General features: G+C 40.9%; 1 protein-coding gene across 6 annotated transcripts; it reads left to right on the top strand.

Moving 5' to 3' along the window:
* Window positions 1-102,105: 102,105 nt before the first annotated feature.
* Window positions 102,106-254,056, top strand: USP6NL (USP6 N-terminal like). Of its 6 annotated transcripts, XM_063610072.1 has the most exons (16): window positions 111,729-111,835; window positions 112,261-112,383; window positions 116,026-116,112; window positions 186,567-186,634; window positions 188,671-188,753; window positions 195,572-195,611; window positions 204,459-204,539; window positions 212,949-213,056; window positions 219,851-219,960; window positions 222,211-222,259; window positions 223,877-223,997; window positions 227,207-227,301; window positions 227,891-227,956; window positions 228,055-228,154; window positions 231,151-231,303; window positions 250,741-254,056. In XM_063610072.1, exons 3-16 carry the CDS (start codon window positions 116,109-116,111, stop codon window positions 252,144-252,146), a joined length of 2,484 nt encoding a protein of 827 aa, XP_063466142.1. In that variant the 5' UTR covers window positions 111,729-111,835; window positions 112,261-112,383; window positions 116,026-116,108; the 3' UTR covers window positions 252,147-254,056. The 6 variants fall into 6 exon arrangements, with proteins under 6 accessions (XP_055152487.1, XP_055152491.1, XP_063466143.1 ...); XM_055296512.2 differs by lacking the exons at window positions 111,729-111,835; window positions 112,261-112,383 and adding an exon at window positions 102,106-102,325; XM_055296516.2 differs by lacking the exons at window positions 111,729-111,835; window positions 112,261-112,383; window positions 231,151-231,303 and adding an exon at window positions 102,128-102,325.
* Window positions 254,057-254,410: the final 354 nt, after the last annotated feature.

Genomic DNA, 254,410 nt, shown 5'->3' with positions numbered 1-254,410 from the left:
CCCCATTCTTGTGGTTACCCTAGCCCCTGGTAACCACCATTCTCCTTTCTGTTCCTATGAATTTGACTACTCTGGGAACCTTAGATAAGGGAAATTGTATAGTTCTTGTTTTTTTGTGACTAGCTTCTTTCACAGCATGATGTCTGAGGTTCATCCCCATGGTACCATGTGATCCTAATGTTTCTAAACCTCCACAGCAACCCTTTCAAGTTAGATTTCGCATTTTACAGGTGAGAAAATTGAGACTCAAAAGGAATAAGCAATTGTCCGTAGCTAGTGTCATGGATTAATCCATGACACTAGCTTTGAAGGTTGGTCCCCACCTCCAAAGACATGCCTAAGTCCCAAGTCTTATGTGGCCTTATGTGGAAATAGGTCTTTGCAGATGTAATTAAGTTATGGATCTCGAGATGAGATCTTCCTGAATTTGGGGTGAACTCTAAATTGTATGACTGATGTCCTCATAAGAGAAGGGAAGGGGAGGCCAGGCACGGTGGCTCATACCTGTAATCCCAGCACTTTGGGAGGCCGAGGCGGGCAGATCACCTGAGGTCAGGAGTTCGAGACCAGCCTGACCAACATGGAGAAACCCTGTCTCTACTAAAAGTTCAGAATTAGCCGGGCATGGTGGTGCATGCCTGTAATCCCAGCTACTTGGGAGGCTGAGGTGGGAGAATCGCTTGAACCCTGGAGGCTGAGGTTTCAGTGAGCTGAGATCGTGCCATTGCACTCCAGCCTGGGCAACAAAAGCGAAACTCCATCTCAAAACAAAAACAAACAAACAAAAAAAAACAGAAGGGAGGGGAAGATTTGAGATACATTGACAAAGTTTCAGGGAAGGAGAACATGTAGTTATAGAGGTAAGTTATGCTACCATAAGCCAAGGACTAGCACGGTCCAGCTGAAGCTGGAAGCGCCAGGAAACATTCTCCCCTGGAGCCCTGGGAGAGAGCGTGGCCCTGCCGATGCCTTGATTTCAGACTTCTGCCCTCTAGAAACGTGAGACCATACATTTCGGTTGTTTTAAGCCTCCCAGTGTGTGAGAATTTGCGATGGCAGCCCAAGCAAAGAATACAGCTAGCAGGTCAGGCACGGAGGCTCGCACCTGTAATCTCAGCACTCTGGGAGGCCAAGGTGGGAGTATCGCTTGAGCCCAGGAGTTTGAGACCAGCCTCGTCAATATAGCAAGACCCTGATTCAATCAATCAATAAAAGTAAAGAGCACAGCTAGTGAGCTGAAAAAAAATGACTAAAATCCAGATGCTGTGACTTCTAGTCTAGAGTTCTTTTCTACGAACATGGGTCAGGAGAGAACTGTGGCTGGGGTATGAGGGTTTCTGCAAGATCAAGTTTGTAGGAGAGAAAAGAGCTAGTCTGTGAGACTGTTCCCCCCAGCTCCCATCTCTCCCTTCCGTACCCAGCCATCCTCCTCTCTCTTCCCCACGCTTCCTAAACTTGCAGGGGCCCCAGAATTTTTTTTTTTTTTTGAGACGGAGTCTAGCTCTGTCACCCAGGCTGGAGTGCAGTGGCGCAATCTCGGCTCACTGCAAGCTCCGCCTCCCGAGTTCACGCCATTCTCCTGTCTCAGCCTCTCCGAGTAGCTGGGACTACAGGCGCCCGCCACCACGCCCGGCTAATTTTTTGTATTTTTAGTAGAGACGGGGTTTCATCGTGGTCTTGATCTCCTGACCTCGTGATCCGCCCGCCTCGGCGTCCCAAAGTGCTGGGATTACAAGCCTGAGCCACCGCGCCCGGCCTGGGGCCCCAGAATTTAAGCTGTATGGAGGATGGATTGAAAGTACCGTGTGCCACACAGCATCTGTCTGCCCCTGCAGACCCCTCTCTCTCTTCTCCACCAGGATCTCTGAAATGAGCAACAGGCTCTCTGGCCTCCTGGCTTCCGGGTGAGGCCAAGGAGTGTGAGGTCAGGGGGCTTATTCCTCCAGCTGGCTCCCCTCCTAGCAGGGGATCTCCTTGGGTGAGCTGGGTCCCTTAGCTGGAGGCCACCGCTCCTCTGAGCCTCTTCCCGGGGTCCCTAAGCAGTCCCTGCCTTCTCCCTTGTGGCTCAGGCAGTGGTTACCACTGTACCCCTTCTCTAGGTCCCCCTCACTCACACCTTGGCAGATAATCCTTTCATCATACCTGCTGGGCACGTACAGCTGTTTCCTGCTGGAATCCACTGGAATGTAAACTCCATGGGGGCAGCGGTGTTGGTCTATTTTTGTTTACTGCTGTATCCCTGGTGCTTAGAATAGTTCCTAGAAAATATTTCAACAGGAAATATTTGTTGAGTGAATGGGGCTGGGCGCAGTGGCTCACACCTGTAATCCCAGCACTTTGGGAGGCTGAGGTGGGTGGATCACTTGAGGTCAGGAGTTCGAGACCAGCCTGGCCAACATGGTGAAACCCCATCTCTACTAAAAAATAAAATAAAATAAAATACAAAAATTAGCCAGGCATGGTGGCAGGTGCCTGTAGTCCCAGCTACTTGGGAGGCTGAAGCACGAGAATTACTTGAACCTGGGAGGCAGAGGTTGCAGTGAGCCGAGATTGCGCCACTGCACTCCAACCTGGGTGACAGAGCGAGACTCTGTCTAAAAAAAAAAAAGAAAAAAAGAAATATTTGTTGAATGAGTGGAATGAAATACCCAGGTAGGCCCCTAGGTCTGTCTGTGTTATCAATTCCTAACATTAATTTTTCTCTTCACCGTGAGAACACTTTTAGGCAACTACCAATTTAAAATATTACTGAAGCATTGTTTTGCTATTATTATGAATGATTACTCATCAACTGTAAGGTCATTGTGTGAAACTCCTCCACCCCACCCCACATTTGGGTCATACAGCAGGACCTGCAAGAAACCTGGTGGGTCCATATCATTTGTTTGGAGAACCTTGAGCATCTCCCTAATATGAAAACAATCTGAACTTGAACCCGCTGTCCCTCTGCCTTCTGCCCTTTTCTCTTCTTCCTTTGCAGCCGGAGCGGATGGCATCGGCCCTGCTTGTCACCTCTCTGCCCTTTCCTCAATGTCCTTCCTGTTTCCACGCTCAGCAGCAGCAAGTCTTCTGCTTCCAAAGGTCACAGATGGCTCCTTTATTTACAGAGCCAGCCAGCCGTCTTCCTCCGCCCCCTCCCCCTGAGCAGGGTGTTCACCCTTGATCCACTTTCCACTTCTTGGACGGCTCTTTTCAATGAGCTTCCTTTAGGCTCTGCCCCTGGTCCAGGTGCTGCAGCTGCAGCCAGCAGAGATATCGGACAGATGTAAACCGCCTGCCGGCCAAGAAGAAGCTGGTGCTTCCCGGGCACCCCCAGCCCTCCAGCAGGTTCTGATTTCCTAGGTGACGCCAGAGATGGGTATTCCTTCTGGCTCTCCTCCCTGCTCTGCCTTGTTCCTCCCGGTTTCACGTTGCTGCAGGCTGGTCCCACCCTGAGCCCTACTCCTTTGCTTTGTTTCATCTCCCACGCATAAGTGAATCGTCCAGGCACTGTCTGGCGCCCGATACTGTCTCTTTGTGGGCCCTTGGTTTCCTCAAACTCTCATGATCACTTCAAATATCTGCCTTCCTCCTCCATGCTGATTGAGAGCCTGACCCTGTCCTGGCCTTAAGGAATTCATGATCAATGCTAATTTCACTGTCTGCCCTCTTTGGAAGAGCTGCAGGAACCCAGGGAGGCTGAGGCAGGAGAACTGCTTGAGCCCAGGAATTTGAGGCTGCAGTGAGCTATGATCACACCACTGAACTTCAGCCTGGGTGACAGAGTGAGGCTAGACCCGGTCTGTAAAAAAATAAAAAATAAAAATAAATGAATAAATAAAATGAGATGTGACCATATGCACACGTCAGGAGGAGCACCTCCTACTGGCCGCACAGGGCCAGACCTGCGCGGGTATGTCTGTGTGTGTCTCTGAAAGTGGAGATTCTGCACATCTCTGTTTCTGTGACCACCTGATTGTTGAGTCCTAAAATTCTGCAGATCTATGTGATCTGAGAGTCCAGATCAGGGAAGGAAGGCCCTGCACTTTCTTTTCTCGGGTGGCCGTGGGAACTGTGGTTCGAATTTGTTTCCATCTCTGATGCAGAAGCCACGTGCAGTGCTCTCTGGGATGAGGGACAGGGAGCGCCAGCAGTGTGTTATGTTTTGCTTTTATTTTTTGGCAGTCTGCAACTAGTCCAGCACAGTATTTTCCAAAGTGTGTCCTTGTTATGTGAATAGATCTAGCTCCTCAGACTGTCATTGTTTCTCAGGAAAAGTGATATGATTTGGCTGTGTCCCCACCCAAATCTCAAATCATAGCTCTCATAATTCCTATGTGTTGTGGGAGGGACCTGGTGGGAGGTAATTGAATCATGGAGGTGGGTTTTTCCTGTGCTGTTCTCATGATAGTAAGTCTCATGAGATCTGATGGTTTTTTCTTTTCTTTTTTTTTTTTTTTTGAGAGGGAGTCTTGCTCTGTTGCCAGGCTGGGGTGCAGTGGCACAATCTCGGCTCACTGCAACCTCCACCTCCCGGGTTCAAATGATTCTCCTGCCTCAGCCTCCCAAGTAGCTGGGACTACAGGCACGTGTCACCACACCCAGCTGATTTTTGTATTTTTAGTAAAGGTGGGGTTTCACCATGTTGGCCAGGGTGGTCTCGATCTCTCGACCTCATGATCTGCCCTCCTTGGCCTCCCAAAGTGCTGGGATTACAGGCGTGACCCACCGCGCCCAGCACCCAGTTTTATAAAGGGGAGTTCCCCTGCACACCCTCTCTTGCCTGCCACCATGTAAGATGTGCCTTTGCTTCTTTGCCTGCCACCATGTAAGATGTGCCTTTGCTTCTTTGCCTTCCACCATGATTGTGAGGCCTCCCCAGTCACATGGAACTGTGAGTCCATTAAACCTCTTTCCTTTATGAATTACCCAGTCTCAGGTATGTCTTTATTAGTAGCACGAGAACAGACTAATACAAAAAAGTGTATTAGTTAGTCTGGGAAGTGTAAGTATGGGAAATGTGAAATTAAAGCAAAGTTACATAGGTTTTTTATTGCATTTTTTTTTTTTTTTTGAGACAAGGTCTTGCAGTGGTGCAATCATAGCTTACTGCAGTGTTGAACTCCTGGCCTCAAGCCATCCTCCTGTCTCAGCTTCCCAAAGCACCAGGATCACAGGCATAAGCCACCAGCACGGCCCTCTTGCAGAACTTCTTTCAGTCCTTAATATGCAAGTTCAGCCATCAAATCAGCATGCATTGATGAACTGCCGGCTGTATGCATTGTACTCTTGGGGTACTGGGAACAGAGGCATGGGAAAGACGTGGCTCCTGCCTGGAGTTTATAAGTTAGCAGCAGATGGACATTAAACGACTAAGTACCCACTAATGATGCAATTACATGTGCTCCAAAAGAGAAAGCAGGTGTTGAGGGAACATTCATCATTAGGTCCTGCTCAAGTCTGGGGAATCAGAAATGGTTTTTCTGGGGAAATGATGTTCAAGTTCAGATCTGAAGAAGAGAACGATGTTTCCTAGTGAAAGAGGCATGGGTTTGGAGGATTTCAGGCAGGGGCACAGTGCATGCAAAGGCCCAGAAAAGGAAAGTGCTTGGAGTCTCTGCTCTGTTTTGAAAATTAACCTAATCAGGAAACCCTTTCCTCATACCCCTTCTAAGTCTCCAGCCTGTTGGGGGCCTAGAATTTGGCTTTGGTATCATAGAAAAATTTCCACAGGGACTTGAGAGTGTCACTGATTGTCTGGGTGACAATGGAGCTGCATTTTTTGAGCCTTGTTTTCCTCATCAATAAAATTAGGGGTAGACAACAGTAAGATGGCTAAGACTCCCTCCAGCTGCAGCAGGCTAGGATTGCATGCGAATCCTCTTCCATTTCTTAGGGTAGGGAGAGAGGGAAGTAGATCTAATTGTAAATAGGGGAATTTTTAGTCTGGAAGGGAAATAATTCAGCTCGCGGAGGGTGGGGTAGAAAAATGCAGTGTGGCTGCCATCCTAAAGCCTTAGGTGACCCAGTTAGAAGCTGTGTATTCATGAGGTCCGCCCATCAATACACAGTTACTCACCAGCTGCTATTGACTAAGGGCTATGTGCTAAGGACAGGGGACTCGGGGTTCCTGCCCTGAGCCCAGCGGGAAACCTGGAGACAGCACCCCACACTGCAGTTGCTCTCTCCTTTCAAAGGCAGGACTTCCAGGGCCTGGAGCCTCAAGGCCTCTGTGGAGGGAACAAAGGGCTCTTGACGTCACTGGAGAGGCCAGAAGACGGCTCATTAAGTGGCTGGCATCACTTCCTGCAACCCCTGCCCCGTTCTAGGGGCACAGAGCGGGGACAGCAGCCTGGAATCTTGGAGAACCAAGAGGACACATGCTGGAATACAGGAACCCTTCAGAGGTGCATTGATTTTATAAAGTAACACGCTCGCTCAGAATACCAACAAAGGGTCTTATTTTTGAAACTCCTGCAAGTAGAGAAAAGAAGACCCCCTAGAGGCAGCCAGTAAGTTATGAACAAATGATGAATGAAAACTATCATCTCCCGGGATCCCAGGTTCTCCCCCGGCTTTTTTTTTTTTTTTTTTTTTTTGCCTTTTAATCTTTTCTCCTTTTTTTCCTGACTTAATCTTTCTCTCTCTTTCCCACTTTTTTTTCAGCTCCTCAGGCCAGACCTTTTTGTCCCATTTGTTCCTCTCTGTCCCAGAAAACAGACACTGTGTCACCCCAGCTGGTTTTTCTGCTGTTCTCAGATTACTTCACTGGAAGAACTTTGTGTGAGCTACTTCCTCCCGTGTTTGCTGGAAAGTGGATCCTAATTCCTATCTGGGCTTTGCAGCTCAGAAGATTCTGGGCGCCCTGGTCCTGCAGCCCCTTGGTAGTGAGACAGACAGACCACCGAGATCCTTCTCTCTGCAGAGCCAGTATCTTAGCTCAGGCTGCTGTAAAGCAAAATACCACAAGCTGAGGGGCTTCAACAATGGAAATTTATTGTCTCTCAGTTCTGGAGACCAGAAGTCTGAGGTCGAGGGGTCAGCAGTGTGGGGAGGAGAAGACCCGTTCTAGGCCTCTCTCCTTGGCTTGTAAATGGCCATCTTCTCCCTTTGTCTCTTCTCATGGTCTTCCTTCTGTGCATGTCTTTGTGTCCAAATGTTCCCTTTTTATAAGGACACCAGTCATGTTGGATCCAGGCCACTCTAATGACCTCATTTTAACTTGATTATCTCTTTACAGACCCTATCCCCAAATAACCGCAGGTTCTGAGGGACTGGAGGTTAGCACTTCATCATATGGATTTAGGGGGAGGAGAAGACACAATTCAATCCATAACAGCCAGTAAGACTTACAACTTTGGCCGTGTGTGGTGGCTCACGCCTGTAATCCCAGCACTTTGGGAGGCTGAGGCAGGTGGATGATGAGGTCAGGAGTTCAAGACCGCTTGGCCAAGATGGTGAAACTCCGTCTCTACTAAAAAAAAAAAATTAGCCGGGTGTGGTGGCGTGTGCATGTAATCCCAGCTACTCAGGAGGATGAGGCAGAGAACTGCTTGAACCCAGGAAGTGGAGGTTGCAGTGAGCCGAGATCGTACCACTGCACTCCAGGCTGGGCGGCAGGGTGAGACTACGTCTTAAAAAGAAAAAAAGAAAAAAAACCTTAAAACTTCAGTGTCCCAATGGCTTACATGGGGGCTTGTCAAAAACAGAGATACAAGGCTGGCTGCAGTGGCTTATGCCTCTAATCCCAGCACTTTGGAGACCAAGGTGGGGAAATCACTTGAGCCCAAGAGTTTGAGTTCAGCCTGGGCAACATAGCGAGACCCCATCTCTACAAAAAATACAAAAATCAGCCAGGTGTTGTGGTGCACAGCCATGGTCCCAGCCACTTGAGAGGCTGAGGGATGGGAGGATCGCTTGAGCCCAGGAGGTTGAGGCTGCAGTGAGCCGAGATGGCACCACTGAACTCCAGCCTGGGCAACAGAGAGAGACCATGTCTCAAAAACCAAACAAGGCCCGGTGCAGTGGCTCACGCCTGTAATCCCAACACTTTGGGAGGCTGAAGCGGGCAGATCACTTGAGGCCAGGAGTTCGAGACCAGCCTGGGCAACATGGTGAAACCCTGTCTCTACCGAAAGTACAAAAATTAGCCGGGTGTGGTGGCACGCGCCTGTAGTCCCAGCTACTTGGGAGACTGAGGCAAGAGAATCGCTTGAAGCCGGGAGGTGGAGGCTGAGGCTGCAGTGAGCCAAGATGATGCCACTACACTCCAGCCTGGGCAACAGCAGAACCCCGTCTCAGAAAAACAAAACAAAACAAAAACTAGAGGTACCAGTGGCCCTCCCACAGATTCTGATTTAATAGGTCTGGGGTGGAGGCCAGGACTCTGATTTTTAAAAGCACCCTGGGATAAGTGTGATGGAACAGCCCGTCCTAACTGCTCTAAGGCAGTTCTCCCCAAACCCCCCATTTGATGCTGCGAATCAACGCATGGCCTGTGGAAGGGCCTATAACATGAATGTTGTGCTTACACTCTCGTGCTGCAAAGAAAAGACGTCCTCTTGTGCCTAGCTTTTCCTTAGTCCCTGCGCAGATTTCCCTGCAGGGATCCTGGTGGCATCTGCAGGCCTCCAGGGGACCTTCCTGGCCAGCCTGCTTGTCGGTCACTGGCTCGGTGGGTGGCAGGCAGGCAGCGGGACAGGACAGGTTTTGGAGTCTGAGGCCTGGCTCTGCCATTTCATGGCTGATTAACTTTGGATGGATCGCTTGGCCTCTGCAGGGCTGAGCATTTTTGCCTTTGCAATAGGGGACTTCCGTGTCTGCCTCAGAGGGCTGCCATAAGGACTGAATGAAATCACGTTTGTCAAAGGTGTGTGACATAGTGCCAGGTACTAAGAGGGAATAGGGTAAGCAGTGGCTCAAGCCTATAATCCCAGCACTTTGGGAGGCCAAGGCGGGCAAATCACTTGAGGTCAGGAGTTGGAGACTAGCCTGGCCAACATGGTGAAAATACAATCTCTACTAAAAATACAAAAATTAGCCAGGCGTGGTGGCGTGCCCTTGTAATCCCAGCTACTCGGGAGGCTGAGGCAGGAGAATCGCTTGAACCCAGGAGGTGGAGGTTGCAGTGAGCCAAGATCGCGCCACTGCACTCCAGCCTGAGTGACAGAGCGGGCCTCTATCTTAAAAACAAGGAAAGGGTGGGGGATAGACATTACTATTATTATCCTCCACTTCCATCAGATGGCAAACTCAGGTTTAATGCACTTCTGCAACCTAAACGCGCCAAGGAGAAACAAGGAGAGACTCGATCCTAAAGGGATCGGAGGCTGTCTGACTGTTCTGAGGATGAAGAGACAGACTTGCCTTTGAATTCCGCAGTCACCGTGTGGGCAAGTGAGATCTGTCAGGCATGCTGTGGAAACCTAGATTCGAGTTGCATTACCCTGATGTCTACCTTCTTGCTTTAAAGAAATCTGCCCACTCCGTCTCCAGATGTAGAAAATGGGTATGTTGCTGAATCAATGTTTTGTTTTTTTTTTTCTCCCCAGGATGGTGTAATGCTTCCCAGGGCAGGCAGGGTCTGGAACCAGACTGCCTGGCTCTGAGAGTTCAGCACCCTCAACTCCTAGCTGTGCTGCCTTTTGTAAGTCACTCAACTTCTCTATGCCTTAGTTCTCTTCTTTGTAAAACAGGGAAATAATACTACCTACCTCACAGTGAAAATCACATGACTTTTTGATGAACGCAACCCAGAGAAGTGCCCAGCACAGAGTTAACTGTCTGTGTTAGCCTTTATCATTAGCTATAGTTTTATTATGTTTCATTTCCCCCTTATGCCTCATCCCCAATTCCATTCCTTTTCTTCTCAAAATCACCCATTGTGCTTTGAATCCATGTCCATACTTGTCCTCTGACGTATGTAAATATTTAGTGTTTGTTGTTCTGTGAATGCTTTCAAAAGATTTTTTAGAAGATATTGTGCTAGCTGGACGTGATAGCATGCGCCTGTGGTCCCAGCTACTTGAGAGGCTGAGGTGGGAGGATCACTTGCGCCCAGGAGGTTGAGACTGCAGTGAGCCGTGATTGTGCCACTGTACTCTGGCTTGGGCAAGAGAGCAAGACCTTGTCTCAAAAAAAAAAAAAAAAAAAAGCATTATGCTATAACAAATTTTATTTTAGTTTTATATTCATTGCTACTAGGTGTTTGTTTGAGACGGAGTCTCGCTTTGTCACCCAGGCTGGAGTGCAGTGGCACTATCTCAGTTCAGTGCAACCTCCGCCTCCCGGGTTAAAGTGATTCTGCTGCCTCAGCCTCCCGAGTAGCTGGGATTACAGGCACGTGCCACCACGCCCGGCTAATTTTTGTGTTTTTAGTAGAGACGGAGTTTCACCATACTGGCCAGGCTGGTCCTGAACTCCTGACCTCATGTCATCCACCCACATTCCCTACCAAAGGGCTGGGATTATAGGCATAAGCTGCCTGGCTGCTGTTAGGTTTTTGCCTTCAAACATGTTGCTATAGATCATTCTAGTTCATTCCTTTTGTCACCTACATAGTATTCCATTGCGTGCCCATACTATATTTTACTTACCCATTCCCCTACTGACGGACACATAAGTTACTCCAAACTCTGCTACCATGAATGGCACTGCACAAGGATCATCCTTAGGCCACCTGTGCCTGTGTGCAAAGCTCCTCTGGGGACAGATAACCTTTGCACCATCCTCACATTCGGTCATCAGCCATTGCCTCTCCCTATATCTCTTCCAAAATATTTAGTGACCCAGTCGGTGTTGTCCCAGAAAATACATGCGGAGATAAGATCTGATGCCAACACTCCCTGTTTTCTTCATAACATGTTATTTCATCTTGTGGCCTGTGAGTTTAATAAATGGAAGAAGATAGTCACCTTCTCCCTGCGTCCTCACGTGCTCTTTCCTCTGTGTGTGCCCCTGGTGTCTCTGTGTGTCCAAATCTTCTCTTCTTACAAGGACACCAGTCAGACTGGATTAGGGCCCACCCTAACTGCCCCATTTTAACTTTCTCCCCTCTGTAAAGGCCCTGGCTTCAAATACAGCCACATTCTGATGTACTGGGGTTTAGGACTCTAACGTATGAATTTTGGGGAGACATAGTTCAATCCATAACAGCCTTTTGCTTTTTTTTATTTTTTATTTTTTGAGACAGAGTCTCACTCTGTCACCCAGGCTGGAGTTCAGTGGCACAATCTTGGCTCACTGCAGCCTCCACCTCCTGGGTTCAAGTGAATCTCCTGCCTCAGCCTCCCGAGTAGCTGGGGTTACAGGCACCACCATCAGGCCCGGCTAATATTTGTATTGTTAGTAGACGCAGGGGCTCGCCATGTTGCCCAGGCTGGTCTTGAACTCCTGACTTCAGGTGATCTGTCCACCTCAGCCTCCCAAAGGGCTGCGATTACAGGTGTGAGCCACCGCGCCCAGGCACGCCTCTTGCTTTTGATCCTCTTCCTGTCTGATCTCTCTGGGTTAGAGCTCGAACTTGTCTGCAAACAAAAGACTTCTAGAAGGTGAGTGATTAGCCCGTGTGGTCCCTCCAGTTTCAGCGTGGGCTCCCGGGAACCCAACCCCATATCATCTGCTGCCCCGTGCCCCAGAGGCCCAGGGCATGGTGGTTAAAATATAACGAGCTCTGGAGTCCAACAGTCTGAGTTAGCGTCTCCGATCCTGACATTTATTCGCGTATGACCCTGGTGAGTTTATCTTGCTGAGCCTTTTTTTCCCATCAGCAAATTGAGATGATTGGCTACCTTGTACAGTTGTTTTAAAAATTAAATTAAGGAACTAGAAGAACAAGACTACTTCCCTGCTCAATGCCACTTCTGGACAGAGGCCTGGAGAGAAGACCACTGACTCTCAAGTTACTCTGACCCTTACAAAGAAGTACTTCTACATTTTAGCAGAATATCCTAGTCTGGCTGCATCTAATCCAGTAGTCACTAGGCTGTTCTTGATTTGTAGCAGGTACAGGAGCTTGATTGACATGGAGTGGGGAGGAAATAGAATGTGTGGCCTGCTCCACTGTGAAAGGCAATACTGCAAATTATGGGGGCCGTTAGGAGAATGTCACTTCCTCATTGTGGGTTTACATGTATTACTTCTGAGAATTAATATTTGTCATTAGGGATGTGTTTGGGTAAAACCCTGATTTTCAATGCAAGCTGCACATTAAAATAACCTAGGAAATGTAAAGAAAAAGATACTGATGTTCAGACCTCACCACTAGATATTCTATTTTGTTGTCCTAAAGGTCAAGGTTTTGTTTTGTTTTGTTTCGAGACAGGGTCACACTCTGTCACAGGCTGCAGTGCAGTGGTATGATCACAGCTCACTGAAGCCTTGACCTCCCTGGCTCAAGCAATCTTCCTGCCTTGGCATTCCAAAATGTTGAGATTACAGGCATGAGCCACCATGCCTGGCCTGAAGTCAGTTAAAAAAAAATTCCCTTGACTGGGCATGAAGGCTCATGCCTATAATCCCAGCATTTTGGGAGGCTGAGATGGGGGGATCAATTGAGTCCAGGAGTTGAAGACCAACCTGGGTAACATATCCAGACTCCATCTCTACATAACAATTTTCTAGGTGATGGCACTGTGTAGCTAGGGCTAGAGAACCGTTCATCCTAGGTTCATACCAACAGCTTCCCATACATTCAGTAACTCAGCTACCAAATACTTATTGTGTGCCTACTGTGTGCCAGGCACAGTTCTGGGCTCTGGGATACAGCAGTGAGTATGTCAGGCAAAATCCCTGTCTTTATGGAGGACTTACTAGAATTTAAGAGGAGATCCTCAATAAACAAAACAAGTACATGACGTAGCATGTTATATATTTTCCAAATGATGAGTGCTTAGAAAAAAATTAAGTGGGAAAAGGAGATAAGGAGTGGGGTGGGGGCAGGTGTCACCCAGGTGCCAACTGAGCAGAGGCTAGCAGGTGAGATTAAGTCATGTCGCCATCTAGAGGAAGACAGGGAGTCTCAGGCAGAGGGCGCTGCCCGTGCAAAGGCCCTGAGGTGAGCATGCATCCTGTGTGTTTGAGTGACGCAAGGAGGCCACTGCGGATAAAAGGAGGGAGCAGGGGCAGCAGAGCAGAAGATGAGTTTGTGATACTGTAGACTGCATTTTACTCTAAGGGAGCTGAGAAGCCACTGGCAGATGTGGGCAGAGCAGTGAGAAGTTCTGACCTGCATTTTCAAAGGATCGCTCTGGCAGTTTTGTTGAAAATGAACTTAAGAGGGAAAAGGTGGAAGGAAGCAGGGAGACCAGTCAAGAGGCTGTTGTACATTTCGCTAAGGGAAATTGGCCAGACGCAAAAGGGCAACTATTGCACGATTCCATTTACATGAGATATGTACCCAGAACAGGCCAATCCATGGAGACAGAAAGCAGAAGCGTTGTTACCAGGGCATGGGGAGGGGAGAATGGGAGGTTAATGTTTAATGGGTACAGAGTTTCTGTTTGAAAAGATAAGAAAGTTCTGGAAATAGGAGTGATGTTTGCCCAACATTGTGAATGCACTTAATGCCACTGAACTGTATATTTCAAAAGGGCTAAAATTGTAAATTTTATGTTATTTATTTTACTGCAATAAAAAATTAAATTAAAAAAAGAGGACTGGGTACAGTGACTCACACCTGTAATCATAACACTTTGGGAGGCCAAGGTGAGTGGATCACTTGAGGTCAGGAGTTTGAGACCGGCTTGCCAACATGGCAAAACCCTGACTCTACTAAAAATACAAAAAAAAATGAGCCGGGCGTGGTGACAGGTGCCTGTAATCCCAGCTACTCAAGAGGCTGAGGCAGGAGAATTGCTTGAACCCAGGAGGCAGAGGTTGCAGATGGAGCCACTGCACTCCAGCCTAGGAGACAGAGTGAGACTCAAAAAAAAAAGAGGCTATTGTAACTATCCAAGTGAGAGATTATGGAGGCTTGGAACAGGATGTTGGCAAGAAGCTGGAGGTGATGGAGGTGGTGGGCGTGGTAAGGGTGCAGCTGTGTTTTGTAGGCAGCACACACAGAATTTGCTGATGCATTAGAGGCAGGGTGTGGGGGAGAGGAGTCAAGTTCAAGGCCGAGGTTTTGGACCTGAACAACCAGAAGGATGAAGGGTACATTCACTGAGAAAAGTAAGGCTGGGAGTACAGCAGGTGTCATTGGTGGGAGGATGAGGAGTCTGGTCTTGGCCGTGGTCACCTTGTGATGTCAAGTTGACCATCCACATGGACAGGCTGGAGTGGTAACTGAGCCCTGGGTAGAGGCTGCCTGGCTGGAGATGTTCTTTGGGGAGTGACCTGTGTGTGGATGGTGTTCTAGGCATAAAAGGACTCTCAAGCATTAGGCTCTGGGGACAGTCCTAAGATACAGGGAGGAGAGAAATTAGCAAGGACAGAAGGATGGGGTAGAGAGAGAAAGGTGAAGGCAGAGAGCGTAGTGGCCTGGGAGTCAATGGTAGAAAGTGTTTCAGGCCAGGTGCGGTGGCTCATACCTGTAATCCCAGCACTTTGGGAGGCCGAGGCGGGCAGATCACTTGAGGTCAGGAGTTGGAGACCACCCTGGCCAATATGGTGAAACCCTGTCTCTACTAAAAATACAAAAATTACCTAGGCATGGTGGCATGCCCCTGTAGTCCCAGCTACTCGGTAGGCTGAGGCAGGAGAATCGCTTGAACCCGGGAGGCGGAGGTTGCAGTGAGCTGAGATCGTGCCACTGCACTCCAGCCTGGGCAACAGAGTGAGACTCTGTCTCAAAAAAAAAAAAAAAAAAAAGAAAAAGAAAGAAGGAAAGTGTTTCAAAGATCTATTGGGTGAAACGCTGCGGATAGGCCAAGTAAGATGAAGACTGAGAGTTGACCATTGGTTCTGCAACCAAGAGGTTGCAGTTTAAATGACGTGCAGAGCAGGTGAGGGCAGAGCCTGGCTGGAGTGAGTGTAGGAGACAATTGTAAGAATAATGAAGTGTGTTGGGGCCGATACTCATGGAAAGATCCGAAAGGGGACAGGACCAAGTGTGCCTATGGCCACTCTGGACTGTTCTGGATTGGAATGTCTTGCTGGAGCCTGGGGTATTATTAAAAATGGAGTAACTCCTATTTGAGGAAAGTATACTAGATTGGGGGATGCTGAGCCCAGGAGAAGACCATCGTGCATTGGTGGAGTAGGGAGGATTTTACCAAGAGGGGCGGAAAGGTCATACGCTGGAATCTATGAGAAGTGGGTCCTCTTGTAGAAAGGGCCCCTGCCAGTAGGCAACAAGCCAGAACTGCAGCCCAGGGGGACATGCTCATTTCCTCCTGCTCTGTAACAAATTACCACAAGTTTAGTGGCTTCAAACAACACTCATTTATAATTCTGTAGGTCAGAAGTCCACACAGCTGGGTTGGATAGGTGACTGAGGGTCTCCCAGGCCGAAATCAAAGTGTTGACTGTGCTGGGCTTTAATCTGAAGGCTCTGGGGAGAAGCTACTTCTAGGCTCATTGCAATTCTTGGCAGAATTCAATTCTGAGCAACTGTGTCCCTTCTCGTGTGGACTCTTCCATTCTCAAGCTAGCAGTGGCACATCCAAGCCTTCTTGTACTTTGAATTTCTCTGATTTCCTCTTCTGCCTCTGCTTTATCTGGGTGGGCCAGTATAATACAACAACATAACATATTGGGCCCACCCAGATAATCCAGGATAATCTCCCTATTTGAAGTTCAACTGATTACATCTGCAAACATTTTGCCCCATTAAAGTAACATGTTCAGGGGCACTATAACGTATTGACAGTCCCAGAAATTAGGGCGTGGAATTTCCTTGGTGGGGACCATACTTCTGGCTACAACAAGGGTATTCCTTAAAGACCCTCCCCCTGGATCACTGGACAAGGCATATTTTACATACATACAATTTTCCTTTCATGCTGTCATTAGGCTTTGTTTGCTCCAGCCCCCAGCAAAATCTAGTAACTCGTGTTGTGGATGACAAAGCTGAGCCCCCCGACGTCTGTGTCAAGCTGCCTTTTTGCAGCCCAAGTCTTGCAGCAACCACGTGGTTCTGGGTGGGGCTGAGATTCTACCACCACCCTCCAGCCCCAGAAAGGGGTCCTTGTTTTTCTGAGCCAATCAGGGTGGTCCCACCCTATCCACAGCCACACTGATTGGTTCAGAGATGAACATGTGACCAAAAATGTCCAATCAGAGGCATGCTGAGGACTTCTGACCCAGATGGGAGAAGGCTATTCTTCCAGCTAAATCTACAGGACGCTAGTGGCCATCTTGTAACCAAAGAGGGGAGAGGGCCTTTGAAGGAAACCAATACCAGGAAAACAGGGACAAGAGATGGAAAGAAAGGTGAGTTCCTATCCCACTGTCCATGATGTGATTATTACACATTGCATCCTTGTATCAAAAGCACCTCATGTTGGCCTGGTGCAGTGGCTCACCCCTGTAATCTCAGCACTTTGGGAGGCCGACCCAGGCGGATCACCTGAGGTCAGGAGTTCAAGACCAGCCTGGCCAACATGGCAAAACCCCGTCTCTACAAAAATACAAAAATTAGCCGGGGATGATGGCAGGTGCCTGTAATCCCAGCTACTCGGGAGGCTGAGGTGGGAGAATGGCTTCAACCCGGGAGGTGGAGGTTGCAGTGAGCAGAGATCTGCCTCTACACTCTAGCCTGGGCAACAGTGCGAGACTCTGTCTCAAACAAAAAAAGAAACAAACAAACAAAACACCTCATTTACCCCAGAAATATATATACCTGCAATGTACTCACAAAATTTAAAAATTTTTTAAAAGGCAAAGGGAGCAAAGACTTAGTTGATGAAAAAAATAGTTTTTCATCAATAAATAATACTTTTTTGAGTGTGAAGATTAAAGACATTTTCACGTTAGGAAAAAAAAAAGATGGTCGAGCTCCATGGCTCACGCCTGTAATCCCAGCACTTTGGGAGGCCAAGGCAGGCGGATCATGAGGTCAGGAGATCGAGACCATCCTGGCTAACACGGTGAAATCCCGTCTCTACTGAAAACACAAAAAATTAGCTGGGCGTAGTGGTGGGTGCCTGTAGTCCCAGCTACTTGGGAGGCTGAAGCAGGAGAATGGCATGAACCTGGGAGGCAGAGCTTGCAGTGAACCGAGATCACACCACTGTACTCCAGCCTGGGTGACAGAGCAAGACTCCGTCTCAAAAAAAAAAAAAAAAAAAAAAAAAAAAAAAAAAAAATGAGTTCCTAGTGGCATTGCTGAATGGCTGGATCAACCCTTGCCTAAAGCCCACTCCATCTGCAGGCTTTTCATTTATGTCAGCCAATACATTCCCCTTATTATTGAAGCCACTTTGAGTTCGATTTGCTCTTACTTGCCATCAAAATTACCCTAACAGACAGAACTTGTTTAACAAGGTGATGATTTTACAGAGCGGAGTCATGCATGGGGCCACAAAGACAGGTGTGGTCTGCCCTATTTCCACCTCCCCCTCTGCAAAGCCTTCTAAAAAAGCAGGCATATGGTACTAAGGGGACTTCAGCCCAGGGTTTCTCTGGATCATGGTCAACAGCAAAGCGAAGAGTGGCCCTGGCAGAGCAGGAGGAACAGCTGGTGTGAGGAGGAGTGGTAAGATAGGGACCTTGGGAACGGTTGTGGGATAACCTATCGCCCTTTCTCAAACACGCTGAAGAGAGGTGACATGTAAGGGAGGAGGAAAGACTGATGTCAGTGAATATATGCGAAGTGCTGAACGGTGGCCGGCGCATGGTAGCCCTCGGTACAGAGTACCACTTTGCGCCCAGGCCCTTCGAGGTGAGAATGAACCCCAGAGTGGGAGATGAATCACTAGAGGATAAATGTGTGTTTCTTCTCTTCTTTAGCAAAGGCTGCGCTTGAAAATAACCTTCACTCATTGTTATGGCCTGAATTGGGTCCCACCTAAAGTCATAGATTGAGGTCCTAACCCCCCAGCACCTCAGAATGTGACTTTATTTGGAGGCAGGGTCTTTACAGAGGTAATCAAGTTATACTGAGGTCATTAGGCTGGACCCTTGTTCAATATGACTGGTGTCCTTGTAAGAAGAGGAAGTGTTTGCTGGGTACGGTGGCTCACACCTGTAGTCCCAGCACTTTGGGAGGCTGAGGCAGGAGGATCACTTAAGCTCAGAAGTTCAAGACCAGCCTGGGCAACATGGCAAGACTCCATCTCTACAGATAATAAACAAATTAGCAGGGGCATGGTGGCGTGCGCCTATAGTTCCAGCTATTCGGGAGGCTGAGGTGGGAGGATCACTTGTGCCCAGGAGAGATTGAATCTGCAATGAGCCATGATCGTGCCACTGTGCTTCAGTCCGGGTGACAGAACAAGACCCTGTCTCTTAAAAAGAGAGAGAGAAAAAAAATATTGGGGCAGACAGAGAGACAGCAGGGCTACACATCCACAGAGCCCACAGAGGAAAGACCACGTGAGGACACAGGGAGAAGGTGACGACCTGCAAGACAAAGAAGAAGCCAAATCTGCCAACACCTTGATCATGGACTTTTAGCTTCCAAAACTGTGAAAAGATAAATGTCTGTTATTTAAGCCCCCTACTCTGTGGCATTTTGTCACATCAGCCAGAGCAGACTGGGACACCTGGGTTGAATGGTGCCCCCTCCTAACAGATCTGTCCACCAGCACCTGTGAATGGTCCCTGATTTGGAACAAGTGTCTTTGCAGATGTAATTACATTTAGGATCTCGAGATGAGAACATTCTGGGTGAACTGAGTGGGCCCTAAACTCAATGAAAACTGTCCATATAAGACACAGAAGACAAGAGGAGAAACAGAGAAGGCCAGGTGAAGAGGGAGGATGAAACTGGAATGAGGAAGATCGCCAGTGGCCACCGGAAGCCAGGATAGAGGCAAGGGATGGAGCCTCCTCAGAGACCCCAGAAGGGGCCAGCCCTGCCCACATCTTGATTCCACACCCCTGGCCTTGAGAACTGCAAGAAAATTAATTTCTGTCGTTTTGGCCGGGTACAGTGGCTCACGCCTGTAATCCCAGCACTTTGCGAGGCCGAGGCGAGTGGATCACCTGAGGTCAGGAGCTCAAGACCAGCCTGGCCAACATGGTGAAACCCCTTCTCTACTGAAAATACAAAAATTAGCCAGGCATGGTGGCAGGTGCCTGTAATCCCAGCTACTTGGGAGGCTGAGGCAGGAGAATCACTTGAGCCAGGGAGGGAGAAGTTGCAGTGAGCCGAGATCACGCTACTGCACTCCAGCCTGGGTGACAGAGCGAGACCCTGTCTCTAAAAAAATTCAAAATAAAGTGAGATGTGACCATATGCGCACGCCGGAAGGAGCATCTCCTACTGGTTGCACAGGGCCGGACCTGCCCGGTGTGTCTGTGTCTGTGTCTGTCTGTGTCTGGCAGCCGCCTCTGAAAGTGGAGATTCTGTACATCTGTTTCTGTGACCACCTCTCAGACAAAGCCTTATTCCAACGCAGGAATTCTGCTGCTTAAAATAAAACAGTTATAATTTAAGCCAGAGATGGAGAGGTGGAATACAGTGGTGTCCCCTCCTGCAGCCCCCACTGCACGCGCCCTCCCTGACAGCCCTGAGCCCCAAGCCCCACACATACCACATGTGCAGAGCCAGGTGGCTCCCAGGGCAGCAGGTGGAGGAGCCACGGCTTGTTACAGGAGCACCTGCGGCGGCGAGTCAGATGAGGAATTCCTTCCATCTCTGGCAGATGGGAGTGGGGTTGCCAAATAGCGGCTCTCTTTCTCAGCCTTCCCTCCGGCTCCCAGAGTGTGACAGCCCCAGGTCTGTTCAGCAAATTCTTCCTTGGCTGTCTCTGCTCCCATTCCCAATTTGGGAATCCGCGATAAGCCTCTAGAAGCGGAGGCTCGGTGCCCAGAAAGGCTGGCGCCGACCCAGCCACACACAGGAGGAGGCTGAGAGCCTTCCTTGGAAAGTGGAAAGTCCAAATCAGGACAGGGAGGCTGTGTTTCGCCGCAGTAACGCCACACTGTAGAGGGGGCTGAGTTTTGAAATAACGATTTTCGAAGATTGTGCATAGTTGTCAGTTGACTCCCAAAGAAATACCCTACCATGCTGCTCCCCATCCTGTGCCCATCCTGAGGGGAGCTCTCTGGTTGGGGTGGCAAGGGAACCCCTGTCCCCGAGTCAGCCACTTTGGGTGTCAGGGTGCTTGAAAAGCACTTTGCCCATGCAGGGGCCACTCACACCTCACCATGCTCTTCCACAGACTCGAGGGCACTCTCTCACTCTTTGTTTTTGTTTTTGTTTTTGATTTTTGAGATGGAGTCTTGCTCTGTCGCCCAGGCTGGAGTGCAGTGGCACAATCTCAGTTCACTGCAACGTACGCCTCCTGGGTTCAAATGATTCTTCTGCCTCAGCCTCCCGAGTAGCTTGGATTACAGGCACCCACCACCCTGCCTGGCTAATTTTTGCATTTTTAGTAGAGATAGGGTTTCACCATGTTGGCCAGGTTGGTCTCGAAGTCCTGACCTCAAGTGATCTGCCCACCTCGGCCTCCCAAAGTGCTGGGATTACAGGCATGAGCCACTGTGCCCAGCCACTCTTTGTTTATTTATATTCAGACACAGGGTCTTGCTCTGTCGCCCAGGCTGGAGTGCAGTGGTGCAGTCATGACTCACGGCAGCCACAAACTCTCAGATTACCTTCCCACCTCAGCCTTCTGAGTACCTGGGACTACAGGTGTGCACCGCCACACCCAGCTAACTTTCTAAATTTTTTGTAGAGATAAGGGTCTTGCTATGTTGCCCAGGCTGGTTTTGAATTCCTGACCCCAAGCAATCATCCCACCTTGGCGTCCCAAAGCACTAAGATTACAGGTGTGAGCCACTGCACCAGGCCCCCAAAGGTACTCTTCATATCCCTACCCCTAGACGCCAAAGTCAGGAGTTACTGTCTTGGGAAACGATTCTATCTGAGAGGAGATAGACTCCTGAGTGCCTGGAGAAGGGAATGGCAGAGAAATCAGGGAATGTGGGTTCCTTACAAGGTCACACGGAGGGGACGGCCAGTGAAGTCATTCCTGTGGGTTGAGTGTGCAGAGAGAGATTAGCGGTCAGGGCGGAGGCTTCTAAAAGAAATGGAGGGAGTTCTTACTCTCCAGTGTAACTTCCATTGAAAGCTGGGCCCGTATCTTCTGGCTCCAGCTGAGGGCGAAGTCCAAGGCTATCTCCAGGCGGGTGAGGAAAGGCTGGTGAAGGAGTTGTGTGGATAGCTGAGCTGCTCGCTCCTCCAGAACCACGAGGCAACCCCACAGCCTGCTGCTGCCCACACCCTACCGGGGAACGCTGGCTGCTGTATCCATGCGCCTGTATTTTCTCAAGAGTAAATAACGCCAGAGCACAGCTCTCTGTCTCCCTAAAGCCTAAATCATTCAGCAAAACATGGTCATGTCCAGCAAAGAAAATCACTGTCAGCGGCCAAACATGGAAACAAGTACAAGCCCACATTAAAAATGTTGAAAATCGGTCGGGCGCGGTGGCTCACGCCTGTAATCCCAGAACTTTGGGAAGCCAAGGTGGGAGGATCCCGTGAGCCCAGGAGTTTGAGACCAGCGTGGGCAACATGACGAAACCCCATCTACAAAAGTTACAGAACATTAGCTAGGCGTGGTGGCACACACCTGTAGTTCCAGCTACTCGTGGGCTTGAGTCCAGGAGGTCGAGGCTGCAGTGAGCTGTTTGTGCTACTGCACTCCAGCCTGGGTGACAAAACGAGATCCTGTCTAAAAAAAAAAAAAAATTGAAAAGTGTTGTCGAAGAAAGAAACACGACTCTGGCATAACCCAAAGCAGCTCCGGACTCCACTTTCATCACCCGCCTCCGATAAAGCAGGACTGTATATAGGAAGGTTAAACCCCCACTCCAATAAAGGAAGGTTAATCCAGACAATCCCGACATTTCTCACGAACTCTCTGGAACAAATGAAGCAGCCTCAGGAGATAGGAAATATCATAGGATAAAAGCTCCGACATACCCCCAGGCTCTCAGGATCCTGGCCCCTTTCCAGAGTTCCACAAAATGTAAAGCAGTGACTGCAAGACTTGAGGCCTCCATATGGCAGGAAGAATGCCCTAATTAAGTAGAGTGAAATCTGGAACAAGACGTTTCACAAAGTCTCAGCCGAGAAGACAGGACGCAGCTTCTCCAGCAAAGGCAATGCCAGCCTCCAGCTGAATCTCTCTCTGAGATTTCTTCCTGCCAAGTTACTAGGTACAGGAAAGTGGCTCTAACTTCAAAATCCCTGTCCCCAAACTGTCGTTCAGAAGGGTAGGCACAAAAGCAACAAGATAAGGAGTGAAGTATGTCAAGGAGAATCCAATCTCCCTCTAAGACAGAAACAGAAGGTTGGGGCCCCAGTGCAGACCTGCAGGCATAATAATGAGAAAAATGGCCGGTGCCATGGCTCATGCCTGTAATCCCAGCACTTTGAGTGGCCAAGGCCGGTGGATCACTTGAGCCCAGGGGTTTGAGACCAGCCTGGCCAACATGGCAAAACTGTCTCTACTAAAAATACAAAAATTAGCCACATGTGGTGGCAGGCACCTGTAATCCCAGCTACTCAGAAGGCTGAGGCAGGAGAATCTCTTGAGCCCAGGAGGCAGAGGGTGCAGTAAGCCGAGACTGTGCCACTGCACTTCAGCCTGGGCAACAGAGTGAGACTCTGTTGAAAGGAAGGAAGGAAGGGAGGGAGGGAGGAAGGAAAGGAGGAAGGGAGGGAAGGAAAAAGGAAGGAAGGAAGAAAGAAACACCTGTGCCAGTGACAGATACAGAAACCTGCCTGGAGGAAAACCTGACCCTGAAGTCACTTGCAGTGCCCTATGATGTGTCACGCTGCAACAGATACTGCTGACCCCCAAATCTCCTTGGACAGGCAGCATTGCTGCTGACAACTCAGCTGCCCACCTGCCTGGGAGGCTGGGAGGCGTCCCTGCCACAGGGGCATTCTGCAGCCAAGGATGGCTGAGGGCAGACGGCTGGCCCCTGGCCCTAAGGTGAGACCGACGCTATAACATGGCCCAGGCCCTAAGTGCTAACTTGTGGGGTCTGCAACTTGGGGAACCACTTTGTGAGCAAGCTAGAGGAGGAAATAGAAAAGATTGTTCCTACAGCTCATCTACTTCTCATTCTTTCCCCACCAAAGATAAAATATTTCAGAGGCCTTGGTGTGGCTGTCCAGGGAGGCATTTCTGCCCAGGACTAGGGTCTCACTGAGGCTTTTCCTGGGCCTGCCCTCCAAGCAGCTGCAGGCAGTGGGCAGGTGGAACTGGTTCTCCAGGCAAGGCTGGTGATGAGACATCTTCCTGTGTGTTTACATGGCACAAGCCCAGAACACCTGCAGACGGGGCCAGGTCGGATGACTTCTGATGCCATTTTCTATCCCCAAATATTCCCCTTGACCCTATGTCTGGATTGTTTTTGGAGGGGAGACTTCTCTTCTGTGAGTCAGAGCCCTCCCCCTTCCAACCTAGAGCACTACTGAGGCCACATCGGAAGAGCTGGCAGCGGTCGGGGTCACTCTTGTCCACTAGATAAGTAGTCGATCAAAGGGGTTTAAGAAGATGGATCCATGGCCTTGAACAGCGGTTTCTCCTGAGCAACTGGTCTACCCGCTGCACTGGGCCTGGTCTCACACGTGGCTCACATTGGGCCTCATTGTGATTTCATTCTGTATCTTTCTTCCCCATCAAAAAGTGAGGTTTTGCCCAGTGCCTCCCTTCCTTCTGACATCTGAAATTCCAGTTAGAGCGCATTCCACGTCCTGAAGGCTTTGTCAACCTGCCAGACGCAGCTGCTACTCAGAGAGGCGTGGCCACATTCCTCCTCAGGGTCTGGTTTCTAGGAGGACACAGGATTGGGAGGACTGGGAGGACCTGTGGGAAGAAGGAAAGAGTGAGACAGTGACCAGGGAGGGAGGGCTGAGGAAGCTAAGGGTCGCTTCATCTGCTTTACAGTTTGGCCCTGGGCTTTCATCCTGCTTTGGGCCAGATGTGGGAAAGAGGGTGACTAGAAACGGGTCCACAAGGACCCTGTGCTCCTCTTCTCCTGCCTATGCCAAGTCTAAACCTCACTTTAAATATTAGATCAAAATAAGACGTCATTTCTCTGTGGAGTCTAAAATACTGAAACGCATAGAAGCAGGGCGTCAAATGGTGGTCACCAGGGGGTGGGGCAATGGTTAAATGATACAAAGCTTCAGTTATGCAACATCAACAAGTTCTAGGGATTTATTATACAGTATAGTTTCTAGAGCTAACCCTCCTGTATTGCATATGTAAATGTGCAGAGGGTAGATCTTATGTTGCGTTCTTTTTTTTTTTGTGGTTTGTTTTTTTTTTTTTTTTTTTTTTTGAGATGGAGTCTTGCTCTGTGGCCAGGCTGGAGTGCAGTGGGGCAATCTCGGCTCACTGCAACCTCTGCCTCCTGGGTTTAAGCGATTCTCCTGCCTCAGCCTCCTGAGTAGCTAGGACTGCAGGCACCCACCACCAAGTCCAGCTAATTTTTGTATTTTTAGTAGAGACGGGTTTCACCATGTTGGCCAGGGTGGTCTTGATCTCTTGACCTTGTGATCTATCTGCCTCGGGCTTCCAAAGTGCTGGGATTACAGGCCTGAGCCACCGCACCTGGCCCTGTGTTCTTTATTTTTTGGAGACAGGATCTTGCTTGGTTGCCCAGGCTGGAGTACAGTGGTACAATCATAGCTCACTGCAGTCTCAAACTCTTGGGCTGAAGCGATCCTCCCATCTCAGCCTCCCGAGTAGCGGGGACTACATGTGTGCACCACCACACCCGGCTAATTTTTGTATATTTTTTTGTAGCGATAGGATGTTGTCCAGGCAGGTCTCGAACTCCTGAGCTCAAGTGATCCTCCCACCTCGGTCTCCCAAAGTGCTGAGATTACAGGCATGACCCACTGTGCCCAGCCTTGTGCTGTGTTTTTAACACAAACAGAGATGTGTGCACACACAAATAATAATAAACAGGGCAGGAGGAATCTTTGGGAGGTGATGGATGTGTTTTTAGATTTGAGGTGGTAATGGTTTCACCGTTGTGTACTTTATCCCCAAACTCGTTGAAATGTAGACATTAAATATATACAGCTTTTTTTTTTTTTTTTTTTAACATGCCAACCATACTTCAATAAAGTGGTTTTAAAAAAATAAGATCAACCCAATGGTAAACGTGGTGAACCCAACCCCCGCCTCTCTAACTTGTTAAGCTACAAAAGAGGAAGAAGCCAGGAGCGCAGCCGCTGTTGGCTCGGTGCCTGATGACTGAAGCCTTCTATGAGTTGGGTTTGTTATCATGTTTGGCTCCTGGACTGGATTGTTTTCTTTCCTTGTTAAGACGTTTGAAGTCCTTTGATGAGCTGGTGTTTATAGTTCATGTTCTTTCATGCCAAACGAACACTTCTTATTATCTAGAATTACAAAAGCATTTGGTGTTTCCCAAGCTTAGGTGGCCAGCTTCAGAATCCAAGAAGGGATTACTTTATACAATACAGGGGGGTTGGAAAAAGTCAGATGTAAATTAGATTTCTGACAATTTAGTAATATTTAAAATTTATTAGAGAAGAGACTAAAAGGAAACTTCTGATGAATTTTCTTTCTTTGTTTTCTTGGTAAAATGAAATCATTCACATTCTGCCATGAGTATAATTGCCTCTATTCTAGGCAATTTCTGTATTGTAAATTGGGATTTTGTGTTGGTGATTTTAGAGTAAGGCATGCCTGTTACATAAATGCGTTCTTGCTTTGGAACCTCTGCACAGTTTTCCTGTCTTTTCCTTTGATTCTTTTTCCTTGGCCACTTTTATTTTAATTGAACGGTGACTCATAAAGCAAGTGCATTCGAAGCTAGACCAAGATATTCAGGGACTGTCCCAAGAAACCCGGGCTGGCAGCCTCCCCAGTTGTAGGGGAAGCCATCGGTTTCCATAACCAGTCCAACTGGCAAAAGGTATTCATAGTCTGCAGTGCTTTTTAACACACTGGCGCGGTGAGAACGGGTTGTACATCCGTTTGTTGCCAGCCCCGAGCAAATGAAACAATCTCTGTTCACAGCCTCATCCTACAGAGCATTCAGAAACCACTTCCCCTAGAGATCTTTAAAAATAGACCTGAAAACAGGCCTCTGCCGCCTTAAGGGCTTTGGGGTGGGTCCTGCCTGGAAGCCAAGGAGGCCCTGACGGAGCCGGGGGCTTCTGTATCCTGGACTGCAGTCTCAGAACGCTGCCTTCAGGATTCCATCAGATCCTGAGGGCAGCTGGAGTCACTGAATCCTGAATGACTTGGCAGGGAAGAAGCGATGACTCATGACTCGTAAGATTAGGCAGGACTTAAAGAGGTGAGGCTGTTGGCTCATTGAGATGAAAGGTGGCCTTCTTCTCTCTCCTCTGAGAGGTTTCACGTGGGCCTCTGGTGCCCGGAAGAACAAGGTGCACCGGCTGTAGATCCGGCTTGCATACTGCTTGAGCAAATGGCCAGGCAGGGCCACTCCCGGGTCTCAGGGCCCAGCCCTCCCCACGGCCTTGCTCCGATGGTCACTAAGGATGTGCATCTCCAGCAATCAGGCAGGCCTGGAATATCAAAGGCAGATTCTTTTTTTTGGGGGGGGCGGTTTCTTTAAAGTAATATGTGCAGGATATGCAGGTTTGTTACATAGGTAAACGTGTGTCGTGGTGGTTTGCTGCACCTGTCAACCGATCACCTAGGTATGAAGCCCGGCATGCATTAGCTCTGTTCCCTAATGCTCTCCCCGTCCTTGCCCTCCCCCAACAGGCCCCAGTGTGGGATGTTCCCCTCCCTGTGTCCATGTGTTCTCATTGTTCAGCTCCCACTTATAAGAGAACATGCAGTGTTTGGCTTCCTGTTCCTGAGTTGGTTTGCTGAGAATGATGGCTTCTAGCTTCATCCATGTCCCTGCAAAGGACGTGATCTCGTTCCTTTTTATGGCTGGATAGTATTCCGTGGTGTATATGTACTATATTTTCTTTATCTAGTCTATCGTTGATGGGCATTTGGTTGATTCCATGTCTTTGCTATCGTGAATAGTGCTGCGGTGAACCTATGTGTGCATGTCTCTGTGGCGATTCCTCAAAGACTGAGAACCGGAAATACCATTTGACCCAGCAATCCCATTGCTGGGTATATACCCCAAGGCAGATTCTTTTCCTTGTGTGATTCTGGGAGGCGCCAAGCAGAAGGGCTCTGGTCAGAGGGTTCTAGAAGTGAGGCAGCTTCTGGATTTCCACCCAGGAGATGAACATGAAGGAAGGCTTACCAGGGACCCCATTCTGGAGCCAGGGGACATTTGGGGCCCTGGGATCCAACCTTCCCTACCTTCCTAGCCCACCATGCCTCAGTGTTTATCTTCTACCATTCAGATTCTTGTCTCCACGTTTCCAGGGCCCCACTGAGAAAGGCAGGGGCCACTCCCACAGCAAATTCACCATTAAAGGGGAACCGAAGCTCACATTCCTGTTCGGAGGTGGATGTCATTTCTGCTTCTCTGTGCATTGTCATCCATGAATGCATTTACGCAGCAAACACCTATTAAACAACTACTGTGTGTACAGCCCAGACTGCCTGGGCGGGCGGCTGGGAGTCCACACCCCTGCCACTGGATGTGTGCATGTGTGTGTGTGTGTGTGTGTGTGTGTGTCTGTCTGTCTGAGAGCGAGAGAGGAGAGAGGAGGGGTGTGCAATAAATGCACCATTTTTAATCTGGTTTTAGAGGCAGTGAGTGCCTAGAAGTAGTGTGGGTTCAAGTAAGTTCCCCTGGGCACATCCCTTCCTTGGCTGACAGTTGAAGTTGAAGGTCGCCATAGACACCGCTGCCTTTGGAAAGAAAGAAGCCCCTGAAGGACGCAGCATATTTAGAAGTCGCATGTGGAACACAGCGGGGCAGTGGGGATTCTTTAAGGATTTATTGTACAAATTTACCTACCTGGGTCCGTGGACATGTTTCTCTATGTACACCGAGCTCTAAAGGAGTCTTTCTCAGTAGCAATAAATAGCAACACCTCTCTGTTTAGTCCCAGGGCCTCCAGGATCCCCTGGAAGCAGGGCTGGAGCGGGGGCTAAGGGAACAGAGCTCTGTCCTGGGAACAGAGCTTGTTCCATCTGGCTGTGACGTACGTTTTAATAACTCTGTTTCCTGCTGTCCTCAATCCGGTAGGTTAGGCTTCCCCCATGGGCTGCCTGTCCTACATGGAAGCGCCTTCTATCTCGTTCTAGGCAGTATTTCAGGCTTAAATATCACCCTTAGCAAAGAATGTAAATGCTAGCATGAGAGGGCGCAGAGTTAGACAGATTGTGGATTTAAGTAGTGATTATACCACTTCTCAGAAATGCCTGCACAATGATTAGTACCACATATATATTGTATGGGGGTGGCTTAAATCTCTTTGGAAGAGAGAGACTTCAAATGCAGCAGCACTGGTTTTAAAACAAGATTCATTTAATGTCTGAGGGCCCATTCTATCACCAGGATGTCAACGCTATTGTGACATGGATTGAACCATTTAACCCTAAAGTCATGGGCAGACACTTTTTCTGTTTCTAGAATGATTGAAAAGGAGAAGGAAGAGAAGGAGGAGGAGGGAGAGGAGGAGAAGGAGGAGGGAGAGGAGGAGAAGAGGAGGGGGAGGTGGAGGGGGAGGGGGAGGGGGAGGGAGAGGAGGAAGAACAGGAAAGAAAGAAGAAGAAAAATCACACAAGGCCCTGTGACTGTTTTGTGAGGAGGAAAGAACTCCCCTTGGCCTCTTTATACCCTCTAGCTGAGCCCAGAAGAGACAGAGCTCTCCGGAACTGGGGTTTTCATGGCTGGGCCAGCCCTGCTAGGGTCCTCCGTGCTGGCTCACATTTTGTTTAAAGTCCCACCCTAGCTGGGATTTCATTTGCAATGTATGTCGCCCCTAATGTGTTAATAAATGCCTCAAAGTCATAACAACTGTTCCCACGATATTTGTTCCCCTCCGTTCTTTTTTTTTTTTTTTTTTTGAGACAGAGTCTTGCTCTGTTGCCCAGGCTGGAGTGCAGTGATGTGGTCACAGCTCACTGCAACCTCTCCATGCTAGGCTCAAGCCACCCTCCCACCCCGGGCCTCGCGAGTAGCTGGGACCACAGGCCCACATCACCACATCTGGCTATTTTTTTTTTTGTATTTTTGCTAGAGACAGGGTCTTGCTATATTGCCCAGGCTGGTCTCGAACTCCTGAGCTCAAACAATCCATCCGCCTTGGCCTCCCAAAGTGCTGGGATTACTAGGCGTGAGCCACCATGCCCGGCCTTTCCCTGTATTCTTTATTCTGCCTGGTGTCTGCTTTAGAAAGTTCACGAACTGATGGGACAAACATGCACAATCGTACAAGGAAGCTGGGGGTGCCAGGAGGGCTGCACTAAGGCCCTGAGACCCCCCACATCGGGGGTCTGTCCAGACCCTGCATGGCCTCTGACTGGGTGGGTAAATCCAATCTGGGATTGGTATTAGGAAACCACTTGTTTGCAGGTATCATATGCCACATTCTCCAATATCAGTTTTGTAAGAAATATAGCTGATGCATTTGGTCTCCATCTGCCTAGATTCTTTGTCTCATTTCTCAATGGGCTCAGAACTTGCAGTGGCAGGGTGCTCTTTTGGGGGCCATATTGAACTCCAGTAGTGACAGTTAGGTCAGCCCTGATGTCTGACAGTTAAAAGAAAGAGAATGTCAGGCCAATGCTATGTATCCAAAATGGTGGTCTCTGAAGTTGGGGAGCAGTGGGTGAACTTTCCTGGCACAGGGAACCGAAAACACAGAGGCTTAGAAGTGGGAAGGCACAAGAGTGTCTGAAGACTGTGAAATCCTGAAGCTGCTGGAATACCAGGTGAGGAAAGTGGGGTTGAGAAGAAGCTAGAGAAATAGCCAGACCAATTCAAGCAGGGGTTGCAAGGCTGCAGAAAAGTTTGCATTGTATTCTAAATGCTATGGGAAGTCGCTGAAGGATCTTAAGCAGGGCAATGATGTGGGTTTATTCACTCCTTCAGAAGTCATTCTTTTTAACTCTTAGAGAATGGTCTGGCTGTGGGCCCTGAGAACAGACGAAGAGAGAAGACTCAGGAGACTTTTGCACTAGTCCAGGGCAAGTCTAGATGATGCTCACCTAGACCACGATAGCAACAATAAACCACTGGAGGGAAAGCCTCAGACGGGAGAGATCCCTGGGAGAGCGAAGCCCCAGAATCTGCTGATGAATCAGATGTCGGGGGAGAGGGAAGAATTGGGGATGAATCCTAAGTTCTGGCTTGATGAGTGGATGGGTGTTGATGCCATTTATAGGGATGTGAAGACTGGGAGGAGCCTGGGGAAGACCTTTACATTTCAGGCGTTCTAAGACTTCTTGGAGGCAATGTCAGGTAAGCGGTTGGATACAGGAGCTGACTCTCAGAGGGTCTTGAGGAACCCTGGCATAGAGAGGCATGTGTGGGAGGACACCCACGCAGAGGGGACAAGCGACCACATCATGTCATCCTGCCTGGACAGTCATTTGGCTAGAGGACACTAATGACACAGCTATCGTGTATTATTCAGCAGGGCTTGGGGCTGGATGATATAGACAGCTTCCTTTGGAAAATTCTGTCTAGCAAGCCTAGCATTATAAAGGATTATTGCATGATTTCACTTTGGGGAAATTTTCATAACTTCTAGGATATTTTTTCTTCTCTATACGATAAGTAGTTGTCAGTCATTTTCTCATTGAGGGCAAAAGTCGCAGAAGGCTTTTTATTCATTATGATTAATGCCCTTTGAAAAAAGACCCTTTAATTAATGTTCCTATTGGGCACAGAGCTTTTTAAAGACACCATTCCCTCCCTAACACACACAGCTGTGTTTTATAGACTGTCACCTAGCCAAGGGACCCCACAGGGATCTGCAATTTGTCCCACCTCTGCCCTGCCCCACTTCCCTGCAACACTCCTAACCGCTGAATCCCATTCAGCCCCATGAAAGTGGTGGCTGATATTTAAAGTTCATTTCAGGAAGGTTTCATAATAACTGGGGAAAATAACATAATCTCGTTTTAAAACATTTCCTTCCTCTGTTCTGCTGATAGAATCAAACAATCCAGAGTTCCATCTGTCCTGTCACAGGTCCAGATTTTAGGATGTGGTTTTGAAGTTATTTGTTTTCTTTGTTTCAGGGCACCTCTGGTGGGATTCCCTCCCCTTCTGGATAGGTGCAGGCTGTACCACTTGACCCTTGGATTTGCAATTCCAGGAGGAAAATAATGAGCCAGCATTGTCGGAAAATGTCACTCTGCCCCAGTGGTCAGTCCCTAAGACTGGGGAGGGAAGTCAAGCTTGAAATGGCAGAGTGGATTTTCTCTTCAAGGAGCACTTTTAAAGGTAATAGAGGCCGGGCGCAGTGGTTCATGGCTGTAATTCCAGCACTTTGGGAGGCCGAGGCAGGTGAATCGCTTGAGGTCAGGAGTTCGAGACCAGCCTGACCAACATGGCAAAACCCTATCTCTACTAAAAATACAAAAATTAGCCAGGCATGGTGGCGTGCGTCTGTGATCCCGGCTACTCAGGAGGCTGAGGCAGGAGAATCGCTTGAACCTGGGAGGCAGAGGTTGCAGTAAGCGGAGATCACACCATTTCACTCCACTACAGCCTGGGTGACAGAGCAAGACTCCATCTCAAAATAAATAAATAAATAGATAAATAAATAAATAAATGTAATAAGGAAACACACAAACATACAATAGAGCAACAACCATAATAAAAATCCAAATGCGCATCTGTGAGTAACGTGCCAACATGCACTGCAGTTTGTCGGTCTCACTTCTCTGGTCCTCTGAACAACACAGGGCTTTTGTATGACATGACCTCAGTCCTGGGTGAAGATGGAAAGGGATTGCCCCCTGCAGCTCTGTCAATTTCTCCTTTCCTGGTTTCCAACAAGCCCATCTCTTTCCCTCCTGCTTCCAGTGCAAGGGTAGGCAAACTTTTTCTGAAAGGAGCCAGATAGAAAATATTTTATTTTATTTTGAGACAGAGTCTCACTCTGTCACCCAGGCTGGAGTGCAGTGGCACAATCGTAGCTCACTGCAGCCTCGACCTCTGGGCATGAGCCATCCTGTTACCTCAGTCCTCTGTGTAGCCGGGATTACAGGAATGCACCACCCTGCCCAGCTAATTAAAAAAATTTTTTTTTGTCCAGCCTGGCCAACATGGCAAAACCTCTTCTCTACTAAAAATACAGGAATTAGCTGGGCATGGTGGCATGCACCTGTAGTCCCTGCTACTTGGGAGGCTGAGACAGGAGAATTGCTTGAACCCAGGAGGCGGAGGCTGCAGTGAGCTGAGATCGCACCACTGCACTCCAGCCTGGGTGACAGAGCAAGACTCTGTCTTAAAAAAAAAAAAAAAAAAAAAAAAAATGGCCGGGCACATTACAGGTTCATGCCTGTGATTCCAGCACTTTGGGAGGCTGAGGCAGGTGGATTGCTTGAGGTCAAGAGTTCGAGACCATCCTGGCCAACATGGCAAAACCCCGCCTCCACTAAAAGTACAAAAATTAGCTGGGTGTGGTGGCACACGCCTGTCGTCCCAGCTACTCAAGAGGCTGAGGCAGGAGAATCGCTTGAACCTGGAAGGCAGAGGTTGCAGTGAGCTGAGATAGCACCATTGCACTCCGGCCTGGCGACAGAGCAAGACTTCGTCTCAAAAAAAAAAAAAAAACCATTTTTTTTGTAGAGATGAAGTCTTGCTGTGTCGCCCAGGCTGGTCTCGAACTCCTGGGCTCAAACGATCCTCCCTCCTCAGTATCCCAAAGTGCTTAGATTACAGGTGTGAGCCATGGCGCCTGGCCAGGAAATATTTTAGACTCTGTGGACCACACAGTCTCCTTCACGCTGACTCAACTCCGTCCTGCAGCCTGAAGCAGCCACAGACAATATGTGAACAGCTGAGGGTGACTGCGCTCCAGTGAAACTATTTCTGGGTGTTGAAATTTGAATTTCAAATAATTTTCACATGTCATGAAGTAGTGTTCTTCTTCTGGTTTTTTTTTTAACCATTTCAAAATGTAAAAACATTCTTAGCCCATGTGTTGCACAAAACCGGGCAGCAGGCAGGATGGATCTGGCTCATGGGCTGTGGTTTCCCGACTCTTCCTTTTTTTTTTTTTTTTTTTTTGAGACAGAGTCTCGCACTGTCACCCAGGCTGGAGTGCAGTGGCACAATCTCAGCTCCCTGCAATCCCGCCTCCTGGGTTCAAGCAATTCTCCTGTCTCAGCCTCTTAAGTAGCTGGATTATAGGTGCGCACCACCACACCTGGTTAATTTTTGTATTTTTAGTAGAAACAGAGTTTCACCATGTTGGCCAGGCTGGTGTCAAACTCCTGGCCTCAAGTGATCCTCCTGTCTCAACCTCCGAAACTGTTGGGATTACAGGCGTGAGCCACCGCGCCTGGCCCTGACTCTTCTTAGTTTGTGGCTTTCGTGCGAATTTCCCCCTGGCAACTGGGGTCTTGTGGCTTCATCTTTGCCACCCTGATTGAAATCCCTTCTCTACCAGAGTCTTGCTCTGTTACCCAGGCTGGAGTGGGGTGGTGCGATCTCTGCTCACTGCAGCCTCCGCTTCCCGGGTTCACGCAGGGATGTGAGTGCTAGTTTCTATCTGAGTGTGCTGGAAAAGGGGGAAAGACCCTTCTCATTCCTATTTTTTTATTCTTCATTGATTTCTCCCCACTGCTTCTGCCTCTGCACTCATCTCCTCTGCCAGATGTTGACTTCCTAATGTTCCATTTTCTTTTATGTTCCCTGTCTCCCCTGTGGGCTCTAAATGCCCTTACAAGGTGTCTCATCAGACCTCATGGTTGGCCAGGCTTTGTGGCTCAGGCCTGTAATACCAGCACTTTGGGAGGCCAAGGCAGGAGGACTAGAACCGTGGAGTTTTATTTCACTCTTTCTGCTTTCTCTCCATGTCTGATCCGTTGCTGGGTTCTGTTGATTTGACCTCAGATAAGTCTATTGTATTTGTTCTCTCCACTGTATCTCCACCACCTCTTCCTCTTTCAGTGTTTAATGGTTTCTCCCCAAGTGCTCTCTGCTCTATCAGCATTCTCTCCAGTGGCCAATCCACTATCATCAGTAGTCATTGTATTAGTCTGTTCTCACACTGCTATAAAGAAGTACCTGAGACTGGGTAATTTATAAGGAGAGATTTAATTGGCTCACGGTTCTGCAGGCTATACAGGAAGCATGGCAGCATCTGCTTCTGGTGAGGCCTCAGGAAGCTTCCAGTCATGGTAGAAGGAAAATGAGGAGCCAGCACTTCACATGGCCGGAACAGGAGGAAGAGAGTGAGGCAGGAGGTGCCACACACTTTTAAACAACCAGATCTCATGAAAACTCATTCGCTATCACCAAGACAGTCCCCAAGAGGGTGGCACTAGGACATTCATGAGAAATCTGCCCTCACGATCCAATTACCTCCCACCAGGCCCCACCTCCAGCATTCGGGATTACATTTCAACATGAGATTTGGGGGACACAGATCCAAACCGTATCGGTCATCTTCCTAAAAGAGACTTGATATGTCAATCACTTGCTCAATGAAACCATCAAATTCGATAGAATGGAGCTATGGTTTCCTTATCTTAGTACTCAAGGCCCTCTGTGATTCTCCCCCAGCCACCTTGCTATGCTCATTTTAGATTCCTTCTCCCCTGACGTTCCCTATTCCTATCATTCAAGATACTTTCATTGTTGAATATCCTTGGCTGCCATCTTTCTTCCTTAGCTAATGCATTTCTCTTATTTAGAATTTGCTTACTCTCTCCAAGTAACTGAATCCTTCTCCATCTTCAAGACCTAACCTAAATGTCACTTCTATGCAGTGTTCCTTGAATTTATCCAGACCTGTCTCTTCCCTGAACAACAATCAAAGCAATCTTTTCCCAATACTAAGTGGAGTATTTCTTGCCTTGTCTTGAAGCCCTGTACTGGCTACGCAATGCTCTTATAATAAAGATAAACACTCTTAGCATTGCCTGCAAGGCCCTGGTACATCTGCCCACATTGCACTTTCCAACTTCATTCCTCACCACCCCTGTGATGGTTAATTTTTTGTGTCAACTTGACTGGGCCTGGATATTTGATCAAACATGATTTCTGGTGTGTCTGCAAGGGTGTTTTTGCATGAGATTAATTTTTTTTTTGAGATGGAATCTTGCTCTGTTGCCTAGGCTGGAGTGCAGTGGTGGGATCTTGGCTCATTGCAACCTCCGCCTCCTGGGTTCAAGTGATTCTCCTGCCTCAGCCTCCCAAGTAGCTGACGTTACAGGCACCTGCCACCATGCCTGGTTAATTTTTGTATTTTTAGTAGAGACAGGGTTTCACCATGTTAGCCAGACTGGTCTTTAACTCTTGGCCTCGGGTGATCCACCCACCTCGGCCTCCCAAGTGCTGGGATTACAGATGTGAGCTACTGTGCCTGGCCTGAAATTACTTTTTTAATGCCTGTGTCCCTTTCCAGACTCTAAACTTCTTGAGGGCAGGGTCCTTGACTGTCGTTTTCCTCCTTGTAGCCTCAGCACACAGCACAGGGCCATGAATGTGATTCAAGGATTTTTGCTCCTTAGTTCAGCTTAATCCAGGTTCTTGTCTCACAGCCAGGAAAAAATAGGCACGCGGACACATTGAAGGGTGAGGAGGGCGGAACTGATTAAGCAAAAGGAAAGCTCTCAGTTAAAGAAGGGTCCTGCCTTCAGGCTTCCACCTCACAAATTGAATACCAGGCTGCCACCCATGAGTCCAAAAGTCCAGACTCCTCCCCTGCTTAAGGGGAATTCCTCGTGGGTCCACCCCATTCTTCCAGTGGGCAGGTGGGCCCTTAGTCTGAGTCACTCCACAGTGGTTTATTTTCCTTACTGCGCAGGTGCGAAGGGATGGGATTTTTGACCGTGGGCATGTTTAGATAAGCCCCCTGTGCACAACGACCTGGGCAGGTCGGGCGTTCTCTGGGGACCCTTCCCTACTGGCCTGATCATTTGGCTGTCTCCCGCCTCTATCAAATGGGGGAATGAATGAGTGACTAGATCCCTGTGCTTGTGGCTGGAATGACACTGAAGTGATTATGTTCTGCAGAAGATAACAACATCGTCAGGGTAAGAAAAGAAGTCAACTGCCTGCCTGCCGTAACCTGTGTTAAGAAATGTCAATCCTGAAGAAAAAGATGTTTTTCATCTTTTCCTTCCAGTTAAAAAAAAAAAAATCACTGTTGCTCTATATCACAGCTAAGATAAAATTCAATCTAATTGAGGCGACAAGGTGTTTCCAGTTGGGTAATCTTGCTTGTCGTGGTTCCTAAAGTGTGTGCCCAGCTGGATGGTAATAAATGACTAAGAATCAGGGCAGATGAAATCCTAATTTTTGTTTCTTCATGTCTATTTGTCTCCCACTTTCCATAATGACTTCCATATGGTGATAAACATGATTTATAGCTGTGTTTTTAGTTAAAATGTGCGAATCGTGGCTCTCTGACACGCCTCCTTGGTTTTACTTTGCAATCTTTCATAGGCAGCAGGTGGTTCTCCGGCACTGAGCAGCCCCTGAACGCTGGGCAAAATGAAGCTGAATTCACAGCCGCTGAGTTTCCCACAGGCCAACCACACCATTGCGCCGAAAGACCTTGAAGTTCCCTCCTTCCACCTCCTCCACCTCTTACCTTCCTTCTTCCTCTCACACACTGACTTGGCCAGTTTCCATCAGAGGTTTGGAATGGGATATTTCTGTCATTCAGCTACAGCGTAAGAAGTTCTGTTTGCAGTATTACAAAGGACACCAGATGAACTTAACTGCAGAAGTGGGCCCCCAAATAGGAGGCTTTGTTCCTCCCTGTAGCCTCAGCACACAGCACAGGGCCCCATAAGAGGCCATTGACTAGTTGACAAATGTGTCTTGTGGGTCTTCTTGAGATCTGTGCTATGGTAGATGCTAGAGAGCTACAGAGGCACAGCATCGTCTGTCTGTTTCTAATGAATGAATATTTAGTGGATACTTGTCATGTGCAATGCAGAAGACAGCCGAGGGAGCTGGAAAACTCATCCATTGAAGTGGGGCATATTGGGAAGAAAGGGAGGACGGAAGGAAGAAAGTTAGAAAGGAAGAAAGGAAGGAAGGAGGGAGGGAGGGAGGGAGAGAAGGAGGGAGGCAGAGAAGCCAGGTAGGAAACTTGCTGTTCTCTGGTGTGAGTATGGTGTCCACATTGACAAATTGTAAAGAAAACACGAAACCCTCACAGGACTCTTTTCTGCTTGGGGTCCCTGTGCCTGGCTGCCCAGATGTCTGGGGGAGCACTGTTCCCCCAATATCTTCAGTGCCTACTCCCTTACCTTCTTCAAGTCTTTCCTCAAATATTACCTCCTCTATGAAGCCTCTCTGATTGTGCTATTTAAAATTGCAATCCAGCTGGGCACGGCAGCTCACGCCTATGATCCCAACACTTTGGGAGGCCAAGGCAGGCAGATTGCTTGAGGCCAGGAGTTCAAGACCAGTCCAACCAACATGGTGAAATATTGTCCCTACTAAAAATGCGAAAATCAGCCAGGTATGGTGGTGTGCACCTGCAGTCCCAGCTACTCGGGAGACTGAGGCAGGAGAATCGCTGGAACCTGGGAGGTGGAGGCTGCAGTGAGCTGAGATTGTGCCACTGCACTTCACCCTGGGAGACAGAGCGACACTCCATCTAAAAAAAAAAAAAAGTGCAATCCCCACCCCGAAACATTTCCTGCATTGCATTTGCAAATCCTCTTTGACCTTCCCAACTATTTGTTCTTTTATAGACTTACCATCTTCCCACATACCCACAGGCACACCTAGTTGTTGTTGTTTTTTTTGTTTCGATTTTTTTTTTTTTTGAGAGAGAGTCTCGCTCTGTCACCCAGGCTGGAGTGCAGTGGCGCGATCTTGACTCACTGCAACCTCTGCCTCCTGGGTTCAAGCAATTCTCCTGCCTCAGCCTCCCTAGTACTTGGGACTACAGGCGCACACCACCACGCCTGGCTAATTTTTTGTATTTTAGTAGAGATGGGGTTTCACCGTGTTGCCCAGGCCGGTCGCAAACTCCTGAGCTTAGGTGATCCGCCCACCTCAGCCTCCCAAAGTGCTGGGATTACAGGTGTGAGCCACCGCGCCTGGCCAGGTCCACCTCGTTTTATTGTGCATCCCTTTATTGTGCTTTGCAGATATTGTACTTTTTACAAAATGGAAGGTTTGTGGCAATCCTGCATGGAGCAAGCCTCTTGGTGCTGTTTTTCCAAGACCCATGTGCTCACTTTGTGTCCCTGTGTCCCATTTTGGTAATTGTCACAGTATTTTAAGCTTTTTCATTATTGTTATATCTGTGATGGTGCTCTGTGATCTTTGCTGTTACTATCGTAATTGTTTCGGGGCACCAAGAATTGTGCTCATAAAATGGGCAACTTAATCGATATATGTTGTGTGTGTTCTGACTGTTCCGACAGCCGCTCCCTGTCTCTCTCCCTCTCTTTACACCTGCCTATTCCTGAGATACAGAAATATTGAATCAGGCCAATTAGCACCCTACGATGCCTCTAAATGTTCAAGTGAAAGGAAGAGTGTTGTACATCCCTCACTTTAAATCGCAAGCTGGACATGATGAAGCGTAGTAACGAAGGCATGTCCAAAGCCAAGACAGGCTGAAAGCTAGGCCTGTTGAACCAGTTAGCTGAGTTATGAATGAAAAAAAGTTCTTGGGGCTGGGTGTGATGGCTCAGGCCTGTAACCCCAGCACTTTGGGAGTCCGAGGTGGCCTTCAGGCCAGGAGTTTGAGACCAGCCTGGCCAACATAGTGAAACCCTCAATTCTACTAAAAATACAAAAATTAGCTGGGTATGGTGGCACGTGCCTATAGTCCCAGCTACTCAGGATGCTGAGGCAGGAAAATCGCTTGAATCTGGGAGGCAGCAGTGAACGGAGACTGCGCCACTGCACTCCAGTCTGGGCGACAGAGTAAGACTCCATCTCAAAAAAAAAAAAAAAATTCTTGAAGGAAATTAAAAGTGCTACTCCAGTGAGCCTATGAATGATCAGAAAGCAAAACAACCTTATTGCCGATTATAGAGAAATCAATAATCAGTCGGTAGCTGTCAACATCGAGCCACAGCCCTCTACCAGCTGAAAGAGTTGCTGAAGGCTTAGATGAGGGTTAGCGTGGTTTTTTTTTTTTAGCAATAAAGTATTTTAAAAATTAAGTTAGTACGTACATTGTTTTTTAGACATAATACTATTGCACACTGAATAGACTCTAGTAAAACATCAACATAATTCTTATATGCACTGGGAAACCAAAAAAATTGAGTGGCTTGCTTTATCGTGATAATTCACTTTATTGCAGTGGCCTAGAACTGCAATATCTCCAGGGTCTGCTTGTATATAATACACTTATCTATTGTGGATATGAGTTAGGTTTGCTCCCATCCCCACTAGAGTGTAAGCTCTGCAAAGTTTTTCTGTCTTATTCGCTGATATATCTTAAGTGCCTAGAACAGTGCCTGGCATGTGATAGATGCCATTTGCATTCAAGTGGCAGGAGTTTGGATGATTGCAGTCTGGACTTCTGATGCCGAAATCAGGGAATGAATGGAGGAAGTGAGACTCTGGATGAAACAGGAGCAGGTCAAATTTAGACAACGGAAGGCCATTGGGATCCATACCCCCGGTGGGGTGCCCCATAGGCAGAGGCGCAAATAAAACGTTGGTGAGAAGCCCAGCCCATGGGTCCTGGAGAACTAGGATGAAGTGGGAGGGAGGGGCGGGAGGCTGAGAACCGGGAAAGCTGGGCAGAGGAGTGTGGACTCTTTGTGGTGAGCTGCAAAGAGACTTGGGAGTGGCAAGATAAAAGCTTTGTTTTAGAAGAGTTGCCGGGCGCGGTGGCTCACGCTTGTAATTCCAGCACTTTGGGAGGCCGAGGCGGGCGGATCACGAGGTCAGGAGATCGAGACCACGGTGAAACCCCGTCTCTACTAAAAATACAAAAAATTAGCCGGGCGTGGTGGCGGGCGCCTGTAGTCCCAGCTACTCGGAGAGGCTGAGGCAAGAGAATGGCGTGAACCCGGGAGGCAGAGCTTGCAGTGAGCCGAGATCGCGCCACTGCACTCTCCAGCCTGGGTGAAAAAGCGAGACTCCGTCTCAAAAAAAAAAAAAAAAAAAAAAAAGAAGAGCTACGCGGCTGCTAAATATAGGCTGGACTGCAAAAGTGGAGGCAGAGAAAGTCAGAGACATCTGCTGGGAAGTTGTTAGCCAGTGGCCAGGGAAGGTCTGAACAAGTTGATCATAAAAGATCATCTGAAACAGATTTTGGAAGAAGCAACAGATTTTTTTCTAATTTTCTATTATGAAAAGTTTCAAGTATACAAAAATATACAATAGTTATCACCATACGTATACATATGTTTACATATGTGTGATTCAACAGCTCCAACAACTGAATTTTAATTGGATTTTATTTCATTTACCAAGAACCTACAAATGGTGGGTCACAGTAGGTACATTCTATATACAGAAAACATTTTTCCAATTGCTACAAGACCTAGGATTCGACATCGCATCATATGTTCTTATTATAATTTCAATAGAGTGAAGACTATAATAGCATTTTAAGCATTCTAGTTCCTTGAATACGAACCTCTGTGCAAAGTCACCATTCATTAAATTACTGATGAAGGGAATGGGATGCTGTTTTGCTTAGTGTGCCTGTGATTGTAATTTTTGTCAGCAAAATAGGTTTTGTTGGTCGCTGTTTTTTGAGATAGGGTCTCTGCTTGTCACCCAAGCTGGTGTGCAATGGCACAATCTCAACTCACTGTATCCTCGACCTCCCGGGCTCAAGGGATCCTCCTACCACAGCCTCCTGAATAGCTGGGAACACAGGCATGCACCGCCATGCCAGCTGATTTTGTTTATTTTTTGCAGAGATGAGGTCTCACTATATTGCCTAGGCTGTTCAGTGCCTGAGCTCAAGCGGTCCTCCCGCCTCAGCCTCCCAAAGTGCTGGGATTACAGGCAGGAGCTGCTGAACCTGGCCGGAGCCACTGCGCTCGGCCAAGCAAAATAGTTTTTAAACATTCGTGTTCGCTGGAGAGAGATGAAAAAATATCGTTTTGTTCCCCTCTACAGAAAACAAAGGCTTCTGTGATCAATATTTTATGTCAAACATCCTGTGAGGATGAAGGGCCTTTCTATGCTTCGCCATTTTAACCTCTCGTTTGGAAAAGCAAAAAGGTGAAATAGTGAAATGTGAAGGCGAAACTGCTGAGGAAAATGATACTCAGCCTGACATATTGTTACTTCTTATTTCCAGCTTTCTTCCTTTCCCTAGTCTTCTGGTTTATTTGTTTGTTTGTTTTCTCAGCCTGACCCAGTGTTACTTTCTATGTCAATTCTAGGCCCAGGAGAAGCTGCGTTCACAAAATCTCTCCTGGATGACTTGTTCAGAAGCCAATTCAGTAAATTCAAACTGTTTCAGAGTCCCTGTTTGAAAACCACATGTGCTGCGGACCCACTAAGGTTGAGCTGTGCTGCAGTAAAGTGTTTTGTGTTCTTTGCATAATGAAATTCCCCAGATACAGGACTTGGCACTGAGCTTTTGAACTATAGATGGTCGTGTTCCAGTGAGGATCCTGGCCACTTAGTTCCCAGAATCCTTGACCCTAGGCTTGTGAATTCCTCATTCTGAGAGGGTCTGGATGATGTTAGTGGATACTATGTTGTTCCCAAGTAGATGGCTGGAGCCACCAGCTGATAGACCCAAGGGTCAGACGGTCTGGAAGTGGAGTGCGTGAGGGAGAGAACTGGCCCATTCTTTGGGAAGAAGTTCCATCCTTCCCCACTTACAACCCTTCAGTCATTCTATCTATTTATTTTTCTGGCTCATGAGAGGACAGATGTTCTTGTTCCTTTTTCCCATTCTTTTAAAATTCATTTTTAATTGAATGTTTAACACATGAATACACTCTTGTAAACAAAAAAACTCAATGCAGATAAAGACAAAAATCTCTCTTGATTCTTGCTGTGGTCTGAAACTGTCCCCCAAGATTCTTATGTAGAAACTTTTTTTTTTTTTTTTTTTTTTGAGACAAGGTCTCACTCTGTTGTCCAGGCTGGAATGCAGTGACTATTGCAATCATGGCTTACTACAGCCTTGAACTCCTGGGCTCAAGCGATCCTCCCACCTTAGCCTGCCAAGTGGCTGGGACCACGGGCATGCACCACATGGTGCCTGGGTAATTTTTAAAATGTTCTGTAGAGACAGGGTCTCCCTATGTTGCCCAGGCTGGTCTCAGCAGTCCTCCTGCCTCAGCCTCCGAAAGTGCTGGGATTACAGGTGTGAGCCACTGTGCTCATGTCTTACGCAGAAACTTACTAGCCAATGTGATAGTTTAAAAGTTGGGGCCTTTAGGAGGTGTTTCGATCATTTAGGGCCCTTGTAAAAGGGTGTGAAGGAGTGGATTCATTCCTTTTTCCAGCCCTTCTTCCAGGTGAGGACGCAGTGTTTGTCCCCTCCAGGAGACACAGTGTTCAAGGCACCATCTTGGAAGCAGAGACCAAGCCCTCGCCATACTAAACTGGCTAGCGCTGCGATCTCGGACTTCTCAGCCTCCACAATGGTGAAAAATAAATTTCTATTGTTTATAATTTACCCATTCTGGGGTATTTTGCTGTAGCAGCTCAAATGGACTTAGACATTTCCCCAGCCACCAGCCCACTTCCTCCTAATTCTATTTTCAGTTTGGTTTAATCTGTCCAGATTTTCTTGTCTGCATTTACATGACCATATTTATATATAGATGTATATAGTTTTCTGCAGACATTTACATAAATAATGTCATGCTTTCTGTGGTGTTCTACAACGTACAGCTCTCAGTTATTTATGTGGTCTTTTCCATATAAATCTTCATTTTTTTTTTTTTTTTGACATAGAGTCTCCCTCTGTCACCAGGCTAGAGTACAGTGGCATGATCTTGGCTCCCTGCAACCTCTGCCTCCCAAGTTCAAGCAATTCTCCTGCCTCAGCCTCCCAAGTAGTTGGGACTACAGGCATGTGCCACCACAGCCGGCTAATTTTTCTATTTTTAGTAGAGACAGGGTTTCACCATGTTGGCCAGGATGGTCTCGATCTCTTGACCTCATGATCTGCCTGCCTCAGCCTCCCAAAGTGCTGGGATTACAGGCGTAAGCCACCGTGCCTGGCCTAAATTTTCATTCTTTATTTTACTGCTGTAATTTAACCAGTCTCCCTAATGATGGCTACGTAAATTGTTTCTATTTTTGTTTGTATTTTAAACATTGTTGTAATAAACATTTTTTGTTGGTTTGTGCACACACCTGAGTAGCTCTCTAGGACAGATGGAAACCAGGACAGATACCTGGCAGTGAATTGCTAGTTAAAGGCAGGGACTTTTAATAAAGATGGATAGTGCCCAGTTGCCATCCAAAACAAGGGGTATAAGTATAGATCAACAGTGCACAGGACAGAACATATTTCTCTACCTTGGATATGGACAATCTTGAAATCTTTACCACTCTGCTTTGCACAAACATCATATCCCATTATTTACTATAATTGGCATTTCCATGGGAATTAGTGGGATTGAACAACTGCAGTCACCATTAGTATTTTCTCATGTGAATTGCCATGATATTCTTAAATCTGTGTTGTCTTTCAAACATACATCCCCTCTATCTTTTATTTCTCACTAAGATTGTCTGTTTTTTATTTCAGCAAATATGTGCACGCATAATTATAGAAATATGTGTGTTGTTTGAGGGGGTTGAAATGGAAATGCTTCTAGGACTAGCCCCCTCCTAAAAGGTGCTTTTTCCCTGGGTGTCTCACCGAGGGCAAATTCTGATGGGGCCAGGAGACACAAAACCAGTGTCCTGCCCTGCAGGCTGAGGGCATGTTTCATTTAGACCTGATGCCTCTTCTTTGGGGTCTAGACTACAGTGGAACTGGGGGTCCTGTCCCTGATCTAAAATGGTTTGGAAAGCTTGTAGTTATTAACCACGAAATAGGATGACTTTTGCTATCCTTTTTCTCTTTGTTTTTCAGTTTGGGAGGTTTCTATCACCATATCCTCAAGTTCAGAGGTTCTTCCCTTGGCCGTGTCTGTTCTACTCATGAGCCCATCCAAGGCAGTCTTCATGTCTGTTTTGGTGTCTTTGATCTCTAGCATTTCCTTTTGGTGGTTTTCCAGATTTTTCCATCACTCTGCTTACATTACCATCTGTTCTTCCATGTTGTCTACTTTTTTCCATTAGAGCCCTTTGCATATTAATCCTAGTGGTTTTAAATCCCTGGTCTGATCATTCTAACATTACTGCCATATCTGACTCTGGTTCTGTTGCTTGTTCTGTCTCTTCAGGCTGTGTTTGTTAGTTTGATCTTTTGGGATGCCTCATAATTTTTGGTTGAGAGGTGGACATGATGTAAATGAACTCGGATAAATGGCATCTAGTAATGCAATGGTAAGGTGTTAAAGAGGGGAAGTGGTCTGTATAGTCCTATGTTGGGTCTTGGTCTTTTGGTGAGCCTGTGTCCCTGGACTTTACAAGTGTTTTTCAGTTTGGATTGTCCCCCCAGCCTTAGAGGGGACAGGTTGCTAGAAGGGGCTGGAGTTGGGTATTTCCCTTCCTCTAGGTAGGTTAGGCTCTGATATCTAGTTTCTCCTAAGGGCAGATGTTGTTAAGAACAGAATGCAGCTGGGTATGGTGGCTCATACCTATAATCCTTGCATTTTGGGTGGCCCAGGCAGGAGGGTCGCTTGAGGCCTGGAGTTTGAGACCAGCTGGGGCAACATAATCAGACCCCATTTCTTTAAAAAAGTTAAAAAATTAGCTAGGCTTGGAGATGCATGCCTGTGGTCCGAGCTACCTGGGAGGCTAAGGTGGGAGGATTCCTTGGGCCCAGGATGTTGAGGCTGCAGTGAGCTATGAAGAAGAGCAAGACCTTGTCTAAAGGAAGAAGAAGAAGAAGGAGAAGGAGAGGAAGAAAGAAGAAAGAAGGAAGAAGAAGAAGAGGGAGAAGAAGGAGAAAGAAGAAGGAAGAAGGAAGGAGAAGAAAGAAGAAGCAGAAGGAGAAGAAGAAGGAGGAGGAGAAGGAGGAGGAAGAGGAGTAGGAGGAGGAGGAGGAGGCCGGGCATGGTGTCTCACACCCATAATCCCAGCACTTTGGGAGGCTGAGGCGGGCGGATCACGAGGTCAGGAGTTGGAGACCAGCCTGGCCAACATGGTGAAACCCTGTCTTTACTAAAAATACAAAAATTAGCCAGGCATGGTGGTACGTGCCTGTAATCCCAGCTACTCAGGAGACTGAAGCAGGAGAGTTGCTTGAACCCGGGAGGCGGAGATTGCAGTGAGCCAAGATCGTGCCATTGCACTCAAGCCTGGGCAACAGAGCGAGACCCCGTCTCAAAAAAAAAAAAAAAAAAAGAAGAAGACGAAGAAGAAGAAGTAGCAGTTCTGGTGTGTTTCAGAATGAGTCCTTTTTCCCTCTGCCTGCTGGAAGCATGAGGAAATTTTCTCTAATATTCACTGTGACAACCTGGCCATGCTCCAGGAAGTAAACTCACAAAAGTGTGGGGTTTCCCTGGGACCAGGTCCCCAGAGCTTGAACCCTTAGGCTTGTCCATGCCCGGCTTCCAGCAATTCATCAGTCACAATTTCGGTTTTCCTCCTGCTCCTGGGCTTCTGCAATGGTTAATTGCAATTCTCTGTATTCTCCTGTCTCTCCAATTTTGGGGCAGTGGTTTGCCCTGCAACCTTACTTTTCTTACAGATCTAAGAAGAGCTGCTGCTTTTTTGATGGCTTTTTAATGACAGAATTCCCTTTTGCTTTTGAGGCGGGATGATGGTAATTCAGGTTTCGCCACTCGCCCCAATCCCTTTTACAAGGCCTGATTCTAAAGGAAAGTCAGCGCACTGCTCAGCAGCAATCTAGAGCACTCAGGTCCCCTTCTGTGTGGTTTTCATTCATCTGCAGAAATGCCAAGGGCTTCCCTGAGGCCTTCTCCTCCTCCAGAGCAGATCTAAGGATGTGTTCTCCCCTGTGTTTTTGATGCTGTCATTTGCCAGCCCTCCCTCTGAGCAGGACAGGCCATCATGCCCTGCCCTCTTGCCTTCCAGCTGGAAGATTTTCGCCCTTACCTAGACCCTGTGCCCGCCCACTCACACCCACCACACGTCTTCTAGAACCCACTTACGTCTCTGAGCACAGTGGGATGGCTTGAGAAAGCCCTTGGGTTGGAGGCGTGGGTGGGGCCGCCCACAACAGCTGCTCTCTGCGCTGTCCCCTTTCTGTCTCCTGGGCAAGGGCCATCTCTGCTTGCTGTTCTCTCCTGGCCACACCCTTGCCACCTGCCCTCTGCCTCTTCCCACTCCAGTCCAGCGGTTTACCCATAAACCTCCTCCCTCCTTTCTGCAACCGCACCCCCCACCGCAGCCTTCTCTGCCTGGGGGTCTTCTCAGAGGTGTGGGGAGTATCGTGCTTGAGCCCGAGTGGCCCTAGGAAACCCAACAGCTACCCCTGCCTGGTGTGTTCTTCCCTGGCTCCCCACCCCTAAAATGCTCTGACATTGATCAGGTAAACGCTTCAGTGTCTAGTCACTGGGATGCTTTAAGTTCTCATATGTTCTTGTTATGTCCTGAACCTGTTTGTCCAGGTGACTGTTGTTGTCTGCCTTACAAGGGAGGGTCTTGAAAGCCAGAGAGAGAGAGAGACTGAGACCAGTTCTATTTATACAGTGATTAGCACAGAATCATGAGCAATTAGGTACCTAATAAATGCTTCCTGGTGGTGTAATCCTACAGGAAATCATTCCTTCATGTGTTTCTTGTACTTACCCCTTGAACTTGGTGAAAGATGGTTGGACTGGGGGTGAGATTAAATTGAAAGTATTTTTTAAAACCTTTTCAGAAGTTGAATGTTTAATTTTTCATGGGCATGATTCCTTAGTGGATCTAAGTTGATGGATAGTGCTGGAAATGCAGATCCTATTTACAAAGCCAGGTAGGTCACTGTGAGTCCTTAATGAGTTGCCATTGCACATACCTGAATGAATAGGAGTGAAGTCACCCCTTTAGTGGTGTGGAGGAGTCATCGCAGTTCTGTTTGGGAGACTTGTCATTCAAAACCAAATAAAACGTTAAGAATGAAGAGTCTTTTCTCATCCCTGGGCCCTCCTGGACTCTCAGAAGTCTTTATATGGCCAGTGCACCTTGCGTCATGTCAGAGTTTTCTTTTAAAAGAGTGAATTTACACCATTTAGAGTTCCTTTGTAAGAAAAAAGTCTGGGCCAGGCACAGTGGCTCATGCCTATAATACCAGCACTTTGGGAGGCCGAGGCAGGAGGATCACTTGAGGTCAGGAGTGTGAGACCAGCCTGGCCAACATGAGGAAACCCCCATCTTTACTAAAAATTCCAAAAAAAAAATTAGCCAGGCATGGCGGCACTGGCGTGCACCTGTGATCCCAGCTACTAGGGAGGCTGAGGCAGGAGAATCACTTGAATCCAAGAGGTGGAGGTTGCAGTGAGCCAAGATCACGCCACGGCACTCCAGCCTGGGCAACAGAGCCAGACTCCATCTCAAAACGAACAAACAAAAAAAAAAGAGAAAAGTCTGAGTAGATGATTATGTTACCTTTTGTAGCCTGATGTTCTTCCTCCAAGCCCTTCACAAGGCACTATCAAAGCGTCACCCTGACAATTCCCCTGTGTCTATTTGTTAAGGCCTGGGTCAGGGGACTGGCTGAGACATAGGCACTCCACTCGGCCTGACCCAGGGACTCACTTTGTGACTGGGAGATTCTGGAGACAAGGACACGTGGGTTTCCCCATTCAAGTTTCAGCGTCATAAGATGGGAATCCGCACCAGTGAGCATGAGGTCTGCCGGACTGAGCAACCCGGAAGAAAAAGTTGCTGCATGAATACAGGTGGGAAGTGGGCCCTGGGTTTAGAGGATGTGCCCCAGACCACATGTCAGAGCTGAAAAATAGAGCTCAGACTTCCTGCCTCAGGGTCTCGGGCCCCGGCCAGCTGTGTGTTGGGGGCAGGAGGGAGGAAGTGGAAGGAGCCGGCTTCAAGACACTATTTGTCCTTGCAAGTCACCAAGTGGCCTGTGCCAAGGAGCTTTTCCCAGTAGCACTGTGAAGGTTTTCTCTTTCTTTCTTTCTTTCCTTCTTTCTTTCCTTCTTTTTCTTTCTTTCTTTCTTTCTTTCTTTCTTTCTTTCTTTCTTTCTTTCTTTCTTTCTTTCTTTCCTTCCTTTCTTCTTCTTCTTCTTCTTCTTCTTCTTCTTCTTCTTCTTCTTCTTCTTCTTCTTCTTCTTCTTCTTCTTCTTCTTCCTTTCTTTCTTTCCTTCCTTTTCTCTCTCTCTCTCTCTCTCTTTCAGAATCTCTCTCTGTCACCCAGGCTGGAATGCAGCATGCAATCTCTTTTTTTTTTTTTTTAGTAGAAATGGGGTTTCACTATGTTGCCCAGGCTGCTCTCGAACTCCTGATCTCAGATGATCCACCGGCCTCGGCCTCCCAAAGTGCTGGGATTACAGGCATGAGCCACTGCACCCAGCAATTTTTTTTTTTGATACCTAGTCTTGCTCTGTTGCCCAGAGTGCAGGGGGTCAATCTCAGCTCACTGCAGTCTCTGCCTCCCAGGTTCAAGCGATTCTCCTGCCTCAGCCTCTCGAGTAGCTGGGACCACAGGTGCTCATCACCATACCTGGCTAATTTTTTTTTTAATGTTTAGTAGAGATGGGGTTTCGCCGTGGAAGGTGCTTTCTTGATGACTGCATCCATGAGTCACCCCGTCTTTGGGCTGCCGGCCCTTCTGTCAGGGTGCTTGGACAGGTGCTGGGTGTTGGTGGTGGTGGAAGCTTGTGCCAGTCCCCAGGGCCACTGCTGACCTGCTGTGTGGGTTTTCGAGGCTGTGATGTCCTGAGCTTGTCAATCAGAACGAGGGAGGTGGGCTCTCTGGGAAGATCGCTTGGGTGGTCCCTGGTTGACAGGAAGGGTCAGGGCCAGAATAGGGGTAACGAGTGGGGAGTGAGGGGCAGAGAGAGAATGGAGGAGAGGGGAGGGGTGAAGAAGCTTGTGTGTATTGGGAAGGAAAAAAAGAGAAGAGGGCAGGAGAAGGAGAGTGGGCTCCCTCATCCTGTTTCATTTTTATTTCAAAATGATTTTTCCTGCCACTCTGTCCCGGGCTGCTGCTTCTGCTCTGCTTCCTGGTGTCTGACGGCTCACGCTGGTGTGTTTGATTTCATTGTTGGCTCTGCCCTTTGTCCATTTTCTACTTTTGCAGCATTGAGCATTGAGCTAGGCTTTCCTTTTCCCCCCACTGCTCCTGCCGGTGCCTGCAATTTCCAGAACATACTTTAGACGCAGCTCTCTTCTTAGGAATTGGGTGAGAAGCCTTATTTTCACAAGAACATTTTTTCCCTTTCTCTGCTTTCTCTGTCTCACAGTTCATTTTCTCTTCCCACCAACTTCTTCTTTTCCCTCTTTCCCCTCAGCCAGAGGTATTTTTGTGTGTAACAGCTTTTTTGAGATAAAAGTCACATACCTTATATTCACCCACTTAAAGTGCACAATTTGACTGGTGCAGTGGCTCACACCTGTGATCCCAGCACTTTGGGAGGCCGAGGCGGGCAGATCACCCGAGGTCAGGAATTTGAGACCAGCCTGACCAACATGGCGAAACCCCATCTCTACTAAAAATACAAAAAAATTAGCTGGGCATGGTGGTGGGCACCTGTAATCCCAGCTACTCGGGAGGCTGAGACAGAAGAATCACTTGAACTTGGGAGGCAGAGGTTGCAGTGAGCCGAAATCACGCCACTGCACTCCAGCCCGGGCGTCAGAGTGAGACTCCATCTCAAAAAAAAAAAAAGATAAAGTCCACAATTAAGTGGTTTTTACTGTATTCACAAGACTGTGCAACCATCATCACAATCAATTTTAGAACATTTTTATCACCCCAAAAAGGCATCCTGTCCCCATTAGCAGTCACCTTCCCATTCCTCCCCTCCCCCAGCCCCTGGCAACTACCCATCTGTTTTCTGTCTCTATGGATTTGCCCATTCTGGACATTTCATATCAGTGTAATCATATAATCTTCAGTCTTTTGTGTCTGCCTTCTTTCACATAGCCTAATGTTTGCAAGAGTCACCGTGTTGCAGCGTATGCCAGTATGCCAGTCCTTTTCATTAACAAAACCTGGAGATTTTGTGTGTTCAGAAGCACAGATCTGGGTTGGGGCAAGAGTCCGATGTGATGAACAGGAACATGTGGCACATAGAGAAGGATGCAAAGTGATATGTTATTGAAATGCAATGTGGTGTTTTTGCCACAATAGCACTGCAGTTATATTGAAGAGCACAGCTACACCTTGGAGGAGACATGGCAAATCCAGAATGCAGGAGGATCCCCGTCCAGAAAGTTCCTTCCATGCAAATCTCAATGACCCCAAACACCATCCGCTTGTCCCAGTCTCCTTCCATCCCTCTAGTCTCCCTGTGGAAGGAGCAGCTCCATCCTGTGTGAAATGATGTGCTTGGGTACCATGCCCATTAGGTTGAGCCCAGGCATGAGTATTTCAGTGTGAGTCTTGGTCAACAAGGAGGGAAATAATTTCATTACTGGAAATTTAAAACAGCCCAAGTGAGAAAGTAAGAGGCCAGAGATAGATGGAGTTGGCTTTTTAAAATTTAAAAAAAAAAAAAGATATTATCAAGTCAGCAGGAGATGAAAAGGAGTTCAAGTCATTGATAAGAGAGAGCTATGAGACTAATTGATGTTGAAGCCTGGTGCTGTAATGAAATCAAAGAACCAGCAGGCACAGACATCAGGAGTGCATTTGGGTATGGTGTGTGTGGTGAGGGATCATAATCAGGGTCTCTAAGTTTGCCTTCATTACCCCGACAGAGGTCAGAAACCTTCCAGAGTGCCTACTGGATATCACTCATTTTGCAAACCAGGTAATGATATTACACCAGAAACAGCTGACCATGTTTGAAGTCAAGAATTATAAACCACTGGCATCAATATGAACCATGAGCTAAGAAAGGAATACATAAGTGCAATGCGAAGTTCTCCTCTTGCAAAGATATCTCGACAATTAGATTAATAGTTACAAAATCCATTAAAGTTGAATATGGTGAATTTGATGAATGCAGCTCCAAAATATGAATATAGGAAAATGGAGAAAAGCCGTTGCAAAGCTTCAAAATGGCTGACATTAGGATAGGCTGAGGTGGTTGGAAGGACAAGAAAAACCAGGGAATGCTTTGCCATGACCCACAACCAAGGAGATTTGCTGCTGTGAATTCTGAAGTTCTGAGACTCAAAAGCGAAAACTGAATAGCTGTCATCTCCCTGGTATGTTCTCTAAAGGCTGTAAAGTGGTGTTGCCTACGCCCTAGAGTTTTACAGAATTCACAGCGCAGTTATTTTATTTATAATCTTCTATAACGCTAAGATCCAGACGCGCTTCCACGGGGCTGGAGAGAAACATACCACGCTGAACTCCATTCATTCAAATACTGGACGAGCAGGTGTGACTGCCCGGGCGATGAAGCCAGGTACTGGCAACAAAGCCATGCATCCAATAGTCACGATCCTGCTCATGGAGTTTTCAGTCTATGGGTGAACAGGTATCACATGTATTTATTTGTGATTGCAGAAGTGCTGTGAAGATTTTTAAAGGTGTTTGAGGGTGTATCACAGGAGACCCTATGTGAACTGGAAAATTGCTCTCATCCTCTGAGCAAGACTTTGTTCCTTGATCAGGCTCATGGCACCCGCATCTTTCTTCCTTTAAAATGAGTTCTCAGCCCTTTTGCAAGTAAACCTCTTTCGGGCCAACACACCATTTTTCCAGACCTGCCCAAATATGCCCTGTCACAGGACATGGTCATAGTCTGAACTCAAGCTGAGATCCTTTCATTGTGTGACAGGAATTTCAAAACCTTTTTCTTTTTCTTTTCTCTTTATCTTGAGATAGGGTCCTGCTCTGTCACCCAGGCTGGAGTGCAGTGGCAGGATATCAGCTCACCTCAGCCTCCACCTCTCAGGCTCAAATGATCCCCCACCCCAGCCTCCCGAGTAGCTGGGCCCCCAAGCATGCACCAGCACACCCAGCTAAATTTCGTATTTTTTGTAGAGATGGGGTTTCGCCATATTGCCCGGGCTGGTCTTGAACTCTGGGCTCAATCTACTTTCCATAGCTCCCCAAAGTGCTGGGATTACAGATGTGAGGCACCAAGCCTGGCCTTTTTTCTTTTTTATTGTGGTAAATATATTACGTAAAATGTAAATATACTAAAATTCACCATCTTAGTCTTTTTTTTTTTTTTTTTTTTTTGAGACAGGGTCTTGCTCTGTCACCCAGGCTGGAGTGCAGAGGCATGATCTCAGCTCACTGCAACTTCCACCTCCTGGGTTCAAGCGATTCTCCTGCCTCAGCCTCCCAAGTAGCTGGGACTATAGGCACGCACCACTATGCCTGGCTAATTTTTGTATTTTTAGTAGAGATGGGGCTTTGCCATTTTGGCCAGGCTGGTCTCGAACTCCTGACCTCAGGTGATCCACCCGCCTAGGCCTCCCAATGTGTTGGGATTACAGGTGTAAGCCACCATGCCCAGCCTCCACCAGACAAAGGTTCTGGTGTTCTTTGTGGCTGGCCTCTTTTTTGATGGCATGGATTCTCATTGAGTCTTATTGGACATACATACACAGCAAACTCATGGTGGGAAGGGTTAAAAGACCAGCCTTCTGGCAATAGACAATACCCACAGACACAGACCCTCCAGTCTCGGGCACTTGTAACAGGTGTTTCTCTGTGTGAATGTTTTCACAGCTGAAAGAACACTGTCAGGCATTTCTGACAAGAGTGCAAAATGATACAGCTTCTATGGAGGAGACTTTGGCAATATTTAACAAAACAAATGCAAATGAGTCTCACTGGACTAAAATCAAGGTGTCAGTAGGGTTGTATTCCTTTTGATTCTGCAATCCAGTTTCAATTATTATCATTTATTTTTGAGATGGAGTTTTGTTCTTGTCACCCAGGCTAGAGTGCAGTGGCACCATCTTGACTCACTGCAACCTCTGCTTTCTGGATTCAAGTGATTCTCCTGCCTCAGCTTCCCAAGTAGCTGAGATTACAGGTGCCTGCCACTATGCCCAGCTAATTTTTGTATTTTTAGTAGAGATGGGATTTCAGCATGTTGGCCAGGCTGGTCTTGAACTCCTGACCTCAGGTGATCCACCTGCCTTGGCCCCCAAAGTGCTGGGATTACAGGCGTGAGCCACTGTGCCTGGCCTCAGTGAATTTATTATAAAGAAATGCCCTCTAAAATGCAAAACAACATCTCAAAAAGGTGATTGATAGGCGTTTTTTTCTTTTTTTTTTTTTTCGAGACAGGAGAGCATGAAGCCAAGCAGAAAGTTTTCCTAAGTGCAGGATGTTGTGCCTTTGCACGGGGTCACAAGCCCGTGAAGCTAGGCCTGATGATAGGAGATGTGTTAAAAGTTCAGAGGAGCCAGGCTGGGTGCAGTGGCTCACGCCTGCAAACCCAGCACTTTGGGAGGCCGAGGCAGGCAGATCACTTGAGGCCATGAGTTCAAGACCAACCTGGCCAACACAGAGAAACCCTGTCTCTACTAAAAATATAAAAAATTTTCTGGGTGTGGTGGTGCACACCTATAATCCCAGCTACTCCGGAGTCTGAGGCACGAGAATCACTTGAATCCAAGAGGCAGAGGTTGCAGTGTGCCGAGATCACGCCACTGCACTCCAGCCTGGGCGACAGAGCGAGACTTTGTCTCAACGACAACGATGACAACAAAGGTTCAGAGGAGTCTGCTTGTGGGGACTCTGCTGGCTAATTTTGGGACAATTTGATCACCAAAAAAGAATAAGTGACAGTGGTTTATAACACACTGAATAAAACAGGAATCCATGAGTTTCTAGGGATACTTTATATAGTGATACTACACCACCATAGATACTATGTAGTAATACTTAAAAAAAAAAAAGTTAATAAAAAAAAACTTTTTTTTTTTTTTTGAGACAGTCTCGCTCTGTCACCTAGGCTGGAGTACAAGTGGCATGATCTCAGCTCACTGCAACCTCTGCTGCCCAGGTTCAAGCGATTCTCCTGCCTCAGCCTCCTGTTTATATGTATATATTTTTAAATTACTTTTTCCCCCTTTTCCCACAGAAAGAACTTAATAGTAATACTTTATAAAGGTAGATATGCAGGGGAGGGAAAACTTCTTTATGAAGAGTGCTAGCTAATGAATGTAGACAGAATGGTAGAATTAGAAAAATTACATTTTGCAGCCATTTAGTAATAATGATAAAACCACTGGCAATATTTAACAAAACAAGTGCAAATGAGTCTCACTGGACTAAAATCAAGGTGTCAGTAGGGAAGATTGCTGAGAAATAGGACAGTCACATGATTTATAAAGTCTCACTTTATCACTCAAGTGATCTTGGCATGACCAAGAGTGAGACAGTCTGTTATTCTTTGCTCCCTGCTGTGGTGGAGTGGGAAGTACACTGTGTCATATTTTGCCAAAAATGTTTAACTCAAATCTAGACATGAGGCAACAATCAAACAAATATGGATTCTGGGGACATTCTACAAGGCAGCTGGCCTAAACTCTTCAAAAATGTCATTTAAAAAACGAAAACGGAAAGGGGAGAATGTTCTAGATAAAAGAAAGCTAAAGAAACATGAGAACCAAGTGAGTTGTAAGACCCTTGATGACCAATCTAAGACCTTAGATTGAAAAAGACCATGAGAAGCATTTAGCGGACGACGAAGGAAGCTGGAATGTGGACTGCATGTTGGGGAGTGTTACTGTACCATGTTCTGTGTCTCGGATGTGATGGTGCTGGTGATGGTTTTGGCCAGGGTTTTGTAGCCGAACGTCTTTGTTGTCAGAAGATACAGGCAGAAGGTTACAGGGTGAAATACTCTGGTGTCTTGCAACTTAGTTTTAAATGTGGGGGTGGAGAGAGAGCCGGGGGAAAGGGAGGGAACAAATGATACACAATGGTAACAATTATTTGAACCTGGATGAGGGGTATAAAGCTATCCTTGTAACTTTTTTTTTTTTTGAGACGGAGTTTCCCTATCCCAGGCTGCAGTGCAATGGCGCGATCTCCCCGGCTCACTGCAAACTCTGCCCCCCGGGTTTAAGCGGTTCTCATTTCTCAGCCTCCCAAGTTCAAGATTCTCCTGCCTCAGCCTCTCAAATAGCTAGGATTACAGGCACACGCCACCACGCCCGGCTAATTTCTGTATTTTAGTAGAGATGGGGTTTCACCATGTTGATCAGGCTGGTCTCCAACTCCTGTCCTCAGCTGATCTGCCCACTTCAGCCTCCTAAAGTCCTGGGATTACAAGCATGAGCCACCACGCCTGGCCCCTTGTACTATTCTTTAGCTTCTCTCTAGGAAAGCCATTGTTCAAAAATAAAAAGTTAGAGGGGGAAAAAAGTTTTCCTAGCTAAAGTCACATGTCAAGGAGGCATGCAGTGGCACATGAAAGCAGACAAGCTTCTCGGGCTGATTGGCAGTCCCCCAGAGCAGCAGAGATGCCACCTGGTACTTCAACATCGTTAGCTCCATGTCCCTGTCTGTGTGTACCGCACAAGCCATCATGGTGAGCACAGCAGCCAGCAGGCACCGCAGTGTGAGATTGGCGCCTGTCCTGGTGTGGCATAATGAGAAGAGCTGAGACTGGCATTCATGGACCAGCTAGCCAGGCGCTGAGGTTTCCTCTGTGCTGAGAGAAGGCAGGGAGTTTGGTGTCAGTTCAGGCTTGGACAACTTCTGTGGGTCGTATTTGAAAATGGGGGGACGTATACCTAGCTTTATTTATGCAATATAGGTCAAATATTATGTGAGATAATATCTTTATTTTGTAGATATGTCTCATTTTGTAGATGATCTCATTATATTTTATCGAGTAATATTCTGAAAATACAGATAGGTTTTTTCACTTATGAGCTGTTACAGATGTACTTGCTGTTGTTAGTTCTACTAGTTTGTGTCCTAGAAACCCAGAATTTAGAATGATTCTGTTTCTTATTATTTCTGTCAAAAGAGAGAGAAAAAAGCAGTGCATCTGAAATGGTCTCTGCTGTGTTACTGAATACTCCTGACACGAGAGGACTTCTTTCTTATTGGGCTTCAGTGAAAACAGATTGCACATCTCCCTTCCTTCTTGCCTCCCTCCCTCCCTCCTTCCCACACTTCCCTCCTTCCCTCCTTCCCTCTCTTTCCTCCTTCCCTCCTTCCCTCCCTTCCCTCCTTCCCTCCATTCCCTCCTTCCCTCCTTCCCTCCTTCCCTCTCTTCCCTCCTTCCCTCCTTCCCTCCTTCCCTCTCTTCCCTCCTTCCCTCCTTCCCTCCCTTCCCTCCTTCCCTCCCTTCCCTCCCTTCCCTCCCTTCCCTCCTTCCCTCTCTTCCCTCCCTTCCCTCCTTCCCTGTCTTCCTTCCTTCCCTCCTTTCCCTCCTTCCCTCCCTTCCCTCCCTTCCCTCCCTTCCCTCCTTCCCTCCCTTCCCTCCCTTCCCTCCCTTCCCTCCTTCCCTCTCTTCCCTCCTTTCCCTCCTTCCCTCCCTTCCCTCCTTCCCTCCTTCCCGCTCTTCCCTCCTTACCTCCCTTCCCTCCTTACCTCCCTTCCTTCCTTCCCTCCCTTCCCTCCTTCCCTCCCTTCCCTCCTTCCCTCCCTTCCCTCCTTCCCTCCCTTCCCTCCTTCCCTCCCTTCCCTCCTTCCCTCCTTCCCTCCCTTCCCTCCTTCCCTCCTTCCCTCCTTCCCTCCCTTCCCTCCTTCCCTCCTTCCCTCCCTTCCCTCCTTCCCTCCCTTCCCTCCTTCCCTCTCTTCCCTCCTTCCCTCCCTTCCCTCCTTCCCTCCCTTCCCTCCTTCCCTCCTTCCCTCCCTTCCCTCCTTCCCTCCTTCCCTCCTTCCCTCGCTTCCCTCTCTTCCTTCCCTCCCTTCCCTCCTTCCCTCCTTCCCTCCCTCCCTTCCCTCCTTCCTTCCTTCCCTCCCTTCCCTCCTTCCCTCCCTCCCTCCCTCCCTCCTTCCTTCCTTCCTCTCCTTCTCCTCCTTTTTCTCCTTCTTCTGTTAGAGATGGGATCTTACTGTGTTACCCACTGTGTTAGCCAGGCTGGTCTCCAACTCCTGGCTTCGAGCAATCCTCCCCAACCAGCCTCCCAAAGTGCTGGGATTACCACCACTTTGGGAGCCACTGCACCTTTCCTCATTGCAGATTTCAAACTTGCTTTTCTTCCACTCCCTGAATCTCTTTGGTCCTGGGTGCAATAGGTCACGTCATGGCATGGCATGCCTTCTGGTCCCACACCCTTGTGTCACAAAGCAGGGCGCATCACCCTCATGCACAGTAGGGACATTTCTGGGAGACATTCTTAAACCAGGATGGCTGGTAATAACCATAGACAGAGGGATTGTGAACCACGTGGATGCATGTGGCCAAACACAGTAAGATGCATCCCTAACTTAACTTCCCTTTAGCTGGAATCCAAAATGACACAGCCATTCCAATGGTACCTGTTCCAGGGGAAGTATGATGGAGAGAAAATCCGAGAGGAAAGAGACAGAAGTCTGTAATTAAAATATCTACTTTTGCAAAACAAGAGGGGAAAAAAAGAAGGAAGGCGGGAGGGAAAGAGGGAAGGGATTCTAGGGCTTTCTAGGAGCAAGTTCAAGGGTAGAGGGCTGGGGGCTGAAGCTTAGGTTCCGTTAGCATCATGAGAAATCTGCTTCTGGATATGTCATACAGGAGGTAGAGATGACCGGGCAATCAGAAGTGTGGGTTTGAAGAAACGGTGGGTGCTGGTGTAGAGTTTAGGGAGTCATTCCACAATAAGTACAGCTGTGTGGGCAGATGAGTTCCCCCAAAGAAAAGTGCAAAAGGAAGAAGAAAAGAGGGCAGGGCACGGCGACTCCCTCCTGCAATTTCGGCACTTGGGGAGGATGAGGTGGGCGGATCACTTGAGCCCAGGAGTTTGAGACCAGCCTGGGCAACATGGCGGAACCCCATCTCTACAAACAATTTATTTATTATTATTATTTTTTTATTATACTTTAGGTTTTAGGGTACATGTGCACAATGTGCAGGTTTGTTACATATGTATCCATGTGCCATGTTGATTTCCTGCACCCATTAACTCGTCATTTAGCATTAGGTATATCTCCTAATGCTGTCCCTCCCCCCTCCCCCAACCCCACAACAGTCCCCAGAGTGTGATGTTCCCCTTCCTGTGTCCATGAGTTCTCATTGTTCAATTCCCACCTATGTGTGAGAACATGCGGTGTTTGGTTTTTTGTCCTTGTGATAGTTTACTGAGAATGATGTTTTCCAGTTTCATCCACGTCCCTACAAAGGACATGAACTCATCATTTTTTATGGCTGCATAGTATTCCATGGTGTATATGTGCCACATTTTCTTAATCCAGTCTATCATTGTTGGACATTTGGGTTGGTTCCAACTCTTTGCTATTCTGAATAGTGCCGCAATAAACATACGTGTGCATGTGTCTTTATAGCAGCATGGTTTATAGTCCTTTGGGTATATACCCAGTAATGGGATGGCTGGGTCAAATGGTATTTCTAGTTCTAGATCCCTGAGGAATCGCCACACTGACTTCCACAATGGTTGAACTAGTTTACAGTCCCACCAACAGTGTAAAAGTGTTCCTATTTCTCCACATCCTCTCCAGCACCTGTTGTTTCCTGCTTTTTTAATGATAGCCATTCTAACTGGTGTGAGATGGTGTCTCACTGTGGTTTTGATTTGCATTTCTCTGATGGCCGGTGATGATGAGCATTTCTTCATGTGTTTTTTGGCTGCATAAATGTCTTCTTTTGAGAAGTGTCTGTTCATGTCCTTTGCCCACTTTTTGATGGGGTTGTTTGTTTTTTTCTTGTAAATTTGTTTGAGTTCATTGTAGATTCTGGATATTAGCCCTTCGTCAGATAAGTAGGTTGTGAAAATTTTCTCCCATTCTGTAGGTTGCCTGTTCACTCTGATGGTAGTTTCTTTTGCTGTGCAGAAGCTCTTTAGTTTAATTAGATCCCATTTGTCAATTTTGGCTTTTGTTGCCATTGCTTTTGGTGTTTTAGACATGAAGTCCTTGCCCACGCCTATGTCCTGAATGGTATTGCCTAGGTTTTCTTGTAGGATTTTAATGGTTTTAGGTCTAACATGTAAGTCTTTAATCCATCTTGAATTAATTTTTGTATAAGATGTAAGGAAGGGATCCAGTTGCAGCTTTCTACATATGGCTAGCCAGTTTTCCCAGCACCATTTATTAAATAGGGAATCCTTTCCCCATTTCTTGTTTTTGTCAGGTTTGTCAAAGATCAGATAGTTGTAGATATGCAGCATCATTTCTGAGGGCTCTGTTCTGTTCCATTGATCTATGTCTCTGTTGTGGTACCAGTACCATGCTGTTTTGGTTACTGTAGCCTTGTAGTATAGTTTGAAGTCAGGTAGCGTGATGCCTCCAGCTTTGTTCTTTTGGCTTAGGATTGACTTGGCAATGCGGGCTCTTTTTTGGTTCCATATGAACTTTAAAGTAGTTTGTTCCAATTCTGTGAAGAAAGTCATTGGTAGCTTGATGGGGATGGCATTGAATCTATAAATTACCTTGGGCAGTATGGCCATTTTCACGATATTGATTCTTCCTACCCATGAGCATGGAATGTTCTTCCATTTGTTTGTATCCTCTTTTATTTCATTGAGCAGTGGTCTACAAACAATTTAGCTAGGCGTGGTGGTGTGACCTACAGTCCTAGCTACTTGGGAGGCTTGGGAGGCTTAGGTGGGAGGATCGCCTGAGCCTAAGCAGGTCGAGGCTTCAGTGAGCCATGATTGCACCACTGCACTCCAGCTTGAGTCTCAAAAAAAAAAAAAAAGAAAAGAAAAGAAAAACAAAGAAAAAGAAAAAGAAAAGAGGACTGAGAACAGAATCTTGGGTAATATTTAGCTATGGGGTGTAGGTAAGGAGATGGCTACAAAGTTTTGGGTCAAGAAACTGATTAGAGCCGGGATATAAAGGTGGGGTGTGAGGAATGACCACAACCAGGTTGGTTTGAGACTTTTGTCACTTAAAACTGAAGGAATTCCAATAATACCTGTATTTAAATATTTAAAACCAAATATAAGCTTAGGCTTGTAGCTCTTGTACAACTGTAAACTCAAAACATATTAAGTACCAGCAAAATTGCAAAACTCATAAAACAGAAATTAGCATTTAGTATGACAGATGGTATTGTTTTGCTGGAATAAAATCACTTCTATTGGCATTTATAGTAGAAAAAATTATTTCTATGGTTGAGACTTCACTTGTTGGTTTGGTGATTTTGATTTTCAGTATCATGTCCATCATAATGTTTGTTATTATCTCTGTTGATAATTTTCCTTTTTAGCAATGATTTTATATCATGTATTTATTATTTAGAAGAGACCGTCTAATAGTACATTCCAAATATGATGGGGCCGGGCACGATGGCTCACGCCTGTAATCCCAGCACTTTGGGAGGCCGAGGCGGGCGGATCACGAGGTCAGGAGATCGAGACCATCCTGGCTAACACGGTGAAACACTATCTCTACTAAAAATACAAAAAAAAAAAAAAAAAAATTAGCCGGGCATGGTGGCGGGTGCCTGTAGTCCCAGCTACTCGGAAGGCTGAGGCAGGAGAATGGCGTGAACGCAGGAGGTGGAGCTTGCAGTGAGCCGAGATTGCGCCACTGCACTCCAGCCTGGGCGACAGAGCAAGATTCCATCTCAAAAAAAAAAAAAAAAAAAAAAAAAGAGTCCATTCCAAATATGATGGCAAAAAACTTTTAAAATATCATTTGATGGGGTACAGTGGCTCATGCCTGTAATCCCAGCACTTTGGGATGCCGAGGTGGGTGGTTCACTTGAGGTCGGGAGTTTGAGACCATCCTGGCCAACATGGTGAAACTCTGTCTCTACTAAAAATACAAAAATTAGCCGGGCGTGGTGGTGCATGCCTGTAGTCCCAGCTACTCGGGAGGCTGAGGCAGGAGAATCACTTGAACCTGGGAGGCAGAGGTTGCAGTGAGCTGAGATCATGTCACCGCGCTCTGGCCTGGGTGACAGAGTGAGACTCTGTCTCCAAAAAAAAAAAATAATAATTTAACAGAGTTTATTAATTGAATTGATTGTTGGTTGTGTCCATTCATGATCTGTTGTTAAGCTGTTAAGCTGCTGCGTGTTCCCACCCTGGGATTCTTACACTACACTCACTCACCGTGTGAGTATGGATTTGAAGGGTGGAACACAGTCTTTTGAGTTTTGTATGCTTACACCACCCTGTGTATTTTTTTTTTTTTTTTTTTTTTTTTTTTGAGACGGAGGCCTTCTCTGTCGCCCAGGCTGGAGTGCAGTGGCGCGATCTCCACACACTGCAAGCTCTGCCTCCCGGGTTCAGGCCATTCTCCTGCCTCAGCCTACCGAGTAGCTGGGATCACAGGCGCCTGCAACCACGCCCAGTAATTTTTTGTATTTTTAGTAGAGACGGGGTTTCACTGTGTTAGCTAGGACGATCTCGATCTCCTGACCTCTTGATCCTCCCGCCTCAGCCTCCCAAAGTGCTGGGATTACAGGGGTGATCCACGGTGCCCGGCCCACCCTGTGTATTTTGATAACTCAGTTTCCCACCTTTTTTCTCCAATCAGAGTCCTGCAAGAGCTTTATTTCTATGCTGCAATTTCAAATGACCTACAAATTCTTAGAAGTGTAAAGAACTAAAAATATGTAACCAACTAAAATTGGGTTGTGGGAGGCTGGAGAAAGGAGAGAGAGACTAATTCACCATTGCTCAAAATAAAGCATCAATACTGTCTGAAGAACGTACTCTTCAAACTTTTCACATCAAACTTTTTTGGGATGCAGTGCGATGTGGTACAGAGAGTAACGGGTGTTGGAGTCGGATGACTTTGGTTGCTTGACACTCTTACTAACTTGGACATTGGAAAGTTACGTAATCACTTGTTTTCCTCATCTGTAGAGAAAGGCTACGGTGGTGAAATGAGATCATGAAGCTAAAATGCCCAAAGGTAGGCCTGGGGCAGAGTTGGTTATCATTAATAATAGTTATTATCAGTTGTAGAAACTTAGGAGGACTAGAATAAATATGGAACTCAATATCCTAGTAGATGAGTAAGAGAGGGTTCGCAGACCTCGTGGGTGTGAACGTAGGGAGCATTATGTGGAGTCAGACCAACCAAACAAAGGGAGTTGGCATGTGGGGTCACTCAGATTTTATGCAGCCAGGTTACTGCTGGCTCTGGATGGTTGACACACAGTGTGATGTTTCACTGCATTTGTGTCAAGATAATGCCCCAACTGTCCCCCCAAAATCCAGCATTATTCATAATCGCATCTTTCATTATCAATTTGGGGAAAGTCTTTGGTACACAGTCAATTCATGGGGATGCAAATGATGATTTCTTCTTTTTTTTTTTTTCTGAGATGGAGTTTTGCTCTTGTTGCCCAGGCTGGAGTGCAGTGGCGTGATATTGGCTCCCCACAACCTCCGCCTCCGGGGTTCAACCGATTCTCCTGCCTCAGTCTCTCGAGTAGCTGGGATTACAGGCATGCGCCACCATGCCCGGCTAATTTTGTATTTTTTTAGTAGAGATGAGGTTTCTCCATGTTGGTCAGAATGGTCTCAAACTCTCGACCTCAGGTGATCTGCCCACCTAAGCCTCCCAAAGTGCTGGGATTACAGGTGTGAGCCACTGAGCCTGGCCTATTTCTTCCATTTTTAAGTATTCACATCTTTTTTTTTTTTTTTTTTTTTGTGATGGCATCTCGCTCTATCACCCAAGCTGGAGTGTGGTGGTGAGATATTGGCTCACTGCAACCTCTGCCTCCCAGTTCACGCTGTTCGCCTGCCTCAGCCTCCTGAGTAGCTGGAATTACAGGCACGAGCCACCACACTTCCCACTTTTCTGTTTGAAATTTTCAAGCCGAGCATAGTGGCTCACGCCTGTAATCCCAACACTTTGGGAGGCCAAGGCAGCTGGATCACCCTGAGGTCAGATGTTCAAGACCAGCCTGGCCGACATGGTGAAACCCTGTCTCTACTAAAAATACAAAAAAATTAGCCAGGCGTGGGGGCGGGCACCTGTAATCCCAGCTACTTGGGAGGCTGAGGCAGGAGAATCACTTGAACCTGAGAGGTGGAGGTTGTAGTAAGCCAAGATTGCACCACTGCACTCCAGTCTGAGCGACACGGCGAGACTGAGTCTCAAAAAAAAAAAGGAAATAACAGTGGAATGATTCACCTCAAATCTTTACAGTGAATTCCTGTGGGCGAAGGGAGCTGTGCTCTTTCAGCTTGGAACTAAAGTGGGGCCCTAACATTTCATTCTCCATACCACTGTATTGTTTGGCAATAAGCATATTCTACATTATTACATCTGGGGATGTTGGTAACATCCTGTGTCCTTTTGGTGCCACTGTTGCTGTGTCTTATTTAACACTCAAGGTGGGGATAAATAACCCACGGCTTATGTCTCTGGTTTGATAAGATGGAGTTAGGACATGAAACCAGGGCATGGTGGTGGCAGAGGACAGTGGGCAGAAGTGAGGAAATGAGGGAGAAACGTGTTTCTCATCTGGGCCCCAGGCCCAACAGTCCTGTGAGCTCACACTTCAAAAACGGGCCCACCACCCGCTGACCTGAGAACTAGAGAAGTAACTCTCAGTCCAGAGATGGAGTTGGGGACACTTGGACCTAGGAGGTCCTGGAGACCCTCAGCTTCCTCTTTCCTTTAAGAGGGAAGATAGAAGAGAAGCTGTTCTTAAGATAGAAGCTGTTCTTCTGCACCCCACCCTGCCATCATTTCCAAATGAAAGTGGAGTCAAAGCCTTCAAGTATGAAATACAACTTTTTTTTTTTTTTGAGACGGAGTTTCACTCTTGTTGCCCAGGCTGGAGTGCAATGGCGTGATCTTGGTTCACTGCAACCTCCGCCTCCTGGATTCAAGGGATCTTCCTGCCTCAGCCTCCCAAGTAACGGGGATTACAGGCATGCGCCACCATGCCTGGTTTTAGTATTTTTGGTTGAGACGGGGTTTCACCGTGTTAGCCAGTCTGTTCTCGAACTTCTGACCTCAAGTGATCCACCCGCCTCAGCGTCCCAAAGTGCTGGGATTAGAGGCATGAACCATTGTGCCCGGACAGAAATACAACTTTAAATTGGTTCAACTGGAATGTGTCCATTCCCTTATTCAAAGCCCACCTCCCCTCATTCATTGACTGGCTGCACTTTTACCTCTGTAGGCCTTTGTCAGATAAAACATGTAACAGAGTAGGCTTCATTCACCATCAACCAGCAAAGGCTTAGAGTTCTGCATCCACATCTCAAAAATGTACAAACAATGGAGATGAAAATGAGAGTAACACATATAATGAAGGAAATGGAAAGTTTGATGTGTGTATAAAACAATAAACTGTACAGATACATAATAAACTGTACAGAAATAATAAACAAGATCCAAAAACTAGAAACAGAAAAACAAGCCAGGTGTGGTGGCTCACGCCTGTCATCCTAGCACTTTGGGAGGCCGAGGCGGGCAGATCACGAGTCAAGAAATCGAGATCATCCTGGCCAACAAAATCTCTACTAAAAATAAATTAAAAAATTAGCTGGGCATGGTGGCATGCGCCTGTAGTCCCAGCTACTCAGGAGGCTGAGGCAGGAGAATCACTTGAACCCACCAGGCGGAGGTTGCAGTGAGCTGAGATCGTGCCACTGCACTCCAGCCTGGAGACAGAGAGAGACTATTTAAAAAAAAAAAAAAAGGAACTGAAGCAAAAAGAGAGAAAGAGAGGGAAAGAAGCAGATTTTTAAAGACTTGGTTGATAACAGCTGGGTGCGGTGGCTCATGCCTGTAATCTCAGCACTTTGGGAGGCCGAGGCAGGTAGAGCACGAGGTCAGGAGTTCAAGACCAACCTGGCTAAGATGGTGAAACTCCGTCTCTACTAAAAATACAAAAAAATTAGCTGGGCGTGGTGGCAGGCACCTGTAATCCCAGCTACTTGGGAGGCTGAGGCAGAAGAATTGCTTGAACCCAGGCGGCAGAGGTTGCAGTGAGCCAAGATCGTGCCACTGCACTCCGGCCTGGACGACAGACTGAGACTCTGTCTCAAAAAAAAAAAAAAAAGAAAAAGACTTCGTTGATCACTTGCCTGTCATATTTGTAAAATATCACATTTTATATTTGTGTTGTATGGAAACTCAAACTACTACCAAGATGCCCTTCTGTTTTGGGGTTTGTTACAAACAACATTTGTTCAAGATTTAGCCTAAGAGATTGCTTTTTCCTCTCAATCCACAAACATGTTGCTTAGGGCAGGAAATGTACATTCAATGAATGATATGTTGAAAATACAATGCATAAAAGAATAGGCACACTTTACTTTTTTTTCCTTTTGTGTAGAATTAAATCGCTGGAAGGAAGCCAAGGAAGTTACACATCAAACCTTCTGTTTCTGGCAGAACAGTACTTAATTTGTTGGTATTTGGTAATCAAGTTGTTTTGGACCTTAGATGTTATGGATTGATTTCTTTATTTTCCAGCCAACCAATTTTAATTTTTTCATATTTCCATAAGGAAATGAGATAAAGTGCTTTTATATAGATTATAAATGTATTCTACTTTTTATTAAAAATTGTGAATAAATATTCTTTTTTATTATCTACCTGAACATCAGTGTACCTCCTGCTATACATAGGCATATGTTGACTTTTATTTAAGACATTTCTGTCCAACCAAGTCACAGCACAGAATGAATCTTTTGTTTCCTTCGTGTTTTTTGGAGTGTTGTGGAATTTTCATTTTACTGAGTCTTAGTTTCTGCATCTGTAAGATACAAGCATTTGCTGTAAGAGTCACATGTATACATTATATACATTACCCTATAAACACACCCATAGAGAGATGAAAACACTTTGTCTATCAAGTGCCAGAAAAATGTTAGCTACTTTGTTCCCAATTCAATATAAGGGGTTGAATTTTTTTTTCAAAATATAAGTTAGGATAAGTGTGTACATATAAGAAAGCATATGCAGCCAGGCACGGTGGCTCACGCCTGTAATCCCAGCACTTTGGGAGGCCAAGGGGGGTGGATCACCTGAAGTCAGGAGCTTGAGAACAGCCTGGCCAACATGGTGAAACCCAATCTCTACTAAAAATACAAAAGTTAGCCGGGCATGGTGGCACACACCTGTAATCCCAGTTACTCGGGAGGCCGAGGCAGCCAAATTGCTTGAACCCAGGAGGCGGATGTTGCAGTGAGCTGAGATCGCGCCACTGCACTGTAGCCTGGGAGACAGAGCAAGACTCTCTGTCTCAAAAAAAAAAAAAAAAAAAAAGGAAAGAAAGAAAGCATATCCATTCTAACTCAGAAAAGTGGAAAGTGAAGATGTTGAATGGCCAGTTGGATGTGTGGTTGTTAGACTCAGGATAGAGGTCTGAGCTGGAGAAAAGTGATTTGGGAGTTATCAGCCTATCTATGGAGTTGAAGCCAAAGGTGTGGATCAGGTCACATAAGGACAGTGTGGAGAAGTAGAAGCGATGAAGATGACCTGGAGCTGAATCGAAACACATACTACCTGTTTAAGGCAGAGGCCTTGAAACTGGGGTCAAGCACTTTTAGGCACGTCCGAAGACTGCAAGGCACATGCGAGTATGCAGGTTTTAAGAATTCATTTTGAGATTCTCACTTCCGTTTGTAACTTCCCTCCACTTGCTCTGCCTGAGAGCACGCCTGTGCTGGGGAGGTGGGGAATGGGGTGGTATCTCTGTTCTTATCCATTCACTATTGCCTTTCTTCCACTTTCCAAGAGAAAGGCAATACTCTTTGTAGCACCATATTGCATTATGCTGGACTGTGGAAAACCTCTGGGGCCCCAAACAAAGCGGCAATTAGGAACATTGATATTGGTTCTGAGACAGCAAATGACTCCAGTGCCAGGTGACAGACCCTCTGTCAGCCAAGTGGCCTCCAGCTCTGCATTCAACAAAGCTGAAGTTGGACCTTATTGAATTGTCAGCTGTTAAATCCCTATAGATTGCTTGTGCTTATAGATCACTCTGATTTTTGGCTTAAACTCAAAAGGAATTCAAAGAATCGAAAGAAATTGCTACAAAAAAAAAATCTTCCTTTCCCTTCCACTGTTTATGTGAAAAAGTATCTCAGAGCTTACATCTATAAAAATGAAAAATAGGCATAAAATTGATGCTGAATCCTGCTTAACTTTAGCAAAAGGTCATATTTACCAACAGATAACTAAACTATAAGGGAAAAGACATACGTATTTCCAGCCTCATCTATTAAATGATACATTTCCAATAAAAATTTTTTATGGCAAAACTATAGTGACAGAAACCAGATCAGTGATTGCTTGGAACTAGATATTAGGGGATTGCTTGCAAAGAGGCAAGAGGAAAATTTGGGGTTGAGGAAATGTTTTATATCTTGTTTTTTTTTTTTTCTTTGAGACAGAGTCTCACTCTGTAGCCCAGGCTGGAGTGCAGTGGCGTGATCTCAGCCCACTGCAAACCCCGTCTCCCAGGTTCGAGCGATTCTCCTGCCTCAGCCTCCCAAGTGGTGGGGATTACAATCGCGTGCCAACATGCCTGGCTCATTTTTGTACTTTTTGTAGAAACAGGGTTTCGCCATGTTGGCCAGGCTGGTCTCAAACTCCGGGCCTCAAGTGATCTGCCTGCCTTGGCTTCTCAAAGGGCTGGGATTACAGGCGTGAGCCACTGCGCCCGGCAAATATCATGATCTTGATTTTGGTTTTGGTTACATAACTGAACACGGTTGCCCAAACTCATCAAAACGTACACTTAAAATGGGTGAATTTGGGGGAGATGAAAATTACACCTCAATAAAGCTGAGGAGAAGCCTTGTTTAATAATTAAGTATCAAATTTATATTTAATCAATTGTGTACCAATAATCATTGTAATAACAACACAATCCTGTGGAAATCTTTAATACTTAGAGGCCTGTAGCTATGGGAAGCGTGGACAATTTTAATTTATACCTATTTTCAGAGAAGTAAAGGTAGTGATTAATAAAAGACTATAAAGCGTAAAACATATTACATAAGGGTTTAATTCTGTGGGAAAATAAATAGGATATCAAAGAAAAATAAACTATATATTAATAAAATGGCAACTATTAAAAACATTTTTAAAATATGCAGTAGGCTATAACTAACAAACCACCGTGTATTTTAGATTTCATTACATCTATTTTGAAGAATGATATGATAGTTTTTTGTTTTTTTTTTGAGACAGAGTCTTGCTCTGTCACCCAGGCTGGGGTGCAGTGGTGCAATCTCAGCTCACTGCAACCTCCACCTCCTGGGTTCAAGCGATTCTTTTGCCTCAGCCTTCCGAGTAGCTGGGATTACAGGCACGTGCCACCACACCCAGCTAATTTTTTGTATTTTTAGTAGAGACGGGGTTTCACTGTGTTAGTCAGGATGGTCTCAATCTCCTGACCTCGTGATCCTCCCGCCTCGGCCTCCCAAAGTGCTGGGATTACAGGTGTGAGCCACCGCACCCAGCCGATAGTTTTATTTTAAATATTGGTACTGGCCAGGAGCCGTGGCTGATGCTTGTCATTCCAACTCTTGGGGAGGCTGAGGCAGGAGGATCGCTTGAGCCCAGGAGTTTGAGACCAGCCTAGGCAACATACTCAACAACAAAAAGCTGGGCATGGTGCTGCATGTCTGTGGTCCCATCTATTTGGGAGGCTGAGGAGCTCTTGAGCTCAAGAGTTCCAGGCTGTAGTAAGCTATGATCACACCACTGCACACCAGCCTGGGCAGCACAGCAAGACCCTGTCTCTAAAATGAAAATAAAATAGAATGTTGATACTTATAATGTACTATAAAATTTATTCTTTTCAGCTATTTAGACATAGGTTACTTTTTTATGTCAACTTAAAAAATGTACAAGGAGAATACATATTTGTTCAAAGTAATTTTCGGAATAAAAAAAAAAAAGAGGTCTAAGAAAGAATAACCAGAAAGAGGCTGGGCACAGTGGCTCACACTTGTAATCCCAGCACTTTGGGAGGCCGAGGCTGGCGGGTCACAAGGTCAGGAGTTCGACACCATCCTGGCCAACATGGTGAAACCCCCTGTCTGTAATAAAAATACAAAAATTAGCTGGGTGTGGTGGCGGGCACCTGTAATCCCAGCTGCTCGGGAGGCCGAGGCAGGAGAATCACTTGAACCCGGGAGGCGGAGGTTTCAGTGAGCCGAGATGGCGCCATTGTACTCCAGCCTGGACGACAGAGTGAGAGTCTGTCTCAAATAAATAAATTAATTAATTAAATTAAATAAATTAAAATAACCAGAAAGAAAGAAAGAAAATGAACTCAGAGAGAATGTTCATATAATTCTAAGAAGAGGTGCCGTGCAATGAAGGTACATTGTTTCAAGCCTCAGAGAGATCAAGGTAAGAGCCCCAAGATAACCCATTTAGGCTTTAATTTATGAGTGAATGTGTTGGGAGAGAGATTCTCACCTTTCCCCAGACCAAGAAGAGATTTTGAGTTTGGAGAAGAAAGATTTCCTTGGCCTCCAGGACCTCAAAAAAAAAAAAAAATGCTGAATTGCTCGAAGGCAAAAAAGATATCCAAGGAGATTGCAAAATTGGGAGTGAGATAGTGAGAGAAGAGTGTTTTAAAGAATGGGGAAATGGCTGGGTGCGGTAGCTCGCACCTGTAATCCCAGCACTTTGGGAGGCCGAGGGGGGCAGATCACTTGAGGTCAGGAGTTGAAGAACAGCCTGGTCAACATGGTGAAACCCTGTCTCTACCAAAAGTACAAAAATTACCTGGGCATGGTGGTGGGTGCCTGTAATCCCAGCTACTGGGGAGGTTGAGGCAGGAGAATTGCTTGAACCTGGGAGGCAGAGGTTGCAGTAAGCCCAGATCACACCACTGCACTCCAGCCTGGGTGATCGAGCATGACTCCGTCTCAAAAAAAAGAAAAAGAACGTGGAAATGAATGGAGGCCTGTGGAATCTCCTGATAACCCCGTGGGTAGGTGGCAGTGCTGTGTTTATCCAGGGAGGCACCAGGCTTTCCAGCCTACGTAGTGCCTGGCTTAGAATAGATGAAGGAGAGCCACTCACTTCCAAGGGAAGCAAATGGCTGGACAAGAAGCATATCACTCCAGCCTTTCATGCACAAAAGACCCAGCGGCCTCCGATGTTCCATGCCATCTAAAGCCTTCCTGAACCTTGCATGGCCCTGGGCCTGGGACGGAAGCCCCTGTAATGGCTGAGATGGGATTTCCTCCTTACCCAGGGGGACAGGAAGCTCGGAAGCAGATGAATGTTTTAGGAAACATAGAAAAGTAATATTTTCTGAAGTCTATTGTTTTATATTAAAAGCCACGGCCGTAAGGACTGAAAAGTGTTAGGTTGGATTTGATAGCCGGGAGGTCATAGGCGCAGTTTTGGTAGGGTGTGGGGTATGATCCAGATTCTGTGAAGCAAGGAATGAGTGGGAGAAGAGGAAGTGGAGAAATACACGCAGACTGCTATTTCAAGAAGCTTGGCTATGAATAGAAGGTGAGGTGAAGGGCAGATACGGAGTGGAAGATTCAGCCGGGGCTGCTGACAGCAATCTTGTGATGTGCAAGGCTGGACCAGAGACCAACCTGTCTGGGCATCTTTTGGTTGTTTTCTTGGTATTTATAAAGGTAATTGTAAAGTAAGGCAAGCCGTTGCAATAGCTGAACCCCCAAATCTCAGCGGCTGCATGCCACACGAGAGAGTTTTATTTCTCATGAAGAGAAAGTCCAAGTGGCCGATCCTACTCAGTGATCACGTTCAGCAGCAGAGATACAGAGACCCAAGCTCATCCCATCCATGCCATCTTCTACACGTGGCTCCCAAAGTTGCTCTGGAAGGGGGAAAGAGCATAGAGGATGGCCTTTGGGAGGTTTACCTGGGTGTGGACTGGAAGTGGTGCACATCACTTCTGCCCACTTTGAGCAGAACTCAGTCCCATGACCACACCTGCCGCAAAGGATCTGGAAATACAACGTAGCTGTGTGCCCGGTCAGGACAGGAGGTGGATCTGATGGATGCATAGCCAGTCTCTGCCACATCATTCTACCCACTCGTTACTGTGACCCAATTAGCTTGTATCTTAGCCTCGAGATCCTACCCTCAGTTTAGATGGTATCTTGACGATATTACTGCTCAGATACCTGTTCTAAGCTGTTTCCTGCCTGATATATTCAAGTCTGGACTTCTCATAGAGATTGTAAAGGAACCACTCCTGTTTGTGACACAAGTCACAAAACCCCTAAATTCTTGGCTTGGGAAGGATCAGAGGGGAGAGTTTAGGGGGCTGGGGGTATGGCAGGCAATAGAACCATCCCTGTTTATGACATAAGTCACAAAACCCCTAAATTCTTAGCTTGGAAAGGATCAGAGGGGAGGGTTTAGGGGGCTGGGGCTATGGCAGGCAGTAGAACCATCCCTGTTTATGACACAAGTCACAAAACCCCTAAATTCTTAGCTTGGGAAGGATCAGAGGGGAGGGTTTAGGGGGTTGGGGGTATGGCAGGCAATAGGACCAGTCTCCCCGAAACACTTCTTTTTTTGGGTTTTCCTTTGGGGTTCTCCACTGTGATGATCACTGGCCCCAGGGACTTTCTCTAGTAACAATCTACCCCCAGTGGAAACAAAATGTCCCTCCCACATCTGTGTAGGATGGCGTTTTCAAAAAGACTTACTAAGTTCTAAGGGAGGACAAATGAAAAATTAAGAGGTATTATATGTAAGCCAGAGGACTCTAGTCACACATAGCCATAGAATTGCTCACTGTTGGCCAGGTGTGGTGGCTCACACCTGTAATCCCAGCACTTTGGGAGGTCAAGGCAGGCGGATCACCTGAGGTCAGGAGTTCCAGACCAGCTTGGTCAACGTGGTGAAACCCCATTTCTACTAAAAATACAAAAACACTGGCAGGGCGCGATGGCTCACGCCTGTAATCCTAGTACTTTGGGAGGCCAAGGCGGGCAGATGACCAGATCAAGAGATTGAGACTATCCTGGCCAAGCCAACATGGTGAAACCTCGTCTCTACTAAAAATACAAAAATTAGCTGGGCGTGGTGTTGCGCGCCTATAGTCCCAGCCACTTGGGAGGCTGAGGCAGAAAAATCACTTGAACCCAGGAGGCAGAGGTTGCAGTGAGCCGAGATCACGCCACTGCACTGCAGCCTGGGCAACAGAGCAAGACTCTGTCTCATAAAAAAAAAAAAATTACTCTCTGTCTGTCTACTGTCTCTCTCTTTTTTTTTTTGAGATGGAGTCTCAGTCTGTCACCCAGGCTGGAGTGCAGTGACATGATCTCGGCTCACTGCAGCCTTCGCCTGCTGGGTTCAAGTGATTCTCCTGCCTCAGCCTCCTGAGCAGGTGGGATTACAGGCACACACCACCACACCCAGCTATGTTTTTTTTTGTGTTTTTAGTACAGACAGGTTTCACCATGTTGGCCAGGCTGCTCTTGAACTCCTGACCTCAGGTGATCTACCCGCCTTGGCCTCCTAAAGTGCTGGGATTACAGGCATGAGCCACTGCGCCCAGCTTGTCTCCTTTTTAAGTGCTGTCCCTAGTGACTTGCAGGACTTCCTAATGTGGACAGTTGGATTTGTCCCTGGCTTGAAGCACTCTTCTAGACTTGGATATCTGACTCTTCATCTCAATGTGGTATCAGCTTGGCTTACTGATGTGCCATCTTGCTTAGTCAGTTTGGACTGCCTCTGATGCCCTGGGTTTTGGAATGTGTCTCTTGGCCCTGGGCCTTGGTGTGTGTTTGTATGTGGATGTGTATTTGTGATAGTTCCAATCTGGACTGTGTTTTTTGCTCTGGCCACTGGGCCTGTCCCATGGCTAGACTTACCCAGTGCCTCAAGCCTCCTTGTGTTCCTCCGGGTTACTCTTTTGACAGCCTGTCTACAAACACCACAGTAGGACCCAACCCCCAGTTCCCTCTCCTGTACTTTTAGTTCCTGAGTGACCCAGTTCTATCTTGGGTAATTAGCAGACCAGGGACTGACCTCAACCTTCAAATGAGCTAAATCTCTCTATAACGAGGGTGTGGAATTATGCAACATTTGAACAACACACACAAATTGTGTTTACCCTGGTATTTAGCAAGCCCACGAGAGAGCCGGAAATCCACAAGGAAAGTTATCTTAATGGAAGGGAGAGTCAAAGGGCACATGGTGGTCAAAGACAATGGGCGCTAGGAATTGAATGTTTGTGTCCCTCGCAAATTCATATGTTGAAATCCTTACCCCTAATTGTTGGTCTTAGGAGATGGGGCCTTTGGGAGACAATTAGGTCATGAAGACGGAGCTCTCATGAATAGGAGTGCCCTTATAAAAGGGACCCCAGAGAGCTCTCTCTGTACTTTTTGCCACGTGAGGACAGAGCAAGAAGGCGGCCATGCGCAACCCGGAAGAGAGCCCTCACTAGAACCCAATGATGCTGCTGCCCTGATCTGGGATTTCCAGACTCCAGAACTGTGAGGAAGAGGTTTCTGCTGTTTATAAGCCACCCAGTCTATGATACTCTGTTAGAGCCACCCACACTGACTAACACCATGGGCAAGTGGGGGTGACTCCAGTGCTTAGTCCATCACCTTGCCTCTGGCTTGGCTCTCAGATTCTTGCTTGGGCCCTAAGGAGAAGGGACTCTAATAAAAAAGCAACAATAAAAGGAGTGTTTTACAAAATTTCCTTGGCTCATTAGGGGGCCCAGGTGACATTTCAGGGGAGGGATATTCCAGGGGAGCTGGACCCTGGGAGGAATATGGTGGGTACCAGGCTGTAGATGAAAGAGGATAAGACATGGGGGACTGGTGCCATTTGGGGAGGGCTGGAGTTTCTGTAATTCCAAGTGACGTGGCTTATGGAGATATGGGTTGCACATATCCTAGTATGCACATCTGCACACACACGTTTATACATACAGGACTTTAAAAGGTGAGGCAGCAGAATGCTATTCTGGAAGCTTTTTTTCCTCTGTATTACCCAAGCCGGAACAGAATTCTGGAATGTCATCAAGATTTCATCTCAGATTAAGCAAGATAACAATATTTAGAGTAAACAGATAAACAGAAACTTGAATTAGAATATGATCAAGGTGTGAGGTTTTCTTGCAGGAAATACTTTTCTATTTATGAAAAATATTAATAAGTGATCTAAATCTATAAGGTTTTAACCTATGAATATGAGAGGGAGAGACAGAATCTTTCCATTGAAGAATCTCCCAGGCTACATGAAAAAAATCAAGATAATGCCTGTATGAGCTTTAAAAAAAAATCAACTTATACATAAGAACTTGAAATGAAAAGCAAGTTCTGGAATCCATTTCTCCACACCTGACCGCCCCCCATTTTCTACTATTTCTGGTATTTTTTCCCATAGCTCTAAATAATATGCATGTACAGTGATTTCTTGATTTATAAATGTTAGGCACTGTATTTTGACTTCCTTATATCATAGTGAAATATGTAACTTAAGATTAGCATCCTCTCCCATTTTCTTTCCAGAACAGTTAGAAAAAAATCTTCCATTTCTCTCTCTTAATTTCTATTTCCAAGCTAAAAAATGATACCCAACCCTCTATTTTTTATTTTATAGATGGTATCTTTCAGTTCCTCACTTAAGTAGATGAAAATCTTGCCTCTTGTTCTCTTTTCTTTACTCCTCCTCATCATCATCCTTTTCTTCTTCCCATCTCTATCAGCTGAATCTTTGTTTTTTTATTGTGAATGCTAATATTTAAAGTCTGATCAAGTTAACTGTAGTTAACTTTCCTTTAATTTGTCGACAGATTGATTATAAAAGTTGATAATCAATGTGCAATCAATATTTCTTTTTTGCTATCTAGAATTTGAAATTTTTCATATATTTTGAGGCATTTTCCACCTAATCAGTCCTGGGGGAGGCAGAGCTCTTCTACTATTACAGAAAATAGAAAATGCAAATACTTTAGCCTCCCAGTTTCCCTTGCTGGTATTGGGTAGGCATTTAACCTAGGCAGAGCCAATCTTATGCATCAGTATGTTTTAAATTGGGAACAGCTCATGAAGAGTCATGGATGCTGAGAATTTCTGGGGCAGTGGTGGTGGTGGCAATGACATCCAGGTTCAGGGATGGGAGAAAGGTGAGGAAGGGACTCAGTGGTGCAGTACGACACTCACTGTCCAATGTGATTGGTTGGACAGCATCAACTATGTCATCTGTTGCTTAGCAATGGTGGCAATAGTGGGGTTCTCCCTGGACAGCCTCACTGTGGCTGTGGGCCCCACTGGATAACTTCTGAGCCTCCAGTAGTTCCCAGAGTCACTGATATCTTTCAAGAGATTCTTTTTCTGTTCAGATCAGTTAGGGTTGATTTTCATAGTTTCTGATTATGAGTCTTGATTAATGAACAATTGAAGAACTGTCTTCTTATGGTTGTGAAAGTGTAGGCCGGGTGCAGTGGCTCATGCCTGTAATCCCAGCACTTTGGGAGGCCGAGGTGGGTGGATCACAAGGTCAGGAGATTGAGACTATCCTGGCTAACATGGTGAAACCCCGTCTCTACTAAAAATACAAAAAAATTAGCCAGGCATGGTGGCGGACACCTGTAGTCCCAGCTACTCGGGAGGCTGAAGCAGGAGAATGGTGTGAATCTGGGAGGTGGAGCTTCCAGTGAGCCGAGATCACACCACTGCACTCCAGCCTGGGCGACAGAGTGAGACTCTGTCTCAAAAAAAAAAAAAAAAAAAAAAATAGAAAGTGTTATTCACTGTTAATTTATATTCATTTCTTGGTCTATGGATTTAATATTACATATCTATGTCATTCTTTAGAGAAAGTTCCAGTCATGAAGTTCAAATGCATTTTCTGGCTGGGCACAGTGGCTCACACCTATAGTCCCAGCACTTTGGGAGGCTGAGGCGGGACAATCACTTGAGCCCAAGAATTCGAGACCAGGCTGGGCAACAAAGTGAGATCGCATCTTTACTAAAAATAAAAAATTAGGTATGGTGGCATGCACCTGTGATGCTAGCTATTTGGGAAGCTGAGGTGGGAAGATCACTTGAGCCTGGGAGGTCAAGGCTGCAGTGAGCTGTGATCATGCCACTGCACTCCAGCCTGAGTGACAGAGCGTTACCCTGTCTCAAGCAACAACAACAACACAAATGCATACCCTCAAGTATATCCAAACTTGAAGTCTCCCATCTGTTCCATCCTCTCCCTTCTATCGTCAAGGACTTGCCCTGTGGGAACTTGGCTTGTTCCTGCCCCACAGGCTGCTTGCTCCCCAGGTCTGCGGAACAGCTCTAAGCCTGCACCTCCCATTCACTGTGCCCTGATTTGGATTCACCATTTCTAGATCCTGTATTTCTCTCTTTCTTGGTTTCCTTCTTCAGTTGATTGAATTTCATCTTTAATTAGCTTCCTAAGAGAGACTACATGGAAATAAAAAGTCTTTCTTCTAAATGTCCATTTGATTGACAGTTTGACTGTAAATAGAATTCTAGAATGTGGCAGCTATTCATGAAACCCATTTTCTTCTCTTCCTAGGCTCACAGTTAGACTACATTCCTAGCCTTCTGAAGAGTTAGGTATAGCTGTGTGACTGAATTCCTGCCAATGAAATGTGGTGAGAACCACTTCCAGGCCTGGCCCACAAAAACGTCCCATAGACAATTCTTCATCCTCTTTCCTTTTGCATCAGGCCTGATACAGAAGAGCATGACAACTTTGGAATCCCTGCGTAGAAAGTGGAGAAGCCACAAGCTGAGGAGCCTCTGGATTCTTCCAGCAGTCCTTCCAATTTTAGCTCTGGATTTTCTTCAAATGAGAAACAAATTCCAACATTTCCAAAGCAAGTAATATTGTACAATCATAGGTCATTTCAAAATCACAGAGAAAAGTAGCAATCTTCCCAAAGAATTAAGGAAGTCTGCTAGGCCACGAAACAAGTGTTAATACATTTGAAAAGACTGAAATTATACATCATATCTTTTCTAATCACAGTGAACTGGAACTAGAAATTAATAACAGAAGGAAAGCTGGAAAATCCACAAGTATGTGGAAATTAAACAATACACTCTCAAACAACCAATAGGTTAAAGAAGAAATCATAAAAGAAATTAGAAAATATCTTGAGATAAATGAAAAAGAGAACATAACATAACAAAACTTATGGGATGCAGTAAAGGCAGTGCTAAGAGGGCAATTTAGAGCTGTAAATGTTTACACCAGAAAGGGAGAAAGACCTCAGATCAACAAGTTCCCTTTACACCTTATGGATCTAGAAAAAGAAGAACAAACTAACCTCAAAGCTAGCAGAAGGAAGGAAATAATGAGAATAGGACAGAGATAAACAAAGTAGAGGCTAGAAAAACAATAGAGAAAACGAATGAAACCAAGAGTCGTTTCTCTGAAAAAATCAACAAAATTGACCAACCTTTATCTACATTACTTAGGGAAAAAAAGAAAAAAAGAAAGATAAGACTCAAATAAATCAGAAATGAAAGAGGGACATTACAACCAATTTCACAGAAATAGACAGTCTTTTAAGAGAATACTATGATCAGCTGTGTGCCAAAAATTTGAATAACCTGAATGAAATGGATAAATTCTAGAAACACACAACCTATCAAGACTGAATAATGAACATATAGAAAATCTGAACAGACCTTAACAAAGAGATTGAATCAGTATCAAGAAAGCTTCCAAAAAAGAAAATCCCAGGACCAAATGCCTTCCCTGGTGAATTCAACCGAACAGTTAAAGAAGAATTAACACCAATTCTCCTCAAACTCTGCAAAAAAAAAAATTGAACAGGAAGGAGACCTTCCACACTTACTCCACAAGGGCCTCAATGCCCTGATACCAAGGGCAAACAAAGACACTACAAGAAAAGAAAGCTATCAGCCAAGATCATGGCTAAACATTGATGCAAACATCCTAAACAAAATACTAGCAAACAGAACTTAACAACATATTAAAAGAATTATACCCCATGACCAAGCAAAGTTTATTCCTGGAATGCAAGGAGGTTTCAACATATGAAAATCCATCAATGTAATAAACCACATTAACAGATTAAAAGAAAAAACACATAATCATCTCAATTGATGCAGAAAAAGTATTAATATTTGGAAAAATTAACACTCATGATGAAAACACTCAACAAACTAGGGACAGAAGAAAATGTCCTCAACATGATAAAGGCCATAGCTGAAAAGCCCACAGCCAACATAATACTCAGTGGTGAAAGACGGAAATCTTTTCTGCTAAAATCAGGAACAAGAATAGGATGACCACTGTTATGAACTAAATTGTGTCCTCTTAAATTCATATGTTGAAGCTCTAGCCCTCATTATGACTGTTTTTGGAGATAGGACCTTTAAGGAGGTAAGTGAGGTTAAATGAGATCAGAAGAGTGAGGTCCTAATCTGATAAGACTGTTGTCCCCCTTTTTGTTTTTTTGTGACAGGGCCTTGCTCTCTTGCCCAGGCTAGAGTGCAGTGGCATGGTCTCGGCTCACTGTAACCTCCATCTCCTGGGTTCAAGTGATCCTTCCACCTCAGCTTCCCAAGTAACTGGGACTACAGGTATGCACCACCACACCCAGCAAATTTTTGTATCTTTAGTAGTGGTGGGGTTTCACCATGTTGCTGAGGCTGGTCTCAAACTCTTGGGCTCAAGCAATTCATCCACCTTGGCCTCCCAAAGTGCTGGGATTATAGGCACGAGCCACTGTGCCTGGCTTAGGACTGATGTCTTTATAAGAAGAGGAAGATGCCAGGTGTGGTAGCTCATGCCTGTAATCCCAGCACTTTGGGAGGCTGAGGCAGGTGGAACATTTGAAGTCAGGAGTTCCAGACCAGCCTGGCCAACATGGTGAAACCCGGTCTCTACTAAAAATACAAAGATTAGCTGGGCATGGTGGCGCATACCTATAGTCCCAGCTGCTCAGGGGTCTGAGGCAGGAGAATCGCTTGAAGCCGGATGGCAGAGTTTGCAGTGAGAGTGAGCCAAGATTGCGCCACTGCACTCCAGCCTGGCAACAGAGCGAGACTCCATTAAAAAAAAAACAAAAACAAAACAACAACAAGAACAAAACCCAAACTTCTAGAACTAATAAACAAATTTTAAAAAGTAGCAAGATACAAAATCAACACGTATAATTCCATTGTATTTCTATGCAGAAACAATGAACAATCTGAAAAGAAAATTAAGAAAATGGTTCTAGAAAGAGTCATATCAAAAATAATAAAATATGCAGGAATAAACTTCTCCAAAGAGGCAAATGAATGACTTGCACACTGAAGGCTACAAAATGTTGCTGAAAGAAATTTAAAAAAAAAACACAAAAGGAAAGATGTCTCATGTTCTGGACTAGAAGACTTAATAGCATTTAGATGTCAATACTACTCAAAAAGATCCACAGATTTAATGTAATCCCTATCAAAATCCCAAATATATTTTTTTCAGAAATAGATAAGTCCATTGTACAATTAATATGGAATGTCAAGGGACCCCAAATAGCCAAAACAATCTTGAAAAAAGAATAGTTGTCGGCCTCACAATTCCTGAGTTCAAATTTTATTACAAAACAACAGTAATTAAAACAATGTGATACTGGCATAAAGACAGACACATAGACCAATAGAATAGAGAGACCAGAAATAAATCCTTGCGTATATAGCCAAATGACTTTTGAGAAGAGTGCAAAGATCATTTAACAGGGAAAGGACAACTTTTTCAACAAATAGTGCATGGAAACTGAGTATCTGTATGCAAAATAATGAAGTTGGACCCTTACCATACACCACACACAAAAATTAACTCAAAATGGATCAAAGACCTTACTATAAGAGCTAAAATCATAAAACTCTCTGGAGAAAGCATAGGAAAAAACATCCACGACATCAGATTTGACAATGACTTCTTGGCTGTGACATCAACATCACAGGCAACAAAAGAAAAAATAGATGAATTAGATCCGTCAAAATAAAAAAAAACTATGTATCAAAGGACACAATCAACAGATTGAAAAGTCAACCTACAGAATGAGAGAAAATACTTGCAAATTATCTATCTGAGAAGGGTTTAATATCTAGAATATGTAAAGAATTCCTACAATTCAACAATGAAAAACCCAGTAACACGATTAAAAACTTGGTAAAGTATTTGAATAGATATTTCTCCAAAGAAGATATACAAGTGGTCACCAAGTAAATGAAAAGATACTCAACACCACTAATAATTACGGAGATACAAATGAACACCACAGTGAGATACCACCTCATACCCATGAGGAAGGACAGTACCAAAAGAACAGAAAGTAAGCGTTGGCAAGGATGTGGAGAAACTGGAATACTGTCATTGTTGGTGGAAATATAAAATGGTGCAGCTACTATGGAACACTATGGTGGGTCCTCACAAAGTTAAAAATACAATTCCCATAAGATCCAGCAATATCGCATCTCCATATATATTCAAAAGAATTGAAAGTAGGGTGTCGAACAGATATTTGTACAGCCAACTTCATAGCATTTTTGAGATGGAGTCTCACTCTGTCACCGAGGCTGGAGTGCAGTGGCGTGATCTGGGCTCACTGCAACCTCTACCTCAGGGTTCAAGTGATCCCCCTGCCTCAGCCTCCCAAGTAGCTGGGACTACAGGCATGCACAATCACACCTGGCTAATTTTTATATTTTTAGTAGAGACAGGGTTTCGCCATGTTGGCCAGTCTGGCCTCGAACTCCTGACTTCAAGTGATCTGCCTGCCTCAGCCTCCCAAAGTGTTGGGACTACAGGCGTGAGCCACTGCGCCCAGCCCATAGCAACATTATTCACAATAGCCAAAAGGTGGATAAAACCCAAATGGCCATTGACAGATGAACAGATAAAACAAAATGTGGTCTATCCATACAATGAAATATTATTCAGCTTCAAAAAGGAAGAAAATTCAGATACATACTACAACATGGGTGAACTTTGAGAACATTAAGTAAGGTGTCAGCCACAAATCGCATACTGTGATTTTACTTACATGAGGCTGTTAAGAGTAGTCAAACTCATAGAAACAGAAAGTAGAATGGTGGTTGCCAGGAGCTGGATGAGAGGAAACGGGAGTTGCTGTTTAATGGGTACAAAGTTTCATTTTTACTTTATGAAAAAGCCAGGGCAATTGGTGGTGCAATGACTTAACACCATTGAATTGTACACTTAAAAATAGTTATGATGGTAAATTTCATGTTATGTATCTTTTTATCAGAATTAGGAATTTTATTTATTATTATTTTTAATTTTTAATTTTTTAGAGACCGGGTCTTGCTCTGTGTCCCAGGCTGCAGTGCGGTGGTGCAGTCAGAGCTCACTGCAGCCTCAAATTCCTGGACTCAATTGATCCTCCTGCCTGTCTTCCGAGGACCTGGGACTACAGGTGCGCCACCACACCCAGATAATTTTTAGAAGAATTTTTTGTAGTGATGGGGTGCCACTTCATTGCCCAGGCTGGTAGGAATTTTAAAAAAGAAAACAGACACATGATTCTGTTAAAATAAATGGTTAATCTACTTTACTATCTAAATTCAAGCCTCCATCACTTAAAAAGCAGAAATCTTACAGCTTTAAAATGGTTGTTTTCCAGTTTTGAAAAGTTAAAGGGCCCATCCTCAGCTAACATATGCTACCATAAAGGCATTTTACAAAGTTACTAAATAATTTATATATATTGAACCTTTACTAATAGATCTTAAATGTTACTAAAATGCTAATAAATATATTACAGTTTAAAAATATATGTCAAAACACTAAACTCAAGTTTAAATAATTATATCTGAACGGAGGAAATGAGCTCTGGAAATATTTTTTAAGCAAAAAGGCGGCATAGACCTAGTAATGGAATTGTAAGCAACTTAATCACGAGCAGCAACCATCTACCCTGGAGGCTGAGGCAGGGGGATCACTTGAACCCAGTAGGCAGAGGTTGCAGTGAGCCCAGATTGCACCACTGCACTCCAGCCTCGGTGATAGAGTGAGACTCCATCTCAATAATAATAATAATAATAATGCTGTGAAGCTGGCTGTACAGATATCTGTTCGACACCCTACTTTCAATTCTTTTGAATATATATATGGAGATGCGATATTGCTGGATCTTATGGTTATTTTTTAAATAAAAAGCTACTCTTTTTATTTGTCACTGTTAATGGGAGAGTCAAAAGCTTTCGTAACTGATACAGAGCTGCCTCACCTAGTCAAATTCCCTTTGGGTATTGGGATTTGCCCTCATATACTCAATTTTTTCAGTTCATCCAGGAGTGACTGAGGGCTTATGAGTAGAAAAATGATGAATAACCGACACCTTTGTATCCATGAACATGTATTTTTATTAGCTTAAAATGCAAATAGAAAGTCTTTAATGATTTAAAATGTTTTGCCTTCCATTCAAAGTACTTCTTTTGGTGAGAATTTCCCTCAGAAGCCTAATTAATAGCAACCAGGAAATTGGAGAATGTGGAGTCAGAGTAAAGGGAGTTTAAGAATTTCTTTTCTTTTTTTTTTCTTTTCTTTTTTTGAGCCTGTTGCCCAGGCTGGAGTGCAGTGGCGCAATCTCGGCTCACTGCAACCTCTGCCTCCTGGGTTCAAGTGATTCTCCTGCCTCAGCCTCCCGAGTACCTGGGATTACAGGTGTCCTCCGCTATGCCCAGCTAATTTTTTGTATTTTTAGTAGATAACGGGGTTTCACCATATTGGCCAGGCTGGTCTCGAATTCCTGACCTCATGATTCACCGGCCTTGGCCTCCCAAAGTGCTGGGATTACATGCATGAGCCACCCTGCTTGGCCGAGTTTAAGAATTTCTAGTGGTGGTTCATCCAGGCCATGATAGAATTTGGAGAATCATCTCTGTAGACAATGAAGCATAACTTTTGCTTGTAGAAATACTCATGTCTGCTAGATGCAGCGTTTCCTTTTGATGAAAAGGGTTGGATAATGACAAATTCCTGTCATTTGACTCTTCTTCAAGACTTGATGGAGACCACTTCCGGTATATTTTGAGGACTCTGTCTATTAAATGGTAACTTCGTTTGGATTGGTTACATTTAGTCAACTTGAGATTTAGCATGTACTCTAACTAACTTCCACAGTATTGCTTTGGGTAAGTTTATATTTCTGGGAAGCTGTTTCCTTTTATATTTTTCCTTTTAATGTTTTTGAGAGATGAATCACAAAATATAAAATCCACTTTTTGGAAGTGGTTTATAGTATATTCACAAGTTGGTGCGACCATCATCACTGTGTCATTCTAGAACACGTTCATCATTTTTAAAGGAAACCCCATACAATTAGCAGTCACTTTCCATCCCTCCCCCGCCAGGCCCTGGAATCACTCACTTTCTGTCTCTATAGATTTGCCAGTTCTGGATATATCACATAAATGGGACCACACAATACGTGCTCTTTAGCATTTGATGTTTTTCAGTTAGCATCATGTTCAGTCCTCTTTATGGCCGAATAATATGCCATTGTATGAATAGATCACATTTTGTTTATTGATTCATCAGCTGATGGACATTTGAGTCGTTTCCACCATCTGGCTATTATGAACAATGCTGCTATGAACATTCACATACAAGTTGTCGTGTGGACATTTGCTTTTATTTCTTTTGGGCATATACCTAAGGGGTGAAATTGCTGGGTCACATGGTAACTCTATGCTTGACTTTTTTAGAAACCACCAGGCTGTTTTCCAAAGTGGCTGCACCGTTTTATGTTTCTACCAGCAATGCACAAAGATTCCAGTTTTTCCATGTCCTGGCTAACACTTACTATTTTCTGTTTTTTTTTTTTAATTTTGTTTTGGTTGTGGCTTTTATTTGCATTTTCATTCTAAATCTTGTGGCTCTAGGGAAGCTTCAAATCACAGAACCCAAATTCTGACCACTGATGTGAGAATGCTAACTAAGTAGAGCCTATCAAAGTCTTTTCTGAAGTTTTTTTTTTTTTTTTCAAAATTGGAACTATATAGAGAAAGGAGGTTTTCTTCTTAGGTTGTGAATCTGGAAAGAGAAGAGTCTGGACTTAAGGGTATAGTTTACTGGAGAAAGCCGGCATAAAAAAGTGAAGTCAACATATCAGGAAAAGCAAAGAGAAGAAGAAAAAGGAGAAAGAGATGGAGGAAGAGGAAGGGAAGAAAAATGAGGAGAAGGAGGAAAAGAAGAAGAATGAGGCCAGGAGCTATGGCTCACACCTGTAATCCCAGCACTTTAGAGGCTGAGGCAGGCAGATCACCTGAGGTCAGGAGTTCGACACCAGCCTGGCCAACATGGTGAAACCCCGTCTCTACTGAAAATACAACAACAAATGGCCGGGTGTGATGATGCATGCCTGTAGTCCCAGCTACTCAGGAGGCTGGGGTGGGAGGGTCACTTGAACCCGGGAGGCAGAGGCTTCAGTGAGCTGAGATCGCTCTACTGCACTCCAGCCTGGGCGACAGAGAGGGACTCTGTCTCAAAAAAAGAAAAAGAAAAAAGCCAGGCACAGTGGCTTAGGCCTGTAATCCTAGCACTTTGGGAGGCTGAGGTGGGCAGATCACCTGAGGTCAGGAGTTCGAGACCAGACTGACCAACGTGGAGAAACCCCATCTCTACTAAAAATACAAAAATTAGCTGGGCGTGGTGGCACATGCCTGTAATCCCAGCTACTCAGGAGGCTGAGGCAGGAGAATGGCTTGAACCCGGGAGGCAGAGGTTGCAGTGAGCCGAGATCGCACCATTGCACTCCAGCCTGGGCAACAAGAGTGAAACTCCATCTCAAAAATAATAATACTAATAATAATGAGATAAGTGGAGGGGGCAGGGGAGAGGAGTTGGAAGACAAGGGGGGAATTGCTTTCTTTCCATAGTGTGAAGCTGGATGAGCAGGAGTTCCTGGGGGGTGGGAAGTGGTAAATGTGGTCCTTCATTGGAGCTACATCAGGAGTTGGGAAGGAAAGACCCTGGTTGCTGCCACACGTCAATCCCTTGGGGTTAGAGTTTAGGTGTGGTGAGAGAAGGGGGGGACTAGGGTCCTGAGAGTAGCTACTTACGACAAGGGTCCGAGCTCTGTACTTAGATAACGACCATGTTTGATAATTAACAATCTGTTCATATATTCTTTACCAGCTGAATCTAACCGTGACAGAACCTCAAATGAATCTAAATTAAGGGAACTTTCTACAAAATAACAAGCCTGTACTCTTCAAAAATGTCAATGTCATAAAAGATAAAGAAAGGCTCAGTAACGATTCCAGATGAAAAAGACCAAAGAGACAGAACCACTAAATGCATTGTGTGATTACAGATGGAGTCACAAGTTAGGGAAAAGTTTGCCATAAAAGGCAGTATTGGGACAATTGACAAAATTTGAATTTGTTTCTTGATTTTTGTAATCATCTCATGGTTATGTTCAAGCATGTGCTTACGTTCATGTATTTGAGAGAAAAGGAAAGTGATATTTACAGATTACTGTCAACTGGGTCAGAGAGAGAGAGAGGGAGACTGATAAAGGTAACATGCTAAAACATTAACGATGGTGAATCTGGGTAAAATGTATGTAGGAGTTCTTTGTACTTTTTTCTGCAGATTTTCTGTAAGTTTGAAATTATATCAAAATAAAAGGTTAAAAAAACAATATTGGCAGGGCATGGTAGCTCGTCCCTGTTATCCCAGCACTTTGGGAGACCGAGGCAGGTGGATCGCTTGAGGCCAGGAGTTCGAGAACAGTCTGGTCAACATGGCGAAACCCCGTCTCTATTAAAAATACAAAAATTAGCCGGGCGTGGTGGAACATGCTTGTAAACCCAGCTGCTTGGGAAGGCGAGCCAGAAGAATCACTTGAACCTGGGAGGTGGAGGTTGCAGTGAGCCATGATTACACCACTGCACTCCATCCTGGGCGACATAGCAAGACACTCTCTCAAATATAAAAATGATAATAATAATATTTATGGAGGACCTACTATGTGCCAGACATTGCTATAAGCACTTGAGCACTGAATATCTGCTTATTTTAAAAATTGTAGTCCAAGTGTTTTGCTTAAAATGCCTTTTCAGACTTTTAATTTTTTTTTTTTTTGAGACAGGGTCTCACTCCATTACTCTGTGTAACAAACACACTTTGGTGTTACAATTTTTTGCCTTCAAGGGGTTTACATTCTAGTAGGGGAAGACAGAATACATGAAATAAGGAAAATATATTGTAGATTGGATGGTGAGGCAGGAAATGCAGGAAAATAAGCAGGGTAGGAGGATGAGAAATTTCAGAGTGAGGTGTTTGCAATTTTTCTTTTTCTTTCTTTCTTTCTTCTTTTTTTTGACACAGTCTCGTTCTCTCGCCCAGGCTGGAGTGCAATGGCGTGATCTCAGCTCCCTGCAACCTCTGCCTCCCAGGTTCAAGCAATTCTCCTCCCTCAGCCTCTCAAGTAGCCGGGATTACAGATGCCCGCCACAATTTTTAGTAGAGATGGGGTTTTGCCACATTGGCCAGGCTGGTCTCGAACTCCTGACCTCAGGTGATCCACCCGCCTCGGCCTCCCAAAATGCTGGGATTACAGGTGTGAGCCACTGTGCCCAGCCAATGTTTGCAATTTTAAACAGGTGGTGGGCTGGATGCCTCTTTTGTATGCTTCAGTCCTCAGCCTCACCTGTCACTTATTGCAGACATAAATAAGGCAAACAGTTGACTCTGACCAGCTTGACGTAGGTGCAACCTGCAAGCACCCCATGCCTTTCGGCTCCCATCTCAGGGCTCTTCTGGAGATGACAAGGTGTGGGCCACACCTCTCAGTGCTGTTGCCTGTGCAACCCAGAAGTGCAGGTCACCTAACACCTCCCTGAGGCTAACCTGTGGCCAGTGTGGGACAGGAGCTGACATGTCTCCTCCTTCCTCCTCCCATCTCCCTATACATGGAGGGTATTTTGAAAGGTTTCTCCATGGGTCCTGTGGGACCAGTCGCTCCCTTCCTAATGCCACCTCACATCCTTGGTAGGCTCTCCCAACTCCCCTGCACTGCTCTCCTTCTCCCTCCCTTCTGGTCCCTCTCATGAACTCAGGCATAAGCATTTGACTCAGATTCTGTTTTCTGGGGAACCTAAGCTAAGACAGTCGGCAGTTAAGAGCTCATCAAGAAGAATACCTTTGAAATGGAGATTTATTGAGCATTTAAAACAATCCAGTGGGATGGGTTCCATTATTATCATCTCTTTTCATTGTTAAGGAACTGAGTTTTGAGGAGATGATGTAACTTGCCCAAGATCAGGCAGTGTAGAAGGGGCAGAACCAAGTTAGTCTGATTCCTGCTTATTCTCCAAGCCTGTGCTCTCTCAGCCTCCTGTCTCTCCTCGTATTTATTAACGCCATTTTGAAAGTTCCAGTGTCTATCAGCCAGGGCAACGGAAACTTAAGAAAGGGTTTTTATTGTCAACGTTGGAGTCTTGGTGTTAAGAGATTAATAACTAGGGTCATGGGGCTGGTGATACTATTCTTACTCTATCAGTCAGAACAGGCTAGGTTTTGCTGCTCTAACAGACAGCCACAATGTTTCAGTAGCAAAAAATAAGACTTAGTTCTTGCCATTGCTACATTTCCACTGCCAGACAATGGGGGGTTTCTGCTTCACACTGTTTCGTAATCCAGGCTGATGGAGCAGCCACCGCCAGGAGCATGGCTGGTTGTCCTGGCAGAGGAATGAAAGGGTGCTGTACACGGTCTCACACCAGCAACTTAGTGCTCTGCTCTGCACAGAAGTTACAAATGCCACATTCTGTCATGACTTGTTAGCCTGGATTACCCCACCCAACCCAAGGGGGCAAGGAAGCAATCCCATCGTATGTCTGGAAGGCAGAAAGCCAGAAATAATCTGTTGAGCAGCACAGATGACGTCACACCCCCTGGGAATACCCCAAGGGGAAATGAAACTCAGGTGACAGACGCAAATTTTCCATGGTCAACATCTCGTCCTTATACAGAAAATCTCTTAGATTTGAGGGAGACAGAGTATCTCTTAGATTAGTGTGTGTGTGTATATATATGTCATTTTTTTTTTGAGACAGGGTCTCAGTCTGTCGCCCAGACTGGAGTGCAGTGGCACCATCTCAGCTCACCACAACCTCCACCTCCCAGGCTCAAGCTGTTTTCCTGCCTCAGCCTTTCAAGTAGCTGGGATTATAGGCACCTGCCACCACACCTGGCTAATCTTTATATTTTTAGTAGAGATAGAGTTTCACCATGTTGGCCAGGCTGGTCTTGAGCTCCTGACCTCAAATGATCCATTTGTGTTGGCCTTCCAAAGTGCTGGGATTACAGGTGTGAGCCACCATGTCCAGCCATAAATGTACTTTTTAACTGAATATTTGTTTATTTTAAAAATTGTCGTCCAAGTATTTTGCTTAAAATGCCTTTTCAGACTTTTATTTTATTTTTTGAGGCAGGGTCTTACTCTGTCGCCCAGGCTGGAGTGCAGTGGTGCAATCTTGGTTTGCCACAACCTCCACCTCCTGAGTTCAAGGGATTCTCGTGTCTCAGCTTCTCGAGTAGCTGGGACTACAGGCTTGCACCACCACACCTGGCTAATATTTGTATTTTTGGTAGTGACTGGATTTCACCATGTTGGCGAGGCTGGTCTCAAACTCCTGGCCCCAAGTAATCCGCCAGCCTCGGCCTTCCAAAGTGTTGGGATTACAGGTGTGGCCCTCCATGCCCAGCCTAGACTTTTAATTATTTTTTTAGTAAGGGTGGCAATAACTCCAAGATTGAAAACACAGGCTTGAACACTGCCTGAATAAATGTTGACATTCTTTTTAACCTCAACATAGTTATGTCTTAATAATAGTTTTTTTCATGTATCCCCTGTTTACTGTAAGACACAGTTTACACATTACCTGAATAAGAACACAATGTAAAAGGGTCACCACTAGCCATTATCTGTACTATCAAATGCTGACTTTAGTCTGTCCACCAGTGCAAATTTTGTTATACTTTAGTCCACTGATATCATGAAAATGAAAAGAGGATTCTTGTATTGACTTGTTTCTTTGCTCTAGATTTTGCAACTTCAGAAAAGGCGAACCCTAAAATTTTATTTGTCAAAAAAAGTATATTTGCTATTCTCTGAGAAATGCCTTGATAGTGGTATGACACGTATGTCTGAAATTGGCCATTCTTCAACTGGACTGCAGCCTCCCAGGTTATTGATGATAATGTCATATTGGGACCTTTATTGAAGAGAATAGAGTATAGCTTTTGCCTTCTTCCTGTCAGCATTTTGCCTGATATTTTGTTATAGAAGGAAATTCACTTGCTCCTGCAGAGTTTGCTCCTCTCACAGCTCTGCTAGTCGCCCTTCAGTACTTTAAATTTTGTTCCTCTGGTTACTTGGAAGGGAATTATTTCATAGTTTATCTTAGTATCTCCCAGATAGCAAAGTTAAATGGATGATGTGTAATCACCACAGCTGTCTTTTATTTTTCCACTTTAAAAGTGCCCCCTTCCCAGTCTTAGGGACTATGGGTCCTCCAGAGATGCCACAAAATTCCACAGTGACCTTATAATATATACCAGTCCTCCCCTTAAGCCGCTTGTTGCCAGATAGTGAAAATATGAACAAAGTCATATGTAACAAAACCTAAGAAAAGGACTAACGGCCAAGAGACACATGCATTGAGTCTTTGCCTAAAGACCAACAGGGGTTAGGGGATTATAAAAAATGATGATTAACCCACAGTTACTCTGGATTGGGAAGGGACCAGCAATCTCACTCTAAATTCAATCATTCATTGTTGTCTGTCAATCATTTGTTGAGCACTTACCATGGACTGTATTTTGAAGTTATGAATGGGCAGGTAAATGACACAGTCAGATTTAAATTTTAGGAAAATCATGCTGTTAATAGTGGGAGCACAGCTCTGTATGACCCAGAGGAGCAGATTGGAGATACGAAAAAATCTGTAGCAATCCAAACATGAAGCGATAAGAGATTAAATTAAAACAGCGGTAGTGGGGCTGATGGGGAGGAAACACATTCAAGAGCTATCTTGGGAGAGAATTTACACATGCTGACTTGTTGGATGTGGGCAGAGATGAGAAGGAGGCACTAGAGGGTGTCCAGGTAGTTACGCATCAGTGTCTTTCATTGAGAGAGTGAATACCTTCCTTGAGGAAGGGTGGTGTGTGTGGTGTTAAGTTAGCAGTGAAGGTATTGCTGAGAGGGATATGATGAATTAATTATGTGGGCCTGGAGGTCAAAGAAAATTTTATTTATTTATTCATTTTTGAGACAGAGTCTCGCTCTGTCACCCAGGCTGGAGTGTAGTGGCACAATCTCGGCTCACTGCAACCTTCACCTCCTGCCAGGTTCAAGTGATTCTCCTGCCTCAGCCTCCCGAGTAGCTGGGACTTCAGGCATGCATCACATGCCTGGCTAATTTTTATGTTTTTAGTAGAGACAGGGTTTCACCATGTTGGCCAGGCTGGTCTTCAACTCATGACCTTGAATGACCTGCCCGCCTCAGCCTCCCAAAGTGCTGGGAATACAGGCGTGAGCCATTATGCCTGGCCAAACATAATTTTTAATGGCCTATTTTTTTTTTTTGAGACAGGGTCTTGCTCTGTTGCCCAGGCTGTAGTGTGGTGGTGTCTGTGGTTTACTACAGCCTCCACCTCCTGGGTTCAAGTGATCCTCTCACCTCAGCCTCCTGAGTAGCTGGGACTATGGGTATGTGCCACCATGCCTGGCTAATTTTTTATTTTTATTTTTGCAGAGACCAGGTTTCACCATGTTGCCCAGGCTGGTCTCGAATTCCTGGACTCAAGTGATCCTCCAGCCTTGGCCTCCCAAAGTGCTGGGATTACAGGCATGAGCCACTGCACCTGGCCTTTAATTCCATTAAATGGGCTACTTTAATTTAACGAACACTTTATTGACAGGTAGGTTGCTTCCAATTTTTTATATTGTAAACAAGGATGTGGCAAACAGAATTATCAGAGATCTTTCAGCTTTTTGGTATTATTTGCTTAGAAAATACTCCTAGAAATTAAATTACCAAATCGAAGTACTTACAATTATAAAGTCTAGTTCATATTACCAAAATGCTCTTTAGTTAAATTCTACCAATTTACTAGTTAGTAATGTATGGCAGTGCCTATTTCACCACATTCTGGGTGTTAATTGATCTTTCAAAAAATAATTAATGCACTTTATTAACTTTCTTTTTAAAATGTTACTGTGGTAAGAACTCTTAACATGCTACCTACCCTTTTGGCAGATTTTCATATGCATGATACAGGCACATGGCTAACCAATTTTTTAAATCTTTGACAATATGACAGGTGAATAATTATATTCCACTGGCCTCCACTGAGATTCTTTTGATTATTTATGAAGCTGAACAGATGTTTATCACTTGTATTTCTATTTTTCGTGAACTTCCTTGTCATGGACTTTGGTGGCTGTCTGGTTTTCTTTTGGGGTTTTTAAAGCAAAACAATATATAAAGACGGGACAACAACAATTATTACTGTTATTATTATTATTATTTTGAGACAGAGTCTCCCTCCATTTGCCCAGGCTGGAGTGCAGGGGCGCGATCCTGGCTCACTGCAAACTCTGCCTCCCGGGTTCAAGCAATTCTCCTGCATCAGCCTCCTGAGTAGCGGGGATTACAGGTGCCCACCACCACACCTGGGTAATTCTTGTATTTTTAGTAGAGACAGGGTTTCACTATATTGGCCAGGCTGGTCTTGAACTCCTGACCTCGTGATCCGCCCACCTTGGTCTCCCAAAGTGATGGGATTACAGGTGTGAGCCACCGCACCCGGCCAACATTTTTTCATAGAACATACTATAGACTTCCCATTGGTATATAGGAATAATATACTAATAAACATACAAATGTATTTATATGTTGCTGCAGAATCTAGTACAGTGATCTTTTCCACAGTCTGGCTAAACAAGCTCATTTATTAAAGGAAATGAGTCTTTCAAGGGTAGGTCAATTTCAGTGATTATAGAGTTAACCTGGGTCAATAAATCTAGCTTATTTCTATGGAAATTTTATAGTATGCTTTAAGAATTTTATATACATATGAGAGCTAAAATCATAAAACTCTTAGAAGAAAACATAGGGGTAAATATTAATGACCTTGGAGTTTACAATAGATCTTTTTTTGTTTTGTTTTGTTTTTTTGTTTTTGAGACGGAGTCTCGCTGTCGCCCAGGCTGGAGTGCAGTGGCACGATCTCGGCTCACTTCAGGCTCCGCCCCCTGGGGTTCACTCCATTCTCCTGCCTCAGCCTCCTGAGTAGCTGGGAATACAGGCGCCCGCCACCATGCCCAGCTAATTTTTTTGTATTTTTAGTAGAGGCGGCGTTTCACTGTGTTAGCCAGGATGGTCTCGATCTCCTGACCTCATGATCCACCTGCCTTGGCCTCCCAAAGTGCTGGAATTACAGGCGTGAGCCGCTGTGCCTGGCCTACAATAGATCTTTAGATACAATGCTAAAAGCACACGAGAGAAAAAAATAGATAAATTGGACTTCATCAAAATGGAAACTTTTGTACACCAAAGGACATGATCAATAAAGTGAAAAGACAACCTAGAGAATGGGAGAAAATATTTGCAGATCATATATCTGATAAGGGTCAGAATATGTAAAGAACTTTTACGACTCAACAAAGAAGACAAACAACCCACTTAAAAAATGGGCGAAGGACTTGAATAGACATTTCTCCAAAGAAGGTATTCAAATGGCCAATAAGCATATGAAAAGATGCCCAACATTACTAGTCATTAGGGAGATGCAAATCAAAACCACAAGGTACCACCTCACACTCACAAGGATGGTTATAATCACAAAAACAGAAAATAACAAGTGGTGGCAGGGAGTTGGAGAAATTAGGAGGCTTGTGCACTGTTGGTGGGAATGTAAAATGGCACAGCACTGTGGAAACAGCTTGGCGCTTCCTCAACATGTTATATATAGAATTACCATATGATCCTGCAATTCCACTCTTCAACATATACCCAAAATGACTGGAAAACAGGTCCTCAAAAAAAAAAATACATGTACACTTACGTTCATAGCAGCACTATTCACAGTAACCAAAGGGTGGACCCTCAACTGCCCATCAACAGAAAAATAAACAATTGTGTTGTATACAAACAATGGAATATGATTCAGCCATGAAAAGAAATGAAGTATGTATATAAGTTGTCATATGTGTGAGCCTCGGAAATGTTATGCTCAGTGAAAGAAGACTGACACAAAAGGTGACATATTGTATGATTCCATTTATATGAAATATTCAGGGTAAATCCAAAGAGACAGAAAACAGTGAGGGTTGCCAGGAACTGGAAGATAGAAAATGGAGAATAAATGCCTAATGGCTATGTGGTTTCCTTTTGGGGTGACAAAAATAGTTTGGAACTAGATAGAGGTGGTGGTTGTACAACATTATGAATGTACTAAATGCTACCGTATGGTTCACTTGAAAAACGGTTGATTTTATTTTATGTGAATTTCACCTTAATAACAGCAACAAAATCTTATGTGAATGAGTCATCAGGGGCAAGACATACTGACATACTTTTAATGCTCAGCTATCAGATAATTTCAACAACAAAATGAATAAATACTGATTCTCAGCTAAACTGCCAAAATTAAGACGGCAGAAAGCAGTGTTATCCAAAGCGTAAGATGTGTTCTACTGACGGTAGATAAGATGGCAAAGGCTTTAAATAACCTTGCCTCACATAGTGAGAAATTTAATTTTTCAGAGATTTTATTCACCCTTTAGTTCTTGTGAATATATCAAAGAGTCTCAATTTGCAGTTAGGGTGTTCGCTGTTAGTATAAGTAACATCTCTAACACATGCTAATCGCATCTTTGAAGAAAGAGGAGCAGGCTTTAGGCTCAGAGCCCTTTACTAACTGGTTTTAATATCACTGTTTGGATTTCAGTGTGTTCATTTTTACTTTTATCTTCCATTTATGTAGCAAAACAGTTTTGTGATTTGCATTATACTTTATGATGCAAAATTTCCTCTTTATATTTATTTACATAGAAATGTGAGTCAACTTAGAAAGAAAGAAAAACAATAAACAATAATATAAATGGTTATGAAGATTTGAGGGGGAAAGTGGAACCTGGATGATTAAATAGGACACACTGACATAAAAAAAAAAGTACACCCTAGATTTGAGATATGAGGTTCTAAGTCTCTTGCCAGCCTTGCAACTTTGAGCTACAGTTTCTGCCTACTTACAGAGCTTTTACTGAAAGTGCTATACAAGTGTAAATTACTATTATTATGAAATGACTGTTTGTTTAGTGTGTTATGTGTATCACAGAGGCTGGGAGGCCTGGAGCTGCATTTCCCAGAGTCTCCTGCCAGCACGGTTCTGATAAGGTCTAGGTTGTGCCAATGAGGTGCACTCAAGGATTTGGAAGACTCAAGGATTTGGAAGGATTTGCAAGGCGCATGTCATTCTTTCTGTGACAGTGGCAGCTGACACAAGGGGTTTGACAAATATAAACTTTATTTATTTTTTTTTTTGAGACAGAGTCTTGCTTTGTTGCACAGGCTGGAGTGCAGTGGCGCAATCTTGGCTCACTGCAACCTCTCCCTCCCGCGTTCAAGCAATTCTCCTGCCTCGGCCTCCCGAGTAGCTAGGACTATAGGCACATGCTGCCACGTCTGGCTAATTTTTTGTATTTTAGTAGAGACAGGGTTTCATCATGTTGCCCAGGCTGGTCGTGAACTTCTGAGCTCAGGCAATCCACCCACCTTGGCCTTCCAAAGTGTTGGGATTACAGGCATGAACCACCAAGCCCGGCCAACACATATAAACTTTGGCAGTGAAGCTAGACCCCAAAGACCATCCCTGGCTATCTCCAGCTTCTGAGCTGCAAGGAGAGCAGCTGTGACATGGACAGTGATTGATTATCTGTCATTTATTGCAATTTCTGATCTCTGAGTACAGCAGCTTCCTGACATTGGGTCCACAGCTGATATGGAATAACCTGAAATTAGTAGTGCTACCTTCTTAACTTTTGCCCATTCACTCCTTCCAAAGACTTTGTATGCATCTGATTCCCTATATTGAATATCTTCCTGTTGGTGATACCTTGAGTAGTTCCTTTTTTCCTGGCTGAACTCTCATTTAAATATTATTTGTTTCCTTGAATTTATAAAATACTGACATTTTTTCTGGGTCCAGTGGCTCATTCTTGTAATCCTAGTACTTTGGGAGGCCAAAGTGGGAGGATCACTTGAGGCCAGGAGTTTGAGACTAGCCTGAGCAATAAAGCAAGACCCAATTTCTAAAAAATAAATAAATAAATAAATAAAAATAAAATAAAATAAAATAAAAATAAAAAAATACCCAGGCATGGTGGCACCCACCTCTACTCCCAGCTACTTGAGAGGCTGAGGCGGGAGGATTGTTTGAGCCCAGGAGTTTGAGGTGACAGTGAGCTTCAGTGTACTCCAGTTGGGACAACAGAGTGAGACCATGTCTCTAAAAGCAAAAACAAAAACCAAAACAAACAACTGACATTTTAATAATAATACAATAGTAGTTAATGTTTGTTGAGTGTTTACCAACTACTAGTTATTGGGCTAAGCATTTTACATGCATAATCTCATTTGGTTCTCATAAGAACCCTATGAGGTCATTTCTTTTACTCTCTGTATTTTGCAGAAGAATAAACTGAGGCAGAGGGTTTTTGCAAGCAATCCAAGTGTCAGAGCTGGCAAGCAGGAGATCCAGGATTTGAACTCAGGTGGTCTAACTTCAGAGACTGCTCGATTACTCTACACTCTACTGTCCTCCCTGTACAATAAAGTTCACTTCAGGTCTATGATAGAGTCTTCTTTAGGTCTGAAACCAGAAGTGTCTCAGATATCAGAAGTTTTGATTTTTAGAAGGGTGACACAGCACATGTACTGTGTACTGTTTATAGGTGTCATAAGTGGGATCTGTGCCAGCACCTTGTCATGAAACAAAGACTTCTGCAACAAAATGAGTGTTAATATTAAATAAGATAAAGACCCTAAGTAGCCAAAGGAAAGTTCTATTGCTACCAAAAGAATTTAGGTGCCCAACTTATGAAAAACACTTTTGGTTTTCAGAGTTTTGTGGATGAGGAATTGTGGACCTGTAATTTTCATGAAGTATAAACAAACAGAAAAGAGAAGCTGAGCATATACATATGTATATATATATATATTTTCTCATCTATTGTCTCATTTTCATTGATTCTTTAGCCTGGCTACTTGTGACCACCACTTCTTTCCCTTTTTTAGCCAAAGTATGTGGGCAAGGACTTATTTCATATCGAAGTCAAGTGCAATTGCAAGTATATTTACTTTACAGACTCCAAGAGATGGAAGTCATTATGTTGTTTCACAAAGTATCGACCCTACCTCAAAGAAAAGACTTAGACAAAAGTAGCAATTTAGTGCAAAAAAAAAAAATGCCCTTGAATACTCTAGGATCTGCTACAGTTCACTCCATTCTTCTATAACTTGACATTTTTATACACCACTTCTGTTAATTTTGATGAAACTATTTATTAAAGTTTTAGCTAAACCATGCTAAAGGCCTTAGCACTGTATTTTTAATCAATGCATTCCAGTTGTCTGCAGGTGTGTAACAAGCCACCCTAAGCTCAAAAGCCTAACACACAATTTATTATGACATTCATCGTTCTGCGGGGTTGACTGGGCTCACCTGAGACATCCTCACTTGGGATTTTTCATGGGGTCACACAGCTGGGGCTTGAGGCATCTGAAGACTTAACTGTGCTGGACATTCAGGATGCCCAACAGCAGTGAATGCTGGCTGATGTCTGAGGACTCAGCTGAGGTTGTCATCCAGACCAGCTACATGTGGCCTCTCCATGTGACTTGGGTTTCTATCAGTATGGCACCTGAGTGACCGGAAGGAGTGTGCTAAGTATTTCAGAGGCCCAGGTGGAAGCTGCAAAACTTAGGATCTAGCCTTAGAAATCACTCAGCATCGCTTCCCCCACAATCTTGTGAAAAGTGAGTCACAGAGCCGGCCCAGACTCAAGAGGAGGGTGATGTAAAAGGGGGTGAATATTGGAAGGCACAGTTCACTGGGAGGCCATCTGTGAAAACTGTTGCCACACAATTTATAAAGACTTATGAGAACAAGGGTTTAAAGGTTAATTCAAAGGTCATATATACAGAGGCAAGAGTTTTATCCCTCTAAAACAGAGACAAAAATGCCATGAAATTCTACTTCATTTTTTTAGTATCTTATAATATTTTTTATTACAACTCTGCTTGACGAGACTTAACAAAACGTAAGTAAATGGCATGGCATCTAAGATATGGCCAAATGGATGGTTGTAGAACGGCAACTGTAAGTTGAGCAGGCAGGAGAAATTCTCTAAAGCTGTAAAAACATATTGAGACACTTTTCAAATGATACGACATCATTATAGATTTCTGGCAAACCATGATGACTATTTTGGTATGTAATCAGGAACAGGGTGTCTTGTGAGCAAAAGAGCAGAGATCATGAGAGGCAGCTTTTGTAGTTGAAAAGCAGTCATTCCTACTGTTTTTTTTTTGTTTTTTTTTTTTTTTTTGAGTCACAGACCCCTTTGAGCATAGTTAGGAACTTTCTGCCTAGAAAACAAACATGTTTGCATATTTTTGTTCTTTCCTTCTTTCAGTCATTCTTTCCTCCCTCCTTCCTTCCTTCTCTCCCTCCCTTTCACCTTCCTTCCTTTCATTCTTTCTACAAATATTTGCAGGGAGCTAATTCTGTATTAGATACTGATCTGAACCAAGGAACAGAGAAGGGCAGAAGACAGGTAAGTTTCCCAGTCTCATGGAATGTACATTCTAAAGATAGGGAGTCAGAAAGAAACTCAGCACACCAATAAATAATACAACCTCAGAGTTATAGGTAACAAACTGTTTTACTTACCATGTTGGGTTCACAGTTCTTCATGGGGTCCTCTTTCTCACACTGCGATCAATAACTTCTCTTTTAAAGTAAAGGCTTTGGGCCAAGAATGGTGGTTCACGCCTATAATCGCAGCACTTTGGGAGGCCAAGGTGGATGAATCACCTGAGGTCAGGAGTTCAAGACCAGCGTGGCCAACATGGTAAAACCCTGTCTCTAATAAAAATACAAAAAATTAGCCAGGCATGATGGCACACGCCTGTAGTCTCAGCTACTTGAGAGGCTGAAGCAGGAGAATCGCTTGAACCCAGGAGGTGGAAGTTGCAATGAGCCCAGATTGTGCCACTGCACTCCAGCCTGGGTGACAGAGCAAGACTCTATCTAAAAAAAACAAAACAAAACAAAACAAAACCAAAAGGCTTTGTGTATGAGCAGTGTGGATGTGGCTATTGGTTACCCATTGTTTTTTCACTTACACACAGATGTTGACTGATCTTTTTTTTCATCCATAAAGAATAGTTATATGCAGTGTCATTGGAGCTGACTTTTCTAGTCAATAGAAAAGCATTGGCTTCTCATGAGATTTCAGAAATTACCATGGCTGGTGAGCATGAATATGAGCATTGCAATGCTTTCCATAGCCTTATTTAAAAAAAAAAAAAAAAAATCCCTCCCTTAGGGAACTACGTCTCTTAAAAAAATTAAATGAATCAAATGGCCATGCATTCACATTTCAAAGTCTCACTTTACAGGAGACTCGAAGATCTGACCCTTTCATCCATCTTTTGAAGATGACAGTGAAGGGTAGATACTTTGCTTTGGAGAATTTTTTCCTCCATGTTCTACGTTCTTATGTCCTCACCACAAATTGTACTTCTGGCCTTAGTTATTATGGGATCCTGTGGGGGATTTAAACCTGTACTTTTACCGTTGGCAACATTTTAAATATTGTCATTAGCATAATACATAACTTTTGCAAAAATGAAATGCAAATATCCATCTCTCTTATTCCATGATGATGGATGAGAGGTGGTCCTAACCTTTGGTATCGTGGAATATTTTAAATGGTAACACAAATCGTTAGACCATACTTCTTTTTACTTTTTGTTAACGTTCCTGCTATACAGCTTTCACCCTCCCTTCAGTTGAAGGGTATTTTTATGTTTGGCATGTCATGTTAGAGTGAATATAATCATGGAGTGAATATAACCTAGCTATAATTGTTTACAGCAGGGATTGACAAAGTACAGGTGAGGTGACACTGCTGACACTTTGACTTGGGGAAAAAATTTGGGGGATTTCTGAACTGTAATAATACCACAGAGTCAGAGTGCTATAATGAAAGTATAAAATTGAGACAGGGGTGCTCATAATCAGTCCAAAACAGTGTTTTCAAAATTAGCCATATAATTTATGGAAAAAAACGTATCTGAAATTTCCAGTTTATTTTGCCAAGTAAGCCTGGGGCCAGTGTTGTCCATCCAAAATCCCATTAACTCATTAACTAGTGACTTCGGGTTCTCATCCATGATGTTTGCAATCATGTCCCTTGACTTTTTTTTTTTTTGAGACAGAGTCTCTGTCTGTCACCCAGGGTGGAGTCCAGGGGTGTGATCTCAGCTCACTGCAGCCTCGGCCTCCTGGGTTCAAGTGATTCTCCCATCTCAGCCTCCTGAGTAGCTGGGACTACAGGGACACATCACCACGCCCAGCTAATTTTTGTATTTCTTGGTAGAGACGGGGTTTCGCCATGTTGGCCAGGCTGGTCTTGAACTCCTGACCTCAAGTGATCTGCCCACCTTGGTCTCCCAAGACTGATGTCTCTTGAGCATCTCTGTGGTTCCAAGGTCTCCTTTAGTGATGGGAGACCACAATTATAGCAATTTAATTCAGTAAGTATTTACTGAGGACTTTTTTTTTTTTTTTTTTTTTTTTTTTTTGAGACGGAGTCTCGCTCTGTCGCCCAGGCTGGATGCAGTGGCATGATCTCGGCTCACTGCAAGCCCCGCCTCCCGGGTTCACGCCATTCTCCTGTACTGAGGACTTTTTATGTGCAAAGCAATCTGCTGGGGCCAGCAGGGACTACAAAGAGATACGAGTGAGGGCTCTTTCCTGTCAGGAATTGAGAATAGCCCAGTCTGGGTGATTGCTAACCTGGGAATCCTATAACTTTCGGAGAAGTATTCGGTTGTTGAAAATAACTCTGGTCTGCTTTTAGCCCCTCCATTCATGTATTAAATGAGTTATGCCATTTTTGTATCAGGATCCTAAAAATAAAAACTAGTCTTTACAAACCCGGTTTAAATGAATGAAAGAAGCCCCAAAAGGAAGTATAAATTTGTATTTTCTTAAACAGCATATACACAGTCATGTGCCACATGACATCGTTTTGGTCAACGATGGACTGCGCATACGATGGTGGTCCCATAAGGTTGTAATGGAGCTGAAAAATTCCTATGGACTAGCGATGTCATAGCCATGGTAACATTATAGCCCAATATCTATGGTGAAATACACAAATTCTTCCCATTGTATTGCACTTGCCTACAGTATTCAGTATAGTCACATGCAGAACAGGTTTGTAGCCTAGGAGCAATAAGTCACACCTTATAGCCTAGGTGTGTAGGAGGCTCTACTATCTAGGTTTGTGTAAATATACTCTGATGTTCGCACAATGACGAAATTGCCTAAGGATGAATTTCTCAGACTGTATTGCTGGGTATCCCTGTCGTTAGGATTACCACACTTGAGAGCTAGAAGGAGCCTTAGAGACCAAACCTAATCTGAGTCACAGTTCTTAAAGTTTGGGTGCTAGCAAAGAGCCTGTGACCCTGCCTTCTCCTTCCACCCCTTCTGTGAGATATTGGGCACAGCATTCGGTTTCTTCGTGTCAGTTTTCACCAGCTAGAAAAGAGAGATAAAAGGCACAGTGCAGGGTTGCCAGGTTCAGTAATTCTAGTTCCTGGAATCAAGGACAGGAAGCCTTTTAGTTACTTCCACACCCTAACTTTTCTAGCTTCGATTGAATCAATCATTTAACTGTCAGCTAATTACGGCTTTGGAAAGTTTACATCATTCATCTTTTTATGGCACCCCTTAATGGGAGGCTTTGGAGATTAAAACTCTTGACAATTTCCACGATGTAAAAAAGGAAAGTTGACCTACAGAAAGATGGGACAGTGATGAACATTTGAGAAGCTTGAAGCAGCAACGGGATCTACACAGTAGCCTACTTAAAAGTAGTGCTGATGTGAACGCTTAGCCTAAGTTCCTGAAAAATGACAGCAGTGTCACCTGTGTCAGTAGCAATGGCATTTTATTGAGCAGGTGACTGCTTTACACTTACTACCAAGCACTCGCTTGTTCCAGGACAGCCCCATGAGGCAGGTCCTACTATCATTCCACTTTACAGATGAAGAAACTGAGGCACAGAGAAAAGTGTCCAAGGGCTGACACCTGGTAAGTAGTGAGGCAGAAATGAAAAAAAAAAAAAGCCAGGCTGGCTCCGGAGACCATCCTCTCGCCCCCTACTCAGCTGACCTCCCTACGTCTCTGCTATCCTCTGACCTGCCGGCTGGACACGCCAATGTCGCTCGTTTGCGTGCCCCGAAGCCCAGCTTTGGGTCCTGTGCTTCCAGCGCCCGCTTCCCGCCGAGTGGCTCCGGGCACCTGCAGCCCTGGGCGCGCGTTCCCGAGGCGGGCGGGAGCGCGCACGGCGGGAGTGCGGGAGCAGCGCGCACGTGCCGCCGGAAAGGGGCCGCCCGGGGCCGCGCCAAGATGGCGGCGGCCGCGGCCGCTGCGGTGACGGTTGGCGGCGGACGGTGAGGCGGGCGGGGCCGGAGGCGCGGAGGCGGGGTCCCGGGCGAGCCGCCCTGGGAGGCGGGGGCCGTTTCCATAGCGGCGGCAGGAGGTGTCGCGCCGGGGAACTTCCTGGTTCCCGGGCTCGGCTTCGCCGGGATCCTCTTGGAAGGGAAACAATGGGGCGGAGGGCACTGCGGTAGCCGCCGCCGCCGCCGCGCCGGACCTGCTCGGCCGCCCGGGACCTCCCGCTCTGCCAGCTGCCCACAGCCTCGCAGTCGGGACCGTAGTGAGGTAACTTCCATTCCTCAGCTCCCGCTGCGAGGGGCCGGCGGCGGCGGGCTCCGCGGGCATCCTCCCCGGGCCGGGACTCGGAGTTGGCCCCGGGGAGCCGGACGCCGCCATTCCCGGCCCCGGGAGGAGGGGACGCGGCTGCGGTTCGCGGCTCGGCCCTGGGGGGCGGCTCGGGCACAGTGCGGGGGCTGCCCCTGTGTCCCCGCGCCCGGAGCAGGGGGTCCGCGGGGCGATGGGCGGGCTGGGGGCGCCGCGTGGGGTGCGGGGAGGCCCGGGGGTGGAACCCGGCGACGGCCTCCCCGAGTGAGCCGTGGTACCGGCCAGGCGCGTCGCCCTCGCAAGTTTCGGTCGCGTCTCCCGAGCCCCAGTGGGCAGGACCCGGGCAAACTTCGTGCCTTTAAATGATTGCCTTGATGCTGCGGAACTTTGTTTGGACCAGGCGAGGGGAGGATGGGGCGAATGAGAGATTTGCAAGTCTTGGAAATCCGTGCGCCTTTGCAAAGTTTGCAAAATAGTTTGGCGCTCACAACCCTAGGCTGGTGCGGCATTTGTAATGCGTGAGAACGGTTCCTCGCAGGTGTTTTACTGCTAGAAAATGCGGGACGCGTATGAATCCATGAGTGCAACGTTTCTGTAATTTGAAAATGTTGTCTCTCCCCACCCCCCACCCTTATCCCTTTCTTTCTCAACATTTAATCCGCAGATAGATGCTTTTTAGACCGTAGACTTCAGCATGCTTCCTTTGGACTGGGAAGGCTTGTTGAATTGGGGCCGTACCCAGTCATTGGAAATAATGCGAGACGAATGGAAAAAAAAAAAAGTGAGGACGCCGTCTTAAGTATGTTGCTTGTTGGAAGAAAATGGTTTCAATCCTATATTAATCCTTTTATAAAAATAATTACGTCTTTGGGATAGATATTTAATATTTCATAGCTTAGAAAAGTTACACAAAACTTTAGAGATCACCCTGGCCAACTCCCTCCTATATTGAGTCTCTGGGAAGTTCCTTCAGGGGGAAGTCAGTGTTCTTTTTTCTTTCCTGAAGTCATCTTAATAAGAATAAGTTAGCCAGCAGCAAGTGAACAGTGGTTTATTTGCTTTTATTTCTGGTTCAGTCAGACCCTAAAATTAACAAAAATATTTCCTGGTTTGCCATTCTTTTATAACAACATTTGTAAACATAGTGTAGTTCATTACTTAAAATGGATGTTAATGCCATGTTGTATTCTACATAGGCAATTAAAATATGTCCAAATAGAAAAAAAAATTATACTAATAAAAGTATAAGTTAACTTTTAAAGGAAGAAATCCTAATTGCAAGTACAGATATCCTTAGTTAACAGAAATTCCTTTGCTGATTATATATATATAAAGAATTAATGAGTTGTTACAAAGGCACTCAAAGAAACATCGTTTGCCAAATATTAAGAATTTGGGGCCTGAGCCTCAGTTTTGGTGTCTACTTAGTTTTTAGCTATGCAGCCAGACTCTCTGTTGTACTTGTTTCTGGTAAGACTAGTCCATTACCAGTTTTAATAATGTTTTGACATGCAAATGGCTCCTATTGGGGACTGACTGACTTTGGTTAAACAAGCTAGTAAGTAGAAGTGTCAGATTTGGCACTGTCTGTTAGTTGATTGATCATCCTCTGGCATTATAGGGAACCAAGAGAACTACCCACCCCAGCAGATCCAACCTGAGTCTCCAATGCCAAGCAAGGGTTGCCTTGGTCCATCTTTGCCACCATGTGCACATGTGTGTCAAGTCCTTGTTACATTTTGTAGCCAGCTAAGATGGGTGAAAAAGAGGCCAATGAGTTCAAGCTAGTAGCAAATTGAAAACAAACAAAATCACTCTGATTAGAAAGTGTGAGGAATGTTAATATAGTAGAATAGGATAGCTTTGGGAATTGCCACTTCAGGTAGAGAGAACGAGACAAGTGATTACAATTCTGGTTTATGCCCACAATTTCACTGTAACGATTTTTTTTTTAACCATTCTTTGTAACTAGTGCAAGGCAGACCTCTAATTACCAGAAAGTTATAGTTTGTTCCTTCAATGTGATTTTTGAAAAGCATAGACTGGCGGGTTGCAGTGGCTCATGCCTGTAATCTCAGCACTTTGGGAGGCCGAAGCAGATGGATCATTTGAGGTCAGCAGTTCAAGACCAGCCTGGCTAACATGCTGAAACCCCCGTTTCTACTAAAAATACAAAAATTAGCTGGGTGGTAGTGGTGCACTGCTGTAATCCCAGCTACCCGGGAGGCTGAGACAGGAGAATCCTTTGAGTCTGGGAGGTAGATGTTGCAGTGAGCGGAGGTCGCTCCACTGCACTCCAACCTGGGCCACAGAGTGAGACTGTCTCAAAAAAAAGAAAAAAAAAAAAAAGGAAAGAAAAGCATAGTCCATTGTCAGATATGATTTCATTATATTGAGAGACTCATTTTTCCCTTGAACAGATGACTCCTGTATTTACAGTGGAAGTCATTATAAGAGTAATAATTGAAAAGAAATCCAACTTGTAGCACACGTCCATGTAGTACATGAGATTTAAGCATGGGAATTGGAGCGACAGAGACTTGGATTCTCAACTGGTCTATGCCAGTTTCAGGTTGTATCACCTCATGCAAATGACTCAATTTTTAAAAGCTCATTTCTTTGTAAAATTGGAGAGGATCGTAAATTCAAACGTGTTTATTCAACCATTATTTTTTGAGTGCCTTCTGTGTACCCCAGGACTTTGTGTTAGGTACTTCGTTTTCAACACATGGGATGAGTCCTTTGATGTGAAGTACAGGGAGCTGTAAAACCCATACCTAGGGAACCTGACTTGGTTTTGAGGGAGTCCGGGCAAGTTCCCTGAGGAAGCGACTTGTAAGACCTGAAGATGAGGTGGAGATAGCTGGCTGAAAAAAAGAGGCAGGTGTGTGGGAAACTTTGAGGGTGAGAGAAGAGCTTGTTCGCAGTCGCTGAAGAGATTGGGAAGGTTAAATAAGCTGCTTCTGTATGAGTTCCCTCCATAGCCCATGAGCAGTCACTGTTGGTTATGTAGAGAAGGCCCTTGGCACTGTTCTTGGATCATCTGAATGAAGCAGCTCAGCTTTGTTCCATAGCCATTAGAGAAGGGAAGTCATTCTACTCGTCTGTATCCATACCAGACTCTTGACATACTTTGATGTCCACTGTTACAACTCTGCATTGGATTACTTGTTAGTTTTGATAGCTGTAAGACTGGGATTAAATGTTAAATGAAATATTCTTTGATTTACTTACGGAGATGCTTTGTAATATCAGGATGGTCTTGGTTTCATTTTGATTCCATTTTCTCTTTGAAGAGCTTGGACCGCCTCTCACAAAACTGTAGTAGCAAATCCACCCTAAAATACAAATCTTCAGTAAGTGGCAGGTAGTTTTCATTTGCCTACAGAAAGATCAAGAGTTACTCTGGAGTTTCATATCTTGTTTTTAAGTGTTCTTAGCTCTAAAGAGATTATTTAGTTACTCTGTGATAGAGGTACACATTGCGCCTGTGTCTTGCTGACATTGATATGACTGTAGAAAAACTTAAAATTTTATCCTGGAACTTTCCTTTCATCGAGTCAGCCAGTGAATTAAAAATTTAACATTTTAAATGAACTAAATGAAAGAATATTATTTTTAATCTTCTTAATGTATTCGTTTTGCTGTTAGTAATGTTATATAGATCAGTGATGCAAATTATTATTATTATTATTTTTTCCTTTTCCTGTAACAGGGTCTCGCCCTGTCACCCAGGTTGGACTGCAGCAGAGCAGTCTCAGCTTACTGCAGCCTTTGCCTTCCAGGCTCAAGCGATTCTCCCACCTCACCCTCCCAGGTAACTGGGACTGCAGGCATGTGCCACCATGCCCAGCTAATTTCTGTATTTTTTTGGTAGAGATGAGGTTTCTCCATGTTGCCCAGGCTGGTCTTGAATTCCTAGGCTCAAGCGATCCTCCTGTCTCAGCCTCCCAAAGTTCTGGGATTGCAGTTGTGAGCCACTTTGCCTGGTTAATATTTTATTATAGAATTAATGCAGTATTTATAAGTCAGTTGGCTCTAGGTTTTTTGTTCTTGTTTCTTTTTGTTTGGTTTTTGGACATTTAATGTCCATTGGCATATCTGTGGTAAGATAAGGTGAAATAAGATTTTGAAGTCAGTCACAATGGAAAAAAATTGAATAGATATACAGGCTAAAATTTATAAAAGTTAGGTATATATGTATGAGCTAGGTGTTGTGTATTTCCCTGTTGTGCATATTAAAAAATAATGAATTGGCCTATAATAACTCTTTATTGACAATAGTTTTTAAAAATTAATTTTGGCCAGGTGTGATAGCTCACTCCTATAATCCCAGCACTTTGGAGGCCCAGGTGGGTGGATCACATGGGGCCAGGAGTTTGAGGCCAGCCTGGCCAACATGGTGAAATCCCATCTCTACCAAAAATACAAAAATTAGCAGGGCATGGTGGTATACGCCTGTGGTCCCAGTTACTCGGGAGGCTGAGGCACAAGAATCACTTGAACCCGGGAGATGGAGGTTGCAGTGAGCCGAGATCATGCCACTGCACTCCAGCCTGGTTACAGAGTAAAACTCTGTGTCAAAAAAAAAAAAAAAAATAATTTCAAAATCTATTTGTCTTCACCTCTTCTATGTTCATTTTTAATTTTTTAGCTTTATTTTGATTTCTTAAAAATAATTTTTCTGTTTTTTCATTTTTTAGCTTGGGATTACATATTCTTGTACTATTCCTTTAGTGTTCACTTAAATTTTAATATATATTCTTGATTTATCAAAGTGTAATATTGAGACTTTCACCCTTTTTCTAGATAATGCAGTAAATAATGCAAGACCTTTAAAAACATTTACATTCAATTTCCTTTCTTATTTCATTATTGCTTTAAGATGCATGCATATTTTAAACCCCACAGATGTATTTCTGTTGTTTTATGCTGTTTTTATTTAATTAGACTTACTGCATTTCATTTTCCTCATTCTTTCTTACATTACCTGACTTTCCATCTGGAATAATTATCTTTCTGCCTAAAGATACCATTTAGTATTTCTTCAGAGTGGGTCTAATACTGACAGGTTTTCTAACTTGTTTAAGAGTATCTTTATTTCACCTACATTATTGAAAGATATATTTTGCTGGATGTAGAATTCTAGGTAAGTCTTCTGGAGAGATTCTTTAATATTTTGGATTGTTTCTATTCAGACGTTAGCTGCAGTTTATTCCTTCTTTGTTGCTAATTTGTTTCTTAGGCTATTTTTATGGTTTTCATTTTGTCTTTGGCTTTTAGATGATTTTCTGTCTCTTTCTGTTTCTGTTTTCCTCCTCCTCTCCCTCTTGCTCCATTTCTTGTTTGAGGTATATGGGGCATTTTGATACTGTGACTTGATGTCTTTCGTCAGTTTTGGCAAGTTCTCAGCCACTCTCTCTTCAGATACTGCTTTTCCCTATTCTCTTGCTTAATCTTTCTGGGAGCTCAGTTATACAACGTTAGATTTTCTCCCTGAATCCTCTGTGTATTTTGCCTCTCTGGTGGTTTTTTCATCTTTTTGTATCTTTTTTGTTCTGAATATTTTCTTCAGGCTACCTTCCCGGACTAAGTTAGTCTTCATTTCTAATCTGCTCTTCCCTGAGTTTTAATCTGTATTCCCTGGGTTTTAAATTTTGGTTATTAGATTTTTCATTTTTATTTAGACTTTCAATTTAGTTATTTTTCAGATATGCTTTGCCACTTGTCTAGTTTCTAGTTCCCTATCAAATGTTTTAGATTTTGCATATATTTCTTTGGATGCAGTAAGCACAGTAACTATACCCCAGAGTGTTATAACATTTTTGTGGTCTCTTTTATTTCTCAAGGAGTTTCATCTCCTTGTATGCCTGCTTATCTTTGATTGTGTGCTGGTCATTGTGTTTGAAAAAGTGTTTCTAGCAGTCATTATAGGTTAGGTAAGGATTTTTTTCAGTGCTTTTGCCAGACACTTGGGATCACTTTTATTCAAATAAAAAGTTGAGAGTCTATGCAATAATTGGTTTAGTTTACTTCTAAGTTTTTCTTTCTCATGGGATTCAGTTTTTTGCTTATTCTGAAGCAGAGATGGCTCCCTTGGTGGATCTTGTACTCTGACATTTTGTCCTCTTAGCCTTGAAGGCTGCCAAAGTGTGGTTTAGACTCTAGGCACCTCTTTGATTAGGCAAACGTTTACCTAAAGAAGCCCCAAGGTGCATTGCTTTCTATTTCAGATTTCTGTCTTCTCTTTGGATGGTGGCTGGTAATTTCTCACTGTCTTGTTAGCTGTTTGATATCCTCCCTCCTTTTATATGTGTATAAGGAATACACATATAATGTACACTAATCTTAAATGTATACTCTGAAGAATTTTTATAAATGTAATTGACTGTGTAATCACTCACATAACATACAGTAGTCCTCCTTATCTGCAGTTTCACTTTCCTTGGTTTCAGTTCCTGCAATATAGTATGAGAAGATATTTTGAGAGACAGAGAGACTACCTTTTATTACAGCATATTATTATAATTGTTTTCTTTTATTAGTTATTATTTATCTCTTAGGTAGAAGGGTCTGATTGTGAAGCAGTACACTAATTTTTAAAGCAGAATTTTAGAATACATTTTCAAAGTAGTGCTAAGATTCTGTTGCTGTAATTGCTGAAGATAAATTTCTGGAATTTTTTTAGAAATTGTTTTTTGGAGATACTGAGTTGTATCCCTTATCAGTTTATATCACATTTTGATCCAGTGTTTTATTATCAGTTTGAATTCTGAGCTCGTTCACCAGACTTGCTTGGGAAACATTTTTTCTATTACAAAAAATTTTTTTCCTCAATGATTTGCCCTCATTGAGGCTTGCCGAAAGAATGCCATCCAGATTCTCCCCTGAAACTGAGGGTTACCTCTGACTACTTCACTGTCAGTAGTCACTTTGACTTTCTTTTAAGTGATAGTTGGATCTGCCCCATTAAAAAATACATGGAACCAACGTTTTAGACCAGCTTGTTTTAGATGGTTTACTGTAATGATTTAGGTTGATCTTTCTTACACGGCTAAGGAAATTAGAACCTGAGTTACCCATTGAATTAAAATCAGTTTTAAGATAATAAATCATACAGTGCTAGAAAGAGAACTTAAAAATTGTGTTTCAGTTTTCTTATTTTATGAGACCAAAAATGGATCAGTAGTAACATGTGTGAACCAAATAAGATATTTAGTTTACCAGCACACTCTTTTATGCATAATTCCACAGCAACTCTGAGTGGTAGGTAGGCTGAAAATTTTAACTCTCATTTTACACACAAAGAAACTGAGGGTCAGGGAAGTGAAGTGACTTGGTCTGTATTCCTAGAGCTCGTTACTGGCAGAGTTGTAACACATTTGCATTGAGGACTTCCTATATGTTGAGTGATTTCCCTGCAAGCTTATAGTCCACCATTGTACTACTGAATTCCAGTTTTATTCACATCCTACAGGAATTTTCCTCTCTTCACCTGTGTGTATTTACACCTCTTGGTCCATAAGTTTTCCAATTTTCACTCAGCACAGGGCCTTTGAATGAGCTATAGCCTTGACTGTCACTCTGGTTGCCCTTAGCACTTTTATTCTGAATATGTTCTGTTAGCTGGAGATGGCTGGAACCAAGCTTGTCTTGATTGTTCCCAAGGCCTTTGAGCAGTTTTTGCTTGTTGTGGAGCTGAATTAATATCTATTAAATGAATAGATGAATACATTCTTGTATTTAGAATCCAATTAGATATAGATTTTCCAAGATAGGGCCTGGAATTATTTACTCTTTTCTTTATATTTTTCATGGTGTCTGCTGTAGTGCTTATTGTTAAAGTTGGCAGTCTGGAATTTTTAACTGACTTTTAAAATGATGTCGGACTCCTGAAAACCAGATATATGGTATCCTTCATTTTAACTTTTATCTGTAGAGCACAGGCATTATGTCAGTTCTGATATGATGTATCAAGTAGATTAGGCACATCTACCATGTAAACAAATTATAGGTCATTTTTGAGAGGCCCTGACTCTATAACTAATAGAAGTAGGGAAGACTTGGAATGGACATTTGTTTTCCTAAATACCTGGAAGTTGTCATGTTGACCGGTATAAACCTACTAGGATTTGATAAGTCTGTCTGGAAACCTACCTGTGGAAGGGGAAATTTGACCTCATTCCTATCTCATGCCTCATTAACATACAAGTGTAAAGAAACCGATGAAACCAAATGATTACTCATTTTGCTCTCAGGCCCATCTCATTCTTTGATCTTATTAGCAGGAAGTACTTTGTTGATTTAGTGAATAGCATAAACAAACCCCCTTTCTCTCTAGCAATGACAGAAGATTTGCTTTACTTTTGTGCTGAGAAAATACTTAAAGCTGTAGAAATATGACGTGTTTCACGGGGTTGCAGCAAGAGCATTCTTTAGGGAAAGCGTAAGAACTGTGAAAGTACAGTGTTGAGACTTTCTCTGTTAGTGAATAATGACTTTAATATTAACTGAAGTAATTTCTGATGAGAAGATATGACAGGTTGAGTGTCTCTTACCTGAAATGCTTGGGACCAGAAGTGTTTCAGATTTTAGACTTTTTCAGATTTTGGAATATTTGCATTATACCAGTTGAGCATCCCAAAAATGAAATCCGAAGTGCCCTAATGAGCATTTCCTTTGAGTGTCACGTCAGTGCTCAAAACGTTTCTGATTTCAGAAAGTTTAGATTTGGGATACTCAACCAGCACCTGGGAATCTGCCCTGACATATATTTGAACTAATGAACCATGAATCTGAATGAAGGAAGGAGGGTACTGGAATTACTGTGCTGTACGTTCCATGATGCGAGAGACTTGGCTTTGTTCTTGGCAGTGTCTGCGGTGCCTAGTACACTGCCTGGCTCATAATAGCTACTCAGTAAATACTTATTAGTAAGGTTTATTATGCATTATACATTATATATTTATTGTAATATATATTATATATTATACATAGTAAATCCTTCCTATTATCTATGTTATTATCTGCCTGTTTTAAATTTAAAAACAGAACATTAATCATTTAAGTATTGAGTTATAGCCTTTGAGGAAACAAATGTAGCTTGGTTGAGGCATCGTTTCTGATGCTTTTTTTCTTTCTGACTTGATGAGAAAGTTGTGTTAAATACACTGCTGGTTGTTCATTCATTCATTGTCATTGAATTTCTTTGAGACATTTTAAATGAGTACATGAGAGTCTATTAAATGTGAATTAATAATTTAGTCAATCCCTTGTTATTTGGACACGTGTGTGTGTATATATATGTATATGTATATATATTGCTATTACAAATAATACATCAATGAAGGACATTTTCTTTTTTTTTTCTTTCTTTTTTAGGGGGTAGGACAGTTCACTAAATAGCAACTTAGAAAAACAGGATCTAGGAATTTCTGTGAAAAAATCAGCTGGGATTATACAGCTGTGAAGGTGAGATCAGAAGCTTCAGTGGTCAGACAGCTGAGATAAGACAGCACAAATGATACAACTCTTGGTTAGCCAGCTCCTTCTCCACATAGATAATGTATAATCGTCAGTCTTCACATAAAAGCTATCTTGCAATTTGTGTTGGAACAGCTATCACTTGTATTTGTCTTTTACTTTTAAGGAACAAATGAACCACTAGAGCTGTTTCAGCCTCTTAAGCGTGGCTTAAAGATTGTAAATGCATTTAACTCCTTTATACATGTGGTTACTTATATTAATGTTACTTTTATAATTTCTTTCTGAATTTCATTGGAAAAGTTTTGGTTTTTCATATTAAAATACTGTAAAATATTATATTCATACAAAGACTATGTGTAATACGTTACATAAAGACTGACATAATGATGTCCATCCCATCCTCTCCTCAGTTTAAGTGACAGAACATTCCCAGTACCCTCCTGGATCACCTCTCTCTACCCCCATCCTACCACTGGCTCGAGGAAACCATCGGCATCACTGTGGGCTCTGGCATTCCTTTGCTTTTCTTTATAGTATGTTACATATGTGTATATCTCTTAACAACATATTGTTAATTATACATATTTTGGACTGTTATATAAGTGGTATCTTTACGTGTGTGTGTATATATGTGTTCAGTATATATAATAAGTATATATCAATAATACTTGTGATATTTGTTGATGTGCATACCCATAGTTCATTCATTTCACTGCTTCATAATACTTGATTGCATAAACATGATATCATTACTTACCCTTTTGTTGATGGAAATTTCAGTTTTTTTGCTATTATGAATAGCATTGCTGTGAACATTTTTCAGTATATATCTTAGCACACATGAAAGACTTTCTATAGCCACATATCTCTCCTTTGGTTGGTGTTTGCCTGATAAGCTTTTTTTTTTCTTTGAGGTGGAGTCTTGCTCTGTTGCCCAGGCTGGAGTGCAGTGGCACGATCTTGGCTTACTGCAGCCTCCACCTCCCAGGCTCAAGCAATTCTCTTGCCTCAGCCTCTCCAGTAGCTGGCATTACAGGCGGCCACCACCATGCCCAGCTAATTTTTATATTTTTAGTAGAGACAGGGTTTCACCATGTTGGTCAGGCTGGTCTCGAACTCCTGACCTCGTGATCCACCCGCCTTGGCTTCCCAAAGTGCTGGGATTACAGGTGTGAGTCACCGTGCCCAGCCTGATAAACATTTTTAATACTTATTTCCCGCCTTTATATGTTTTGCTGATTTAGGTGTATTTCTTATGAAATATGGCTAGACTTTTAAAGTAGTCTTTTTAACTAGAAAATTTTTAAATTTGGATTTAAAATTACATCTTTACTGTCTGTTTTAGTCATCTTTGGCTGTAATAATGCTGTGTAACGACTTCAAACTTTCAGTGCATAACACCAGATGTTTCTTTCTAGCTCACGGGTCTACGCTCTCTGTTGAGTTTGGCTGGGTTTGGCTGTAAGCTGCGGGTTAGCTTCGGTTACATGTCAGGTATTTATTCATCGTGGGCCATTGCTACCTGGGGCATACATTTCTTGTGCTGCATGTAGGAGCACAAGGGAAGGCAGGCTGCCTCAGTGCTCCTCAAGCCTCCAGTTAGGACCATTCCAGCAAGTCATATGGCCACGCCCTTAGACTTAAGAGTACCTGGAAAATGAGATGAAAGGCCAATTTTTGCAGAAATATCCCAATATAATTTGATGTGAAATTATGGGTTTAAGACATTACTTTTTCCCTGTTGCGTGGTGTGAAAAACAGAAAGCAAGGTTTTTCTTCTTTCACCTCTGTATGTTTAGTGCAAAGGTATCATTTAGGGGAAGAGAAAGGGAGTCTGAACATTTTATCCTGTGTGCTGCTCAACTACCTTGTTCCATATAACAATTGGTAGACTCCTTACTTTGAAAGTAGGTCGGAGGGGCCGGGTGCCGTGTCTCACGCCTGTAATCCTAGCATTTTGGTAGGCCGAGGTGGGTTGATCACGAGGTCAGGAGATCGAGACCATCCTGGCTAACACCATGAAATGCTGTCTCTACGAAAAATACAAAAAATTAGCCGGGCGTGGTGGCAGGTCCCTGTAGTCCCAGCTACTGCACTCCAACCTGGGCAACAGAGTGAGACTACGTCTCAAAAAAATAAAATAAAATAAAATAAAAAGGTAGATTGGAGGATCTACATTTTAAAGCTGTGATTAGTGTAAATAAAGAATCCTGAACGTGTGACTTCAGTTATGTCATTTATAAATGTTTCTAAGAACTACTCCATGACATTCCAAAACATGCATTATATAGTTTTGTAAACTATAAAATTTGTGTACATTTATTACCTCAGATGGTAAGATTATAAGTCTAGTGTTTATAAGTTTTATTATACCGGTGTTTTTGAGGTTACTATTTTTGGTGCTGAGAAAACTCTTGATGTCTTAAGAACTGAAATCCTTGAATAAGTATTTCTTTGGCTCGTTTTGGTTATGGGCAGGAAGCAGGGTGCTACATAGCACAAGGTGCTTTAATGTTACTATTTAGGAATTTTAAATTTAAGATTAAAAAATTTTGTATAAACATAAGGAGAAAAGTCCCTGGTCAAAGAGACTAGACTCTACAAGTATAAATTTAAGTGGACTCTTGGGTCCTCTGTCAACGTTTAATCCTGCTTTATTTGTAACACGGGACTGTCTTTCCTTGTCAGCAGTCAGCATGCTCCAGGTCCACATGTCCTACCTCAGAGTTTCCTAGGCAGGAAAACAAATCTAAATAGAGTCAGTTAAGCACCTTCAAGAGAGTATATTTCTTGTGAGAAACTTCCATCATGTATTCTAAAACTAACATGTGGGTTATATGTTTCAGATTTTCCATACAACTTCTCATTTCCTTTGGGATAATTGCGTTATCTGGAAATGGAAATCATTTAAGTGGACAGATAAAGAGGAAAGCATGTGGGTTGGGGGTCAGGGTGTTACGTGGCAGCACTGTGATTCTATGCCATGCTAATTACAGTGTGCGGGCCATGCTGCGCACATAAGTGCTGATACAATCTGTTTTCATTCTGCAAATGAAATACTTCTCATGTATATTACATGATGCAAGTACAGTATATAGATGTGGTAAGCAGTATTTCTTCATAAAGTATTTCCCTAACTTTGATTCTAAAGCAGAGGTCTCTCGTAGTAGTATACTGTTTTCTTAATTGATTTAGAAAATAACCATCACCTACTGTGATTGGAAGAAGTAGCTTATTTGTTTATGAAGGAAACTACATATGAGGTAGCACAGGTGTACATTTTGTGTTGAGTCTGATCTTATCTGTGGAATTTTATATGTTAGATTTAGGTAGGCATTTGTGCATCCATGGTTATGTTTAAATATAGCATTAATATTTATACCTATATTAATATTTTAGAAATACAGTAATTAAGAGAGGAAGATTTATAAAGTAAATGTTAGCAAAGGGTTAAGTTTGTATTAATACTAACACAAGTTGATGTTTTATGTTATACTCTTAAGTGGAAAGGAACAAGTACAAAATTTTATATGTAGTATCAAGTATATTTTTAAAATACTTAGAAAAAAATGACTTGAAAGGAAATATGTCCCAAATGATTGGGTAGATGTAGGGGTAAGGGTAATGTGTTAGGAGAGAAGTTTACCTTATTGTTATTCTTTTTTTTTTTTTAACAATGAACCCATATTACTTTTATAATGAAGAAAATATTCATTACTAGAGAAAGTCTACAGCAATAACTTTGCTGATCCTTATTTGATGTCTTACATTAATCATTTATGTGCAGTCAAAATATACTCAGCAGGTATGATGTAGGCTGTATTTACCCTAGATGGAGTGCTTTCTACCTGTGATTTACTTAGTTGAGAATGGGGAAGAAATGTTTTTAGTGTTGAAGACAAAGGACACCTGTTAATACGTTTCTATGTGGTGATTACTTACTACACATCATTTACATTTGAAGTAACTTATTTCAAAAAAGGAAAACATGAATTCAACAAGATATTCTAAAAGTTGATTAATAATCTTTTATATTTAATAGGTGATCACAAGAGTTCTTTTGGAAATAGAACATTTTTGAAACAAAATGATTTTCTTTATTTTCTTTAAGAAAACTTTATTTTAAATATTGACCTATAGAAAATACTATTTATTTCTCTTTTTTTCCTGACTAGGACATGTATTCCTCTGAGAAACCTTGGACAGGAGATTTTGGTTTAATATCTGATTGGGACAACATTCAGAGCCATTTCCAGTCATGAGTAAGTGCGCTGCTACCTTTCCTTCCAGCCATCTCAGGAGCGTTTGCAGTATTGTGCGTAGCAGAAGAAAAACATGTTACTGAATAAATTGGAATTATGTCACTTATTCAGAGATTTTAGAATCTGGTTCCACCCAGCACTCTGCGCTTGTCTGTATTAAGACAAGGAGATACTTTCTGATGTTTGATTTATTCTAACAAGTTTCATGTGATGAGGAAATCTGGTCATTAGCTCTTTGGCTGATTTAGTTCTGTTATCTAAAATTTTTATTGACTTGCCATTGGAAAATGGTTCTTCAGAAATATGAATAGGGAACGTTGCAGTTGACCATAATTAGTAGAGGTTTTATTGTGTGAAATTTAATCATTGAGTAACATGGGTTATATTGTATTTAAGGGAAAAAAACCCCCTAACAATCTATCAATGTCTCTGACAGAACAAAGAACCAAGGCTATCCTGGGCTTAACCACATTTGATAATTTTATCTTCTTAGTTTAAGGGGATAGTATATGTAATATTTTTTCTTTATTCCTATATACTTCTGCTTGTGAACAAGAGAACTGGATTTTACTTTTTTGTGTTAACTGTTTCCTTTTAGAGGGTGGGAAAAGAATTGAGATTTTACCATAACTGGGATTATATGGAGATTTGAAGTACACATTTCCTGGTTATGGAATTTTTGGGATGGAATGAGCATTTTCTTATTGGAAGATAATATTAGAGTTTAAGTGTTTTCACATATTATTTATATTGATTATATTTACCTTAATATGAAATAGGGCAGCTTTTCTCATCATCAGTTCAAATAATTAGGCAGTTGATAAGTGAAAATGAGGCTGCTGTTGTAAAATCTTGGAGTGCTTTCTACTAAGAATAATATTGTAAGGAATGGTCTTTGATTTTTGACTTTTCAGTGGTATACTTTTTCGGTAGTGTACTTTGAAGAAACAAGAATAGTGGCTAGATGAGTTCAATACAGATTAAGAAAGAGTTTTTTTTTTTTTTGAGACGGAGTCTCGCTGTGTCCCCCAGGCTGCAGTGCAGTGGCACCATCTCTGCTCACTGCAAGCTCCGCCTCCCGGGTTCATGCCATTCTCCTGCCTCAGCCTCCCGAGTAGCTGGGACTACAGGCGCCCACCACCAGGCCCGGCTAATTTTTTTTTGTATTTTTAGTAGAGACGGGGTTTCACCGTGTTAGTCAGGATGATCTCGATCTCCTGACCTTGTGGTCCGCCCGCCTCGGCCTCCCAAAGTGCTGGGATTACAGGCGTGAGCCACCGCGCCCGGCCAAGAAAGAGCTTTTGTTATTTCAGCTCCAATCATGACATTTTGTGAGAATGTTTATCTAATGTAAAGTGCTAACTCCAGTGAAGATGGTAATTAGTTCACAAAAATTAAAATAAATGGCAAGCATTTTAACTTAAAAACGCTTACATTTTGGAAAGTAAAATGAATTTTCTTCTACTTTGCAATTTTTGGGTTCTGTTAGGATCAGTGTTGCAGATGTAAGTTTTTTTGACGACAGGTAGCCTGCGCCTTTCATGGTTGAATCTCAGTGTTTGATGGTGTCTTGTATACTGCTTACCCTAGAAAACAAAGATCACAGTCCTGCGAGGATGAAGGCAGAGGGGAGGAATGGCTTGTCAAGCAACTAATATTGTTTGAACCACATAACATTTCTCACCTTTAAATTACAATGTTTATATTTCATTTGCAAGATTTTTAACTGGTTCTTCTTTATATCCACTAACTCTTTCATTTCCACTTAAAACAATTGGTTTGTTCTGTTATTCTTTTATCTCTTTGTGGATCTTTTACATGCTTATTTTAAAGTCTTTTTCGCATCATTTGATAATTTTAAAATTTTGTCTTCAGTGAATTTATGTTGTGATTGTTGATGTTTTCATCATGTTCTGTAATTTGCAGGTACATTCTGATGGAAGTTTTTTTGCTCTTATGTCTCTCTCTTTGTGATTTTTGGTTTTTTCATGCTGGTCTAGCAGATTCACAGTTGTCTCTGCCTGGCTTTGGAGTTCCCAGATCAGAATCAGGTCTGTGTTAGTGGGTCAGAGCCCTGGCCCCATGGTGACGTTGGGGACATCACAGATTCAGTCACTGAGTCAGCTGGCATTAGGTCAGCAACCTCTTATAAGCTGTAGCCTCAGCACAGTTAGCAGAAGTGTTTTCAATCTGTTTCATAATTAAGGAAAAGTACCACCCCAGTCTCTGGCTTTAGGCACAGAGCCTGGCTCTTGACCCTGATTCCTAGGGAAAACTTTTCTTTACAGTTACCCCACAGGACAAAACTTCCTGCTGCTTTGTCCTGCCCTGGGCCCAGAGTCCAGCTGACCTTGTGCCTTCAGTGTGCCTCACCCTTTATGTTCCTGTTAGATTTCTGATCTACAGAGATGTTTGGGGCATAGCTATGCCATTTTAGTGACTTGTGTTTCTGTTTCCTCTGTTATTTCTGTGTGTTTGTGTGAAGAAGGGGAAGCTACTGAGAAAGAATAATGCCATTGCGGACTTAACGCCTTACTTCACACTTCAGATTCTTTTAAAAAAATCAGCTTCTGAGTAGTCTGCTAGTTCCTAGAGCCACTGCCTGTCACCCACACAGCACTCCAGTTGGGAGGTGTGCCCTGTGTGCTGCTTCTCCATAGCACTCTGCCTGCCTCATTCTGGGACCCAGCAAGCTGTATTCAAATCATCTGCTTATTTGCTTGTATGTTTCTCTAATCTGTGTGCTCCTTGAGGAGCAAAGATGATTTCATTCCTGGAGCCAAACACAGTTCCTGGCACTAAATAGGTGTTAAATAAATATAGCACTACCTTGGGTGTTTGTAAGTAATGTCTTAGTATGCAGGAGCTATTCTGTGTTTTATTATTAGTATTTTTATGTAAAATTGGAGCTGTTGCCATGAGAAGAGTGTATGTGTAGAGTGTGGCCCGAGACAAAGCATTCCACGCTGGCGGAGCAATGTGAGAAAGGTGTGATGTTCTGACTCCACATAGGTGTTACTAGTGAATTGAACATTCTGGAGTCTAGAGATAGGAAGGGGGATTGTAAAGGTGGAGGAGACGAAATTGGGGTCCAGGTCATTTACATTCTAGGAAGTTTGGACTTGCTCCTATAGGGCTTAAGGAGCTATTAAAGGATTTCAGTTAGAGGAGCAACTTAATGAGATTTCATTGTGGAAAAAATTACCCTGACAAACAGATATTTTGTTAGGTATCAGTTAAAAAGATTGGTTACACAGGCAGTATTCACCCTTTCTTGCCTTGTTTTCAGTTTTCAGTTCTTTCCAAGCTCCCTTTGAATCAAGACTGTTACATTTCTTTTTCTTGTCCATTTGATGATTTTCTCTAGCGAAAGAAATTGTTCTTGAGTAGACCACTGTACCAAAGGTTAGGGAGTATTAGAGCAATCTATCTTGTGCTGCAGTTTCTAGGGGGTTGTCAGTCTTCCAAATGGTCGTGATCAAGTGTGTCAGAGTTCTTGTTTTTGAGAAAAAAAAATTACGGATGTGTGGTACAGGCTAAAAAATAGCAATATATGTCACTGAAGTTTGGATAGAATTTCCAAACTTAGATTTGGGCGGGAACGATGGCTTAGCTTTTTTTCCCCCTAATATTTTTCTGGAGATTAAAAGAAAGATTGGATATTTGTATGTCTGGGTAGATTTATCTATGCAGTATTTCCCAGCCCTTTCCATGTTATCAAGCGCTAGAATATGGTCATAGCTGTACATCACATGGGATAAACTGAAGAAGCTGTTTAGGGCTTAGAGGCACCTGGCTCTAACGTCTCAGCCCAGGCAGCCAGGTGTGGCTCATTGCCATGGCACCCTCTTGGCACAGTAGTTGGAATGCCCCATCTAGAAGCTTTATAATGTTTTTCCGCTTTTATTCTGGTGGATATATAGGCTATCACCTTCTGAGGCTGAGCATCTATTTTGTGGAAAATGTACTATATGATGCTATTATTATGATGTGCATTTCATTGTGGATTGTACTTTATTACAATCCACAAGAAGTCTTTTGATTTTTAGTACATAAATTGTTGTTTTTCTGTATTTGCATATTTAACATTTAACACACTTGCCCATTTTGTTTTGTCTCAGGTGGTACCAAAGATTAAATTAAGTTGTTATACTCAAACTGTGACTATGATTTGAAAAGGAGCTCTCAGTTCCATAATGTAAATGGTCACAAGAGAAGTTTGTACATAAGGCACAAAATAGTGATTATTGTGGTAGAATATATTAAAAAAAAAAACTAAGTGAAAACACCAAAACACAAAAGTAATTAGAGTATTACTTAATTTCCTTTTCCAAAGCTTTAAGTAAAAACAAAAACCAAAAACCAAAACAAAAAAACACTTACTAGCTTATTTGTTCTGTTTTACAATTTTAGTGTTCTGTATTTTATTTTAGTTTCTTCAGGAAAGTTTTGCTCTGCAACTAATTACGTGATAGATTTCCTAAGAGTTTTTCTCTTCTGGCTGGGTAATCCAGGAGTGAATCTATGACATTGGAGTGTTTGATTCTGCCCTTTGTTCTAAATAATGAAATGAGTTTTTTGAGGTCATTTTTCGATATGAAATGTTCCTCATTCACCTGAGGAAGAATAATGGCATTGAGTAATTTGGGGTGTAGTGTATTTGTGGTTTTCTAATAATATAAAGGTAAAGGTCTTCATTCACTGGAGCAGGGGACTAAGTGTTCATGCTGAAGTGAAGAACAATGTGTTTTAATATTTGTTAGAGCAGATAATGTTATAAATAATTGATAAGATTACTAAATCTCTCAGTGGTAGTAGAAGGATTCTTCGGAGTCTTACTAAGTAAAAAAACAGAAGACTTCCCATAAGTACTGGCTAAAACTCTTTAGGACAGTAGCATATCTAGATAGATAAACTGTTTTGTGGAATAGCTGCGTGCTTCAGAAGTTGGGTAGAAGTTAAAAGAAAATTTAAGTTGAATTGTATTTGAAATGCCAGCATGTCTGTTATTTAATGGAATCTTAAATCCCCTTACAAAGTATAACAGGTATCCTTTTGTTATATTAAGACTTATTTATGTTTGATGAATTTAGATTTGGGAATATAAAGTTCTAAATGTTAGTTATTCTTAAAATGAATATATAATCAGTGATTCTTAATGGAGGAGAGGACTTTGGAAATGTATGGAGACTTTGTGGCTGACAGTTGCTGGGGGACCTGATGGCATTTAGTGGGCAGGGGCCACCGTCAGACCTGTGGCAGCCTTCAGCTGTAGTCAGGTGGTGAAGAATGCCAGCAGAAATTGCTTCTCAGAAAATATATGTGATCAATTTCTTAGTTTAGTGTACTTCATTGTTATTAATACTATTTAAAGTGGAATATACTGTGCTTTTAGCTAATTTATCTTCTTTTGACCACTTGCTGTAGAAAAGTGAGTAATTCTGAGGCCGAGTGTGGTGGCTCATGGCTGTAATCCCAGTACTTTGGGAGGCCGAGGTGGCCGGATCACCTGAGGTCAGGAGTTCCAAGACCGGCCAGGCCAACATGGTGAAACCCCGTCTCTACTAAAAATACTAAAAAATTAGCTGGGCATGGTGGCGGGTGCCTGTAATTTCAGCCACTCAGGAGGCTGAGGCAGGAGAATTGCTTGAACCTGGGAGGTAGAGGTTGCAGTGAGCTGAGATCGCGCCACTGCACTCCAGCCCAGGCGACAGAGTGAGACTGTCTCAAAAATATAAAGAGTAATTCTTGGTTTGATAATATGGGAAATTAAATATGAATTTAATATAGTCTTTTCCTATAGAGTATATTTAATATTTTAAGTTAAAAATTTTTGGGGAGGTGGTTTACATTCTTTTCTTATATATTTTCTTTTGATATTTTTCAAACTTACAACAAGAAAAGTTGTAAAAATAGTACCCCAAATTTCCATATACCTTTTGGTCAGATTTATCAAATATTTACATTTTGTCCATTTGATTCTCCCTCTCCCTTTCCCTCTCTCACACACATCTCTAGAAAAGAAGTTAAAATGTTTAAACAAAACATTTTCTGTGAAAGTCTGTTTTCCTTTTATTTAGTGATGTAATTTTTTGCATAAATGTAAATTACTATAGTAGTATAAGCTTAGTAAAGCTTCTAAATTATTTTTACTAGTTAAATCTTAAAATTTCAAATTATATACCTACTATTATATTTTTATTCTTCAAAAGCTATATTTATCTAGTTTTTATAGACCTGTTATTAAACGTTTTCTTTTAGATCTACAACGTATTGCATAATATAGATAACTTTTATATGTAAATCAACTTTAATGAATTTTTTTAGTACAACACAAACCAGTGTGCTCCAAATGACTTCCTTATAATAGTTTCAAGATACTCTACTCTTAAGAGAACTACTTAGAATTCCATTCTGAAAGCAGTAAGTTTTCCAATGGCCGGCCTCTTTATGTTCCCAGAGTCCCAGAGACTTGAGCTGGAACCCTGGCTTTGCTGCTGGTAGCCATATTATGTATGGCAAGTGGCTTGACTTCTTTGACCCCCTCCCCACACATCCTTTACTCATTCATAAGTGTAGATACTAGTTAGATCATCTGGAAGCCTTCTTCTGACTCTTAAAATTTACTGTTAAGTCAGTGAGAAAATTTTCATTTCTAATTTTGCCTTATAGGAGTACATCTGTTGGGTAAAACAAGGAATTCCTGTATTAGTTACAAAATATGCTAAATTACAAGAAACACAGTTTTCAGGGTTTGGGGGCCTACTGTGTTGCTCAGAGTCGGATTTTCCAAAGTACCATCATCCCAAATGCAGGCGCGTGTTCTCCGCTTCCTTCTGCTTGTTCTCCTGGCAGCCAGAGTTCAGAGGGGAATTATGTTTCAAATTAATGCTCTTAAATATTTGTCTTGTTATCTCTTTCATTAATTTTAGAAAATAGAGTTTGATTTTTACAGTTTTCTTCTTGAATCTGTGTTATTAGAATTGATGTACTGGTTGGAAAAAAAAATCTATATCTCTTTTATATTAACTTCTCCAAAACTGGATTTCTATATGAAAATATTATTTGTATGATTTTTAATATTTTTATTTGTGAAAAGACATAGTGGAAAGCACAGCTTAGTAAGTGAGATTTGTTACATGGTCTGAATAAAATTCCACATAATTAACATCCAGTTTTTACAATAGCATCTGGACAGCTATATATTTTCATATTTTTGCATTAAACACAAATAGATGTCTTCTACTAAGGGAATTTGTGGCTATCAGTGTATGTGATGGGTGCCATTGTACAGAAATCTCATTTCCTGGAGTGTGAAATTGATATTAGAAATTTTCAAGCCTCTGTCTTTCTTCCTCAGAATTGATCTAAAATAGTATTTTGGTGTGACTTTTTTTTGGAGATAGGCAAGGTGACTGTGAAAGTAATTCTTTTCAGCTTCTCTTTAAAGCTATGGGTTAGAAAGGTCAGACATAGAGTGAAAATGTCTTCCCTTATCCCAGTCTCCCACTCCTACTTTTAAGCACTGAGCCATAAATTAATTCTTTTTTAAAACTGAAATGCAGTGTGTGTTTGTATCATGAATGTGGCCCAGAAGTTAGGAGGTCAGGTGAAAATGAAAACTTCTCCTATGGGTTATTCTTATTCATGTTCAGAGATAATGGCCATTGTGCAGGCAGTTGGTGGTAGAGTGCTGTCTTTTCCCTCTGAATTTAGAAACTGACTTCCCCTGGCATTGCCTTGGTACCCTGGAGCGGCACCGGTTAGATTTTGTTCTCACACATTGGTAGCATTCAGGTGTTAAGCTTTAAACAATAAAATATAAAAAGATTATAGTCAGACACTAATAGATACTCATTAACATTTATATTGTGGGGCATTTGGCGTCACAATGTCTTTTTAAAAATACGTTGCCTGTATTAGATGTTAGAAGAGTGGAATAGAAATGGAATTTATAGGATGCATTAGTAAAGGTTTGGACACTACAGTAAAGCACTGTGTTTGATCTCTTCACTGGTGAACCTTATTTTTTTTTTTTTTTTTTTTCTTTTTTTCTTTTTTTTTTATTATACTTTAGGGTTTTAGGGTACATGTGCACAATGTGCAGTTTTGTTACATATGTATCCATGTGCCATGTTGATTTCCTGCACCCATTAACTCGTCATTTAGCATTAGGTGTATCTCCTAATGCTGTCCCTCCCCCCTCCCCCCACCCCACAACAGTCCCCGGAGTGTGATGTTCCCCTTCCTGTGTCCATGAGTTCTCATTGTTCAATTCCCACCTATGAGTGAGAACATGCGGTGTTTGATTTTTTGTCCTTGCGATAGTTTACTGAGAATGATGTTTTCCAGTTTCATCCATGTCCCTACAAAGGACACGAACTCAAGAAGACATTTATGCAGCCAAAAAACACATGAAGAAATGCTCCTCATCACTGGCCATCAGAGAAATGCAAATCAAAACCACAGTGAGATACCATCTCACACCAGTTAGAATGGCCATCATTGAAAAATCAGGAAACAACAGGTGCTGGAGAGGATGTGGAGAAATAGGAACACTTTTACACTGTTGGTGGGACTGTAAACTAGTTCAACCATTGTGGAAGTCAGTGTGGCGATTCCTCAGGGATCTCGAACTAGAAATACCATTTGACCCAGCCATCCCATTACTGGGTATATACCCAAAGGACTATAAATCATGCTGCTATAAAGACACATGCACACGTATGTTTATTGCGGCACTATTCACAATAGCAAAGAGTTGGTGAACCTTATTTTGTTCTAGTACTTGCAAGGTAAGGGAGAATATATTTGCTTGATTATAACTTGAGAGAAATTTGTAAAAGCTAACATGTATATGTATTAAGTTTTTATGTAAATTATAATAGTTGGTCTTGTGTGTTTTCCTTTGGTAACAATTTTATATTACTGTCTTTCTATGATATGTAGATGTAGGTCATATGTGAAGTGTTCTGGATTAGGAGAGGAGGAACCAGCTATTACCAGTGTTGGAAGAGCATTGCAAACTGTTTACTTTTGACGATTATGGTACAGCAGAGATTGAATTTAATTTTCAAGCCTGCTTAAATTTGTTGTTTTAACTAATATAACAGAAATTTACATGCTAAGTGGTTAATTCAGGCCACTATAACATGACTACTAGAATGTATTTTGTTGGCATGCTTTATTATAAAAAATTTTTCTGCTGACAGATGTGACCTAGAAGCTATATAAAGCAGGTTGCCATACTGCTAAGGGGAAACCTTTACTGCTGTTAGAGTCTCTCTTCTGGATAAGGAAAGGCGCATCTCCATTGACATTATCTTATCCGGGTTTCCATACATGGGGGCAATAGGGCCATCGTGGTTTTTAAAATAATCAGTCTTAGTGAGATTTTGTATGGAAACTTTGTACCTATAGGTATATTATATACATCTATATATGGGGGACTTTGCACAAAACAGGAGAAAAACTCTACTTCTACTATCTGGGTATCCAAACTGACTGTTAAAAGGAATTTGGTTCTCACATTCCGTAGCAGTGTCTCTGTGCTTAAAAACAAAAACTACTTAAAAATGTTTGATTTGTATTATAAAAATGGAGTTATTATTATTTTCCCCGACAATGTGATGTAAAAATTGTTAGACACTAGAAGTTTTATTCTAACTGAAAAGATACGCTTTTCTAGCTCAGTGCTGGCTGCATTCTGATGGAATATAACAATGTCTAGATCTACAAAGTTTTCCTTGTTTATTTTTTTCTTTCATTAGTGTGTATCTCTTCTCAGCAGATGAAATTCTTACATCTACTCCTTGCCAACCAGTCCAACTTTATTTTTTCAGTGGGATCAATTATTTATTTTAAAATATTATTTCTGAAAATGTGTTTTTAAAATATCACTGACTTATTTTTGAACAATTTGAGAGTAGGTTGCATGTATCATGCTCTTTTTCCCGTATGTACTTCAGTGTATGGTTCTGAAAAACCACACCATTCTCTTGCATCACCACGGTAAAATAATCACATAGATAAATTAGACTTATCTAATATATGATCCTTATTCCAGTGTTGATAGTTTGCCCAATGATGTGCTTTACAGCATTTTGCTCCTCCAATACAGGATTCAGCTGAGTGTTATTCACACATTGCCTTTTGTCATCCAGTCTCTTTAATCTCCTCCAATCTGGAATAGTTCCTCAGATTTTCTTTACCTTTTGTGATACTGATGTTTTTGAAGACAACAGACCAGCTGTTTTATAGACTATTCCTCAGATGATGGATGATGGAGGGTTCCCGTAATGGGATCTGACCTAACAGGTGTGACTGGTTAGGGGACATTCTGTCAGGAAGCCTGCCTTGAAGAGAAGGGAAGACTGCTTGGTGATCTCTAGATTTCCTTCACATTTAGCTGTTTAGTAGAAAATTCCGCATTTCTACTTGAATTGAAATAGGATTCAAATCTCTTGCATAAGTACAGGATTTATTGTTCTGCTTTACTAGTTTCTATTTTACTTTTATTACAAAGTCTTGAGAAAAAAAGACAATGAAATATTTTCTAGAATATGAGATGGCCTTGAAATGAGACGGCCTTTGGCTTTTATCGAGAGATCGCTTTTAGTAGAATTCCTGTTCTGAATTATCTTGATAAAAATCTCAAGATGCTACTGAACAAATGCTATGAAGGTATAAAGTATAGCAGTATTGAATCGAATTATTTTACAATAATAAAACAGCTATAGCTATTCGTATATAAATTGAGATTGCTTCACTAAAGATTAGCTGTTCTCATAACCTGGTGCCTCTTTGTCCTGATACATTTTCTTTAGCCAAAAATAGAATAAATGAACATTTTAAGACTCTGATTCTCATTAGGCTGTAGAGATTTATGGGTCATATTAGATTTTAATATGAAATGTCAGGATACTTATCATCTTATAGTTATGACTGTTAAAAGTTTAATAATTGCAAGGTATAGTGAAAGCTAGAAGATTAACTTAGAATATTGCAAAGGATAGGAAATTCAAATTCAAAGTTAGACAGCTTTGAGACACATGATACTGTAAATTAATTTCTTAAAATATTTTAGGGGTCATGGTGTTTGAATCTTTGATTTTAAAACAAGTTTTAAGGAAGAGAATTGTAATTTTGAATAAATAATTGTTTTAATTTTAGTATAAACAGATACTTAATGAGCCCCTACATATGTACTGTTTCTGTGATGGTCTTTGATGATACAGCCAAGAACAAGACAGACATGGCCCTTGGCCTTGTAGAGCATGGAACTGGTGGGAAAGCCAGACATTGAGCAAGTAGTACGGACTTAGTACCAAAAGGGACATCCAGGGAGTCCTTGCTCCTGCAGGAGCAAGGGAATCTGTCCTCACAGGGAGGTTGGGACGACCACTTTTAAGGAAATCTTCCAGCTGAGACCTAGTGAAGAGGAAGAGGAGAGTGTTCTAAACAGAAAGAACAACGTATGTGAAGACCCAGCATTGAGAGATCGAGACTGACATTAAGAAATTAGGGAAAGCTTGGTATTGGGAGAATAGGTGGGTTAGAGAAGATTTTAAGTTTAGTTTAGGCAAGTACTCCCCCCTTGCCTCTATTTATACTTTTATCTAATTTCATTTAAACTAATCTATTTTCTTCATTTTCCACAACCGCCTTTTCTTGTTGTTAAACACAACATTAAAATAAATATATTTTGAAAATGGGGGAAAAATATTACTGGTAACCTTGCTATGTTAAAGAAGCCATTTACATTTCTGCCTATGATCTTCTAGAATTGTTTAGAAACTATATATTTTTATATAATCACATTAATAGTGTATATGCAATTTTATGTTTGGATTTCTAACATTACTTGTATTTAAAACAGATTTCAGTAATTGTTTTCATGGTTAGAATTCACAATTATATTCCTTAAAGGTAATGACTCATCATAACTTATTTAACCATTTCCTTTTATTTTTTTTTTTGGTCATTTAAGATGGCTCAGTTTTTAAAAAAATGTTTATAGAATGAGTATCACTGATGAATTTGCCCTTTTTTCATTAAACTGGAATTCCATAGACTAGATTTATAATGTTGAGCTTTTTATGCCCAATTTTTTTGCCTTTCTGGAAAAGATTGCACCCATTTACAATTGCTCTGGTAATTGTATACAAGGATATCAGTATCACCATCACTAGCCTAGTAGGCTCAAAATGACATCACATAGTTGCTATCTGTTGTATTATTTGATTTCTAGACAGGATAACTTAACAAATTATGGTAAAATACACATACCATTTACCATCTTAGCCATTTTTTAAGTGTGTAGTTCAGTAGTGTTAAGTACATTAATATTGTTGTGCAACCTTAATCTCTTCACCTCTTTTCATTTTGAAAAACTGGAGGCTCTGTACCCGTTAAACACCAATGCTCTATTTCTTCCTCTTCCCGGCCTCTGACCTCTAGGTACCTCATGTAAGTGGAATCATTTGGTATTTGTATTTTTGTAGCTGGTTTATTTAACTCAGCACAATGTCTTTAAGGTCCATCCATATTGTAGCATGGGTCAGAATCACCTTCATTTTTAAGGCTGAATAATATTCCCTTGTATATATAGACCACATTTTGTTTTTCCATTCTTCTGTCAGTGGACACTTGAGTTGCTTCCACCTTTTTAAATTAAATTAAATTAAATTAAATTAATTTATTTTTTTTTGAGATGGAGTCCCGCTCTGTTTCCCAGGCTGGAGTGCAGTGTCCTTGATCTCGGCTCACTGAAAGCTCCGCATCCCAGGTTCGCGCCATTCTCCTGCCTCAGCCTCCCGAGTAGCTCGGAGTACAGGCGCCCGTCACCATGCCCGGCTAATTTTTTGTATTTTTAGTAGAGACGGGGTTTCACTGTGTTAGCCAGGATGGTCTCGATCTCCTGACCTCGTGCTTCCACCTTTTGGCTGTTGTGAATTATGCTGCTGTAAACATGGGTGTACACATACATCTTTGGAACCCTGCTTTCAATTCTTCTGGGTCTGTACCAAGAAGTGGAATTGCTGGATCATATTGTAATTCTTTTTTTAATTTTGCAAGGAACTGCCGTACTGTTTTCCATAGTGGTTGCACCGGCTTACATTGCTGAAGGATTCCATTTTCTCCACATCCTCCTAGCCCTTATTATTTTCTGTTTCGTTGGTAGTAGCCATCCTAGTGAGGTGCTGTTTCCTCGTTAGACAAGATAACTTTTTCATGGACTCACTGTTTACATTTTCTCTTTCATCATATCATTCTAAAACAGTCTTTTCTTCCAAAATGGTTATGGAAAAAATCACAGATTTTAACTTTGAATGCTCCTTTTGCACCTTCCAAAAATTTATTATGAAGCAGTGTAGCTTTTATGTATTTATTGGGGTTTCATATGGTTTTTTGTTTGTTTCTTTGTTTTTTTGAGACAGGAGTCTTGCTCTGTCAACTAGGCTGGAGTGCAGTGGCACGATCTCGGCTCACTACAGTCTCTGCCTCCCTGGCTCAAGCGATTCTCCCACCTCAGCCTCTCGTGTAGCTGGGGCTACAGCTGTGCTCCACCATGCCTGGCCAATTTTTGTATTTTTTTGTAGAGATGGGGTTTTGCCATGTTGACCAGGCTGGTTTCGAACTCCTGGGCTCAAGTGATCTGCCTGCCTCGGCCTCCCAGAGTGCTGGGATTACAGTTTGTGAGCTACTGTGCCCGGCCTCATATGGTTTTATTTTGAGACATGGACCATTTTGTGATGGTCAGAGGAGAGATAATGCATAGCATACCGAAAAGGCAGAAGTAGTAAAAGGTTTCAGAAAGGGAGGAAGAGTGGAGAATAATAAGTACCAAAGATGAGTTTTGCCTGAGGTACTATTCTGTCAAGGACACTGTTGGCAGTCTTCCATCACTCTTATAATTAATGTGTTATGGTGATTACAGATTTCATATTGGGGGAATCTCTACAAAAATCTCCTTGAATGTTAGAGGGACGTCTGTGTTTCTATACTCAAGTGCTTTTGTGAATTATTTGGCAATATGTTTGTCTTTATGTGTTTTGTGTGTATGTGCACTTATGAACCTTTTATCTTAAATGTGATGTTACGTTGAATTAACATTTATTCCAAGGCTATACACATAGAGCTAAATGCTTTGGTTTGGGAACAGGGTCTTGCTCTGTCACCCAGGCTGGAGTGCAGTAGCGTGGTCTTGGCTCACTGAAATTCTTCCTGGGCTCAGGTGGTGATCCTCCCACCTCAGCCTCCTGAATAGCTGGGACTACAGGCACACGCCACCACACCTGACTAATGTTTGTGTTAAATGCCTTTTTTTCTTTTTCTTTTTTTGAGACAGAGTCTCGCTGTGTCGCCCAGGCTGGAGTGCAGTGACGTGATCTCAGCTCACTGCAACCTCTGACTCCTGGGTTCAAGCGATTCTCCTGCCTCAGCCTCTGAAGTAGCTGGGAGCACAGGCACCCACCACCACACTTGGCTGATTTTTGTATTTTTAGTAGTTTTCAGGGTTTTGCCATGTTGGCCAGGCTGGTCTCGGAACTCCTGACCTCAGGTAATCTGCCCGCCTCAGCCTCCTGGAGTACTGGGATTACAGGCGTGAGTCACCGTGCCCGGCCAATAATGAATTTTTTAAAACTAATAATGTTATTTGATAGCTTTGTTGGAATCTAGAGTAGTTCCAGATTGGTTGAATGCTCTGTTTTCTTAAATTTTTGATTTTGAAAATGAAGTCATATTTAAATTTCCTTATTATGACTAAATCTCTTTTCTTCCATATTTGTGTGTCCATTTGCATGTGGCTTTGCAAAGTTAAAAGAGAAGTCAGTTCTACACAATGGGAGACTTCCTTAAAAAGTTGAAAATGTAGCCAGGTGCGGTGGCTCATGCCTGTAATCCCAGCACTTTGGGAGGCTGAGGTGGGTGGATCCCGAGGTCAGGAGATTGCGGTGAAACCCCGTCCCTACTAAAAATACAAAAAAATTAGCTGGGCACGGTGGCGGGTGCTTGTAGTCCCAGCTACTCGGGAGGCTGAGGCAGGAGAATGGCATGAACCTGGGAGGTGGAGCTTGCAGTGAGCGGAGATTGTGCCACTGCACTCCAGCCTGGGCGACAGAGTGAGACTCTGTCTCAGGGGAAAAAAAAAAAATTGAAAACGTAATAATATGTAAATTAGAGTATGTTCAGTTATAGTATATTATGTATGGCTTTTAATTCACACTCTTTTTCCATGTAAGGGCACAACTCTCCTGTCATCCTTTACTTGCAAGAGTCATCTCAATTGTAATTTAATCATTAATTTTGTAATTATTTATTTAATGCTGGTTTATCTTTGTAGAACGGAAGGAGGTTGATTAGCCCTGTAAAACAGCAATTGGCATGGTACCTCTTACATACTAGATACATAAGAAATCTTGTATGAATGAACAGGATTTTCTTGCCTTTAGAATACACTCTGTACAGTCAGTAGGTTAAGAATTTCTCAATGTTGTGAAGATAAATTGGAATAATATATTTTTATTTCCCATGTTTGTGAAGCTTTGTGCATGTTTATGATAGTGTCCACTGAGCTGCAGAGTTGAAAAGTTTCTTGCCTGCTCTTTATAAGCAAAATGAATTATCATTTGATAAAATATTTTCAGACTGATTTTCAAAGAATTGCTAACTTAATTCTATTAATACAAATACTTCTGTTCATAAACAATTACTATCATATAATCTGCTTTGAAATTATATGAGAGAAGGGTAATGTTGTCATCCATAAACACATATTCTGTGGCTCTTTCCACATCTGACAATTTCAAGTTGTCAGTGAATTTTTATTTTTTATAATAATGTGCTGTAATTTATATTGTAGACGTTTGTAGAGGTTGATTTTCTACATTCTAGAATGAAGTGACTATATTTTTCCTCCTTTAAAACTTAAGTAGAGGCTGAGCGCAGTGGCTCACACCTGTAATTCCAGCAATTTGGAAGGCTGAGGTGGGCGGATCACCTGAGGTCCAGAGTTCGAGACTAACCTGGCCAACATGGCAAAACCCTGTCTCTACTAAAAATACAAAAATTGGCTGGGCGCGGTGGCTTACTCCTATAATCCCAGCACTTTGGGAGGCCCAGTTGGGCGGATCACGTGAGGTCAGGAGTTTGAGACCAGCCTGCCCAACATGGCGAAACCCCGTCTCTACTAAAGATACAAAAAGTTAGCCAGGTGTGGTGGCAGGCACCTGTAATTCCAGCTACTCGGGAGGCTGTGGCAGGAGAATCGCTTGAACCCGGGAGGTGGAGGTTGCAGTGAGCCAAGATCACGCCACAGCACTCCAGCCTGGGAGACAAGAGCGAAACTCCGTCTCAAAAACAACCACCACCACCACCACCAAAAGTTAGCTGGGCGTGGTGGCAGGCAGCTGTAATTCCAGCTACTGGGGAGGCTGAGGCAGGGAGAATCGCGTGAACCTGGGAAGCGAAGGTTGCATGAGCTGAGATCGAGCCACCACACTCCAGCCTGGGCGACAGAGTGGGACTCTGTCTCAAAGACAAAAAAGCAAACAAACAAAAAAAAACCAAACTTAAGTAGAATGACAAAGAAATGAAGGAAATGAAGTCTATTAACTGATTTCTTAACCCAAAAAAGAGAGAAGAGTTAGAAATGGTTTATAGTTTAATATCCTACAGTCTCTTTATATTTTCAGGCCAGTGGACATCTTGAATATTTACAGATTATGTTTGTCACAATAAAATCTCTGACATTTTTTTCATCTCATTTATCTACATGTTCTGAAAAGGATGACAGTAGTTCAATTCTGAAATGTATTTCCAGGAAAGCCAAAAAAGTTTTCTGAAAAGTGGGTTAAAAAAAGTCTGAATCATTGCCAAGAATGAAAAGATGCTGGATTGTTATTTGTATGATCAAAAGAATTTGTAGGCTTAGAGCAGAGTCCAAATATTCTTGTCTGTGTTTTTTGCATAAAAATGATATTGATGACACATATGAAAGTGTGAAAACACGTTAGTTCCAAAAGAATATGCATAATAGTACCTCATTTTTGTAAAATCAGTAACAAAAAAGTACAAAGTCTAAAAGATTGTCGGTAGTGCTTATCTCTGTATGTGGGACCTAAGACAGATTTTTATTTTCTTTTGGCTTAATGTTAGATTCTTATTTTTCTATAGTGAACGTGCATTATTATTATAATAATAATAAAAACTATTAGAGATGTGTATTGACAAAAAGAAGAAAATAGGGACCATTCGTTTGTAATTCTTTAAGAGTCTAGGGTGTTGGTTTGAATTACTTATAACATTATTTGCTCTGAATAGTAGTATAATTTTGCTTTAGAATTATACCAATTCTCTTGTACTTTTTATATTTAGGGCCAAACAAGATTTTGATATTTTTCCTTTGTGTGCCTCCCCCATCCATCCATCCATCCATCCACCCATCCATCCACCCATCATCTATCCATTCGTCATTCATCCATTCATCCCTCCATCGATCCATCCATCCGACGAGTGAAATCATGATATTTTATACCTTTCATGTTTACATAGTCATTTATAGTTAGCTTTTCCTATGTCATTCTTCTAGGATGGTGGTTCTGAACCATGGCTGAAGGTTAGGATCATTTAGGGGAGCTTTTAAACTTTGTGGTGCCCAGGCTACACTCCAGGACAATGAAGTCACAGTCCCTGTGGATGGGTTCAGGCATCAGTCCTTTGAAACTCCCCAGGTGATTTCACTGCAGATTGACAATCACTTGTCTAGAATGCAATTTTTTTAATGCCATCTAGTATTCCATGGTGTACACTCACTGAAACTTTATTGAGTTCTTGTTGTCGGACATTTTGATTATTTCCCCTTTTTTTTGCAATTATAAATAATACACATTGCAAACATCCTTGTAACTAAATTTGTGTGCATGACTATATTTGTTAATATAAAATTACTGTCATAATATTACTGTTCAGATAGTATGCAAAAGGTTAAGGCTTTTGATTCTTTCTCCCAAAATGGAGATCATGATTTTGATTTGTCTAATTAGGAAATTTTTAGAAATTCTATTAACTATTGATATACCCAAGTCTTTATTAAATAACAACTAATGAGTCTAAAGCTATAATAGGAAAGCTTCAGATGTTACTCAGGACAAGGTCACTATCCATGAGGGACATGGTCTGGGGCAGGGTTTGTCAACTCATCACTATTGACTTTTGGGGCTAGATAATTCTTGTGGAGGCTGTTCTGTAAATTGTAGGATGTTAACCAGCATCTTTGGCTTCTATGCACTAGATGCCATAGTACGCCACCTCCTGTTGTGAGAATCAAAAATGTCTTTAGACATTGCTGCCCCCCCACTCCCCACTGGTGGTTTGTAGTCTGCAAACTACAGCCTATGGGTCATATTTGGACACACATTCATATGTGTATTGTCTATGTGTATTGTACAATAGCAGAGTTGAGTAGTTACAACAGTGACCACATGGCTCACAAAATAGAAAACATTTACTATCTAGCTTTTATAGAAAATGTTTGCAGACCGTAGATCTAGTCTATCTCCCCCATGAGGGACATGGTCTGGGGTAGGAAAGTAACTTGTAAATAGCTAAAATTCACTGGGATAAGTTTCTGATAGATGTAGGTATGTATAGGGTGTTGTAGGTATGGGGAGAGAGGGAACAGCTAATTAATGCCCTGAGAAGATTGGGAAGACCTCTTTAAGGAGATAAAAATTAGGTCTTGAAAATCTGAGTAGAGAAAATGGGGAAGTTCCTGTAGGCAGGGGTCATGGAATATACAAAGGCAGTGGTGTTGTATTCAGGGAATGGAGGAAAGTGTCATGCGCCCACTGCGTGTAATTGAAGTAGTACTGGCAAGAAGCTTCGGGAATCGTGTCTGCAGTGATAGATGGGGACTATATTATAAATGAGGCCACACTCTATGCTAAGGAATTTAAACTTATCTATGTGCAAATGGAAAGCCATTAATGTTTTTAGACAGGGGAGTGATTATCAATTTGTGGTTTGAAAGATTTTTCCATATGGTATTCTGATGTTACATTGCCTGGTTCCTGATTCTGTATTGCATCCTGCCCTGTCAACTCAAAATTGGTTTTAGCGCTACTTTGCCACTTAGCACATTCTTCTTGGTTATGAGCGTCTTAAGTCTCTAATTCCCAGTGCCTACCTAGCACATAGTAAATGCTCAATGAATGCTTGTTGAATCAATGTAAATATTACTTACAGAATCTTCAAACTTTTTTTCCCCCTGCCTCCAGTGTTGTGCTGGTAAATGTTTAACAACCAGCTACTGGGGAGTGTGGGAGGGAGAAAACCCTGATTGTAGTGTTTGCTAATTTCTGTGGTATAAAAACACCCACCACAGCCAGTTTTAAAACTTCAAGCTACCAGCAAGCTGGTATAAATGAGATGTGGCACATCACTGCATGTACCTAGCAAGTACCTAGTAAAATGAGATAAACTGATCCCTCAGGTTTTTAAGTTGAAATAGAAAGGTTTTTATTGTAGCTGTAGTTACAAAGGATGATATTTTCATATATTGTATTATAAGTATTGACATTTAAAAATAACATTCTCAAATCACTCTTCTAAATCAGGAATGGAAGGGGATTTCCCTAACCTGATGAAGGGTGTCTATATCTGAATTCTTTAAAAATTTTAAAAAATAATTTTGATTTTTTTTTTAGAGATGGAGTCTCACTCTGTTGCCCAGGCTAGAGCTGGAGTGCAGTGGTGTAATCATATCTCATTGCAGCCTCACACTCCTGGGCTCAAGGGATCCTTCTGCCTTTGCCTCTTGAGTAGCCTGATGGAGTATCTATAAAAGGCTTAAAGCAAGCATCATCTTAAATTGGAAAATGTTGAAAGCATCCCTTTAAAATTAAAAAAGTAGAAAAGTGTGCTGGTTAGAACCACTTCTATTAAAGATTGTATTGATGGTCTTAGCCAGTGCAGCAAAACAAGAAAAATGGATTAGAAGTATAAGGATTGGAAGGAGGAAATGAATTGTTCATAAATTACAGATGAGGTTGGGTGTGGTGGCTCATGCTTATAATCCCAGCAGTTTGGGAGGCTGAGGCGGGCGGATTGCTTGAGCTCAGGAGTTCCAGACCAGCCTCGGCAACATAGTGAAACCCTGTCTCTATAAAGAATATAAAAAATTAGCTGTGCGTGGTGGCACACCCTGAGTAGCTGGTGGTGCCAGCTACTTGAGAGGCTGAGGTGGGAGGATCACTTGAGCCTGGGAGGCAGAGGTTGCAGTGAGGATTGTGCCACGGCACTCCAGCCTGGATGACAGAGTGAGTCTCTCTGTCTCAGAAAAAGGAAAAAAAAATACAGGTGATATTGTTATTAGGTAGAGAAAATCAGAAGAATTTACAGATAAATTGTTAGAAATAAGGAAGATGTTAACAATGTAGCTGTAGGTACTAAGGTACAAGGCCAGGCACGGTGGCTCACGCCTGTAATCTCAGCACTTTGGCCTGGTGGCTCACACCTGTAATCCCAGTATTTTGGGGGGCCGAGGCGGGTGGATCACCTGAGGTCAGGAGTTCGAGACCAGCCTGGCCAACCAACATGGTGAAACCCTGTCTTTACCAAAAAGACGAAGATTAGGTGTGGTGGCAAGGCACCTATTGTAATCCCAGCTACTTGGGAGGCTGAGGCAGGAGAATTGCTTGAACCCGGGAGGCGGAGGTTGCAGTGAGCTGAGATCATGCCATTGCACTCCAGCTTGGCTGACAGAGCGAGACTCTGTCCCCCCCCAAACAAACAAACAAACAAACAAACAAAAAACAACTAATGTACAGAAGTTAGTTGCATGCTTATGTATCAGCAGTGAAAAAGTAATTAAGAGACTCTGTTTTCAATCGTATCAGAAAAAATAGAAATAAATCTAATGAAAGATATGTAAGAATTCTAGGCAGGGCGTGGTGGCTCACACCTGTAATCCCAGCACTTTGGGAGGCCAAGGCGGGTGGATCACGAGGTCAGGAGATCGAGACCATTCTGGCTAACATGGTGAAAACCCGGTTCTATTAAAAATACAAAGAAATTAGCCTGGCATCTGGCATGGTGGCAGGCGCCTGTAGTCCCAGCTACTGGGGAGGCTGAGGCAGGAGAATGGCATGAACCCGGGAGGCGGAGCTTGCAGTGAGCCGAGATCACGCCACTGTACTCCAGCCTGGGCGACAGAGCGAGACTCCATCAAAAAAAAAAAAAAAAAAAAAGAATTCTAAAGGAAAATTACATATTTTTAAAAAAAGGATTTTAGGAGGACCTAGAAATAGAGAAATATACCATGATTTTTGTACAGGAAAACTTTGTGTCCGAAAAATATCATTTCTACCTAGTTGACATATAGACCAATGAAATTCAAATCAAATTGCAATCAGGCTTACCAGGGAACTTATTAGGTGCTTTTATATTTTATATGGAAAGGGTGGAAAGGTAAAGAGCCAAAAGTAGCTAGGACATTTCTAAATAATATCAGAGAGGGAGGATATTTTTCTATTAGGTATCAGGACTTACTATGAAGTTAGAGTCAAATTAACCAATGGGATGTAGCACTTGTGTTATTCTGTTTGGGCTGTTCTAACAAAATATCATAAGCTGGATAGCTTACAAACCATAGAAATTTATTTCTTAGAGTTCTGGAGGCTGCAAAGTCCAAGATCAAGGCACTGGCAGATTTAATGTCTGTTGGGGGCCTGCTTTCTAGTTCATAGGTGGCGCCTTCTAGCTTCTCCTCACATGGTGGAAAGGCAGGGCAGCTTTCTGGGATTACCTCTTGTAAGGGCACTAAGCCCGTTAATGAAAGCTGTGCTCCCGTGATTTAATCAACTCTCAAAGGTCCTGCTTCATGAGACCATCACCTTGGGGGTTAGGTTTAACACAGGAATTTTGGGGGAACTTAGACATTCAGATCATGGCATGGAGGGAATTGACCAGTGGGATAAAATACTGAAGTGAGAGGATCCACCTATGTTGTCCCACTGCTCCACCATGCCTCTTCTGGGTACACTCCAGAGAGAGTGAGTCAGGATCTAATTTTTTATTTTGAAATAATTTCTGACTTAGGAAAATGTTGCAAGAATAGCATAGACAATTCTCATATTCTTTTACCTGGATTTCCCCAGTGTTAACATTTTATGACACTTGTTTTCTCATCCTGTGTTAATATTACTGCTTTTTTTTTTTTTTTCCTGAAGTGTTAGAGAGTGAGTTGAAGGATTTACCCTTAACTATTTTGGAGTATATATCCTGAAATCCAAGATGTTCTGTTACATAACTACAGTGCAGTGGTCATAGTTAGGAAATTAACTATAAACCTATGGACTATATTCAAATTTCACCTCTTCTCCCAAAATGTCCCATATTTCCCCTCTCCCTTTGTGGCCTGCTATCTAATCTGGGATCCTGTTTTGCATTTTGTTATCCTTACTCAATTAATCTGTAACACTTCCTCAGTCTGTCTTTGTCTTCTATGACTTTGGCATTTTAAAGAGTTCAGCTCAGTTACATACATCAGAGTATGTGATCAAATATTCTTACTGATGCAATGTGTGATGAAAAATGAGAGAAACAAGAAAAAGCTATTGATTGCTAGCAGAAGCTAAGCATTGACAGTAGTGAACCAGTGTGTTCAAAGTGATTGCTATGTGATTTTCATTTTCAAAACCAGTGATAATACCAGTGAGATAAGGAAGATGATGATTGAAATTTATGAGACATGAATTTAGATACTCCTCTCTTCCCTGGCCAGGTATGGAGGAAACAGTTGACAGAGAGGTTAATGTCCTGCATATCTCCTTCCTTGCAGAAAGAGAAAGACTGGGAGAGAGGAAAGCTAATGGAAAGTTACCTGTCAAAACAGGACCTTCCAAAGATCTTCTCCAGAAGAGAGGAAGTAATTTCTCAGGAGCTGGAAACATGATTGGAAAACAAAGGCAGTAGATACTTAACACTTATTACGTGTCCCAAACTGCCCTAGGAAGTGGGATGAGGCATAGAAAGAACTGAGGAAACTTGAATTGAGGAGTTAGATTTCTACTTTTATTTGTTTCAGTTTACATCTTCAGAAGGATTCAAGATCACAGTTTTGACTTGAGTTTTAAAACTTAGTCTTTGACCCATCTGAACTCTTAACTTCGATTTAGTTTGTTGAGTATGAACATGTTCTTTAAAGATAATAGGGAATTAGAGTGGTCCTGTTTTGTCCTCCCTTTCCAAGTACGTTCTCACTGTCATGGCTTGGAGCACTGATTTCTGAACCTAACACCCATGTGGAGCATACATTATGGGTGATATATATGTACATGTTGCAGCACGTCATGTCTGAAAAGCTGAACACTTCACCTTGAATTTTAAAACTAGACATTTTTACAGACGGCGCTTGCTGGAGAGAAAGCAGAAGGCTGATTTTTGGATCGGTTTACTTGTAACCTTGGTTGATTGACTGCGCTCAGTTGTCCAGCTGAAAAATGGGAAAATAACAAGCCTTTAACTGTCTGAAGGCAAAGGAACTGCCTCTGATTTGCTCTGGGATCTAATATTTTATGATACGTTAAAAATGTCAGTTCATGGGAAGGAAAGAAAAATAGGAGAGGAAAATTGGCAGTACAGTAAGAGGAACAAATTACTGGTGGAGAATCAGTTTAATAAACAAAGCATTCAGCCATGTTCACCTGAATGTCATTTTTCTCTTTTAGTTAACTCTGTAGTTTTACTTTGAGAAGGGCTGCTATGGGATAAATAGAACATATAACAAAGATATTAAATATTAATTCAGCATTTGTTACAACTTGGCTGTTAAATGTCATATGGAGCAGTGGTTATACTTGTTTTGAAATTATCTGGTCCATGCCACTGGATGTTGAGACCATTGAATTTACAGACTCCTATGGGAATTTCTAGTGTGCATGTGAATTTAGACTTCTATTCATGGACTGGGATGTCAGAGGTGTATATGTGAGGAGGAGGACAAGGAATTTATAGGATATTTTTGAGGCACCATATCTTTTATGCAAATCTGGGAGCTTAGAGTTAGCAAGATAGATTTTATTTTTATCCACATTTTATTTTCCGTTTCAAATATAAGGTTTTTGAGAAATTGGAAAAAAGTATTAAGGCTTTCGACAGTGCAGGGTATTTTGGTTGACTACTTAAAAACTTGCACATAGCATCTGTGATGCACTGTGTGAGAATTTATAGCAGAGCACTTTATTTTTTCTGTCATGGCTTTTGTGAGAAAATGTTTTCACTTTGCTTAGTGATTTACAGAAGATTACCCACATTTTGTTTTGTTTTGTTTATAACTAGTTAAGGCTGTGCATAGTAATACGTTTTGGACTTTGAGGATGGGGCTTTCACATGTGCTGAAATCACTTTGAATCCATCATTTCAAGAAGATACAGCCTATCCTTTCGTTGTTTCTTATTAACTGCTTCAGAGCCTTCATGGATAGCTAGGCAAAGCATTCATTTCTCTGAAGTTGAACTGTGTTCGTGCTTGAGCTTTCTGAAAGCAGAAATGAGCTTCTGGTGATGAAACCTGTTGGATTTCTAGAGGAAGCAGCTGGAGTCTTTGGCTTGTTAACTAGCAATGATTCAAGTCTTGCAGATTGTAAAGGAGCTGGTGACACCATCAAGGCAAAAAGCAGCCACAGTGAAGGAAGGTAGGATTAGCAGAATGAACAATCAAGCACTTTCAAGGCACTCAGATTTTGCTAAGTATCGACCTAAGCATGTGCTATAAAAAGGGGTTTTGAGTTTCCCTGTATGCTTTTGCATTTCTGATCTATTATGGTATCTGAAAAGGATCAGGTAATGGCATAATTGTTAACATGCCTCATTATTACTGTTTTTGAACAAAAATTAGGGGGATATTCTTAAGAGGTACAGAGTAAGGGGAGGTTATTGCATTGCTGCTGTAATAGTACTTTTCATGTTTTCAAGATCCTCTTGCATTATGTATTTTGGAGGTAGAAGAATAATTTTTGTAATCCTCATTTGTTTTAATTTTAAAATATAAATATTCATAGCAGACATCAGAAGAGAACAAGCTAGGATTCTGCCTATGGTAGAACATAAGAACTGGATGATTTTTATTTGTGTGAATAGCTGATAAAATAATAGTTATAAATATGAATTTAGCCAATGAATAGTAGATTTTATTGCCTTTTTTAGTGAATAATTCTGTTTATGATTATATGTTTAATCAATGTTATTTATATTAAAAACAGTCTTATATTCATAGCCTGTGTCTAGAATATGCTGAAATACATTTTTGAAAACATTTTAAAATTGCATGTCTAACTTCTAGATCTTAAATGAGCTAATGTTGATACATCTTTAAAGATATACTTGTATATTTTACTTTTTAAGCATTTAAAATAGTACATTTCTAAAGTGATAATTAGGAATTGATTTTCAAAAATCACAGGCCATCAACTCAGTTGATTATATTGGCAATTTCACGAAATTATGGTTTAAAATCAGTTGGTAAATTGATGTATCAGCCTTTCCACATGTAAGCATTCACATGTATTAAGCATTCTATCTTTATATGATTTGATGAGTGTACATATAATTCAGATGATGTAAAATGTAGATTATATTTTTTCTTTAATGTGATATAATCTGTGTTTTAAAGTAAGGCTATGAGATTCCATAAGTCTTATGTAAAATGATTTAGCAGGATAGTATGAATTGTGATACATAAAATAGTCAACCATATAAAGAATATTAGAGCTGAAAGAAATCTTAGACATCTTGTCTTTTTTTTTTTTTTCATTTTGTGGAAGAATGTGGTATTTAAGTGATTGAACAGATATGCATCTCAAAAAGCAGAGAGACTGTTGTCATTTACCTTTGAAAATGCGGCAGTATTATTTAGGATACTTTACAGTTATTTATCTCCTGCTTTCTACTGTATTTCTGCTCCCCTTCTGAAATAGAAAACTACATTCCCATCTCTAAATAGCAGGATTCTAACAATTAGATATTTAAAGAAAATAGTTTTTACTATTTCCAGAGAATATAAATTAGTTAATTTAATCCCATCTGTTTGAAAATGTCAGATTTATGTAGTTTGACCTTTACAGTCAGAATTTTTTGTTGGAATTTTTTTTAGTTTTTGTTTTCACTCACAATCATAGTTACTTGGAATATACCCAGGGAAAAGAATAATAATTTTCGTGCCTTTTAAAATGCACATATATAGATATATCTCATATATTACAGGAAACATGTGGATATATAAAAAATATTACCAAAAGATACTTTTATATTAAATAAGATACTTATATCTTATTATATTAAAGTAGTAGTAGTAGTATATTAAAGTAGTAGAATGGCTTTTGTTCTCAGACTTTTGTTTAAAATTTTTCAGACAGTTTTTTTTGGTGAAAAACAGGAAGTATATACATAGATTTTTTTCTTAGAAGCTTGCTTTTTCAAACCTCTTCTAATAGTGTTCTTAATCATTAACCAATTTGCTATTTTATCCTTTTGCAGAATATGGTTACATTTTACCTATTTTTCATATTGACAGACTCTTTGAAAAAAAAAAAGTCATAGGGACAAATATAAAACACTGACCCCTAAGAAGAGAGTTTAAAAAAAAAAATTCAATTCTTTAAAATATGATATGAATTTGGATGGATGTAGGGAGAATGTAGCATTTCTAAGTATTGTATTCATATTAATATTATAAATAGTATGAAAAATTGATTTGTGAAGAGAAAATTATCCTAGAAGTATCAAAGTTGGTGATAAAATTATGATAAATGGTTTGAGAGAAGTTTTTATCAAATAGTTTTCTTTGATGTGAGATAGAAACAAACTTATGCTAAGTAAGAGTCAAGGATATGGTTAAAAATTATTTTGGGGGGCCGGGTGCGGTGGCTCATGTCTGTAATCCCAGCACTTTGGGAGGCCAAGGTGGGCAGATCACCTGAGGTCGGGATTTCGAGACCAGCCTGATGAACATGGAGAAACCATGTCTTTACTAAAAAAAACACAAAATTAGCCGGGCTGGTGGTGCATGCCTGTAATCCCAGCTGCTCGGGAGGCTGAGGCAGGAGAATCGCCTGAACCCGGAAGGCAGAGGTTGTGGTGAGCTGAGATTGCGCCATTGCACTCCAGCTTGGGCAACAAGAGTGAAACTTTGTCTCAAAAAAAAAAAAAAAAAAAAAAAAAAAAAAAAAAAAATTATTTTGGGGAGGGAGGGAAATTATAAAATGAATGAAAGAATAGATGAATGCTGTAACATGCATTTGTTAAGACAGTCTTGTCTAATAAGTGTTTGTGTAGTTATGCAACATAGTCTAGTGGGTTAGTGTGTTTTGACACGAGGCTGTCATAGGCAGAGTTAAGACAATGTAACCTGGTGGACCAGGGAAAAGGATGGGACGAGTGATAACTATGCAAATTGGAAGAACAAACTTTCACAGTTTTCCCTTCAAATGTCCTCATTAGCCTGCATCTCTAGGGCCAAGCTCCACTAGATTGGCAAGGTGAGACACCATCAAGCCGACTGAAAAGTAAAGCCACACCATCTCTTCAGATGTGTGTAAGGCGTAAATGTAATCGTAAGAGCTGTGTGTTACTGAAGATCCTGCTTTTCTCCTTTAAAAGCCTCATGTTTATTTGAATTAAAACTTTTGAAAAACAGTGCATGTTTCTCTATCTTGTTAAACAGAAGTATGCTAAATATGATTGAATTTTTCTTAATTCAGATTCTTCATTTTGCATTTTTTGTAGGTTAGAGAACCGAATGAACAAGGCTTTATTAAAATTAATACTGAAGTAAGAGTAGATTTTGAATAAGGGCCTTGAAGGTCTCTCTTGTTTTTAAGACATAGGAGCTTTGGTATCTGTCCTGACCTTTTCATTTCCACGTTCATTCCTTCATACTTTTCCTCTAGATTATGACAGTAGCCTCCTCATTCATTTTATTCAATAAACATATATTGAATACTTGCTGCATCTTAGATGCAAGGGCATAGAGATGTATCCTCAAGGAGCTCAGATGCAAGTGGTCAGAGACAAAAGTCATTGATTACAGTGGTATGACAGGCATTATAATAGACAAGGTCATGGAACCTCAAGCGGGGAGGTACTTAACGGACCCTCTTAACTTTCCCTCATTTGGTGATGAGAGGACTGAAGGAATTAAATTGTTTGATGAGGTGACTGATGGTCTCAGTTGAGCCAAGTCTGAAAGCATGCATAAAGGCTAGCTAGCTTAGGGAAAAAGAGAGTTTGTGTGAGCATCCCAAAGGAAGAGTCATGAAGATAAGAGAGGGCACAATGTGTTGGGAAAACTGCAAATTGTTAAGTATGGCAAGAAAATAGGTGAAGCAGGTGCCCAAACGTGAAGAATATGTGTAAAGACGTTTGGAAATTCTCTTAGGGTGATAGGGGGAGGAGGCAAGAAGAAGCATGATCATTTAACTCTGTGTGCCACCCTTCCATTGCTGTCTGAAATAGCTTTCTGAAACAATTTGCCATAAAACCTAGAATTCGGGCTTAACCTATGCAGTATTTCTGGCTGTATCACTGAATCTCTCCACGCACCCTCTGTGCCAGCTACATCAGAATACTTGCTGCTTCCCAAATGTGCTGCTCCATCTGGATGGCGAGTTTTTCCCTCCTTCTCCAGCAGTCACATTCCTTATCGATCAGCCTTCAGGTTCCAGTGCCACTCCTGCCAAAAAGCTTGTTCCCTGACTCGTTCTCCCCTCACCTCTCTAGGTTAGATTGAATCATTTCTTTCTTTATATTCTCTTAGCATTTTGCTTTTGCTTCTATTACTACACTTAAAAAATTCTACACATGAAAGTTATATTTATTAAATTGACCAATAAATGTTAATTGGAATACATTTGTTGATTTGACTTACTGAACATTTCTACTTCCGTTCTGTTTTTTTTTAGATGGTTAAGATTGTCATAATATGGTCCTAGATAAGCGAAATATTATAGCTAATAACTTAAGCAATAGACAGAGAAATACAAAAATGAACCCTTTCAGAGATTTTGTAGATATTTCAGATGTCGCAGATATTTTGTAGATGGATAATTGTTTTCAGCTTATATTTAAAATGTACTCATTTTGCTATATATGTTGACAATTTAAGCTTACAAAACTAAAGTTATAGCATCTAATTTACTTTATTTAGTTGTAGGTTTGTAGTTCTTTATTATTTACAAAGGATTCATGCCCTTGACCAAAAAGGAAAATACTATGACAAGAATTATTTAATGAGAACTTGAGAAATGGCTGCTTGTGACAGTGTTCATTGTCCACCCAATCTCCATTCTCTCTTGTGTGTAGAGTGTTAGTGCCCTCGGTTAAAAAACAAACCAGCAAATGAACTCTCTTTCTTAAGATGTAAGCAAAAGCCTCCTGAGGATTTCTGGAAAGGTTTTACCTTCTGAGACAGTTGTCACCTCTGCTTTTCTGTTACATCCTTCTTTCTACCTGGAATGTGAGTGCAATTCATGGAGTTATAGCAGCCATGATGTGACCGTAAGGACAAAAGCAATATGGGGGAGAAGAAATATAGAAGGCTAGTCTTTTGTGACACCAGTGACACTAAGGAACATTTGTACCGACCCCTAGTTACCTCTAGAATTTTTGGCCTATTACTTGTAGTCAAAGTGGTCCTCACTAGTATGGTATCTAATGTGATAAAGAATAAGACTAGAAGTAAAAGCATGTCATTTATATATAACTTAAACACTGTTACAAAGTACTTTGTTCCATGCTGGGATTTGGCAGTCTTATTTAGAAGTAGCATATATCCTAAGGTGAAACACGGATATGGCCATTAGAATGTGGTGAGAGGGACATTGATTTGTGAGTTGGAAGACCTGTGATCTAGTTTTACTATCATATGACTTAAGGTAAGTCAGTGAATGTCTTTGTGTCGTGGTGTTTACTGTCTGTAATGTGATTAGATGTTCTCTAAGATCTTACAGAGCATTGACATTCATATTCTAATTAGTTTCTTGAAGCCATTTTTTTTTTATAGTAACCTCTTGAATTACAATGTCAATTCATAATGCCTACCTGTGTTTACTCTTTGCATACAAGCGCACGCACACACACACACACACACACAGCTACCCCCCAACACACATTGATACATCAGGTAACAGTAGTCTTAGAAAGTTGTGCATTTGGCTTAGTTGTGACTAGCTTTTAGAGATTTTCACACGTGACCGCTAAGCTGATCCACAGTTACGTGAATGGTTTAATGGAAAGGAAAGGCAGCGCAGAGGTGGTTAGCTAAGAGGATGGGCGTTAATCAGACAGACAGAGGTCTCGATCCTGGATTTGCTCACTCATTTGCTGTTTAGCCTTGAGCAAGTTATGGAACTTCCCTGTGCACTAGATTCTTTATCTGAAAAGTAGAGATAGTAATAGTGTATATTTTCCCAGGTGTTATAAGGGCTGTGTGAGATCATGTGTATAAGGGACTCACACAATGCGTGCCACACTGTAAGGAATAAAGGTAAGCTGCTGTTGGTATTTTTGTTATTTTTATTATTGTTGTTATTCTGTTGCTGATATTGCTCTTCTGATCTCTTAGATGGCTAATAATATGTAGGTGTTTATGTCTGGAACAGAATACAGGGCTCTGTGGATAGCCGTCTGCTTCAATATAGTGATGTTTGTTAATTTTTGTAACAATGTCAGCTCATTTGTACTTGGAAAACTATAAGCAGTATATTTATTCCTTAAATTTAGCTATGTCGTATTTGAAGTCAAAATTGTGTATGTGTGGGTAGAGTTAGTTAATAAAAGTTTCGTCAAGACTTTGTTTTAGGGAGATATATTTAGTACAGGTTGTAATTAATTTAATAATGTTTGAAAGAAAAATGAGTCCATTTTATTTAGCTAGTTGGCCCAGTGTACCATTGTCTTAACTATGGAAAGGAGTTTTTGAAGTAAGTTGGTAAATTTTGCAGTCAGTTGTTGCTTGAAAGTTGAAATGACCTTGAAAGGTTTTCTTTGAATTCTTTAAACCATTAAATTTGTAAACATATACAATTATTTGTCAATTAAAATAAAATGAAATTTAAAGAATGAAATTGACTGCAATGGACTATTTAAGCACCATTCCTTCCCCTCCCCCATTTTTAAATTTTCGAGACAAGGTCAGGCTCTGTCAGCCAGGCTGGAGTACAGTGGTGAGATCATAGCTCACTGCAGTCTTGAACTCCTGGGCTCAAGTGATTTTCCTGCCTCAGCCTCCCAAGTAGCTGGGACTACAGGCATGCGCCACCGTGCCTGGCTAATTTTGTTTTATATTTGGTAGAGATGAAGTCTCACTGTGTTGCCCAGGCTGGTCTCAAATGCCTGAGCTCAAGCAGTCCTCCTGCCTTGGCCTCCCAAAGTTTTGGGATTACAGGCGTGAGCCACTGTGCCCCGCACCATTCCTTTCTTGCTTGTCACTGAGGTTCTTAGTAAAGCAGGACTGTATATTAAGTAAGAATGTGGTCTGAACTCTCCAGCATGGTAGCCAGTAGCCACATGTGGTTGAATAATTAAAATTAAGTAAAATAGAAAATTTGGTTCCTTATTCTAGCCACATATTAAGTGCTCAATAGCCACATTGCAGCAAGCTCTATTAGACAGTATTGGGTAGATTGTATAGCCAGATTGCCCGAGTTCAGGTCTCGAATCCACTACTTACTAGTCTTGTGACCTTGAGCAACTTAGTTTCTCTGTGCTTCAGGTTCCTCGTATGTAAAATTGGATTAATAACCTCAGACAAAAGTTCTCATAAGTTAGTGAATATGGATTAAAGGAGGCAACATTTGTAAAGTGCTTAGAATGGCCCCCATTTAAGCACACAGTAAATATATGGTGTTTGGTAAATAAACCAATGTGCGTGGTGTTCAGATTTATTATGCTTTGTATGTGTACCGATTTTTTTGTCCTTGCGGTATCTTTTATTGCCCTTTGAGAAACTGTTTATATATGCCAACCTGCTGAATGCATTTTTCATGTTTCTCTTTTACCACAGTTTAGGCTCATGTTTCTGCCACACACTCTAGCTTAAAAATTTATTATGAGTGCTCACTGCTTTCAGGGTGAAGTACAACCTCCTTCATCAGGCATCTCAGAGAGTCCAGCCTGCCCTTCCCAGCTCATTTTCACAGCCATCCAGCTCTAGCCCTGTGTTTTGTTCCATTAATCACTGCCTTTGTTGTTAAAAATATTTAGTGGTGATGGCCATCTCTTCCAATGGCATATAAACTCTCCTGGCATGTGGAGCGCTATTATCTGTGCATATGATAAATGCTCGACATATGCTGGTTGAAGAAAAGAATCTTCAATATTTGAATTGCAATCAGTATTGCTATTAATATCAAAACTACATTTGTTCAAGTAATCTCTGAAGTAAAGGGAATCCAAAACCCATTCTGCCATCTGTGATGTCAGCGTTAGAAATGTGCTCCTCCTTAACCAGCCTCTCCACTCCTGTCCATATTGGCTTCAATGGTGAGGGGCTAGATAGTAGCTGTGATCACTGCAATTTGCTTACCCTACACTGTGGTGACATGCAAATCACCATTGCAGATGCTTTCTGGATGATATATTCTTTTTTTTTTTTTTTTTGTGACGGAGCCTTGCTCTGTCCCCCAGGCTGGAGTGCAGTGGCGCAATCTCGGCTCACTGCAAGCTCTGCCTCCTGGGTTGACACCATTCTCCTGCCTCAGCCTCCCAAGTAGCTGGGACTACAGGAGCCTGCCTCCACACCCAGCTAATCTTTTTGTATTTTTAGTAGAGATGGGGTGTCACCGTGTTAGCCAGTGAGAAAAAAACTGTAGAAACATTAACTCCAGTAGAATGATGTCTATCTATGGTGTAGTAAGATCATACAACTTCTCTACTTGTTACTGTGAGTTGCTTAATAAATGGCAGTACAAGTGTCAAATCCATAATTAGTCAATATCAAGAGCTGCATTTTGGATTGTATGTACTGTCCCAAATGCAAGTTACCTTGTATCATGTTAATGGAGAAAAGAGTGGATATTATGAAATCAGCAATATGAACCAAATTTATATGTGGTCCTGCAATGTAATTGAAGGTACTCAGTCTTCTCAGAACTGATGCAATATCTTGTGTTGCTTTCTCAGATTTTTTAGATGTATCATAGGGGATAGCTGGGAACTGGTAGAGCAGACGTACTAAGTCCCACCTGGAAATGATTTAGAGTAGCTCTTTGAATATGTCTTTACTTATTATCTTACAGCTATGTGTATATGATTATTTTGTAGAGGGTCGTACCCTTTATTAAGCTGCGAGCTTCTTGAGGGCAAGGACTGCAATTCGTTCATCATTTTGGAGAAAAGTGAATAATTCTGAAGAATTTGGTGGTTCATGAGCTTGCCTGGTATTTGTTTCTCTGTGGCTTATCATCTAAGTGAGATAACAGATAGTAGATAATTGATAAATTTAATCAGTTACCTAATTACTGAGAGGATTCAATTCTTGCTTTATGTTATTACTGAAACAGACTGCCCAGTAAACATTATGAATGTTCTCTAGAGAGCAGTTAGGTTTGCAATGAGTTATTTTATTGAGAATGCTACTTGGAATTAAATGTTTATACCACTATCTTTATATAATTTGAATATAATTTAAATGTGCTGAAGTATCTTCATTCAGATAATTTGTTAGCCCTTAACAAAAGGCTGCTTGAGTATTGTTTCTTTCCCGTTTGGCAAACACCAGATGCAGTGATTAATAAAGGTCATTATGCTACTTAGTCATGGAGAGCTTTTAATGACTGTTACCTGAACATCTGCTAGATTCATGATGGCAGTTACCAGAAACATCTAACAAAATATACATGCTGTGCTTTGAAAATCTGGCTTGGACTAATCTAAATGACTGCCTAAGAACATTTGAATATTCCCTTAAGTTTTATTAATTGTGAGAAAGCCCTTATCTTTCTGTAATGTGAACAATCCAAAATGTCAACAAAATGCTATTCTGGAATGGCTATCCTTGACAATCCCAGCTTCCTGAGGGCTGCATGCTCAGGGGCTGGGAGTTGTCTGTGTAGAATCGATGGAGACAGTGGCTCTCTTGCACTTCTGATTATCATGGAATCCTCGACTTGGAAATGTGGGACTGGAGTTGAGCTGAAAAGAAGGAAAACTTTACTTAGACTCTGCAGGGAGCAAGTTGAAAAGCAGAGAATGGGTATATTAATTATGGGGTTTTTGAAAACAGCACTAAGTACTTTGCAGAAAAACTTATTTTGAAATAATTATGGATTCATAGGAAGTTGCAAAACAGTAGAGAGATCCCATGTACTTTTTACTCAGTTTCCTCCATTTTTACATAACTTTAGTTAAATATCAAACCAGGATATTGATATTGGTACAATCCACAGACTTTATTCAGATTTCATTAGTTTTACTTGCATGTGTGTGGTGTATGTGTGACGTGTGTGTATGTGTGTGTGTGTGATGGGTCCTCGGCAATTTTATCATGTGTAGATTTGTGTAACCGTCATCAGAGCCAAGGTTACAGAAGAGTTTCATCACCACAGGTTTCCTTAACGCTATGCCCTTTCTATCATACCCTTCCCACACCTCCCTGCGCTTCCCTAACCTCTTGCAATCTATTTGTTCTCCATCTCTATAATTTTATCATCTTGAGAATGCTATATAAATGGAATCATAGATTATATTATCTTTGGGGATTTTTAAAAACTTAGTATCCATGAAATTGTTTCATATATCAATGGTTTGTCTGTTTTTTATTGATGAGTAGTATTCCATGTATGGATGTACCAGAGTTGGTTTAACTATTTATGCACTGAAGGATATTTGGATTGTTTCAAGTTTTTTATTTATTTTATTTTATTTTATTTTATTTTACTATTACAAATAAAGCTACTATGAACATTCAGATTTTTGTGTAGACATAAATAGAAATTTTTATTTCTGTGGGATAGATACCCAGGAGTGTGATTCATAGATTGCATGGTAAGTGGATGTCTACTTTTTCAAGAAACTACCAGAAGACCCTTACTATTATTCTTTCAAAACTTATTTACTAATGCCTAATAAAACTAGAATACTGAGAAATTAGGCAATTCACATATGATTGTACTATGTGGAATTCCATGTTTTTAGATCAAGAAACAGGTGAAAATTTGGCAGATAAAATAGACAAGTTACAGAAATAGAAATGGCTAATAACATATGAATGTTGAGTGTCACAAATAATCAGAGGACTGTTCAGTGTTAGAATTACATTTAGTTACAAGTAATTTAAAACCTGGCTGAGTGGCTGAAACAGTCCAGGCTAGCTAGACTCAGAGTAGTCACAGTGGCCAAGCAATGTCTTGAGTGACCCGGCTCTTTTCACATTTCTCCTCAGCCACACTTAATCCTTGTCCTCAGAGATACGTGATGACTGCTGCATCTTCATCCTTAGGTCCAAGAGCCAAGCCAGAAGAAAAAGGAAAAGGGGAAATCTGAAGTTGGCGTCACCTGTGTAAGGAATGCAAAAGCTTTTCCTTAAGCCATCAGTCTGCCGGGCTGGAGTGCAGTGGCGCGATCTCGGCTCACTGCAACCTCTGCCTTCCGGCTTCAAGCGATTCTTCTGCCTCAGCCTCCCAAGTAGCTGGGATTACAGGCGCCAGCCACCACACCCAGCTAATTTTTTGTATTTTTAGTAGAGATGAGTTTCTACTATGTTGGCCAGGCTGGTGTCAAACTCCTGACCTCGCGATCTGCCTGCCTTGGCCTCCCAAAGTGCTGGGATTACAGGCATGAGCAAATTTTTTTTTTTTTTACTCAGAACATTCTTGCTTAAAAAGATCTGGCATTCTTTTAGGAAGATGAGAGAATACTGGATAGGAAATTGCATTGTTTGAGAATGCATATATAAACAATAATGAAATATTGTTTCAAGACTGGCTAAAATTAATAAATGGGACCAGTGTTCAATGTGATGAAAAAGGTGCTCACACATTGTTGGTAAGAGAACAAATTGGTATTCTTTATCAAAATTAAAAGTTGTGTTTCATCTGGCCTACTAATTCTAGTCTGCAAGTCAGTAATTCTATAGAAATACCATTTCTGCATCTGCACAAAAGATAACATGCACAAAGATCCTCACTGTAACATTGTTTACAATACCCAAACCAGTAGAACTTATCTGTCAGTAGAAGAAAGGTTAGTACATTATGGCAAATCCATGTAGTGAAGTACAATAGTATTAAAAAGAGTAAGCTTGATTTATCTGAACGGACCTGGAAAAATGTCTATGAAATCTATTTGAGTAGAAAGATAATTGCAAAGCCATGTGCTTAGTATGGTTCTGTTGTGTGCCTTATACATATGCGTGTGCTCGTATATGTTCTTGTGCATGTATGCACATGTGTATGTGTATGGTATGATTAAATCTGTTTTAGAATGTGCAAAGGAGAAAGACTTTATGGAAACCCACCAAAAAAGTTAACATTAGAGAGTTCATTTGGGAAGGAGTGTAGAGGAAGAGAGTTCACTTTTCTTATTGCATTTCTGTATTGTTTGAATATTTTATAAGCATGTATTAAGTGTTCAATTAGGAAATGAGGTATTCTACAGTGTGAATTTTTTTTGGATGTATAAAACACAAGCATTTTAGCTATTCTGGGTGAAACTACTTAAAATGTAATTTTACCGTCTTACGACATAGAGTTGCAAAGTTTTCTTTGCAACTCAGGGCCTAATGAGATATTCAGGGCTGCTTGAGTATGCTCGAAATAGATGTAGATTAACTGCTTGTTAATTCTTCCCGTATACATTTTTTTAAACTTTCTTACTCCTTTAGGTTGGCAGTTACTTCTTGTACATTATTAGTGTATCTGCTTTTAATAGCTCTTTTCCTAATTTTCTGCTTCTAGTCTTCTTTGACTTGGGAATGAAGCAACCATCAACCTGGTTTTAATTGTACCTAAAAATTGTTCTTAATAAAAACAGGATAAATTAGTTCTGAGTAAAGATTTTGAGAGACTTGATTATGGATAAAATAATAAACTTTATTGTTGTTTGAATATGTATATATATTTTATACATATATTTTTTTACTGTTTGGAGGCCTTTTTTTCTTCTTTGTTTACCTTTGAGTCTCAGCTGTGTTTTAGTTAGTTGAGTCAGTGAAGTATTGCCAAACCTAGGAGTCTTTTAAAAACAGATAACCCAAAAGTGTTGCTTCCTCTTTTAGAGAAAGTTATTATGGTACTAAGGATAGGAGGGGTAGCATGCTTTAGGGCAGAGTTATATAAGAAAAAATCCTGAGCCTTAAAGTATTCTGCTCCTTACTAGTAAGATGATTCTTGACTTTGCTGACAAGTTGATCATTCACCCTGAGTAATGTGGTATCTAAAGCATACGAGTTAGACTGGGGTTTGAATCTTGGTGCCGTCCTGTACCTGCTGAGTGGTGTTTCTGATCCTTGATTTTCTTATGTTTAAAAGCTGATTTTGCTTAATATTAGTACGTGTTTTATAATTGCCTAGGTGGCACTTTCAGAAGTTGCTATGAACATTAAGTGGAGATAGTTTATGTAATATATCCGGCATAGAGCAAGTACTCAGTGACTATTATTATAAAAGGCAATGGGAAATTAGGGATTTGCAATGTATTGTGCTTCTTTGAACGAAATGAGACTTTATTATTTTATTTTTATGGAATTATTATTCTCAGTGTAGAAAACTTGGACAACATAGAGCAAGTAAGGGGAAAATTTTTTTTAAAAATCTTTTATAATCTCCTTACTCAGAGAAGACCTCTGTTAATATTTTATTGTCTTATCAGTTAATATTTTATTGTCTTATCAGTCTTTTTTTCATGCACAAATACTACTTGCTGTATAGACTCAAACCTGACTCCTTAAAACAGACTGACATGGAGTGGTGGCATCCCAGTTTTGCAAATAGGGAAAATGAAGCTTAGAGAAGTTAAGGTCAAAGAGCTTACAGGTTGTAGGGCTAGTAGTCATCATTAGGACTGGTGCACTATTGGAACCAAATGGGACTCTCCTTCCCCAGGGAGTTGAAAGCAGCCATCTATCTCCATGATCAGTTCACAACAATTTATAAGATGTTAGATCCAGGCTTAGGTTGTACTTTGTGATGGTTTAAGAAAGTAAAGTAGGTTTGGGCTTAGTGCATTGTTTCTCCATTTATTACTGTAGTATAATGTTACTTAGATGATATATATGTGTATGTTTAGAGCTCCATGAATGTTAAATTTCAATAATAAAGGTCAAAATCAGACTGTATACGATCCTAAAGTGATTATTACTCTCCATGCTGTACTGTTTTACTAGTGTGCTTGGATGCCCGATGTGTAAATTTTGGGTGTTGAATCACTGAATGGTTTGGAAAGTGTCCTTAAAGTTGCTGTTTTGTTTGTACTAAAAAATGACAAAGTAGGTTATATCCTTATTTTTATGATATTTTTGAAATTCTGATTTTTCTGTTCATATGACTTCAAGGTGAGAAGTAGAAATTGTTATTTGGGTCAATAAATATTTCCTTTAATTTAAACATCCTAAAGCATTTACACATTTATTTATAATCTTCAGAACCTCCCCAAGAAACTAGTTTGTATATCATATATACTATACATGTAGTACCTGGGTACACACACACCCCTACCTGGTTTTAGAAAAGACTTACCTTTGTTGCCCTATTACACTTGGACCTGTAGCTTAGAGAATTTTGCAGGGTCTTATTTCTGATATTTTGAAAATTGTACTGTCATGACTATAGAAGTCTGTAACCAAACTCGACTTAGTGGCTTATATTGCTTTTCAATGTTTTGTTTTTCAAAAGTAGGTTAAAAATTGTTAGTAGTTGATCTAAATATATGATCTAGGCAATTACCAAATACGTACTAATATTAAGCAAAGTAAACTATGGTTAGTTGTAGTTATTATACTTCCATTTGGGCATTGTCAAAAACTCCAGGAAAAAAAAGTCCCATATTTGCTCTTTGTAGCAAATGAGGGATGGATCTGTTTGAGTTCTTTAGATATTTATATGTAATTTCAGTATGAGTTTACTTTAAATTTGATTAGGATTAAATGGATATAGTTTATATTGAGGTAAATAGATATGATAATCTTTAGAGGCATGGAGGTTTTAAGGAGCCAAGTGTGTTTCAGGAAAAAGTACAGTGTGGTTTGATTATGGGTTCCATGGATGGGGAATGGTAGGAGGTATGTTTGGAATTCTGCAGCCACAAATGAGGACCAGACCATCAAGAGTTGTTTTGACACATTGGGATTTATCCTGTAGGTATCAGGTGTAGACATCCAGATTAGCATTCAGCGAATATAAGGGTAGAGGGACATATTAAATAGATGAAGGATTAACCATTTTGGGAATGGATGTAATCACTCATGGGATAACTTGTTGAGGACGAGGAGAAAAACTGGAGGAACCCTTTATAGTAAGGGCCAGAACTTGGGAATATTACTGTGGAATGATGATCCTGAGATGATGGTGTCATGGGCGTTTTGGAGATCAGTGTGTATACTTGTTGTACATACTTATAGGAGTGGCATTTAGTTGGGGGACAAAGGAGCAGGGAAGAAGAGGCCAGGGCTCCAAAGTTGTTTTGGAGCCACCTGTCACTATTTTGGTACCACCTGTCACTTCTCAAATAGGGTCTTGTCAACTTTACAGCTACTTTGTACCTGTGCATCTGAATGTGACTGGAGAATTCTCCACAACCTTCCTTTAAATTCAAGATTGTGAACCTCACGTAGGCTTTCGATGCTGCCTGACAGTCATACTGTATACTTCATTCACTTAGATGACTATTTCAGTTTTCCCTTTTTCCTCGTACCTTCCGCGTTTCTTCTCCATACCCATTTTCAGCTGGTTATCTTGCTTCTTTATGGAGAAACTTGAAGCCAATGGCTTCATGGACCAGCAGACCAATACTGTTGGAGCTCCCTGCATCTCATTAACTGAACCCATGTATTCTACCTGTTCCAGCTACAGATGAGCCCGCCCGTGTAGTATGCCATGTGTGCACTGCCCTGTGTGGCACCAGCCTCTTTCCTCATGCACTAGAGTCTCTCTGCTCTCATGCACTCCTAAACATTGCTTACTCAGCTCTCTTGTTCTTTCTTTTGTGTCATCAGTGTTCTCCCCAATGAGTCTACACTCACTAACTCCAATTCCTTCTCTTCCATTTTCCTTTAAATCCACTCTAGTCAGGTTTCAGCCCCGTGACTGATTTAACGTTGGAGATAATCCAATTTAAAATTTGCATTTAAAATCATGTCGTCTTTGAGCTAGAATATGTTATTCACACTGCTTTCTGTGGTAAGTATATTTGGAAAAATACATAGATCCTACCATCCATTTATAGTTGTGGTTTTATCATAAAAGGCACTAAAAATGGTAACAAATTTTAATTGCTATTAAGTGTTGGGTATTGTACTTGCCTCCTTTGCTGTATTGGGCTCTATCTGTCTGTTTTTATGACCGTCCCTTAATCCTATTACTAAGAAGTTGTCTAGTTTTAATTAAGCAGACAGTTTCAAGTTCGCTCTCTAATATGTTGAATAAAATGGTGATTGAATGAGCTGATTGAGCATGAAAACAGCATGCAGAAATTTAGAAGTTTAGAAAACAGAATATCCAGCAAAGTTAATCTGATGTATAATTAATGACATTTGTAATTAATAATAAATTGTATGCTTTAGCTTTTAGTAATCTATTAAAAATGCTTTTGAGGATATGGAGTTGTTCTAGACTTCTTCTGAAATTCTCTATGATCCAAAGCGAAGTGGTCAGTGGGCTTTTCGTCTGTGCGTGCAAGGAATGTAAAAAAACCAGGTCCTCAGTTGGCTGGTATCCTTGAAATTGAGAGCCAGATTGATAGACTCAAAAGACTGGATGTGATTGATTTGTCGTTAGATTTCTAAGTGTCTCTCTGACCTCTCTATATTACAATCTTCCATTATGGTGTAAACTTGTCTACTTTTTCTTTGAATTTTGCCAATTTTTGCTTTATGTGTTTTGAAACTGTGTTACTAGGTCCATAGTTAGGTCTTCCTCATGGGTTGATTGTTTTGTTGCAATAAAGTATTACTTTGTATCTCCTGTAATGATTCTTGCCTAACTCGGCTTTGTCAGAGATAAGTACAGTGTTATCAGATTTCTTTAGTTTCATGCTTACATGGTATATATAACTTTCCCATTCTTTTACTTTCAGATTTGCTGAGTGCTTGTTTATTTATGATCTCTCTTTTCTAAATAGCATATGTCTGTTTTTTTACATTTAATCTGATTGTCTTTTACTTGGTGTGTTTAGTCTGTTTACATATGTTATTGTCGTGTTTGGGTCTAAATCTGACTTTCTGTTTCTATCTTTCTACATGTTTTAAATTCTTTTTCTCCTGTACTTTCTTGTCATCTTTTGGATTATTAAAATAGTTTTTATTATGTATTCTCATACCTGTTATAAATCATTTTGTTATTCTTTAGTGTTACCCTAGATTACATTATTAATCCCTGACTTATTCGAGTTTATAACAAATTAGTACTAATGTCTGTTTTCCAGAAAAATATAAGAACCTCAAGGTAGTTAACTCCATTTATGCCCTGTCTGCCTTTAGGGTTATTGTTGCTTTATGTTTTAATTGTATATAGATAGTAAACCCCATGTATCCATGTATTTATCCATGTATCCATGTATTTAGTATCCGTGTATGTATGCTTTCCATGTCTCTGTATTTCTTCATGACTGTCCATCAGGGCTCATGTTTTTCTGCTCATAGAACCCCTTTTATTATTTTATTGTATGTGTGCTCACGATTAAATATCTCAGGCATTATCTGGAAATGTCTTTATTTTTGCCTTCAGTTTTGAAGGAAACTTTCAGAACGTCTTGAAATCGTAAGTTGCTGGTTATTTTAGCATTTTAAGAGTATAATTTCATTATCTTCTGACTTTCATAGTTTCTGTTTAGAAATTTGCAGTTGATCTTAGTGCTGCCCATTTGAAGATTGTCTTTTTCTTGGACTGCTATTTTAAGATTTCTTCTTTGTTTTTAATTTTTGGAAGTTTTACTCTGGTGTGTCGAGGTATGTTTTTCTTAATATTCTGCTTGGGGTTTGTTGTGCCTCTTGAACTGGTGAGTTCCCCTTTGTGCTTATTAGCTATTCAGAAACTGCTTCTGTACCATTCTATCTGTCCCCTCTAGGACTCTAACTGCATGTACATTAGACCATTTCCTTGTGTCTCATATGTCTCCTATGATCTTTCATGTATTTTCTATCTTTTATTCCTCTTCTCTCTCTCTCTCTCTCTCTCTCTCTCTATATATATATATATATATATATTTTTTTTTTTTAAGACCAAGTTTCGCTCTTGTTGCCCAGGCTGGAGTGCAATGGCGGGATCTTGGCTCACTGCAACCTCCGCTTCCCGTGTTCAATCTATTCTTCTGCCTCAGCCTCCTGAGTAGCTGGGATTACAGGTGCCCGCCACCACACCTGGCTAATTTTTGTACTTTAGTAGAGACGTGGTTTCGCCATGTTGGCCAGGCCGGTCTCAAACTCCTGACCTCAGGTGATCCACCCGCCTCGGCCTCCCAAAGTGCTGGGATTACAGCCGTGAGCCACCGCACCCGGCCTCATAGGATTCTTAAAAAAAAAAAACAACAAAAAAAAACAGGCCAGGCGCAGTGGCTCATGCCTGTAATCCCAGCACTTTGGGCAGATCATGAGGTCAGGAGATTGAGACCATCCTGGCTAACACGGTGAAACCCCGTCTCTACTAAAAATACAAAAAAAAAAAAAAAAAAAATTAGCCAGGCATGGTGGCAGGCACCTGTAGTCCCAGCTACTTGGGAGGCTGAGGCAGAAGAATAGTGTGAACCCAGGAGGCGGAGCTTGCAGTGAGTGGAGATCGTGCCACTGCAAACCAACCTGGGTGACAGAGCGAGACTCTGCCTCAAAAAAAAAAAAAAAAGCTGTCTTACTTTGTGGGTCTATCTCTGTTTCCTTTTTTCTTTTTTTTTTTCTTGGTACTATGTCTTCATATGCCTAATTTTTTACTGGATATCAGATAGTACATATGAAAAACTTGTAGAGGTTTTGGATAAGCTGTTAACTTCTTGCAGGCAGCAAAATAAAAGGCAAAACAACTTAGTCCAATCATGTTTAAGCTGTCTGAATTTCAGTATTTATAAGGCTTCACTTATTTCTGGTTCTCCATTGATCCTAGGGCATAGTCATTCAGGGGCCTGAGCTGGAGTCTGGGTGCTTACCAGGTTCCTGCCCCTTTAGTGGCTCCTGAACTCCAATTTTTATTTTCTCAGGAATGCCACAAGTTCTGTTTAGCTTTTACATTTTTTATTGCTACTTCCTGCCTGGTTTCTCTCAGTCTGTGGTGCTTGTGAATGGGCAGATGCTTTGAGGAGTTAAAGGGCTCAGATTTTGGGTTGATTTCTCACTGCTTTCTTTTTCTGTAGGATCTTGGCCCCTCATGCTTTGTGCCCTGAGCTCTAGTTTTGTCTCCCAGCCATGTGAAACTGTAAACTCTTGAATTTGCTTCCTCTGAGCAGTTTCTATTTGGGGCAGCATCGTTGCTCTTTCTTCTGTGTGTACTCTGCTCTCTTGCACCCACCTTCCTTCACTCCTTCTGTCTGCAGTACAAATGTGATGGCTGGAGATCCAGCAACCGTCTTTACCTAATGAGGTGGCTTTAAGAATGGAGGCCTTACAGAGGATAGAGGAGAAGAAAAATGGAAGGAGCCTGGATCTTTGTAGACTCTAGAGTCCCTATATCAGACCTGGATGACTTATATCTAGATTTCTTAGACATCAGGAGAGACATAAACATCTTGTCTTGTTTTAATCTTGCTGTTTTTTTTGAGACCGAGTCTCACTCTGTCCCCCAGGTTGGAGTGCAGTGGCACGATCTCAGCTCACTGCAACCTCTGCCTCCCGGGTTCAAGCAGTTCTCTCGCCTCAGCCTCCCGAGTAGTTGGGATTACAGGCGCCCACCACCATGCCTTGCTAATTTTTGTATTTTTAGTAGAGACGGGGTTTCATCATGTTGGTCAGGCTGGTCTCGAACTCCTGACCTCAGATAATCCACCCACCTCAGCCTCCCAACGTACCGGGATTACAGGCATGAGCCACCACGCCCAGCCTAATCTTGCTATTTTTTGTTATACTGAGACAAATCTAATACTGATGAATGGAGTGAGGGTTCAGTGAATGGATGTAAGTATATATTCCCATAATGTATTAAGGAACATTGATTTTCAGCCTTTTTTTTTAGTTTTGGCATACATAACAGGTCACCTGAGTGAATAGTCTCATGAATGAGTTATATATTATTTCTGGTATACTTGCTGAAATGTCATCCACACAAGGAAACCTGGAGGCTGAAGTTAGTGAGAGGAGTATTATCTTAGAGAAATATTTGAATTTCAGTGTTGTTAATTGTCATTATTGGCAAGTTACTTGTGACGTGCCTGCCAAATGATCCCAATAGATCACACTTGGGATTATTGTACACTGTCTTGAAACAGCTTTTTCTTTGCATTCAACAATTCAGTAGCCAAAGTATGGTTGTGGATTAATGTGATAGTGGAGCAAATGAAAAAGGAAGGATGATTGAAAAGAATATTAAAAACTTAGTGAGAAATTATAGGTAGAGGGGTGAAGGATAAATAAAATGTTAAAAATGATGCCAGTGTTCTCATTTATAAGTAGGAGCGAAACAATGGGTACACATAGTCACAGAGAGAGGAACAGACATTGGAGACTCCAAAAGGTGGGAGGTGGGAGTGGGGGAGGTTTGAAAATTACCTGCTGGATACATTATTCTTTATTGGAGTAATGGGTACACTAAAAGCCCAGACTTCACCACTACACAATATATCCATGTAACAAAACTGTGCTGGTACCCACCCTCCCCCAAATCTATTAAAAAAATAATAAAGCAGCAAAGCTTTTGTATTTAAGGCCTGAGATGGTGTGATGGTGTTGGTAGAAATAGGCAAATTAGAAAGGGGTTCCTTGTAAGGAAATAAGTGTTTCATTACCTAAAGCTAAGAATATGTTTAGTGGACGTGTTTCCCATTGGTGTGTATGAATTTTCTGCATAATGTGAATTGTGTTACACCAATATAAAAGAGTTTCCTTGATCTTATTCCCAATCTAAAGGATGTTATAGAACTTCACGAAACCCGTGGTTGCAGTTAGTTATACTCTTACACATTCTACAGCCACCCCTATCCATAGGCAGGACTAATCTTAAAACCACTTGTCAATTGTTACACATGTGGCAAAACTATGACCGCACTGAAAACAGGAATTCAGCTTAAAGCAGCTTTATTTCCTGATTTTGAAAAGGATTATGATTAACATTGTAGGACTTAGGGGAGTATCTGTTCACATTTTTGAGGCATGCACTGAAGGATGACTCACTATCCTGACTCACTTGTTTAAGTTCACTGTCATTCAGAAGCTCTTTCATTCTGCTTTTCTTTTTCTGGTTTTCATTTTTTCCCCAGTGAATAGAATTATTGTAGTAAGTCTCACATTGCTGAATATAACCTTTGTTTTTTCTTGATTGGTGTGTGTATGCCACGCCTCTAAGCACATTCAAATCTTTTACTAAAGATGGCTGTCACTTCGATGTTTAGTCTTGGCAGGAAGTATAGTATAGTGAGAGTTAGCAATGTTTAAGAGTAGTGAAACAGACTTTCTTGTTAATAAGATGAATATATAAATACTATATTATTTACTATAGTGGAAATATGCACCTGTTTTTAGGTATGTACTATAAATTTAGTTGTAACCTAACCAACTAAAGCCCGTTTTAGGAAGTACCATCAGGCCTGGTAACTGTCTCTGCTTAACAAAACGATTGAGCTGCCCCAACTGCTTCAAAGAATAATTTTATACAAAATTACGGTTAAATAATTTGAATAGTCCTTAAAACTTATGATGGAATCTGACCATTAACTTAAGATCCTAGGTGAATAAACTTAAGTTGTAGAATGTCAGTGAGCTTTGCTACACTATATAGATGTTAAACATAGTTAAGTGAAGAAGACTTAGAGTCAGAGAGGCCTGAGTTTGATCTGTGGTACCACCACTCAGTAGCCATGTAATCTTGGGCCAACATTGATCTCTCTAAGTCTCATTTTTCTCATCGCTACGACGGTATCTGTATCACTATGGTTGTGATTAGGATTAAACTAGATAATTCTTGTTCATTCAGTTAGTCTTTCAGTAAGTTTATTGAGCCACCAATTAGTTGTCGGGCACTGTCCTAAGCACTGGTTACAGTGGTAAATGACATGGACTGATCTGTGGGTCCAGTGGACCAAAATAAACAAGTAAACAAACATACATTTTCTAGCATTTCATATAAACGTAGTTCTACAGTATGAGGTCTTTTGTGTTTGACTTCTATTTGCATTGTTTTGTGTCACCAGCAGCTTTTTCTTTTTTGTTGTTGAGTAGTATTCCAAAGTATGAATTAACCAAAATTTGCTTACCTTTTCACTAATTGATGGATATTTAGGTTGTTTCTAGTTTTGAGCTGTATGAACTTTCACATAAAAATTTTTATAAATAAATGTTTTTGTTTCTTTTGGGTAGATACCTAGGAGTGAGATTGCTGGTCGGTATGATACAATTTTATATCTAACTTTATAAGACACATGCTCTCTTTTCTATCATGGCTGTACCATTTTGTATTTTCATGCATGCTGCGGGAGAGTTCTAGATGCTCCATATCCTTAGCAGCACTTGATGTTTTCAGTATTTTTAACTTTGACCTTAGTGGTACCTCAGTCGTGGTGTCTCAGTGTGATTTTAATTTACATTTATCTAATTATTAGTGGTTTGGGGCATCTTTTAGTGTATTTTTGGGCCATTCATATATCCATGTGTCTTTTGTGAAGTGTCTGTTCAAATCTCTTGCCTGTTTTTTTTTTTATCATTTTATTTTTATTTATTTATTTTTTGAGACGGAGTCTCGCTCTGTTGCCCAGCTGGAGTGCAGTGGCGCCATCTCAGCTCACTGCAGCCTCCGCCTCCCAGGTTCCAGCGATTCTTCTGCCTCAGCCTTCCTGAGTAGTTGGGACTACAGGTGTGTGCCACCACGCCCAGCTAATTTTTGTATTTTTAGTAGAGATGGCGTTTCACCATGTTGGCCAGGCTGGTCTTGAATTCCTGACCTCAGGTGATCCGCCCACCTTGGCATCCCAAAGTGCTGGGATTACAGGTGTGAGCCACAGCGCCAGGCCTCTTTTGCTCTTTTTTAAAAAACAAAAAACAAAAACCGAAAAAACAAAAAACAGGCTGTTTGTTTTCTTCTTACTGGGTTGTAAGAATTCTTTAATCTGGATATAAGCCTTCTGTCTGATACATATTTTACAGGCTTTTCTCCCAGTCTTGCTTTTTCATTTTCTTATTTGTATCCCTTGAAGAGCAAGAGGTTTTAATTTTGATGAGCTCTATTTTTATCAGCTTTTCTAGTTTGTGCTATTTTTGGTTAAAAAAAATTTGGCTAACCCAGTATCATCGAGATTATTTCCTGTATTTTCTTCTAAATAGTTTTTACACTTTCATATATGTTTGTGGTTTATTTCAAGTTAATTTTTGAATACTGTTGAGGTAAAGGCCAAGGTTTAATATAGATATAGACACCATATAGATACCTAGTTATTTCAGCACCATTTGTTGAAAAGACTATCTTTTCCCCCTTCAATTATGTTGGCAACTTTGAGCCTATGAAATCTAGCTATCATTTGTAACCATCTTTTTTCAGCAAGAATCTAAGGCCGACAACGGAGCTTATTCAAATATAAATAAATCCATTTTATAATCTCACTCGAGTACTGTATAATTTAGGAGGTTGTGGCAATAATGAAGGGAACTGCTTTTCGGGGCTAATTCTAACTAATAAAGAAGTACGTGTAGGTAAAGTAGAAGAGATGGTAACTTCCTAGAATTTCTACTTGTAAAGGAAGAACATTTCATACCCAGTTAGTGATATGTGATTTACTTTAGGAAAATGAATTAGAAACATATTAAATGTGGGCTTGATTACCACAGACTGAAAGGAAAATTGGATCAATAGAAGAAAAATCTACAGTGACTACTTATACTCATGAGAAAGAAAAGGTAAAGAACTATACATAAAGTAAAGTAGCTGCTTAGGGTGCTCTTTGAGTTCACATTTAAAAAGAGTTTGGGTGAAAGGTGGGAGAAAAGGCTTATCACCAATAAGGAGTGAAAAAAGTAGTAGATACTTAAACAGAGCATCAGGAAAAGTAAAAACTGAATGAGTTGACATCTGTGAACAGTGTGGAGTCTGATAAAACACCTTCAAAAGCTTATTTTGGATTCTACAGATCAGTAATAACTAGATAGGCCTGCTGTTTGGAACGTATCATATAATGTAAACATAAAGAAAGCATGTATGTCCTGGACTCTTTTGCTTCTGTTTTTGTTGTTGTTGTTGTTCTTTTTATAGTAAAATTATCTTTAAACAGAAAAGAGAATGGACAGAAATGAGAGGTCATTGAGGCTTAAGGTCGGTTAGGAGATAATAAACCATTTAAATTTAGGTCTTTATGATTAGATGAGCTGTTGTCTTAGACTGTCTATTTTAGAGTAATTTAATAGTCTTTTAAGGGTAGTAAAATATGGAAAAGGTACCAGAAGACTAGACTCCGAAGAGAACCATGTGTAGATTCTGGTAACTAGAAACTATTGGACTTCATGCTAATCCTAATCAGAATTCGAGCTTAGTTTTATTAAATCATGGTTTATGAATGGGTTTAAAAGGAAATAATGGTCTTTAGGGACTTTTCTAGGTATAACAGCACTAATACAATTTCCTTTTTTTGTTATTACTAAACAGGCAACCTAAAGAAATGTTGGAGATAAGTTTTATTTGAGTGTTAGAAAGCTATTTATGTCTTCTATGATCCACCATAGACTAGAAGAAGAAATGATGGTTGGAGGATGTAGGTCATATATAGATTTTATAATGATTGGTAGACCATAGTTAAATTAATTTGTTGATGTTTATCAGAATGAAAGTCTTTGCCAGTGGGTCCTAGGATCTTAGCTTATTCAGTAGTTTTTCAGTGGCTAGGGTGAAAATTTAGTTACAATTATTGGATTTATGAAGGGAAGGAGATAGATACAAAGTTGATAGAGATAGCTAAAGTAAGGTTATGAAATTAAGATTTACAAAGATCTTTATAGGACAGTCATGGACCAAAATGGAAAATGAGTTAATTAAAAATAATACAATGTCAAGCTCTGTATTGAGATTGAGAAAGCTTCTGAGAGGTCTGAGATATTTTAATTAGGTATATGCTAATATGAACCCATTAAATTGGCTTAACAGCCAGAAAGTAAAAGTGGATATTTGTTTGCAGATCAAAGGAGGTAATAGTGCTGCTGTTCTCCCACCAAACCTTTTCTGGGGTATCATGTTGAATTTGGGGCATCAAATTTCAAAGGGGACTTTAGTAAATGTCGTGTGTTGGACAGTGTGACTATGTCAGAGATTTGTATTTACAGGCCTCTCATGTGGAAAAGCCTAATTTTGTTTAGAACTAAAAGGAAGACATTTCTGTTAATAATTAGAACATTTCAAGCTGGAATGAGCTGACTTGTGAGATTTTTCATTTCTGGAAGCCTTAAGGAGAAATTGAGTGACCACTTATTAAGAGATGTTATCGAGGGGACATCATCATTTGTGAGAGGTTGAGCTTTAAGTTTCCTTCTGATTTTTTAACTTTTTAAAAATTAATTTTTAAAATTTATTTTTAACTTTAACTTTTTAAAAATCCAGTCAGTCTTGTCCTTAAGACTTTACTCCTAACAAATGCCTTGTATTTATATAGCACTTTAAAGTTTTGGCCGGGTGCGGTGGCTCATGCCTGTAATCCCAGCACTTTGGGGAGGTCAAGGCGGGCGGATCACAAGGTCAGGAGATCGAGACCATCCTGGCTAACACGGTGAAACCCTGTCTCTACTAAAAATACAAAAAATTAGCCAGGCGTGGTGGCAGGTACCTGTAGTCCCAGCTACTCGGGAGGCTGAGGCAGGAGAATGGCGTGAACCCGGGAGGCAGAGCTTGCAGTGAGCCGAGATCGCGCCACTGCACTCCAGCCTGGGTGACAGAGCCAGAGTGTCTCAAAAAGAAAAAAAAGTTTTAAAATGCTTTATGAGCTTGCTTAAATGTGATCTTCACAAGAATTTTATGAGCTGGGTAGGAAGTATTTTATAATTATCAGGCAGCTGTAGCATAATGATTTTGAGAATGGGTTCTGGATCCCAACTGTGTTCACATCCCGCTCTGCAGCCTGCTGTGAGACATTTGGAAACTTCAGAGCGCCTCCCTTTCCTCATCTGTAATTTGGCAACAATAATAGTGACTACACTATAGGGTTTTTTGAGTTTATGTATGATAATATGCTTGAGAAAATATGCTTAGAACACTCCAACCTGCTCCCAACAGTGCCTGACTTAGTGGACATTGAGCCCCTGTGAGTTCATGCTCCTACTGTGTTGTCATCATTGTTTTTCTTTTATAGATGAGACTGAAACTTGTGCAGGTTGTGACTTGCCCAAGTTTACATCAATAATAAGTGGTAGAGAAGTTATTGGAATTTTGTTGAATCAGACGAAAACAAAATGGAGTAAAGTTAATGGTATATGGAATAATTTTGTGAAATAGTATTGATTTGTTAAATGAATCAGTCAGATTATGAAATTATTGACTGTCGATTTGGGGAAAGTTAAAGTTTGCATGTGTTTACAGATATCCACACATTCCAGACATTATTAGAAAAGTTGTTTCTAAAGCATATATCAATAAAGAAACCACATTTTCCAAAAGATTTTTGGTGCTTGATAGTGTTTAAAAGGAAGTAGGCAATTAACTTTGGTTTCTGTTTGCATTCCATCATACTTGCCAGGCAGTTTAAGCTTCTGATTTCTAGATGTGCTTAGATTTCTAGAAAACAGAAAGCCAACTGAAGGCAAGTCCTATAAGAAAAATCCAGATTGCTTTGGGAGGCCTGACTGGGTGGATCATGAGGTCAGGAGTTCAAGACCTGTCTGGGCAATATGATGAAACCCCTTCTCTACTAAAAAAACAAAACAACAACAAAAAACAACAACAATTAGCCGGGTGTGGTGGCGGGCGCCTGTAGTGCCAGCTACTTGGGAGGCTGAGGCAGAAGAATTGCTTGAACCTTCGAGGCGGAGGTTGCAGTGAACCTAGGTTGTGCCACTGCACTCTAGCCTGGGCGACAGATGAAGACTCCTTCTCAAAAAATAAAATAAAGAAAAATCCAAATTGGCTCTTATTTATAATATTACAATAAACAAAGAATGATCTTGCTGAAATTTTATCCTTACTTCAGATAATCACCTTTTCTAAATAAGTCATTAACTGCTCTTTAGTTTTCTATTCATGTTAGAAACAGTTTGCAGTTTACCTTTCTCTCACTGTTGGTATGGTCCTGTGGTGAACACATCTCTTATGGTAAGTATTTAAAAACTCATTTGCAAGGTTATAAGCATCTTGAAGGCATATCTTGTCTTGATAAACTGTTCCTCAGTACTTAAAAAGAGCCTTGCACATAGAGAGTTTGTGAAATTGTAAAGCATTGATGGTTTTACTGGAAAGCAAAGGATCTACCAGATCGACGGTATTAAAAATCGTCAATTAAAGTAATTTACTGTTCACAAGGATAGTAATGTAAGCTGTTTGTCAGTAAGTTTATTAAAGTTTTTTGTGTATGTTAATCCCTCACCAACCTTGGAAGTTCTGTTCTTGAAAAGGACTGTTGGCCAAAGTGTGGTTGGCAAAACTATAGTCAACAAGATCAGTGTCATATGCAAATACAAGTTCACAGGAGAAGATACCCTCTAAGAGGCTTTACAAGCATTTTAAAAAACAAAATACATGAAAATCCTAAAAGACATTCATTTCAAAACAGTCCAGATTTGTTAGCAATAAAAAAATCTCATCTGGTAGGTACATTGATCAGGAAAGTTGTAGTATGGTCTACTGAGGCAGATTCTCCTGTAAATTTTGTTACTTGTATTTATATTTTCAAGATATTTGAGCCAATTCTGAAAAGCATAAAATATAATGCCTTTAGCGTTTGTAAAGTTTTGCAGCTCTCAGCAAAATGCTGACCCTTTTACAGATGACTGCGGTGGTAAAAGGATATGTTTCTCTGGGCTGGTCTGCTATTCACGTGTGGAGAAGGTGGAACACCACAGCTTCACCTCTTTCTGCTCAGCACCCCTGCTTGCATGGCCTGCTGGGGGAGAAAGTGTTAATTAGTTTTCTTTTGGCCACAGGAGAGAAGTATTAGCTCTTTGGATTACTTTTCTTTTAGAGCAGTGAAGAAGCTAGAGGACATTCTCCCCAGAAAGGCTGAGGGGACCTTACCCCAAATCCTCCTGGCTGTCAGATCACTGGAGTCTGAGGGAGGGTGCGGCAGAGAAGGGAGGGTTTGCCTGTGTGAGAGAAGCTGTGTTGCAGTGGTCTTTTCCTTCGGAGGGATTTTTTGGCTAATGTTAATTATATTTACAATTGTTTAAAAATTTATGTTTGTATTTTGACGAGGTGGTATGTGTACATAACAAAAAGTTCAAGGTGTACTAAAGATGATAGAGTGAAAAATAAGTGTCCTTTCTGTTTAGCCACCTAGATTTAATCTCCCCAGGACAACCACTGTTAACTGTGCAACTATTCTGAGCCTTGCCCTGTGTTTTTTGTTTTGTTTTTGCTTACAGTATATCTTGGAGACGAATCCAAATCAGTACATATAATTTTGCTTCATGATTTTTGATAACTGAATTGATGGGCTTTTATGTTGTTTTTGGTCTTTTATTGCTGCATTGTGAAGTCGGTCCTCCTTATCTACTTAGAAAATTTAGATTACTGGCCAGGCGTGGTGGCTCACACCTGTAATCCCAACTCTTTGGGAGGCTGAGGTGGCCGGATCACCTGAGGTCAGGAGTTTGAAACCAGCCTGCCCAACATGGCGAAACCCTGTCTCTACTAAAAATACAAAAGATTAGCCAGGTGTGGTGGCGGGCGCCTGTAATCCCAGCTACTTGGGAGGCTGCGGCAGGAGAATCGCTTGAACCCAGGAGGACGAGGTTGCAGTGAACCGAGATCGTGCAACTGCTCTCCAGACTGTGCGACAAGAGCGAAATTCTGTCAAAAAAAAAAAAAGAGAGAAAATTTAGATTACTGTTATAAATGCATTCTATAATTTCAGGTAGTTTACTGAATGACTTCAAGACAGTGCTTTCTAGGAAATATTTTCCACAGTGAAAGGATGGCAGATCTTTCATGTAAAATGTTTTTATAGTCAGTCTCCTTGGAGTGTGTTGGTATTTTATGTGGAAATTGACATAATTCATCAAGGGCAGCATTGGGAAAGAGGCTCCCCTCCCCCACCCCACACTTATGACTTCTTAATAGAGTTTAACTCTTTGACTGCTATGTAAAAAATCCATTTATGATCTGATTGAACATTGCGTTTAAGGTTTTGGCCAGGTGAATTGAGGGTGGAACATTGGGTTGGGTTACCGTAAAGAAACCTAAATATTGGGCCGGGCGTGGTGGCTCACGCCTTTAATCCCAAAACTTTGGGAGGCCGAGGCAGGCGGATCACGAGGTCACGAGATCACGAGATCAAGACCATCCTGGCTAACATGGTGAAACTCTGTCTCTACTAAAAATACAAAAAATTAGCTGGGCGTGGTGGCAGGTGCCTGTAGTTCCAGCTACTCGGGAGGCTGAGGCAGGAGAATGGCATGAACCCAGGAGGTGGAGGTTGCAGTGAGCTGAGACCACGCCACTGCACTCCAGCCTGGGTGACAGAGCGAGACTCCGTCTCAAAAAAAAAAAAAAAAAAAAAAAAAAAAAAAAGAAAAAACTAAATATTTTTCAAGATCCCCAGACAAGATGTTACCTGGAGCCTAGTAGCAGCCCCTTTCCCTTTTTCTCATGGATCAATTGTGTTTAAGAGGATTGTTTCTTTTAATATCTGGAACGTGATTGTGCAAGTTTCTCTGGAAATTTACATTCTACTGCTGTTATTTTTCTCAAATATATTCACTATTAGGAAGGTAATATATATATGGTAGATTATATAAATGTTTCTTTTTTTTTTTATTTTTTGAGATGGAGTCTCGCTGTGTCGCCCAGGCTGGAGTGCAGTGGCGCGATCTCGGCTCACTGCAAGCTCCACCTCCTGGGTTCAAACTATTCTCCTGCCTCAGCCTCCCAAGTAGCTGGGGCTACAGGCGCCTGCCACCATGTCTGGCTAATTTTTTGTATTTTTTAGTAGAGACGGGATTTCACCGTGTTAGCCAGGATGGTCTCAATCTCCTGACCTTTCCTAACCCCTGCCTTAGCGTCCCAAAGTGTTGGGATTACAGGCGTGAGCCACTGCACCTGGCCAATTACATAGATGTTTCTTAATATTGAAGAAATATGTATTTGGATGTGATTAGATTTGGTTTTAAAATTTGCTTTTTGAGTAAAATTTGCATAATTAAAAAGGCTTACAGTTACCCTTATTTTGGTCATTCAAATATGAATGACCTAGATAATAATGATTGAATACCCAGGTAATAGTGATACGTTAGTAGTGTCAAAATATTAATTAAATTTTTACTAAGTTATTTAGCTTTCTTGATGACCTCAAACTAATTTCTAATCCCTAAATATTTTTCTTGTTTTCCTATATATACTTCTGCTCTTGCGGTAGATTATCCAGTTGTCAGCGGTGAGTGTTGTGAAAAAGGAGGTGAAGGAGACATGTTAGAAGTTTGGGGCCCTGTCTTTCCTACCCCACATTACTGTTGATGTAGCTGCTGTTGAAATAGCTGTTCCTGTTGCTGGGGGTCTCTGGCTTTTTATTGTAACATTGTAGCTTCCTCTCCTTGTCCACATGGTGAGTTTCTACCGTGCTTTTGTTTTATTATTACTATTTTTTGAGACAGTCTCATTCTGTCGTCCAGGCTGGAGTTCAGTGACCTGATCTCGGCTCCTTGCAACCTCTGTCTCCCAGGTTCAGGCAATCCTCCTGCCTCTGCCTCCTGACTAGCTGGGACTACAGGCACCCGTCACCATGCCTGGCTAACTTTTGTATTTTTAGTAGACACGGGATTTTGCTGTGTTGGCCATGCTGGTCTCAAACTCCTGGCCTTAAGTGATCTACCTGCCTCGGCCTCCCAAAGTGCTAGGATTATAGGCATGAGCCACTGTGTACAGCCTCTACCATGCTATTTTAGGACCTGGATCAAATGTTGTTTTGTACCTAAAACTTTTTTCTGACTTTGCTTTTTTTCTATCAGCTATTTTGTAGCATTTAAAAAACACATCTATTAAAGAGCATTTATCACATTATTTACAGTTGGTCTTTATGTGTCTGATTCCCTCAAGAATGTGATCTTTTTGAGGAACTGTTTTATCTGTGTTTGTATTAATGATAGCTAGGTACAGTGGCAGTAAATGGTGTTCAGTACTTTCTGAATTAATGAATATTAGAAAGTTTAATTAATCTCATTTCTCCAAGGAAAAGCTAGTCTTTATATTCTTCATCTAATTGTCATTCACTTAATGATTGGCTACTCGGTATTCCAAGTGGAACTTTTAGGTATCCATAGAGATAGGGCAGAATTATTTTGATTATATAATTTGTTTTAAAAATTGTCCTACAGCTTTCCATCTAAAAGCTTGTAAGAACACAGAGGAGCAAGTTTTCCTTTCTAGTCACCATACTGTTATAGAAAAGGTAAAATGTATTTGGAAAATTAAAAAAATTTTTTTTCTAACTTATAGTGTCAGTGTCATTTTAGTGCATTTCATTCCAGTGTTTTTTCTGTCTGTGGCTTTTCTTGTTTAATTTTGTTTTGTTTTCCACAGTAGGTAGATGATTTATTGTTTGGTATTGGAGTAACTTTAGGCTTCAAATGGCGCAGTTCTGGTGAAATCCATTATATAAGATCTGTGCACATCTAGGGAGGTTGCTCTGTCTTACAGTGGTAAAACACTTACGGCTTTCTATTGACTTGAAGACATTTCCTTGCCTCTTGCCCTTGTTTAATGCTAGAGGATCCTTGTTGACAGACGCTCTTGATAAGCCTTTGTTCATTTGCTTGCCATTTTATTTATTCAAAGCCTTCTTGCATTGTTCCAAGTGCCACTTCTCTAACTTAAGAACTGTGTGATCTTTGCAGTTAACCTACCAATTTTCTCATTTGTTTAATGAGCAATAATGATACCTACCTCATAGTTTTGATGTGAGACTAAATGAGATAATATACATAAAGCATTTAGATTGTACAGAATAAATGCTAGTTACTACTTATGAGTCAGGTTCTTAGTTGCTACTTAATTCATCTGGTCTCCTGAAGATATATGGCACTATTGATGTTTGTTATATAAAATAAATCTTACTTATTATGTAAGTTATCCTAACGCAACATTATTAGCACAATAACAGTAACAGAGTGTAAGGAATATAATATTAAACACATATGCACGTATGAGATGTTTATATATAACACAGTTTAGGATTTGTTAGGTGAAATTTGTGGAATGCAGCTGTGTCTTGTGAGAATTCTGTGGTACTGTGCTTGGAGCTTAGGGTACCTTACAAAAATGATTGAATGAGTGACAGTTTTAGTGTGATATGAGCACTTTTATTTATTAAATCCCATTCAGTGTTACCAAATTGCTGGCTTTTGATGGCCTTATGGTCAAATTTGAACCCAAAGGCCATTCAGGGACCCAGTAATACTTACATAACTCAAAGAATGATAATATAGTTCTTCCTGTGTGCTTCTCAGTTCTAGACAATACCTCATTCTTGTTTTTGAGTGTCATTTTAGGCACAGTTTGGCTTTTGCACATTATTTTTTATTTAAAGGGTAGAAATATTACCATTGGGTTGATCGTTACCACTCTATGTGGAATTAGTTAATAACCATCAGAGTGGGCAGTCTATGAGTTATCTTCTTATATCTGGTCTGCAGGAATTTGCTGTAATTAGAACATTTCTTGTTAATACCTGTTGGGCCAAATTCAACACAAACTTTTATTGTAGTGCATATAACTGCACATACTTGCATTTCTGAATGAGCTGGGAAAAAAGTTCTTAAAACTAAGTGAATGAAGTAGATTCAGTAGAGCCCTTTCCGTAATCATGGGAATTAATCATGAAGACAGTTGCTTTAGTAACACTCAAAGCATAAAGTGTTTTAGTAAAGTTCAGCATCATTTGGTGATTATTGTGTCAAATTTTTACATGTTTCTTGATCATTTCTTGTTATTATCCTAAAACACGCAACTTATAATATAGCAGGTCCAGTTGCTTATGATCACAAAGAATATTTCATATAAATTGTTCTTGGATTCTTCAAAATACCATTCATCTCCATTTTGCACAAATAATTGACAATTTCATGTAATGAGATTGGAAGGCTACTAGAATCCAGAAAATACAGCTGTTAAGAATTCACAGGACTCACATAGATTTGTTTCTATGGGAAGAAATGTAAGGACTATTGGAAGTGAGCAGAAATGTAGTAAGATCATCTATTAATGCTTACACTTCAACAAAAGCACTTGGTGGTTAGAAACATGGCTTTGAAGTTGAAATTGGACAGCCTGGCTTTTAAGTCCTGCTATGTCACTTACTTCCCATATGGCCTGAATTACTTAACCTTTCAACGCCTCAGTCTCCACGTATGTAAAGTGGGGATAGTCATAAAACTAACATAGGCTTTTGTGAGGTTTAAGTGAGATTATGCATGTTAAATGCTTAGCACAGTGTCTGGCACATAGTAACCTCTCAATAAACAGTTTATAAAATACCCACAAGCAAGGAGTTGTTACAAACCAGTCTTGTGTCATCTGTTAAAACAATCATACTGCTGCAAAAGCAACTAAAATATAATCTTGACTTTGTCAGCAACTGTAGGCGGGTTGAAGTGAGTGAAATGACTCATATGTTTGTCTTGGTTCTAAATATCTGTTGTTGGCAATTTTATCATTCAACCCTGTCCCCAAATGTGGGATTGCACTCATATGCAACAGCTAGTAATTATGTTTCTCTTCAGTAGTAATGGTATTTAAATATTGTTACATCACTTCATATCCTTTTAAGCTGTGACTCATCTTACACATAAATGTAGGAGTTACTAGTCTGATTTGGGGGGTTCCAGGGAGTCACTAAGTGATACTATTTCTTTTCCTTGAGAAGTAAGGCACAGGAGACTGCCAGATGGAGATCAGATTGTCTCCTCTGTTGGCTGACTGGAGGACATGGCATCAGATCTGGAGTGAAAAGGGCTTTTTAGCCTGCTTGACTTAGACCTGCCCACTGGGTGACTGACACAGCCAACAAGTCTGGGCCTCAAAGGGCAGGCACCTTCCTGCATGGAGAGCCCATTAGAGAGACCAGACCAGGGAACACCCAGGAACAGAAGGCTGCACCCAGGGACAGGGGCTGAGAGAGAGCAGGAGGTGAGCCTGTCTTGCCCAGGTGCTTCTTCCAGACCATTGACCCCACATGTCCTTCTGCCCCTTGGAGAGGAGAGTGGGAGAGTTTAGGAGTGCCACCCTCGTTGCATTTCCTCCACATGACTTGAAGCGTGATGGAAGCACACCCAGCCACATGAGCAGAGCCTTTCCACAACGAAAGGGAGCCTGTGCGGCTCTGCGAGTAGGAGAGATGAAGAGCAGGGTGAAGAGAGGGTTGGAGCACAAACACAGCAGATGAGTCTCTCGAGCCCTTCATCTTCCCGGGGCCCCCTGTGTTATTTAAAATGCAGGTGAAGGACTTTTGGATAACCAGAAGTACAAATTTAGATAACTAGATTGTGACTTCTCATGTCTGAATTTTAGTCTTCATAAAAATTTAAATGCTATCTTGAAATAGAGTAAATGGAATAAATATATAAGAATCTTTAGCAAAAGTATACTTTTTTGTAGTGAAGGTATATATGGAAATTAGCTTGCGAGTCTGATTTTCAGCATACGTTGATATGTTAAATTTTTAATTGGTTGGATAATTCACTTTAGTAATTAATTTTTAGTAATTTTTTATGCTTTTCAAGAAATATTTAATGAGCATCTACCATGGGCTAGGCACTGATAGATAACCAGAGACACCAGGATGGATGAGAAACTGTCCTCTTTTCGTGGAGATCATAGTTCAGTAGAAGAGACATGTAATTCATATATTCAGTAAAGAATTACAGGTAACAGATGTGGAAATACAGTAGGTCAGAAGCAGCAGTGGCCAGTTCTCCCTTACTGGCAATGAGCAGTGGTAAGGTGGAGCATATACAAGCAGCTTACAATTCTAGTTTTGATTAAATTTGAGAAAAAAAAATCTCTGTTATAATGAAATTTTGTCAGCATTTGTTTCTAGGACTTTAAAAATTATTTTGTTTCCTATCTTTCTAGAAATTAGGAAGCAAGTAATAGAAGCCGACCCAGGACTTGCTGTGAGAAAAAATTTTAACTTAATTAAAACCATAATTTAAATATTTTACTAGTTATAGAAATATTAAATATCAACCTGACACAAGGTGCTCTACGTATAAAATATTGGCAATTTGTCCTCTTGCCAATGATCTTAAAAATATGTGCTTACAAAAACAAAACAAGCAACCTACCAATTATATAGACACTGTTGATCTTTTTATTTGCAGAATCAGGGGCAAGCCATGGAGAATCATGGGGACTCCTTGAAGGGAGGCTGAGGTGGCAGCTGGGAAGCTGATGGGAAGGGAAATCATTTGGGCAATAGCATTACAGGTGGGCACACCCAGAGGCCGGCAGGTGCAGTGTGTGTGCCTGGTCCTTTCACCCCGGCAGTGCTCACCACGGGGAAAGGGGAGGCCAAGCTAGCAGAGCTTTGCTGCATCCTCCCCAGCCCCACTTCCCCTACTTGCTTGGCAATTGGGCATTTATAGAATTTGTTTGAAGATTGTATTCTGCAAATTTAATGAAAAAATAAAAAAGTATTAATTTGAAGCACGATACAGTGGAAATAATGGTAATAATGCTATTGGTGATATAAGAAACATTTTGAATGGGAAGTTATAAATCATATTTGTGCTGATAATGAAAAGTTAAAATTGAAGAACATTTAGGCTTATATCTTTTGAACACTTTGATTGTATCAGATAATGCATACTTAAACTAGAGGAATAGGCCGGGCTTTGTGGCTCATGCCTATAATCCTAGCACTTTGGGAGGCCAAGGTGGGTGGATTGCCCCAGCCTGGGAGTTCGAGACCAGCCAGGGCAACATGGCAAAATCCCATCTTGAGAAAAAATACAAATATTAGCTAGACATGGTGGCATGCACCTGTAGTCCCAGCTACTTAGGACTCAGGAGGCTGAGGTGGGAGGATCACCTGAGCCCTGGGAGATTGACGCTGCAGTGAACTGTGATCGTGCCACTGCACTCCAGTCTGGGCGGCAGAGTGAGACCTCGTCTCAAAACAAACAAAATCCCCCAAAAACAAAACCTGGAGGAATATGAAGGTATGTATGGAACTTGCATGGCTCTTTTGAAGAGAAAATCTGGGCATTTCTGAGGACTTTGTGGGTTGATGGCACTGGGTCTTTCATGTATCTTGCTTTCACTGGCTGTCCCTTTCCTTGATGGTGATTATTTATACTGTTTTATAATTGTGGCTATGATCTGTCTCTTTTCTTGTTGTTCCCAAGTAAACATAAGAAAGAGGAAAGGAAGCCAAATGATTTTTCTAAGATTATATGCTAATAGGGGGAGCAAGAGGCAGATAAATGGGTTTCTGAGGTTGTGCAGTTTTTGAAAAGACATTTGTTTAATGTGGAATTAATGTAGTTATGAGAGATGCAAGTGGGATTGGGTTGGACCACAGGGAAGTATAGGATTGGATTGTCAACCTTAAATAATGGAAATATGATTAAGTAGAGTTAATTTGAGTCCAGAGCTTGAGGATGGCCACCCAGGTGCATAGATTCAAGTTGTCCTGAATATACACTCCAATTAGCAGCAGTTACAAGTGGGTTTTTAAGGAAAAAAGAAGGGACTGTTTCTAAGATTTTACCAAGAATTTACATCAAAATAACATAAGCTATTGGTTGTCTAAACCTTGTTCTTTGTATCACAAATTCCAAGAACATGAAGATAATGGGGGAGGCAGCTAGCCAGGCACAAAATGCCCTTAAACAGTTTTCACCAGGCATGGGAGGATCCATAACTGAAGTCCCATATGCACATCTCTCTGGGCCTGATAGATTTTGTGGACCTCACAGAGCTCAGACTGCTCTGAGCTATTTTTCTTAGGATTCTAGATGATCTCCCAATAAAGGGAAATAAAGGGGTCAGGAGGGGTTACTGGAGCAGTTCTTCCCACGGGACCACCAGTGGTAGGGTGGCTTAGGCTATCCCAGGGTGCTATTTCAGAACAAGATGTTTTAGGGGGAGAGCTGGTATATGTAGCCTTTAGGTTCCCATATTTCATCTTGACCAGAGTGACCAGTCAAAATAAGTGGTATTTCAGACTCTTGTTGCAGATGTACCTTCCTTTATTTTTTGTGTTTTTAGTTGTGCTTTGATGTTAATCTGCTTCACTGCTCATTCCTCCTCTGAGCATTCCTTCCAGCCTTGGATCTAGAGCATGGCAAAATTATAATGACATTTTTATCAATGGTGTTTATTAAGATTTCCACATGTAAAATAATCTTTATTCTTAATATATCTTAGTCTGTGGTACAGTGACGAAGTGATCACAAATATGTTTACTAAGATTTCAACATTTAAAAATAATCTTTTTTCTTGATGTATCTTAGTCCATGGTTCAGCGAGAAAGTGGTCACAACTGGCCGGGCGCGGTGGCTCAAGCCTGTAATCCTAGCACTTTGGGAGGCCGAGGTGGGCGGATCACGAGGTCAGGAGTTCGAGACCATCCTGGCCAACATCGTGAAACCCTGTCTCTACTAAAAATTCAAAAAAATTAGCAGGGCGTGGTGGCAGGCGCCTGTAGTCCCAGCTACTCGGGAGGCTGAGGCAGGAGAATGGCGTGAACCCGGGAGGCAGAGCTTGCAGTGAGCCGAGATGGTGCCACTGCACTCCAGCCTGGGGGACAGAGCCAGACTCTGTCTCAAAAAAAAAAAAAAAAAAAAAAGAAAGAAAGTGGTCACAACTAAAAACATAACTAAGAGGCACCAGTGAATTTGGTTGAAAGACACAAATAACTTATTCAGATTATTGTAAGGAAAAAAGAGCATTTGCTGTCTGAATTCGTTATACTAGAAATGAAAGCCATCAGGAACTGAAGCATGAAGCAGCTTTGGGGTGAGCTATTCAGTCTCTTTTGGGCTAAAAGGTCTCTGGTGGTGGCTGCTTTGCTCTGCATCTCAGGTGCTGTTTCCTTCTCTGTACCAGCTACTTTTCTCTGCTTACTGGTAGTTTTTGCTTCCCCATTTTTTCAGCTTGCCTTTGGTCATCATTGCCTATTAAGCTCTTTATTGCATGGCGCTTCATCTTTAACTCCCATTGCAAGTTGATCCATTCTCTAAGTTTCTCTTAGTTCATTCCCACAGAGAAGGGCTGGTTGAATAAATTACACTAATACTTTAGGATGCTGTAAAGCTGTGGAAAAGGTTGAGATAGACCCACTGGGGTACTGGAGAAACTGCGTTTAGTGACATCACGTTGGCAGCTTGGAAACTGGCCACCATAGCATGAGTATTTGCCACATGGAAATCTGCAGATGCCACAAACAGGGCCCATTGCCTCTGCCTCTTCCCCCAGAAATGGTTGTTAACCTTTAGGGGCACTGCCAGGTAGATCTATAGGTGTTAACCTATACAGTCTCCAAGGTGTACTGTTAAGTGAAAAAGAGGTGTTGATTTTAGAATGATTCTAGTTTTTGAATAAAATGAGATATTAAATATTTGTGGGTATTCATGAATACATGCAGATTCTTGAATAGTGTGGAGAATATTTTTGGCAGCTAACAGTGATTGCTTCTAGAAAGTGGGGGCTTAGGTTTGGAGTGGGGAGTGTGTGTGCAGATCAGGGTTCAGTTTTTCTATATTGTGAACATTAATAGCCAGTACAATTCTTACATAATCATAATAACGTCAATATCATTTACTTCAATTTCAAGTATTATGATGAAGTGTGTAGGGAAGGAAACATAATCCCTAATGTTGAAGATGTCAAGATCAAATGAATTCACTTTTCTCATATACTACCAAGGTCACAGCCATGTCCCTTTGTATTTTACATCACGTCAGACTGACTTTTCTCACTCTGTTAATTGCTTGTCTTCAGATTTCTAATAGCTCCCTTACACTCTTTTTGATGTCTTTATATGTAAGCTTTTACTGTATCACTACTATACCCCTGATCTTTGTGTTGCCTGGAATCCACTTTCTTCTAAGACACCTCATGTTTCCTATTCTAATGTAGACAGGTTGCTCTCTATGCAGCTACACAGTTGGCATTTGGAAATGTCTAATTTTGGCCTGCGGCAGTGTTACGGATCCTGTTTTTGCCTCTCTTTCTTATTTTGTGTAAAAGAATTATTCTGACTCTTGCTAAAAAGGGAAAATGGACTTTATTCAGGACCATTGCAGTCGGTATCAAGATTATTAAAATAGTGGAGAGATCAGGCTCAACTCTGCATGCAGCAAGGACAAGTGGAGATGGATAGCCAATGGGCAGAGCAAGAAGGTCAGTGATGGAAAATCACTAAGAGAGATATCAAGTGTAGGGGGATTCTGGCTAAACCGACATAACAAGATTCTTGCTGAAGACAGGCCAGGGTGATCAGATATCAAGAGTGGGGGATGAGGAATCTGTTCAGATATCTAGGATGATCAGATTTCATGAAGGGTGGAGGGATTCTTGCTAAACTGACTTAGCAGGATTCTTGCTACAACTGGGCTAGGCAGGCTGAAGATAGGACAAGGCTGAGGTAGAGGCCTAGTCAAGAAGAGGGCTTTAAAGGAGCCAGCCCAAAGTTTGGTCAAGGAGTGTCTTTGTCAGTTCTTCCTGTTGCTGTTTTGTTTTTCTGTAGTATACTCTCAAATTCTTTTTCAAAGAGACATTTCATAGGCAGTAAACTTTGAATCCTGTGTTTTCATGCTGCTTTACACAGCACATGATTTACCAAAAACTTGGTGGCTTAAACAACACAGATGTATCATTTAATGGGTTCTGGAGGTCAGAAGTCTGAAATCAAGTTTCTCTGGGCCAAAGTCAGCAGGACTGGTTCCTTCTGGAGCCACTAGGGGAAAATCCATTTCCTTGCCTTTTCTTGCTTCTGAAGACTGCCTGCTTTCCTTAGCTGGTGATGTCTTGCTTCCACCATCACACTGCCTCCTCCTTCCTTTAACCTTCTTGCTTCCTGTTCAGAAGGATTCTTGTGACCACACTGGGCCCACTTGCATGATGCAGGGCAATCTCCTGAACTCAAGATCCTTAGCCGAATTACATCTGTAATCACTTTTGCAATATGAGGCAAAATTTACAGATTCCAGGGGTTAGGATGTGGACATCCTTGGCAGGGAAGAAGGTCAGTCTTCATCTTACCACACCTTGTAATATCTCAAAATCTTTTTATTTTTCCACATGGTTGGTATGGAATTCCAAGTTCATGATAATTTTTTGCTCATAACTTTGGAAATAGTGTTTCATTATCTTCTAGCTGATTAGAAGTTTGGCACCAGTCTAATTCTTATTTCTTGGTATATGGCTTGAGAAATTTTCCCCCTCTAAACTTCTGAGATCTTTCGCTTTAGTTGAATGTTACACCTGGCTTAAGCTGAGTGTAAACTTAATTTATTAGTGTCCATTTAAGTGTAATTAATGTCCATAGGCATGCCTCTAACAGGGATGTTAACTTTTGCAAAATGGTTTCCAAATTGTAGGTTCCTACCCATTTAAGAGAAAGGGAGAAACAATGGAGGGAAGAAGGAAGGAATAAATAAAACAGAATGGAAAAATTCATAGTGCCATCTTACAGTACTTGTAGTACATATTGTTTCATGAGACATTTGTTTTACTTGTATGTGTGTGTGGTTTGTTAAAAATGTCCAAAACCACTACTTTAGCATGTATTTTGCTTCCTGTCTGAAACAGGGACTGAAATAGAGGCTATAATTTTCACATTAAGAATTGTTATTAAAAATTACATTAAGATATAAAATGTATTTGAGGAGAGGAACATTTCTGGTTCGCTTTAATGTTTTAAATAAAATTTTTTTTGTTGCTCTATGACAAGTATTTTTTTAATAAGAAATAAGAAAGTGGCTAATATTGAGACAAGATGAAGGCACATTATGAAGCTGCTTCTTTCAAGCCGCTGTTTGTTAGCGGATGGAATGCTAGTGTAGGCTGGTGTGCCTCATAGTTGGGATGTAGCCTGAAAGCCGTGTTTTCACCCTCAACAATGATCAGCTTTGTTTGAAAATATATAGTCTGTGTAACCACAGCAAGGTTTTTTTCTCCCTTTAGAAGAAGACAGAATGCATCTCAAACTTTTTCTTCTTGCGCTTGTTTCACAGATAAAGTACAGCTGCCTCTGCCTTTCTTTGTTTTAGTTAGTTGCAGAATGTGTGAGGTACCACCTAGCAGCACTCTTGGTGCGTTCGAGAACTATAAAATAATAATGAAATCTTGGAATAGATAAGTTACTCTATGAGGACTGAAGCTGTTGTTAACTCCCAAGGCCAGGCTGATTATCTCACAAAGGGTAAAGTACTTTTAAAATTGATGTTGTTTATATTTTTAACGTTCATCTGTCAAAATGTACTCCAGGAAAAATGGTCTGCTGTAAATTTTGTTTTATTGGAAATGAACTTTAGTAACTTTGTATGAATTTCTCGTTGCAATTTGGTGTTAGTGACAATTAAGATACAATACCTGCTTTTAAAGCATATAATTCAGGAGGATACTGAGTTCTTAAAAGTTCTTGGCAGATTAAATGGAAAAAGAGGTCATCTTAGAATTGTATAGTGTCAATTTTTAAAATGCTTCTTAAAAATACGCAGTTGTCATCTTCTTCTATAAATTGTGCTGAGGTATTTTCCTGTATACTTGAGTATTTCCTGCACACTTGAGTATCCAAGTATCTTCTGATCATTATTGCTTAAAATATATGTCTTTTACTTTGAAACTTTGTTACATTAGATAAAAAATCATAAAAATAATTTGATTTAATTTGGCTTGGATAATGTAGTTTTTTTTAAACATCCTGGTGAAATGAGAGGACTGATATTTAAAGTAGTTAATCTAAGCTGGGTTCGGTGGCTCACTCCTGTAATCTCAGCACTTTGGGAGGCTGAGGTGGGTGGATCACCTGAGGTCAAGAGCTTGAGACCAGCCTGGCCAACATGGTGAAACCCCATCTCTACTAAAAATACAAAAATTAGTTAGGTGGTTGGCTCACGCCTGTAGTCCCAGCTACTCGGGAGGCTGAGGCAGGAGAATCGCTTGAACCTGGGAGGTGGAAGTTGCAGTGAGCTGAGATCATACTACTGCACTCCAGCCTGGGCAACAGAGTGAGACTCGGTCTCAAAAATAAAAAAAGAAAAAAAATAAAGTAGTTGATCTACATATTTCTGCACATGGTTTTATTTTTAATAATAGGAACTTTTTCTCCAGCTACAATTGTTTTAACACTCATTACTCTTTAGTTACTGTAATATTTTGTCAACAAGTGGTATTGTATTTCAAACCACATTTTTCCAAATAAACTTATTTATGGATTTGTCATGCAAGGAGAGCATAAACATGTGGTGTGAATTTTTGGGATAATGTCCTGGTTAAGTTTTTATTTGATAATGATGTGACATAAGTACCATCCAACATAGCTGCCGTTGTTTATAGGTGCCTGGAACTTTGTTCACATTTGCACACAGACACAAGACAGCTGTTGATAATCGTTTGCAGTCACTGTTTTGGGGCACACTGTTGGTTCTTTCAACAGAATTTCTAAATAAGTAATCAGAATGAAACCAAAGGAAGTATTCTAGTGTAATTCTTGATAAACTTCAGACCAGATAGTATGAGCCATAATTTAACTATAGCAAACCCTACATAAGGATACTGCTTCTTGCTGTTTGCCTTGCAATGCAGATTTTAAAATAATGTCTCTAAACTGAATATTGGCAAAGATTAACATTTTCATTTAGTTTCCTCAAAGAAACAGATTTGGCTATATTTTCTAAAATGCGTTTGGCTTTAAATTCACTCTCCTTTTAGAGTACATACCTTAATATTATAAAATTTTCTCCCCATGGGAAAACTCAGGGATAAGAAATTTCTAAGGGAGTTTAAAGATGGAGAATTTATTTATTTGATTTAGAGTTAACTGTTCTGATCACTTTAAAGTACGTTATACTTCTCCCAAAAAATGAGGTTGCAATTTAATCCAATTCCAACAAGAAGTCCAGTATTTCCGAAAGTCTCTATAGACTGACAGTGATCTATGTAAAGCTTTATATTTTATCGTTTGCCACAATGACATTTTCTTGGGATACATTGCGTCTTCACCTCTCAACCCCAGTCGTTGCCTTTACACTTTTAAACTTTTCATTGTTATGTTGGAAATATACTTGTGATGCCTAGGACTGGTAGCAGGAATAAGGGACTGGTATAAAAGACATTCCAATAAAGCATTCATCTATTGAATTTGGCCTGATTACTAAAAAAATTCATGCTTTGCAGTTCTGATAATAGAAATGGAGTTTCATAAGTAGTCACATTCTCTTAATTTGAATTTAATTTAATTTTTTTTTTTTTTTTTTTTGAGACAGGGTCTCACTCTGTCACCCAGGCTGGAGTGCAGTGGCACGATCTCAGCTCACTGCAACCTCTGCCTCCCAGGTTCAAGAGATTCTCCTGCTTCAGCCTCCTGACTAGCTGGGACCACAGGCAAGCACCACTATGCCCAGCTAATTTTTGTATTTTTAGTAGAGATGAGGTTTCACCATGTTGGCCAGGCTGGTCTCAAACTCCTGGCCTCAAGTGATCTGCCTGCCATGGGATTACAGGCGTGAGCCACCACACCCAGCTTGATTTTAATTTCTATTAATTTGCTTTCCCTATGCTTTGGTAGATGTGTGAGTATCATGTTTTAAAAATGGGCAACAGAAGAGGGAAAAAGGAACTGAGAAAGACTCGTAAGTCTAAAATAGGATAGTGAATATGTATATCATTGAGTTGATTATCTCAGACTTCTGTTTGCATTAATTCCGGTGAAAAGCTGAACAACTCATCTGTATTTTTATTTTATTGAATCATTCCGTTTAGTTATTCACACATCCCCCAAAGGAAAGCATATTCACATTTTGTAGTTTAACTGGGAAAAGCAGTAACACAAACATTTTTTTCCCAAATAAGCTTTTACAAATTTACAACTTCCCACCCTGTTGTTTTTATTATTATAAACAACCTTGTGCTTATTTGATGATCTCATTGGCATAAATCTATAGAGGCAGTAGTGCTGGGTAAGGATATGTCTGTTTTCAGATTTTTTTACACATATTATCAAATTACTTTCCAGAAAGATTTTATACATTTATATGTTTATCTTCATTGTAAGGAACTGCAGTGTCAACATTGTTGTCAACATTGAGTATTATCAGTGCATTTTTTGGTTAGTCTGAATAGGTGCAAAGTGTTATTTTGGAACTTGTATTTCTTTAGTTACTAATGAGGTTGATTTTTTTTCTATGTCTTGGTTTTTCATTTTAGATTTTATTTTTATCAGACCTATATTTGGCTTAAAGATTCAGCAATCTGTAAGTCTTATTTTGAAAATAGCAGACTCCTGTATTTTTCACTGCCTGCTCCATGGAAGTAAGCACTCTCCACTGCCCTGGCTGATTCTTTTCCTGTGTGCCTCCATTGCACTAGGTAACATGCCAGTATTGCTGCTTCGTGTGTCTTCCGTTTTTGGCATTTCTATTGGTTTCTTGCTTTGGAGAATGAGGATTTGGTTTTCCACCCTGCACCCGGCTCTGCTACACACATGCATGTCCCTTCAACTTTCAGGGATTTGGCTTCCTTTACTCAGCTCCCTTGTTTTTAACCCCACCTCTCCTTAGGAACCACCATTTGCTTTGAGGAGGGGATTTCAAGAATCCCTATAGTTGCTATTTTAGTGGGGTTTTAGGAGAAATGGAGGTAAAAGCATGTGTTCCATCTGCCATCTGTAACTGCAAGTCCTTTTTGATGTCTTTAGTAATCATTTTTATAAAGTAGTAATTAAAATTGTGGGCTGTGGAGTCAAGACTGTCTGGATTTGAAAACTGTCTTTGCTGTTTATTAGCTTTATGCCTGTGGACAAGTTGCTTAAAATCTCTAAGCCTCTTTTTTATTGCGGTGTAGGATTCATAATGATGCCTACCTTAGAGTTCATGTGGTAAGGCAGGGTAAAGTGCTTAGCACAATATTTGCCACCTGGCAGTATCTTACTATCTGCCAGGCACTTAATAAGAATGCAGTATAGTTGTTACAGTTGTTACTGCTGTTGCTACTTTTAGGAATTTCTTGCTCATAACCTTTGCCTAATTTTCTGTTAGAATGCTTTTTTTTTTTTTTGGTAAGAGATGCCTTTAATATAGTCTGTTATTGATCTTTTAAAAAAACTCACGGTATATATTCATACTATTTCATGTTATGATCTTGACTTTTGTTGTCAGAGTTATGTTTTTGAAAGTCTAATGTTAATAAGGATGAAGGGGGTATGTGTGTGTCTGTGTGTGTGTACACACACATATGTATGATAAAACCGAAGTCCTAGAGACGGGTTAGGAGATTGTTATAGCAGTTGAGGCTATTGATAAAGAGAACTGAAAGGCTAAACAAAGACATATTTGTATCATGTAAAATAAATATTGTATCTTGTGCTAGTTTATTTTGTGGAGATCCAAGTTCCTTCACTTTTTAAAAGCGTTTTGAATGTTCGTTTCTTCTACCCAAGTGGGCTTCATCTGAAAACTTAGAGCTTTCAGTTTCAGTTTCTACTTAACATCAATTTCTATGAAATTTTAGATCCAAAATTGATTCATGAAGGATAAGATTTATCATGTCCTAAGTTTATGCCTTAATGAACTTGCTTTTTTATTGGGTATTACATGTATTGCTATTACAAAGTTGTAGTTACAAATACTTAATTCATCCTTTTATTTGATTTTGTTGATTTGTCATTTTAGGCAGTACTCATTTTTTGTTTTATTTTTATTATGTCTTAGTTTCATAATTAATTAACTTTACGATTCTTTCAATAACAATTCATCTAAATTTGATGTCTTCTCCGCAGATTCAGACCAGGATGTAGCACTCAAACTTGCCCAGGAGCGAGCTGAAATAGTTGCTAAATATGACAGAGTAAGTATCCATATTTACACTTTGAGTGAGTTTTATTAGAAAAACCATATAAATAGAAATGGATTTGCTTTTTGGAGGGCTTAAATTACAGAAGCAGTTTGATTACTTCATGGGGACATAGAGATCATCTTCTCTGACTTCATCTCCTGTCTTTCTTCATCCTTTTCTCCACTTCAGTCTGTTACTGTTCTTCCAGCACACCGGGCTTGCTCCTGCCTCAGGGCCTTTGCACTGGCTGTTTCCTCTACCTGGGACACTTGTGTCCTGGATATCCTCATGCCTCATTGCCTCACATCTTTCAGATCTTTGCCCAGATGCTGTCGTCTTACTGAGACCTTCTCTGACCTCCCACCTCCCTGTTTAATGCCCCTGCTTCTACCCCCAGCACTCTGTACACCTGCCGAGACTCTACATTCTAGGCAGGAATTTCTTTTGTTTGATTTACTTTTGTATCCTAAATGCCTAGGACATTACCTGATTCACACTAGGCACTCAATATAATACTTGACTAAGTTAAGTATATGGAATTACATATCCATTGCGTTAATAATTTACATCTGCTATTATAAATTTAACATGGATCTTAGATTTTGAATTTATACATGTATAATTTCCATTAGCGTTTTATCCTTATGTTGGTATGGAATCTGTTTTTGATATTATAGAAAATCACAATTATTGACAATTGACATACCTCCTTATACCTTACCCCCTGAGGTCTATAATGAGTCCTAGCAGTGATTTATAAATGTCATGTTTTGTATTTGTATCACTTGCTTGTAATTATGTATCTGTTCCTTTTGATGATTTGTGAGGATAACAGGAGATTTAATCATAGAAAGCCACCTGCACTGTGCCCTGCTTCCATGAGGCATACAGGTGGTGCTCAGCTTAGCAGTTATGTTCCCAGAGTTCATTTTTGGAACATCAAACACGGTTTCCTTCATTGTGATGAGGTTTTATTGTAGTCCATGAAAAACTTAGTTAACTTATTTAACTGCTTCACTAATTTAAAACCAGTGTCACTCTCATTTATTCCTGCTTGTGTGCATTTTTTTCCCCACACAATTAACACAGGCCAGGCATCGTGCTAGGCCTTGGGGATTCATAGACAGAAGTGAGTGGCAGCAGTCCTTGCCTACAGGATGCTCACAGTGTACTGAGAGGAGAACACACAAGCAGACAGATGGAGGTGTCCACAAGACAGTTGGGAGTTTGAGTCTAAAATTTGAGGGATTGGTATAGATAGTTATATTTGGGGTTTCTTCACTGATCAGTGTTAGTTAATAGCCTAAGAGTAAATGATACCTAGATTAAGAAGAGCAGCAGGCTGTGGACCGAACTGTGGGCACACCATCAGTGACGAGTTACCCATGAAAAAGCCATCAGAAGAGTTGATGGGGCATGAGGAGACCGTGAGAGGACGACGTCACAGGTGTTGGGAAGAGGGAGTGAGCGACACTGACAAGTACACTTCAGAGATCCATTAGATGAGGCCTGAAGAGCATCCAGCAGGTGTCTGACTGCTGGAAGGTCATTTTTTGACCTTGGCAAGAGTAGTTTCAGGCTGGCATAGCTGTGAAGTAAAGAAATAGACGAGGAGCTTCTCTGCCTGCTTCTCTAAGGAGTTTGCATAAAAAGGCAAAAAAAAAAAAAAAAATTTCTTTCTCTGAGACGTGTTTGGTCTAGAACTGTAAGGTTCGGCAGTTTCTTCTTGAGTGGCTTTCTCATCCCCATCGCTCTTCTTTCCTCATCAGCTTCTGCAAGGAACCCTGGCCTGATCCTGGCTCAGCTCCGCGTCAGCTGCTGCTGACACACAGCATCTTCCAGAGTCATAACTGGGAAATAGTGTTTATCTTGCCAAAAATAGTTGGGTTTAAAGGGGGAAAAAAATGTTAAGGCTCGTAATGCCTCACTTCCAGCTCTTATTTTTAATAATACATTAAAAATAGCTCTTATTTCTTCGTCCTTTTATTTAAAAAAATTATTCAGTTTTATAAACTCTGATTAACACATTTTTTTGTGCCTTATTTTAGGGACGAGAAGGTGCAGAGATTGAACCTTGGGAAGATGCCGATTACCTTGTTTACAAAGTCACGGATAGATTTGGCTTTTTACAGTAAGTCACATAGATTGAAAGCTTACTTTTTAGATTATATTGTTTCTGTGGTCACCTATTATATTGATTTTCTTTATTTTTAATATAATTGTTGTGAATAAGGAATCGTCTTACAATATACTTTTTGGTACTAAATTCCTGTTTTTTTTTTTTTTTAACAACTGATTAAAATTTAACTGTTTAAGATATAATTTTTAATATTTTTTGCAATTTAGTAAGAACATTAAGTGCAGTAGGTGAGTTATATTAATAATTCGAGTTAAATGCAAATGGATAATTTGTATTTTAAAAATAATTATAAAACATTTCATTCTATACCAGTGCATTTTAAAAATAAATAGCAATTCAAACTTCAGTGTTATGCAGCCTAAAAATTAGCCTTGTAAAGAAATATCATTCATCTTCCTTATAGCTATAAATGTATTCATAATATTGCTTCTCAAAATTAATTCCATTCATCCTGAATATGTTATATAAGGAGTTGACAGAGGTCTAGATCACATAAAGTAAAGTAGTTAAAATAATTTGGATCCTTAAAAACATCCTGCACATGATATGAATCTGTCTGTTCTGGTTCTGGTATTGTTTAATCAGATTCCTACAGGCTGGAGACTTCTATTCATCTTTATACTTTAGTTCCATACAATTTAAGGATTAACTAAATTTTCATTCAACTGTGCTCTTTTCCAATTTCATTTATTATAAATAGGAAAAAAAGCCAGGACTTTTTATTTTATAATACGTGATTAAATTTTGAAGGAAAAACATTCGTTTTTTGTGTAGTTCACAGTAACGTACAGTCCTCTGACCTTATTTTCTCCTTTTTCTTTTTTTGAGTTTAGAATTTATTTTGTTGTATTATGTTTTTCTGAGAGTAAAACCAACCAACCAACAGACAGAAACAGTTCCCGGAGCTGGAGAATATGTGCTCTTCTTGTGGCTTTGCTGTTCTTTGGTCATTTAGCCATTTTGTGCTTCATTTTTAAAACAGGAATTGGTTTACATACTTTTTTTATGTATCTTCAGGTGTATTTGAGGCTTTGAAAAAGTAAAATATAAGAATACTTTATAAAGTTCTGGACAAATATTAAGTGTTATACCTAATGCCATTAGCTATCTGAAATGTTCTGAGTAGTTAGAATCAGAAGACTTTGTTTCGTTTTTGTAGAGACAGGTCTTGCCCTGTTTCTCAAACTCCTGGCCTTAAGCAATCCTCCCACTTCTATAATCAGAAGCCTTTGAACTTCACTAGAATAACAGCAGTATTTAACCATGATGGAAATACTGTTCTTAAATTAAACTTCCACCCCTACTTTTTTAAAAAATCAAACTTGGCTATGCATGTGACAAGAAATGATTGCATATTTGGGTGGGTTAGTGTGCAGATCTGGGGTATGAAGGACAATTTAAGCATTAAGACTGTTAACACCAGTGGGTTCCAAACTTGCCTGCACATTAGAATCAGCTGGGAAATTGTTTAACTAGATTTCCAGGTCTTTCCTAGATTTTGATTCAGAAGATAGGAGGCACCTCAGCTGATTTTGACCTTCCCAAGTGTTTCTGGTGAGAATGAACCACTGTACTAGATTTTTTATTTTTATTTTTTAAATCATAAGATGGTCCAAATATGGTATAAAATACATATGGAAACCTGTGCATTCCAAAAAGGATCTATTAATTACCTTAATTTTCTTTTCTTATTGCTTAAAGCAACATGAGCTGGGCCCTAGAAACAAGAGGTACTTTTTTTTAAACTGGCAAATGCTGTATTTGGCTCTTTAGCATTATGGATTCCCATGTAAAATTTTAAGTGCACAAGTACATTATTAACATTTAAACACACCCATGTGATCACACATACACAGTCCATTAATTTGGGGGAATTGAAAACATACCATCAAGTTAAAATGAATTTTAAGAAAAAACTACATTCACAAATCTGAAAGGTATACAAAACTGAAATTGTAAAATAATGAATGTGGGTGCCAGCTAAATTTCATGAAATATGCCTGCAAATGTGGATCTAGTGATTTGTCCACACTTGTGATAGTTGGGTGGGAAGACGTTCCCCAGTGAATGCATCCAGTCTCTCTGACTCTTGTCTATTGAGAAGCATTTCTAGGTATAAAACCGTGTTTGAACTATTACAGCCATGAAATAAATGATTCTGACCCAGGAGCCTAGTCTGTATTTGGCAATCTGAATACTGCAATCAGTTCTTTTGTATTTGTTTTTTCACTGTCTGTGCTAAGGTCCATTTGGCTCTAGTGGGGAAAAAGTGCAAATATTTATTGTGCACTTACTGTGTGCCGAGCACTGTTCTATGCTCTTTACATGGAATAACTCAGTTATTTCCCTGAAAAGCTCTTTGGGGTAGGTACTGTTTTTGTCTTCCTCTTTTTAGGCGATGAAACTGAAGCACAGAGGTCAAGTTACTTGCCCTCGTTGTATTGACAGTGAGCGTCAGCTCTAGGGTGTGGACCTTGGCAGTCTTCCTGCAGAACTTGCATGCTGAACTGCTACAGTATGCTGCATGTTGCTGCTTTCTTGTATTTTAAATAAGAGAAATACAGAACAAGTGCTTTGAAATGCCTAGAGAGTTAAAGGGGGAAGACGAGGACCTAAAGAGAAGGATACTGTTTGCAATGTACACTGCTATTGAGATATGTACTAAGATAGCTAAGCTCACCGCTTTTTAAAAAATAAAGTAGATTGGTACTCATTCTCATACTATCACACTAATTTTATTTACTCCATGATGTGGTTCTAAAACAGACAACACAGATGAACATAATGAAGCATAGAAATGGATATTAGGGTAATGTCAAGCCTTAATAAATTTCACCAAAATCAGTGATTTTTAGTACAATGAGTAGTTTAAGTAAAACATTTTCTCCAGACATTGTTACTAGTGGTTTTTATTGCTTGTCACCACAGACTGGAGTTTTATGCACTATTGAATAAAATCGCTTGGTGTAAACATTTAGATATTACTCCCTGTCACACCTGGTTCAAAAGAGCATTTTTTTGTACTGTCTTACTTCTGTGTAATTTTTGATTCATTCTGCAATGAAATTGGGTTTTAAGTGTCAATGTTAATACAATAAAATGGCAAAAATAACTTTGCAACCTTTGTTGCTTGAGTTTATATCTAATTACAATTTTAGAAACTTAAATTACCTGTTATTATATGTGGAGTGACAGTAATTAACAAATATAGAACAACTTGATTTTGGAATAGATTACACAATAAATATGAAAGCTGTTGCCAAACCAACTGAGCTCTGCCAGATGAGCAACCTCTTTGTTTAGTACTCAGCAGTGAGGCATTCTCCCCAGTGTGTGCCACGATGGAGTTAAAGCTGGAGAATAGAGAAACAGAGCTTGTTTAAGGAAGAAGTTGGAGAACTTTAACATTTTAATCAAAAATAGTCACTGCTAGTCTACTTAACAAAGAATGTTTGGTATTTGGATAATGATAGATAATGTATTTAGGTCACAAGTTATTAATAGAAGAATTAGAAGGAAGTCATACCAGAAATAAAGAAGATAAAATTAATACCAAGCTTCAGATTTTTAGCTACTTATCAAAATGTGTATGTTTATAAAAGCAGACTCTCTGTAGTTTACTATGACTGTATAAAATGACTGTATATGATGTGCAGAATAAAGGTGTGTTTGTTTTTAAAGAGTATCATTGGCCGGGCGTGGTGGCTTGCACCTGTAATCCCAGCACTTTGGGAGGCCCAGGTGGGCGGATCACGAGATCAGGAGTTCAAGACCAGCCTGGCCAACATGGTGAAACCCCATCTCTACTAGAAATACAAAAAATTAGCTGGGCATGGTGGCGTGCTCCTGCAATCCCAGCTACTTGGAAGGCTGAGGCAGGAGAATCATGTGAACCCAGGAGATGGAGGTTGCGGTGAGCAGAGATCACGCCCTTGCACTTCAGCCTAGGTGACAGAGCAAGACTCTGTCTAAAAAAAAAAAAATATATATATATATATAAATAATATATATAATATATAATAAAAATATAATATATAATAAAAATATTATATATAATAAAAATATTATATATATAATTTTGATTACAAAGGCTTGAGAACTCTTTCTACCAATCCTGTAAATTTTGACTGGCTTAAATTTAAACTCAGATAAAATTTACTTTAAAAACAAAAATCAAATTTAAGCAATAGTCAACTGATTAGTTTTAACAAGTTAACTTTTAAGTTTCCAAATGAAAGATCATGTTATAGTTAACATAAATACTCCACCTAGCTGTTGAGAGGTTATAGGCACATAAACTCTAATTAGTAATACTTTCAAAGTTTAAGAGTAGATGAACAATGTGTCCAGTTAAGGTCTCTCTCCTTCCAGAGATGGCTGTCTTATGGTTTTCCCTTACTGTATTTCTGTGAGATATAGGTACTTGCTTTCAGCTTGGTGTTTTCTTAAAGCAGCCTTTAGGTGCTCTTAAGCCCTAGTTCTCTAAAGCAGGGTTTGGCAAACATTTTCTCCAAAGAGCCAGATATGAAGGATCTTTGGCTTTGTAGGTCATACGGTCTTTGTCACAACTGCTCAACCCTGCTGTTGCAACATGAAAACAGCCAGAGACAATACATTCATGGCAGAGTGTGACAGCGTTCCATTAAAACTTCACAAAAACGCACAGTGGGCCAGATTTGGCCTATGCACCATAATTTGCTGACCTAAAGGAATTCTCTGCATTCACCCAGATTGTGGGCCTTCTTTTTTCTCCTCCACTTGAAGGATATTTAGGAGGCAAGGTAAGGATGCATCCATGCCTGCAGGCATGTGTTCATCCTCCTGTTCATATCTTCATTCAGCACCGTTTACTGAGCTCTTCCAGCATACCAACTTGCGTATTCTGGGCATTACAGGGAGCTCTTGGTAAGCAGCAGCAGCGTCATCCTCAGAAGGGTGTGAAAGTTAAGCATATGCCGGCACAGAGACTTGAGGGGGAAAAGCTCTGTGGAGATTGGTATGCACATAGCAGATTCTCCACGAAAAGTTTTAGACATGGAGAAATCATGCCAGAACATCTGTATAGGAAAGCTGGACCACATATTTACTCTCTCATCCATCTGCGAGGTCTGAAGACTTTTTTATTTTTAATCAGTTTCGTTTCTTCTTGAGAAACGTTTTCTCAACCTCCATCCCTTTTCTTCATATACTCCTGCATGATCTGAGATCTTGTCTGTCTGAAGTTGAACCCACTGAATTAGTGCTAAACATCTCTCTTTTAGGCTGAGTGACTCAGTGAAAGTGTTAGTTGTATTATCTGTGAAATGAGAGATTTGGACTCTCTGAGATCTCTTTTGGCTGTTATTCTTTTTTGTTAGTTTTGTGGCTGTAATAATTGTTCACCTAAGGACTCCTCAGAGTAGAAAAAGAATGCCTTTGAAAATACCGTACTGGTGAATACGCTCTATCATGCTCTTCAAGATGGTATATTATTTGATCTCAAGAGAAACTAAGGCAAGAATATAGTGTTGCCAAAACAGTACTACTGAGAAAGCTACTCAAAGTGCATGACTTTGTTTATGGATAGCATGTGGTTTTTATATTACTGACAGTTAATACAAGAATCTCAGAATATTTTATATTAGAGATGATATCACAAATATACTGTGTCAGAAATGAATTTGATCTTTTAGTGTATATTTAAAAAACAATCTCTTGAAATTTTGACAGTGAAGCATTCTTTTTTGTTTATTATTACTATTTTTTTTTTGAGAAGGAATTTTGCTCTTCTTGCCCAGGCTGGAGTGCAATGGCGCGGTCTCAGCTCACTGCAACCTCCACCTCCTGGGTTCAAGCAATTCTCCTGTCTCAGCCTCCCAGGTTGCTGGGATTACAGGCACCTGCCATCATACCCGTTTAATTTTTGTGTTTTTAGCAGGGACGGGGTTTCACCTTGTTGGGCAGCCTGGTCTTGAACTCCTGACCTCAGGTGATCCGCCTGCCTCAGCCTCCCAAAGTGTTGGGGTTACAGGCGTGAGCCACCGCACCTAGCCAAGCATTCTTTATTGTACTGAATAAAGTTTTCTCTTTAAATTCACAAGTCTGTTGGAGGCAGTTTTTTCCTTATGCTATTTTTTTTAAACAGTCATTGATTATAGACCATAGTTTGAACCAAGAGTGGAGGTGGTGGTCTAAAACAGAGGGTGGCAAGCTGGGGCCTGTGGACCAGATCCAGTTCACCACCTATTTTTGTAAAAGTTTTGTGGGAACAGAGCCACACTTGGTTTACGTAGTGTCTGTGGTTGCTTTTGTACTACATCATCAGAGCTATCGTTGTGAAAAAGATGGTATGGCCCAGAAAGCCTCAAATACTTACTGTTTAAATATTTATTTTGCTAGAAGAAGTTTGCTCACTCCTAGTCTGGAGCAGTGCTGTCCAGTGGACCTTTCTGCAGTGATGGAAATGTTCTATATCTGTCCTGTTCAATATGGTGGCTTCTAGCTACGTGACATTCATGCTCTTGAACTGTGCCTAGTGAGACTAACTCAATGTTAAACTAAATTAAATTTTAATGTTAATTAGATGCTTTTTATTAATAAATGTGGCTTGTGGCTACTGTATTTGACAGTGCAGGGCTGGATTTTGAAGATAGGGGACCCTGTGGTTCTAGAGTAGCTATCATTTCATATTGAATTCAGTGACTGGAAGCTTATGTAACTTTTGTGATGACAAGTAAATATTGTATATCATATGTATCTATAAGTATATAAGCTTTTAAAAGTTTGTTTTGATTTCAACAATTTCATATAATACTGTTTTTCCTCTGCAGTGAGGAGGAGCTCCCAGATCATAATGCGGCTGTGGAACGGGTAAGTCCTGCTCTTGGTTTATTTACAGTTACTGGTGAATTGCCTTTATTAGAAGAATAAAATTGACCACCTTTGTGATTTTAAGTGCCATATTATATGGAAATGGTAGTCATTGTTAGATTTTGGACCTCATTATGTCACTGTAAGATAGTAATTAATGGTGAAATAATTTTAGGAGATTTTAGGAGACTCTGATAGGTACTTGACAGACTTCATTCTAGACTGGCAGGTCCCGAGCTAGGCGTGCTTCAGAACAGAGAGGCTTGGAGAGCACAGCTGCCCAGGTAGGTCCCACCTCAGTCTGTGAAATCAGCCTCTCTGGGGAGGAGCCTCTCGGTAGGTAATTTTTAAAGGCTTCACAAGTGATTCTCATGTACCCTGTGGCAAATAAAGCACCATTCTAAGACCAGCAGCTCTTTGAAATGTGACTGTTCCATGAGATTTTAGTAAATTTCTTACAACAACCAAAATCATTTTCTGTGGGTCAGTATTTTAGTATTTTAAGTACTTAGAGAAGTGTTACATAGTAAACTTGTCAACATTTAAAAATCTTTCCTCGTTATACGTAGCAAGGAACTGGCTCCACACCCAGGCATGCGTTTGAAGTAGTGATGGAATGTTTTAAGGTTGCCCGAAATCTGCCTTCTCCTCCCCGCTGTTTCTGTACCAGAAAATGAACTGTAGAATGAAAGTGGGGGTATTGACTGGGATTATTATCAGTTCATGTATGTTTGATGAGGACAAGGGGCTGAATTTCAGGTAATGAAGGTGAAATTGGAATTGGAATTTGAAAAATATTTTAGAAAATCTTCCTGGGATCAAACTTTTCTGAAAATCAAAACTGTAGCAAAACCTTAAGATGTAGATGAAATTGCCATTTTATGTATATAGAGAACCCTATAGGCAGACCTGCAGTTGAATTCTCTTGTGACTGCCTGGTTCTCTCACAGTATCATAACCTAGAGGTTTCAGCAAATGAATATCTTTGTTTTAATATCTACATAATTCAATAGCAACTGTGTATCAAGCACTGGCCTAGTTCTGCGTAGAATGCTAGGATTAAATAAGACATAGTTTCTGCCTTGGAGAAGCTCACATCCAGTGACAACAGGAAGGTCAAGTATGACAACAGGTAGGAGATGACTGGTGGCTTGGTGGGGCCACAATATATGTGAAATGCAGTGGTAGTGCAGGTGGAGGCGAAAGGCAGATTCTTTGTAGCTGAGTAATGACTGAGAAGGAAGTAATGAGTAATGGTGAGAACTTGGTAAATGCTGCCCCTGTGAAGTTTGTGGCAGTCCACCCTGAATGAGAACATAAGGATTTGTTCCCACCCTCTGACTATGATCTCTGTTTTGGGCTGAATTAATGTAATGGATTCTTTGTAAAACTAAATATATTGACATAAAGACTGGCAGAGATTGTCCCTTCAAGTGTTACAGTGTCTTTTATTTGAGAAATCAGGAAGAGTTGGAAGATGTCTTTAACAAAAGATATCCACATTTGGCAAAATAAAAATCTGGCAATCCAGTATTCACTTCTCTCTCCAACACTCCCCTCCCCCTTTTGTAATTTCCTGGTCCAGAAAGTTTGAAAGTCTCCAGACCAATGATTTAAATGATTCAATAAATGGGACGGTGAAGAAAATCAGAAATATCAGACACAGGAGGTGCATGCTTGAAGAATATTGTTTTTCAAAAATTTTTATTAGTTTTTTAAGAGATGTGCCTATACAGTAAATGACCTCTTAATGCAATTAGGCTTATAATTAATTGATTGTTTTCTCCAAAAAGTTTAATTTAATGGGGAATCACTAAAAAATGATCTATGCGTACCTTAGTAATTTATTTTAAAATAAGATATAACTTTATATTCACTTGTCAATCTTTTATTTGAGGGTGGGGACAGGATTCAGAGGCTGTTGATTGGGTTTCCCTAAGGCCTTTGTACGGAAACTGCACTCATATTGCATGACCTGCCTTTTACAGTTTTGGTTTCTTTAAAGTGGAATGAGAACTTAGCCACATGCAAAACAGCCTAAGGCTGGAAACCTCTTAGTTTATCAGGATTTCCCCCAAGTTCTTCAGGTTTAAGTTAAGTTCTTGTGTTCTATGGTGACTGCCTAGTCCTAGTAGCCAAGTTTTACCATTTCCAGGAAATGAATTTTAAAAAGTTTACATTTTTAAAATAGAATAAAGTCTAGAAATGATAGCCTTGCTGGTCTGCAGTCTTTATGGAGCATACACTTGAAGCATGCTCTTATTTCCACTGGGGAAGACTTGTACACTAGTGCATAGTCGGGTAATCACAGCTTTCTTTCCAGCTTTGCCAATGTATTATTTTACATCTGTTTAAAATAGGGAGAGTAGTATACAGTCCTTCCTAAGAAGATTAGTATTGGTGTTTACTAAGTGCTTTGGTTTCCCCCAAACAGGCACTTAAGCACATAAACAAACATTATATTTACTCTGTAGAGAACAGTATTAATAATGGATTATATTGTTTCTTTGAGCTTATTGATGATTTTAATAAGGAGGAATAGATATGTAAAACTATGAATTTTCATAGATTCATCTATCCCTTCATGTAGTGCAATCTTTTGCATGGTGTATAGAATATTGGAACCTATTTATATCAAAAAAATCTTAATTTAATGTAGTATGAAATCTTATTCAAGATACATGACTGATAGACTTTCCAATGTCAGGGTGTTCTGTAAAAACAGACACGTTTCTTTTTGTACTTCTTGTCTTCTTCTGACCTCTGCTGGTGAGGTCTAGGCATGCCTGACTCCCATCAACTTTGTCCTCACTCACGAGTCCTAACTGAAACAAAAAACAAACTGTTAAGATAGGGAAAAACCAAACTGTTTTTCCTACTCTCATACTTGCCACAGCACAGAATACTTCTGGTTACCAAGATATGTGTTGGTTTTTCTCCGAGTGGACACCAAATGTATTTTCTACAATTTAACTCAATTCTGACACTAACCAGAGTAGGTGCAGACCTCACAGGTTAAGAGCTCACTTCCATAAGATTGCCTCTCACGTCAGAAGCCAGTTGAAAGTCTCAGGTTATCACCTGTGAAGGGCTATAAATTAGAGGTTCCCATGACCTCCAGGAGGGAACTGGGGGCAGAGATCATATAGTTCTTATTATGTCACAATACACACTAATGTTCAAATAGAGCCATTAAAGCATCTGAAGACTTGAATCTGAGCAAATCCCAAGATTTCTTATTCTAAAAGAGAAGGCTATGTAATATCCATCCATGCCTTGTGTACGTGTCTAGCCTTTACTATCTGAATTATTAGCCATGTTAATAGTGGGAAGGGCCTTGGACCAGATAGAAGACAAAGCTATGTAGATGATTCAACAAATGATTATTGAATACTTACTATTCAGCTGGTCCTGTACAGGGTTGAAAACATAGTCTCAGATCACTGGAGGTTGAGAGGTAACAAAGAAGATATTGGTTCCAGTTTTAATCCTTCCACCTTCTTTGCCCCATTAGGCGAGGCCATTTCTGACTTAGAGGCAACATCAATTTAAGACAATAGGGTATTATATCATAAACTTTAAACAGAAGTTTAGTCCTTTGCTGAAAACAGCTCATGGGAAGAAAAGTATACAGCAGTGTAGCGTTTTCTTAGCCCGTAGAGATAATGGAGAGATAGCAGAGGGAGTAGAGGTGGAGATGATGGCCTTCGCATTATTTTCCTTGGCTGTATGTTGCTCTGACATTCTGATAGAAGTAGAATTTTCTTATGTCAGCGTCTTCTATACAATTTTAAAAATTTAATTGGTGAGAAGCACATCCAGTGCCAAAAATTTAGTTTTGAACATCCTCTCCACTACAGGGAATCACAGGTTCTTGAACTGATGGCTGATTCCAGGTTGGGATAGGGAGAGTATAAGGTGGACCAAAATCATTTTGTACCAGAACACTAAGAAATGGTAAAAGACAAATAGGGCATATCAAAAGGACAAATTTGAAGGGAAGAAATTGCCACTCGGACGGGAAGTAGTCTAACCCACCTCCCAGGGGACGGTTTGAGGTTCAAAAAGAATAATGATGATAATGGATTATAATCATGGAATCAAATAATTCTTTAGACTATAGTGATATTGAAAGGGGAGGAGCTAGAAAAGAAAAACTTCTTAAAGTCCAAAGTTAATAATGTCATTTAATAATATAGAAGGAATGATAGGGAAAAACCCAAACACCATTTTACCACTATCACAGTCATAATTGATTCAGGTAGGGATCATCAATGGATGATGAGACCATTGGGTAGAGTCGTTAAGGAACATGATATGCGCCCTGTCTCAAAGTATATCACGTGGATTATTCATTAGTTACAAAAGGGGATTTATCTATTAATGGAAAAATTGGGCAAATACTAACTTTTACTGAATGATGAAACTGTAGCATCATCGCTAGAAGTGGTACAGCTTGGCATCATGTGCATCTGATGTGATGTGCTGGGAAAGACAACATAATTGGGTGATAATCCTGCTGAAATCCAGAGGAGCCAGTCACACAAAGCCAGATAGTGTGGCCTGGACTCTTCAAAACGTCAGTGTCATCAAAGACAAAGGCCAAGGCACTTTGGGGACATGCCAGCAAAGGCAGTGCAGAATGCATGATTGGATTCTAAGTTGCCCACACCACAGAAAAAACCAGCTATAAAGAACAGTCTTGGGGCAAGTGGGGAATTTGGTGTATAGGCTGCTTATGAGGTAATAACCAGTTTTAAATTTCTTGGGTATAATGGTACTGTAATCATGTAGGATAATGTGTTTTCATTCTTAGGCGATACATACTTGAAATATTTAGGGATGAACTATTCATGTCGTGATTGTCTAATGATCAGTTCCCCCTAAAAACCTAAATAGTATAAATGAAATCTAGCAAAAGGTTAATAATCTGTGTATCTCATGAAGCATTTATAAGTATGTGACATGCTATTCTCTCAACTTTTCTGTAGGTTTGAAATATTTCAAAATACAAATTGAGAGAACTAAGATGTTTGTGTATGAAGCCAACAGAATTATTTAATATCAGTTTCATATAGGCTGTTAACATCAGCAGCTCTGCCTTTTGGCATCACTTTGAAAAGTGTTACTCGCATGATGGAATAATTCCATTTCTACCATTCTGCCACATACAGGATATTATTAACTTCTGATTACTTCTGTATTACAGTGATCACATTGCTATCAGAAATAACATTCTGGTTTCAGTCTGTCTGTTCATATTTCCACCTTGAGACCACAGAATGTTATTAATTCCTTCATAGGGTTCAGTTTTTTTTTCTTATGTAAATTCTGTTTAATTTTTAAATGTTTAACTTTTCTTATATAACAACCACTGTTTTAGATGATAAAAACATGAACATATCCAGTCTCTATAGTCAAGGAGTTCATACTTTGATAATACAATTTCGGCATTTAGGCCCACTAGAACACGGGTGTTAGGTGCTGTAACAATGATCAAAATAATTCTCATTTTATAGATGAGACAATTAAGGTACAGAAAGATTAGGTAGTTTGCCCCAAATGAAACAGTATGGGACAGAACTCAGATTTGAACTCAGGTCATCTGGGTCTTGAATCCATGCCATGGAATGCTAAGGGAACAGTTGGTTTTGCTTGGAACATGGAGAGAACTGGGAAAGGTTCCAGGCGTTGGACATTTGACCTAGGTCTTGAGAGGATGCATAGGATTTTACCAAATGATGGTGAGAAAACATGACAGGCAGACAAATAGGAAACATTTGTCATAAAGGCTGAAAATGCATTGTGTATGGGAATGACAAATAGTTCAGGGTGGCCACATCACAGAAGTAGCAGGAGGTAGAACTGGAAGGTGAATTGGGGCCACATTCCGAAAGGCTGCTCATGTGTGCTGTGCTAAGAAATTTGAACTTTACTTCTAGAAAATGGGTAGCCATTGAAGGATTATGAACTGGAACATGTGTGAAGGGTTGTGGTAGCAGTGTGGAGGCTGGAGTGAAGACAAGGATCCCAGCAGGGAGCTTCTGTTTTCATCCAGGAACTCTGATTACCTGAACTGGGGAAGAGGACAGGATAGAAGCAGGAGACAGAACGTGGACCCAGCAGAGTGTGATTTGGGGGTAGGAAGTGAGAGAAAAGGAGGACTTAGCGGGTAGTGATGCTGTTAGTTCATGGCAGGGACAGAAGGATACTAGCAGCATATTTGGGAAAATAGTTTCAGATATGTTGACTTTAAAGTCTCTGTTGAACTTGAAGTGGAGTTTCTAATACACTATTATATTCCAGTTTTGTCTTATTGTGGTTGAGTCTATGGCAAGATGACATTCCTTAGCTTATTTTTTGGGGGCACTTAAGTTCACATTTGTCACATATGAATATGTTTTCAGTTACTTCTTCAAAACAGTTGCTAGAATAGTTAGCTTCAGCATCTTTGGTGAGAAAGTATAGTTCATCTATGAATTATAGATTCATGATTAGGGGAAAGACTTTCATGTGCATTCAGGTTTGGTATTATTGAATGGACAGCATTATGGAGTTAACACTTAAACTTGATTGAATACTGATAAATAATTTTAGGATCCTATAGCTTCCCAAGGTGTGTGTGTGTGTGTGTGTGTGTGTGTGTGTCTGTGTGTATATATAATGTATATTTTATTTTATTTTATTTTTTTTGCTGTAGGGGAAAGCATACTTGATGATCCTTCATTTTTTTTTTTTGTATGTGTATGTGTGTGTTTTGTTCTTGCAGTGTGGGAGTGTATAGCATTTAAAATAATTTGTATATGTGATAAGCATTAGAATGCAAAAGTGTGCCTTTAAAAAAATTACTACTTCCTAAAGTGATTCATAGATAATTCATGGTCATACAAATGAAAGATAGCAAGAGGCCTGCTAGATCTCAGCAGGGTTGTTCCTGGCAAAGTGTATGTTATTATACTCTTGGGTTGGCTTGAATTATTTGGTGTTTTCCTGTTGGTGGAAAAAAGGATTATGCTTTGAAGAAGTCAGGGGAGAAAGTGCAGAAGAACAAAAAATACCAAATGGCAATTTAGATCAATCTTAATTTTTCACAGCTTGGCCTTCTCTAAAGTCACATTTAGCAGAAACATTAATTAGATTTCAGTGCCCCACTGAGTTTTAAAATTAAACATATTTCTGGAACTGTCTGCAACATTTTATCACTAATAATGTAATGAGGAATATACTTAGCCTTTTGAAAAATATGAATTATAAAAGAATATCTTTTGCTCATGAGTGCTCATCTTCTATTGTGAGAAACCCATCAAAAATTTTAAAAAGAGATAGGTAATTTGAGAGTTTTAAGAATATGCCTAAAATTGAAATTCTATAAAAATATTTTCATTGGTGAGATACTTTTCCTAAATTCAGGATTTTCTTTGGAATTTTATGTACTTTTAGGTCTAAAAATAGTGGTGGTGAGGCATATATGCCATCTGCCAGCATAATGCCTGCCTGTTTGAGGCTGGATTGTAGACAGTCAGTAAGGAGCTGCTACTTCCATCCAGGAATGATGATTGCCTGAACTAGGGCAGAGGACAGGATGGGAGCCAGAGATGTGGTGGCTCAGAGTGTACTTCCTGGAGCCAGGCTGCCTGGCTTTGAATCCGTCTTCTACCACTTATGAGAGGGGTGACTTGGGACAAGTCCCTTAAGCCCTTTGTGCCTCTGTTTCCTCATTGTAAAATGGTGACAATCATTCCTACCTCGTGGGGTTGCAGTGAGCATGCATCCTTGAGTATAAAATGTATCCTCAGAATGATTTTCTTTTCTGAGTAGACTTGTATTTCCATTGCTGTTTATTCATATACTTACTACACTCGTGGGCCCAGGTAATTAGGAAAAAATATTCCTTCTCCTGGAAACCAAAGAAGTGAAGAGCGAGCATTTTCCGTCTCACTTTCCCCATTCTGCAGCCTTGCCCCTGAATTTCACTTGAGTGGGCATGCAAGAGACTTCTCCCAACTTTGGCAGCCTGGTGTCCTGATGCTTTTTTGTAAACCCTTTGGAGCTGCTGTCAGCCCCTGCTGTCTCAGAAATACATGCATTCTCAAGGCTGCCTGGAACATTCTTTCCCACATTGCATTTGATTTAAAAAAAAAAAAAAAAAAAAAAAAGCCCTAATAATCTCTCTGTTCCTCATTTTGGGATCATTTTCTCTGGCATGCCTAGGTGGATTTGACTGCCCCGTCTGCCGTGGCCCTTCCTGCCTGTGCCAGTGCCTGCCACAACTCAGTGTATTCCTTATCCATTGTCCTTAGCACCTGGTCAGATTTCCTTAGGACAGCAACTAGTACTTAGTTTTTTTTTTTTTTTTTTTTTTTTTATGGTTTTCCTCTAGCATAAAGCTACTTACACATTAATCTTTCCATTAAATAAATAAACAGCCACTTTTCCTTTAAAAAACTCTCACTAAAAACATCAGTATACTAGAATTCAGTAAAATAAGAAAGAAGAGAATTAAATTTTGAAGTAGTGTTTTTGTTGCTTTGTAAAATATTTCAAAATATTTTTAAAAATTTTGTTTAAATTTGTAGAATACACAATATTTTGGTTACTTTTAAAGTCTTGGAAAATTTAAATAATATCTTTATTTTTTTACCTAGATAGAGCATTTCCTATTAATCTTTAGCTATGGGCTAGTATTGATACAGTTCTGATATTATCTAACTTTTTACAAGTTAGGATATCTGCTAATATAGCATAACTTTTTTAGTTCTTTTTTTAGCAGCATTTTCTTTGAAGTTTTTTGTAACTCATAAGTAAAGAAATGAACAACAATAACAATGAATTTCAATTTTATTTTAGCAAAAGCACCTGGAAATTGAAAGAACTACCAAATGGCTGAAAATGCTGAAAGGATGGGAAAAATACAAGAACACTGAAAAGGTAATTTAAAATAATGTTATTTCCAAATGAAACTATATAAACTCAATGTGGATTTTCCTAGTAGAAGTTCTTCTTTAATTATAAGAGTGTTACATTCATACTTGGTTTTGAAATTTTGGTTTAATTTAGCAGTATGCCTCAAATTAGGAGTTTATTTATATTGTAAGTAACATAATACCTGATTCAGATTGGTTTCAACATTTAAGAGTCTGTATTGGATGGTTCAGAGGTGGGATGGGTTTCAGGAGTGATTTAATTCATCTGCTTAATGAAGTTGCCTGTGCCATAGTTTCTTCCATCTCTTCTCTGCCTTCTGCACTGTCAGCTCCATCTTGAGGTTGGCTTCCCTTTGAGGTCAGAATCACTGGAGCAGTTCCGGACTTTGTATCCACAGGTCGTACTGCTCAGAAAGAGAGAGGGCTGGCCTCTCAAAGCATTCCCTCAAGCAGGAGCAATCTCCTTTTTCAAAAGCTTCTAGCAAACCTCCCCTTTAATGTTTTTGCCTTGTGTTGATTTTGTGCTAAGTTAATTAGAGAAAAATACATACATATATTAATATCACCACGCGTCTCATCAGAAAAGTCTTTAAACAGTGGGAAGATGTCAAGCTCCTGGTGGTAGAAGTTTTCCAAAGCTGTAAGTTTTATTTGAAAGGTCAGATATCATTAGTGGCAATAAATACTGTATCAGTTATCTTCCTTCAAGTGACAGGCTCATTTAAGATATTTTTGAGAAAATGTCTGCCAAATACCCCATGCTTGAGTGACAGTTGCTTAGTTATTCTTTCAAGCAATAACAGTGTTTTGTGAAAATGTTCATGATTCAAATAATTTCATCATAAGCGCTTTTTCTTGAGACAATCATTGCACTTGGTTGTGCAGCACAGAGCTCCGTATGCGCTTCCCGTTTCATCACTACTTGTTAATAAGACCTCTATCAAAGGTTGATACTTAATCAAGTTAACACTTTTTACTGCTTCATCAAGGGCATTCTTAAGTTAAACTGACTTTGTAAAACATGGGGTGAGGAATCACTGATTCCACAGTACAGCACTACTGCTGCCTTGATTTGTGCCAAGAGCTGGTAGTTTTACCACCATAGCTTTTCTATGATCAGTGCTAAAGTTTCACCATAGCTTTTTTATGATCAGTGCAAAAGTCAGCACTGTAAAAAGAAATAGTTTTATTATGAAAATCATTTTGATTTCATGGGCCATATTTTGAGAACCACTGACATCTAAGCCTCAGTTTCCTCATCTGCAGAATGGAGATAATAGTGTCCCATTTCAAAGGGACGAAGATTTCATGATTTAATGCATGTAAAGCACTTAGCATTGTACCTTACATAGAATAAGCATTCAGTAAATGTTAACTACCCCTATTAATTTCTTGAAGGCTGAACAATAAAATCATTTTAAAGGAAAAAAAGAAATCTTACTTAGTTCTACCAGCAAAACACAACTGAGTTAACTGTTGGGATTTTTGTCCATTCCTCACACTTTTTTCAGTGTAATCCTTTCTTTTCCCTTTTTGTATAGATACAAGTTATCTTATGTCAACATTTGCCGATAAGAATTCCGGGGAGCAGGAGTTTCTTGGGTTCTACTAGTTCCACAGAAGCAGTAGTATAGCCTGATGGTGAAGAGGCAGACTATCATGGGTCAAACCTCAGCTCTGCCACTTACTAGCCACGTGACCTTGGGAAAGGCATTTAACTTTTTTCTGCTGTACTACCTACCCCATTAGGCTTGTTGTGAGGATTAAATAAGTTAGTTGATGTAAAGCATAGAATAGTGCCAGGCACTTAGTATGCAGTCAGTATATGTTGCTTATTATTAAATGAGGAAAGGGCTCTCTGATTAAATAAAGTTGGGAAAGCCCGAGTTGAACAAAATTAAGCAAGATTTCTTTCTTGTTGTAGAATTATTTAGTCTTTAATATGAGGTATGAATTTTTAAGAGGGATCTTAAATCACATGAAACTTACTTAACCATAGGAATCTTTTTGACATGGGTTTCTTACAGAGCTAATGAGCCTTTTCTTTTTGAGCATACTAAATATCCTTAGTCAGGTTCTTATATTACTTTATTTTCATCAAGGGTGAGTTCATTTGGGGTCATTGATTTTATTAACTGTCTGTTTTAGCATTAGGTTTAGAACTCAGGATGTTTTTAAGAGGACACGGTTCAAAGTAGGATATTAGTTACAACATCTGTTCTCTTGTTTAATATTATGCAGTCTCAGATTGGCCTACATTTGACAACTACTTTACATCTTTGTGGAAAGATTGCTCAAGTGGTAATTACAGGGTAGATTTCAATGCATTGCACCTATCCTTTAATCTCACATTCATTCTAATAAAATATTTGTAGAATTATATGGCTTTATGTTATTCTTTGGTATACATATGCCTATGAAAGCATGTAAGCCTCTCTAAAAATGAGCAATTCTACCGGGCTATTATTCTGACAGCAAGTCTGGCTAATGCAGTTCCCATTAAGAGAGATTTTAGCAGTGCCATTTCTTTGAAGTATAATTTTGAAGCACTCTCCGATAACTATAATGCTAGAATGATTTGATGATATATATGGCCCAATTTGGTGTGAAACAGAACGAACCTTCTAAAAGAATTACTGCTTTCAATTCACACCTAGTTTTAAATTGCATTCAAGTTAAAAACTAGCATTTTTTTTTCTTATCTTTCAAGGAGAAGTATGTTTTCTCTCCACAGATTCCTTACTTATATAGTAGTAATACAGAGAAATTCTAAAAATATTTGAAATAAAAATATAGCTCTGGTAGGGAATATTTGGATTTTTAGAACCCAAGCTTTAATGAAAAAAAAAAAAATTCCATTAAGGTTGTTTGTGTTGCCTCTGTTCTCACAGTGACTGCCTCCCTATGTACAGTAGTATTGTTATTTTTTATTTTTTTTTATTTTTTTGAGAGACAGGGTCTCTGTTGCCCAGGCTGGGGTGCAGTTGCGCAATTATAGTTCTCTGCAGCCTGCAACTCCTGGGCTTCAGTGATTGTCCTGGCTCAGCTTCCCAAGTAGCTGGGACTGTAGGCAAGCACCACCATGCCTGCTAATTAAAAAAAAATTTTTTTTTTATAGAGACAGGGTCTTGCTATGTTGCCCAGGCTGGTCTCGAATTCCTGGTGTCAAATGATTCTCCTGCCTCAGCCTCTAAAAGCATTGGGATTACAGGCATGAGCCACTGTGCCCAGCCTGTATTTTAAAAATATAGTCTATGAAGTGAAGTTCTCTCTGTTAAGTGGAGATCATTATGATTTAACTGGTTGTGATATACTTGTGTCTAAGCTGTGTCACAGCAAAGTGCCTTCTACAAATACACATATTTTTTGTTGGTCAAATAATTGAACGGACCTTTCAGACCATATTAGCCATTTTTTTTTTAACTTAACTGACTGGAAAATGGAGGCATATTGCTTAGAAATAAATTTCTTAAGGTCACACAGCTTGTTAGCAACAAGCAAAAGAATGTCCAGACTTAGAGCTCATTTAACTGTACCATCTTTTATGCCAGCTTTCTCTTTTGGTGTCTGTCAGGGAAGTAGAATGTAGTTATAAAACACAGTAGGGCCTTGTGGATGGTTTAAAACTTTTTTAGATGCAGATTTGGGAGACCTGTTGCTGTTTGAAGGCAGAAACAAAGGAGCCAGTGGAGCAGGGATGATTAGAGAAAATGGAGAGGCAGTAAAAGGCATAAGCAGCTTGAGTGAGCCTTTGTTTCATGGCGCACACTCGCACAAAACTCAGCCAGACTTGCTGGGCTGAAAAGTTTACTCACTGGCAGTCATAACGATATGGATTGCACACTTGTCACTGTTTGAATCACCAAGGTTTAGAAAAAGGTACTGAAAACATTAGTCATTTGTTGGAATGTTTTTTTTAAGTTGATAGATTTTTAAATGTTTCTGTGGGACTACTGTAGACTTCTTAAAGATTTTATGTATCATACCCATGAAACAAATTTGTAGAAGAATCTTAAAGGTGATACTTTTCAAATTGGAATACTGAAATGTTACAATTCAATATGTAGAAGTTCTTTATCATGGTTGTTAAGAGTATGGATTCTGAAGTCAGACTCAGACTGAATTTCAGTTCTTGTAACAGTTTCTTTTGGGCTAGTTACCTAACCTTTCTATGTCTTAATTTTTTCATTTGTGAAATGGATATGTAATAATAGTACCTACCTCTTTAGGGATACAGTAATATTACAATGAATAAATTAATTTAGAAACACATAGCATAGTGTCAGCTCATAATAAATAATCAGAAAGTGTTCTTTAACTATTGTTATTATTACTGCCAGACTCATCATTATCCACATCCTTGCTCCCACCCCCACTTTTCCGTTCCTGGCACATTCCTATTCAGTATTGAGTTTATTGTCATTTTCTCTAAAGGAAATCCTTTCCACCTCTCACACAGGATTAGTTCCTCCTTTCTTCTGTTATCTCTAAGATAGGCTCAGGATGACAGTCCCTGTGTTGGACCCATAAGTAGTGACCATCACAGCAGATTCATGGCGCTCACCCCAGCAACTTTGTCCCTAACCCTTTTCTAGTTCTCTCTTAGAATTGTATGTATCCTTTTGTAGAAGGGCTAGCCACTCCCTGATAGCTTCTCTCACAGATCCAGACAGTGTGGTGCCCACCATCCTTCTTTTACCACTCTGGCTCACTGGGGAGTCTGTCTCTACCACCACCTCCCCTGTCAGGGTATGATGCTCGGCACTGTTAGCAGTTCATGTATGTGACTGTATTTTATGATAAAGGATTCTCTGTTTAAGTTATAATTATCAGCTTACATATTTCTCTTCCCAGTACACTGTGAGCTCCACAGATCTTTTTCATGTTTGTAGCCCAGGACCTCATAAGCGTTGGCCACAAAGCAGGCATTCATTACAAGTATCATTTTAGAATGAATGAATGATGTTCGTTTGTGAGCTGAGGACAAGCAGCTATCACTTTTTACTGATAAATTCTGCCACTTTAATAAAGCAGTAATTTTTAGAAGACAGTGTGATTTGGCAGAAAGTCCCCGAATTTGTAATAAGAAGGTGGAACTTTTTGACCTAGGGCAGATACTTTTCTTCTGTATCTTGCTTTACTTACACTTTAAGTGGAAAACACCCACCGAACCTACATTATGGGGCTGATGTAGAAAAGATGAAATGCCACTTTGTCAGTTGAAGGGTTATCAACAACTGTAAACTGGACTACTGTTCTGGGGAATAAGCAAATTTCATCCAAACTGTTGTTTGGATGGAGGTAATTCCTAGTTTGTTTTATAAAGTTTGTAAAACTTCTATGATAGTTGAAAATTTGTGAAGAAAGATGTGTAACTGTAATGTTAGTCTGTCATGTAACAGTACAAGTATTTGAAAAACAGCATAATTAGAAAATTTTTATTTTAGGGTCTTATAATTTAATTCTTTTTCTGCTATATGTGATTTCGTGTACATGTTTTGTTTTGTCGCCTCCTACTGCTTGGATTCCAAAGACAACGTTTTTATATTCCTTTTAAGTTTTTGGTGTAATTATATTATCATTATTTTAGTGCTTTCTGCTCTTGGGCTTTCTTGATACTTTCCTGTTCACTATTCCATGTATTTTAGTAAGTCCAGTTGGGCAAAACCATGTGCCATGGACGTTGTTTTTGATGGACTGTAAAATCAGTCATCTTTTGTAACATCTTGTGCTTGCTTTTGGGCAAGTTATTTAACCTCTTTGTGATTCACTTTCTACGTCAGTAAAATTGAGTTCTTGGTATAATTAAAGTTATAGAATTGTTGGTATAATTAAATGAGGTAAATATCCATAAATAGCTTAAAGGGAAGGGATAAAATAAACAGTTTAACTAGTTTCTTATTTAAATAGTTGTTAAATAGTTTCTAATAGTTGTTAAATAGTTCCTTAAAATAGTTTCTTGTGTATGGTAAATGCTCAGAAATTTGGGTGAATTGTTGCCATGGGTGATGATAATGACACTGTATCAATGTTTCTTTCTTAACCTTTCCCATATGTACCTGATTTTTAATTTTAGCTCTGTACTAGTACAGGGACCATTAATTTTTTTTTCCACCCCCAAATTTCCTACTTTTTAATGTAATCACAGCAATTTGATGGAGTTTTTTTTCCCTAAATGTAGATTTAACTTTAAGGTAAATGATGGACAGTAACTTATGTACAATTATTGAGTACAGAATTGAGCAACAGCAATAAAATAATGTCTGAAGGCTTTTCAAGTAATACAGCTTAAGAAATAAGTGTCAGAGCACTTGTGTTACTCACTAAAAATGTCATTATTTTACTTGTTTGGGTCCACTGAAGTCAGTCATATTACACTTTCCTATTAAAATTTTACTTTTAGCATTTGCAGTGATTTCTACACTTTCTGTTACTCAAATCAGTTGCCTGCAGTACGACATCTTTACTCTAGAAATTTAGAAGATAATTTGAAGTGACTTTTTGTGGATGATATTACTTTAAAATCACAGTTTACTATAATTGTGAAGTGGTATAGATCATAACTTCCTTTGGGAAAACAAGTCTTAAATTCATGTGTTTTTAACCACACTCAGTTTGTCGAGCATGTGGCAAATGTTGTGAGTCTAGTTTTATCGTCAACTTGAAGCCTTTCTGTACGTACAATATTCCTCCAGTTAAAGTGATCGCATGGGATTAAAATTTCTATGACTGTAGTCACTATCTACTGAAATTTCAAATTTGAGGCATACTATATTTATACCAAAAAAAACAAATTTCGTAAGTCATTATTTGAATCAACTTTACAGTATTCACTGTTTTATAATAAAAGTTGTTTGACTTTGTCACTCACCTTCAACCACGTGATCGAAGTTTCTTAAAGCTGCCTTATGACTTAGTCATTAAAGCTTTAGTTTAAAAAAATCTAAGTAGTGTAATAGTTAAAGCCTTGTGTACTGGTTATTGTAGCTCTTCAATATTTCAATTATTAGAACTGACATCTTATTTTCTGAACGATAAGATTCAAGTATGTTACAATGATCATAAGAGTACCAGTTCTTACCTGAGGGGCTTCTCCTATAATTTATTTAATTATTTCCCTGTTTGGACATCTATTTTTAAGTTTCAAAGTGTTATGCACAACATTGTGATGACCGTAATAGGTTTTATGTTAATTTTGAGTAATTAGACTTGAGGAAAAAATTAATTACAAGAAGACAGAGAGGTGTATTGAACTTAAGATTCTTAGGGCAGGCCGGGCGCGGTGGCTCACGCTTGTAATCCCAGCACTTGGGGAGGCCGAGGTGGGCAGATCACGAGGTCAGGAGATCGAGACCACGGCAAAACCCCGTCTCTACTAAAAAAATACAAAAAATTAGCCGGGCATGGTGGCGGGCGCCTGTAGTCCCAGCTACTCGGAGAGGCTGAGGCAGGAGAATGGCGTGAACCCGGGAGGCGGAGCTTGCAGTGAGCCGAGATTGCGCCACTGCACTCCAGCCTGGGCGACAGAGCGAGACTCTGTCTCATAAAAAAAAAAAAAAAAAAAAAAAAAAAAAAAAAAAAAAAAAAAAAAAAAAAAGATTCTTAGGGCAATAGCAGTACACTTTCAAGGATGGAGGGAGTTGATGATACCAATGTTTCATGCCTAATTTCATTCAAAAGTAATGTCTTTCCTTGATGAAGATTTATCGTTTTTGTCTTATCAGACAGCATCAATGTTCTTTAAGAAAAAGAAAAAAGTTTTCCTGAAGAAATAGCAAGAAGTGAAAAGAGGAGAGAAAAGAAGGAGAAAGGGCGGGGGAGGGGGAATGAGAGTGGGAGAGAGAGAACCCTGAAGATTGCTTGTAGGATTAACCGAGTTTTCAGATAGATGCGGAGAAGCTTGGTATCTTCTAGAGAGACCAGTGAAAAGGTGGCAGGAAAGAGATTAGGAGTTAGATAGCACTCTACGTTCCATGAGGATATTTTGGGGACAAGACAACCTTTTTGCTGTTTGGAACATCTTTTAGGTTGTTTGGAACATCTTTTAGGAAGAAAGTGTGTAAGAAGTTAATTATACCATCAGGGAATGTGTAAATCAGATGTTCACACCTTTAAAAAGAGCACTGACTGCTTTCGTACCACTTAAAGGACACTTCCGTAATGGCCTGAACATTCTAATGCATTGGGCATTCTTAACAATTTCTTGTTATACTCTCTCCTTTGTCTGTGTTTCCCTGTTAGAATCTTAAAAATAGAGATGACAGTATCTCAATGTGCCATGTTGAAATGTATTAATTAATTGCCATAGATGCTTTGAAAATACAATGCTAACAAATATTAGCAAGATTGACTGTAGAGACTAGTCTAAGTTTTTGTTAGTTTGTAACCTTCAGTTTCTTTTTCTTTTAATAAGTTTCATAGGCGAATTTACAAAGGAATACCACTCCAGCTCAGAGGTGAAGTCTGGGCCCTCCTTCTTGAGATCCCTAAAATGAAAGAAGAAACAAGGGACCTGTATAGTGTGAGTAGCTAAAGCTAACTCGTTATTTTGAAATTAAAAAGTAAAATCCATTTCTTTTAGCATTCAAGGTGACATAAGATATTCATATGATCACTTAAAATTATATTGCATTGGAGGTTTCGGAGGTCTGTTTGTTTTCTTGATTGCAAAATACTTCTTAAATTTTAAATAGATACTTCAGTAAAAATATTATTGTCTGTATCAATAAGTATCAAGTGCTTTTCAAATACATAAATGATCAATTAAAGTAATTAAATGATCAGCGTTGGGACATGGTTGCATGGAAATGGACTAACACCTAATTATAGCTGCTTGTTTGCCACATAGTGTTATGAAGAGATTTGTGGCATCACTTTGAGAGTTGGTGGGAAAGAGCAGCAGAATTCAGTTTAACCAACACCTGCTGTGTACAATTCTTTTCTTCTAGCATGAAAAAAAGATGACTTTGCCCCAAGATTATTAGGGTATCTCTAGGTTTTATTATTTATTAATAAGTTAAACTTTTGATTGAGTAATAATTTTTTTCTTAAATTAGGTAGTGCTTTAAATGTATCTCCTTGTCATCTTGTAGCTATACCCTTTCTGAACCTAAATTTCCTATTAACCTTTGAAAGGAGTAAGAGATTTACATCTAAGAATCTTAGACCCATAGATTTTGAACTATGTTCCTTAGAAAATACGTACAAAAAATTAATGTGGAATAAATGGGAAAAAATAAAAATTGCTATTTTTTAGCGGGGAGTCAACACTTTTTTTTTCCCCTTCAACTTTGATTTAAGTTCAGGGGTACACGTGCGCAGGACTTGCAGATTTGTTACAGAGGTAAATGTGTGCCATGGTGGTCTGCTGCATAGATCATCCCATTACCTAGGTATTAAGCCTTAGCACCCATTGGCTATTCTTCCTGATGCTCTCCCTCCCACCTCCACCCCTCGCTGACAGGCCCCACCTGATGCTCTCCCTCCCACCTCCACCCCTTGCTGACAGGCCCCACTATGTTTTGTTCCTCCTCATGTGCCCATGTAGTCTCATCATTCAGCTCCCACTTATAAGTGAGAACATGCAGTATTTGGTTTTCTGTTCTTGCGTTAGTTTGCTGAGGATAATGGCTTCCAACTCCATCCATGTCCCGGCAAAGGATGTGATGTCTGAGAGAACATAATATAAAATATAACCTCAGCACCTAGTACAGTGTGCCTGCCATACGGTAGGTGCTCTGTCAGTATTTGTTTAAATAATGAAAGTAGAAAATGAAAGAAAAAAAGCACTTTATTTACATGCTGTATTCATTTCCTAGGGCTGCTGTAACCAAGTACCACAAACTAAGTGGCTTAAAACAACAGAACTCTCTCACTCACTGTTCTTGAGGACAGAAGTCCAAAATTAAGATGTCATCAGGACAACACTTTCTCTCAGGGCTCTAGGGAGGCAACCTTCCTGGCCTCTTCCAGCCTCTGATGGTGGCCTGCCATCCTTAATGCATCTTGGCATCGCTCCATGCCTGTCTTCCTTATCACCTGGCTGTCCTCCCTCCTGTGAATGTGTGTCTTTCCTGATAGGGACAATAGTTACTGCATGTAGCTTCTACCCTCATCCAGGATGACCTCATCTTAACTTGATTACCCTGGCAGAGGCCCCGTTTCCAGACGAGGTCACAGTCACAGGTTCTTGGTGGACATGAGTTTTGGAGGGACACTATTCAACCCAGCTTGCCTGCTAACAGGACTCTAGTTTTCAGTTATATTTTAGACTTTTTCTATGTAGAATAAAATTATCAGATGGCCAGTTAATACAAGAGAACCATTTAGTAAAAACTGACAGCAACTACAACAAAAGAATGACTTGCCTGCCAGTACCTTCAAGCCTATAATTTTCAACACTGTCGTCAATATTATTTTTGCTATTTGAGTTTCCCCCAGCATCATTATTTAGCCAACTTTTTTTTCCTTTCTCATCCACTCTTTCTCTCTCTCTCCACACATCCTCCACGAACTGGAACTTCAGTAGGAATAAAACTACAACCTTCTTTTAATCTGCCGAGACTTTTCTCAGATGGGTGAAATTATTTGGACCCAGCATATTATCAGCATTCAGTCCTTCAAGTTCCTCTGGTGGCCTGTTTGTCCTTTCTTGTCCCCATAAAGCTCTGTGGGTGGTATTGAAGAACGTATGAAGATGAATATGTACAGTGGCAAGAATCTTTTCTTCTAGGTTGGAGGAGACATAGTTGCATAGAAATATTTAATAATAGTCTGTGATAAATACTCTAAAAGTAGGAGTTGAAAAGAGGGTAAGAAAAGAAATCACCTTTATGGTCCAGGAAGACTTCATGGAGTAGGAGGTGTCTTGGTGGGGCTTTGTTTTCCACAGGAAGGAAAAAGATTGGTGAATTTCAAAGCACATTGCAAAGACCTTCCCTGATCTCCCTCCAATTTGGATCTGATTAGTTTTAACTTGAAGCTTCATATTGCCGTATTTTAAACTAAAGTACCTACTTTACCATGAGGAAAGCTGACATTGTTTGAGTACTTTTATGTCTAAGTGCTCTATGGGAGTTACCTCATTTAATTCCTGGAACCATGCCAAGCTGCAGGTTTTATCATTATTATATTTATCTTACACATGAGGAAACTGAGCTTAGTGAGGCTAAGTGACTTTTCACCCCAAGGTTAGCAAGTGGCAGGGGTAGGATTTACAATCCAAGCTGTCTTGGCTACTCTCATCTAATATGTTTTCCTCTTATTTTATCTCATTTTTATTTTTCTGTCTTGCATTTAGCAGTGTACCTTACAGATGGTATAGGATCAGACCATAGTGGAAAACAGCCTCATCCACAGCCTTAGTGTGGCTCAGTAATCTTGTAGGCCCAAACTCACGATAATCCTAATTTTTTTTTTTTTTTTTTGAGACGGAGTGTCACTCTGTTGCCCAGGCTGGAGTGTAGTGGTGTGATCTCGGCTCACTGCAACCTCCACCTCCTAGGTTCAAGTAGTTCTCTGCTTCAGCCTACCGAGTAGCTGGGATTACAGGTGCCCGCCACCACACCCGGCCAATTTTTGTATTTTTAGTAGAGATGGCGTTTCACCATGTTGGCCAGGCTAGTCTTGAACTCCCTGACCTCGTGATCCACCCGCCTTGGCCTCCCAAAGTGCTGGGATTACAGGTGTGAGCCACTGTGCCTGGCCAATAATGCTAATTTTTTTATCTAAATGCTTCCCACTGTACTTCTGCCCTCAGGTTTATGGGTTCATTTGATCCCATTTTTTAAAATAAAATGTTTATTTTTATATTACTGTGACACTTGTGGATCTCAGCCCACCTAATCTCAAAGGTAACTGTAGAAATTGTTTACCTCTTTTCATTCAGGAGTAAAAAATACGTTTGATTCCTGCATTCCATGCATTAGCTTATAAACATTTTAGGACATAAATAATATTTCTGACCTATTATTTTTTACATACTTACCCGGGCTTTTCTTCCATCATGAGGCCTTTTTTATGATGGATTTTCTTGTCCTCTGGAGGAACTGATACTATAGATACGTTTGGGTCTTTTTTGCCTTCCTATTAACTTTTATTTTAAGGCATTTTCTTTTATCATGTCTTGTCAAACATTTTCTTCCTGTGTTTTGACATCTCATCTTTTACAAGGAGGCCTGTAGAACAATATTTTTTTTTTTTTTTTGAGACGGAGTCTCGCTCTGTCGCCCAGGCTGGAGTACAGTGGCGCCATCTCTGCTCACTGCAAGCTCCGCCTCCCGGGTCCATGCCATTCTCCTGCCTCAGCCTCCTGAGTAGCTGGGACTACAGGCACCTGCCACCACGCCTGGCTATTCTTTTTTCATATTTTTAGTAGAGACGGGGTTTCACCGTGTTAACCAGGATGGTCTCCATCCCCTGACCTTGTGATCTCCCTGCCTCACCCTCCCAAAGTGCTGGGATTACAGGCGTGAGCCACCGCACCTGGCCTTGCCCATTATCTTTTTAAAAAAAAAAAAAAAAAAAGATGGAAGAGAACACATATGTACAGATTTATTTTTCAAGCTAAATTTTTATAATATCTTCTGAACCACCTTTTTCAGAAATAATATACGATAATATTTTAGTGGCCGTATGATTCTAATACTCTAAATGTCTTCATCTGTCTTGAGAATTCTGAAACATACTGTGGCTGCTCTTCCTGTTTTAAAAAGCTGCAGAAGCCCCTTCTCTGAGCTTCAATACACAAAAATACACAGACTCATAAAACACTTCACATACACATACTTATTCTAGACATGCCCAAATAGCCTTATTCTAGACACGCCCAGATAGCCTTATTCTAGACATGCCCAGATAGCCTTCCTTCCACTTTTAGCTGAAGTTGGGAACAGTTATGTTTTTATACATATTTATTGGAATTGATTCAAGCAGAAGTCCGTATTACCCATGGTAAATGGGTCAATATAACATATGCATATAAATTCTTATTTATATTAAACATGGTTAAATTTTAATCTCCCATCTGTTTAAACATGGGAGATTCAACATACTCATTTAGCTCCCTTTCCCTTGAAATGCCACTAAATTGACAGCAGAGTTTTTATTATAAAAAGGCAAACCCACAGAAATAAGAAAATGGGAGATGCTTAACAGCTACCAGTTTTGGAAAATGAGAATGCAGACAGACATTTAGTAAACTTAGCAAACCTGAGGAAGCTAAATCCTAGGCTGGCAGTGGGAATTGGAGAAGCAACCTGATTAATAGCTCAGAATCTCCATAAGTCTTGGTAATTGCCAACTGCAGGAACCTCTGGAAGTGGAGGTGAAGCTAAACACAGAAGTGGTTGAAAGTCTGTTTCAGAAGCAGTTAGAGCTCCTTAGCCCCCTCAGTGCTGGCCCAAGATTGGAGGTTTGTTATTTGGCAAGGATGAAACAGAGGGCCTCTGGACTGGGGAAAACGCAGACCTTGCTGAGGGTGAGCTGCTGTCATGAAAGCAGAGGAGTTGAGTAGTTTAAATTTTGGACAGTCCAGCCTTTTTCCCCAACTCATCTCCCAGATCACTGGCAGCCAGGCGCTTGTCTTCCTGACAGGAGATTGGAAGAGCCTTCTCTGGGGGATGTGATCAGCATAAGAAAATAACCCCAAAGGTACTGACTTCAGGGAACCCCAGTCCAACTGCTTGGCCACATCCCTCCACGAGCAGGATCACAGTCAGGAAGCCTCACCCGGGCATGCAGCTTTTTTGTGTCCCACTTTTAAACAAAAGCAGAAAACGAAGTATTGCTGTTCATTTGAAGAAGGGAGCTAACGTGAAAGACAAGTGGAAGCAAATGAAGAAAGCAGCTTGTAAGGAACAGATTATAGTGTAAAGAAGAGAATCTAAAAAACTATTTTTAATATCTTCAGAGAAAAATAGATACTGCATCCATAAAACAAGTAAAGAATGCTATAAAAAGGAACACTCAAAAACAACAGAGCTTATGAATATAAAAAATATTAGAAATGAAAAACTTAATTGAAAATGACAATTGAAGAAATTCCCAGAATGTCAGTTATACAAGCAAAGAGATGTAAAATAATACAGAAAAATACAAGAAAATTAGATGATAGCCTAGGAGTTCCCAGACTGTAATAATAAGAATTTCAGAAAAAGAAAATGGGAATGGAGGGAGGGGAAGATGAAGAAATTGACAAATGAATTGTTGAAGATGTCTGAGAGCTGAAAGATTTGGGTGGGAGTTTTTAAAATTGGAAGGATTCACTAAGTGCCCAACCCTGTGGATAAAAATAGATCCAAACCCAGTACTGAAATGTGAAGTTTCAAAACATGGAGAGAGAAACTCCTACAAGCTTCTAGAGAGAAAACGCAAATTGCACATAAAGAAACACAAATTAGAATAGCAACACTGAAAGTCAGAAGACAGTGAAGCTGTGCCTTTTGAGCAAAAATATTTTCCAACTTAGAATTCTAAAGCAGCCAAACAGTTAAATAAGAGGGTAGAATGATCAAATATTCAAAGTTTCAAAAACTTTATCTTCCATACAGCCTTTCACAGGAGCTACTAAAGAGTGTGTTCCTGCAGAGCAAGGGAAAAACCCGAGAAAAAAAGATATGAGACTGGGAAACAGGGGGCCCAACATGAGAGAAAACCACCCCAGCAGGTGGAGAAGGGAGGCTCCAAGGCCTGAGCTGTGTAGCAGGCCCAGAGGTCAGGCCGCACAGGCAGGAGCAGGCCCAGAGGTCAGGCTGTACAGGCAGGAGCAGACCCAGAGGTCAGGCCGCACAGGCAGGAGCAGCAGACAGCAAGATGAAGCTGGTGGAACACCTACTCTACTGGAACATCACCCGAGGAGATTATACCATTTATAGTGAGTTTGGGATTGAATTAGGTGGGAAACGAAGCAAATTGAGAAAAAAGGCAATGATTAGCTTCAAGGAAAACAAAAGCATCATCCTGGAAAGAAACAAGAAATCATAATAGACTGCATGGCTCAGCCAGGAAGAGCTTTCACATAGTTCAGTAATGCCAACTCTGAAAAGTTCTCTATCCTAAATTAATATCTAACTAGATAGACAGGATGGAAGGGAAGGAAGGTAGGGGAAGAGGGGGAAGCAGGGAGTAGGAGAAATGGGGGAATGGAGGGGAGGGAAAGTTTCTGTTGTTACCTTTTTATATATATGGTTTTGATTTTTTAACCATTGAATGATTTTTTTAAACCAAAAACTTTTTAATGAGAATTATTATTTGTCATAGACTTTTCAACAACTAATTTCCATAACAATCTGTTCTCTTCTCTCTTTTTCTCTTCAGAAATTAAAACACAGAGCACGGGGCTGTTCACCTGACATCAGACAAATAGACCTGGATGTCAACCGCACATTTCGGGACCACATTATGTTTAGAGACAGATATGGTGTTAAGTAAGTAAAGTTTAATATTATGAAATGTTAATCGCATTTATAAGTAGTCTTTATTAACTTAAAATTAGAATGCCTTTACAGACTGTGATTTCGATTTAGGTCCTAAAGGTTTAAGCTTTTGCAGATCATTAGCGTCCATGTTGTGTGAAACTTAAGATCTAATTGAACTTAAATTTTTTAACCTTTGACATAGCACGTGCTATAAAATTGGTAAAGACTCCTTTTATAATCTGGGAATTCTTAGAAATATGGTAGATACTTTTATTAGAAGTCATAGAAGAATGACAGAGTGTGTAAAAACTTTGTCAGTGATAAATATATCTCTATAACCTTGACCCCCATGCATAAATGAAACTTTTTTTAAAAAAAGGGAAATGAAATGAAATGAGAAATTAATGAATTGATATATCATTGCTATGACAACTTATAAATGAAAAGTACAGTTTTGCTGATCTCTGTATCAGTCAGAGAGTCTAACCAGGAAACAGAAACCAATAGGAGATACATGTTAGGACATTTCAAGGTATTGGCTTCTCCAGCTGTCGGGGCTGATTAGGCAAGGCCAAAATCCACAGGGCAGGCCATTGGAAAGGACAGTCTGGGCCTCAGGCATGAGCTGAAGCTTCTGGCCACAGGCAGAGTTTCTTCTTCAGGGAAGCCTCAAATCTGCCCTTGTGGCCTTTCAACGGATTGAATGAGGCCTGCCCAGATCTTCTAGGATAATCTCTCCTACTTAAAGTTAACAGATTACGGATTTTTATCAATCTACAAAATATGTTCCCATTGACACCTAGATCAGTGTTTTGGATATCTGGGGATTGTTGTTTAGCCAAGTTGACACCCAAAGCCAACCAGTGCAGTCCAGCCTTGTCAACTTGGCACTCACACACACCACCTTAAACCATTCTTAATTTCCAAGTAAGATAGTAACCAAGTCATCCTTCCACCTAACATGATACCACTATTCTGCTCACAACTGAAATGTGCTAATTCTTTCCCCGCATGAGGATGCCAAGTCCTTGGGAGATGAGCATACTTCTGCTTTAGTATCCTGTAACTTACATGCTGTGGTGTAAAGTTGACTATTATTAAGATACCTTACGTTGGATGATAAGGGAAAAGAGAGGGAGGAAGAAAATATTTGTTGGTATATATACAAGCATATTTACCACAAAATAAGGAAGAAATACTCATAACAATTGTAGCAGTCATTTCTGTGACTGGTCGTGTGGTCACAGGTGGTATTTATAATGCCCCGTTTCACTGCCCATTCCATATTCCCTTTGCCCTCAGCACGCACCTCAGATGGTTGTGGTTCCTTACCTAGAGGGATGACTCAAACCTTCCTTACTGAAAATCTGGACCTAGCCGTTCTGCCTGAATTAGTAGTTTTCCATTGACTTTCATCACAGGGCTCAGTAATATTAGTAAGAGATGCCCCAAGTGTTCTCCTGCATTCCAGATGTACTCCTCCTTGTGTCTGTTGTGTCATAGCAGCTCATGTTCCCCTTAGTAATCAGGATAATCCCCCCAGCCCACACCGCCATGTCCTTCTTTGCCTGTTGGTTCAGAGGCATAAGGGGCCCAAAGTGGTTGGGTGGCAGTTTCAGCTTCTGGGTCAGTGGAATCACTGTTATGTCTCATGGTGGAAGCATTCCTCCTTTTGGAACTAAAATCTCTAGACCAGCAGAACCCAAGCTTGCAGGGGCAAGAAGCAGACGCTTTGCTAGTAGATCTCTAGAGAGAATGATGAGTGGAGCCACTCCTACTTCCAGCCTTTGAATCTTGGATCCCTGAATCCTGGCTATGGGAAAAACAGCACCTTGAAGTGGAGCCTGATATGGAGCATATTCAGCATCCCAAGGACATCACCCCAGCCTTGTAGGGTATCGTACCTTGCTGGCAATGTCACTGAGCCTTCAAAAGGCCGTTCCACCATTCTGTCAAGCCAGCTGCTTCTATCAGAAGGGTCTCAAAGTGAGATAGATCAGTAAAAGAGGCCAACAAATTTTAGGAATTTTGGTCTTTTGTGTTTTCTTGGTATAAATCCTTTCAGAATGAATATTATCTAGTCTTGAATTTAGACTTTTTAGAGTGTTGTTTGAATTTGAACTTGGGATAATTTATTACATTAGTAATTTTATCTGGATTATCTGTTTTCAGTCAGTCTTTGGTTTTTTTTTTTCAGTTTGTAATTTTTAAAATATGTGAAATTACTAAATTGTATTTAATGTAAATTTTTTTCTCTAGGCAACAATCCTTATTCCATGTTCTTGCTGCCTATTCTATTTATAATACGGTAAGTTGGTGCCTGCCTGCCCAAGGTCTTTGAGTTGTATTCTGAGGCACTCCCTACCTAACAGGGCCCTGTGGCACATTTCTGCATCTCAGAGCTAGGTGGTCTCCACAGTCTCTTTAGTTCTGTGGATCTTTTTAAGCTGAAACCCTGTGATAACCCTAGGGCCTTAGAGCAGAGCTGATTCTGAAGTGGAAGAACCTAAATATGACCACAGTACGCCAGTGAGTCTCACCTTTTCTCTCCCCTTCATATTGTTTTGCTTTGTAATGTTCTGTGTTGTTTTGTTTTTATTTTTAAGTAGATATACAGGGTAGAAGGACGGGAAGTGGGTGGCTTGGTTAATTTTTGTTTGGCTTTTTATAACTCTCTTTGCTCTTGGGAGGTTACCTTTCACAATCACTTTTATCTGTTAGGTGAGGTCCAAACAAGATAACTGTGCCCTTACTGGCTATCCCCAGGAGGAGGCTAAATTCTTTGGTAATAGACATGCTGTTCTTAAGGCATTCAGCATTGTTGGGGGAGAAGATAATCTGGGATAGATTAATTTGTGTTGGACTTTAATGTGGGTGTTAAATGAATACTTGCTGACTAGGTCCCAGGGAGGACCTTTGAACCTTGGGATGTATAATTTCTATTGTAGTTAAAACCTTTAAATTATAAGACCAGAAATTCACTCAAACTAGGAAAAGTTAAAAAGGGGTTATTAAAGGGACATCTCATAGGAAGGAAGCACTAGTTGGGCCTCACCGGAATTGGAGCTGGAAGGTGGAAAGCGTCTGGTGAGAAGGAAAGCTGCACCCTCCATCTCTCCCATTCTGGGGTCCACTCAGTATCTCAGATGATCTCTGTGAACTCTTGAGTTCACTGTTTCTCTTTCCAGGTTGCTTTCTTTGCATACTGGCCAGTTATACTGTGGCTCAGATTGCACCCACGGACTCAGTGTGAGCATTCTGTTCCAGCATATACCCCCATCTGATTACAGTCTCTGGCTTTGTTCTTTGTTCACATTTCCTAGAGAGAGTGTCTGATGAGTCAGTGCAACCAACTAACTGTTCTCCTGGGGTCAGCTATTCTCTTCTGGTCCATTAGCTGTGGTTTCTGTGGCAAAAGCATGAATCTCTAAGGCCACATCATAAGCAGGGACTATGGGGAGAGTGGGTATTTCTTAGAGAGGAGGCATAGACTGTGCATGGGCATCCCAAAATGTGTCTGCTTAAGGGTTCAGAAATCTAGAGGAGACATGACAGCATACTGGGTATTGTAGGAGGGGAGACTTTGCCAGCAACTGAGCAAAGAAGAGGAATAGTGAGCTAAGAATCATACATAAAGTGAAATAAATATTAACCCTCTTTAAAGAAAGTGTGACAGTATTGAACAGACTCCAATAAAAATATGCAGCAATTTAGACTTTGTCTGTACTTGTACGTTTATTTTTGAGTACAATTTTATTCTCTTATGTGGCGTAATACTGTAAAGAATATAGTATTTGTGTCTAGAATGGACCATTAAACGATGTGTGTAGGCATTTTCTGGTTTTTATAGAGTAGTTTTTTCTCTGTACATATGCATGTAATTCGACTAAACTCCCCAGCTTCTGTGTTCCCCTTCGCTCCCCAGGAAGTCGGGTATTGTCAGGGGATGAGCCAGATCACAGCTTTACTCCTCATGTATATGAACGAGGAAGACGCCTTCTGGGCCCTGGTCAAACTCTTCTCAGGCCCTAAACATGCCATGCATGGTAAGAAAACCCTGTGCTTTATCTAAACAATCAAGGTAGGGAAAAAAGGTAGATTAAAACAAAACCAAAGATGCTCACGTGAGTTACATACAACAAATTTAATGTATCAGGGCTCGTTGAGTTCATTAGTATTTTTTACTAGTTTCTTCTTTCATTTTTCATTATTGAACTTTTCTAAAACATTTACATTTATTTTCCTTTGTCTTTACTCCAAGGTATATTGCTGGCATTTTAAATTTCTTCCTTACTTGCCCTTGGTCAAAAGAAACTAATTTAGGTTTGGAGGAATTTAAGAACAGGTATATTATTTGGAGAAATAAAAGATGCTTTTAATCAAAACTTTTAGATGGTCATGAAATTATTTCAGTGAAATGTTTACCATTGACTGGATATTGTGATGTATAACACCTTGTCAAAAAAACCATAATTGAGAAACGACACTTAGGTTTTTAAAGGAAAGGTAATAATTAAGTAGTTTTATATTTCAGGTGTAGTTTTTAGTTTTTTTCGCATAAAATTGGTTCCACTTTAAATAAAAGGTTGATAACATGTTCTAGGCACTCGATTATTTTGTATCTCAGAACCCGCTGATTTTTTTGGTTTTCAAGTTAACCCCGTTTATAATAACTTTTTCCTTGTTTTTGCCAAATTAAGCAATGGACTTTATTTCAGAGAGTTTAGATTACAACTGTTGAGACAGGGTCTTGCTGTGTCATCCAGGCTGGAGTGCAGTGGCGTGATTGTGACTCATTGCAGTCTTGACCTGGGATCAAGCCATCCTCCTGCCTCATTAGCCTCTCTAGTATCTGGAACCACACAGGCATGTGCCTCCATGCCTGGCTAATTTTTTAAATTTTTTTGTAGAGATGAGGTCTCCTTATGTTGACTAGGCTGCTCGCAGTCTCCTGGACTTAAGTGAACCTCCCGCCTCAGCCTCCCAAAATACTGGGATTACAGGTGTGAGCTACAGCCCCACCCTTAGATCACAACTTGTCTTGGAAATAAAAGTGGCATTTGTTCATATATTGCAAAATTATTTTCCCAGTGCCATCAAATTTAAATAATTTTTAACACTAGTTATTCTAAGTATTAATATCAAATTTAAAATAATTTTAACACTAGTTATTCTAAGTGGATCTTCCAAGTTCAGTTTGTGAATAAGCTTTGTGTGGTGGGGAACCTGCTATATATTTAACGTACTGTTTTAATATTTTCAAAATTATGACTTTCTATAGCCCATGGTTTGTGAAGTCTCACACTCTGACCATGTGAGGATATTATGTGTGTGTGTAAGAGTGAGGGGGGTATGTATGTGTTTGCAATTGTCTTTCTCCCTTAGTGTTCCTTGCCAATTACTTAACAAATATCATCTACATGGTAACTGGGTCTGGGCACTTTGCATCTAGTAAATAGACTCTAAAAGTAAGACATGTTATTATATTGAGTTGCCATCCAGTAGGCAATATCATTCCAGAAGGCATCTTGAAGAAAGCCGCTCTTCCCTGTCAGTCTTTATTTTGCTTTCCCTTGGGATTGTGTTGCTGATCTGTCTTGAGGTACAATAGAATGCAAATTTAAGTGGTATGTAATTATGTGCAAGACTGTCCAATTTTAGGAAATGGTCATTTCTTTTAAACCTATTTGATAGCTTACCTTCAGCAATTATTGTCACTAGACTAACCTATAAAACAATATTCTACTATCCTAACATTTACACTTAGCATGCAGTTTGGCTCATTATTAAGGGTAAGTTTACACTTACCCTTAGAGATGTTTGTTTCTATGTCTGCCTATGAAATGTTACAACAAAGGGTTACCTCAGTACTTTGCATTTCCAGTGTGAAGGTGGTTTCACTTATAAATGTATGGAATCGAAGCTAAGGCTGAAAATATAAAATATGAGATCTGGAACATCAGTGGAAAATGAAGAACTGTTAGGTTTCTTAGCATTCTTGAGCTAGTTATTACTGAACTTTATCGACTTTTTCAAAATCAGACTTGAAATTTTTTCAACTTCCATTCCTATCACATTGACCATGAAAGTGGCACTGATAGATATGGATTTTTTTTTTTTTTAATGAAACCATTTCACTGAAAAATATTACTAAAGGAGGAATAGAATCTCCGTCTCTGGAAATTTTTACACACACCCTAGAAAACTGAGAACTAGTTAAGAAATAATTCTGCCCAGTAGATGATAAAGCACCATTGCCCAATAGTGTGTGCCTCAGGTTCTTGGTGGAATGGAGTTTCATTTTGGGGCAACAGACTTTCTGGGGGGAAAATGGACTCCAAGATCACATGAGTGTGGGAGACTGAGTGAAAGAAAAACAAGTTTTATTAAGTCTAAAAGGCAAGAACATTAATAAGCTAAAATGCCTCATGAGTATCTAAGGAGGATATAAATGTGTCCTCTGGTTTCTTTTTCAAAAGCGTAGAACGTCTGTTAACGTCTTTCAGAGTTGCACGGAACCCAGGTTGGATCCTAATGTAGAAGAATCATCAAGTCTGTTGAGTGGACTTTCTTTTTAATGGATTGCATAGAATATCATGAAGAAAAATAGATGTAAAGTTCAATGAGTTAAATACACAAAATTAATGCTAACCATTTGTAATTTGTTACTTCTTAGATATGGATTATATTGTATAGTCGCGGGATAAAGTACCATTTTTGATACAACATTGATCATCTAGTGCCTGTATTTTTAGCAGATGTTAAATATAGCTTTTTAGGAAAGGATTAAAAAGCGATTTAAAACTTTGGAAACTTTATACTAATGAAATTCTTAGAGTAAGCCTGAAAAAAAGTAATAAATTGTTACTTAACGTATTAAGAGTAAAACAAAATAACTAGGTAGGGTTGGAATAATATATTAAAAATATGTGCATTTAAGATATGGCCCAATATCTTAAAAGAACAGATAATCTTGATGAATGTCTTCAGTGTCCTTTCTTTTTTTTGAAGGTTTCCCCTTAAATTCAAAAATACAAAGTTATAGAAGATCTTTAGCAAACAAATCCTAGGCTAAAAGTTTCAATACCCAAAGCTTATATACGATTATTTCCTGGGTAGGGAGAAAAAATATTTTGGTAACTACTGGATGTTTCTTTTTATTTTTGACAGTTACAAATGAAAGATGTTGCGTTTTAAGATTGGAGGGTTTTGTTGGTATTGTTTATGAAGTGCTGTTTTTATGTTTGTATTCTAGGCTTTTTTGTCCAAGGTTTTCCTAAACTCTTGAGGTTTCAAGAACATCATGAAAAAATACTGAACAAATTTCTGTCCAAGCTTAAGCAACACTTGGTAGGTAGATGTGACACTGACTTACACCCACCTACCCCCACCCCCCCAAAAAAAAGCTGGGATAATTAAATTGTCTTTGGTCCAATTACCTTATTAATTTATAGTGTCATCCATTTCATTTACTATGCAGTTGTAATTCCCAGTTGTTTACAGAACATTAGATTTGTAAAATTTAATATTGATAGGCTATCACAGTTCTTACTGAGGGATTTGAACTTCTTTGAAACTAATAATACAAATAATGTGATAATTTAAAGATACGGGATCTCCTAGTTGTTTTGGAGGTTTCTTCATTGTACAGAAAATATTTTTTCAGGGTCACAGAAACTCGTTGTTAGTGAACTGTATATATATGCCTTACTATAAAACACAGTAGTTTAGTAAAACAAAGATAGCTCACTGTAAAATATACTAAAGAGAGTCTAAGTGTTGTATTACAGTCCTGTCATAAGAGGAATTTATTCTTGGAGTGATTTTGAGAAGTAAATGTGTTTAGCTTTGATAGCTGCATCCAACAGCTTTCCTTAGTATTATTTTGTTAAATTTAGTTTGCTACAATCCAGAAATTGTGAGCTCTTTGTTTTCTCAGGATTCTCAAGAAATCTACACAAGTTTTTATACAATGAAATGGTTTTTTCAGTGTTTCCTTGATCGTGTAAGTATTTATTTACAAAACTCAGTCATAAAATTATAAATACAAGGTGAGGGGAAGCTGTTAACCTTATTTTTGTTTTGTTTTGCTTTTAATTATAGACTCCCTTTACACTAAACCTCAGAATATGGGATATCTACATCTTTGAAGGAGAACGAGTTCTTACTGCTATGTCTTACACAATCTTAAAATTACACAAAAGTAAGAAAATGCTTAAACTCTAAAATTTCATCAAAAATTGAGGCTTATTTAACCTTGATTTCTCATTCCCCACCCTACTTCAAATTCATTGTCTTTTAATAGTGGTTTAAATTTTTTTTGAAAATCAGTGGAGAAATTACCATCAATTGGTAATGTACTTTTGTAAGTTCTTTCTCATGACCAGAAGCTTACTTCACTGCAAAGGTCTTTGGTTCTTTTCTGTTTATATCAGTGTTATTTTCACACTTTTATAGAATGCAGTTAGTTGGTTTCACTAGTAATATTTTTCGTTAAGTATTTGTTTCCACTGGGATCCCTTGTCCTTTTCATCAGTCTGAATCTCAAGTTTGTGGTAAGAGAAGGAAGACCAAAGAAACCAGGCCCCTTAGTTCAAGGGGCTGGAGAGAACGTTTTCTATTACTGTTTCCTTCATCCAGGGAGAATAGCACCCTGCTGAACTGTAGGTGGGAGCACACAGACCCACTTCTCTACCTCAGTGGATTATGGCCTCTGGGGCAAGTTCAGCCAGTGTCTATAGGCAGATAAATGCAGCAAGATTAAAAAAAAAAAAAAAAAAAAAACTGGAGAATTTTTAGTCTTCAGTTGCAATATATTTTAAGGGCTCTATAAATTTGATATGTTATGCCTTACTTTAAAATAAAGAAATGAGATTTTTTTCATGAAGAACCTTATTCATCTTTAAAGTCTCAATTCAGCCTTAAAAATTCTGTGACTTCTCTTGTAGCTATGCAGAAAAGAAAATCATCAAAAGCTCTAGAGCTTCATATGTACACGTACTTCTTATCTAGGTCATACCACATAGTTTCATGTTCATTGTGCACTCAACTCTCTTAGGTTATTCTTGAATGATCTGTTCTGCTTCCCAATTAAATTATAAACTAACTGAGTGCACAGGGTCTTGTTTATAGTTTTTCTCTCTGCTGTGCTTGGCATTGTTCTAAGTACATGTTACGGACTTTACTATAAGATTGGTTGGTTGCTTACTTGAAAAGGCATGGACTGCAGGAGTGCCAGATTATCCATACTTCAGATAGGAATGAAAATGCCCTTTAAAAGCACTTTTGTTATGTTTAGTTTTTTCAAGAAAAGGACTCAGAATTGTTGTGGTTCACTTCCTTTATACTCATTTCCCCAACTAATGCACCAGAACAAAACAATTGACTATGAATTGTCTTCCAGGATTCAGGTCTGTCATCTGATCTCGTGAAATCTCTTTTCCTTCCTCCCCGCCCCTGCCCCCGACACCGCCTTTTGCCTCCCCACCCCCCACCTCCCTCCCTCCCTCCCCCTCTCCCCTTCTCCCCTTCTCCCCCTCTCCCCGTCTCCCCTTCTCTGTCTCTGTCTCTCCCCCTCTCCCCGCCCCGTCCTCCCCCCCCCACTTTCTTTCTGGATTGTTAAGGGATCAAAATAGAGAACAGAAGTGCAGTTTTTATTAAGAGTTGTTAGCTTAATGTTCCCTCAAGAATGAGGAAGTAAAAACATAATATATTTCTTTGTAGCTCTCATCTGCTTCTTAAATTGTTCTACTTATATGACCCTTGGTTAATTTTGACAAGTAAAAAGTTTCTTCACCCTTATAAATAAACGTTAAGCATAGCAACTACTTTACCTGCTACCGTATCATTAGACTAAATGAGCTGTGGACAGATCTGCTGCTGTGTGTTTTTCTTGGTTAGAGACTTACATGAAGTTCCGTCTCCACCATATAAAGCTTCCGAAATGGAAGGGTGGCTGCGGGATGGGAGGAGATGCTGGTTCAAGTTTCAGTTAGACAGGAGGAATAAGTTCTGGAGAGCTATCATACAGCATGGTGACTATAATTTATAATAATGTACAGTATACTTGAAAATTGCTGAGAGTACATCTTAAATGTTCTCACTACAAAAAGATAAGTATGTGAGGTAATGATGTGTCAATTAGCTTGACTTAGTCATTCCACAGTGTATACATATATCAAAACATATTGTCTATCACAGATATATACAATTTGTCATTAGCCAATTAAAAAAGAAAAACTCTTTCTGGGCATATTAACCAATAGTTGGCTAAAGCTCATAAGAAATTTTTTCCTTCCTTTTTGTTTTTTTTCTTACTGATTGTCTTAAAAATACGTTGTTACTGGAGGTTCATCACACAGTGGTTTTAAATAGTAAAAAATCAAAAACCACCTAAATGGCCATTACTAGAAGACTGATTAAGTAAATTACAATGCATACATATAGTACACTCTTTTACAGCTGTTGATGATGTAAAATCATATTTGTTGAAATGAGAGATATCAGTGATACATTATTGAATGGGAAAAAAAGCGAAAAGGGGAATAACTTGAAAAGTATAATTTGGATTCTTCAATTGATATACATAAATACTTGTAAATACCCGGATCTACCTGTAGGGTATTATGTAATGAGGTGTATTATGTAGGTTATTATGTAATGAGCAGATTTTTACTTTCTGCTTTGTGTTCATATTTAATTTGAATGTCTTTTTCCAAGAAAATGAATTTCATAAGTAGAAATAAAACTCACAAAATTAATAATCCAGATGTTCTGGGAAATTCTGAAACAGTAAGAAATGCAGACTTAAAAATGGGGCTTGTTGGAGCTCCATATCAATAAAAGAGAAAGGCCTCATGCCGGCTGAGGTAGTCTTTTTGTGTCTGTCTCTAAGAAGCTCTTGCCCTGGGGTAATACTAATGCCTAGGTGTGGTTATTCCAATGAGGAAGTATTAGCCAGTATTATCCTCCCATCCTTTCTCCCAGTAAACTTTCCTGCTTTTCTCTGTGGCTGCTTTAATATCAGGCAATATTTTTGTCTTACTGAGTTTTAATGATGTCCTCAATGCCATATGTAAGTTGTATGCTGTTTTGTGCCCTTTTTAATGCCCTTTTACACTACACCTGAATATAATAGAATATCTTCCTATCTAAAGTAGCTATTGACTCGGCATTTTCATTTCTCTTATCCTTTCTTAGAACATCTAATGAAATTGTCCATGGAAGAACTTGTAGAATTTTTTCAGGAGACCCTGGCAAAGGATTTTTTCTTTGAAGATGATTTTGTGATAGAGCAACTTCAGATTTCTATGGCAGAACTAAAGCGGGCAAAGTTAGACCTTCCAGAACCTGGTAAGAATTACCCCAATACTTTATATCTACATTATAATTAAGATTGGAAGACATGGCATAATTAACATGGGCTGTTTCTTGCCCATAGTGTAAGCATTATACTTGTGATGACATAACGTGGATGAACGCCTTACCAGCTCAGCTGCTTTGGCTTTTTCCTTATTTTAGGGAAAGGCAAGTAAACATAGTAATTAAATCTGTCTCTCCTAATAGATGACTGTACTATTCCTGCTTACATTTAGAAGTTTGGTTGGCAAATACTGTTGTTCGACAGAAGTAGCCATGGTGCTTTAAACTAGCCTGACAATAAGCTTTTTTTGCTTTCTTCATCTCATTTTGTGAAACCATATACAATAGTAAGTAGAGCAAGTAAAAGCCCCATCTTATAGATGAGGAAATGGATACTTAAGTGCCTAAGTGGCTTAAATATGAAGCCACAGAACCACCAAATAGCATTACTGAGACTGGAGGCCAGTTTTTCTGACTACTAGCCCAGGGCTCTTTGTAGTATGCTGCAGTATAGATAATATATTTTATTCACTTACTGTAAGACATTTTTCAGCACCTACTAATAGGTTTTCTGCTAGGTACTACTTTGCTGGGGATTTAAGAACTGAAGAGAAAGATGAGAGCAAGCTCTCAGGGTGTGCACTGGAGAGCTAGATTGTACGAGAATGATAACAGAGGGTGAATGGGGCATTACTAGAGCTAGCTGTAGGGTAAATGGGAGAGGGGCAGAAGGAGGGGAGTGCAGGGAGGGAAGAAAATGAAAATGTCGAAAGATCACAGGAGGAATAACTTTCAAAGTTTCGACCAGATAGTACTTGACCATGTATGTCTTGAGAAAAAGTTACTTTTGCTTTTCTGCTTTCTTACCTTTGTTGCAGTGGATGAGTGTAGTAAGAGGCTAGGGAAGTGGAAGGTCACAGGCGAGAGATTAAAAGTAAAGAAAGTCAGTTATGTATGCCCTCAGGTAGAGGTGAGGTAGATGGCGTTTCCTCATCAGTGTGTCATGTTGGCTGTGTCTGTACAGAAGGACAAGCAGTACTTTCATGGAAAATACATTTTTCCTTTTGATAAAAACCAAGATGTTCGCTTTTATTTACTTAATTGAGAAGGGTCTAATCAGCACTGCTCCGAGGTTTGCTCAAGGTCATCCAGGTTCCTAGGAAGCAACCCTCGCAGCAGTAATGGGGTGTGGGCCTAGGCCTTGTGGAGCGTTGCCTTTGTTAGGTGAGGTCAGCCCTCTCCTGTTCAGTGTAATGACATCCGTTTTCTACCACCATTTATTTTTATTTATTTATTTTATTCTACTATCATTTATTTTTAAATATCTTGCCTCCTCCTAAAAAGAGGTCAAGGCAAATTTTAGTAAAAGCAAATATAGAGGAAAAAATATAGAACTATTTAAACATGAGATAATTCAAAACCTGTGTCATGAATTGCGATGGTGGTGACTTAGCATCTAATTAGCAGCTAATATTTATTGGATATTTACTGTGTGCAACATACCACAGGTGTTGTCTCATTTAATCTCTACAGATAACTCATAAAAGTGCTCATCTACATTGTACAGATAGGGAAACCTAGTAGTAGTAGTCTGTAAGATCATTTTACCAGGGAATGATAGAATGGGGACAGAGAATGGGGCAGGGGAGAAAAGAGGAGGAATAAATAATAGCAGAATCATGCTCTGATCATACTGGCAGTGAAGGTAGAATGGATAAGGCATCTCTACATTTTCTAGCACGACCATCTGCCTTTCATCGCCTGCCTCTCATTCTCTTTAAATTGTTGTGAACTGTATATGGAACACTAAGATAATTAAATGAACATCATACCAAGAAATTTCCATGTCACATCTATCCTTTTAAAAACCTACATGAGGCCGGGCACAGTGGCTCACCCCTGTAATCCCAGCACTTTAGGAGGCCGAGGAGGGCAGATCACGAGGTCAGGAGATCGAGACCATCCTGGCTAACACGGTGAAACCCCGTTTCTACTAAAAATATAACAAATTAGCCGGGCATGGTGGCAGGCCCCTGTAGTCCCAGCTACTCAGGAAGCTGAGGCAGGAGAATGGCGTGAACCCAGGAGGCGGAGCTTTCAGTGAGCCGAGATCGCGCCACTGCGCTCCAGCCTGGGCGACAGAGCGAGATGCCGACTCAAAACAAAACAAAACAAAACAAAACAAAACAAAACAAAACAAAACCTACATGAACATGCCACTTCCTTTTGACTCCTTACATAATGTGGCAGTGTGAACTCCCCCGAGTCATGTGCAATGACGCCTGTTTTCCTAGGCCCACATGAACACATGGTGCTGTTACATTTTAAAATGTTTACTGATTGGATAGAGTCTTCCATTGTTGTTCTGATTGGTAGTTCTTTGAGTATCTTTCTTAGATATCTTTGGGTCATCCTTCTTTCTTTTTCTGTGAACGTCCCCGTTCATCTGTTGCCCATTTTTCTATTGGTCTGTTCATACAGGTTCTTGTTAAGGAGACTGGCCAGTTTATTATGTGTTGCAGACGCCTTCCATACAGCTTTCCCTGTGGCTTCTTGCTTTTGTGTTTTTTGTAAAGAATTTTCCACATGCTGGATGAAGTGTTTTTTCTTAAGTACCCATATTTCTCTTCTAACATTTATATATTTTTAATGCTTATGGGTACAACTTCATTGAGATATAATTGAGTATGATGAAATCTTTAGCTCATCTAGAATTTACTTTTTGTTACAGAATAAGAACTCACCTCTGCTTGTTTTCCAAACCATTAGTCATGTGGATTAGTGGCATTTATTAAATTACATTTTGGCACTCTATTCTGTTCCATTGCTCTCTGCTTTTCCAATTACACTTTTTAAATATGACACAGGGTCTCACTCTGTTGCCCAGGCTGGAGTGTAATGGCGCAATCATGGCTCACTGCAGCCTTGACCTCCCGGCTCAAGTGATCCTCCCACCTCAGTCTCCCCAGGTGGCTGGGACTACAGGCACATGCCACCATTCCTGGGTAACTTTAGTTTTTTTTGTAGAGGCAGGGTTTTGCCATGTTGCCCAGGCTGGTCTCAGACTCCTGGACTCAAGCAATCTGCCCACCTCAGCCTCCCAAAGTGCTAGGATTACAGGAGTATCTGGCCTCCAGTTACACTTTGAATATCTATTAGGGCAAATGTCCCCTCATTACTTTGTATTATTTTGTCAAGTTACAAAAAAGAATCCACTAGTATTTTAGTGGTATTCAGATACAGTGTTTTATTAATATTGAGATTACACTGACATTAAGGATTTTTGAGAGAAAATTGGTGTTTTAAAAATTGAGTTAGAAATAAGTAAAAGCTTTTATTTTATAGTTGTTGGGGCTTGTTTTCTTCATGTGACTGTGAGACATTTCTGGTCTCACATTCTGCCCCCCACATGTGTACCATATGAAACGTGGCTGTCAGCAGGTGGTCACTGGACAACCCTAGGTGTGCTACAGACCTGCCATTTCCCCACAGCCTCAGGTGCAGGGGCTCTGCAGAGGAGACCCTAAGAGAGTGAAGGCAGGGGTGCCACGTCCTACGGGGGATAGTTGTATCTTTTATTGCTATTGCAAGTTGAAGCTTTTCTTCCATTTCTTTCTAACTGATTAGGAAAACTCTCGGAATCCTTTTAATAATATTTTTGTAGCCAATATATTTGATCAATTATCTTAGGTTTTCTAAGATTTAAGATACACAATCTTATTTTCAACAAATAATAGTTCTTCCTCTTTTCAGTATTCATGCATCCTATCTCTTTTTTAGAGAATAGCTAGAAAGTATTCAGCTATTATTATTTTTATGTTTTCTTGAAAAATTAAAGTGCTTGCTCAGTTTTTTTTAATGCCTTTTGAACATAAGTTAATCATTTTTTTCCCTTTAAAACCTTTTCACGTTAATAATTTTGTTAATATACTTCCTAGTGGTGAACAATTCATTGCAATTCTTGGATAAACTTTACTTGGTTGTTATAAATTATTCGTTTATAGTACTGCTGATTTATACTCTCTAATATTTTACTTAACATTTTAAATGGTTATTCCTGAGATTTCGTTGCAGTTAACCAAAACGTTTGTGTGTTGTCAGGTTACACTGTCCTCATAATGTGGACGCCTTCCTTCTTTCTCTGTGTTCTGGAACTTTTACAGAAATTAAAATTATTCCTTAACAGCCCAAAAATATATTTGTGAAACTATTTCCATCTGATATAATCGTTTTGGGGGTTAATGTTTTGATTTGTTTTATCTTCTAAGGTCAATGTGGGTCATTTGGTCATTTATATTTTCCTAGAAAGCTATTCATTTCTAGTTTCTTAATATATTTATGTAAGGTTTTGCAAAGCAATCTCTTATGGTTCTTTTATCTTTATATCTGTAACAATCCTACATTTTCATTTCTCACTTTCTTTGTACCTTCTCCCACTCTTTGATAAAATTATCCAGAATTTAGTCTTTAGTAATTGGCTTGTATCAAGAATCAGCTCTTGAATTAGTTAATTCTTATTTTCTTAGTTTATTTCTTCTTTTTTCCATAAAGTCAAATGCTTGGCTGGGTACAGTGGCTCACGCGTGTAATCCCAACACTTTGGGAGGCCAAGGCGGGCAGATCACTTGAGGTTAGGGGCTCGAGATCAGCCTGGCCAACATGATGAAACCCTGTCTCTACTAAAAATACAAAAATTAGCGGGGCGTGGTGGCAGGCACCTGTAATCGCAGCTACTCGGGAGGCTGAGGCAGGAGGATTGCTTGAACCTGGGAGACAGAGCCTGCAGTGAGTCAAGATCGCACCACTGCACTCCAGCCTGGGTGACAGAGCAAGACCCCGTCTTGAAAAAATAATAATAATAAAAAGTCAAATGCTTAATTTATTTATTTCATAGTATGGGGGTGGTTTGTAAAAGTTTTGAAAGGCATGTCTTTTCTTTTGCTGTATTCATGTCTGTGTTTTTTTGACATGTAGTTTTTTATCATTGTTATAGTCTACACTGTCTACCATTTAAATTTTTGGTTTTCATTGACTAGATTTGTGTGAAGAGGAGTTTTGTGGGGGTTTTTGTATGTGGGTTTGGCATCTTTTCTTTTAATTTTACTTATGAAAACTATCAAAAATACAGAGAAATATGATGTAAAAATTGCAAATGATCACCCTTATGCCCACCTCATAGATTTAACTATTGTTAGCATTTTTGTAACTTTATTTTATTTCTGTATGTTTTGTAGGTGCTGTTGAAACATTTTTTTATAACTTTTTTATTGTGAAACTGTTCAAACATATTCAGAAGTAAGGAAATGTATAATGACTGTCTCCCAGGTACCCATTGCCCAGCTTATTTGAACAATTTTAAAGTGAAAATAAGGACATCAGGATACTTCAGCTCAAATACTTGTCTCTGTAGCCAAGAAACAAGGACCTTCCCCCAGCCAACCAAAATGCCATTGCTACACTAACAAGTGTAACAGTGTGACTACAGTGTGACTCCTCAGAGTCATCTTATGCCAGCTCCATATGGGAATATTTCCAGTTGTCCCTTAGGCTGCCTTTTAAGCTGTTTTTCTCACCAGCACTTAGTCAGGGCTACATTTTGTATTTGTCTTACAGGCTTAAGTCGCTTGACAGGGAGCAGTACTCCTTTCCTCTTCCCTCCTCTTCACCCTACCTTTTGTGTTCCTCTGAATGACACTGACCTGCTGAAGAGCGTAGTCCCGCTGTTCTGTGGAATGTCCCACACTCAGGAGTTGTCTGGTTTTTCTTTTCTGGTGTTCTGTGTAGTTTCAGCAAACTAGAAGCTAGATGTAGCAGTTTAATAAGATTTAGATTAGACAGGAGTCCCACAGTGACTACTGTTTTCTTTATTTTGGAGATGCTGAGATCGATGATGATAATCATATCTTTTTGTTTTAAAATAAAGGTTTTTTTAATAAAATCTTTTCAGTTAGCAGGTAATCTGTGGATGATGTCTTGACACTGTGTGGTGATGTCCTGTTTCCCTTTAATGCTTGCCCTCATGCTTTTAGCTTCCATTGATAATCCTTGCCTATATCAGATTTCTTCAGAGGTTGCAAAATAGTGATTTTCAAATTCAGTGATTTCTTTTACTTTTTTTTTTTTTTTTGAGACGGAGTTTTACTCGTTTCCCAGGCTGGAGTGCAATGACATGATCTCGGCTCACTGCAACCTCTGCCTTCCAGGTTCAAGTGATTCTCCTGCCTCAGCTTCCCAAATAGCTGGGATTATAGGCATGTGCCACCACGCCCGGCTAATTTTGTATTTTTTTAATAGAGACGGGGTTTCTTCATGTTGGTCAGGCTGGTCTCGAACTCCTGACCTCAGGTGATCCCTAAGTGCTGGGATTACAGGCGTGAGCCACCGCACCCAGCCTCTTTAACCTTTTTTTTTTTTGGCAAACTTTGTTCTGTAGCAAAGAGTTTTTCCTCCCTTATCAAGAGAGTTACCTTAAATGTAACTCTTTGGTTACCTTAAAATGTGGTTAGTACTGGAAAGGCGGAGTAAATGCTTCCTAGTTTTCTGTTTACTGGTTTTCCCCCATGCTGTCTTCTATTCAGATGAAGCCATTTGGCAGCACTTTTGTCAATTAACGGAAGTCATTCTGGTAAGAAAGCCTATGTTAATCCACTGTGACTGCCAGTTTAGCCAGATTTATAGTTTATGACCTAGATAGAAGAATCAAAGATTTTTCTCAGAGTAGTTGACAGCCATTTTCGTCTTGGTAAATGGCCAGAGCCTTCGGGGTACTTCAGTGCTTACGGGAGAATATCCACACTCCTTAGTGTGAGGTATAGCACTTTCCTGTTGGCAGCTTCCACACTTCACATCCCACCTCCCCAGCCACTTTTGAGTCACATAATAGTAATGATAACAGCAAACTTTGAGTCTTCTATGATAGACTTTTTGCTAAATGCTTTGCATTCACATATTAACTTGATTTTTTCCAGCAGCCCTTTGCAGTAGTCATTTGTTAATGCAAGTTTTTTAAAAAAATCTTTAACTCAAGGACAAATTTTCTATGCACAGGATTATTTAGATTTTAAAAATTAGTATTTATTAAAGTTACAAATTAAGAAATGTATTTCTTCCTTACATTTAATTCAGTTTACAAAAGTTAGTATAGTATTTTAAAATCTGGCAAATTTTAACATTCTCGTCTAATGGAACTTTAGTTAATGCTTGCTTCCACTTATAAACATAAACTCCTACAAATGTTTTTAATTGCCTTTATAAATGTAATATATCCAGTTTCCTTTAAATGTATCATATTTCAATTTAAAAATAAAATGTGTCCTAGTTCTAAAAAACTTATAAATCTAATTAATTCCACCTTAAGAATATCCTGAACCTTAAGTCTTTTGTTTCAATATACTGTTTATAAGTTTAAAATCAAAAGTTCAAATCAGTGACTCATTTGCATATTTTTAAATTGGCATAAGAAGGCCAATTTGGCCAAATTCTCTGAAATATAAATATATAAAACACAGAAAATTCTAAATACAAACAGATTCCTTAACGCAAAAAACTACAGAATTAATCATGTTTGATTCTCTTCAACTTTGCCATTTAGTTCTAGATCTTCAGGAGTTAAGACTTTTTTCCCAGGTAGATTTGGGGTGTACTTTCTCAGTCAGCTGAAGCATGAGCTGGAACTCCAGGTGAGTTCCATCGGGTGGCACCACCTTCATTATCTCGAGGGTGGTGCCTACGACATGGCTTTGTCACATAGTCCGGATTCCTTAGACCCTAGTCGCCCACCACCTCATTCTTCCTTCTCAGGGTCTGCCCCTTTCCACCCAGAAAAGATCTTGACTTTTTACTTTTAGAAATCTTTGAACCTGATGGAATCCTCTCTTCTTTTCATTTGTTCCTGATTTGGTAGGGCAATAATTTGTAATTAACTGGCATTTATTTTAATTTTGAATAGTTTTCATGGGGAGTTTGCCATCAGTATTATTGTTAGTAGCTTACCAATGAGGAAACTTGGGCTTCAAGGTTAAATACCTGCCTGAGGTCAGACAGTTGGTAATGAGAGTTCTGTCAGTGGACTCCAGAGCTGTGCATTACACCCACCTGGCCTTGCGCCTTGCAGCTCACAGCTCTAACAGGCCTGCTCTTCCATGGCACTTTGCCTGGGAATACGCTCCTCCTCCTCCAACAATGCCCCCGACCAGTCCCCAGATCCCTCTGTCCTCATCCATTCTGCCAAGTTTCACGACTTGGTTTAAGCATCGCCTGAAGCCTTCTCAGCCGGTCCCCAGTCTCCCCAAACCCACAGAACTTGATCACCTCCGCCTGTGTTTTGTGCCTGACCCATCCACTACACATGCTTTTGTCCTCACACTTCCAGTGCCTCTGTCAGACATGTCTGTATGAGACAGAAAGTTCCCTGGGACAGTGACCGGCTCCTGCCTCACCAGCACCTAATACACTGCGTGGCTGTGGCTGTGTTGGTTACTTATATTGAATAAATGAAATCCTAATGTATTTTTTAGATAATAAAAAAACTACTGTCTACAAAAGGTTCGCCTGAGGCAATTTTTGGGGGTAGTGAAACCATTCTCTAGCTTGACTGCACACACATAGAAACAAAGCAATTTTATCATATGTCAGTTTAGAAATTGCCCCGCTTTTTGAGGATTGGAATGGGTTTTCACTTTTATTTATTCATATAATATAAAATGATATTACACTTAACTGTTTTTACATGTGTATACAAATTGAAACTCTAGGAAACAAAGTGTAGGTTTTTAAAGTTACTTAACAAACACCTCTTGCATTTGTGTGGCATTAAATAGGTTTATAGTGAGAGATGTGTTTACACAATAGTCTCTCTTTCCTTTACCTTTCAAGTTTAATCTGCTGGGGAAAAAAAGTCAAGCCTATGAACCCAACTATAAAAAAATTATAGCTATAATTTAGCAAATTCTGTTTCTTTTCATCATGTTATCGAAAGCTACAAGTGTTTGTATATTTTGGCTAATATTACATTAAACATAAAGTCATTTGATTTTTCAGATAATATATTTGAAGTCAGCAATATTTAAAAATACAGTTGGACTTACTGTTTGATCTGGAAGGGGATAACTCTTTCCTATAATAATAGAATTATTTTCCTGATAGTGGCCCCCCACCGATTCTTTCCGAAAACTGTTAGAACATTCAGAGTGTGTGTATTCTTCTATTGAAAGTGTAAAGGTAGAATGCCGCTCACAGAGCGAGCACTTAGAGCGCTTTGCTGCAATGATGCGCCTCTTGTCGGGTGCGAAAACCTGCTAACCTCAGAGGCCGTTGATGGGCAAGGCTTGTAGTTGAGTGTGGCGTCCACTGGGGGGTGACAGAGACCAGCGTAAGATCAAGCAGGGACAAGCCTGAAGGGCCTGAGAGGGACTCTTCCTTGCTTTTTGGGGACTGTTAGAATATTCTTTTGTTGGCTTCTTTTTTAAGAAAAAAAAAATGTTACTTAAGAAGAAAATAACAAACATTTTTGCTTTTTTCTAAAATGTATCAAGTTACATTCCTTTTTGTTGAAGCAGATTATTCTAATTGTTAGCACTGCCATAAAAATACCACTTAGGCAAACACCAGTGAGAAATATAAAAAATGTGGTATTTTCACAAAAGCACCCCCTACTGTATCTGTTAGGAGTTGTGGTGCCTCCTTACCCTTTAAGGAGTAGGGCAGTAAGTCTTTTTTATTTATTTATTTATTTAAGTTTTAGGGTACATGTGCACAATGTGCAGGTTTGTTACATATGTATACATGTGCCATGTTGGTGTGCTGCACCCATTAACTCGTCATTTAGCATTAGGTATATCTCCTAATGCTATCCCTCCCCCCTCCCCCCACCCAACAACAGGCCCTGGTGTGTGATGTTCCCTTTCCATTGTTCAATTCCCACCCATGAGTGAGAACATGCGGTGATTGGTTTTTTGTCCTTGCAATAATTTGCTGAGAATGATGGTTTCCTGCTTCATCCATGTCCCTACAAAGGACATGAACTCATCATTTTTTATGGCTGGATAGTATTCCATGGTGTATATGTGCCACATTTTCTTAATCCAGTCTATCATTGTTGGACATTTGGGTTGCTTCCAAGTCTTTGCTATTGTGAATAGTGCCGCAATAAACATATGTGTGCATGTGTCTTTATAGCAGCATGATTGATAATCCTTTGGGTATATACCCAGTAATGGGATGGCTGGGTCAAATGGTAATTTTAGTTCTAGATCCCTGAGGAATCGCCACACTGACTTCCACAATGGTTGAACTAGTTTACACTCCCACCAACAGTGTAAAAGTGTTCCTGTTTCTCCACATCCTCTCCAGCACCTGTTGTTTCCTGACTTTTTAATGATGGCCATTCTAACTGGTGTGAGATGGTATCTCATTGTGGTTGGCGGTAAGTCTTTATTCCAATTTCTATGTGGGTTTTTTTTGTTGGTGGTGGTGTTTTTTTTTTTTTTTTTCTTTGAGACAAGAGTCTCACTCTGTCTCCCAGGCTGGAGTGCAGTGGCGTGTTCTCAGCTCATTGCAAGCTGTGCCTCCCAGGTTCACGCCATTCTCCTGCCTCAGCCTCCCAAGTGGCTGGGTCTGCAGGCACCCGCCACCATGCCCGGCTAATTTTTTGTGTTTTTAGTAGAGACAGGGTTTCACCATGTTAGCCAGGATGGTCTCCGTCTCCTGACCTCATGATCTGCCCACCTCGGCCTCCCAAAGTGCTGGGATTACAGGCGTGAGCCAGCGCACCCGGCCTCCAATTCCTGTGTTTTTAGGGAGAAAAAAGGGAAAATGAAATGTTAGGCAGGAGACTGTAGTGGAGTGAGCAAAAACATGATTCTGTCTATTGAAAAGAAGCCCAGAATGCAAGCGTGGATAATAAATATGAATGCTTATTGCCTATATATAGCTTTCTGTTTTGACATCAGTTATGCTTGAATCTTTTAGTTACAGTTAGTTGCTTAGGGGTGAAAGGAGATACGTAAACCAAAGACAAGTAGAGCGTGTTTGTGTGGTGGGATTGGGGGTGGTAGTTCAAGCAGGCTGAGATCGCTCTGAAAATAGATCACACCAAAATGTTGAATGCTTTATTTGGACGTCTTCTGTGAAGAAGGGTAGAGAATACTAATTGGCATATAAAAATGTTACTGGTGATGGTGTTCGTCCTTCTTACAGGGTCCGTGATGTGTTTTCAGTTCAGTAGAGGTTGAATCATTAATCTCTAGAAAGGAACCACCTCTGTAATGAAGTCAAGGAGATTTTCCTCTTCATCATGGTAGAGGCCAGATCCTGGCATGGTGTCCTTGGGTTCCGTATTGCTGGTGGAGCTGAGGCCTCTGTCCCTACAGAGGTTGTGAAAAGCCAGCGAGTCCCCACGGGCCCTCCATGAGGTTCCTTGCGGCTGCCTCCATCCTCCACCTTCTCCATCCTCACGCCCTCTGCGCTCCTGGCTGCTTCTCTGGTCCTCTCTATTACTTGCCTTCCCTTACCTCCCCGCCACCTCTTCCTTCTTCCTCACCTCTCCTTCACTGTCTCTGCCCCTTCTTGCTTCTCCTCCTCATGAGAGGTGCAGTGTTACCACCTCCACAGTGCTGCCCTGGGGGCCTGAGGGCCTCCCTGGAAATGTAAGCAGTATATACACTGCTCATTGTGGAATTTCTGAGAATATTACACTATTCAGAGGTGTTAGGCAGCTGTGGGAGAAATGTGTAGATGGCATAATCGCAGCATGAGCATCAGCAAATGTTCATGGGAGATGGACGTTGGTGCAGGTATCATGAGCGTGCACGGGCTATACTTGTTATATTTAGCCTGCTCCCTGGCCATGGATCACTCTAGAAAGCAGGAGTGAGCTGGCACTGTTTAAAGTGAAGCAAACCCCAGCCCTGTAGTCTGGTCTGGGCACTTGGGAATGCCCCTCCCCCACTGTGCAGGGCCTCCAGCCTTACTTGCTTTGTTGTCTTTAAAATGTGGAGGAATGGGTTTTTCAGCACCTGTATTTGAAAGGCTTTCTTATATCCCTGTCTGATGCCTTTTGCATCCTTATTGAAAATCTCTGCAGAGCAAAGAGGCCATAACCTCTAAATGTTTTTGTACAGTCGAGGTATTTGCCATATTCCTCTTAAACAGTAGTTCCTAAAGAGAGGTTATCATTTAGGAATTGATTAGAGGCAGCGTCATTTTATCTGTACTGAATTTTTTTCCCCCGAACCCTGCTACATCTAATTTCTTAGCAATATGGATCTTGGATATTTATAACCCTCAGGTTTCTGCCTGTGTATATGGACAGTGTGTCATTACTCCAACTCATATGAATATTTGAATGAACGAACATTGTCAACACCTTCCATGTGATTGTATTATGCTTTTAGATACTATGGGAAGGAATACAAAAGAAGTAAGTAGGTTGTAGCCTACTAGGGGGAGGGAAAATATAGTAGGGACTACCATGAAAGAACTTTAAGATGCTACTTTTTGGACATTTCAGAACAGTCACAGATTTTTTTTCCCAGTGTGCATTTTGGCCTCTTGTCCATTCAGTAAATGGAACGTGTTAAACTTTTCCTTTAATTCTAATATGATGTATAGATGTACGATGTATAGACTGTTAGGCACTCTTCCTTAGAGAGAGACATTTCTGTGTTTACTGGAATATAAAGTAGAATTAATTATAAGGTAAATATTTTTCTTACTCCTTGTATTAAAAAATTAAATCTCCTACGTATGTATGACACATACCTTTGCATTTTGTTTTGTGCCTGAAATTACCACCTCAGTCCTTCCATTACTTCTCAATTGGTTTTTTCTTTCTCCTAAGAAACACATGCCTTATATTGGTAATTCTACATTTTACTATGTGTCCAGCTCAGTCTTTACTGATATGTGCCTCCTCTGTGTCTAAAGGATTCCAGAATGAAAATCTGTGAATATCACAACATAGGAATAGACCATGCCATGGCGACATTTTCCTCAAAGGTGTTCTGCATTTTTCCCATACCTCCTCCCCTCCACTCCCACGCTACAGTTTGTTGTCTCCTGCACCACAATGGTGTTTTATGAAACCGTCTTGCTGCTGTCCTTGACCTCTCTTCCCTACGCTGTCCTTGTAACTAACGCCAGCCAAGGGCCTCTGTGTATTTGAATGAGAACTAGGGAAAGGACAGGACCACTTTTCTGAGTGAGGGGTGTAGGCACTAGTCCAGTAGTGTTTTGCTTCCATGTTTTCAGTGAAAAAGAGGTTTTAGAATGAGAACATTCGAATAAATATTGATAGGAGGAGCTTGAAGCCAAGTGCGGTCAAGCTGTGACTAAGAGACCCTGGAACATACCATTCAACTGAGTGAAATGTGATTGACAGTCATCTGGGAAAGGCCGTGGAGCCAAACAGGTGTTTGAAAGACAGCGATAAGAAAAATGTAGTTCCACTTTTTACAGAGGATTAAAGTTGAATAATATAAATCACAGACAAGTAAACATGATGCCTATCTGAGGCAAGAATCAATAAATGGATTAATTAAAAATGGATTTTTGATCACTCAGAAAGCAAAGAAGGTGATCACTCATCATGACTCCATCAAGCGATGCCATACTTGATTAATCTGACTTTGTTTTTTGGTAAGATTGCTCATTTAATGAATTGGAAGAATGCCACCAACAAAAGTTAAGTGTTTGGCAAAGTCTTAAAATACTTTTTTGGATAAGCTAAAAATATTTCTTACAAGTCATATACCAAAACTGCAGATTTATATCATCCTACCTTTAGAACAGTATTCTGTGCTTTTAAACTTTATACTTCTCTGTTACTCAGATTAATACATGTTTACAGCAGAAAAAATATGTAGTACTTAAGGAAAAATAACCATTCAATCTAAGAGCATTTAAAAATTAACCACTACTAGTGTTATTTCTTTTAGTCATTTTTGTAGACATATATGTTGATTTATGCCTGTATGTCATTCATAGTAAATGAGATTATACTACACATATTGTTTATAACTTCCTTTTTAACTAGTTAATGTTAAAGATACATTAATATGGCAGTAGGCTGCCACAAGTTTCTATACCTTATTTCACCATTTTTTGTTTCATAATTGTTACTGAATTTCACAAATCCTCTATGCTGAGGATATAAGTTTTCTAAAAGAATGCAGTTTTGAACATCCTTATAGCAAATATTTTGCATATCCCTTAATTATCTTAGGATAAATTCTCAGAGGTGGAATTCCTAGATCAAACATTTCAATATGCATTGTCAAATTGGAGAATTTGTTTCTCCAAGCCCACAGTAGTGAGATATACCAATTTAGAAGTATTTTAATTTGCATTTTTCTGATAACTTGTGATATATTTACCTGCTCTTTTCTTCTTTGAGTTTCCTGTTCATATTCTTTATTTAATTTTCTATATAGGGCATCCTCCATTTCCTTTGAGAGTTCTTTACCTTTTAGAGAAGTTAGGGTGCTCCGTTTTTGTTCTGAGTTCAGTACTTGTTACCAGTCACTTGGATGAAAGCATTGGTAGCATGGTGTTCAGATTTGTGGATGGCGTCACATGGGGAGGTATAATTAATGTAAAATTTCAGGGAGATCCCAGATTGAAATGATGAGTCTAAGTAAGATAAATTGAGATAGGAATCAACGTAAAGCGCTTTGAACCTGTCTAAAAACAGCTACCCTCATGAGCTGCATGATGAACTTTTGGTCGACAGTGGACTGCATATTGGATGCTGGCCCTATGAGACGAAAATACCGTATTTTCACTGTCCCGTTTCTATCTTTAGATACACAAATACCTACCATTGTGTTCCAGTGACCCTGCAGTATTAAGTACAGTAACATGCTGTATGTGTCTGTAGCTGAGGAGTACTAGGCTGTATCACAGAGCCTCGGTGTGCAGTAGGCTGTGCCGTCTAGGTTTGTATAAGTGCACTCATGTTCACACGATGATGAAATTGCCTATTTCTCAGAACATATGCCCGTCATTAAGTGATGCATTACTGTATAGAGTAATAGCAACTACCAGTTCCTAAGCATCTTCTGTATGTCGGGAAATATGCTAGGTTTTTCTTTATATATTAACTCTTATCCTCATAGCGGATCTATAAAATAGATGTTGCTGTTTTCATTTATAGATGAGAATTCTGAGACTCCCAAGTTCACACAGGTTATTGTGGCAGATTCAAATTCAGGTCACTTGTTCCCGTTGACCCTGCTGTTCCCACTGTGCCTTGGAGACACACAGCTTAACAGCATTTGGGAAACATTGTCTCTAAAGGGAGAGCAGCACAGTGTGACTGCCAGACAGCTGATAAACTCTCCACTACAGTGTTCAGGGTAAGGGAAATAATCGCCCATCTTAGTTCAAACCTAGAATATTGCTTAAATTCTGGGTTACCACACTTAAAAGGGGTATGATTTTACTTGATTATCATCAATAAATAGTGATAGCTGAGTGTCTAGGGAAAGCGCTTTGGAAGCCAAACCCATGTTAACCATTCTCAGGAATAAATTGGTGACCACAAGACATAGAAAACTGCATACAGAAATCTATAAAGTATTGGAACTCTAAATGCCCCTATAGGGTTGTTACTGCTTGTGTCTGCCTTCCACATTTGCTTTGCCCGGTTGTTTTTTTGATGGGGTTGTATAAAATACATTTTATTATAATCACTGTAGTTTGTTTCATTACATTGTTGACACTGAAAATGTGCTAGGACCATAAAAGCAAATTATCACAAATAATGAAGTAGGTGACTTTTTGCTAACAGAAAAAGGCAGTCCCTAAAATTTATTTAAAACAATCCAGTTTTGAGATTGGGGATATAGAGCTAAGGGTAGCTGCCCTTAGAAACGCCTCATGTCGGGTGAATTGAGTTTTCACCAATTGAGAATTGATGCAGACTGAAACATGGAAATCAGAATCTGGGCACCTGCAGGCAGCGCTGAGAGCAGCCTGGGTGCTTCCGCCGCCAGCGCGACGTGGGGAGAGCACGCGCAGGCGCAGCAGCAGCAGCAGCAGCAGCAGCAGACCAGCTGGAAAGCTATTCCTTTTTTGGTTTTGTTTGTTTTTTAAATACTGCTATGGAGAATCTTAAAAGACATTTTAAATTATTTCATGTGAGCTAAAAAGTTGGTGGCTCTCTGCAGGCCAGTGAGTGGTGGAGAAGTGAGGCAGCTTCCAGGGCTCAGTGTGACAGTCTCGGCAGCGAATCCAGTTTTGCCCCTGTGACAGCGCATCTTTAGGCGTGCATTCACCACTTTGGGCGTCACAGTTTTCCTTTTCTTTAATGGTTATGTTTTTCATCAGGTTTCTTCTTGCTAACCTGAAAAGGATGTTTTGATGATTGGCTGATATTACTATCTGATGTAATATCAGCCAGCCACTGAATTAGCCAATCAGATTACTGTGTTCCGCCCTTAGAAAATTGTCAGACAGTGAGGACTAAAGGAAAGTTTATAAATTCAGTTTTTCTATTATATATGTCTTTATATCTTCTTGATAAATTGTGTTTGTTGGGATTATTTGCCTACAGGGAAGAAGGCATTCATATATTTATCTAGGACTAAATGGATGACTGCCTATTTGTAGAGCTGATAGAAAAAAACTTTTGGAGGATTCTGGATAGGTTTTAATTTTATTTTTATTGCTTCTTTTTAACCTGATGTGCTGAATAACTACTTGAAGTATTCTTGACTTGCTAGTATTTAAAGTCTACTTTCTCCATTCCTGGCATTTCAAGGTAATTTCACATACATATTCATAAAGCAAAGAAAACTTTTCTGAATTACAAGTATTTTAAAGTTTGGGTTGCCAGTTGAAATAATTGGTCCACGTATTATAAAATATATTTCTTACCAAAAGGTATAAGAACAATGTGGGTTCTGCCAGCTGTTCCAGAATAGGATCTGCCTGTGGCTGTCTCAGGCCAGGAGTTATGCTGTGCGCTGCTTGCTCTTTCACAGTTCACATCTAACACATTGAGCAGGTGTGCAGATACTGCCTTCACAATTATCCAAGAAGCAATTTCTTCTCACTGCCTCCACGGTGGTATAGTGGAGGAGGGGGAGCAAAGGCTCTGAAATCAGCTTAGGATTTGAATTCTGGACCTGTGACTTGCTAGTGGTGAGCCTTTGGGCAGGTTAGTTTCTGCCTCCATTTTCCATCAAAATGTGGGAAAATAGTAGAGCCCTGCACTGTCTGCCTATTGCAGACCTTACAGGTACAGCTTTCTGAGCAGTGGCCAGCACGCAGTGACTGCCTAGTGAGTACCAGCCATTAGTGTCATCATCATTCAGTAGTACCACAATCAGAATCCCGGCCACCATTAAAGTGATCTTTCTAAGATAGACATGAGGTCGTGTAATTCTTCTACTGAAAAGCCTCTAGTATTTTATAGTTAACTTGGAATAAAATCCAAATTCCTTGCCGCACTCTTCAAGGCCTCATGTGTGCCTGCCTGTCCCCGACTCAAGGCCCATGCTCAGAGGGCCCCCTCCTTGCTGGCACTCTCCTGCTCTGCCCTGCCCTTTAATTCCTTCTTCCTAGTTTAATTTTCTTTAGGGCACTTTGTATAACTAGAATATAGGCTCCAGAAAGACAGGGACGTCACTTTTCTCATTCCATCCCTGTATTGCGGGCAACCAGAACAGTGTCCGGTGCACAGTAGTTGCTTTATGTATTTGCTGAATGGATGAATGAGTTGAAACAAACTGTAATTGCCAATTCTAACACTTCTTATTCTTTCATATGTATAAAATAAGGAGCTTGCATAAACATCGTCAAAGTAAAGTTCCATTGAAACCATCAAAAATTTATCTGGGACTTAATGAAAACGGGAAGAGAAGAGTGAACTGGGAAAGAAAATACTGGGTTTTCACTGGGTTCCTGCCACTGGGAGATGGCTTGGCTTCTCCCAGACTCTGCTTTCCCCTGTAGAAAATGCAGGGAGGACTCTTGATGTCTCTGGAACCTTCGGGCCCTTCAGAGCTGCCCAGGAGAGGGAAGAGGAAAAGAGGAAAAGACGTTTCACTGGGAGGAGCCCTGGACCCACCCACCCCTGACTTTAACTACAGCAGCTTTGTGTATATTTTCTTTTCTATATGGGGGTTTTATATGAAATATGGCTTAAAAAAAGAGTCTACTTTTTATTTAAAAACTACTGAATCAGAAGAGCACAAAGGTTGTTTTAGCTCAATTATTCTGATCCTGACAGCTTAATTATTTAAAGGATATTTTTTCTTCATAATTCTCTGTTCCCTCTTTTCCCCCCAAAGAGATCACTGAATATTTTTGTGGAAATATCCTAAAGAAAATTATAATGTGCATAAGTGACAAAATTATCATCATGAAGACTGTAAGCTATGTGGGAAAAAAAGACCACATCGTATTCTCACCACTGATGTGCCCACCACTCAGTGCAGTGCCTGACACTCCAACAGGCTTACTCAGTAAATATTTCTAGATGGGTGGATGGCTGGATATTTGAAAAGAGCAAAAATGCATTTTTAAATGACAGTACAATTATTTTGTAAAAACAGGTGAAAAACATGGAATTTTAAGTGAAGTCTGTTGTTTCTTCAAGATGATGTTTATTGGATACACGTATTGTAAAAGATAATTTTTAAACACTGTTAAATGGCCAATCTGTTACACCTTCCTTCAATTCCTCGTGAATTTTCTGCTATTTAAAATATAAAATTAATAGTATCCAATATGACTTTCTTTTTTTTTTTAAATTCCTTTTCTTTTTTTGCATTTAGAGTAGGATTCTTTTAGAATGTTAGTTTTCAGATAGAGTACTTTTTCTTTTGATCAGGAAATTGTACTGTGGGAGTATTTAATAATAATCTATTTGAGGACAACTTTGAGACCACAGTTGGTCATCAGTTGAGTTTTAAATTTTGCAGACCTGCTTGGAGTTGATAGAAGTTGAACTGAGATTTCAAAACCATTGTAGTTGAGGAAGGTTAAAGCGAAAGTAATGTGGTGTTGAGACACTGAGCTACTAACCTACCTGTTAGGAATAGATATGAGAATATCAGCTTTGCAGGCTTGAAAAAGCATTAACAACTTGTCAACAAAATAAAAGAATTGTGTTATACAATTGTATGAAACTTATGCATAAATTTACAAAATATTCCAACCCACAATACATTTGGCCTAATAGGATTGTGAGTGTTGGTATATTTTAGTATCAGTCTGTAAAAAACACCTGTCATCAGCTACCAACTTCCTGTGGTATAAACAGCATGTGTGTGTGGTGTAAGCAGTGTATTGTATGACAGTGTGTTCTATGTCAGCGTGTATCTGCGCACACATGAAAAGCATGCCATTATTACTAATGGATTGCTTCAATTGGGTACTGTTTCCTCGTGTATTATCTTACTTAGCCTTTCTCTTTCTTTTTAGGTAAAGAGGATGAATATCCAAAGAAGCCCTTGGGGCAACTTCCACCTGAACTTCAGTCTTGGGGCGTCCATCACTTGAGCAATGGACAGAGGAGCGTGGGCCGGCCGAGCCCGCAGGCCAGCGGCAGGAGGGAGAGCGGGGCGCCCCACAGGAGGCACGAGTACTCCCCGCACCCCCAGAGCAGGACCGGGACGCCCGAGAGAGCACAGCCGCCAAGACAGAAATCGGTGGAGGAGGAGAGCAGAAAGCTTAAAGATGAGGCAGATGTTCAAAGAAAACTCCCATCAGGTCCACAGGACAGTTCCAGGCAATATAATCACGCAGCTGCCAACCAAAATAGCAACGCCACTTCAAATATCAGGAAGGAATTTGTGCCCAAATGGAATAAACCGTCAGATGTCTCAGCTACGGAGAGAACTGCCAAATACACCATGGAAGGCAAAGGTCGAGCAGCGCACCCCACGGTCGCAGTCACCGCCCCAGGCCCTGCTGAGGTGAGGGTGTCAAACGTGCGGCCAAAGATGAAGGCCCTGGATGCTGAGGATGGGAAGCGGGGCTCCACTGCATCGCAGTATGACAACGTGCCGGGCCCAGAGCTGGACAGCGGCGCTTCCGTGGAGGAGGCGCTGGAAAGGGCTTACTCCCAGAGCCCACGGCATGCCCTTTACCCTCCCAGCCCGAGAAAGCACGCTGAGCCAAGTTCTAGTCCATCAAAAGTATCCAACAAGTTTACTTTTAAAGTACAGCCTTCAAGTCTTGCACGATATCCGTCCCATCTAGATGGGGAAGCCCGAGAGCTAGCTCATCCCCCCTCCTACAGCAATCCCCCCATTTACCACGGAAACTCTCCCAAACACTTCCCTACTGCCAACAGCAGCTTTGCTTCTCCACAGTTTAGCCCTGGGACTCAACTGAATCCTTCCAGGAGACCTCATGGTTCTACTCTTTCCGTCAGTGCTTCTCCGGAGAAATCTTACAGCCGCCCAAGCCCCCTTGTACTGCCATCTAGTCGAATAGAAGTCCTCCCTGTTGACACTGGTGCTGGGGGATATTCGGGCAATTCAGGGTCACCAAAGAATGGAAAATTGATCATTCCGCCAGTGGATTATTTGCCAGATAACAGAACATGGTCAGAAGTTAGTTATACATACAGACCTGAGACGCAGGGACAATCTTGGACCCGAGATGCTAGCCGTGGCAATTTACCAAAATACTCAGCCTTCCAACACGCACCCTTTCAGGACCATGGCCTCCCTGCAGTTTCTGTAGATACCTTGAGGTATAAAGCTTCACCGGCCGCAGAAAATGCCAGTCCATCTGGGTATCCATATTCAGGGCCCCCGCCTCCAGCCTACCACTATAGGAATCGGGACGGGCTTTCCATCCAAGAGTCAGTGTTGCTGTGAGATTTGATGTGTACTTGCTAAAGACGAGAGAGAAACCACATGAAACCTACATTGCTATGTTCATAATTGCCAAAGCAGTATTTATACTATTGTAAACAACTCGCACATCTCTCCTGTCTGTTAATAGTCAGAATACAGGGAAATGTCTTCAGCCCCACGTAGATGCTGCTTAAGATGAGCATTTAAATTGCATCATCACTGACCTGTTAGAATTTAACCCGGAAACATAGCAATAGCATTTAGGGATGTACGCACAATGGTAATTTATTACTCAGTTCCGTTTATGTTTTTCTCCAAAACCTGAACATTTTTACTCTGTTGGCTCATTCTATTTTGACTAATGTTACAAAGTACTGAAAAAACTGTAGAATAGATATTTTTAACGCTATATGTAGTGTATGTGTCTTTTAATAGATATAGGCATCTATTCATACACGTTTGAACACAGAGCTAAAGAAACGTTTTTTTAAAAAACTACTTTTAATCCAGATCCATGGAATAATATGTAATTCTTGTTTTCCTTGTCTTTTAGTCCAGTTTTTCCTCTTCCCTCTCATATTTGTAACGTGGGTCCTAAACTGACTGAAGAGTTTGTCCTGACTTTATTAATTGCAGTCTCACAGAATGCTCATCATTTTCCTTCAGCTGTTGCTATTTTCTTTCAATCTGAAAATTAAAGACATTGGAGAGAAAGGCTAACCACTTAATGGTGCTTAAAAATTGGGGCAGTTAAAATAAGTTTACGGCCAAAGGTGCAGCAGTGCTTATCATATCCACATACTAAGAGATTGGTCTTAGTGCATTTATACCCTTTGTTCTGGGCTGACTCTTGCGAATCTCAGAGCAGGAGAAGTTGCAGCTTACTGATCCCTCAGTGCTCACAGTACTCATGTGGGGCAGCCACACTAACTGGATTAGCAGTGTGGTTACTTCTTTCTTCTGGCCCGACTCACATAGCTTCTGCCCACGAAGGTCCCAGGGTGGCCATTTACACAATGCATTTCTGGCCTCTTTATGGAATGTAGTCGATGGATATTGCTGCACTTCATCAGGCCATTACATTGTCCATGTTAAAATTATAAAAATGATCCTAGTTTTTCATAGGAGTCTAGAATTTTGATCTTTTAAAAAATACAGTGTGATTTCATGCTTCTGAAAATCTTTTTTTTTAATTGAAACAAATTCAAGTTCTTGGTTTAAAAAAAAATTAGTGATGTCTTTAAAAAATATTCTGTTACACTACACACACCAAAACACAAAGATTCAGGCACTCCAAGAGAGTATGACTTCGTGTTTAACTGGGGAGCTTGTTTTCAACATTGCTTATATTCGAATAGTAGAAAACCCGACGTTGATGTTTCTTCCTGTTGCAAGGTGGGGCTTCAAACTTTCAAGGTACAAAAGTACGTCTTTTAAAATGAAAGTAACGTTTGTTTAGCTAGTGAATGTGACAATGTTTTTTATGTATATAATGAGTCTAATGTAATTTTAATCAACTTGGTAATGATGTTATTAAATGGCAAAACAAGTGCAGTGTATTAAAGCTAAACACTACATTGAAACGCAAACAAAATTCTGATGAAATAACTGGGCTCTTGATTCAGATCAGGTGGAAGCTGAAAAATAAATGTATATAAATATGTAGCTGAGGATATTAATTCCCATGATATAACCATAATTCTGTGACTTGTAATAAACCAAGCTGTACAATTTAGTTTATAATAGCAGTATCTGAGCTGCTCCAAAATATATATATCAACAGTGGTAAATACTGTAGATTTTTATATATATATATATGCAAAAAATACATATATACACACAAGCACTATTTTCTTATGTCATTTATGACATTTTTTATCTGTATACTTTTTTGATGTGATTGTTTTTTAACATGCTAAAAGTAATAAGTATATTTTGTTTTGTGTCTTTTATGTGCATTTTTTTCATACGGCAAAAATGGTGCACCCTCTGATGCTTTGAAGGCTAATTCTCTTCTAATTGAGTAGCTGTTGCCTAGTATTCACCTGTGTTACTTTGTATATGTCACAGTCCTATGTTTAATGCTTTACTAATTTCCAGTAAGACTATATTTAAAGCTACATAGTCTTTCCTTATTTTATTTAGTATGACATTGTTAATAGCAATAAGGTAGCATTGCTAGTCTTCCTCATTACAAAATGTAGCTCTCTGTTTTCTAAGTAGGAAAATGTAATTTGAAATTATCTTGCCACCATACAGTTTTACTTTTTCTAATTTATTTTTTA

This window comes from Symphalangus syndactylus, chromosome 10 (assembly GCF_028878055.3).
Source record: "Symphalangus syndactylus isolate Jambi chromosome 10, NHGRI_mSymSyn1-v2.1_pri, whole genome shotgun sequence".
NCBI classification, from domain to species: Eukaryota; Metazoa; Chordata; class Mammalia; order Primates; family Hylobatidae; genus Symphalangus; species Symphalangus syndactylus.
The sequence above is the reverse complement of the archived record's forward strand: the minus strand, read 5'-3'. Positions and strand labels throughout refer to the sequence as shown.

What these genes read in the sequence shown, in the direction of transcription:
- USP6NL (XM_055296510.2), top strand. Translation starts at nt 140,737, where the DNA reads ATGATTCAAGTCTTGCAGATTGTAAAGGAGCTGGTGACACCATCAAGG. An exon ending in GATAGATTTGGCTTTTTACA is followed by an intron (nt 188,754 to 195,571) that starts GTAAGTCACATA and finishes TTTCCTCTGCAG; the next exon opens with TGAGGAGGAGCTCCCAGATC. An exon ending in AAACAAGGGACCTGTATAGT is followed by an intron (nt 213,057 to 219,850) that starts GTGAGTAGCTAA and finishes TTTTCTCTTCAG; the next exon opens with AAATTAAAACACAGAGCACG.